Source organism: Oryctolagus cuniculus, chromosome 15, assembly GCF_964237555.1.
Source record: "Oryctolagus cuniculus chromosome 15, mOryCun1.1, whole genome shotgun sequence".
NCBI classification, from domain to species: domain Eukaryota; kingdom Metazoa; phylum Chordata; class Mammalia; order Lagomorpha; family Leporidae; genus Oryctolagus; species Oryctolagus cuniculus.
The window spans coordinates 30,020,503-30,238,512 of record NC_091446.1 but is presented as its reverse complement, the minus strand read 5'-3'; the positions used below and the strand labels follow the sequence as shown (position 1 = coordinate 30,238,512).

Here is a 218,010-nt window from a genome sequence, read left to right as displayed (position 1 = left end):
GTTTTAAACAGTTCTGTCAATCCGGTGAGAGTGAAGCAGTATCTCATTGAGAGTTTAAACTACACGAACCCAGTTACTTCTGAGGTTGAATATCTTTTCATTTACATTTCCTACTAGGTAGTTATTTTGAATACTGTGCCTGATAGTTCCAGTATCTGGATCCTTTGTCTTCTTTTCTTTCTGTGGTTCCTTTTTTTTTTTTTTTTTAAGATTTATTTATTTATTTGAAAAACAGAGTTACAGAGAGACAGAGGCAGAGAGAGAGAGAGAGAAGGGTCTTCCACCCACTGGTTCACTCCCCAGATGGCCGCAACAGCTAGAGCTGCACCAATCTGAAGTCAGGAGCCAGGAGCCTCCTCTGGGTCTCCCACATGGGTGCAGGGGCCCAAGCACTTGGGCCATCTTCCACTGCTTTCCCAGGCCACAGCAGAGAGCTGGATTGAAAGTGGAACAGCCAGGACTGGAACCAGTGCCCATATGGGATGCCGGCACTGCAGGCGGCAGCTCTACTTACAGCTCTACTTACCGTAGTTCTTATTTCATTATAAGTGTTGTAAGTTTTTACTGTAAGCTTCTTATTCTCTTTGTCCTTATGAGTTCATTTGTAGCTGTTCTCTGAGGCCTGAGTTGGACTTGAGTTCTCCCTTAGAGGAATTGTGGGAGCTTCTGCCTGTCACCTGGGCCTTTGGTACCCAGCACCGTGGGCCTGTACTAAAGTCAGATCCTGATTTCTAAGTCCTCCTCGGACACTCTGACAGTGGAGTTAGACATGCTTGTTCTGTCACTGATTCCTTCTGCTTTCTGCCCTGGGCCATTTATTCCCCCTTTACCTGTGCCTTGCGGACGTGGCCCTTTCCGATCTCAGGCTTGTGGAGGGCATGCTGGTGCAGCCTCCGTGTTGACACATCCTGGCTGTCTCTCCTGCCCGGGCCCCCGCGTGCTCAATGAGAGGAGGAGCCCCAGAGCTCCAGCTTGCAGAAGCCAGTGCAGGCTTTGGCCCTGCCTCACGTCCTCGGTGCTTTTCCGTGCCCTGTTATTCCGGGCTTTATCACATTCCTTATTTCCATTTTGGTGCTGCAGTTATGAAGAGTTTGCTGTATTCCGCATTTGCGTTTGCTTCGTGCGATACTCAGAGCGCTGAGCTTCCTAAAGGAAGGGCAGTGGTTGCAGTGACCACACAGCGGTGGGCCCAGGGTTACACCTGCTGTCCTGGCATCCTGCCAGCTCTCCCCTTCAACCTGCAGATCGCCTATTTGTACAGTAAGATTGTGAGGTGCACCTGCACACAGTCCTGTAAGTTACATTTTGAATCAGCATGAATATTAACAAATCTGTCTAAATATGTTAGCATGAGAGGCTATGAGGAAGAGAGCCCCCTCCCCAATTCTGCATAGATCTGATACCATGTAAATATTCTGTCATTACTGGCTATTTCTCAAAGTTGGCTTTTGCAATCTGTACCTGCTCACCTACATGCAATGTAGCTCCTGCAAACTTCAGGGCACTGTATACTAATCTAAGATGCCAGCAGTGGAGAAATCCTTGGTCTTTGTATGTACCACCAAGAAAGAAGGCTGCCTGTAAAAGGCTGAGGTGCTTTGTCCATCACCTGCACCCTGTTTTTACAGGGAAAGGCATTTGAGGGTTCACACAGTACAGGGTCAGTTGCATTGCTGGCTGGCTGTCCTTTGTCACTGCTGTTGACCTTTCTTCCTTTCCCCCTGGTTTTTCTGGGTTCTGTTGCTTTTTAAAATCAAATCAGCGGCCGGCGCTGCGGCTCACTAGGCTAATCCTCCGCCCTGCGGTGCCGGCACACCAGGTTCTAGTCCCAGTCAGGGCGCCGGATTCTGTCCCGGTTGCCCCTCTTACAGGCCAGCTCTCTGCTGTGGCCAGGGAGTGCAGTGGAGGATGGCCCAAGTGCTTGGGCCCTGTACCCGCATGGGAGACCAGGAGAAGCACCTGGCTCCTGCCTTCGGATCAGCGCGATGCGCCAGCTGCAGCGTGCTGGCCGCGGCGGCCATTGAAGGGTGAACCAACAGCAAAGGAAGACCTTTCTCTCTGTCTCTCTCTCACTGTCCACTCTGCCTGTCAAAAAAAAAAAAAAAAAAAAAAATCAGCAGCAGCATTTTCCTTATCTTCCTTTCTCAACTCTTTTTTTTTTTTTAAATGTCTATTTGTTTATTCTCATTAACTTGAAAGTCAGAGCAATGGAGTGAGGCCGAGAGAGAGAGAGGGAGGTCTTCCATCCATTGGTTCACTCCTGCAACAGCCAGGGCTGGGCCAGGTTGGAGCCAGGAGCCAGGAGCTCCATCTCGGTCTCCCACATGGTGCAGGGGCCCGAGCCCTTGAACCGCCCTCTGCCGCCTCTCGGGGTGCATTAGCCAGAGCTGAGTCAGAAGCAGGGGTGCCAAGTGCTCACCTGAGGGTGCAGGCATCGCAAGGTCTACACCACATCACAGCCCTCAGCTCTCTGTCTCACTGCCAGGGAATTAACCGTCGTTTTCACCATTGATTCTTTTGGATCATTAGAATTTCAAATATCGGTGCTACTTTCTTTTTTTGTCTTCAATGGTTCTTTCTTAAGTACATCCCATATACCCTCCACTTCTTAGAACAAATTTTTAGATGTACTCATGTAGCCATTCGAGGGGCTGAGGGAACTTTGGAAAATGGAAGAAGAGTTCACACCTGCTGGGAGCTACCTACACAAACGGAGAAATGCAACATGGATGAAAGCCCAAGGTCAAAGTGAAACTCAAGAAGGAGTGAGGGGCTGGATACTTTCTCAGTTTATTTCCTAAACAGAGTGATCCGGGCCCATCTCTGTATTTTTATCACTGGAGAACTTGCAAGAGTAACAAATGTCGCTATTTAGCATTTTCTAAATGTCTGACACTGCCAAAATTTTTAGAAAGCAATTTAATATAAACAATATTTGTATTAAATAAAAAAGGCATTCCATTATGATCTCAGTCAATATGCTGTTGGCAAGGTGTGTTTCACTTCATCTGAAGGACAGTTTCAGATAACTACCTAGAACTATAGCATCCTCTAAAATTCCACCAGATCCTCACTGCTTTTCACTGAGCTTTGGCTACTTTCTGGGTCCTTCTTGGTTCTTCTGGGGGCATGAAATCAGGGTGTTCTAAAGGCAAGAAGCTGCGCCCATTATTAAGCTGTTGTCCCCACACCCAAAGCCAGGGCTAAACTTACAAATCCCATTTTTGCTTTGTCAGCTGCTTCTTTTAGGTTCTGACAACAGGAGGTTCTGGGGGCCGGAGGGTATCAGATGCAAGGCCATGGGAGGAAGCCACTTGGCCTGCAACAGTGCTTCTGTGCCGAGTGGTTTGCAACGGTGGCAATGCTGACTGAGTCTGCAGTGTTTCCAACACTCAGGGACGGGCGTTGTTCCTCTCAGAAAGGCCAGGCCTGCTGAGCAGTGCTTGCTTCATCAGAAGCAGCAAAACCGAAGACAACAAAAATCATTCTCCGTCAATACATGGGCACAGACAGGAAGAATAAATTCACCAATCAGACTGAAAGTTGTTTGCAGCCTAATTGTCAATACCTTTTGAAACATCCCCTGAAGAGATTTGTTCTATTTAGGTGATGTAATGAGAAACATCTGATCACTAATGTCTAACCATCATGAACTTATTTACAAATTATCAAACACCAAACGAATGTTGATAGTTGACTCTCTAACAGCTGCAATGTAGATTTACTTAGCAAAGAGTCTCTTCTATACTCCTAAGTTTAGTCTTCTACATAGACCGGACACTAAACAGCTTTTTTTTAAAAAGACTAATTTATTTCATTTGAAAGGCAGAGTGACAGGAGAGAAAGAAACATCTGCTTAAGGTCTGCTGTTATCAGATCTGTTGTTGAGGGAAAATGAAACTGCCAGTGGTTTCTCCCAAGGCTTGCAAGTGTTCCATGGGTGGAATCACAGGTCCCAGATTTGAGTAGTCTGGCGTGCAGCCTGGGCACTGGACTGTTTTTTTTTTTTTTTAATTATTTATTTATTTGAAAGGAAGAGTTATGAGAGAGAGATAGACAGGTAGAAAGACCTTCCATCCACTGTTTCACTCCCTAAATGGACACAACAGTTGGGACTGGCCAGACTGAAGCCAGGAGCTGAGAACTCCATCTGGGTCTCATACAGTACGTGACAGGAGACCAAGTATCTTCCGCCGCTTTGCCAGGTGCATTTGCAGGGAGCTGGATTAGAGACAGAACAGCTGGGACTTGAGCCGGTGCTCATATAGGATGCGGTCGCTTCAAGTGGCGGCTTATCTGTTATGCAGCAATGCTGGCCTCTCCAATCATTATTGTATTGGCTTTCATGACACTGAAATTTTTTTTTTTTTTTTTTTGACAGGCAGAGTGGACAGTGAGAGAGAGAGACAGAGAGAAAGGTCTTCCTTTGCCGTTGGTTCACCCTCCAATGGCCGCCACGGCTGGCGCGCTGCGCTGATCCGATGGCAGGAGCCAGGTGCTTCTCCTGGTCTCCCATGCGGGTGCAGGGCCCAAGCACTTGGGCCATCCTCCACTGCACTCCCGGGCCACAGCAGAGAGCTGGCCTGGAAGAGGGGCAACCGGGACAGAATCCGGTGCCCCGACTGGGACTAGAACCCGGTGTGCCGGCGCCGCTAGGCGGAGGATTAGCCTAGTGAGCCGCGGCGCCGGCCCATGACACTGAATTTTTTCTGTTTGAAAATACTTTCCCTTCTTGGCATCCATATTATCATTTTTCCTTTTATTTCCCTTGTTACTTTTTCTTGGTGTCTTCTTGCACTCCATGGGCAAAATTATCTCTTTCATTTCAGTTTTCCCTTGGGCAATTGCACCCACTTCCCCAGCTTCATCTAGTGGCATTTGGTTGTTGACTTTTTAGACTCCTGGAGTCACATCCCCAAGGGTTGTACCTTTTTCCTAAGCACCTGCCTTGTGTATCCACTTGCTTTTTTTTTTTTTTTTTTTTTTTTTTCTCTCAACTGCTTACTGAATTTCACCATTATTTGGGCTGAGAATGGGAAATGGATCTCCTAGTTTCCAAAAGAAATACATAAAGGTCAACCATAGGAGGCAGGAAAAAGTAGTCGCTGTTTATGCAACAGTCGGATGTTACTCACGATAAAATAGCCGATGTAAAAAGGCACCATGAAAACCAGGGTCAGCCGAATTACACACAGGTTCATTTTCCAGTGGACGTATCAGGAGCTGCTATTCAATACTCCTAACATTTCAAAGATGATGAGCTCAAACATGGTGCAGGAAAATGCTAAAGTGACAGAGAAGACCACCTGTACAACACACTGTCCCACCTCATAGTCTTTAAACACTTGGCTCATGAAGAAATGCCACCCAAATCCAAAAAAAAGTATCTGGGAGGTAATCATAATGCCGGAGTCATCAGCAAACTCATGGCAAAGCGTGAGGGCTCATGCCTCCACTTCCAACGCCCAAAGGCCACCCCACGCTGGGGCCATCGTCCCCTCTCACAGGCAGCCTTTGCCTGGAGGCTGACACCTGGACAGAGTGGCTCTCCTGCCCAATGCCATCAAGCTGCACCCCAGGGCTGTTTTTTTTTTTTTAACTTTTGTTTAATGAATATAAATTTCCAAAGTACAGCTTAGGAGTACAATGGCTTTCCCCCCCATACCTTCCCTCCCACCCGCAACCCTCCCCTCTCCCCAGGGCTGTTTTAAAGCATTCTTGTGATGCTAGTTTGCAGAGTACAATTGGTTCACCCCCTGAGTGCCCACAACAGCCAGAGCTGGGCCAGGCTGAAGCCAAGAGCCAGGAACCCCATCTGGGTCTCCCATGTGAGTGGCAGGGGCTCTGGTACTGGGGCCATCGTGTGCTGCCACTCAAAGTGCATGAGGAGGAGGCTGGATCAGAAGCACACAGGAGCTGGGACTCGAATGGGTGTTCTGACAGGGGAGTGGGCACCCCAAACTGTGGCTTCCCCTGTGTAACACCTGCCCCAACTAAACGGTTGTTTTTTTAAATTTCATATTGTTTGAAAACACTATAAGTAAAATATTGCCAAAATGCACAAAAGAATAAATAGTAAAAGTACTCTATTTTCACCGCCTTCCTTTCACTTTTTTTAAAAAAATTTATTTACTTATTTATTTGAAAGTCAGAATTAACAGAGAGGGAGAGACAGAGAGCTTCCATCTGCTGGTTCACTGCCCCAAGTGGCTGAAACAGTGGGGGCTGTGCCAGGCTGAAACCAGGAACTTCTGGGTCTCCCACGCCGGTGCAGGGGCCCAAGCACTTGGGCCATCTTCCACTGTTTTCCCAGGCCATTAGCAGGGATCTGGATCTGAAGGGGAGCAGCCAGGACTCGAACCAGTGCTCATATGGAATGCCGGCACCGCAGGTGGAGGCCCCAAGCTGCAAGTGAATTTTATTCTAACACAGCCACGCCCCTTTGTTTCTGTATTATCTACACCTGCTTCCCTGCTGCAGGGCAGAGCTGAGCAGTTGTGACAAACTGCACGGCCCCCAGTGTCTGAAATCCTTTACTTCTGATCCTTTACAAAAAAAGGTTTGCTGCCTCCTGCTGCACAGCCATCATGTTCCCATTCCCAGAAAGATCATCTGCGTCCCAAACACCGCGTGGCCCCACACTCAGGAGAAACTGAATAGCGGTCCTCAAGCCGCGCCTAATCCCCAGAACCTGTGACTCCATCGCTCTCCGCTCTCTGGGGCGAAAAGGAGCCGGCAGCTGTGAGTCACTTAAGGCTCTCGAGCCAGGGGAGGAGCCTGGGTTGTCCAGGTGGGCCCAGGGCAGTCCAGATGAGCTCTTTATAAGAGCCAGGCAGGAAGGCTGGAGCTAATAGAGCACCTAAAATGAAATCTGTAGAAGAGAAATTGACACTTCAAGAAGGGATGACTTGAGCTGTTCTTGTCTTGACTGTGGAGGAACAGTTTTTTTTTTTTTCTTTTTTATAGAGTAGCGTATTTTCTTTCTTTCTTTTTTTTTTTTAAGATTTATTTATTTGAAAGTCAGAGTTACACAGAGAGGAGAGGCAGAGAGAGAGAGAGAGAGAGAGAGGAGAGAGAGGTCTTCCATCTGCTGGTTCACTCCCCAATTGGCCGCAATGGCCGGAGCTGTGCCAATCCGAAGCCAGGAGCTTCTTCCAGGTCTCCCACGTGGGTGCAGGGGCCCAAGGACTTGGGCCATCCTCTACTGCTTTCCCAGGCCATAGCAGAGAGTTGGATCGGAAGAGGAGCAGCTGGGACTAGAACCAGCACCCATATGGGATGCTGGTGCTTCAGGCCAGGACGTTAACCTGCTGAGCCACAGCACCGGCCCCTCGTTTTCTCTTATACTATTTGTTGAACTCTTAACTGAGTTAATTATATATGAATAAAGTCAATCAAGGATGGATCTCAGGAAAAAATAAGAGTGGGAATAAGAGAAGGAGAAGGAAGTTCATTACTGTGAATCTGTATAGTTCTGCATACATTCCTACAGACTTACTTCTTTTTTAAGATTTGAAAGTCAGAGTTACACAGAGGAGAGGCAGGGGGAGAGAGGAGGTTTTCCATCCTATGGTTCACTCCCCGATCAGCTGGAGCTGTGCTGCTCCGAAGCCAGGAGCTTCCTTTGGGTCTCCCATGCTTCCCATTGTGGAATACTCTTTTTTAATTCTATTATTACCAGACACTTGATCCTATCTATATGTTCACTTTAACACTTAATATGATCACTTTAACAATTAGATGACATTTTTACCACCAAGCTTATTGGGATTTGGAGTCCCATGACAAGTTTTTAAACTCTACCCTTAGAAGTAAGTCTGGGGGCTGGTGCTTTGGTGCAGCGGGTTAATGCCCTGGCCTGAGGTGCTAGCATCCCATATGGGCATTGGTTTGAGACCCGGCTGCTCCACTTCCGATCCAGCTCTCTGCTGTCTTTATTACTGATTCCATTTCCATCTTGGTTATTGGTTTGTTTAGATTTTCTATGTCTTCATAGCTCAATTGATGTAGGTTGTATGTGTCCTGGAATCGATCCATTCTTCTAGGTTTCCTGGTTTGTTGTCATACAGCTCTTTGTAGTGATTTCTGAAGATTCTTTTTATTTCTGTGGTTTCTGTTAGATTGCTTTTTTCATCTCTAATTTTATCAGTTTGGGTGGTCTTCCTCCCTTTTTTGGTTAGTTGGGCCAATGGTGTGTCAATTTTGTTTATATTTTCAAAAAACCAGCTCTTTGATCTTTTGTATTTTTTGTTTAAATTTGTTTTTTCTAATTTTAATTCATTTTGCCTACTAGTTTTGGGTTTGGTTTGCTGTTTTTGTAGGTTTTTGAGATGCATCGATAGCTCATTTATTTGGTGCTTTTCCAGTTTCTTGATGTAGGCACCAATTGCCATAAACTCTCCTCTTAACTCTGCTTTTTGCTGTATCCCTTAAGTCTTGATGTTGTATTGCTGCCCTCATTTGTTTCCAGAAACTTTTTGATTTCTTCAGTGACCCACTGTTCATTCAGGAGCATGTTCAGTCTCCATGTGTTTGCATATGTTCTAGAGATTCCTGAGTTGCTGATTTCCAGCTTCATTCCATTGTAGTCGAAGAAAATGCATGGGATGGTTTTGACTTTTTGAATTTGCTAAGACTTGCTTTATGGCCTAGCATGTGGTCAATCCTAGAAAACATTCCATGCACTCGTGAGAAGAATGTGTATTCTGTGGCTGTAGGATGGAAAATTCTGTAGATGTCTGTTAGGTCCATTTGGTCTGTAGTGTCAATGAACTCTGTTTCTTTGCTAATTTTCTGTATGGTTGATCTGTCCATTGCTGAAAGGAGGGTATTGAAGTCCTCCATTACTATTGTATTTGAGTCTCTCTTTAGATTCCTGAACATTTCCTTTAAACAGCCAGGTGCATATATGTTCATAATAGGTGATTATATTATAATATAAATAAGTTACATCTTCCTGTTGAATTGAGCCCTTAATCATTACATAGTGCTCTTTGTCTCTTAACAGCTTTTGTGTTAGTCTATTTTGTTGGGCATTAGGATGGCTACACCTGCTCTACTTTGGTTCCTGTTAGCATGGACTATCTTTTTCCATCCTTTCACTTTCAGTCTGTGCGTCTTTGTTGGTGAAATGTTTCTCGTAGGCAGCAAATATGAGTTTTGTTTTTAAATCCATTCTGCCAATCTCTGTCTTTAACTGGAAAGTTGAAGCCATTTACATTCAAGGTGACTATTGATAAGTCATGACTTGGCCCTGCCGTTTTCCCATAAATATTCCTAATTTTTTTCCCCTTTGAATTTCCTTAGTACGTTTTGTTAGAGTCGACTGCCCGAAAAACGTCACCAAGAGACATCTCTTATGCAAACAGCAAGGGGAAGCTTTATTGATTATCCAGCATGCTGGGGCTGTCTGACCATACATGAACAGAGCAGCCCCGAATAACCAAAGGTTAGGGTTTATAAAGGCAAAAACCGCAAAACCGGGAAGGGGGGAATACATGGTTGCTATGCACGGTTGCTATACACAGTTGCTAAAATCAAAAGAGAGTACATAAAATCAAAAGAGAGTATATGGTTACTGGGGTCAACATAACCTAAAACCTAAGTGAAATTAATATTTATCATAATCTTGACAATACCAGTTACAATATTACAATCAGCAATTAGGACTTGACATTAATGTAAGACACAGACAAATCACATCTTCATTATTAGCCCAGGTAACCCAGGTGCAACCTTTCTACTTTTAAGCTTGAGCAATCATGCTAGGGGGTTTTTGTGTGTTGCCAAGGGTGATGTAGTGCACTGCTATTGTCCGACTATTTGAGATCATAGTTTCAGACCAGAGTCTCACGGTGGGGGGGTGCTTTCCCAGAATGCAGTCTCAAGTGCTCCAAAATGGAGTCCCTACTGCCAAGGTGCTACTCTGTCTTATTTTTTTACAGCTGTACCAGCAAGGTTTAAACCTGTAAGCTTAAGCTTAACTTTTTACACCCGCACATATACAATTTTAACTCTTCATTCCCCACTCCTTGTTGTGAGGATCTCTAATCTTAGAGATTTGTTTTTGTATCTTTTAATGTGACATATTGTTGTCTTATGATTATGAGTTTAACATTTTTAACTTGTTCCCGCACGAAGGTGATGAGTCTATTTAACACACAAGGTCCTATGGTTACAATTAGGAGTAGAACAATTAAGGGTCCTGTTAGGGCTGACAGTAGAGTAGTAAGCCATGGGGACTGGCCGAACCATGACTCAAACCATCCCTGTTGAGTTTCCCTCTCCTGTTGCCATTTTTCCAGTCGTTTTCTGAGTTTGGCCATGAAGTTTCCACCTGGGTTTAGTCAGCATAAAAACAACATTTTTCCTTTAGGGCTGCGCATAACACACACCCCCCCTCATGAAAATGAGATCCAACCCCCGCCTGTTCTGTAATACTGAAATGCAGATACTGGGCTACATCTGGGAGACTGTGGAAGATTTGTCAGGCAGAAGGGGCGGGGATCTCCACCTGGCAGGTTATCAGGTAGAAGGGGGCAGGGCAGGATGCAAAGGCCGGGCTGTCCATGAAACATTGTCAGGATGACTGAGATGCAGATGCATATGGTGGACACATTAGGCCTTTATGTCACACACACATAAGCTCATAACTAACTTTCTGCCTAATATTTTTTCCTCAAGAGGTAATACCCAAAATTCTTCTTTGGGATTATGGATGGAGTTCCGTCTTCTGTAACTTCTTCGAAGCTGGCAGGTGGGCGTCGAGGGGGATTTGGGTATTTCCTCTTGCTACCTGTCTTATGGTGTGCAACAGTGGCCTTGGAGAGACTGTACTGCTTGGTCCAGAGGGCTGCTCAGGTAGTCCAGTGGAATGGGCTGGAAGCCTTGTCTGATGACCATTTGGAGTTAACAGCTTTTAGTCTGTTAGAGACAAAACAAATAAGGGCATTAAAAACACACGGTGTAAAGAGAAGCATCTATAGTTTCAGTACAGGAGTGGAGGGGACCACTTCCCCCTGGACTATTGGATAGACTTTTAAGGCCTGGCAGGGTGTGTGTGGCCCAGACCTATCCATGGGGTGCTGTTAAGAAAATTGTAAGAGATGCAAATCTCCTTTAAGGGAGGCACCCTGTTGACTCGCATTACATGGCTGGACTAGGAGAGTTAAATAGGAGGCTGATAGAAATAGGCAACTTACGTTTTACTGACCCTAAGCCATCCCCAGTAGCAGTGGCTGGAATTGGAAGCTGGGCAGAGGCTGGGCAGAGCCAAAGGCTTTTTAGCTCGGGGCCACAGGGTCTGTAGTTCTGAACCAGGAGTCCTTCGACACCCAGGGCAGTTCCGTGTCCAGTGGCTGTGCTCTTGGCAGGGCCGATAGAAGGCATTTGCTGTTACGACAGCTGCTTGCCCAACGCCCTGGCTCCTTATATCAGCAACAGGTGCACAGGTTTGGGGTGCACTGGCCTTGCTGGGTCTCCTTGACGGCAGATCACCGTGTAAAGCAGCCATTGATTGGCCTGTTGCCCATCCATACATTGCTCCTGCTGCTAGCTTGCTCCTCATTCCACTGGTCTCTAATAAAGTGGACCATGGAGGCAGCCTCTATGATGCAAGTCAAGGGGGTGCCCAACCCAACCCTGATTTTTGGAGATTTTTTAATATCAGGGTGAGCTAGAAAAATTATGGTCATGGGCAAATTCTGACACTTAAGACCGTGCCCATGAGGAGAACTATGACCCTTTAGGTAAGATCAACTGTGGTGACCTGTTTGTATACTTTGAGGTCGTCAGTTTAACTTTTTATCTATTTTTTAGTTTGGTTTAAAAGGGGAGTTCTGCCCATTTAACGCGTACACTGAAAAATTGATCTAGTAGTTTAACCCCCCCCCCTTTTTTTCTTTTGTTATGTTGTTTGGGGCCCTATACTGTGGCCAGGCATTATTACAGAAAAGGTCAGTCATCCCTTACATAAGGTCTGGGGATCAAACCGTACGTCACAGTGGAGAGTCCTGCAGAATAGTAGTAACTTCCCTTCTGGAAGAGAAAAGAGGAGAAGTGAGGCAGCAAGTTGGGTCTCTAGCCTGACTGCCTGACTTTCTGGGCTTTTAGATTTAACTGGCAGTTTAACCAGTGTTTACTGCGTAGCCTGACTTAGAGGAGAAATTGTGGCAGAGGTCTCTGCCATCCTTTGGCTTCCGGGTATTTACCGTGTAGCCTGTGGACACTAGCGCTTTCTTGGGTTTCTGGAACCCAGTTTTTTAGCATCTGCCGCATAACCATAACTTAACAGAGACAGTAGAGTACACAATGGATTAACATGAATTTTATGTCTCTTGTTGTCGAATAAACCAGAAATAAAAAAAAAAAACCTTGTATATAAGAGTTTACATAATATAGAATTATTTAACAGAGTCAAAAAGAGCTTACAGGACCTAACTCTAGAAATGGCAGAGTAATCGATTAAGCAGACACTGTTAAAATAGACGTTACAGTTTTTGCAGAAACAGATTTTAAGATTTATGATTTAGACCATTTTTAGATATTTACTAACATTAGTACACTTTTTTTTTTTTTTAAACCCCATTGTTATAACAGAAGATTAGACTTTAACTTTAGGTCAGTGTAATTTTGGTATTAGCACTTAACTCTGTAAATAATATTTTAAAATTATAAACATTTTAAAACTTTTTATGACTTGTTTACACCTTTTGAAACTTTATACTTATAGTTATTTTTACATAGTCTTGAATTGTCATGTATGGCCAACCTATGAGAATACATGTTAACAAACTCAAACAGTTTTTTTTTTTATTGAATTTGAGATGTTAAAAGTATATATAATATATTTTTCCAAGTTTTACTTAGCACTGATGCCTAGATGACTTAAGACACTGAGTTATTAATGAATACCACACCATTATCTGAAATAAAAGTTAAAATTACATTTTTATGTTTTTAAGTAACACAAGGATAACATCTCCTGGACAGCAAACATTAGTGTATGTTTACAACTTTGAAAAGATCTTCCTCATTAAGAGAAACAAGTTTAAAGCATATCAAAGACATGTAAAACTGAGCAAGCAAGCCACTGAGCAAACCGAAGGGCATTTGCATTACCTCAATTTTCTGAACCAATCTGTATTGGCTTACTTTAGTTAACAACATAAAGGCTTGTATACACAGAATTTTACTCTTATTTTTATAAGACCGCTTTAGCTGGAAAGCAAAAACATAAATACAGCATAGGTCTGACACTATTTATAACATTTTAATATATTTTATATAATCTGAATTGACCCAAGCAGCTGTTACTTTAACAAATTTAGTCTCATCCTTTGAGAGTTCCAAGGATCCGACTGGAAGCCCAAAGTTGGAAGACTCGGTTTAGAATTTAAGCTGTCAGAGAGTCAAACCATTTAGCCAAAATTAGTACATTTCTGATCAGTTGGGTAATTACTTAGACATTAAAAACAGATAAACAATGTAAACAAACTTCGCGCTGTAGTTTTTCCAATCAAGACTCATAATGGCAATAGAAAAACGCGAAACCTTCAAGACAGGTGAACGCTCTCAGATGAGTCAGGGACAGCAGCACAGAAAAGAGCTGATTATCAGCATATGAACCCATTGTTTAGGTTTTTATTAGCTGCAAAGAGAAAAACCCATCAGTTTGGAAAGGGTTAATGGCTTAAGGTTTTGGCTCCCTTAGGTAAGGTCAGCAGTGGTATTGAATTGGAAATTCCTTCAGGAGAGGAAAAAGAAGCAGCCCTGGGGTGGGGGCTCTGCCTAGAGATATTTGGAGTGCAGAGAAAGGCTGTGTTCCCCCATTTACAGGGAAGACTGCACACACCGGGGCCTGGCAGGACTAATCGTGGGGTTGGGTAGGTGTGCCGTTTTACCAAGAGTGTTGGGAACCTCCTATAATTTAACCAAAGCCAGATCAATTAGGACTACTGCAGACACTCAGTCAATTACAACAGATAGTTAACTTTAGCTCTTTTCCAGATTTAGTCCTCAGGCAATCAAAGCTTAGCAACAGTAATACTTCACAAAAAACTTTTAAGACGCACCAGAGCTACCATAAGCTGCAAAGACGGAAAACTTTTTACCCGGTTGGAAAGGGTTAACAGGTAACAGGTAACAGCTTTTCCCTAGGTGGAGAGACCTGTGGAATTTCCCTCTCCCTTTCTCCAGGCCAGTGGTATAGGAATGGAGATGAGGAGAGCAAAAGAGTGGGGGAGGGAGCCCCCGGGAGGAGGAGGAAGGCAGAAAGCAATGAAGCTCCTCATGAAATCTCCTATCGCTTAAGGTTACCCACTACCTAGTTGTCTGAGTTTACCTGAGGGTCAATATTAGCCTCGACCGAAGCTAAGCCCTGCTCACGTACCAGTAGGCAGCGTGATCAGGCGTCCCTCCGAGAGAGAGACCTGGTGCTCGGGTCACAGTCCGGCTGCCGGGAAGCCAAAGCAAACTCAGGGGATCTCCAGGCTCTCAGCCAACTGCCCTTCCTAATTTCCCTCCCATTCCTTACAATCCCTCTGGAGTTTCGGCCGTAGCTAAGCCGTGGCCAGGGGGACTCCGCGTTCTCGGAGAGCTGTGGGGTGCCGGACACTCAACGGTCACTTCCACAGATCCGGTCCCGCTTGAGGGAAGGAATACTGACTTCCGATGTTTTCTCAAAATCCCGGTCTGGGTGCCCATGACGGCCAGGCAGGAGAACGGCCTCTTTCACTTGGCGAATGAGTGGTAAATGGAGAGCCCTCCGGGGGGCCATTCAGAGGCACAGAAAGACTGCCACTTTACCTTCTTGACTGACAAAGAAAGGTTATGTGCCCGGTCGCTTACCTCCTACCAATGATTTAAAGTTAGAGACAAAGGTGTAGACACAGTCTGGCCCATGTTAGCAGACAACACAATGTACACGAACAGACAAACAGTGTAGAGAATCAGCACACAACAACCACACAAAGTGTCCGTAGAGGAACTGAGATAAACTACTGGTCGCGACGATGCTAGCAATACAAACACAGACTCTGGAACCGCCTCAGAGCCCTGTGAGGATGCCGGTAATACAAATGCAAGCTCCGGAACCACTTCAGAACCTACAAATGCAGACTCCAGAACCACTTCAGAGTCACGCGACAATGCTGGCAATACAAACACAGATTCCAAATCTACCAAATGGGAGCCATCACAGCGCCCCATACAATGCTAAATGACAAGAGAATACAATCAACAAACAACAAGACAACCAACAAAGCACCTTACAACTACAAAAGACTAATAATAAGAAGGCCTTACTGGCCACCCCGTCAGTGCTGGGAATGCAGACTCCATGCCTGCCAGTCGGAAGTTCTGGGCGTCCCCAGCCTTCCTTTGTCCTCCTGAGGCGTCCCTCAGGGCCGTAGCCTGTGGCCCCCGGGCACGTCTGCCGGCCACAGCCAGGAAGGGCTCACGCCCCTGTCCCAGCGGCTACTACACCAGCACAGTTCCCAAAACCCTAGAGCATTCACAAACTACCAAAATCCAGAATGAAGAGACACAAACCACAAATAAGCCGGCCGACAACACAAATAGGCGCCTGCACTTACCCCGAGAGATATCCATTGGAGACGTCCACAGGCAGCAGTCAGATCTCGCTGGGGCCTCCAAATGTTAGAGTCGACTGCCCGAAAAACGTCACCAAGAGACATCTCTTATGCAAACAGCAAGGGGAAGCTTTATTGATTATCCAGCATGCTGGGGCTGTCTGACCATACATGAACAGAGCAGCCCCGAATAACCAAAGGTTAGGGTTTACAAAGGCAAAAACCGCAAAACCGGGAAGGGGGGAATACATGGTTGCTATGCACGGTTGCTATACACAGTTGCTAAAATCAAAAGAGAGTACATAAAATCAAAAGAGAGTATATGGTTACTGGGGTCAACATAACCTAAAACCTAAGTGAAATTAATATTTATCATAATCTTGACAATACCAGTTACAATATTACAATCAGCAATTAGGACTTGACATTAATGTAAGACACAGACAAATCACATCTTCATTATTAGCCCAGGTAACCCAGGTGCAACCTTTCTACTTTTAAGCTTGAGCAATCATGCTAGGGGGTTTTTGTGTGTTGCCAAGGGTGATGTAGTGCACTGCTATTGTCCGACTATTTGAGATCATAGTTTCAGACCAGAGTCTCACGGTGGGGGGGTGCTTTCCCAGAATGCAGTCTCAAGTGCTCCAAAATGGAGTCCCTACTGCCAAGGTGCTACTCTGTCTTATTTTTTTACAGCTGTACCAGCAAGGTTTAAACCTGTAAGCTTAAGCTTAACTTTTTACACCCGCACATATACAATTTTAACTCTTCAGTTTACTGAGAGATTTTCTGCCTTCACCTTCTTTCATAGTGGTGACCATGTTTCTGTGCGCAGCACATCCTTAAGCATCTTTTGCAAGGCTGGATGAGTGGTGACAAATTCTTACAATTTCTATTTGTTATAGAAGGTCTTTACTCCATTTTCATAAATGTGAACTTTGCAGGGTATAGTATTCTGGGTTGACAGTTTTTTTTTTTTTTCTCTTGAGACTTGGAATAATTCTTGCCATCCTCTCCTAGCCTGTAGGTTTCTGATAAGTCCACTGTGAGTCTAACTGGAGATCTTCTGAAAGTAAGCTGGTGTTTCTCTCACGTACATTTTAGAATCTTTTCTCTGTTTTACTGTGCTGAGTTTGATTAAAATGTGTCATGGTGAACATCTTTTCTAGTCATGTCTATTAGGTGTTCTATGTGCTTCTTGTATTTGGATGTCTCTTTTTCCAAATTAAGGACGTTATCTATTTCACTAAAAAAGATTACTAATCCTTTCTCCCTTTCCACACTTTCAGGAACTCCTAAACTCTATATGTTGGGTTGTTTGATAGTATCCAGTAGATTCCTAATAGTGTTTATTTTTCTAATTTCTTCTTGATTTTGGTCTGACTGTATAATTTCCTGTGATTTGTCTTCTAAGTCAGATTCTTTTTTCTGCTTCACCAATTCTGTTAAGGCTTTCCACTGCATTTTTGAAATTCTGTTGAATTCTTCATTTCCAAGATTTCATTTTTATTTCTCTTTAAGATTTCAACTTTGTGGGAGAAATTCTTTCATGTCATGTATAGATTAGTTTGTGCATTTACTTCTGATTACTTCTAAATAATTCTATGATCAATTTTTTGAATTCCATTTCTGGCATTTCTTCAGTCTCTTAATCTTCACATACTGGTATTGAAGTGTTGTGTTCTTTTGAGAGTGTCATATTGTCTTCCTTATTCTTGTTTCTTGAGTTGTTGCATATATTATCTGGTATCTGTTTTTTTTCCTGTGGTGGCTTTTATCTTTGGACTATGCCTCTGTAGATTAGTGGATTGTCTTCTGCTTTTTCAGTGAATATCTAAAGGTGTGTGGTGGGTGTGGCCAAGGAACTCAGTGCTGCAGGGTGAAGGGAGTGTCCAAGGTCACATTTGGGTTGGGCATGATAAATCTCCTTTTTTCTTTTTTTTTTTTTTAATCATATGGGAGGTTTGTTCTGCTCTGTTGGAGTAGACTCAGCTCACCTCTTCTCAAAGGAGACCAGTGCCTGGGCACTCCAGCCCCAGTGGGTATATTTGTCAGTGCTCCCACAATAACCACACAAAGGATCTGTGTAGTCCTTGGTGTATGCACAGATTAAACAGCAATGACCCTCATCAGGGAATCAGGAAGCTCTGAGCATGTTGAGCCTCCCACAGTGACTGCCCAAAGTCTCAGCCACAGCCTGAGTGCCCCCATGCATTCTGAGTGTTTTCACAGTCCTGGCACACAAACCTCCTACAGCCACGAGCACCCAGGTCCCTGTCAGTTCTCCCCACAAGACTTAGGTGTCTCAGCTCCTCCTCTGGTTTCTGGGTGCACAGACACCAGCCGGCACAGCTGTTAACTTATGTCCAAAATGGTGCCCGCCCTCTATCGGGTTGTTATGAGGTGCCTGTTAGGCCGTCACAAAACATACCAAACACAGGAGTAAGGGAGGAAACCCAGCAGACCTGAGGGAAGGGGCAAAGAGGGCAAAAAGAGAGGAGAGGAGCTATCGAGGAGAGAAGAGACTAGAGGGGGAGAGGAGAGCAGACAAGAGGAGCCAGGAGAGCCACGTGTTCAGGAACAGCCTCTTTAAAACTTTGCCAGAGGGCAGGCAGGGAAGCAGGAGCAGCGAATCCCATTAGGATGGGGGTGGAGCTGACACTGGTGGTTGGGTCACGTGGCCACCTGGCTTCCAGCAATGGCAGCAGGGGGTTAGAGCCTAGGATGGTGTCAGGTTGTAGATTGCGCCATAGATAAAACTGCGCCATTTTCTCAACAGTGCCATTGCAGGGTGATTGGGAAGAGAGAAGCATGTTGCTCCCCCCCTTTTTTTTCCTCCTCTAGGTTGGCAGGTACACTGTCTCCCACAGGGCTCCAAGTCAGATTCCCACCAGGCTCTTCCCCCTAGCTTTATCGCCAGTGGCTTGGGCTGCTCCAGACTGGTCTCGCCTCACTCCAGAGCTAGGGCTGAGGTTCTTGGCTGCTGGGGTCCTGAGTTGTGTGTGTGCACACCCTCCCCAGTGTCTCTCTAATTTGTGTGAAGTTTCCTCTGCCTTTTTCCTCCTCACTCTTCCCTGAGACTGCGCGCTCTCTCCACTTTTTTAAAACGATCTTCTCCTAGACTAGAGCAGTAAGCTTCCTCCCTATTCAGCCATCTTAGTCTCTTATAGGATGTTATTTTTGCCCATTCTCAATAAGTCTATGCCCAAGTAAATTAATCTTATTTTCCCCGATAATTGGCTTTTCTTTCATTTGGATCTCTTCTCTCTGCATCATCTCATTGGCGTTCAGCTGTCCTGAAACAGGCATTCCCTTGGCCCACAGGGACTTCAGACCTCGACCATCAGACCTCAAGGCCTGGATTTGGCCTCCAGGGATCTCCAACCTACTCATTACTGCAGGTGTGTGTCAGGCAATAGTCCAGCCTTCTTTGTTTTAATGAGCAAATTTTATGTTGTCTACAGCATCTTTTTTACAATTTATTTGAAAAGCAGAGTGATAGAGAGGCAGAGAGACAGAATTTCATCCACTGGTTCACTCCCAAAGGACTGAAACAGCCAGGGCTGGTCCAGGCCAAAGCCGGAAGCCAGGAGTTTAATCTAGTTCTCCCATATGGGTACAAGGGCCCATGCAGTGGCTTAACCCACTATGCCACAATAGCCCCTAACATGTCTGTTTGTCTCTCTCTGATTTTATTTATTTGAAAGGGTTAGAAGGAGAAATATAGAAAAATCTTCCATCTGCTGGTGCAATCCACCAGATGGCCTCAACAGCCAGAGCTGGGCCAGGCCAAAGTCAGGAGCTTCATCCAGGTTTCCCTTGTGGATGGCAGTGGCCTAAACACTTGGGCCATCTCCCAATGCCTTTCTCATACACATTAGCAGGGAGCTGCGTCAGTAGTGGAGAAGCCAGGACAAGAACCAATACCCATATGGGATGTCAGCATTGCAGGCAGTGGCTTTACCTGCTACTGAACTACGCTGGCCCTATGTCTTTTTTATTTTTTTATTTTTGGCAGGCAGAGTGGACAGTGAGAGAGAGAGACAGAGAGAAAGGTCTTCCTTTTGCCGTTGGTTCACCCTCTAATGGCCGGCGCATCGCGCTGATCCGATGGCAGGAGCCAGGTGCTTCTCCTGGTCTCCCATGCGGGTACAGGGCCCAGGCACTTGGGCCATCCTCCACTGCACTCCTGTGCCACAGCAGAGAGCTGGCCTGGAAGAGGGGCAACCGGGACAGAATCCGGCGCCCCGACCGGGACTAGAACCTGGTGCCGGCGCCGCAAGGTGGAGGATTAGCCTAGTGAGCCGCGGCGCCGGCCCCTATGTCTTAAAATACATATATGTTGTGGAATGCCTAGGGTGAGTTAAAACATGTGCTTTACCTCACATCCTGATTTTTGGGTAGTGGACACTTAGTTTTTGATTCAACTTTTTTTTTTAAGACTTTATTTGAGAGGTAGAGTTACAGACAGAGAGAACGGTCTTCTATCTGTTGGTTCACTCCTCAAGTGGCTGCAATGGCTGGAGCTGGACCTGTCCAAAGCCAAGAGCCTCCTCCAGGTCTCTCACGCAGGTGCAGGGGACCAAGGACTTGGGCCATCTTCTGCTTTCCCAGGCCATAGCAGAGAGCTAGATCAGAAGAGGAACAGCCAGGACTAGAACCGGTACCCATATGGGATGCTGGCACCACAGGCAGAGGCTTAACCTACTGCACCACAGCACTGCTGCCCTCAACATTGTTAACTGTAGTTGCAACGTGGTGCAATTGATCTCTTGAACTTACTCCTCCCACGTCACAATGCTACCTCCTAATGTAATCACTTACTGTTATAAACTTCCCTCTTAATACTGCTTTTGCTGTATCCTACAGGCTTTGATATGTGTGTTTTCATTTTCATTTATTTCAAGAAAGTTTATTTCCTTTTTGATTTCTTCAGTGAAATCACTTGATCACTCGGTTGCATGTTTAATTTCCATGTATTTATGAATGTTCTATTGTTGACCTCTGTCACTCCCCCTCTTCACGGAGAAACGACACAGGACCCTGCGCTGTTCTTTCGTCTGCTCGGCCCTTCCCGGGTTTGCTGCTGCTCCTTCCCGGGTTGGCTGCCAACCCTTCCACCTCCATGGAAGGGCGGTTCCCCCTGCCACTTTCCCCACTTCCGTGGGGGAGCAGCACACCGCTGGCGGGCTCTCTCGGGGGCTGCTCAGATGTTATCCGGATGTTCCCCTTAGATGTTCCTGGTGCATGTTGTCTCTCTCCTCCTTTATAGTCCTCTTCCACCAATCCCAATTCTGCTACCCACACGCCGAATACGCTGCTCTCCTCCAATCAGGAGCAGGATCAGCTCCTGCAGGTTATTGGTTGAACTGGAGGCAGCTGTGTAGAAGTTGTTTACTCCCCTCCCAGTGCCATATTGTGGGAGAGCAGATGCATAGAATAAGTCTTAATTCCAGTAACTTAGTCTAGTCCGAGTTGCTCCCCACAGACCTCTAGGTTTGTGTTTTAAGATACATTGTATGATTTCAATTTTCTTTAGCTTTACTGAGACTTGATTGTGGTGTAATATGTGGTCTATCCTAGAAAATGTTCCATGTGCTGATGAGAAGACTGTGTGTCTATAGCTGTTAGTGAAACGTCTTGCAGATGTCTGTCAGATCCATTTGCTCAATAGTATGTTTCAACTCTGATGTTGCTTTATTGATCTTTTTTTTCTGTCTGGATGATCTGTCCATTGATGAGTGGGGTGTTGAAGTCAACCACTAGTATTGTATTGGAATCTCTCTCTCCTTTTAGGTCTAATATTTGCTGTATATGTCTGGATGGTATTGTGTTGTATATATTATATATTTGGTTGCTATGTCTTCATGCTGAATTGAACCTTTTATCAGTTTTATGTCACTCGCTTATTTCCCCATGTCTTTAATCTGTTCTTCATTGCACTGAGTTTCCTTACAATCAGTATTTTACATTCCATTCTGGCCTTTGCTAGCTTCCCTTCAGCTCAAGATCTAGTTCTGGAGGCCTACTGTGTTCTGGAGGCATTGCGCTACCTTTGCACATCTGGTGTAACCGTCCTTTCTTTCTGGAGTAGGCTTTATTGGAAGAGTGTATGGTTTTCTGGAATGCAGGGTGTCACCTGGTGCTTGGGCGGCAGGTGAGCCCGAGTGTGGTCTGAGTGATTTGTTTTAATCCCTGTCAGTTGTGTTTATAAGTGACAGTGTTCTAACCTGCAGCTCTTAGGGAGAGAAGTGTGGCTTGGACATGAAGTGGGTTTCCTAGGTTCTGTATCTTCAGTCCATAGAGTTCTGTGTCAGTCCCCTGGGATGGCCAGGGCCTTGTTTTTGGTGCTGAGGGAGGTAAAGGTGGCTGTGCCTTTGCCCTACTGAGTGATGCTGAGGCTTGTGGCACTAACCGCCACGACTCTGGGACTGTATTACGTGGACGGGCCCTTCCTCAGGGCCTGCTAGGAGAGTGACGCTGGTGCTGACCCTAGTCCTGGGACTGGGGCGTGTGAGCCGAACCCTGCTCCAGCCACACGGTGAGGACAAAGTGTACAGGGCACACAGCTCCGCAGATGCGAATCCCGAGAAGTGGAACGCAGGCGGACTGTTCTCTGCGCCCACTGGGCAGGTTCCAGTGGGACTGAGGAAGTTAGAACAATGGTTGTAGTCATGGTGTTGCCAGGTACTGTAGGGTCAATACCCAGATCTTCAAGGTGGGAGTGGGTTTTTTCTAGGCCAATGCTGGTACTGGGCCCCCAGGAGACAGGGGGGAACTCCCCTGGCTCACGTAAAGGGAGTGACAGAGCTCTAGGGTCGGTGACCGATACCTCCCACAGATGCAGCGTGCAGGGGGTCTGTCCCTTGCCCTGCAAGGTGCTCTGACACGGATGGATTCTGCTAGCTGTGAAGTCACACAGCAGTCCTGTTCTGCTGCTGAGTCTGATGCCGCGGGGAGAGGAGAGGCGAGGGAGGCAATATGGCCTCGCTTAGTTATATGGGAGTAAGGGCACGTTAACATTTTCCAATCTGTAAACATGGCCTGTCTCTCCGTGTGTGAGTGTGTGTGAGAGAGAGAGAGTGAGTCAATTTCCTTCATTCCTCTTCTGCAGTTTTCATCCTAGAAATCTTTCACATTCAGGGTCACATTGATTCCAAAGTGTTTGCGTGGATTTTTTTTTTTTTTTATTGACACGCATTTGAAAGTCAGAGCTGGAGGCAGATCTGCTCTTCCCTCCCCAGATGTCTGCAACAGCTGGGACCGAGCCAGGCCGAAGCCAGGAGCCTTTTCCAGGTCTCCCGCATGGGTGCAGGGGTCCACACACTTGGGCCATCTTCAACTGCTTTGCCCTGGCCATTAGCAGGGAGCTGGATCAAAAGTGGTGCAGCCGGGACTCGAACTGGCACCCATATGGGATGCTGGCACTGCAGGTGATGGCTTAACCTGCCACACCACAATGCCAGCTCATATGTAGCCTTTTTTTGTAACTAGGGTGAATGAGATGTTCTTTTAATTTCTTTCTTAGTTCATTTACCAGTGTATAAATATGTTCCTAATTTTTAAAACCTTTTAAGTGAAAAAGAGTGAGGGAGATCTCCCACCAACTGATTCACTTCCAAATGCTGGAGATGACCAGAGCGGGAGAGAGGCTGAAACCGGGAACTCGGGGTGGGGGGATGGAGGTGCTGGGACAGAGGGCAGGACAGGGGAGGGTGGGGGACTGGAGTGGGAGTAGGATAGAGAGAAGCTGGGGAAGAGGGGAGGGCAGAGGGAGGGAAGGGGGGATGGAGGGAGTGGGGGTGATGGGGAGAGGGACTTGGGGGATGAAGAGTGGAGGACGTGGAGGGAGAGGCAGGGACAGCAAGGTGTAGACAGAGAAAGAATCCTGCTTCACGGGATGAGGGACAGAGGGGCACAGACGGGGAGACAGGGGTAGGACAGAAGGGTGAGGATGCAGAGAGAGGGAGGATGGGGGGACAGAGGGAGGAACAGGAGATACAAAAAGAAGGGTGACAGACGGGGCCTAGAAAAGGGTGAGATGGAAATGGACAGAGGGGGACAGAGGCGGAGAGAAGGTGGGGAAGGACATGAGGGGAGGAGGGGGTGGCCACAAAGGAAAGAGAAGGGGAAAGGCAGAGAGAGAGAGGGGAGCAGCGGAGGTGGGGAGAGCTTCCATGAGCTCGCTTACTCCTAAGTGTTTGCAGCGATGTGGGCTGGGCCAGGCTGGAGCCAGGAGCTCCTCCCAGGTGTCTCCTAGGGGTGATGGGGAGCCAAGTACTGGGCCATCAGCTGCTGCCTGCCAGGCGCCTTGGCAGGGAGCCGGATGGAATGCCTCCCACCCTCTGTCCTGCCCCAGTAGCTCGGGTATCTGCTCTTCTCTCGACATCCTAAAGCTCTCCTCCTTCCTCTTGGTGGTTCTTTTCCTCCCCTGACTGTGTATTTTCAAGTAGTCTTGGAGGTCACTCATCCTTTCTTCTGTTTGATCTATTCTGCTATTGATGCCTTCTAGCAAGTTTTAAATTTTGCCTAATATACTTCTCGGTACAGGATTTCTGCTGGATTTTTTTTTTTAATTTGACAGAGTTAGACAGAGAAAGGTCTTCCTTCTGTTGGCTCACCCCTAAATGGCTGCTACGGCCGGTGCTGCGCCGATCCGAAGCCAGGAGCCAGGTGCTTCTCCTGGTCTCCCATGTGGGTGCAGGGCCCAAGCACCTGGGCCATCCTCCACTGCCCTCCCGGGCCACAGCAGAGAGCTGGCCTGGAAGAGGAGCAACCGAGACTAGAACCCGGCGCCCATATGGGATGCCAGCGCTGCAGGCAGAAGATTAACCTAGTGTGCCACGGCCCCGGCCTCTGCTGGATTTTTTTTTTTTTTTTTTGACAGGCAGAGTGGACAGTGAGAGAGAGAGAGACAGAGAGAAAGGTCTTCCTTTGCCGTTGGTTCACCCTCCAATGGCCGCCGCGGCCAGCGCGCTGCGGCCGGCGCACCGCACTGATCCGATGGCAGGAGCCAGGAGCCAGGAGCTTTTCCTGGTCTCCCATGGGGTGCAGGGCCCAAGCACTTGGGCCATCCTCCACTGCACTCCCTGGCCACAGCAGAGAGCTGGCCTGGAAGAGGGGCAACGGGGACAGAATCCGGCGCCCCAACCGGGACTAGAACCTGGTGTGCTGGCGCCGCAAGGCGGAGGATTAGCCTAGTGAGCCGCGGTGCTGGCCTCTCTGCTGGATTTTTAAAATATTACTTCCATGTCTCTAAGGTCTCTATATTATAATATCAAATTGTTTTCTTGGAATTTTGTTGTTTCCTTAAAACAGCTCTTTCGAATTTCTGATTATCTGTACATGTCAGTTGCCATCTGATTTCTTTCCAGTACTTTTATTTATTTATTTTTTAGGTAAGGCCATGGGCACCTACAAAATTTTAAATACAATTTATTTGAAAGGCAGAGTGAGATACTGGGTTGGAGATCTCTAATCGCTCATCTGTTCACTCCTCAAATAGCCAGCTGGGGCTGGGCCAGGTCAAAGCCCAGAGACCAGAGCCCAGGATTCCATCCAAGTGTCCCACGTGGTGGGGACCCAAGTACTTGAGCTACCACCTGCTGCATACCATTAGCAGGAAGCTAAGATTGAAACTGTGGTGCAGAGACTCAAACTTGGTCACTCGGATAACAGGATGTGGGTGTCCCAAGGGGTATCTTAACCGCTACGCTGAACATCACCCCTCCCTGAGCGTTCTTGATGGTTGTTGGAATCCGATGTTGTCTGTGCTTTGAAACAGTAGGTACTTTTTCCAGTCTGTAATCCGGCTTTCTGGGTTTCCTTCCCCAAATTCTTACTCGGCTTATTTCCTCCGAACCAGCGGACACTTCTGCTGTTGTAGCACTAGATGGCGCCCTAAATTGAGGTTTGCCACAATTTACTGCGGTATTGTTGCTGTTTCAGCACTAGAGGGCGCACCACAGGTGGGTCTCAAATCTGCAGTTGGTGGTGTTCAGAAAGTATCTAAAAAAGGGTACTCCATCCCTGCCAACCTCTCCCAGGGACTGAGACGGGCCCAGACTGAGTCCTGTGGCCACCAATGATGCAACGCCAGGTCACAGCTGCCAGCTGCCTCCTGGGGAGTTCCTATGGTGGCACTCAATCCTCTGAATTACTTTTTTTTTTTTTTTTATGTGAAGAGAATATATTTCAAGTATTTCATAGATAAAATTATAAGAATATGATACTTCCCACCTTCCTCTTTTTTTTCTTTGAAGTTTTGCAATAATATAAATTCAATTTATTTTATAATCACGAGCTTAATACACCACTAAATAGAGTGTTCAAGTAAAAAGTAGAAAGACTACTGTTCCACAGAAACATAGGAATCTAGGACTATAAGCAATAATCAAATGGTAAGATATCAGTTTCATTCTTACACATTGTTTTTTCTATCTGTATTCTATATATTAGCTACCAGAGACCACTAAACATCACCAGTTAAATCCATTTTGCAAAAGGCAAGATTTCATTTTTTATGGCTGAGCCGTATTCTGTAGTGTGTGTATACCACATCTTCTTTATCCAGTCATCAACTGACGGACATCTGGGTTGATTTCATTTCTGAGCTATTGTGGATTGAGCTGCTATAAACATGGGAGTGCAGATTAACTCTTTCCCATGCCAATTTCATTTCCTTTGGGTAAATTCCCAGGAGTGGGGCAGCTGAGTCATATGGTAATCTATCTACAAATTTCTGAGGAATCCCCATACTTTCATAACATTTGTACTAGTTTACGTTCCCACCAGCAGTATATTAGGGTATCTTTTTCTCCACATCCTCTCCAGCATTTGTAACTTTTTAACTTTTGGATGACAGTCATTCTAAGGGTGAGATGAAACCTCATTGTGGTTTTTACTTGTGTTACCCCTGGTGGTTTTCATGTGTCTGTTAGCCATTTGAATTTCACCTTTTGAAAAATGCATGTCCATGTCCTTTATCCGTTTCTTAACTGGATTGTCTGTTTTGTTGTTGAGTTTCTTCAGCTCTTCAGATTCTAGATATCAATCCTTTACCAAGCGATTAGTTGGCAAGAATTTTATCCCATTGGTTTGGTTGCCTCTTCACTCTGACTGTTTGCTATGCAGAAGCGTCTTAGCTTGATATCATCTCATTTGTGTGTTTTGCTTTTACTGTCTGTGCTTCTGAGGCTTACCCAAGAAGTCTGTCAATGTCTTGAAGTATTTCCCCTGTGTTTTCCTCTATGAATTTGATGATATCAGATCACAGATTTAGATCCTTGACCATTGAGTTGATTTTTGTATAGAATGTAAGGGGAGGATCTTGTTTCAGACTTCTGCATGTAGAGATTGGATTTTTCCAACACTGTTTATTAAAGAGACTGTTCTTTTCCCAAGGAGTGGTTTGTAGCTCATTCACCAGAGATACATTGGCTGTAGATGCTTGGATTTCTGGGGTTTCTATCTGACCCACTGGCCCACATGTCTGTTTTTGTGCCTGGCTGTATTGATTCTAACTGCCCTGGAATCTGCCTTTTGTTGTTGCTTTGCTATTCAGGATCTCTCTTGTGTTTCCCTATGAATTTTAGAATCATTTTTCTTTTTTTAAAGATTTATTTATTTGAAAGACAGAGTTAGAGAGTGGTAGAGAAAGACTTCCCAGATGGCTGCAACAAATGGAGCCGTGCCAGTCTGGAGCCAGGAGCTTCTTCTGGGTCTCCCACGTGGGTGCAGGGACCCAAGGACTTGGGCCATCATCTACTGCTTCCCCAGGCCGTAGCCGAGAGCTGGATCAGAAGTGGAGCAACCAGGTCTTGAACCGGTGCCCATATGGGATGCTGGCACTTTAGGCCAGGGCTTTAACCTGCTGTGCCACAATGCAGCCACATAGAATAATTTTTTTCTAGATCTGAAAACAATGTCGTTGGTATTTTGGTTGGGATTACATCGAATCTGTAATTTGCTTTGGGTAGTGTGGACATCTTGATAATATTAATTCTTCCAATCCACAATCATGGAAGATTTTTCCTTTTGCATGTGTCTTCTATTTCTTAATATTCTACAATTTTCATTATAGATATTTCATATCCTTGGTTAAATTTATTCCAAGGTATTAAGTTTTCTTGTGTGTGGCTGTTGTGAATGGGACTGGTCTTATAAACTGTCAGCCATGGCATCATTTATGTATACAAAGGCTACTGATTTTTGTGTATTGATTTTTTTTATATCCTGCAACCTTGCCAAACTCTCCTATGCATTCCAATGGACTCTTAATGGAGTCTTTTGGTTCCCCTATATAAAAGATCAAGCCATCTGCAAACAGGGATAACTTAGCTTCCTCCTTTCCAATCTGTAGCCCTTTGATTTCTTTTTCTTGATTAATGGCTTGGCCAAAACTTCCAGAACCATATTGAATAGTAACGGTAAAGAGTGGCCAACCTTGGGGCCGGTGCTGTGGCATAGTACGTTTCCTCCTGTGATGCCAGCATCCCATGTGAGCGCTGGTTTGAATCCCAGTGACTCTACTTCTGATCCAGCTCCCTGCTAATGTGCCTGGGAAAGCAATGGAAGATGACCCAAGTCTTTGGGCCCCTGCAACCATGTAGGAGACTGGGAAGAAGCCCTTGGCTTCGGATCCAGTTGTTGCAGCCATCTGGGGAGTGAACCAGTGGATGGAAGACCTCTCTCTCTTTCTGTCTCTGCTTCTCTGTAACTGCTTTCCAAATAAAAAATGCAAAAAAAAAAAAAAAATCTCTTCATTTCATTGATCTTTTTTATAGTTTTTTAAATTTCAATTTGTTTCTTTTCTTCTAGTTTGGGGTTTGATTTGTTCTTGTTTTTCCAGGTCCTTGAGATGCATTGATAGCTCACTTATTTGGTGCCTTTCCAATTTCTTTTTTTATTTTTTAATTTATTTTTTTGACAGGCAGAGTTAGACAGTGAGAGACAGAGAGAAAGGTCTTCCTTTTTCCGTTGGTTCACCCAAGTGGCCTCTACGGCCGGCGCACTATGGCTGGCACGCTGCGTCGATCCAAAGCCAGGAGCCAGGTGCTTCTGGTCTCCCATGGGGTGCAGGGCCCAAGCACTTGGGCCATCCTCCACTGCCTTACCGGGCCACAGCAGAGAGCTGGCCTGGAAGAGGGGCAACTGGGACAGAATCCGGCACCCCGACCAGGACTTACTGTAGTCACATCTTCCTATTGAGTTAATCCTTTAGTCACTATTAATGGGCTTCTTTCTCTCTTACCAGTTTTTGTGTTAAAGTCTACTTTGTCTGATTTTAAGACCGCTCGTCATGGAATCTTTTCTCGTTCTTTCACTTTCATTCTATGTGCATCTTTGTTGGTGAGGTGAGTTTCTTGTAGGCAATTCACTCAACCAACCTGTGTCTTTTAATTAGAGAATTTGCTCCATTTACAGTCAAAATTATTATTAAGTAATGGTTTGGTCCTGCCATTTTCTTATGAGTATTCCTTTTGTTCTGGATCTATGTTGTACTTAGTTTTCCTGCCTTTACATTCTTTCATGATGCTAATTATCTTTCTCTATTTCTGTGTATAGTACATCCTTTTTAAAGTTTTGCAAACCATACATTTTAAGATTTACTTATTTGAAAGGCAGAGTTACAGAGAGGCAGAGGTGGAGAGAGAAAGGTCTTCAATCCGCTGGTTCACTCCCCCAGATGGTTGCAATGGCCAGAGCTGCGCCAATCCAAAGCCAGGAGCCAGGAGCTTCTTCTGGTCTCCACATGGGTGCAGAGGCCCAGGGACTTGGGCCATCTTCTGCTTCCCCAGGCCACAGCAGAGAGCTGGCTTGGATGTGGTGCAACCAGGTCTCAAACCAGCGCCCGTATGGGATGCTGGTGCTGCAAGGCAGTGGCTTTACCTGCTATGCCACAGTGCCAGCCTCATTATGCTTTTTTTTTTTTTATCTTTTATTTAATGAATATAAATTTCCAAAGTACGACTCATGGGTTACAATGGCTTCCCCTCCCATACCGTCCCTCCCACCAACAACCCTCCCCTTTCCCACTCCCTCTCCCCTTCCATTCACATCAAGATTCATTTTCGATTATCTTAATATACAGAAGATCAGCTTAGTATACCTTAAGTAAGTATTTCAACAGTTTGCTCCCACACAGAAACATAAAGTGAAAAATAATAGATGATTTTTTTTATCATTATGCTTTTTTTAAAGATTTATTTATTTATTTGAAAGGCAGAGTTACAGAGAGGCAGAAGCAGAGAGAAAGAGGTGCTCCACTTCTGATCCAGCTCCCTGCTAATGTGCCTGGAAAAGCAGAAGATGGCGCAAGTGCTTGGGCCCCTGCACCCACCTGGAGACCAGGATAAAGCTCCTGATTTTGCCCTGGTCCAGCCATGGCTGTGGTCACCATTTGGGGAGTGAACTAGTGGACAGAAGATCTTTCTTCCCTCTCTCCATCTCCTCTCCCTCTCTCCCCATCTCCCCATCTCTGCCTTTCAAATAAGTCTTTACAAATATTTTCTTCAAGGACTTGGACTATATTTCTCCATTCTCTCCTAGCCTGTATGGATTCTGATTGGAAATCTGTTGATCTAATTGGAGATCCTTTAAAGATAAATGACATTTCTCTTAGACATTTTAGAATCTTTTCTTTTTTTTTTTTTAATTTTTTGACAGGCAGAGTGGACAGTGAGAGAAAGAGAGACAGAGAGAAAGGTCCTACTTTGCCATTGGTTCACCCTACAATGGCCGCCGCAGCCAGCGCACTGCGGCCGGTGCACCACGCTGATCCGATGGCAGGAGCCAGGTGCTTCTCCTGGTCTCCTATGGGGTGCAGGGCCCAAGCACTTGGGCCACCCTCCACTGCACTCCCTGGCCACAGCAGAGAGCTGGCCTGGAAGAGGGGCAACCGGGACAGAATCCGGCACCCCGACAGGGACTAGAACCCGGTGTGCCGGCGCTGCAAGGCGGAGGATTAGCCTAGTGAGCCGCGGTGCCGGCCTTTTTCTTTGTTTTACTTTTGACAGTTGGAGCACAGTGTGTCACAGTGACGATCTTCTCTGGTCATGTCTATTCAGGGTTTTGTGCACTTCCTGTACTTGAATGTCCGTATCTTCAAATCAGAGAAATCTACTAAAGTTTCACTGGATAAGTTTTGTAAGCCATTCTGTTTTTCCACTCCTTCAGGAATTCCTAAGACCCGTCTACTTTGTCATTTGACGGTACGTCCGTGTCACTTGAATGTCCTTAATTCCTAGAGTGGCCTCTCCGTGTCTTTGAGTAATCTTGTGGTCATTCTTTTGAGTTCCTTCTCAGGGACTTTGTCAGTTTCCTCATCTTCACAGTCTAATGTTGAAGTGTCGTTCGTGTTCCTGTTGGAGTCATAGTCTTGTTCATGTTTCTGCATTTCTATAGCTTTTTTCTTTCTTTAAAGATTTTTTACTTGAGAGTCAGACAGAGGAGAGGCAGAGAGAGAGAGGGAGGGAGGGAGGTCTTCCACCCGTTGGTTCACTCCCCAGTTGGCTGCAACGGCTGGAACTGCACCAATTCGAAGCCAGGAGCCAAGAGCTTTTTCCAGGTCTCCCACGCGGGTGCAGGGGCCCAAGGACTTGGGCCATCTTCTGCTATCCCAGGCCATACATAGCAGAGAGCTGGAACGGAAGTGGAGCAGCTGGGACTAGAACCGGCACCCATATGGATGCTGGGGCTTCAGGCCAGGGCGTTAACTTGCTGTGCCACAGCACTGCCCCTTCTACATCTATTTTTATGTACCTGGGGAGACACTGGTTGGTATCTCCTCTGAAGGCTTTGTTCTAGGGAACGTCCTCTTTGGCTGGAGGAATGCCTTCAGCTTCCCTGCATATCTGTGGTGACGTGTGACCTCCAGTGCCACCGGCCAGCTGCACGGCCAGAGGAGCAGGCTAAGGGCCACCCCTTGCAGGGCAGTCCCTCGGGTGTCACCGCCATCTTGCTGCTTCTGTGTTCCCTCTGCCTCCAGCACAGCCCTGCAACCCGAAGGCCGACACGTCTACCCACCACCGTGCTGGCCCAGGCCAGAGTGCGCCCCAGCCATGGAAGGAGGCCGGGACATGAATGTGTGGGTTCCTCCAGCAGCAGGCCTGGCAGGATCGGCCCTGCAGGCCAGCACATGGTGTCTTCCTCCGGTGTCTGGCCTGCCAGGCTGCTGGTCCTGTGTGGGGAGCAACCGAGACCAGACTAAATTACTGGAACTGCTAGGGCTAATTCTATGCATCTGATCTCCCACCATATGGCGCTGAGAGAGAGCAAACAACTTCTACACAGCTGCCTCACCAATTCGACTAACAAGCTGCAGGAGTTGATCCTGCTCCTGATTGGAGGAGAGCAGCGTGCTCAGCGCGTGGGGAGAGAATGCCAGGAGAGTTGGGATTGGTGGAAGAGGACTATAAAGGAGGAGAGAGACAACATGCACCAGAAACATCTGAGGAACATCTGAGGAACCCCTGAGAGAGCCGGCCGCCGGTGTGCCGCTCCTCCACGGAAGTGGGGAAAGCGGTGGGGGTGCCGCCCCTCCGCGGAGGCAGGGGGCAGGCAGCTATCCCGGGACGGCGTTGTTCCTCCGTGAGTGAGGGAATGGCAGCTAACCCGGGAAGGGCCGGGCAAAAAGAACAGCGCAGGGTCTGGTGTCGTTCCTTCGCGAGTGGGGGAGTGACATAATAGTGCCGTGACTCGGATATGAAACCTAGGAGGGAAGAAGTGGGAAAATACTGGAGAGAGACTAGAGAGAGCCTAGGGAAAAGCCGGATGGAAAAAGTGCCAGAAGAAGCTAGTGAAAGCCTAGGCATAGACTCAGATACGGACTGCGGGGAGAAGCTAGGAGAAATTTAAGATTGAAAGTGAAAGTGAAAGCTAGAAGAAACATAGACTCGGATATGGACTGCGGGGAGAAGCTAGGAGAAATCTAAGATTGAAAGCGAAAGTGAAAGCTAGAAAAAACAAACTTGGAAACGGATTGTGGGGAGAAGCTAGGAGAAATCTAAGATTGAAAGCAAAAGTAAAAGCTAGAAGAAACTTAGACTCGGATACAGGCTGTGGGGAGAAGCTAGGAGAAATGAGAGAGAAATATTGCTGGAAGAAAGCTAGGAAAAGTACCGGGGAGAGAAAAATATAAGCTAGGGAAAGTGAAGCTGCGGGGGTAGACCGAAGTGGAGACGTAAGCTAGGTTGGGATTCGTCAGATTAGCCCGGGGAACAAAGGCGGAAGCTAAACTATAGCAGAAACGTAAGCTAGGCTATGATTCGCAGAAGCCGCGGAGCGTGGAGAGAGTGAGCGGGGCGCGGGCAGAGAGAGCGCACGGGGCGGGAGCAGATAAGAGCGCGGGGCTAGCGCAGAGGCCGTGGGGAGGGCGCGAAAGGCGCGGAGACCACGGAGCGCATGTGGAGCTGGGAAGCCGCGCAGATAAGAGAGTGCGGGACGCAAGCGGAGCCCGGAAGCCGCGCAGATAGGAGGGAGATAGAAGTAAAATAAGAGAAATAGGAATGCCCGGAGATAGAAATAGAGAAAAATAAAAAACGCCTCCCCACAACATGGTGATGAGAGAGCTTGGATTCGGTCTGCCTGATTAGTAAGGCGATAAGCACCTGTGGGCAGCTCTAGCAGAGCAGAGTATGTGCCGCAGGGCACCGAACACAGGCACGCATCAGCACCTAAAAGCCTCCCCACAACATGGCAATAAGAGGACCTGGATTCGGTTTGCCTGATTGGTAGGGCTATAAGCACCTGCAGGCAACTCTAGCAGAGCAGAGTGTGTGCCGCGGGCCACCGAAGACAGGCGTGTATCAAAGCCGAAGAATAAAAAGAAAGGGGGAATTGTGGGGAGCAACCAAGACTAGACTAAATTACTGGAACTGCTAGGACTAATTCTATGCATCTGATCTCCCACCATATGGCGCTGAGAGAGAGCAAACAACTTCTACACAGCTGCCTCACCAATTTGACCAATAAGCTGCAGGAGTTGATCCTGCTCCTGATTGGAGGAGAGCAGTGTGCTCAGCGCGTGGGGAGAGAATGCCAGGAGAGTTGGGATTGGTGGAAGAGGACTATAAAGGAGGAGAGAGACAACATGCACCAGAAACATCTGAGGAACATCTGAGGAACCCCTGAGAGAGCCGGCCGGCAGTATGCCACTCCTCCGTGGAAGTGGGGAAAGCGGCGGGGGTGCCGCCCCTCCGCGAAGGTGGGGGGCAGGCAGCTATCCCGGGACGGCGTTGTTCCTCCGTGAGCGAGGGAATGGCAGCTAACCCGGGAAGGGCCGGGCAAAAAGAACAGCGCAGGGTCTGGTGTCGTTCCTCCGCGAGTGGGGGAGCGACAGTCCTGGGTCGTGGGCCTGAGGCCCTGCAGGCAGAAGCAGACCTATTTGGGCTTTGGTGGGGGGAGAGGAGGTGTCTCTTCCCCCGGGACATGAGTGGATCACCTGAGGACAACTCAGGGCCCTCCTGTGCTTGGAAGGCTCTGTGTTGGCTTGGGGCTGAGGTCGTCCGGCTGTCCCCTGTACATCTTATGAAACTTTCCACAAGGTGGTAACATGCTTAGGTCTTGAAGAGCTCTGCACTCATCTCTGTCCCCGTGGAGTGTCCATGTGAGACAGATCAGCTGTCCCGCATGTGCTCATCTGAACACAACATGCCCTCACGGCCCTTCTCTGGACCTGGAGGTCTAGGAGGGGGTGGGTAGGCCTGCAAAGCCCCCGGTCATATGAGCCAGTGGCTGTGTGTCACAGGCACGTGCAGTGTTTGAAAAGGTCCTGTATCATGAAGAAAGCTCCGGCAAGAGGCCCTGTGAGACACACAGGCATGGAGATTGGGTGGTGTGCCGTTAAGATGGGTAGGACCCATCCTACTGTAAAGGCCTAACGACCGTGTTCCCCTATGCAGGGTCTCAAGGTCAAGGCCTCCAGCACTGCTCTTCCAGGGCCTTGTAGCCCCAGTGGCCCAGGCCTGGACCCCAGACAGATGTCCCATTTCTGCCCACCAGGAGGCCCTGGGGATGAGGGCCTGCCTGTGGTATGGGACCCTGCCTTCCAAGGGAAGGCCTACCAGGGAGACACCGCCTGCCAGGCCTGAACTTGAAGATGGGGAAGCACAGGTAGTCGAGCCCTTCTGTCCACCCCCTCCTGGGGAGTTCCTGTGGTGGCCCTCGATCTGACTTCTTTGTCCATCAAGGTCCTGGGTCCAGTGTGCCTGAGAGAAGTTGGTCAGGCCTGAAGTGTGCCTTTAAGGACAGGCTCCAGTGCAGGCTCCCTACTGGTCTCGCCATCTTGCACCAAATTTGTGGCCAAGGCCTGTCCAGGACCTGCCAGAGAGGCCTTGGTGATGAGTGGAACAGATTCTAGTCTGTGCAAGAAACAATTTGGACGTGAGATGCAGGAGTACTGGCCTCAAGGCAGCAAGGTTTGATAGCTGGGGCATCTGCTGGAATGGATGGGCACCTCTCAGGATGGAATCTTAGTGTCAGCCATTCAGGCTTGGGTAAGAAAGTCGTGTAGTTGACTAAAGAGTAAACTATCGGACACCCGATAAGCCAGGTGGTTATCTCAAGAGACTGAGCACAGTCTGCATTCTGCATTTATAAAGGAATGGGGTCCAGCTCTTCCACCGTTTCTCCTCCCCACCTCTCTTTGGTCAAAGGGTTTGCTGGGTGAGAAGCAGGTGAAAACCCTCCTCCCATGGTTTGACTACCCAGCGTTAACAGACTAACAGACTGGTAGCCCTCTTGGTGTCGGGCAGACTTCTCTGGGGGTGCCTGCCTTGGGGGAAGGCTGTGAAAGTTTTAGTGCCTGATGTTGCCAGGTTGGGCAGAGAGGATTCTCCTATGGGACCTTTCTGGGGGGTGGGGGGAAGGCTGGGATCAACTGTAAAGTTACTGGGCTATGTACAAGACTGTGTAGAGTGAAATACTGGACCGTGTCCATGGTGTGCCTCCAAGATGGCTGCATTCCTTTCCTTCCTGCGGTGCCCGGTTTTCCTTCGGCCTCTCACACACATGCTACTTTCTAACTTTCTACCTAACACTCCCTCAAGAGAAGTTACCCATAATCTTATGGGGTAGACTGGGTGAAGGTCTCAATTTCTGTATCTTCCTCAAGCTGATATAAGGACATAACAGGTGTTTATGGGTATTCTTCTCGCCTGTCTGCCCTATGGTGTTTGAAGGTGGCCTTGGAAAAGACTGTCTTCTAGTATCCAGAAGATTGTATTGTCTCGGACAGGCTAGAAGTCCTGCCTCACAACCACCTGGAGCTGGGTGGCTTGTATTCTGTTAGTGACAAAATGAGGGCATTAAAGACATGGTACAAGGAGAAGCAGCAAGAACCTGGAAGCTATAGTGCCAAGGAGGGCAACAGCCAGGATTTTCCATGATCATTATTTTTATTTGTTTTTTAAATAATTTATTTATTTGAAAGAGTTAGAGAGGGGAGGGGTCGTCCATCTGCTGGTTCACTCCCCACTTGACTGCAACAGCTGGAGCTGTTGGAAGCCAGGAGCTTCTGGGTCTCCCACATGGGTGCAGGGGCCCAGATACTTGGGCCATCTTCCACTGCTTTCCCAGGTCATAGCAGAGAGCGAGATTGAAAGCGGAGCAGCCAGCACTTGAATCAGTGCCCATAGGGGATGCCAGCACTGCAGGCAGCGGCTTCACCCACAGCACCGGCCCCTCCATGACCATGATGATCTGCCCAGGGTTGGGTTTTACCAGCCCAGCATGGAGTTCTAACATGCAGTCCTTGACTCACTTGGAGCTCTGCTCCCCAGCAGATGGAAAGCCTCATTCTCCACCCCTGCTGACTAGGGTTCTACATGTACAAGGGGACTTCAAAAAGTCTGGAAAAATTAAGGCTATTTTGGTACAAGAAAATTTGAGAATCCATACCACTTTTTCATGCTACACCTTTCCCACAAGCTTTCTGAAGACTCCTCATGTGTGGATCTCAAATTTTTTGTGCCAAAATAAGCTGCTTTTAATTCCACATCTCCATGAAGCGCTGAAGTGCCCTTGTATTACTCAGCCAATGCTGACAACACCCTCAGGTGGCTGGGATGACTGTGTTGCTGTAGACACAGAGACTGAAGCATAGGTGAGGTCAGGTGCCCAGGTCACAGAGCTATGTGGGAAGCCAGACGTGTGGGCTCCAGGGCATGCAGGCCCAAGTTTAAGCTTGTAATCTGTCAAAAACTCAACGCAGGACTTTGAGAGTCAGAATGTCTTTGGATTCCATTTTTTCCTAGCCCATAAAAAAGAGTTGGCCACGCTGACCTCAAAGTCTCTTTCCCAGTCTACCTAGTTACCCATGTATTCTACTCCTTGACAGCACTGGGTGACTGCGTCACTGTCGCCCCATCACTACTCCTGCCGCCCACTTTTCTGGCTCCAGCTTTGCCCACACTGCTGCTGTGACTTTGCTCATCTCTGGTGTGCATTTCCACATCGGCAGTATCAGGAGAAGACACATCTCTGAGGGATTTCAGCTGGAGACCTCAGGCCTCTGGTCTGGCACAAGATAGTTTAAAACAGAGACGCAATCGCCTACAGCATGGACCTCTGTGGGGTATCCAGAGACTGTGTTGAAACATTGGACAGTGATTTTAAGATTTATTCATTTGAAAGGCAGAGTTAGATCTTCTATCCACCAGTTCCCTCCCCCAGATGTTTGCAACAGCCAGGGCTGGGCTAGGCCGAAGCCAGGAGCTTCTTTCGGGCCCAAGTACTTGGGCATCCTCCACTGCTTTCCCAGACCATTAGCAGAGAACTGGATCAAAAGTGGAGCAGCTGGGACTCAAACCAGTGCCCATACGGGATGCCAGTGTTGCAGACGGTGGCTTTACCCACTATGCCACAGTGCCGGCCCCAGATAAAATCAACTTTTGACCTGGTAGTCTTATTTGCTTCTCCCATTCTTCCAGAGTACAATTCCAAGAACAAATGTTCAGGCTAAACATGGAAATCAAGAAAACATACTTGTGGCCATTAGAAATGCATTTATTTATAAAATAGCTACTTAAATATAAACATCTCTAAGTAGAAACACTTCACAAAAGACTGCTCTAGAGCCATCTCCTGAGGTGACCGTCAGGCCACAGACGGCTCCAAAGTCACCAGGGTTTGAAGGCCAGATGGGTACCTGGAGGAGCAGGGGCTTAAGGCTGTTCTCGATTCCCTTTCTGCAAAGACAAAATTCAGTTTCCAGTTCCAAGGCAGGCTTTGTGTCTGGGGAAGGCCTTAAGAATAAGGACCCCGCTAGGGGCTTTGCTAATCTTTGACTACGGACAGGTCCTACCGGGGGCTCTCGCACCCAGCTCCCGAGCGTCACCTCGGCGTGGAAGGCAGTGGCCCAGGAGAAACTTCTTGGACTGCTTACCCAAATTCAAGTAAGTCACACGGGTCAAGTTCTCTGCATGTGTGGGGGTAACGAAATGGTAGTCGTGACCTTGGAGGAAGGAACTGCTGTTGGGTTATTGTGGCACTGACGCCAGCTGGAGGGCTGATCCTGTGGTTGCAGGAAGATCTGCTCATGAGGCCTGAGAGAGAGGGCCAGGACCCCACCGAGGCAGCCTGAGGTTGGGATGACTGTCGGAAAAGTGTAGGTGGATCACACCTAGTGAGGCCACAGAACCTTTCAGATGAAGGGCAAAGGAAAATAAAGACCCTAAACACTCCTTAAAAAGAAAAAGTTGAAGGCTGCCTAACCTATGGGACTTCGGGTGTGTGTCTAAGGCTTCATAACACTGACAGATCCCCTGCCCTGCGCAGAAGCGCAGCCTCCAAGGCCTCTCGGAGCCTCATTCTTTACTTCACCCAGGGAGCTTCCGGTCGGCTGATCGTGGAGTACGGGCCAGCCCACACTGTTTGGTTCCAACCGAGACAGCTTGACTTCCTGTGTCCACAGAATGCTGGCTTCTGGTTGGACAGCTCTCGACTTCAGAGCTGGAGCCCAGAACTTGCTTTTTCTCATGGCCAGGGTCCATTTTTGATTCTAGAAACGCTAGTGAACATCAAGTTTTACAACCCAACCGAGGAAGGACAAGACTCATCTTGTGTTGCACCAGGCCACAGCTATGCAATGTGGCAGGGCCTGTGTCTCAGGGGCAGTGCCCCCTCCGTGGCCCACCAGAACCTTTCGGCAGGCTAACAGCAAGGCCGCGTGGCAGGCAGGAGAGGCTCAGGTGTACTCGGTCTTGCGGATGTAACTGGAGGGCACGTAACCTTTCCTGCCATCGAGCTCAGCTAACCACCACTCTGTGTTTCCCGTGACGTCTTTGAACTCGAGGATCTTGAGTCTCTGATTGGCAGACACGCTCAGCTCATTTGGGTTTCGTGCCGTGAAAGTATAGACAGCAAAATAGACCTGGGTGAGGGAGAGAAAGTGAGTTAAGGAGCGGGAGAGGGCTCGGGGCACCATGGTCCGGCAGAACCTGGTGCAGTGAGGGGCTGTTTTGTTCTGTATGCGCACTGCCCAGGACGGCAGCCCCTTGCTGCCTGTGGCTACTGAGCCCTTCAAACAGGGCCAGGAAGCCCGAGGACGGAGTTTTCATCTTGTTTAACTTCTTTTAAAAGATTTTTGTATGTGAAAGGCAGAATGAGTGGGAGAGACAGAGTGAGCATCCATCTGCTGGTTCACTCCCCAAACGGCCACAACGCCCAGGGCTGGGCCAGGCCGAAGCCAGGAGCTTCATCTGTATCTCCCATGTGGGTGCAGAGCAAACATCTGGGCCATCTTCCACTGCCTTCCAGGTGCATTAGCAGGGGGCTGGATCGGAAGCAGACCAGCTGGGACTCAAACTGGCACCTGTGTGAGATGCTGGCACTCCAGGCAAGCAGGTCAAGCACTGTGCCACAGCGCTGGCCCTACTGATCTTATTTAACTTAGATTTCAGTAGCTATATGTGGCTACCACAACAGACGGGGCAGATGCAAACAAAACCAAAATTCACAACCTTGTCACTCAGAGTCCCCTTAAGGAAGTGTCAGTCAATATGAAAACACAGGAGACAGGATGCCCCACCAGGGTGCACAGGAATTCTGAACTAAAACAGTCAACAAAGAGGGAAAATGTCTCGGTGTCACAAAGACACAACACAAAGCGAGAGGAGTGCTAGATCAGGAGGGAAGCCAGGGGCCCAGGACAGACACCTTGGGGCCTGCGACCTTGTCACATGCAGGAGTTGATGAGGCTAGAACCAAGCTCCTTGCTCAGCCTCAGAATCTGAGAAAGTCCCATCTTCTCCCTCAGTGTGTTCGGGAACAGGCCCTTTGGTGGCTCCAGGCCTGGGCCGTCTGCCCTGGGCTGCAGGTACTAAGAGCAGCGCCAAAGCCGAGCGAGTATGCGCCGAGCTCAGATGCAGCCCAGGGACTGGCTTGGGAAGCAGGCATCAGCAGGGCTGCGCTCTCCACGAAGTCTGGTGCCAAAGGTGAGCCACAGAGACCCGCTGCTGCGGGAGAAAGCCAAGCAGCAGAGGCACGAGGCAATTCCTTGGCCATGAACCTGAGAGTGGCCGTGGCCCACCGAGGTCTGGAGGCCACAAGGCGTGAAGGGGAAGATAAAACTGAAATGGAGCCCAGATTTCATTCCTAAAGTCTAATTTTTTTTTTTTTTTTTTTTTAACAGGCAGAGTGGACAGTGAGAGAGAGAGAAAAGTCTTCCTTTTGCCATTCACCCTTCAATGGCTGGTGCATCGTGCTGATCTAAAGCCAGGAGCCAGGTGCTTCTCCTGGTCTCCCATGGGGTGCAGGGCCCAAGGACTTGGGCCATCCTCCACTGCACTCCCGGGCCATAGGAGAGAGCTGGACAGGAAGAGGGGTGACCAGGACTAGAACCCGGGGTGCCGGTGCCGGTGCTGCAGGCGGAGGATTAGCCTATTGAGCCGCGGCGCCGGCCCCTAAAGTCTAATTTCTTATTTCATCTTTAGCTTTGGATAAATGGTGGGTTACCCAGCTGCCTCTGCTCACAATAGTGGGTGAGGTGGAAGAATGGCTAATGTTTTCACTGTGACACCTTTGACTGCCCAGGGCCACGAGGAGCCCATGGAGTGATGCTGTGGAAGGCACCGCGGCTCCCTCCTGTGTGCGTCCTCTTGGCCCGCTCCCGCCCCCACGGCGCAGGGCCGGGAGGGACGTGGGACTCACCTGGTTGCCTTCCGCCTCCATGCTTGCTGGCTCCTCTTTTCTGTCTTCCAGGGCCTGGGCTGCCCTCGTGCATCCTTTCGCGAGGTCTCGGCCCTGCCCGTTTCGCCCTGGCATGGAGTGAGTCACCAGCTCGGGGTGCCCGGGGCTGCGGTAGCTCCTCAGGGTGGCAGCGGGCTGCCTTACGTCTCTGGCCACCTCCGCAGCGTCCCCTATCCTGGGCAGGGAGGCAGTGTCCGGTGCTGACAGCCCACCCTCTGAGCCAGCCAGGCTTGGAGGTGCACTGCCCGCTCCTGGGTCGCCTTCCTTTGCCCCAGATGCGTCCTGAGGCTGCTTCTGGCAAGGCCCTGAAGTGAAGGCCACGGCCATGCTGCTGGGGTTGAGGGTCAAGGTGCTGCCGCTGTTCTGCCGGGGGGCCCGTGGGGAGGCGCTGCTGTGTTCCGACTCGGTGGAGGAGTGGCTGCCCACGGAGGCGTCCGAGTGGCTGCGGCGAGGGTTGTAGGGCTTCAGGAAGGAGCTGTACACGAAGCCTTTGGTGACTGCAGGAGAAGCACAGCGAGAGCTCTCAGCGGGCAGGAAGGGAGCTGGCAGGGCATCGCCAGAGGGCAAGCCTGGGTTAAGGAGGTGGCCTCCCTGCCCCACCCCACCATGTGCATCCTTTCAGGAACGTGGGCAGTACGTGACAGTCCCCCGTACTAGGAGGGCTGAGAACTGACACACAGGCCATCCCCTGCAGTGAAGGGCTGGGTGTGCCGTGGGGGTGGGGCCTGTCATGGCTTTTGCACGGGATTGGGTGCTGAGACAGTGACAGGAAATGGTCCCGTGAACCTTAGGAAAAATACAGCATGTGACTCTGCCTTCTTCTTGGGGGGGGGGGGGGCAGTTCATTGTATCTACAAGTAATTTTTTATTTATGGCATTGATGCTGGTTTTCCACTTCTGGGTCGTCATTTTTTTTTTTTTTTTTTGACAGGCAGAGTGGACAGTGAGAGAGAGAGAGACAGAGAGAAAGGTCTTCCTTTGCCATTGGTTCACCCTCCAATGGCCACCACGGCTGGCGCGTTGCGGCCGGCGCACCGCGCTGATCCGATGGCAGGAGCCAGGTACTTATCCTGGTCTCCCATGGGGTGCAGGGCCCAAGCACTTGGGCCATCCTCCACTGCACTCCCGGGCCACAGCAGAGAGCTGGCCTGGAAGAGGGGCAACCGGGACAGAATCCGGCGCCCCGACCAGGACTAGAACCCGGTGTGCCGGCGCTGCTAGGCGGAGGATTAGCCTAGTGAGCCGCGGCACCGGCCCCTGGGTCGTCATATTTTTCTCCCCTTAGCAATCACTGCTCCTAAGCCTTATGCAATGACCGTTCCTGCGGGGCTGCTGTGGGAGTGGGACGCTGCTAGGACTTCCAGCTGCCAGGGCCAAGGGCTCCCGGGTGTGCATGAGGTGGATGGGAGTCCGTCCTCCCTTCCCCGCGAACAGTTTAGCTGCTGTGCACTTACAGAAACCACGGCCACGGCGTGACCGCAGGACATGCACGCTGCTCCTGACCCAAGCAGGTAATCTGCATTTCCACCTTGTTTGTTTTTTTAAAATCTATATTTGGATACTTTATTCTACCTCTGTGGTTTATAATGACCTATTTATTTTATGAAAGCTTATAGAAAATGAAATTAAAAGATGATTTTGGTTCAAAAAAATCTGCAATCTAGGCCCATAACTATCCAGGAACAGTGTATGTTATGAAAATACTATGCATGTTTGCACCCAAATTTCTCTTCCCTTTTCCCACAAACTTTTAAGTGGAACTGTATTTTGACACCTTTTTATTTCCTGCACGTGGTCAGCCCTCCATGAACATGTGCTGAGGGGGGAGAGGAGCCCCTGGGCACACGGAGGGGGCTGCAGTGTCCAGCACTGGGGCTTCTTGCTGTTTCTCCTTGGGGGGACGGGGAGGGGGGTGGCGGGGAGGGGGTCCAAGGAGAGAGCCACTCCCCAAGCAGCATGGGACTTCACAAGGTGTGCATCCAGCAGGGGTTGTCACCGCCGGGCCCCCCAGGAGGCTCCCTCCTTTTCCCACTTCCAACCTTCATCAGGCTGGGTAAGCAGAAGTCTTGAAAAAGCTCACAAGACGATCGTCAAGAAACCAAGCCATATTCTAGGTTCCAGAAAGCGCTTAGGCTCGATGCTGTGGAATTCAGACTGTTTTTGATTTGGGGTAGGTGGCTATGCATATGCTGTTTCCTGACACCCCCCACAGGGTCTGGGGCAGCAAACGGCTCCGTGGCAAAGCACGTGTGGACTTCAAAATTTCCCTGTCTTCCCCTGAACTCTGTAAAGTATCCTCATTGAATCACAGCAAGAAAGGTCAATTACAATTATGTCTACTTTCATGTCACTTAGTTCACGTTTTGGCAAATGCAGTCTGGGAAAAAAGGATTTTCCCAGAGCTTCCTAACTTTCATAACTACTGAAAACAGCGTAGGTGGATGTCAGTCTTTGTACTCCAGGAAGTTCTCTCCCCGCCCAGAGTTGGGAGCTGTTTTTAAAGTTGCTCTCTGAAGAGCTGGACAGTGGAACTGTGTATTACAGTGGCAATCTTTTCAAAAAGCCCCCAGGTTTTTAACTCCCCCACACAAGACCAATTTGTAGAAACCGGAGGCTCGCTGGGACAGGGAAGGGAACAGGATTCCCAGAGGCGTGAGCCTGTGAGCTGGGACACAGGGCAAGAGCTTGCAAGGTGAGTACCGGAGTCTCCCTCTGGAATTTGTCAAAACAGAAACACAAGCAAACCCTGGCTTTGTTTCGCTAATCTGAGAATTACACCCTCTAGAGAAAGAGAGAACTTCTAGGGCTATTTTCTCTTTAATCAAAGACTCTGTTGTGTATTTTCTGGCCCAGACAGGATTCAGGTGCAGCCAAAGTCACTTTTTCCTCATTCAGTTACATTCCTCTCATGTCTGAAACTTACCTCCGTTGTCGATCAGCCAGCGGTTCTGACTGCCCATGGGGTCTTTCTTCTTGATCACGCCCACCAAGTCGCCTTCCAACAGAGACACGTCCAGGTCCTGAGCAGCATTGAAGTTCCGCTCTGCTTGGAAGAGTTTCTCAGCGGGGTACCTGGCCAGGAGCGAGGCCCGGAGCTCTTCTGACTGCAGCACGTACCCAGGCTGGAAGGCGACCAGGAAATGCCATCAGCAAAGCCCGGCCAAGGTGACTCCCAGGGGCGGGCGGTCTCAGAAATGCAGCCGTGCCCCTCAGCCAGGTAAGAATCAAGGCTGTCATGGCGCCTATGTAGCCACAAAGAAAAACTTCACACACATCTGCTTTGTGACAAAAGTGACTGAAACATTACCTAGAAATATACTTTTTGATTCGCTAGATTAACTCAAACAACTGAAACTTCCCCTAACTTGCCTTCTCCATTCATATGGGGCAAAAATGCTGTGGGCTCCCTGAGCGTGAACCTCTCTGATCTGGTGGATCTTAGCCCATAGCTATTAAGATAGGGAAGAACTGGCCGGCGCCGCAGCTCACTAGGTTAATCCTCCACCTTGCGGCGCTGGCACACCGGGTTCTAGTCCCGGTCGGGGCGCCGGATTCTGTCCCGGTTGCCCCTCTTCCAGGCCAGCTCTCTGCTGTGGCCCAGGAGTGCAGTGGAGGATGGCCCAAGTACTTGGGCCCTGCACCCCATGGGAGACCAGGAGAAGCACCTGGCTCCTGACATCGGATCAGTGTGGTGCGCCGGCCGCGGCGGCCATTGGAGGGTGAATCAACGGCAAAGGAAGACCTTTCTCTCTGTCTCTCTCTCTCTCACTGTCCACTCTGCCTGTCAAAAAAAAAAGAAAAAAAAAAAAAAAGAAAAAAAAGGGAAGAACTGAGTTAAAAATTGAACTAAAAGATGCTTCTTTTGTTGCAAAAAACTTTTGAAACCCATGCATACTTTTATAACATGTGTTTTCCATGGAATGTTCTGAAGATCTCAGGCATGGTTTTCAAAATTTCTGTACCAAAATGTAAACAGTTCATGGGAAAATGGAGTTAAAAGCACCCTTTCCCCGTATGTGATGAAAATAGGGAGGCCTGGCAGAATTACGCTGCCCTGTAATCAGCTCCTTTATTCAACAGGTCACTTTGCTGATTCTTTGGCTGTGTGGCACTAACACCTACAAAGACTTCCCCCAGGGCAGCCTCAAGTGCATGATCGGCTGTCGCAGCCAGTGGGCACGTGGGGGCTGCCCAGCAAGCACCGTGGTGAGAGCTCCGTCGCTCCTCTCCAGGGAGTCAGAGACGCTCAAGCTCCCATTCAACTGTTCACTGCAGACAGAGTGGGGCCGCTGGTGTGGCTGACGACAGTATCCGCACGTTGCTCACTGCGTGCCCGGCGGTTTCTGACCCTTCAGCTGTTGCTAACAACAGGAGAGGGTAACGCGCTGGACGGGAGGTCTGGCTCCAGAGCGTGAGACTGCGCTACCCTTTCCTGGGTGCCACTCACCAGGCCCAGCAGGGGCTTCCGGGCAGACTGGCGGTCCATGGTTTTCCTCTCAAAGGGCCTCCTGGTGGCGGGCAGAGACTCCGGGAAGAAGGTGAAGACCTGCAGCTGCTGCAGCACCCTGCTGTGCTCCTCGTGGAAGATGGCGATGAGGTTCCCCTCTCTGCCGGAGACTTTGAGTAACTGGAGCCGGGAGACGAGGAGAGAACACAGATAAAAGATCCCTGGGCCCAAGAACAGCTCCTGGAGAGGATCCCTGCCAGGCGTGACCCGATGCCACCCGATGCTCCCGCGTACTCACAGAGAGCAGAGGCTGCAGCTGCTCCAGCGCCTGCTGCACGAAGTCGCGGTGGGCTTCGGCGTAGCCGTGGATGCAGTTAGCGAAGAGGCCCTGGGCGCAGCGCTGGAAGCGGGGCAGCTCGTCCAGCAGCTGCGCGTTGAGTGCCTCGTAGTTGTTGCGGGCCGACTGCAGCTCCTCCAGCGTCTTCTTGTCCTTCAGCTTCTCGGCCCGCTCGGTGCAGTTGTAGAAGTCCAGCAGCTTGTCGAAGCGCTTCTGCACCAGCTTGTGGGGTCCCGTGAACATGCTCAGCAGCTGCGTCAGGGGCGCGATGACCAGGCGCTCCGTCCTCTCCTTCTGCAGCAAGAGAAAGGCACACGCCTGGTGTGACTCTCGCAGGCGCTCAAGGCTGATCGAGCTGTGTCCTATGCCACCTGTTTTGCTCCCAGTGCCCAAACTACAGCTCCTGCAGACCCCCCCGCCCCCATCAAACAGTACCCACTCATGTGGTCCACAAAGCCTCTCACCGTACTCTAAACGAGGAGTCTTGGGCCAAAATGCTTAAAGAAACTGCTCACCCCAGCTTGGCCCCTCGTGGACTGGTGCTAAGCTATGTGGCCCACATGGTAACATGTGCGCATGTCTTGCATTTAACTTCAAATCCAGCTGCTACCAAAGTCTGGGGTAGAGCAAGTTCCACCACCCCATGATACCTTTCCTAATTGATATTTCTCTAATCCTTCCAGGAAGGAGAGGGTAGAGTATTAAAGAAGTACTGCCAATGACACGTGCCTTTCTAATAGCTGTGAGCTCCCAAGTCTGCACACGTCACACCCCACCCCGTTGTTCTGGTCACAGGTGAGTGATCCCAGCTATATCGACTTAGGAAATTCTAAGCAATTGGGCCTTCGATACTCTTTATGGGTTACATCTTAACTGTTCCTTTTTAAGTTATAATTCTTATAGTTATCAATGGTAATGCTGGATAAATTTCCCAGTTTTCCTTTCCTAGTTTGTACTCTAAAAAGTTTGGGATCAATTTCGTTTCAAACAGTCTGAATCCACGTAGGTCCCACCTGTGTCCTGAATAAAAGCCCTGCTGCTCCCGGCAGGGGGCTAAAGAAAGTCACTTATGGGGGCCCGCACTGTGGCGTAGCAGGTAAAGCTGCCACCTGCAATGCTGACATCCCCTATGGGTGCCGGTTCAAGTCCCGGCTGCTCCACTTCCAATCACACTCTCTGCAGCTGTGGAGGATGGCCCAAGTCCTTGGGCCCCTGTACCCGTGTGGGAGACCTGGAAGAAGCTCCTGGCTTCAGATCTGGCCATTGTGGCCCTCTGGGGAGTGAACCAATTCTAACTCCGCCTTTCAAATAAATGAATAAATTTTTTTTTTGAGAGGCAGAGTGGACAGTGAGAGAAAAAAGTCTTCCTTTTCCATTGGTTCACCCCCCAATGGCCGCTGCGGCAGCTGCATCTCGCTGATCTGAAGCCAGGAGCCAGGTGCTTCTCCTGGTTGCCCAAGCACTTGGGCCATCCTCCACTGCCCTCCCGGGCCACAGCAGAGCTGAACTGGAAGAGGAGCGACCGGGACTAGAACCCAGAGTGCTGCAGGCGGAGGATTAGCCCTTTGAGCTGTGGCGCCGGCCATGAATAAATCTTCAAGAAAAACTTACGAAGTTTGTGAAGAGCTGGTCGCTGATGTAGCGATGCACCTTCTCGAACTGCTCCAGGTCGCGGTGGCCCCTCTCCATGCACACATCCCACATGCTCACGGCGGCCACCACCTTCACACACGCCGATTCCTGGAGCCAGTTCGAAACGAGACACAACTAAGAACAAGCAGCACTTTCTGGCCTTCACTGCACGTCACAGTCTGGGACTAAATGGACCATGACTTCAGTTTTTCTTTCTAGAGTGGTATTTTAGCTTGGAACCAAGTATGCTCTTAGAACCATGGCTGATGGGGCACAGAGAAAGCCCAAGATTATTAAAAGCCCTCTGGTTTTTCTGAAATTATGTGTTAGCATTCTTCTCTATATCCCTAATGTGAGGGTTTTAATTTACTCAAGTCAAAAATGAGAACCGAGAGTGTTTTATAGGGGCCGGCATGGTGGCATAGCAGGTTAATCTGCCTAAGATGCTGGCATCCCATTTGGGCACTGATTCCAGTCCCAGCTGCTCCACTTCTGATCCAGTGCCCCACTAACGTGCCCTGGGAAGCAGCAGAAGGCGGCCACATACTTGGGTCCCTGTCACCCAAGTGGGAGACCCAGATGGAGTTCGACTCCTGGATTTGGCCTGGCCCAGTCCCAGATGTTTTGGCCATTTGGGGAGTAAACCAGAATATGGAAAATCTCTCTCCTTTTCATAGAAATCTTAAAAATTCTACAGGATTATGGTGACAATGTCACCTTCAAAGACAACAGCTGTAACTGCCTTATGGACTGTCACAACCCCCTCCCCTGCTCTGATGGTTTGTGCCTGTCTGCTGGTTCCAGTCCATCCAGGCAATAGTGCCCCGCGCAGTGCATTGTGGTTCACCTGTGCTTATCATCTCCTCCTTCCACCCCTTATTAAAATGTGAGCTCCCCAAAGGCAGATTTGTGTCTGTTGTTACTCAGTTATTTACTGAATAACTGAGAGACCACCTGGTAACCTACTTATTAGAGACAGCTTTTTACTCCCAAGCTGGGATAATGCTGAACTTCTGCCCGCTCTACTCTCAGGGAAGGCCTACTGTTTTGATAGTGACTCAAAACCCAATTTGTACTAAAGACTCCATTTGTATGTTCTAAAGGGAAACACGTTCCCTAAGCAAAATCGACGAGTGTCAAGTCTGCTGGTTTGATGAGTGAGTCCTCTCTTTGCGTGAGCACAGTCAGCTTCGTCAGAAGGAGAAGCTGGGGGAATCGGCTTCCTGTTGGGTGGGAGGACTAATGTGAACCATGATGTCCTACTTTCTTCAAGGAAATACTGTGACGTTCCAGAAGAGCCCCTGTGCCAAGGTGGATGCCAAATACTAGGATCACCATCCCTCGGCTTCACGTCTCACTGGCTTGCTCTCTGATTTGCAAGCTGTTCAACAATTTCTACTGTTGGCAATTGGAACCAAACAGACTCACTGATCAAATGGCTGTCAATGTTACATGTATCACCTCAAAATACTATTATCCGTTTCCATGGAGACCTGCTACACATCAAGGAGATGGGGTGAGAAACCATCTGAGGGCTATCAGAGTTCTCACGTGGGAAAGAACTAAGGAACTACACTTGACAGTTGCCCCAATACTAGTCTTGTCAAGTTTTTCACCTTAGTCAATGTTGTGTGTGCACATGTTTTAGATTTATTTCCTTATCTGAAAGGCAGAGTTACAGAGAGGAAGAGACAGATCTTCCACCCACTGGTTCACTCCCCAAATGACTACAACAGCCAGTTCAGGGACATGCCAAAGCTAGGAGCTTCGTCCCAGTCTCCACATGGCTGCAGGGTTCCAGGTACCTGGGCCACCTTCCTCTGCTTTCCCAGGTACATTAGCAGGGAGCTGGCTTGGAAGTGGAGCAGCCAGGACTTGAACCAGTGTCCAAATGGGATACTTGCATCACAGGAGGCAGCTTTGCCTTTTATGCCACAATGCTGGCCTTTGTCAATGTTCTCCTGAGAAGCTATATAGTATTTGATATTTAGAAGAACTGAATTCTAGCTGAATCAATTATTTAAGAAAAATAATAGTAACATATGAGATGATAAAATTAGGTATAGGAGACGGTAAAAATGTGACAGGGTGGGAGATGAAAACAAAGAACTAGGCAAGCTACTTTAAAACTACAACAGGTACAGTGGGTTAAGCTGTCACTATGACACCAATCCATACTAGTTTGAGACCTGGCCACACTGCTTCTTGCTAATGCACCTGGGAAGGCAACAGAAAATGGCCCAAGTACTTGGTTCCCTGCCAGTCATGTGGGAGACCTGGATGGAGCTCCTGGCAGCCATCTGGGGAGTGAACCACCAGCTGGAAGATCTCTCTCTGCCATACTTCCTTTCAAATAAGTCATAAAACAAGGATCAGTGGAAGGTATTTGGCCTACTGGTTCAAACAGTTACATGTGCACATCCCATCAGAATACCTGGTGCTCTGGCTTCTGATTCCCACTTCCTGCTAATGTGGGCCCTAAGAGGCACTGGCAGTGACCCATGTAATTGGGTTCCCAACAGCCACATGGGAGACTTGAACTGAGTATCAGACTTGAGCTCAGCCACTGCAGAATTTGGTTAGTGAACCAGTAGATGGGAGCTCTGTCTCTTCCTCAGATTAAAACCACTCCCACACATTGAAAAAATTACTATCATGATCTTAATGCTGTTTAAATAATATGTAGGATACCAATAAAAAATGTCGTAAGCTGGTCGTTAGAGTTCAGAGCACTGAGCGTTTGTTACATAATATGCTACATGGACAGGAAAACGGAATTCCACTATACATGACTCTACCTGGAGGAATGCCAACACTCACCCGAATATGCTGGAGGTAGAGGGACAGGTCCCGGATAAAAGATTTAATCAATCTTTCTTGCATTCGGAAGTTCTTTTCTGTTTCTTCAAATGCTTCATCTTTTATCTGTTCACAACACGAAAGTGCTGTTAGCAAATCTGGACTCTTTATCTTATTGGCAGACTTTAACATCTTTCATTCAATGCTTAAAACTGCTGTTCCCCTGAATCGTACTGAATTGGGTTCTAGCACCTCTGCGTGGCCCTGGAAGACCTCGGAGGCCAAACCGCCCTCCCCCTGCTTCTGATGGGAATCCTCAGCGGGAGTCAGGCTGCCTTCTCCACGGCTCCTGGCCAAACTGTCCCCCCGCCTTTACGTTTCAGATGATCTCTGAAATCAACACAAAGCTCACGCTCGCCTCTTATTTTCTAAGCACCACAGCATTTACAGAACAAAACACAAAATTTGGCAAATGAATATTTTTGGGTTGCATTTTCCACTAAGCACATCGCATGTATGTGGTAGGGCAGGAAGAAGTCTGGGGACTTCAGTTCTACTAGCATTGTCGCTGAACTGTTTTTCACATTCATTCTTCCACTTCGCAGTTCCTTGTGGGTAACGTGAGCTGTCCAACTAGGTGATCTCCTCAGTCCCTTCCAGCTACAAATTTACTTTTGTCTCCCCAGATAGATGACAAGCTCCTTAGGGGAGCTGAAAACCACAACAATCATGTCAACTGATCTGGCCTCTACTTGGCCTCTGTACGCAGCGGAAGCGGCTCACCAAGGCACGGACAGTAGGCTGCATGGGATTCACATAACCAGCAGCAGTGGAGCCGCGTCCACCAGCTTGCAGAACCGAGAGGAGGCATAGGCAAGCTGCCCCGCAGGGCACGGAGACGCTGTCCAGGGGCGCTGAGCCTTCGCGGGCGGGGCCTCACCTGAGGAGCAAAGCCGGTGAGGTGCTTCAGGTGACTGCTAACCCGGTTGGATTTCTTGATGATGGAGTGGATGTTCAGTTTGGAAATTTTCTCCATGAGGCTGTCTTCGTCCCCCTTACGGTACTTGAGGACTAAGGAGAGAGTCCAGTGAGTCACGCACTATCCCGAGCCAGTACAGTACCACATGAGCCACAGAACGGGACCAACAGCCGAAATGGAGCTAGTGCTCGCCACCAATGAGCTTATAACTGAGCAGACAAAACACTAATCCACGTGGCCACTTATGGACACTCATGGTCCCTGGAAAACAGAATGCAGGCAGGTGGGAGAAGGCCGAGACAGGGAGGAGAGCCAGCCAAGATACAATGACGAGAACCCGAGGTTTGCAGTCGAGAAAATTTCTGTGTCCGACACCTGGGTCTGTCAATTAAGGTACAACACTGATAAGTCATTAGACTTATTGGAAAGGAAAATGAGGCTTAAATAAAATCTAAAAAGCAATAATACCGGCCTTGTAAGACCACCTTACAGTAAAATGCTGTTCAGTGGTTACATGATTAACTACTGAGCTGTGCATCAGGTACAAGCTGCAGGAAAGCCTAGAGGCGACAGAAGGGCGGCACAGGGAAGGTAGGGCAGCAGCAAGGAGAGACGCTGTGGCTGCAGAAGACGAAGACTGGGGTCAGCATTGGGGCAGCAGTTGTCGCTGCCTGGGATCCCTGTATCCCACAGACTGCCTGGCTTGAGTGCTGGCTACTCCCTTCCAATGCACCTTCCTCCTAACTCAGGTGCACTCTGGAGGCGGCAGACGATGGCTTAAGTACTTGGGTCTCTGCCACCCACACGGGAGACCCAGACTGAATTGTGGGCTGCTGGCTTCAGCTTGGCCTAGCCCTGGCTGTTGCAAGTATTTGGGGAATGAACCAGCAGATGAAAGATCTCTCTCCATCCGTCTGTCTCTCTTTTCAAATACAAGGAAATATTTAAAAATTTAATAAAAAAAAATAGACTATGTTACATTGGGAGATAAGAACCAAGAGAAAGGCCAGCTGGCAGAGTTTCAGAAGCCACCATCAAGTAGGCATTGTGGTACGGCTGCTTGTGATGCCAGCACCCATATCGGAGTGCTGGTTCCAGTCCTGCCTCCCTGCCTCCCATCCACCACCCTCCTAATGCACCCAGGAAGCATCGGGTTATGGCTCAAGTACTTCAGTCCCTGCCTACCCACATGGGACTCCCAGGTTCTTGATTTCAGCCTGGCTCAGCCCCAGCTGTTGTGGGCAGTTGAGGTGTGAATCACTGGATGGGAGGTATCTGTTTCTGTTGCTCTGCCTTTCAAATAAATAAATAATCTTCAAAAAAAAAAGCCACAGTCAATACTGTATATACTACATCCTGATATAGGTGATGTGGTTGAAATAGAAGACAGGGAAAGTGATTTTAAGTAACTACAGAAATAAAATGACAAAATACATAAAGTATGGAGAATAGAGAAAAAGATAGGCAAAAAGCTTATACTATATTACAGGTTCTTTGAGGATAAAAATAATAAATCAATGTAGCAGAGCCAACATGCTTTAGTGTTCAAGTTAGGACTTCAATAAGAAATCTGATGAAAGAGAAAAGGGTTCAGTCCGTTCTGTGTTGTAAAGGAGTGGGTATTCAGGCACCAGCACTGGGAGGGGAGAGAAGGTCGCTGGGTGTGGGTGGGAATGAAGAAACCCAGAGGGAGGGGCAGAACAGTTTTCTGGAGACAACCAATCAGACATGCAGGGACAGTAAGGCGTCACACAGACGGAAAAGGCCTGCCTTCCTCAGGTGGGCGAGGCGGGAGTCTCCCACGCTCGGAGAACTCTTCCAGCCCACCAGGCTCCCACCTGCCCTCACAGCTCCCGCGGAGACTCTGACGGCCGCGAGCTGATCACAGATGCCTCTCTCCAGTGTTCCAAATGGTGCTTTCATTGTTCACCCAGTTCTCCTACTTCCTCCCCCCCCCCACCCCCCCCCACCCCCCCCGGCCCGGCCGCCCGCCCTGCCCGACCCTGGGAAGGAAAGGCCTTCTCAAAGGGCAGATGTCCTTTTCAGCGGCCTCGCTTTCCTCACCCAGGTCCTTCCGCCGTTTGTATTCGTTGATGTTCACGTTGATCTCCTTGACGGCGAGGACGGCAGTGGTTAAAGGCACTTTATCTGGGTGGGACTCTGGTGTGGAATTCAGCAGCTCCATTAGCAGCAGTGGGTAACGCATCACTCTCTGGACCGGCTTGATGAGGAAGGAGCCCAGGTTAATGTAGTTTGTGCACCCCCTGTAGGAGAAGGGAGAGAAGACGTCAATCAACTGTCAGCCAGCGTGCTGTGCCTAAACGTAGCTGTTCTTTTATTTCTCCTTCCCGTTCCACACATTCAACAAATACGTGCTGGGCACCAGTCTGGGTGCTGGAGATTTCACAGTGACCAAAACGAGTTCTTGCCTTGGTGAGAGGACAGGCAAGAAAGAAACCCGTAAATGGTGGGTGTGTGGTGGGTGCTATCAAGAAAATATAGCAAGGAAAGTCTACTTCTAGGTTTCTACCAATAAAGGAAGAAAAAAGTCAAGTCCATCTTTTAAAGGTTAGAAAACACACTGAAGAAATGGGCTCATACACCAAGGAACAAGGGAACTTACCATTCATTGTACAGACTCCTGCGGGGCAGCAGGCATGGAAAGAAGAAGAGAGCTCATTAGTGAGATGCTGCTGGTCTCCACATACTTCTCAGAGCACACACACTTGCTGGGCAGGCAAGAATCACACGGATAAAAAGCAGGTAGCACCTGCCTTCACTCTGACCTACTCACTCATTTTACTTTGCCTCCTTAAGACCATGGAGGTCAAGAATAGTAGTGCCTGTCTTCTCACCTACACTCTTGTTTATTTGGACCAAACTATCTTCCTGGTTGATCTTTACCTAAAAACGCTCACTTGATGCTTCGTATTTATAGATCAGAGTGACTTTCAGGGATAACAGTTTAAGCAGGAAGCCACTTAAAACAGGAGAAAGGCAGCTACACGGCAGGATCTATAGTAATATATCATTTAAGTTCAAAACAGGACAGGCAGATGTCATAAAAGTCCAACTACAAGGGAGTGACTTCTGGGAGGGAGTGCAGGGGTCAGTGACAGATGGGAAGTGGTCAGGATCCTACTTCAGGTCCGCCAAGGCATCCTGAAGATGCTTCTGGATCTTCTCGTCCTTCTCGTAGACCTCCAGCAGAGAGATGGCCTCATCGTGGTTCTGGCAGTAGACCTTGTAGGTCCCCTCAAGGTCATCCCGCTGGTCAAGGAACACAGGCCCTTTGGAACATACACACACAGAGAGAGGGCTCTGAGCAAAACTGCAGTATCATTAAATCATACATAAGAAATGATAAGACGACCAAATTATCAAGAAACTTCCATGACATGACCTAAATCCATTATTTTTAAAGCTGTTAAGAAGCCCCGTATCCACGTGTTTACTTTTCAGCACACATGCACAGTTTGTCCCGGAGACACAGCCTCCAGTCCCTTTCCAGGCAGGCGGAGCGAGGCAGCTGTCGGCACTCCCCAGGCGGGGAATGTGGTCAGAAGCCTGGAAGCATCTCCTTGCTCTCATCTTCAAGAAAATCTCCACACGGGTGGAGAAATCTTTCCATGGCAGTAGTTTCTAACTTTGTGCATAAATTCAATACATAGGACTACAAATGAAACATTATTTTAAAATAACTATCATGTAAAATAAACAAGGGGCCGGCGCTGTGGTGCAGCGGGTTAACGCCCTGGCCTGCAGTGCCGGCATCCCTCATGGACGCTGGTTCGAGACCCGGCTGCTCCAGTTCTGATCTAGCTCTCTGCTATGGCCTGGGAAAGCAGAAGATGGCCCAAGTCCTTGGGCTCCTGGCTTTGGATCAGCGCAGCTCTGGCTGTTGTAGCCATTTGGAGAGTGAACCAGTGGATAGAAGACCACCCCCCCACCCCGCCTCTCCTCTCTCAGTGTATCTGATTTTCAAATAAATAAATAAATAAATCTTTAAAAACAAACAAACAAACCCACCCCACGTGTGATATGCACTTCTTTGTGAGGCCCTAAATAACAAGGTGAAGCAGTGAGTCTGGTTGCTGAGGATGGTGACCGACATAAGAATCTGGTGACATTGGTGGCTTCTGCTTGAGTGGTGGTGAAATTTCAAGTTCTCGATAGCTCCCTAATGTGACAAACTCACAGGTGCTAAGACTTTGAGGCCCGAGGCAGGACGACAGAAGGACCTGAGTCTGAAGACCATCCCCATTGACTACCTGCCGTTGGTCAAATCACTTCCCCTCAGCCCATTTCCTCTTCTGTAAGAGAGGAGTGGGGGCGACTTTGTGGTGCAGCAGGTGGGGCTGCAGCCTGCAATGCTGACGACCCATCTGGGCGCCAGTTCAATCCAGCTCCCTACTAATGGGCCTGGGAAAGCAGCAAAGGGGGCCCAAGTCCGTGTCCCCCTGCCACCCATGTGGGAGAACCAGATGGAGTTTCAGCCTCCTCATCTGGCCTGGCGCAGCCCCATATATTGTGGCCATTTGGGGAAGGAACCAGAGGATGGAAGCTTTCTCTCCCTCTGTATAACTCTGCCTATCAAATAAATATTTTTTTTTTTTTTGAAGATTAAGAGTAACTAGACCTCACAGGGTTGTCGTAGGGAACCGCTGAGATCCAGTCTGACATACGTGAGAGGGTGTGTGATGTACCACAAGCACTCAGGAAACATTAACAACCCTGCACCACCCGTTAACATCCACAGTCCGTTCCCCTTCCTTCCAGGGACAGAGCCCTAATTTTGTTCCTAGTTCCTTCTCTTCTAGCTAAGTCAGATACAGAGCCCGGTCTAAGCCAACACCAGGACCCCACACCCCCTTCTAGTGATCAGTTTAGATGTACGCAGGTGACCGATTCTGCCAATGAAAAATAAGGAGAAGCAGGATGGGGGAGCTCTGGAAGGCACATGCAGACTTAAAGCAACAGAGGGTTGCTTCTTCCTCGTGCTGGATGCTGTCAGGTGTGTGGCGGGATGGCTGGAGCCGTGGTGCCATCTTGTAACTATGACTGCAACGAAACAGCAAAGCCTAGGACATCCCCTCCCGCACTGCACCAGGCCGGCGGAAGTGATGATAGGTCATTTCTGAGATGGAATCATAAAAGATACTGCGACTCCTGTCTCAGGCTTCCTCCCTTACCTGGATCACTCCTCTGGGTGGCTCATGACTCAGCCATGTCAAGAAGAGAGGCTCAAATGGAAGGAAACGAGCCCTGAGGAGTTGAGTGAGCTTTCCTGGAAGCGGATCTCTGAGCCTCAGATGACGGCCAAGAGCCAGACTGCAGCCTCACACAGGGCCTGACCTCCAGCTAAGCCACTTACAGGTTCCTGACTCACAGAAACTGTGGGATGTTTATTTTCAGCTGCTAAGTTTCAGGGCGAGTGATTACACAGCAATAGATAACTAATAAATTCCCTTGTTTCTAAGAACTAGACGGGGTGGAGGCTGGACATTGTGGTTCAGTGGGTTAAACTACCACCTGTGATGCTGGCATCCCATGAGCGCTGGTTCAAGCCCCAGCTGCTGGGCTTCCATTCTAGTTCCCTGCTGTGTGGGCTGGAAAACAGCGGAAGATTCCTCAAGTGCTCAGGCCCCTGCAGCCTACGTGGGAGACCCAGATGTAATTTCTGGCTCCTGGCTTTGGCCCAGTCCAGCCCTTGTTATTTGTGGCAAACTAGTGGATGGAAGATGTCTATCTTTCCCTTTGTCTATGTGGCTCTGCCTTCCAAATAAATAAATAAATCTTTAAAAAAAAATTAAAAAGCCTAGATGAATGTTTTCCAAACATTTTTGATAATGACCCACATAAATAGGTTTAAATCATAACTCATTATACATACACATAAAATGGAAAGAGTAGTTGCTAGTTATGGTACAATTTGATATTTTCTTTTATGTTTTAATGAAAAATATATACTAGGTACAATCCATGACCCACTAGGGGTCTGCTACTACCAGTTTGAAAAACATTGCACCGTATGACATCTACAACTTCACGTGGAAGCAGGATGAGCTAAAAGGAGAAGCAGGGGTAAAATGACCTCTGAACTGAGTAAGTGAGGCGTCTTCTTCCTAATACAACTACTCAGTCTCGGAAAGGCCTGTGCCCTCTGCCAGGGAGCTCAGGCGGGAGCGCGTACCTACAGCATCGCTGATTTCCAGAGCAGCCAGCAATCGCTTTGAGACTTTGATCACCATCTGCATATTTCCAAAAAGTCCCTCAAAATCAATGTTTGGTGCCTGAGAAAGGGAAACAAAACACGCAGGTGAGTGGAGATGAAATAGTAACATATCACTCACATGAGGGACATTCCTTTAAGAATTATACAAAAGCTACTCAAGGTCGCTTTCTTCATTCACTTTCATGAAGTTTCCGGAGTAAAAACATGCAGCATTATCTTTAGTGTCACCCTTCAGCTTCAACCCATCTACCCTCTGCTCCTTCCTCTGCCACCTCAGTAAGGTGACTATGGGACCAACATGGTCAAAAATTATACTGGGACACAAATTCTCACCTGGCATCCAAACTCTGCTGGCCCGGCCCACTTCCTGTTGAAGTGTTTGGGTGTGAATGCCCTAAGAGTGCAACCCCAGGCCACGCCCAGGGACCAAGCAACAAGAAACGAGGACTGGAAATCCTCGGGACACCGTTCCCTTTTTCTTAACTACCCACAACATCCACGCCAGTACTAACACAAAGTGTCCCTGGGATAAACTGTGTGGGCAGCTGTTACAGCAGGTAACCGATCACACTAGACTTCGCTACAGACATACACCCTCCCCAGCGCAACCAGGATTCAGGCTCCCTGGAACTGCTCTGAGGAGCCACAGAAACAGGAAATGTCCTGGGAGGCAGTGGGTCAGCATGGCAGGTTAAGAGCGGACCTGCTAAGTGACAGGATGCCGGAGGCTTCAGCGGACAACACGCCAGTACGTTGTGCCCTTGCATTGAGAGCAGCAGCAAAAGCTGCCGGAACCTCTACTGCAAACACGGTAATTCTCTGGGGTGAAAGCTCCCGCTTCTCCGTGCTTCGGGCTCGGGGACCACTCTCAAGGTCAAGCTAACTCTCCCAGAGCTCCCACCTGGGCCTGCTGCAGGGGTACCATGATGTGCTCGATGCACATTTCCAGATCCCGAATGTAGTCTCGTTCTGTCTGAAGAAGTTCTTCCACCACCTTGGCTCGCTTCTCCAGCATCCGCTGCTCTGGGTTTTCAGTGGACACAGACGCAGCAGGGGCCACCAGCGAAGACTGGGAGGAGAGCAGTGTCATTTCTGGAGAAGGAGAGAGAAGTGCTCAGAGCTCTGCTGTCCAAGGGGGACTCTCACAGTCTGAACTGAAAAGAACACACCGCTCGAGAACCAGAGGCCTGACTATTGTCAGTCACCAGGAAATCCAATTGCACGGTCAGTTCTAGACAGACCAGGCGCTCAGAGAGCTGTCTGTGCAGAACCATTTCAAGAATTATCCTGGGGCCGCTGCTGTGGTGTACAAGGTTAAGCCTCCACCTGTGGCACTGGCATCCAAAATGGGCCCAGTTCGAGTCTCAGTTGCTCCTCTTCCAATCCAGCTCTCTGCTTATAGCCTGGGAAAGCAGTGGAAGATGGCCCAAGTGCTTGGGCCCCTCACGCACATGGGAAACCTACAAGAAGCTCCTGGATCCTGGCTTTGGATCCCAGTTCCAGCCCTTATGGCCATTTGGGGAATGAATCAGCAGATGGAAGACCTTTCTCTTTGTCTCTCCTCTCTAACTCTATTTCTCCAATTAAAAAAAAAAAAAAAAGAATTGCCCTACGTGGGGCCAGCACTGTGGCTCAGGGGGTGAGGTAACCGCCTGCAATGCCAGCATCCCACGTGGGCCCTGGTTCAAGTCTTGGCTGCTCCACACTGATCCAGCTCCTTGCTGATGGACTGGGAAAGCAACAGAAGATGGCCCAAGAGCGTGGGTCCCTGACACCCATGTGGGAGACCCCAGTGGAGCTCCTGGCTTTGGCCTGGCCTAGCCCCAGCTGTTGCAGTCATCCAGGGGCATGAACCAGCAGATGGAAGATGTGTGTGTGTAACTCTGACTAAAATAAATAAATAAATTAAAAAAAAAATACAAACGAAAAAGACTTGTCCTACAAAGGAGCAGCTGGCCACTTCAGGAGGATACCGCAGTGTGTGTGGGCTCCTCTAGGAAGAGGTTGGAGGGGTGCCCCTGATCAACAGCTGCTTCCACTTCAGCAGACAGAAAACCTGTCGCAAGACCGCAGCAGCAGACAGGCCGAGCTGGAAATTAAACCATCGCCACCTCAAAAAGAGGACCGTGGTGGCAGGCTCACCGAGGGGCAGGCAAAGATTGGGAAGGATCCATCTGAGGCCGGGGGGGGGGGGGGCCTCCAGGGCCTGTCACTTCTCAGCCCTTCCCAGTGGATCAAAGAGGGCCTCCAGAAAGTCCTCGGAAGAGGCACAGCATCTTTTAGTTCCACTTCCCCTGGACTTGAGCTTTGTGCTGCTCCCTCGCATAGTTAAAGATGAGAAAAACAGATTCTGCCTGCCAAAACATCCATCAGGAGTCACAGCAGCTTCCGTCACTAGAAGGTACTCGAAGATAGCTACAAAACGTAAACATGAAGTTCTCTAATGATATTTGCAATTAAAACATCTATACAATTAGAGTGCATGACTCTAGAAATGAAATGTACACCTTGTATCATTAGCTTCTGTAATTACCTGTTACTTAGACACAAAGGATGAGAGAGTTCTAAAGATGAGACAGCATTTGCTCACTTAAAATGAACGTTACACAGGAAACATTCAGCAGTGCACAATCTGCTTAGTGTCTTTCAAATTCCTTAAGATCCACTTAAACAATCACAAATCTACTAAGTACATACACTAGTAACCCTGAGTCGGGTTAGAAGAATATGTTTACCCAGATCTAAGAAGCAAAAGCTCCAAGTTTCCAAACTGTTTATGGAGAGGCAGGCTTTCAGAGCGGATCTCATGCTCCAAAATTGTTCCCACTGTTCTCACCCTAAGAATTTAGGAATTTTAATGTTTACAAAAACCCTTTTCAGTAAAAGGAAGTGGGATTCTTTGGAGAGGTGGGCAATTCCAGGCCCGGAATGCGTGGATAAGGTATGCACAAGCCTGAAATGGCTCAGTAGGCTAGTCCTCCGCCTTGCGGTGACGGCACACTGGGTTCTAGTCCCAGTCGGGGCGCTGGATTCTGTCCCGGTTGCCCCTCTTCCAGGCCAGCTCTCTGCTGTGGCCAGGGAGTGCAGTGAAGGATGGCCCAAGAACCTGGGCCCTGCACCCCATGGGAGACCAGGAGAAGCACCTGGCTCCTGCCTTCGGATAGGCGCGGTGCGCCGGCCGCGGCGGCCATTGGAAGGTGAACCAATGGCAAAAGGAAGACCTTTCTCTCTGTCTCTCTCTCTCACTGTCCACTCTGCCTGTCAAAACAAACAAAAAAACAACAAAGGGCAGGGGCTGGCATTGTGGTGCAGTGGGTAAAGCTGCCACCTGCAGTGCCAGCATCCCATATGTTCCAGGTGCTCCACTTCCGATGTAGCTCCCTGCTAATGTGCCTGGCAAAACAGTGGAGAACGGCCCAAGTGCTTGGGACCCTGTACCCACGTGAGAGACCTAGAAGCTCCTGGCTCCTGGCTCCAGCGGTTGCAGCCATCTGGGGAGTGAACCAAGTGGATGGAAGATCTCCCTCCCTCCCTCCCACACTCTCTAACTCTGCCTTTCAACTGAACAAAATAAATCTTTCAAAAAAAAAAAAAAAAAAAAGAAAGAAAAAAAAAGAAAAAAGGGGCAAAACGAATCTATACTGCAACTCTTATACATGATAAACACAACTTTGAATTTCCTGAACTGGCAAACAACCGTGCTTAGGCAAGAGAACATCCATGCTCATATAAAATACACACTGGCACTAACTAAGGGGCATGATACCTGCAATATACTCTCTGATGGTTCAGGGGAAGAAAACCTATACTCACACATGGTGGAAGAGGGAGAGAATGAAAATGAAAACATCAAAATTTAAACACTGGTGAATTCAAGGAAGTTTTTTGAACTATTGCAATTTTCTGTAAATTTATAATTATTCCAAATAAAATTTAGGGAGTTATAATGGAAAAATATCTTTCTTGAACTCTTTTTTGCTAGAATGAATGGCGAAATGTCAAGCATAACTCTCATTTCATCACGGCGCTGAATTCTGACTCTAAATTACATTCGTGTGCTGTGTAAGGATGGCCAAGTCCTGCAGTTCCACGTTCCTGTTTCCACAAACTACGATGGCTGGGCCATCACTAGGTGCTATGATCTCATGAGACTACTGGGGGGTACATGGGGCCACTACCATAAAATGCAGTCCATAACTGACCAAAATGTTGTTACGTGGCAAGTGTGACCCATGTAAAATTTATTTTTCATGGCGGCACTGTTTTTAATTTCCTTTGTGACTGCAAAGCAATAGTCTCAGTCGCGATATGGTCTCATTGGTGGTAAGTTGAAAAAAAAAAACTATTGAATTCCCACCAAAAGCCACATACTTTGCAGATTACATACCTGAACTCATTTAATGCACCGCAACTTTGAAGCAGGTATTACCACTCATAATTAACAGATAAGAAAACCTAGGCTTTGAGAGGCTGCCTAACTTGTTTGAGGTTATACACCGAGTAAATTGGTAGCTCTCGAATTACAACCCACGTATAAACACAAATCCCATGTACTTAATTCCGCACCATCAAATCTACTCCAAATCTTAAAAGTTCCCTGGAAACCACTCTCTCCTGGGAATCAAGTTCTATTAATTATAGCCGAGGAAGGCACGAAGTACTAGTAAGCACGCACTTATCAATCCAAAGCCAGCAGCCTACGCCAAGAATCTCAATATGATCTTTTGTTTACGTTAGGGAGAAAGAAATGGTAAAACTCATTTTAAGCTGTCAGCCTGCTCTTTTTTTGCAGATGGGATTTATGAACTGTTGGGGAGCCTTTGAGAACCAAAGGCTTAGGTGTGATGAGAAACCGCTGTGGGGTGTGTGTCCAGGGCACACCACCTCTGAGATTCCGATTCAGCAAATCTAGGTGGGACCCAGGTATATGCGATTTTAACAAAACCCCTGGAGTTTTGGAAGCTGCAGTTGACCTTTGGGTTCCACATATTAATTAATACTTAGAGAGTTTTCAATCATTAAGTCCAATAAAAAGTATCTGGCTTCAGGTACTAGTGCATTATCACCAGGCACATTTCCCAAAGTTCTATGGAAGAGAGTCAGTTACCCCCGCCCCCACGTCCCTGCAACTCCAGAGCAGAGCTGAAGGGCAAAGCTGTGCCCTGCTGCCTCGGTGATGTTTTGGCGGGGTCTCGAGTTCCTGCTCTCCAGACTATCGATTAGGTCCTGAGCCACCCCAGGGCAGGGACCCAGAGACTGCCCGCTCTGCCCCCCCTCCCCGCCACCCCACAGCCCCGGATGTACCTGCAGCCCCAGTTTGCAGCGGGCAGACGTGCGGGTCTGAGGGTCAGCATGCAGGGCATTAGCTTCCCAGAGCTCTGGAATGCTCCACAACCCCCAAAATCCTTTGAATAGGGTCGGTATTTCCCCCAGGCTTCCCCTATTTGCATATGAATTGCCCCGAGTCACCCAGGCTATCGCCGCTGGGCTGGTTCCAAAGGATGGAGCTGGAATCCTCGCGTGCTGGACTGAGAGGCGCACACCCTCCTCTCCGCCTGTTTTCCTTCCCTTGTCCTAACACCCACAGCGGTCTCTATCTGTCCGCCTGCTAAGCTTCGTTGTTGCTGCTGCCGCTGTTGTTTTTGGGGGGTGGGGTGGGGGAAGATGCCCTTTTCAGGGAAGAACTGCCATGGCCAATCCACAAAGTGGCAGCACCCGCCTGCTCAGTCTGCGCCAGGCCTCTTCCCGCTGTCCCTCTCCCTGGCCAGGTGCAGCTCTCCCTTTGCCAGAGGCTTTGCCAAAAGACCCAGGTTCCTGCCATGAAAGTCATCACAACATGGCAGATCAGACCCTCACTGGGCCTGGGAATCCTGCTCACAATGTGCGAATATTTGCATTTTAAAGGAATCTGAGGAAAAGAAAGTTGTGCAACAATGAATCATTTTTGTAAGAAAATGAAGGGAAAGAGAGGGAACATGACAGAAAAGAAAGCCTACTAACAGCCATAAATGTTCCCATGCACGCAAGTGCTACGGCAGTGTGCAGAAAGGACTGGAAAGGGAATGAAACCACCTCATTAGAGTTTGCAAGGAAGGAGCTGGGATTTGGGGTAGGGTGAGCCATCACCTGCTGCCTCCCAGGGTGCACATTAGTGGGATGCTGGCATTGGTGGCAGAGCTGGGATTCAAAGGCAGGCAATCTGATTCACTATGGGGATGTCCCAAGTAGCAACTTAAATAAAACAATTATTCATTTATTTTCATTTTATTTAAAAGGCAGGGATGGACACACACACACACACACACACACACACACAGATTCCTATCTGCTAATCCAATCTCCAAATGCCTACAATAGCAGGACAAAGCCAGGAATCCAGAATTCAATCCAGGTCTCCCATGTGGTAGCAGGGATCCAAGTACTTGAGCCAGAACCTGCTGCTTCTCAGGGTACACATTAGTGCGGAGCTAGAACTGGGTGCAGAGCCAGGACTCAAACCAAGGTACTTCTATATCGTTTGCAGGTACCCAACATCCACCCCAAAATGCATGTATTTTAAAAGGAAAAAGTGTAGAAGGTGATAGAAATAGTGTTTTTCTCCCCCTTTCTTTTTACTTATTCTCTAATATTTCTATGGTGAGTGTGTAGTATTTATATGACAAAGAATAATAAAGTGGAAAACTACACACTACAAAATAAGGATATTCTAACAGTCTGCTCTTAGTTACCCTATAATCCATTTCAAACTCTCTTCACTTTTTAATGATCTGCGGCTTCCTTCACGACCTAATCCCTTTAAAATGATGGGGGGAAAAAAACCAGTAACAAACTACTGTTAAAATTATTTGCATAAAAAAAGAAAGAAAAGGAAGGGAAGAAGGAAGGGGAGGCAGAAACACAACTTCCTGGGAGGCGACCGATCTGGAAGCCAGTTTTGCACAGCAGGCCCTGAGAGGAGGCGGTGTTTTTGTAAATTTGCCCATCTTCTCTCCAGACTGGCCTGGAGGAGCCATAAATCCTGGTTTTCCAGATTCCCACAGGATTTGGCCAGCCCTCCCTGCCCCCACTCCTCCCCTAGCACCTCCTCAAGTCTGCTGGGAAGGTTTATCCAGCTCCTCGTGCTGGGGCACCCGCTTTCCTGCCATGCTGCAGACTCCTGGATCACAAACACCGAGAGTGAATGGCTAAGATTTAAAGGGCAACTGAAAAATCTCCCTTGGCTCAGGGCCACCTGCTCCTCCTGCAAGTGGCCTGGAGTAAAATCCCAGTGGGAGGGATTCCACCCAGGAGACCGACTGCTAAGCTTCCCACCCTGCTTTCTTTCCCAGGTTCCCATCTAGGGGTCAGAAAACTCAAGTGCCCAAACCTAGAGGGGGCTTCAAAGTTTGGTGATAAAATGGAACTAGGGGCTGTAGTGCTGTGGTATAGCAATGCCGGCATCCCATATGAGCAAGAGTTTGTGTCCTGGTTTCTCCATCGCCGATCCAGCTCCCTGCTAACTGCCTGGGAAAAGCAGTGGAATACGGCCTGTTTGGGCCCAACACTCACATGGGAGACTTGGTTAGAGTTCCAGGCTCCTGGCTTCTGCATGGCCCAGCTGTGGCCATTTGGGGAGTGACCAGTGGATGGAAGATTTCTGTCCCTTTCCCCTTTCTGTCACTCTGCCTTCCAAATAAACACACCTTTAATAAGAGAAAAGAAAACCCAGCGGCCAGCGCCTCCCCCATCTCCCTGTCCAGGTGTGCTCTGGGCAAGGTGAGCTCGACCACTTCCTAACAAAAGTACTATGGGAAGTTTCAAAACTCTGGCTGTTTTTCCATCCTGCTCTAGAAAACCAGATTTTACTTCAGTTTATGGTAGGTGGTTCACTTTTTATTCTTTCCACTTGCTCTCATCACATTTAAAAATGTTTTCATTGACACATAACAACTTCATATGTGTGGGATGAGTGACAAAGGCATAATGATCAAATCAGACAGCCCATCACCTCAAACATTGCTTCTTTGTGTTGGAAACATTCAAAATCCTTGCTTTAGCTATTCTGAAATATATAATAATTAAAAAAAATTATTCTAAAGGTGAAGTAAAGAGAGAGAAGAGACAGAGAGATATCTTCCGCCCACTGGTTCACTGCCCAAATGGCTGCAAACACTGGGACTGGGCCAGGCCAAAGCCAGGAGCCAGGAGCTCTGTCCTGGTCTCCCACGTGGCGGCAGGGCCCAAGCACTTGGATCATCACCTACTGCCTTTCCAGATGCATTAGCAGGAAGCTGGATCCCAAGTGGAGCAGCCTGGACTCAAACTGGCACTCTGACATGGGATGCCAGCCTTGCACCGGCCCCTCAACCATAAATTGTTAACTACAGTCACCCTACTGTTCAGATAACACCAGAACTTACTCCTCTCACCTGGTAACTCTGTCCCGTCAGCTGGCCCTTTCCCCTCTCAGGCTCCGGTCACCCTCGCTCATAACATTTTATGGATTCTCTAGAACTGTCCGCTTTCCACTGCAGGAGATGATCTGCATTAGAATCTTATTTTAAGTTTTAATTAGGGCCCAGCTTTGTGCCATAACTGTTTAAGCCGCTGCCTACAATGCCAGCAGCCCATATGGGCACCAGTTCGAGTTCAGGCTGTTCCACTCTGATCCAGCTCTCTGCTAATAGCTTGGAAAAGCAGTAGAAGATGGTCCAAGTGCTTGGGCCCCTGCACCCACGTGGGAGACCCAGAAGATGGTCCTGGTTCCTGGCTTCAGCCTGGTCCAGCCCAAGCTGTTGCAGCTACTTGGGGAGAGAACCAGCAGACAAAAGACCTATCTCTCCCTCTTTCTTTCTTCTCTCTGTAACTCTGCCTTTCAAATAAATACAGGGCACAGGATGGTCAAAGTCTCCCCTCAAAGCTGCTTTTGAGTCACAAGCGAGACATTTCACCTTCTTGGACTTTAGCAGCAGTAAAACAAATGGGATTATACTAGATGGTCTTTAAAGTTACATGCATGGAGGTGGCACTGTGGCGTGGTGGGTAAAGCTGCTGCGTGCAGTGCCAGCATCCCATATGGGCACTGGTTCGAGTCCTGGCTGCTCCACTTCCTATCCAGCTCTCTGCTATGGCCTGGGAAAGCAGTAGAAGATGGCCCAAGTCCTTGGGCCCCTGCACTCGCATGGAGACATGGAAGAAGCTCCTGGCTTCAGAACAGCGCAGCTCCAGTCGTTGTGGCCAGCTGAGTAGTGGACCAGCGAATGGAAGACTCACTCTCTGCCTCTCCTCTCTCTGTGTAACTCTGACTTCCAAATAAATAAATCTTTTTTAAAAAATAAAGTTACAGGGCCGGCGCCGTGGCTCAATAGGCTAATCCTCCACCTTGCGGCGCCGGCACACCGGGTTCTAGTCCCGGTTGGGGCACCGGATTCTGTCCCGGTTGCCCCTCTTCCAGGCCAGCTCTCTGCTATGGCCAGGGAGTGCAGTGGAGGATGGCCCAGGTGCTTGGGCCCTGCACCCCATGGGAGACCAGGAAAAAGCACCTGGCTCCTGGCTCCTGCCAGGATCAGCGCGGTGCGCCGGCTGCAGTGGCGGCCATTGGAGGGTGAACCAGCGGCAAAAGGAAGACCTTTCTCTCTCTGTCTCTCTCTCTCACTGTCCACTCTGCCTGTCACAAAAAAAAAAAAAAAAAAAAAAAAAATAAAGTTACATGCATGTGAATGAATGAATCTAGATAAATAAGCAAGAGATCAATCTATGAAACAAAACAAGAATACAAAACAAAATTAACTGAAGTAGTGTTTTGGTTATATTTAAATAAGTAGACCTACTCTCTCAAAATAAGGATATTCCCAAGTGTCTATCATTAATAATTTATTTATAATTATTTTATAAAAACTATTTTTTCCTGCTGTTTTTCTTCCGTTGCTGAAATCCTCTTGGGTAGGCTTGTGGCTCAATAGATTAAGCCGCTGCTTTTGAAGTCCACATCCTATATCAGAGTGCAGGTTCAATTCCCCACTATTCCACTTCCAATCCAGTATCCTACTAATGAGCCTGGGAAGGCAGACGGTGATGGCTCAAGTGGTTTTGCCACCCACATGGGAGACCTGGATGGAGTTCCAGGCTTCTGTCTGCAGCCTAGCCCAGCCTTAGCTGCTGTGAGCATGTGGGGAGTGAACCAGCAGAAAAGATTCTGTTTCTCTGTCTCTCCCGTCACTGTGCTTTTCAAACAAATAAATAAGTCTATCTTAAAAACAACAACAACAAAAACCTCTTACTTGTATTTCCAAGTGAGACCCAATTATTTTGATGGTAAAATTTTATAAAACCTAGGATGTAGGTGAATGTGACTTCATTTCCTGGCTCTGATTTCTGGGGCATGTGGCCTAGTGGTTAAGATACCATTGAGATGTCCACACCCCATGTGGCAAGCCTGGGATCAAGTTCCAGCTCTGTTCCAGTTCTAGCTTTCTGCTTATATGCATCCTGGGAGGCAGCAGGTAGTTCAAGTAGTTGGGTCCCTGCCACCCACACAGACCTGGATCCTGGCTTGGGCCTGGTCCACCCTAATCATCGTAGGAATGGGCGGAGTGAATCAGCAGATAGGAGCTCTATCTGTCTCTCTCTCTCTCTCTCTCTGCTTCCCAGATAAACAAGGTTTTATAAAAGAATAAAGCAAAAGACCTGAGCTCTCACCCTGCCTCCTTCGTACCTGTGTGATCTTGAACATTCTAGTCTGGGGACCAGAATGTGTGTATCAAAAGATAAATATCGAGGCCAGCATTGTGGCCCAGCAGGTTAAGCCACTTCGTGTGACACCAGCATCTCATGCTGGAGCAACAATTCTGAGTCCCAGCTACTCTGCTTCCAATCCAGCTCTCTGCTAATGTCACTGTTTTCATGAGTATTTAACAAAGTGCACCCCTTTGTTAACTTCCAGTTCTAACATCCCAACCTTTGACTTCACTTTCTCCACTCAGTTTGGTATGAGTTATTAGCTGCTAACTGGTTCCACAGGGAGCATCACTTAGTTAACAGGTGAGGCCCCTCTGGACTGGTGACAGTTCGTCATTTCCTCTCCATAAGTCCAGAGAGCCATGCACTTGCTGCTCTTCTGAAACCTGAAACAGCACAGTTTAAAGCTCTGCTTCCTTGTCATTCCTTGAACGTGACAAGCCCCACCGTCTCTGTGCCTTCCCACCCTTGCTGCCCACTTACTATCTTTTTCAAGATCTGGCTTCTCTGGTCCTTGGATTACTCTCTTACTTTAAACTTCACTTCTTGACTGGCAACACAAAACAACCCTTGCTATTTACATTTTTTTAAGAAATTATTTTATTTATTTGAGAGGTGGAGTGACAGAGAGGGAGGGAGGGAGAGAGATCATCTATCTGCTGGTTCATTCCCCAGATGGCTGCAACCACTGGGGCTGAGCCAGGCCAAAGCCAGGAGCCAGGAACTCTATTCTGGTCTCCCACATGGGTGGCAAGGATCCAAATACTTGGGTCATCTCCCACTGTTTTCCTGCGTGCATTAGCAGGGAGGTGGATTGGAAGTAGAGCAGCTGGGACTCAGACTGTTGCTCCAATATAGGATGCTGACATCACAAGAAGAGGTTCAACCTGCTGTGTCACAATGCTGGCCCTGCTATTTACCTTTTGATACACACATTCTGGTCCCCAAAATAGAATATTCTGCTTGACAACAAATAGTTACTGAGCATCTGTTATATTGCCAAGTATCACATTAGATTCTGGAAACTCTGTCATCATGGAGCTTGAAGTCAAAAGATCTGGCCCATATACCTAGTGTATCCCTAATCTGTAGTTAGCACTATGACCGGCATTTGTTAAACGGCAGCAATTAGCATGTGATAGGAGACACTACATAAAAATTTTTAAAGAATCATTAAATAATTCTAAATTTTGTCTGCCTTAACTGCTTAGCTGCCACATCTACTTAGAATTTTAGACCAATGCACTGGACTAAATCAGGATTTCCATCTAAGGGAGACAGGTAGGGGCTGGAGAACAGAGGAACCCGACTATCCTGTCCACAGCTCGCCAAGGAAGGAGCCAGAGGAGTGCCACAGTATTTTTTGACTAAGTATTGCTGTAGGTCAGTGGTAATCCAAAACATCCCCACATTTCAACAGATGCTAAAATGCACATTTCTCCCTCATATCCTAACATCTCTGAAATTAAGAGCATATCTTAGTTTAATTAGCAATCTTCCTTCCCATGGTGCATAAAACCATACAGCGTTTTGGATTCAATGAAATGCAATGCATTTTACTGATCTGTTTCCTCTCAGTTTGTGATTAGAAGACGGGGTGTCTTGCTATACCGGACTACTGTGGAACCTAAAGATGTCTCTTCCCCCGGGGTTACTGCCAGCATTGCCACACCTCTCTGGTCTGACTGCCTGACGTTTTTGCACAGCCATGGGCACTTCCTGGTTTCTCAGTAACCACCAGCTTGTAAAACCCTGAGGTACCAGGGTGGGTGTGTCAAGTTTCCGAGTTCCCACAGGGACACGCCATGACACTGCAAATCATCTGCCATAATTCATCTCTCCTCCACTGAACCCCTAGATCTCCTCAGGCCTGGAGGAAGAGCCCCAGAAGACCACATCGTCCTGGCCAATCCCCCCTCAGCATCTCCCCTTCCTTTGATACTTCTTGCTTTTACAGGGACCTGGGAAAGCCCTGACCAGTGTTCCTCAGTGTGGGTGGAACACCATGCAAAAATAAGTCAAGAAGAAAAAAGGGAAAAGAGTACAACCCCTGACCCCAAGAAGCAAGGTCCTTGGGTTGGATGAGAGTTGGCCAGACTGGAGCATTCTAATCTCAGCAGAGGAATGCCTTGTTGTCTCAAAAGCTTCAAGTAGCTCCCAATGTGGAAGAAATATGGCCCTGAATTTATTACCTCTTGCCTCCTACTCACCTATTTATCTTCAACCACTGAAATCCTGTTTTAAATAAGTAAGCTCGTGGAAGTGTGGTTCAGCTGTGTGCTCCCTTCGCCTATGTCAACTCTCTCCCACTTTGCACAAAAGGTACCGACAGTGGTTCCTGTGTCTGTCCTGTGACCTCATCCCCAGCTTTCCTCCTAAGTCCTTTGCAAGTAATTGTGTTCTCACTCAGTCAACAGCCAGCCTCCTCAACAAATCCAATGGCATTATCCTTGATGTCTACGCCCGAATCCAAAGCGTTGGCCACTCTGAACCCTCTCTCGCTCGCTCGCTCTCTCGCCCTCCTCAAACGCTCTGGGCCTGTCTTCCTCCTCCTGCCCCATAACAGTGGCCAACTCCCCAGCTCCGTTCTCAGACGCCTGCTCCTTTTCTCAGGAAACTCAGCTGCTCACAGTTCCCGTGCTTCCATGCAGCGGGTGACCCACCACGCCCAGGTCCAGCTCTGACTTCTCCGAACTCCCATCTGGTTTCTAAGATTTCAGTGCTCTCATTCTCCCGCCAAAACTGTGCTCCTCGCCTCCTTCCACACTCCTCTGTGCCACCACAACTCTATCTTTGCTCACACAGGTCCCCCAAACAGGAAAGCACCCCCCACCTCGCCCCCATTATTCCTTTAAGTTTCAGCTAAGTTCGAATATCTTCCTGAACATTCTTCTCATAATTCAAATAAAAACTGATTTTCTCCCTTCTGATTGTTCATAGCACCTACTGCCTACGCTGTATACTTCCATACTTAATTGCTCATCTTTTACATTAGTCTCATCACCTTGCACATGCAGGGAGAAGGAGTAGCCTTCTTTGTAGACCCCAGTGCTTGGCGTAGTACCAAGCAAGCATGGACCACTAGCTGAGAGACACCTGCTGAGATGCAAGGAAAGGGGTTATGGGACCTACGCACTGGTATAATGATAGTAAGCTTGAACACAGACCATGGCCACTGAGACACCACGTCCACACGCTTGCAAGGAAAGGAAACCTTGAATATCAGAGTCCTGAAAACTCTGAGCTGACAGTAACACTATCGGATGTGCCTTCAGACCCGAGCGGACTTTGCTTTTCCTGGGAGAAAAACAACACAGAAGAGCCTCGGATTCTGCGGCTCCACTGCAATCACCATCGGAACGCGTAAGGAACTGCTCTATATCCCTTCTCTCCAGACGCCTGCTCTGCGCCTCTGCTGCAGCAAATGCAAGCTCCCTCCTGGCTCCTATGCCCTGCTGCATCTCTGCTGTGTGCACCGTGGTCGTCTCCCTCGTTTTGCCGCTCCCGTCTGACTTCCCTAACACAACATGTTCTGCTCTTCTTGGTTCATTTATGTGGAATGCACCTCTGGCTGCGCTTCTGGCTTCAAGTGTGGCGATTCAGCAAAAGCACTGGTCTGGCAACAAGAGATTCAGATTCTATTCCTGACCTAACGCTTGGGTGAGTTACCCTGTACGCACATTTCAACTTCTCTGAGCTCTGTCTTCATTTGTAAGACAAAGGGGTTGGATTTAAACTTTTTTTCTTTTAACTGTAACCCATACTCTGCATTATAACTCAGTACATTTGAGAGTACTTCAAAAAGTCTGTGGGGACCAGTGCTGTGGTGTAGTAGGTTAAGCATCTGTCTGCAGCACTGTCATCCCATATGGGCTCCGGTTTGAGTTCCGGCTGCTCCACTTCCAATCCAGCTCCCTGCTAATGTGCCTGAGAAAGCATCAAAAGATGGCCCAATTGCTTGGGCCCCTGCACCCATGTTGGAGACCCGGAAGAAGCTCCTGGATGCTGGCTTTGGATCGGCCCAGATCCAAAGTGAACCAGCAGATGAAGACCTCTCTCTCTGTCACTTCTATGTCTCTTTTTCTTTCTCTGTAACTATGCCTCCCAAGTAAATAAATAAATCACTGTTGCAAAGTAGACAGCGAGAGACTTCTTTCTGGCAGGCAGGATTATCTCTCCCTTTAACAAAAAGTTTGTGGGAAAATGAAATGAAAAGATATGTCTATTTTGTGCACCTTCCCACCACAGTGATTCGTTATTAGCAAATGCAAAACCTTGGTGCCAACTCTTGGTCTTGTGACCGCAGAACAGCTTATACTGTAGTAACCTCCTTGCTGATAACTACAAACTGGACAAGATCTTAAAACAGTAACTGTGGGGAGCAGCTCGGACTAGACTGAGTTACTGGAATTAAGACTTATTCTATGCATCTGCTCTCCCACAATATGGCGCTGGGAGAGAAGAAAACAGCTTCTACACAGCTGCCTCCAGTTCAGCCAATAAACTGTAGGACTTGCTCTTGATTGGAGAGCAGCGTACTCGGCGTGTGGGCAGCCGAGTTAGGATTGGTGGAGGAGGACTATAAAGGAGGAGAGAGACGGCATGCACCAGGAACATCTAAGGGGAACATCTAAGGCGAACACCTGTGCAGCCCCCGAGAGAGCCGGCCGGCGGTGTGCCGCTCCCCTGCGGAAGTGGGGAATGTGGCCAGGGGGAACTGCCCTTCCACGGAGGTGGAAGGGATAGTAGCCAACCCGGGAAGAACCAGCAGCAAACCCGGGGAGGGCCGAGCAGACAAAAGAACAGCGCAGGGTCCTGTGTCGTTCCTCCACGAAGAGGGGGAGCGACAAGTAACTATATTCAGGTATTGGGAAGCAATCAAAACCAGGCAGAAACTGGAGAGGATATGACCCAAAACAAAAGAACCAAACTAGATAGGGTCCATATTTATCCAATTTCCCCCCAGGGCAACCAATCCCTGTCCTTTGGCGTGCAGGTGAATAAGGCAAAAGGCGGCAGCCCACAAAGGGGCAATCTTACGGGGCTATGGAGCCGAAGGTTTGAGTCCGGGGCTCTAAGGGGACTAGATATTGGGGAGGATGTCCTGGGGAAGAAGATGCCACAGAGAGGAGAGCCCCAAAAACTTGTGCAGAAACTCCCCTCAAAACCTTGACCTGCACATGCCCGTGTCAAGCCTCCCAGGGGTCCACCACACGCTGAGCTCTGTCTGCTGCTGGAAGACGCCTTTGCAATCTGAGGCCCTCTAAGTTAGCAGGTTCAGTCAACATTTCCAGTTTTCTATGAAACCTCAGAAGAGCCACACCTCAGGAGCAGGAGCCATCTCTGGGGAGTGGGGCTACACCCTAGGACTAAGGGCAAAACCATAACAGACCTGCCCTCATAAAACCCAAGATGGCAGCCTCCAGAGGAGATCGACCTGATAAGATCTGAAGGGGAGACAGCCTAGGAGAAAGGCTTGGTTTCCAGCCTGGGTGACAGGCAGGGGAGAAGCCACCATCAGGGTTTTGTTTGTTGGCTGGAGGAAGAGGAAGAGCAGGAGAGGGGGCAGGGAGAAAGGAATGAGGTGGGCCACTCAGATAATTAGCTCAAGGTCCTGGGAGGTCCAGGGGCAGACCTTGAACAGGGAGCAGTGGACAGCAGTCTGCATGGGGGATGGGGCATCACGGAGTTACAGCTTGGTGGCACAACAGGGGAAGGGGGGGGGGGTTGAGAGTAAAAAACACAAAGTAATGGCTATTAGTGATCACCTACAATGTCACAGACATGTGATTCAGTGTTTTATTTATACTTTCTCACTATGCAACATATACCACCATCTTCATTTTCCAACAGGGAATCCAAAGTTCAGAGAGGTTAAGTCATTTTCTAAAGTGACATCACTGGTACATGGGAGAGCTGAGATTGTAACTCAAGACAGCCAACTCCAACACTCGTGTCTTTTCTGGAATTACATGTTACCGTGGCGTTCAGCCAGGACAGTGGCTCGTACCCTTATTGTGTGGTGGCTAAAAGAGATGTCAGAGAAACAGAAAGATTTCTAGTAAAGACTAAGATTTAATACAGGTCAGGGAGGAAATAACGAGCATTAAAGGGGTGCCAACTAACCTAATGCAAATCTACTTTCAATGCAACCGTTGAGACCACAAATATAAACAAAGACAGTTGTAAAGTGAAAATGTTACTGGGTGGACCTGAGCTGGGTGCAGAGATCACAGGGCACAGGCAGGTTACAACACCCCAGGGAGAAGGGCCTGGCTGCTGTTAAGCCAAACAGAATAAACACACTTGGATTCCAGGTAGGAGGCTTAATACAATAAGGAACTGAAGATAGGAAACAAAGTTCACTGGAGAACAGGTGTGGGGGAAGGGAAGCTGAAAAACAAGACTGGAAGGAATTTAAAAGTCACTTAATCCTCATGGTTTCAGAGAAAAGGCACCTAGGGAAAAAAACAGCTGAACACTTCAGCCTCCCAAATAAAGCTGGGTTTGGTTTCACTCTTATCTTGTGAGTGCAAGTGCAGAGCCAAAATGGTATCCTGGAGATCAGCGCTCAACTGGGCTCTGCTGGATGACCACTGGGTGCCACTGCGGGCTCCGGGCTCGCAGCAGGGGCCTTTCAGGCTGGGACGGCCCCCAGCACCAATGTGAGCAGCCCCTGTTCTGAAGAATCTCCGTGAGAAACCTGCCCCTTAGGAGGAAGGGGCGTGAGATGGGTTTTCCCAGCCCCTTCCTGCTCCCTGACTCTCACCCTTATCCTCCCCAACGGACGGACGACCAGAACAAGGACTGTCGGGCATGAGGACAGCACACAACACTGAGCCCAGCGGTCAAAAAACAGCCCGGCACAAATAAAGAAAGTTCACTCCAGAGAACTACAAAGTGAAGACAACAACAGCGGGAGATAATCTCTTCCTAATATTCCCATTTTACGGATAACTTAAAGCCCAGTGAGATGAAGTGATCTGAACACCTAACATGTAACAAAGAACCATGCAGAACAGAAATAACCTGAATTCACAGGATTTTCCACATTCATTCCCTTAATGTCAAGGGACTGAAGGTCAAGGGATGAACAATCTACAGGCTGAGCCTTCCCCACCAACGACTAAAGAGGAAGGAGAGACAGCAAGGAGCATGCTAGGGAGGTCATCTTCTCGGATAATGAACTTGCCTCCCCCACAAGACGGAGAAGAACACTGAAACATGGAGAGATATCTGACATCAGAGAGAGCCGACAGAACGAGAGTTAAGAAAAGCTCCCGTGAGAACGCTGTGTGCCTCTGAGAGCCAGTTATGCATCCAGGCTCCCAGAGGAATCGGGTCTGCCAAGCAGTCCTCGCTCCAGCTACTCTGGGTAAGGACTTCAGGCACCAGCTCCCTCACGTACCCCAGTGCCCTTGCTACCCGAATAACCTTTCTTTCAATCTATGCTCACGCTTTACCCTACCGGGGGCTTGCTGGGTTCCTACCTTGAGGTTTCTTTCTGTTCTGCACAAACTCCGAGCGCCTAAGGGTGCTGGGCGCAGTGCGGCGGAAGCAGCTATTCCTTCTCCAACTCTCCGAGCCGTTTACAGTTCTCTCCTCATAGTGCCAGGTGTTCTCGAATGAAGGGCTCTGAGAAATCCCAGAATGTTCTCCTGGGTCTTCCCTAACAGATGTCTTCTGCAGACCACCTGCACTGACCCCTCTGCCCCCAAGTTCCATCACTCCTTTGTCAATGCTGTTATATTCCACATTACCTGCTCCTTTATAATTAGATTTATACTCAGAGTTTGCAAGGAAAGCACCATAGCCTTTATTTTCTGTATCAAAATGATCCTGATCCATAATATGAGTCTTTGCTATAGGATAGATTTTATCATTTTGATAGCCATTTCTACCGCCTTCACAGGATTTGATGAATTCTTTACCTTCACTGACACCACTCAAATCTGGAAAGTCCACAGAGTGACCATTAGAGTAACTCCCAGGAACATGATAGAAACCACTGAATTCTCCGTAATACAAAGGAGCTCCTTCACAATCCTCAAGATGAGCACTCAGATTCCTGTAGTCCGTATACCAGTTTTGAGGTCGACCCAGTGCATCATCCAAGCCCCCGTGGCTAGTCCATTTTTCAGTTCTCTTCAGGTCCTTGGGATTATAATTCAGACCTTTACATTCGATGTAGCCATTTGTCCTCCCACAGCCTCCAGCTCTCCAGGCCACAGCTGGGCTTCCTGTAAACCAGTCACCCGTCCTCCCAGGGCTGGGACTCCTAGAGCCTGTACTTTCTGCATTTCTGTAACCGTCACCACTTTCTGGGAACACGCAGCCCTTTCCATGTCTGTAGTCTTCCCTGTAGTCCATATACCTTGGTTCACTCTGCTCAAAATCCCAGTATCCACAGTCCCTTTTTCTGTAGGGCCGATTCCGCCCCTTGGCCCGGGATCTGGAATCCAAATCATTTTCTCCGTAAAGCCCATCCAGCTCTGTGAGTTTGCTTTTTCGCAGGCTCCTGTAGTCTGAATGTTCCCAGGTGGAGCCCCAGGGCCCTTTCTTTTCCGCTTCTCTTTCTTTTCTGATCCCTTGGATTTCACACATGTTCAATGTGCTTGAAGACAGGAGTTTCACTTCTCTCTTCCATGGGCCTGGGCTGGGCTGAAATGCAGACAGGTGCAGTCTAGCCTAAGGCTGGCTCACCCCTAAAGATGTCTCCCAAAGCACTCAGCCACTCCTCTTGTGGCTCTGCCCAGAGAGAGATGTGGAGCTATTTCCACCTTCGGATCCAATGAGTGAGCTACCCTACCTTTCCCCCAGAGGCCAGAGGATAATTAGTAACTAGAGCTCATGTGATTGGAGCTGGCAGCTCTGTTTGGTGCTTCCCAGGAGCTGGTCAGACTGGCTGGGCTGCTTTACCTGCTGAAGGGGAGAAGCACTCTGCTTTTGCTGAAAAAGCAGTGTCAAAGAGAAACAGCCCCCTTTAAGAGCACGGGGTAAGGTCCTGTTACCAGTCTCACCTGCTTTCTCCTGAAGCTCGGAGTGGTCCCTACCCCCACCCTCCAGGTCCAGCTTCCTAAACCACGGCCATCCTGAACTCTGGGGACCTCCCCCACTTTATGCAGAGGCATTGGAGTGCTTTGCTTTTACGGGATTTGAGTTGGCTGGGTAGCTCAGTCATAAACCCATAAACCGTTCGAGCTCCACCTGTTGAGACGTTAGATCCCGCGCTGAGGGCGGCTCTGCCGTGCAGGTGACTGTATAGTAAAGACTTTCCCCGTAAGAACAGAGTTGCACACGCTTTCACATTTCCTAGATACCTGGCATGCTAGGGAAGTATCGAAACCAGGCACTGCTAAATCTCTTCTTTAGCCAGTTCATGCAGCATATTTAACAACTGGAGAAATGCTAAAATCACAAAGGCTAGTACAAAAATATCTATTTGAGGGGGCCGGCGCTGTGGTGCAGTGCTGGCATCCCATATCGCCACCGGTTTGAATCCCGGCTGCTCCACAACTGGGGAAGCAGTGGAAGATGACCCAAATGCTTGGGCCCCTACATCCATGTAGGAGACCCCGATGAAGCTCCTGGCTCCAGTCTGGCCCATCCCTGGTTGTTGTGGCCTTTTGGGGAGTGAATCAACAGATGGAAAATCCCTCTCCTCTCTGACTTTCAAATATATATTTTTAAATTCTATTTGAATTCAACACAATGAGAGAGACAGCCATATATAAGGCATTGTGGAAGAGAAAAAGATAAGCAAATTAGTCCCTGCCTCCTACAGCGCAGGGTAAGAGCAAGGGTGATCAGAGCTTTCAAACAAACCTGGGTCATGGCAACCAGGGACAGCCCTGGTGCGGCAAGAGCAGCTTTCCAGAGCATGGTGCCTCTGCCACTCGTGTGGGAGACCCAGATAATCTCCTAGATCCTGACTTTGGCCTGGTCCAGTCTCTGCAGTTGCAGCCATCCGGGGAGTGAATTAGCTGCCTTTCAAATTAAAAAAAAAAAAAAAAAAAAAAAAAAGAGTAAGCAGGGAGGGGCCGGTGTTGTGACATAGCAGCTTCCTATATGATTGCAAGTTGGAGTCTCAGCTATTTCCACTTCCGATCCAGCTCCCTGCTGATGCACCTGGGAAAGCAGCCGGAGATGGCCCAAGGGCTTGGGCTCCTGCCACCCACGTGGGAGGCCCAGATGGACTCTGGGATCCTGGCTTCGGCCTGGCCCAGCCCTGGCTCTTGTAGCCAGAGTGAACAAGCAGATGGGAAAATCTGTCTCTCTCTAACTCTGCCTTTCAATAAAGAAATAAATGTGTGTGTGTGTGTGTGTGTGTATTTTAAAGCAGGGCTCCAGACTTTCTACATAGGGAGAATTAAAAGAAATAAGTAATGGTTTGAAGGATACAACATGTGGGGAGAGTAATGATAGAAGGCTGACGGGCAGATCCTAAGGTACCTGAGTGCCATTTATTTTATTCAATGGATGAAGAAGAGTCATTGGAGGGTTTTGAGGAGGGGACCAACATGATGAGACAGGCCTTAATCTGAGTACCACTTTAGCATCTGGTCATTGATTGGATGTGCAGAAATGATTCCTCCAATACTCACCCAATCTCCATTTATGAAATAGTATAAATACCTGAGACCAGGATTGTATGTTTTGTCCATAATTATACATTTATTCCTGGACAAACAACTTATTTTCTCTGGGACTCAATCTACCCATCTATAAAATGGGGGCAGTTGGGCTCAATGACTTCTCTGCTTCCTCCAAGTTTAACAACCCATGATTTTATTTATCCTTTTCTTTCTCGAACACCTAATGTGCTATCAGGTACCCTTAGGATTCTCTCCTAATAGTACTGAATGAACCTCTAGCTTGTCAAACTTGTGTTCATGCAAGGGTTCTTGCCTCATTCTTTTCTCTGGTACCTTCCAAACCAACAGCAGAAGCAGCCCCAGGAGCGTCTGTGTTTCTAGTGGGCATCACGTGCTATCGTCAGCACTAGCAAGACAATGTCAAGTTTCTTTCTAATCTTCACTGCTTTGCAAGGAGGGTACATATTATCCTTTATCTTTACCCAGATAAAGAAATCACCTGAGAGTTTGAACAACCTGGTCAAGATCACAAAAGCTAGTACAGGCAGGACCGCAATTCCTACCACACTTCACGCACGAGACTAAGGGGGCTATCTGAAAATAAAGCCTTCATCTCTGACCAACTGAACAAACAAGCTAACCCTATCATCCTAACTCCACTCTGGGACGGCCTCGTTGCAACAGTGCTTCTCTCAACACCCAGCCTGGCCCAGGAACATACAGGCCTGCCCAGTGCCAACTGACTCAGCAACTCCCCACGATGACCGAGGCATGTGCACGGTGCTCTGTGTGTGAGAGCTGCTGCAAGGAGAGCCCCGAGGCAGAGCCTGGAAAGTGGGGGGAGGGGGTGGCCCATCAGATGACTGGGATCCAGTTGACTCAGCCCACGGGAGGGTGACATCATTTGGGAGGACGTCTTGCACTGTGAGCTGTGACAGAGTGGAGCACTTGGGAGACGCAGAGAGGTCGCCAGGCTTCTAGAAGTGCGATGGCTGCCACTAACAGCTGCAGCTGTACTTACCCTCTGCCAGTGTGGAACAGGAAGCTGACGGTGCCTCTGCCACTCTACATCTAAAATGCTTTGAGCTCACTTAAAAGTGAAGATTAATCTTCCTCAACTGTTTTAGAAAACAAAGCTCTCTTGATAAAGCTAGCATTAGATAAGAAAGACAAATGAACTGAGGGAAGAGATACAAAGAGGACTAAATTATACGTAAGAGAGACAATAGTTAGAAACTGAGCCAGAGAGACTGTGTGAGGTTAACTGAAATCCCTGCAGGAGTGGAGTGAGTGGCAGGTTCTAATCTGAGGCTCCTCCCACTTCTCCTTTTCCAAGTCCTAGTGCCTTTAGGGCCTTCAAGATGCAGTTGGCATAAAGATGGAAACTGTCTCGGTTTTACCTCCACACTGGAGGACCTGGAACTCACAACGGCTGTGGCTGGGCTGCCAGCGTGACTGCACGGATCTGCCCTGGGCCACTCCCATCCTGTGCTCCTTGCCCCTGTGGCTTCCTGGTACTTCTTATCTCCCTTTGTTACTGGAAAGCTTGCAGCTGCTTCAGGGTGAGGACCCCATCTGCATACCTTCCAATCTCCAGCACAGCTCCGCAGATGGTAAGCACGGTAGGTACTTAAATGTTTAACGAATCAATGCTTGTAGTATGGAGGGCATTCCCCTTCTAGGTTAAGAGCACAGAATTTGGCGGGCGCCGCGGCTCACTAGGCTAATCCTCCTCCTGCGGCACCAGCACCCTGGGTTCTAGTCCTGGTCGGGGCGCCGGATTCTGTCCCGGTTGCCCTCTTCCAGGCCAGCTCTCTGCTGTGGCCCGGGAAGGCAGTGGAGGATGGCCCAAGTGCTTGGGCCCTGCACCCCATGGGAGACCAGGAGAAGCACCTGGCTCCTGGCTTCGGATTGGCGCCGCATGCCAGTCATAGCACACTGGCTGTAGCGGCCATTTGGGAGGTGAACCAGCAGAAGGAAGACCTTTCTCTCTGACTCTCTCATTGTCTAACTCTGCCTGTCCAAAAAAAAAAAAAAAAAAAGGCACAGAACTTGATTGTCCTGGGTTTGAATCCTGACCTTCCCACCCAGTAGCTCTATAATCTTGGAGAAAAGACTTAATCTCTCTAAGCCAATCTGAATGCTACCTTTATCTGTACCCATTTGGTCTGCCTCCTCCTTTTATCTGATCTGGAAGAAATACCTCTGCTTTGATCCCAGACCAAGCTCTCTGTGGTTCACAGGACCCTTCCTCCCCCTGACCCTCGGAGGCCTTCGACAGTAGGCCCCTCCCTCCTGCTTCTTCAGTGTTGCAGTGTGTGGTCCCATGAGGTATGAACTGGGTGCGGTTTCCCATCTCACAAACAACTTCTGTGGGGCCTCTCCATCCAACGTCCCCTCCAGCTATCATGCTTTCTTTTATAGGAAAATGCTCTGAAAGACTTCTGAGCTCGCCAAACACCCAATGCCTGCTTCTTCTCATTCTCTCGCTCTCTTTTTTAAAGATTTATTCATTTATTTGAAAGCCAGAGTTACGGGTTGGGGTGGGGGAACTGGGAGAGAGAAAGGATCTTCCCTCTGCTGGTTCACTCCCCAGTGGCTGAAACGGCCAAGGCTGGGCCAGGCTGGAGCCAGGAGCCAGGAGCTTCCTCCAGGACTCCCACATGGGTGCAGGGGCCAAAGCACTTGGGCCATCCTCTGCTGCTTTTCTAGGTGCAGTAGTAGGGAGCTGGATTAGAAGTGGAGCAGCCGAGACTGGAGCTGGCACCCAAAAGTGGTGCCAGTCCTGCAGGCGGAGGCTAACCTACTGTGCCACAGCACTGCCCTCCCCCCTTAAGTTTTAGTTTATTTAGTTGAAAAGCAGAGTGATAGAGAAAGGGAGAGACACAGAGAGATCTTCCATCCGCTGGTTCACTCTCCAAATGGCTGCAACAGTCAGGGCTGGGCCAGCCCAAAGCCAGGTCTCCCATATGGGTGGCAGCGGCCCTAGGACTTGGACCATCTTCTGCTACTTTCCCAGGCACATCAGCAGGGAGCAGGATCAGAAGCAGAGCAGCCAGGACTCAAATCTTCACCCATATAAGATACTAGGTGCTGATCCCTTCTCATTCTTTTTTTTAAATTAATTAATTTTTTTTTTTTTTTTTACAGGCAGAGTGGACAGTGAGAGTGAGAGTGAGAGAGAGAGAGAGAGAAAGGTCTTTCTTTTGCCGTTGGTTCACCCTCCAATGGTCGCACCGCGCCTATCCGAAGGCAGGAGCCAGGAGCCAGGAGCCAGGTGCTTCTCCTGGTCTCCCATGGGGTGCAGGGCCCAAGCACTTGGGCCATCCTCCACTGCCTTCCCGGGCCACAGCAGAGAGCTGGCCTGGAAGAGGGCAACCGGGACAGAATCCGGTGCCCCGACCGGGACTAGAACCCGGTGTGCTGGCGCCGCTAGGCAGAGGATTAGCCTATTGAGCCGCAGCGCCAGCCCTCATTCTCTCTTTAACCCACTCCAATAGGACTCGTTTCCATCATCATCATCTTCGCTTCATTGAAACAGCTCTTGACAGAGTTAGCAAATTCTATGGTCATGGAATTCGATCTTCCTTGGATTCTCAGAGGCCTCCAACCCTGCCATTCTCTCTTTCCGTCTTGGGCTTGGCTCCTACTCCTTTGCAGGCTCACCTCCTTTATCTTCCACATTCCTGAACAGTGCCTTCACCACCTTGGTGAATCGCAACTCTACTCCTTCCAGCAGCTCAGCCTCAGGGTCCTTGCATCTCGCACCCACCGCAAGGCCCACTGGCTTGAACTCAAAATATCCTAGAGCTGAGCATGTGCCATCTCCACTGCTGCTGTTCCTGGTGCACACAGCTGGCATCTCTTGACCAGATCACCATAGCTACCTCCTCCAGGGTCTCTTCCTCTGTGTCTCTTCTGTCCACTTCCAACACCCAGCGCCTCTGTTAAATCCAAAGTCAGGATCTATTACTCAAAACCTTCATGTGGCTTCTCTCACTCTGTGTGGGGAACTACCACGCCTGTGCCGCCGCTCTGGCTGAACTGGCCTCCATGCTACTCCCTGCACTCCATACACTCTCTTGGACTTGGACTTGCCCCCCACTCCCCAGAATGGTGTGGTTGGCTCCCTACAATCTCACTCAGACGTCACCTTGCAAGAGGTCTTCTCTGATTTCTCTGTCCCATAAATACCTTTGCCTTCCAACACACAAAATAATTATGGTTTTACTTATTGTCTCCTTCAAGGAGGGCAGAGAGCACTTCCTGCACCAGGGCCAAAGCTCAACAGTCCCGGCTGAATGATGGCTGCCCTGTCTTTTAGGGCTTGCTGCTGTTGGTGAGGTGGGTGTAGAAGGAGGTGGCGCACTGGCATGCTTACGTAGGGGTGCGATGGCATGAATGCTGGCACAAAGGGTCTCAGGCTAGCTGAAGAGCAGTTCTTTCACTGTGTGCTGTGAGGCCTCGGGGAAATGCGAAACCAACACCCGAAGTACCTGGATCTCTTCCAGTGTCTCCACCCCGTGCCTGCAGCTGAGAGCGAGGAAGTGTTCCCAAAGCCACACCACAGGCTGCTAAGAGGAGCAGCTCACGGGTCAGTTATAACTGAGTGGACCTCACTCTAGGCTACGCTTCTCAACATACACGAAGCTATCCTAAAAGCAAAAGCTAGTGTCTGTCCTGAATGAACAACAGACTACTGACAGGTTCTGATCAGAATTGCCATTTTGCACCCGGATAAAATCCTTGAGAAGTAACTGAGCTAATCTGTAGAGAGCCAGCACCCTCAGCCAGATGTCACCCAAGTCGAGGACACTTGCTTTCTTCTCTAGTTCTGATGAACTAGAAAAAAAGAGGATCCTTTCCTTCACATAAACTTTCACTTTCCCTTACTAGTTTGAGAAACAAGTCTTACACTGAGGCGTTCCAAGAAGTCTTCAGAAAGACGTCGTTTCTGCGCATGGAAGAACTACACTTTGGAACTGTAAACATCGCAGTATCGTGTATCACTTTAGGGGATGGGGCTGTGTTCCAAATCCCCCAGCTTGTTACCCTGCTCGCTGTCTTTAGTGAGCCTTGGAGTCTTCCCAACATCTGTAGAAAACAGCACTTCCCTGAAAAACATGTTCTGATTTGAGGTCAGCCCTCCTCTTGGCATTGTCTGAAAGGCTGGGGAAAGAAGCGCTTGGGAGCAAGGTTCCTAATGTGGGAGAAGCTGAATTACTCCACAGCACCGCACACTACACTGACTTACAATGGCTGGGTCCAAGCACTGACCCACAGCTGAATACCACGGCTGTGACTCAAGGCAGCAGGACACGCAGCACGATCAACTACAGAGGCCAACATCAGCATGATCACCAGAGTTTCAAAAACACAAATATGAATCCGTTAGCACCCTTTATTAATCACTGGTAGCTTGTGCCTGGCTCATGGTATGTGCTCAGGAGACATCTGCTGAGTAGAGAAATGCACACCCCAACCATGTGTCCTACTCAGGCACCAGAGAGTTCCTGAGGGGGAAGGAAACTGGGTCAACCGTGAGCACTGGCAGTGGGGGTCTGACACCAGTTCTTGCAGCCATCAGGTACATTCACGCCTCAACATGGTTTAAGTGGGACCTGGGCTGAGAACGACTACTGCTTCCGTGTGAAAATTCCTTCTCAGAATTTCATGGGAAATGTATGTCTTTTCAAATCCTAAGAAAAATCAGCTGAGAAATCTCTCGTGAGAATAAAGCCTAACAACCACTGTAGAAATGTTCCAGATGTAAGGAACCTCCCAGAGTCAGGCTGCCAGCCAGAGTGGGAATACTGACCCACGGAGTAGAAGACCACAGTGGACACAAGCAGCAACCAGGAGGAGAGGGCAGGAGGTGGGCAGGGCGGAATCCGCTCGTCTTGCTCGCGCTGTGGCCGTGCTGCCCATGTGTTTTTAACGATGTGTGCTCAAGGCCCTGTGCACTACAGTGAGTCATTCTCGAAAACAAAGTAAATACTAAAAAGCCCACGTGCACAGCAGAACTTCCATAAATCTTACTAGTGATGTCCAAGAACTATCATGTTTTGGAAGCAGTCATTAAATTGGCAATTCTGACATATGTTCTCTGCAGTGCTGCTGGATCTCACCCACAGGTGAATGCTTCATTATTTCAATACTTCTCAATGTTTGCCAAGTATTTTCCAATTCAATATTTGCTACAGGTTATGGTTCTCTGTAAATATTTTAACAGAAGAAATGCAAAGAGAAATATCCCTACATAATCAGAAACTTATCTAACATTTGATTAGCAAAAGCAATATAAATTTCGAAGACAAAATCAGCAAGAACAGAGAAAATATTTCAGTGTTGGGGTCAGCATTGTGGTACAGCAGGTTAAGCAGCCAAAAGCAATGCTGGCAGCTCATGTGAGCACCGGTTCAACTCCTGGCTGCTCTACTTCTGATCCCGCTGCCTACTGATGCTCCCGGAAAAGCAGCAGCAGATGACCCTGCCACACATGTGGAGACCCAGATGAAATTCCAGGCTCCTGGCTTTGACCTGGCCCAGCCCCAGCCACTGCGGCCATTCGGGGAGTGAACCAGTAGATGGGAAGATCTTTCTCTGTGACTCTGCCTTTCAATGAAATAAATCTTTAAAAATAAAATAATTTCATCCTTAAAAAAGAAAATGAGGAGTGCGCATTGAGCATAGAGGTTAAGTGGCCACTTAGGATGCCTGTGTCCTGTACTAGGAGTGCCTGATTCCAGTCCCAGCTCCCCTGCTTCCAATTCCAGCTTCCTGCTAATGTCTTCCCTGGGAGGCAACAAGTGATGATGGCTCAAGTACTTGGGTTCCAGCCCCCCATGTGGAAGACCTGGATTGAATTTCAGGCCCAGCCCTGGCTGTTAGTATTTGGGGTATGAAGCAAAATGAAAACTTTTTTCTAGGCCTGGTATATTGGTAATGAAACAAAAATCAAAAACTATTAGGGCAGCTGGTGTTTCTGAATTTAAAAATCTTATTTTAAGAATAATTTTTAAAAATATTTATTTATGGCCGGCGCCGCGGCTCACTAGGCTAATCCTCCGCCTAGCGGCGCCGGCACACCGGGTTCTAGTGCTGGTCGGGGCGCCGGATTCTGTCCCGGTTGCTCCTCTTCCAGGCCAGCTCTCTGCTGTGGCCAGGGAGTGCAGTGGAGGATGGCCCAAGTGCTTGGGCCCTGCACCCCATGGGAGACCAGGAGAGGTACCTGGCTCCTGCCATCGGATCAGTGCGGTGCGCTGGCTGCAGCGCGCCAGCCGTGGTGGCCATTGGAGGGTGAACCAATGGCAAAGGAAGACCTTTCTCTCTGTCTCTCTCTCTCACTGTCCACTCTGTCTGTCAAAACAAACAAAAAAATGTAATCATATCACAACATTTTAATTCACGATAACAACAAACCAGGCACTTATTTCATACATATGTATATGTAAGTATACATGAGGGTACTTTGAAAAGTATGCAGAAAAATGGAATTACAAATTTGTAAGTATATACTTCTATATGTAAGTTTACAAGTATATAAACTACTAAATATTGACCAGCATTAGATATGTTAAATTGAAAGTGCAAAAATATTTTGAAATCCTTGTCTTTTTGTCATAACACACATTTTCAGAAACTTTCTGAAGTACTCTCACATAAATCACTTTTTAAAACTTAAGTGTATTCCTATCACAGGATAATTACTCACTGTTGATTATGACAGTCACAACCTCTATTATTTAAAAGCAAAACCAAGAAGCTTAAATCTTTTTTTTTTTTTTTTTTTTTCAATTTGAGAGGCCGAGAGACAGATTTAAGAGACCTCCTATCCATTGGTTCACTCCCCAAATGCCTACAATGGCCAGGACTTAGCCAGGGCTGCAGCCAGGAGCCAAGAACTCAGTCCAGGTCTCCCACGTGGGTGGCAGGGACACAATGATTTTTTTTTTTTTTTTTGACAGGCAGAGTGGACAGTGAGAGAGAGAGACAGAGAGAAAGGTCTTCCTTTGCCGTTGGTTCACCCTCCAATGGCTGCCGCGGCCGGCGCGCTGTGGCCGGCGCACTGCGCTGATCCGATGGCAGGAGCCAGGTGCTTTTCCTGGTCTCCCATGGGGTGCAGGGCCCAAGCACTTGGGCCATCCTCCACTGCACTCCCGGGCCACAGCAGAGAGCGGGCCTGGAAGAAGGGCAACCGGGACAGAATCCGGCGCCCTGACCGGGACTAGAACCTGGTGTGCCGGCGCCGCAAGGCGGAGGATTAGCCTAGTGAGCCGCGGCGCCAGCCGGGACACAATGATTTGAGCCATCATGGCTACAAAACACAGGTCGCCTGTTACTGGGACTGGCGGTGTCGGGATACAGTACATAGTGTACTATTCCCTCCTAACTTACCTCTAAGATGCTGGAGTTCCATGTTCAAACTTTCAATGTTACTCTCGTAGAACTCGAGATTCTCAAGGGTCTCGGCCCTTAACGACTCGTCTTGCTTCTCCTCCAGCATTAAGGTGAGCTCCTCCTGAGCCCTGCTGTACATGTCCAAGTCCCGCTCCACCTCCTGGATCCTCACCAAGACGAAGGGGCACGGGGAGGTGGGGTCCAGACTGCCCTGCACATGTTCAGAGTGCTCCTCTCCCAGGGTGTCACAGCTGGGATGGTGAGAGGTCAGGAGCTTGGGGGACCCCGCATTCGTCCTCTGCTGTGCTGAGGGAGGTAGGGGAGCTGGGCGAGAGGGTCGCATGGCCAAGGGAGGTGTGGGCGTCTGGCTCTGGTCAACGAGATGGGGAGAAGTGGGTGCTGGGGTGCAGGGACGGGGTGGCGGTGGCCTTAATGCCCTCCTCCTGTCTGGCAGCTCCTGTGGGGTGGCTGACTTGGAGGAACCTCGGACGATATCCTTCTCAGAGTTAAAGTCCATGATGGAAAAGTGGCGGAAGATTCTATCTGGCCCAGTGCCAGGGCCTGCCAAGCTCTTCTCAAACTCTATCAGCTGTTGGGTCAACTTAGAGTCCAGGTCAATGCTGCCCTCGCCATGGGGAGGTGCTAGGACTTCCAGAGCGGGCCGCTTGCCTTGTGGATCACGCTTCAGCTCTGATCTCTCCAGCACGGAGTCAAAACTGCGAGCGTTTTCTTGGGATGCACGGTGCTTCTTAGCAGCCCTAGCCGGGCCCTGCCGCTGAGGACTCCAGGTACTGGGCCTGACTCCCCGGGAGGCTGGAAGGGAAGATCCTCTGTGCAGGCCAGGCAGTGGCGCTGGTCGAGTTCTCAGCTGGGAACCCGTTCTGCTGGGAGGTAGGCTGGAGTAGTTTCTAGTCCTGGCTGCCGGAGGAAGGTCAGAGTACCATGCTGAGCCCTGGGGGCCCCCTCCTGCGGTGGGATAATACTGGCTCCTCTGCAGTTTCGGGTGGAGAGGCACCTGCGGTTGGGAGGAAAGGCCATTGACCACCCCTGTGGGACGTGCTGTGGGTGAGTCTCGGGCAGGAGGCCTCTCGTGCTCCCCAGGCGGGCTGCTCAGGGACCCTCCCGAGGTGCCCTCATCCTGGTAAGATGTTTCATACTCAGAAGCCAGACTGTCGTGGGCAGAAGCGGATGTTTCAGAAACATCCCAGTTGGACTTCTCGGCCTCACACTCACGAGGTTCCCACCTTGGCTCCTCCACTGCTAAGGGATTCTCCAAACAATCCGCGGAGCTCTCAGGGATCTCGGGATGGCCACCTTCCTGGGGCAGGGGCAGGGGCAGGGTCTCCTCCACCTGCCTGTCAGGATACAACTTCACGAACCGGTAAGGAAAGATGCCTGTCCTGCCTTTCAGGGAGCCTTCCAGCCAGCCATCCTCCAAGGTGGCCAGGATTCGGATTTTATCCCCGACATCGAAATCCAGCTCATTTGGCTCCAGGGCCTGGAATCTGTAGAGTGCAATTCCGTAGGTCCCTGGCTGCTCCTCTTCCTCGCCTGGCCCGCTCTCCTCTTCTCCCACGGGAGCATCCACTTCACCGTTACCAATGCAGTCACCCTGATTTCCAGAACCCACCAACTCGTCCACAGTCCTCAGCGGTCCCAGAAGCTCTACAAAGCCTTCGGGGAAAATGCCTCTTCGACCCTCCAACTCCCCTTCAAACCAGCCCGGTTCGGGAACTCCAATAATAGTAATCACATCCCCTTCCCTGAAGTCCAGTTCCTCATCCAGCTGGGCAGAGAGCCCCATTAGGGCCCGGGCTTGTCCCATGGAATATTCAGGAATCTGAAGCAGAGTGCTCTGTGAGTGCCACTGCCTACTCTGTGAGGAGAGGCAGAGCTCACGGACACATGAGGATGGGAAGAAGCCCCGGGCACCCCAGCAGCTTCGGCCCTGCAGCCAGCCTGCCACGGGAGCACCGTCGAGAACCACCAGGTCACCTGGAAAGAAAAAAGCCAAGGTGAGGACCCACACATCCCCCAGCAGAGGACTACCGTAACCAACAGAGCAGCTCATCATTCCAGACATCCACCAAGTTCAAGGCAATGTGCCTGGAGTTTTAAGAGCAAAAATGCTTGTGACAATTTCCTGGCTTGAAACATTCCGGTAAACCTGTGGTTTACACAGAGCCATCACGGAACCCAGGCAGCATGTTCCTGGGAGCCTTTCCCAGGCCCCGTGAGAGCAAAGCTCTTTTCACAGCTAACACTAAGATGTTATGGTCACCTTTTCACCTGCTGACACTTGCAACAGCTGTGCAAAAGCATCAGTGGGTGAAACTGCTAGTAACAAGAACCAAGGCAGTGGCACCAAATTACACAGATGGTCACTGTCTGCTCCTTGTATTCTCCACCATGCAAGACTGTTTTTTAAGGCTGCTTTCAATTAAGAACATCTTTGATGAAGCAAGACAAAGCATTTTGTTGTAGTAAGTCTCAACCCTTGGGAACACTTCTTTTGTAAGATCCTGAGCTATGGTAACAGGAATTACCCTGAAGTCTGGTTCCCGATTGTCTCCAGGAAAAACACTCGAGTGATGGAATTAAAACTTGAACCAGTCACTTTTCTCCACGGTACATTGTTTCATGTGAAATAACGATGGACGGACAACTCTGGTTATTCAGCATGGGCTACTAGGCAGATGTTTTCTCCAAAATGAAAGTGAGTCTGTAACTTCAAGGAAAGCAAGCAACAGCATGTGTTGCCAGTGATAAAATCTCAACTTCCAAGCAAAAATTACAATTCTGAAAAATGGGACAGGCATTACGGCATGGCAGGTGAAGTCCTGGCTGCTCCACTTCCAATCCAGCTCCCTGCTAATGCTCCTTGGAAAGTAGAAGAAGATGGCCCAAGTGCTTGGGCCCCTGCATCCACGTGGGAGACAAAGAAGCTCCTGGCTCCTGGCCTCAGTCTGGCCCAGCCTGCTGTTGTGGCTATTTGGGGAGTGAACCAGCGGAGAGAAGACTGCTCTGTCTCGCCCTCTCTCTCTGCAACTGTGCCTTTCAAGCAAACAAGATAAATATTTAAAAATTTTTTTGGAAAACTTGTGTCGCCTATCATGAGCTTGACAGCTTTCTCATGCGCTAATATTTTTCTAATGAGCTCACTAGAGATATTAACAAATGTCATTTTTAAATATCCTATCTCCTTCAAGTATTAATCAGTCCTGATCTATTTTTTATACCATATAATGAAATGGTTAACATTTGGAAAAATGGAATAACTCAATGAATCAGTGACCAATGTATGATGTTACAAGTGTATTCATGGCTAAAAGAGTTATCCCAAAAGCAAGACAGACAATGGATTTTTCTATAATAATATGAAAAGTTTACTGATATAGTTTCACATCCTATACTGCAATTAACCCATAAGAAACTACCACTTGGGGCTGGTGTTGTGGTGCAATGGGTTAAGCCTCCACCTGCAACACTGGCATCCCATATGGGAGCGCCACTTGAGACCCAGGTGCGCCACCTCCAATCCACCTCCTTGCTAATGCTCATAGGAAAGCAGTGGACCATGGCCCAAGTACTTATGCCCCTGCCACCCTCATGGGGACCCAGATGAAGTTCCTAGCTCCTGGCTTCAGCCTGGCCCAGCCAGCTCCATATCAGCCATCTGGGCAATGAACTAGTAGATAAAAGATCTCTCTCTCTTTAAAGATTTATTTATTTATTTGAAAGGCAGCATTACAGAGAGGCAGAGACAGAGGCATAGAGAGAGAGAGAGAGAGAGAGAGAGAGAGAGTGAGTGGGAGGGGGGAGAAGGGAGAGGGGAGAGGGGAGACGGGAGAAGGGAGAAGGGAGAGGGGAGTCTTCCATCCGCTGGTTCACTCCCCAGTTGGCTGCAGCAGCCAGGGCTGGGCTAGGCTGAAGTCAGCAGCCAGGAGCTTCTTCTGGGTCTCCCACGTGGTACAGGGAACCAAGCACTTGAGCCATCCTCTAGCTGCTTTCGCAGGCTATTAGCAGGGAGCTGGATCAGAAGTGGAGCTGCTGGGACTCAAACTAATGCCCACAGGAGATGCTGGCACTGCATGCAGAGGCATAACCTATGCCATAATACTAGCCCTAAAAGATCTCTCTGTTTCTCCCTCTCCTGTTACTCTGCCTTTCAAATAAATAAACCTTTTATTTATTAAAAAAGAAACTACCACTTGTTGCATTTTGATGTGGTATCAGAAGAATACACACTACTATTTGACAAGACTACTGAAACCCTCCTCCTGTATCTGCATGAGGCAGGGCATTTTTCATTACTTCAACCAAGACTACAGATTGAATACAGATGCAGATATGAGAATCCGGGTGTCTTCTATTAAGCCAAACATTAAAAAGACTTTGTAAAATGTACAACAGGGGGCTGGCACTGTGGCACAGCAGGTAAAGCCACTGCCTGAAGTGCTGGTATCCCATATGGGCGCTGGTTCGAGACCCGGCTGCTCCACGTCCGATCCAGCTCTCTGCTATGGCCTGGGAAAGCAGCAGAAGATGGCCCAAGTCCTTGGGCCCCTGCACCCATGTGGGAGACCTGGAAGAAGCTCCTGGCTCCTGGCTTCAGATCAGCTCAGCTCCAGCCATTGTGGCCATTTGGGGAGTGAACCAGCAGATGGAAGACCTTCCTCTCTGTCTCTCCCTCTGTCTGTAACTGTACCTTCAAATAAACAAACAAAATCTTTAAAAAATAATAAAATGTAGGCGGGTGCCGCGGCTCACTAGGCTAATCCTCCGCCTTGCAGCACCGGCACACCAGGTTCTAGTCCCGGTCAGGGCGCCGGATTCTGTCCTGGTTGCCCCTCTTCCAGGCCAGCTCTCTGCTGTGGCCAGGGAGTGCAGTGGAGGATGGCCCAAGTGCTCGGGCCCTGCACCCCATGGGAGACCAGGAGAAGCACCTGGCTCCTGCCATCGGATCAGCGCGGTGCGCTGGCTGCAGCGCGCTGGCCGCAGCGGCCATTGGAGGATGAACCAATGGCAAAGGAAGACCTCTCTGTCTCTCTCTCACTGTCCACTCTGCCTGTCAAAATAATAATAATAATAAAATGTACAATTGGAAAACTATAGTTTATTTTTATTTTTCAGAAAAACATGTATTTTATGCTGAATATGTGATGAGTTTTTAAATGAATTGATATTTTTCAAATTCCCACTTTTAATAGTTAATGTATCAACCAATATAGCCAAAAGCAGAAGCTCTCTCTGGGGTCTCAATAACTTCTCAGGACACATAGGGATCCTGAAGTCCAACTGTTTAATACATAAGTGTTGGTATAAACAACGTTATGACATCCCATGCGACTAGATCAGTCTATAAGTGATCAAGGAGCATGTGAGGTCCAATATAGATAGCCCTTTGGATAGGGCTCCCCATGGACCTAATTTCCCACACTACATCTCATTCATCATCAAATCTGCACAGTAAGAAGTCTGCAGGAAAGAGCTCTCGGGTGGAAGTGCACAGTATGGGCAATGAGCTCTTCCTTCATTTTCTCCAGAGGGCTTCTTGAACTATCCCTATCCTGAAAAGATGTTATGGGATATTAAAATCAGTTTCCAGAAATTAGAACTTTGGCCTTTGAAAATAACCAATAGCGCAGGCTTTCTTTACAAAATACAAGCTAACCAGGTAGCATCTATCTTATGTTGAAGAAGCTGAAGAAAGGTTAACGCTGGGGTGGCATTTGGTGTGGCGCTTGAGACGCCTGCACACCATGTTAGAAAGCCTGGTTCAAGTCCCTGCTCCTCCACTTCTGCCCCAGCTTCCTGTTAATGGGCACCTGGGAGACGACAGGTGCTGGCTCAGGTACTTGGGTCCCTGCCACTTTTGTGGGAAACCTGGATTGAGTTCCAAGATCTTGACTTTGGCCTGACAGCCCTAGTTATTTGGGGAGTGAACCAGCAGATGGAAACTCCCTCTCTGCCTTTCAAACAAAAAAATACATTTTTAAGAAAGGATAAGAGCTGTTTCTAGGGGCTGGTGTTGTGGCTCTGCAGGAAGTAAGCAAGGAATAAGAGGATAGCAGCAGAAGAAAACTTAAGAGAGCGATAAGATATATTTTAAAAAAAAAGGCAGTGAAAGAGTTCAGCAAAGATTAGAAGTGAGCTCTAGTTGTTTTACATTTTGTGCAGGGGCCAGCGCTGTGGCATATCAGGTAAAGCTGCCCCAGTGCCAGCATCCCATATGGGTGCTGATTTGAGTCCTGGATGCTCCATTTTTTTTTTTTTTAGATTTATTTTATTTTACTTGAAAATCAGTTACACAGAGAGGAGAGGTGGAGAGGCAGAGAGAGGGAGAGAGAGGTCTTCCATCCACTGGTTCACTAACCAGATGGCTGCAACAGCTGGAGCTGCACCGATCCAAAGCCAGGAGCTTCTTCTGGGTCTCCCATGTGGGTGCAGGGGCCCAGGGACTTGGGCCATCTCTGTTGCTTTCCCAGGCACATTAGCAGGGAGTTGGATTGGAAGTGGAGCAGTTGGGATTCAAACCGGTGTCCACATGGGATGCTGGCACAGCAGGCGGAGGCTTTACCCGCTACGTCACAGCGCCGGCTCCTACTCCACGTCTGATCCAGCTCACTGCTAATGCGCCTGGGAAAGCAGTGGAAGATGACCCAAGTCCTTAGGCCCCTGCATGTTGGCATTGCCTAAAATCTCCATTACAATATGGCGCCTGGCTGATGTTTGAGGGGCGTGTCTGCAGCTGCTGTGGTTAAGCTACTTAAGATCAGACCACCAGCAGGGATAGGTCCGCTTTAGTTCCGGACACATGGACAGTGCGTGATCCCTATATCTCACTTAAGATGCCCCTGTGCGTGGTCCACCCATGCCTGCGGGACCTTTTCTCTGATTGGCTCCCCTACTGCACATGTCCTTCGTGAGCTTTATAAGCCTGTACACTTCCTCAATAAAGCGGTTCCTGCTTTGACAGAACTCACGGATACTTGTGGTGTCTTCATCACCTTACCTCTCCCGTTTGCCTTGTTGGGGAGTGTCTGCAGTGGCCCCTGCTGGTCAGGGGCCAGTCTCGGGCTTGAGACCCCGACACCTCCACCCATGTGGGAGACCCGGATGAAGCTCCTGGCTTTGGCCTGGCCCAGCCCTGGCTGATTGTGGCCATTTGGGGAGTGAACCAGCAGATGGATCTCTATCCGTGTCTTTCCTTCTCTCTCTCTCTGTATGTCTGCCTTTCAAGTAAATAAATAAATCATTAAAAAAATATATCTGTTTATGGGAAAAATTTTTTTTTTTTGACAGGCAGAGTTAGACAGTGAGAGAGAGAGACAGAAAGGTCTTCCTTCCGTTGGTTCGCTCCCCAAATGGCCACTACGGCCGGTGCGCTATGCCGATCCGAAGCCAGGAGCCAGGTGCTTCCTCCTGGTCTCCCATGCGGGTGCAGGGCCCAAGCACTTGGGCCATCTGCTACTGCACTCTCAGGCCACAGCAGAGAGCTGGACTGGGAGAGGAGCAGCCGGGACAGAACTGGCACCCCAACCAGGACTAGAACCCGGGGTGCTGGTGCCGCAGGCGGAGGATCAGCCAAGTGAGCCACGGTGCCGGCCCTAACATTCAATCTTATATGATTTTCCTCAATTGAAACATTATGATTGCGTATCAATTGTTTTATTTTTAAAACTGAATTATCTAATTACAGCCTCATCATTTTGTCCATCACCTACTTTCTTTTTTTAAGATTTTATTTATTTATTTGAAAGTCAGAGTAACACAGAGAGAGAGGAGGCAGAGAGAGAGAGGTCTTCCATCTTTCATCTGCTAGTTTACTCCTCAGATGGCTGCAGCAGCCAGAGCTGTGCCGATCCGAAGCCAGGAGCCAGGAGCTTCCTCCGGGTCTCCCATGTGGGTGCAGGGGCCCAAGGACTTGGGCCGTCTTCTACTGGTTTCCCAGGCCACAGCAGAGAGCTGGATCGGAAGAGGAGCAGCTGGGACTCGAACCGGTGCCCACATGCATCATCTACTTTGATCTTATTTTTAACTTCTCACTTAGTACTGGAGTCCACTTTCCTCTCATGAGCAGAATTGTTCAAGGAATGCAACTAACCCAAATGAAATGGATCAGAAGCAGCAAAACACCTAGCAAAATCATACGAGTCATTATGGTCAAGTGCATTCCAAATTTGGGCTTTTTTGCTTGATTTCCTAAAAAATTCTGTCCTATCTTTCCAAGTGGGTAATAGGTTCTTTAGTGGCAGAAACCACTTCTCTTGTGTTTTAAAAGTTTGTAATGTCTTTTGCACAGCAAGCACTCAATGGCCTTTTTTTTTTTTTTTTTTTTTAAGATTTCTCAGAGAAAGGGAGAGACAGAGAGAAAGAGAGAGCATGTGCTTCCATCTGCTGGTTCACTCCACAAATGGCTGCAACATCCAGGGCTGGGCCAGGCTGAAGCCAGGAGTCAGGAACATCATCTGGGTCTTTCTTAAAACCTTACAAGGGGCAAGTACTTGGGCCATCACCCTCTACCTTCTCAGGCACATTAACAGGAAGCTGGAGTGGAAGCGGAGCAGCCGGGACAGGAACGAGTGCTCTGATGTGGGATGTTGAGATCACAGGTAGTGGCTCCACGCAGTGTACCTTAACACCAGGCTCCAATAACCCTATTCTTATTACCCAGAATATATTTTAAAAATGTTTGCTTTGGCCCCAGCCAACAGCCAGTGCTAGCTGCTAGGCTCACGAACGAGGCCAGCTCGGACCTCCCTGCCTCACCGGGTCACCGCATGGACGCAGCCACAGGAGCGAGCCTAGTATCCCCCCAGGAGCAGAAACGGATGCTGGGAGAACGACTGTTCCCGATCATCCAAATGATGCACTCAACCCTGGCGGGCAAGATCACGGGAATGCTGTTGGAGATGGACAACTCGGAGCTGCTGCACATGCTGGAGTGTCCCGAGTTTCTCCGCTCCAAGGTGGAGGAAGCTGCGGCAATCTTACAAGGTCATCATGCCAAGAAATAAGCTGCCCAGAAGGTGGGCGCTGTTGCTGCCACTACCTCTTAGACATGGAAAAACTGATTCAAAAGCCAAATAACCGCTCGTGGAGTTCAGCTCAGGGTTTGAAGACTTCGTAGCTTGTCCTATGGACCTCAACACTAAGAACCACATTTTGCAAATTTAATAGGTCATTTTATATCAAAAGGTCAATTAATAAAGCACCTAGAAAAAAAAAAATGTTTGCTTTGGACACTCTCAGAAGAGGTTTACTTACAAAGCTACCAAAAGGCTATTCCATTCTTCCCACCCCAATGTAAGCTGGCATGCATGATTATCCAGTCACAACTTCTCCCCTTCCCCAACTACCCCATGTGATCTATGACATGAGACCCTCTTCCATACAAGAAGAACTTCTGTTGTGTCCTATATAAAGCCATGTCATTATTCATTCCAAACTTTTACTCACGCTGTACTCTCTCTCCATCCAAAACCTTAGCATGCTTCTCTAAGAACCTTCAAAGCACACATTCACTTTGGCTATCTGCAGCCTAATGATCACTTTCTCCCTACTTCTGACACTTGTATTCTGTACACACTACACAACACTAATGCAGAGTTGTAGACTTACTGATAGGTACCCAACATATTTTCACTGATTTGGTGTTATTTTACTGAGATGTTCCTGAAAAATAGAGTCTTGGTCTTATGTTTCTAAAATCCTTTCATTTACAGTTAAATATTCTGCAGTCAGTGCTTGAGATCCTGAGAATGACGGTGCTTTAAACTCCCTGCCCACAAGCCCTAGCACAGGGAACTCCCTGGTGACTGACAGTTCAGACACAAGGGCCTCCTGCTGCACAGGAAGACTAAGCATGCCCTAACTCCCACGCTACTGCCTTCGAAATGAACTGGCTTTCTTCAAGTTGCAGAATTATGGTATTTTCTTTGTTTGGCCAGATCTCCATGAACTCATACAAAAGGGCTTGTTTTCCTCTCTATTTTCAGAGAGAGACTGTTTGATAAGAGTTATTACCTGGCAGACGGTCATTCTTTGGTTATTTCCAATTAATAAAGATGAATTTTTGAAAATCACAGCTTACGCCCTGAAAAGCACTGCAGACACTGTTTACCTCGAGACCTTATTTTATAATTGCTGACTGTTACTGAGTTTTCCCCATGAGTCTCACGGCCATCAGGAGGAGGCACGTGAGCTGTTCCCCGGGGAGCCCAGTGAATTCCTTAGGGACAGAGGTCACCTAGTGGTCACCCACAGATTTCTGAAACACAGTTTGAGGGGCTCCTGGCATAGCCAGGCCAGATTCTGAGAACAGAAATCAGGAACTGTGGTGACCCTGAGGGAGCCCTTGGCTCATGCAGTTGATCCTGGCAACAGTGCCGTCTCCTCTGGTGGGACAGGTTCTATTAGAACAGGAAGTGTGTTGCGAATGAAATCATAAGAATGAGTGCAAAAGAGGGGACGGTCCCTCTGCAGCCGAGGACAGCCTGGCCGGCCTTCCCTGCCTCATGTCCCTGGTCATCACTTCATAGGCTTCTAACTGGACATCACGATCCTTTCAAGCCGAAGATAAGAAAACTGAAGGTTTTACTTTCTTTATATAAAAAAAAGTCACTATGTACTTGTTGAGCAGCTTAAGAATTTCCTAAAATGCCAACTCTCAGAGCATTTCCAAAATTATTTTAGTCATTTAAAAATGGTAAAATGTAAATATCCGAACAAAAAACTGAACTCTAGCAAAAAAAAAAAAAAAAAAAAAGAATGAGTGCAGCCTGATATAAGCTGACCCTGCAGTATTTGGTCCTCACTGACTCCTCCTGTGCCCCTCTGAACCCAGGAGACTATTTTATTTAGGTTTCCATTTGAGCCATATCAGAACTTTAATCCTGAGCTCTCATGTGCACGCACTGCAATTTTATGACACACGTGCTCTGACCGGTAAACACCATTTAACAACTTATTGATAAATCAACTTACCAACTTACTTTTTATTGGCCCTTTGTTTTGGAGCAGGGGGTTGTGGCCTAGACATATTAAGTTCTAGACAGGGCATAAGTATTCTGTGTTATGTGGGACAATTATTGTGATCCCTGTACAACACATTAATTCTGTCCATCTCTTCTTTCTCTGTCCTTTCCTTGTCATACTCTATTGTTTCTGCTTGTTGCTTTTGCCCCCTGTCACTTTTCTTTTATTAGGACAGTCAGTGGCATGACCACCTCTAGGGATCCTTCTTCCAGAAAGGTCCAAAACAATGGGGTGGCTTTAGGAAAAGGAGGAAGGGTGACACCTGCTGGAAGAACCACTGGTGGTTCTGACTCCAGCTCAAATCCCCCTGGGAAATGTACACACACACACACACACACACACACACACCCTTCTCAGATTATCGGGGAAACAATGTTCACAGAGTCCAACAAGGAACTCTGGAATCCTGGACAAGACCAGGAAAAACAACTAACGTTTACTGAGTGCTAACCTTTGCCACATGGTTTACAAGTGTTACCTCTGTTAAACCTCACAACTACTTTGAAATATGCATTATTACTCCAATTTTCAGACATGAAAATAGGCTTCAGCCCAAGGTCGTAACTATTTACAGGTGGCATTGCATTTAAATCTAGGGCTATCAGAATTCTTATCCCCTAAGCCATAATGCCTGCTCTTAAGATGAGGGTACTTCAAAAAGCTCATGGGATAATGGAATTAAAGATAAGATTATTTTGGGCCAGCGCCATGGCTCACTTGGCTAATCCTCCACCTGTGGTGCTAGCACCCTGGGTTCTAGCCCTGATTGGGGCGCCGGGTACTAGTCTTGGTTGCTCCTCTTCCAGTCCAGCTCTCTGCTGTGGCCTGGGAGAGCAGCGGAGGATGGCCCAAGTGCTTGGGCCCCTGCACCCGCATGGGAGACCGGGAGGAAGTACCCGGCTCCTAGCTTCGGATGGGTGCAGTGCCACCGTGGCAGCCATTAGGGGAGTGAACCAACGGAAAGAAGACCTCTCTCTCTCTCTCTCTCTCACTCACTCACTGTCTATAACTCTTTCTGTCTGTCTCTCTCTCTCACTGTCTAACTCTGCCTGGCCAAAAAAAAAAAAAAAAAAGAAAAAGAAAAGATTATTTTGGTGTAAAAAAAATCTGAAAAAGAAAGGTCTTCAAAAAGTTCAGCTGCTCCATTCCCGACCCAGCTCTCTGCTATGGCCTGGGAAAGCAGCATAAGACAGTTCAAGTCCTTGGGCCCCTGCACCCGTGTGGGAGACCCCGAGGAAGCTCCTGGCTTCAGGTCGGCACAGCTCCAGCCATTGCAGCTCTCTGGGGAGTGAACCAGCAGATAGAAGACCTCTCACTCTCTCTCTCTGCCTCTGCCTCTCTGTAACTCAGCCTTTCAAGTGAATAAATATTTTTAAAAAATAAAGAGAAAGGAAGGAAGAGACAAAGAGGCAGGCATGGATATCAAAATTTTTTCTACCAAAGTAAAATATATCTTTTTTTTTTTTTTTTTTTTTTTTTTTTTTTTTTTTTGACAGGCAGAGTGGACAGTGAGAGAGAGAGACAGAGAGAAAGGTCTTCCTTTGCCGTTGGTTCACCCTCCAATGGCCGCCGCTGCAGCCGGCGCACCGCGCTGATCCTGGCAGGAGCCAGGAGCCAGGTGCTTATCCTGGTCTCCCATGGGGTGCAGGGCCCAAGCACCTGGGCCATCCTCCACTGCACTCCCTGGCCATAGCAGAGAGCTGGCCTGGAAGAGGGGCAACCGGGACAGAATCCGGCGCCCCAACCGGGACTAGAACCCGGTGTGCCGGCGCCGCAAGGTGGAGGATTAGCCTATTGAGCCACGGCGCCGGCTAAATATATCTTTTAATTCCATTTTCCACAAACTTCCTAAAACACCCTCACACAAATGTATGTATGTATATAAATTATATTCATTTGTGTGTGTATAATTTTCCTCTTACGAATGCTAATTATATATCTTAAAGGTAAATACATAACAATTGATTAAAAAGGTAGTGTGGCAAACCATAACAGCTCTCAAACATTATCCCACAAACTCCTGAGGTTTCCAAATCCCTCCCTGACATCTTCCCAAAGTTTTGTTTACACAGAAGAGAAGCTACACTGAGGGTTACTAAGCAGAGATAAAGAAATAACAGGCATCAGGATTAACAGTGCTAGAGAACAGGAAGGAAGGAATGTAGGCTACTCAGGAGTTGACATGCTGAGCTAATGGAAAAAACACTTTTCAGTCTAATAAGCAGAAGCACAAGCTTAATAAACTATATGTGGTCTAAAACAACATTTCCATTTTATAGTGATTTTGTTTCCAACTAAGAAAATTAATTAATGCCTGTTGAGGTGGCCTGTCATGTACAGAAAGAGGAATTATTGCTGTGGCTCAAGCTAAGCTTCCCAGGAAAAAAAGAAACTGTTGGCAAACCTAACTTGCCTCTCCTCAAAGGCCTGTATTTTCAAATCAGAAGACACGCAGCCCTAGAAGACATAGGACAGGGCCGAGTGGCATGTGTGCTTACCGGCAGTGCCAAGTATCACAGAGAAGAGAACAAGCCAACACCACCAACAGGACACCTCCAGCTAGGCTCTGCTTCCTTACCTACGCCCCTGCTCCACATCGTCTCCTTGTGGACTCACACTTTGAAGCTTATTAGACTTAACTGGTTAACCAGTCATCAAGATGAGATCCATGGATTCAAGGACTCAGCCTGACCTTGAGTCAGTCTCGGTACAGGTGATTCACAGCTGAGAGGCTAATGCCAGGTGCTCCCAGAGAATTTCGCAGTTGACCCTGGGACTCCCCAGGTGAATTTGAACTTCAAAGCAAGTTTAGGACAGATTACATTAGATCAGTCTTCCCAGGGCAGGCATTCAACAGAAAATCTCCATTTTTAGTACCCAAGACAGGACTACACAGCATTCAATTATGAGAGAGAAAAGATAATTCCAGAAGCCACATCCTCAAACTCCTCATTATGTTGTGGACACACTGCTTCTCATGCCCACTATTTACTCAAGGAACCAGGAGTAGAAAAGGAAAAGCCCATGCCACCCCCATGTTCTGCATAGCCCTGGTGGAAGCCCGTGTACCCCTGTCCCCCCCCCCCCGCCCCTTTTATTTTTAAAGATTATTTATTTGAAAGGCAGAGTTAAAGAGAAAAGAAGAAAAAGAGAGATCTTCCATTCACTGGTTCACTCCCCAAATGGCCACAATGGCCAGAGCTGGGCCAGTCCAAAGCCAGGAACTGCATCTGCATCTCCCACGTGGGTGCAGCGGCCCAAGCACTTGAGCCATTGTCTGCGGCTTTCCCAGGCACGTTATTAGGGAGCTGGATTAGAAGTGGAGCAGCTGGGCATCAAGCCAGCAGAGGCTTTTCCTGCTAGGCCATTGTGGTGACCCACATGTGCCCCTTCTCTATGTTATCTGAGGCCTCCTCATGTGGACTCCAGACCTCTGCTGGGAGAGCACAGGTCATAACAGGCCCAGCTATAATCTCTGCAGCTGCCTCTGTCTGCCTTCCATCACTGTTTGGCAAGGAAGAATACAGAACACAGGCAGAGCTAAGTATAAAATGACACGCAAGAAATTCTCCAACTAGGTTTGGAGGATCAAGGTCAAAATACAGTATTCTTGTCTTCTCATTGACCAAGAGGTAAAGACGTTTGCTATATTTTCTTGTACACGCACACAGGAATGGGTATGGTTTAACAAATTAAACTTCTCCCTTTACTGCCACGCTCAAAAGAGCAAACATAGCTAACACCATGACCAGTTGTTGATCAGACACAGGCCTTGGTCTGTGGAATACTACTGGTTTCTGTGTTTCTGCGAAAATGTACAAACTAGATCAAGTATACTTGTTAAGATGGTTTATCATTAGAAGTTCCAGTGGGGGCTAACACTACGGTGTAGCAGGTTCAGCTGCCGCTTGCGATCCCAGCGTCCCATACTGGAGCACTGGTCTAAATCCTGGTTACTTCAGCTTGCTGCTAATGCACCTGCGAAGGGTGTGGAAGATGGTCCAAGTACTTGAGCTCCTGCCATTCCTGTAGGAGACCTAGATGGAGTTCCTGGTTCCTGGTTCAGCTTGACCCATACCTAGCTGTTGCAGCCATTGAGGGAGTGAACCAGTAGATATTAGGTCTCTTTCACTCTGCCTTTCAAATGACTTAAAAAAAAAAAAAAAAAAAAAAAAGAATAAGTCCCTATGTACAACAGCAGGCAAGAAGAAATACTCGGAACAGCACTGAGATATACCAGTTTTCAGTCACTCCTTTTAAGCTTGTTCTGATAACTTTTACAACATGATCCAATAGCAGAGTAAGAAGATGGGGCTACTTGTCTCTTAATATCCAAATGCTCTGTCCCACCATTGTGTATTAATAAACAATAATGTTGATGGCAAAGCCATATCCACTTTTATGGGAAAAAATAGTCTGAAGAGTAGCTACTGCATGTGGGCAGTGGAAAGATAGTTCTAGACTTAGAATAAGGTAAGTTCACATTGTGAGGCCAAAACTTCATATCTACAGCTAATGGTCTCTAAATTAATTGATAAAATCTAGTTTTAAAAATTTTGTTCATTTTCTTTCAAAGACAAAGATCTTCCATCCTCTGGTTCACTTCCCAAGTGCCTGCAATAGCCAGGGCTGGATCAGGCCAAAGCCAGGAGCCCAGAACTCAATCCAGGTCTCCCATGTAGCTAGCAGGGATCTGAGTACTTGAGCCATCATCTGCTACTTCCCAGGGAGCACACCAATAAGAATTTGAATCAGAATGGCTGGACTTGAACCAGCCATTCTGATATGGGATATGGGCCTTCCAAGCAGCATCCCATGTGCTGTGCCAATTGCCTGTCCCAACATGTGCTTAATGCCTACTCTGCTTTCTCCCAAGTCTGTATGGAAGATAAAATGAGAATATGTATGGAAATTGTAAAAGGCTACTAAAGCATGTCATTATTAGGGTCAGCACTATCCTTGGTATGGCTGAGGACTGTCTAGAATTTAGTCACTCATAAAACTTTAAGATCTAGTGGTCCAAATATGCAGGCTTCCCCGATCTCACTTTCAAACAGCCTGCCCTTGGATGATGAGCTTACCTCGGTGGAGGGGAAGACTGTTCAGCTCTTGGGATGTAAATTCACTGATGCAGACAAACAGCCTCTCTCCCTCTTTTAGGCTTGGAATGGTTACAATTTCCACAAAACTGCTAGGGAACTGTCCTGAAAATAAAGCAAACACACATTGATATTGAATTTTTTTCTTAATATTGAAACTTGTTTTTCTGTCTATGAGAACGGACAAAAACTTGTTTCTGAGCCCATTCATAGGCCCTGAATTGAAAATGCACTCCGTATTTACGACTGGAGCCTCTATTGTAGAAAAGGTACAGCACCCAAAGTAAGATGTGTGCAGAACCCAGAGACCGCGATTCGATTCAGCAAGCATTCATCAGGCGCCACTCTATGCGAGACGCACTGCGGACGGAGATGTGAATAAACAGTCAGTCTTCAAAGATGTGGAATCTAGTTCACACACAAAGTCTGATTCAGAGAAAAGTAATTCAATCTTGAGATCCAGTGTCACAACATAGGGACACAAACTGCTACAGAAGATCAGAGAAGACAGATAATAGGTCAGAAATAACACAAAAATTATATGAGAGAGACAGCATTTGAGTCTGAAGATGAGTAGGGTTTTAATGAGTGGTGGTAGAAAGGCAGGGTCTGGCAGTTGGAAAGAATAAGAAAGCCTGACTGAGTCTCCCTTCAAAACAACTTCCGTGCCTGTCCACTCATCCCCAGAGCTGCCCCGTGGTCCAAGCAAGCACCCTCTCTCCCCTGGACAACCGCATAAGCCCCTGGCCTGCGCCCTGCCTTCAGCTCTGCCCCCTCCTCTGGCCCGTCAATCTGCAGCAGTGGGTTTCTCACTTCCTTAACTTCTCATCAGGGCTTCCTCCCTCCATCTTCCATGATCAGCCTCTGCTCACCACCTCACGCATGCTTAATGACTTATTCAACTTCCCTCAGCCCCTCCATGTTCTCTTTTGTTTCAGGGTGAAGTGTTCCCCTGTGCCTGTCCTCTGCCTTGCCATCTAACTCCTACTCATCAGTTTGGTCTCAGCAGGGATGTTGTGGCTACTGGGAAGTGATCTAATTATCTCCTCACTGCGCTGGAGTGTCAGTGGAGTCTGCTCTCGGGGCTGTTTCACTTACTGCAACCCAGACTTACATACGTATGTGCAAGTTATGGACTGGATTAATACAGCTGCATGATGTGGCAACACTTCCACCCTTCCCTAGGCCAACTGATGAAAGAAACCGATGTTAGCATATATTTTTTTTAGCTTTTTTATTTATTTATTTATTTTTTAACTTTTATTTAATGAATATAAATTTCCAAAGTACGGCTTATGGATTACAATGGCTTCCCCCCCCATAACGTCCCTCCCACCCGCAACCCTCCCCTTTCCCACTCCCTCTCCCCTTCCATTCACATCAAGATTCATTTTTGATTCTCTTTATATACAGAAGATCAGCTTAGAATACATTAAGTAAAGATTTCAACAGTTTGCTCCCACACAGAAACATAAAGTGAAAAATAATAGATGATTTTTTTAAATGATGATAAAATCAGATCGGACCTATTGTCATGTTTAATCCCAGTGAGAGTCAAGTTGGGAATTGATAATTTCTTCTTCTTCTTTTTTTTTTTTTTTAAAGAAGATCAGTTTAGTATACATTAAGTAAAGCTTTCAACAGTTTGCACCCCCATAGAAACACAAAGTGAAATATACTGTTTGAGTACTCGTTATAGTATTAAGTCTCAATGTACAGCACATTAAGGACAGAGATCCTACATGAGGAGTAAGTGCACAGTGACTCCTGTTGTTGACTTTACAAATTGACACTCCTGTTTATGGCATCAGTAATCTCCCTATGCACCAGTCATGAGTTTCCAAGGCTATGGAAGCCCCTTGAGTTCTCCGACTCTTATCTTGTTTAGACAAGGTCATAGTCAAAGTGGAGGTTCTCTCCTCCCTTCAGAGAAAGGTACCTCCTTCTTTGAAGACCTGTTCTTTCCACTGGGATCTCACTCACAGAGATCTTTCATTTAGGGTTTGGTTTGGTTTTTTTTTTTTTTTTTTTTTTGCCAGAGTGTCTTGGCTTTCCATGCCTGAAATACTCTCATGGGCTTTTCAGCCAGATCCAAGTGCCTTTAGGGCTGATTCTGAGGCCAGAGTGCTGTTTAGGACATCCGCCATTCTATGAGTCTGCTGAGTATCTCACTTCCCATGTTGGATCACTCTCCCCTTTATTTATTCTATCGGTTAGTATTAGCAGGTACTAGACTTGTTTATGTGCTTCCTTTGACTCTCAGTCCTTTCATTATGATCAGTTGTGAACTGAAATTGATCACTTGGACTAGTGAGATGGCATTGGTACATGCCACCTTGATGGGATTAAATTGGAGTCCCCCTGGTATGTTTCTAACTCTACCATTTGGGGCAAGTCAGCTTGAGCATGTCCCAAATTGTACATCTCTTCCCTCTCTTATTCCCACTCTTATGTTTAACAGGGATCACATTTCAGTTAAATTTCAACACTTAAGAATCACTGTGTATTAATTACAGAATTAAACCAGTCATATTAAGTAGAACAGACAAAAAAAAAAACTACTAAGAGGGATAATGTATTAAGTTGTTCATTAACAGTCAGGGCTATGCTGATCAAGTCACCGTTTCTCATAGTGTCGATTTCACTTCAACAGGTTTCCTTTTTGGTGTTCAGTCAGTTGTCACCAATCAGGGAGAACATATGGTATTTGTCCCTTTGGGACTGGCTTATTTCATTCAGCATGATGCGTTCCACGTGCAGAATCATGAAGCAAGACCCCTACCTTACACCTTACACAAAAATCCACTCAACATGGATTAAAGACCTAAATCTACGACCTGACACCATCAAGTTATTAGAGAACATTGGGGAAACCCTTCAAGATATTGGCACAGGCAAAGAATTTCTGGAAAAGACCCGGGAGGCACAGGCAGTCAAAGCCAAAATCAACTATTGGGATTGCATCAAATTGAGAAGTTTCTGTACTGCAAAAGAAACAGGAGAGTGAAGAGACAACCGACAGAATGGGAAAAAATATTTGCAAACTATACAACAGATAAAGGGTTAATAACCAGAATCTACAAAGAGATCAAGAAACTCCACAAAAACAAAACCAACAACCCACTTAAGAGATGGGCCAAGGACCTCAATAGATATTTTTCAAAAGAGGAAATCCAAATGGCCAACAGGCACATGAAAAAATGTTCAAGGTCACTAGCAATCAGGGAAATGTAAATCAAAACCACAATGAGGTTTCACCTCACCCCGGTTAGAATGGCTCACATACAGAAATCTATCAACAACAGATGCTGGCGAGGATGTGGGGAAAAAGGGACACTAACCCACTGTTGGTGGGAATGCAAACTGGTCAAGCCACTATGGAAGTCAGTCTGGAGATTCCTCAGAAACCTGAATATAACCCTACCATTCGACCCAGCCATCCCACTCCTTGGAATTTACCCAAAGGAATTTAAACTGGCAAACAAAAAAGCGGTCTGCACCCTAATGTTTATTGCAGCACAATTCACAATAGCCAAGACCTGGAACCAACCTAAATGCCCATCAACGGTAGACTGGATAAAGAAATTATGGGATATGTACTCTTTAGAATACTATACCGCAGGAAGAAACAACGAAATCCAGTCATTTGTAACAAAATGGAGGAATCTGGAACACATCATGCTGAGTGAAATAAGCATATATTTTAATTAATGAAAGGCGGCCGGCACTGCGGCTCACTTGGCTAATCCTCTGCCTGCGGCGCCAACACCCCGGGTTCTAGTCTCAGTTGGGGGGCCGGATTCTGTCCTGGTTGCTCCTCTTTCAGTCCAGCTCTCTGCTGTGGCATGGGAAGGCAGTGGAGGATGGCCCAGGTCCTTGGGCCCTGCACCTGCATGGGAGACCAGGAGGAAGCACCCGGCTCCTGGCTTCAGATGGGCGTGGCATGCCAGCTGCAGCACGCTGGCCATAGCGGCCATTTTGGGGGGTGAACCAACGGAAAAGGAAGACCTTTCTCTCTGTCTCTAACTCTGCCTGTCAAAAAAAGAATGGAAGGCAACTGGTGCATGGATGGGGGTAGACAGGGAGCATCCAAGGGTAAAGGGTGAACTGTGGACCCAGGAAGGAGTGACCAAGATGGCTCCTGTTCCATTAAGAGTGAAAGGAAGGGAAGAAGACAGCTACAGATACAAGGTGGAGAGCACTTTCTGTGTCACAAGTCAGAGCTAAGCCTGGTTGTGAGAAGCCAATAGTGGGGGCCAGCACTGTGGCATAATGGGCAAAGCTGCCATCTGCAGTGTCAGCATCCCATATGGGCACCAGTTTGAGTCCCAGTTGCTTTACTTCCAGTCCAGCTCTCTGCTATGGCCTGGGAAAGCAGTGAAAGATGACCCAAGTTCTTGGACCGCTGCACCCACATGGGAGACCCAGAAGAAGCTCCTGGTCCCCGACTTCAGATCAGCCCAGCTCCAGCCGTTGCAGCCATCTGGGTAGTGAACCAGCTGATGTTAAGACCTCTCTCTCTCTCTCTCTGTGCCTTTCCTTTTCAAATAAATAAATAAATCTTAAAAAAAAAAAAAAAGCCAATGGTGAGTGACAGAAGTCCTGAAGAAAAGAATAACACATATTCTAAGAAGAGAATCGGCAATGAACATAAAGGACAAGGACCTAGGATGAGAAAGGGAAAGACATGGACAAAAGACTGGGCTGAGGGCAGCTGGTACCTAACCATTCAACCACCTGCAGGAGTTGGTAGGAGAGAGGGAATGAGAGACACCACAGTATGAGAAACTCATTGCCCTGGGCTTCTCATTTAACTTTTTTTTTGTATAAGCTTTATTTATTTATTTGCTACACAGAGTGATTAGACCAACAGACACATACACACACCACACACACACACACACACACACACACACACAGAGAGAGACTAAGAGCTCACATTCACTCCCCCAAATGCCCACAACTGGGAGTGGGCCCTTACCTGTAACATCTTCCTTCTTTCCTAGAAGCCAAAATTCATCCACCACTGCCAGCACCTCAATGATATCTCCCACAAAGAGCGGAAGCTCTTCTGATACACTGGGGCAGAAGTCAAAGATGGCACGAACCACCGAACCAGCCTCCATGTCTTCCAACCTGGAAAGAGTGATCAAAAGAAACAGACAGCATCAATATCTAAGATAGTGACATACAGATCTATCTTTTTTAAAAAAATATTTTACCTTTTATTTTTCCTCTATTTCTTATATTTATTTGACAGGCAGAGAGAAGGAAAGAGAGAGAGCAAGAGAGCGAGAGATTGAGCTCCCATTAGTTCATTTCCCAAACATCGTCAACAACCAGGGCTGGGCCAGGTGAAAACCAGGAACGAGAACTCACCAGGCTCAGTCCCCACGTGGGTGGGCAGAGACCCAAACACCTGGCCTGTGGCCCGCTGCTCCCCAGCAAGGGCATTAGCAGGCAGCTGGAGCCAGGACTGGAACCCGGGCACTCCAATGTGGGAAGTGAGCACCCCAAGAGGCACTTAACCACTGCACCAAACACCTCCCCCAGATTTATTTCTCAAGAATCATAAATCTTAAGATATAGTTATTTACAGTGAAGTCAAATCTAAGGAAATGTTGGTACTTTACTCCCACGTTTATCTGCTTTGAAATGGTACTTTTCCCATATACTTTTCATTTAATTCTCAAAGTAAATCTGAAATTGAAAGACAAAAAGTGACCTACCTGTGAGTGACAGGAAAGATTCAAGTAGGCAAATGTGGGTTTTCCAGAGTGCCTGCAGAGGGCAGTAAGGAGATGAATGTTTTTAAAGCCCCAGATAACACAGTAACTTAAACATACAGTATTCAAAAAGCAGGGACTTTAAATATGGCATTTTATTTATTCCTCATAACCATTTTAAATATTCAGAATACCGAGGCTTGGCAAATGTTGAAAATTTAATTTGTCCAAGACCACAGAGCTCATAGGAGCAGGCCCAGGACTCGGACTGCAGGCCTTCTCACTCCTACACACTGTGTCTGCACAGAACTAACGTGGAGGTCAGGTAACAGGCACCACAATATAGACAGGAAGACGAGTAGAGCGTTCTACAGCTCAGCAGGGAGACCATCGTTTGCAACCATTCACACATTTCATGAAAATGAGAAGAGATGAGTCTGAATGTTCCCAACATAAGGAAATTATAAATGTTTAAGGGACTAGAAATGCCAATTACCTTGATTTGATCACTGCATACATGCGTCAGATTATCACACGCTACCCCACAAATGTGTCCAATTATGTATCAATTTAAATTTAAAAATTATGTGGGGATGAGCATTTGGTGCAGTGGTTAAGACACCACTTGGGGCACACATATCCCATTGTCCAAGTGCCTGGGTTTCAGTTTGGACTTCGCTTCCAATTCCAGCTTCCTACTAATGCACACCCTGGGAGCAGCAGGTGATGGCTCAAGCATTTGGGTCTTTGCTCTCAAATGGGAGACCTGGATTGAGTTCTGGCTCCTGGCTTGAGCCTAGCCTCGCCCTGGCCATTGTGAACATTTGGGAAGTGAACCAGTGGATGGAAGATTCTCTGTCTCGCTCTCTTTCAATCTTGCCATCTCCTTGCCTTTCAAATAAAATAAATAAATAAATATTTAAAAATACAGTGTTGTGGCATAGCGGTAAAGCCACAGCCTATCACAATGGCATTCCATGTGGGTGCCAGTTTGTGTCCCAGCTGCTCCACTTCCAATCCAGATCCCTGCTAATGGCCTGGGAAAAGTACTGGGAGATGGCCCAAGTGCTCAGGTCCCTGCCATCCATGTGAGAGACCTGGATGAAGCTCCTGACTCCTGGATTCAGCCTGGCCCAGCCCTGGCTGTTCACTTGGGGAGTGAGCCAACAGATGGAAGATTCTCTCTCTTTTTCTCAAATAAATCTTTGGGGAAAAAAAAAAAAAAAACAAAAGCAATGCAACCTAAAGAACAGCAGCAGGACTACACCTCAGAGGCCACAAAATTTAAGACACAGTGAAAAACAAAAATCCATAATGAGCCAGAAATGGCTATATAACCCAAACAGATTGAGTACCCTGTATCAGCTCAAGTATGTGTTTTCAGTTCCAAGAGGTCTGTGACCCGACCTTGGAGAGTGTTCTGCCCTGTTATGGTGTCTGCTATAAGGAGAAGATGTGTCCATTACTGTGATGTGGGCAGCCAGAAGCCTAAGTTAACTTAGGTACTTCAGAAAGTTCACAGATGGGGCCAGCATTGTGGCACAGCACATTAAGCTGCTGCCTGCAGCGCTGACATCCCATATGGGCTTCAGTTCAACTCCCAGCTGCTCCACTTCCCATCCAGCAACCTGCTAATGCTCCTGGGAAAGCAGTGGAAGATGGCCCAAGTGCTTGGGCCCCTGCACCTGTGTGGGAAATCCAGAAGTTCCTGGCTCCTGGCTTCAGCCTGGACCAGCCCTGGCAGTTGCAGCCATTTGGGTAGTGAACCAGCAGATGGAAGACTTCTCTCTCTGCCTCTCCCTTTCTGTAATTCCACCTTTTGAATAAAGAAATAAATCTTAAAAAAAAAAAAGTTCATGGACAACGGAATTAAAAGATGCTTTAGTGTGGGGAGCAACTCGGACTAGACTAAGTTACTGGAATTAAGACTTATTCTATGCATCTGCTCTCCCACAATATGGCGCTGGGAGAGGAGGCAACAGCTTCTACCCAGCTGCCTCTCACCAACTTGAGAAGCTGCAGGAGCTGCTCCTGATTGGAGGAGAGCAGCGTACTCGGCGTGTGGGCAGCCGAGTTAAGATTGGTGGAGGAGGACTATAAAGGAGGAGAGAGACGGCATGCACCAGGAACATCTAAGGGGAACATCTAAGAGGAACATCTAAGGGAACACCTGTGCAGCCCCCAAGAGAGCCGGCCGGCGATGTGCCGCTCCCCTGCAGAAGTGGGGAATGTGGCCAGGGGGAACTGCCCTTCCACGGAGGTGGAAGGGATAGTAGCCAACCCGGGAAGAACCAGCAGCAAACCCGGGGAGGGCCGAGCAGACGAAAGAACAGTGCAGGGTCCTGTGTCGTTCCTCCACGAAGAGGGGGAGCGACATAATGGTGCCATGACTCGGATATGAAGCCTAGGCAGGGCTTAGTGTCATTCCTCCATGAAGACGGGGAGCGACACTTTAGGGATGAGCATGTGGCACAGCAGTTGGGTCATCGCTTGGGTTGCCTAATTCCATATCAGGGTGCTTGGTTTGAGTGCTGGATATCCTACTTCCAATCCAGCTTCCTGCTCACGCGCATCCTGTGAAGCTCAAGTACTTGGGTCCTTCCTGTGTGGCCTGGCTCCACCCTGCTTATTTTGGGAGTGAAACAGGATAGAAGATCTCTCTCTCTCTCTTTGCCTTTCAAATAAAAAATGAATATAAACAAATACATTTAAAAAATTTATTTACTTGAGAGGCAGAGTTACAGAGAAAGAGGGAGAGACAGAGAGGAAGGTCTTCCATCTGCTGGTTCATTCCCAAAATGGCCGCAACAGCCAAAGCTGAGCCGATCTGAAGCCAGGAGCCAGGAGCTTCTTCTGGGTTTCCCACGCAGGTGCAAGGGCCCAAGCACTTGGGGGCCATCTTTTACTACCTTCCCAGACCATCAGCAGAGAGCTGGATCAGAAGTGGAGCTAAATAAATAAATAAATAAATAGATAGATAGATAGATAGAAGTGGAGCAGCCAGGACACGAATCGGTGCCCATATGGGATGACAGCGCCACAGGCAGATGCTTAACCTACTGTGCCACAGTGCCAGCCCCACAAATACATTTTTTAAAAGACTTATTTGGGTGCAAAAATTTTGCATAGTTTTTTTACAATATGCATTTTTCATGACCCCCCTGAAGGTCCCCAGAGGTGCTTCAGCACTAGACAGACAGGACGTGAGGAGCGTGCCTGTCTGCCTGTGAACAGCCCCCATGAGAGCTCCACGCGAGCTCCAGGACCCAGGTCTGTTTTTCTTTATCCACCCAAAGCACTCATTTGGTGCTGTAGAAGGTGAAGATTTTAATCTCCAGCTCACACACAGCTAAGTGAATCCAAAAGCACTAAGTGCCTAACTACAAAAAGAAAAGAAGATTGTAGCACTAAATAATCCAAGAAAATAATGATGTGGTTTAACATATTAGGCATTGAACAAATCAATCAGTATATTAATGTGGAAGATCTTATTTTTTTTAAAAATGTTTGTTTATTTCATCTTCTTTAAAGGCAGAGAGAGATATTCTATCTGCTGATTTCACTCCTTAAACCTGTGACAGTAAGGGCTGGGTTAGGTCGGAAACCAGGAGCCAGAAACTCCATCTAGGTCTCATACATGGATGGCAGGAACCCAAGCACTTGAGCCATCATCTATTTCCCAGAATGCACTATCAAGGAGCTGGACTGGAAGCAGAGCAGTTGGGTCTCAACCTGGAACTCTGATATGGCATTCAGGCATCTCTAAGGGAGGCTAACTCACTGCACCACAACATCTGCCTCCACCTTGCAAGATTTTAATAAGGGGCCAGTGTTGTGGCACAGTGGGTTAAGCCTTTGCCTGTGACACCAGCATCCCATATGGATGCTGGTTCAAGTCCTGGCTACTCCACTTCTGATCCAGCTCCCTGCTGATGTGCCTGGGAAAGCAGCAGAGGATGGCCCAAGTGCTTGGGCCCCTGCAGTCACGTGGGAGACCCAGAGGAAGTTCTTAGCTCCTGGCTTTGGTCTGGCCTGGCCTCGGCAGTTGCAGCCATTTGAGGAGTGAACCAGCGGAGGGAAGATACCTCTCTCTCCTCTTTCTCTGTGTCTTTCAAATAGCTAACTAGATTTTAAAATAAATAAATCTTTTAAAATATATTTAATAAGTCCTGCAACACAATTAAACAATGCATATTTAGAAAATAAATAAAAGAAAAAAACCAAAAAAAATAAAAGAAAAAAAAACAGAATAAAAAAATACAAATAAAAACATAAAAATAACCAAAAAATAAAAAAAAAAATGCATATTTAATTTGTACTAGTGAGTATAAGTAGTTTATCTTTGTATCACTGGGACTTTTTTTCTATAATGAGATGACTTGGGCCACAACGGAAAAGAGAAGTGAATAGTTAAGAGTTCCCACATCCTCTGTCTTCTCCTACCAGATTTTCTTTATGTATTCAAAACAACCTAATTATAAGTACATGCTGAGGCACATGTGAGTGTGAAGCACTTCTGGAGTCAGGGAGACCCAGGTCCAAATCCCAGCCCACTATTTATTAGCTATTAATCTTGGACATATTACTTAACTTCTCTGGGCTTCTGTTTCCTTGCCAGGAAAATGGAGATAATGATAATTTCTTAATGACCATCATGAAGATGATTACAATAATAAAAATAATTATAGAGGCAGGTGTTTGGCACAGTGGGACACCTACATCTTACATTGGAGTGCCTGGGTTTGAGTACTTATGTCCTTGCCATCCATGTGGGAGAAGTGGTTCAGTTTCAGCTCTTGGCTTCAGCCTGATCCAGCCCTGGCTGATGTGGGCAGCTGAGGAGTGAATCAGTGAGTGGGAGATCTCACTCCTTCTGCCTGAGTCTTTCTTTCTCTTTCAAATAAATAAATGCAAACATCTCTAATACTTATTGAGTATTTGTGATGTGCCATGCATTGTATTATGTACTTCCCTCATTACAACCTTATCATATATATGTATATATATTTTAAAGATTTTATTTATTTATTTGAAAGGCAGTGTGACAAAGAGAGTGAGAGGAAGAGCAAGGAGTGAGAGAGCGAGCGAGCCTCCACCTGCTGGTTCACTACCTGGAAGTCCTTGAGCCATCATCTGCTGCCTCCCGGTGCATTAGCAGGAAGCTGCATCAGAAGCACCGAGTAGCCCACACTCAAACCAGGCACTCTCTGGTGCAGATGTGGGTTCCTCGGTAGTGCCTTAACCTTCTGTGCCACAAAGCCTGTTCCCCATCAAATATTATGGCCTCCTATTTTGCAGACGAGGACAGAGGCTCAGAGAGGTGGTGGATTTATCCAAAGTAACACAGTAAGTCAGAGATGGAATGGGAGCCCAGGTCTCTCCATCTCTAAAACCTTAACCAGTAGGCTAACGGTGTGAGAGCACCACCTGCATAATCAATTACAGGCTCAAATCTGTGTCAGGGATATCGCATCACCAGAGAACTGATGCCGTAGAGAGAGTGCAGTATTTCAGGTATATAAACACTGTGGAACTCATTCAGCTTGTCAAAACTTGGTTAATTTTGACATTTAAAAATCAATACATTGGGGCCAGCACTGTGGTGCAGTGGGTTAACGCCCTGGCCTGAAGCGCCGGCATCCCATATGGGAGCTGGTTCAAGACCTGGCTGTTCCACTTCCCACCCAGCTGTCTGCTATGGCCTGGGATAGCAGTAGAGGATGGCCAAAGTCCTTGGGCTCCTGCACCCACGTGGGAGACCCAGAAGAAGCTCCTGGCTCTGGCTTCAGATCGGCACAGCTCCAGCCGTTGCGGCCAATTGGGGAGTGAACCAACAGATGGAAGACCTCTCTTTCTTTCTCATTCTCTCTCTGTGTGACTCTGACTTTCAAATAAATAAATAAATTATTTGACATGTAGAGTTATAGACAGTGAGAGAGAGAGAGAGACCGAGAGAAAGGTCTTCCTTCCGTTGGTTCACCCCCCAAATGGCCGCCACGGCCGGCGCTGCGCCGATCCATAGCCAGGAGCCAGGTGCTTCTTCCTGGTCTCCCATGCGGGTGCAGGGCCCAAGCACTTGGGCCATCCTCCACTGCACTCCTGGGCCACAGCAGAGAGCTGGACTGGAAGAGGAGCACCCGGGACTAGAACCCAGTGCCCATATGGGATGCCGGCGCTGCAGGCGGAGGATTAGCCAAGTGAGCCACGGTGCCGGCCCCCAATAAATAAATCTTTAAAAATAAAATAAAATGGGGCCTGTGCTGTGGTACAGCAGGTTAGCGCCCTGGCCTGAAGCGCCAGCATTCCATATGGACGCTAGTTCAAGTCCCGGCTGCTCCACTTCCATTCCAGCTCTCTGCTATGGCCTGGGATAGCAGAAGATGGCCCAAGTCCTGGGGCCCCTGCACCCATGTGGGAGACCCGGAAGAAGCTCTTGGCTCCTGGCTTCAGACTAGTGCAGCTTTGGCTGTTGTGGCCAATTGGGGAGTGAACCAGTGGATTGAAGACCTCTCTCTCTCTGTGTGTGTAACTCTTTCAGGTAAATAAATAATTTTTTTAAATAAAATAAAATAAATACACTGTGGGGCCAGTGTTGTGGTGCAGCAAGTTAAGCTGATGCCTGCAAGGCCAGCATCCCACCTAAGCACTGGTTCAAGTCCCAGCTACTCCACTTACAATCCAGCTCCCTGTTAATGTGCCTGGAGAGGCAGCAGAGGATGGCCCAAGTACTTCTGTTCTTGCTACTCATGTGGAAGACCTAGATGGAGTTCCTGGCTTCTAGCTTCATCCCATCCCATCCTCAGCCATTGTGACCATTTGGGGAGTGAACCAGCAGACAGAAGATCTCTGACTCTTCCTCTAACTCTTTCAAATAAATAAATAAATCTTTTTTAAAAAATTGGACACAGTATATACCTCCCTGCTTTCTTCAACAGAAGACCCTGAATTATGATTTACTCTGTGGCTGCCTGGCCCAAGTCCATTGTTAACATCTGTACTACTGTATGATGCTGTAACACATAACAGTACTGGGCAACTTCTAGGCCTTCTCTCTTGAGGTCAGTCTGTCCTCTGCTCCCAGCTCACCTTCTCATCAACATTCCCACCCTGTTGCTGGATTGCTGCTTACAACCTGCCTGCATTGGAGGAACACACATACTGCACCAAAATTATTAGGAGTTCCCAAAACACAAAAGTAAACAAGTTCTAAATAAGATGCTAACAAGCTCTTCCGTGATGGTAAGAGACATGCGTTAGTGCTACAGTTTTCCAAGTTACTTTTCACAGCCTCTGAGGCCTGCTCGTTTTCTGGCCGTCTTCCAGAAGGCTGAAATTGCCAGATGTCACATTTCTGCACAAGGGTGGCGCCTACATATGTTTTTAAAAAGCAAACAATACAAACCTCTTAGCCATCTATATGTTATTAAAACACCTCTTCAAGATTGGTCAAGGTTACCTTTTTATTGTTTGCCTTCTTATACTACATTTTCTCAAATTTCACTTCTCTATCAGACTAACCGTACATGTTGTTATATAGAACAATAATGAGCAGAGGCCCAGGTGACTAGAGGGCAACTCTCTTACATTACGGGGTAATCCCAGGGATCTGAAGAGTTACAGCTTCTGCCTGAGACCTTTCACTCTCCCAGAGAATGACTCAGAGCAGAGGAGAATCTGGCACAATGAGCGCTTTTCCTGACCGACCTCCTACTCGGCTGGACGGAGCGTGTAATCGCTGCCAAGTCCACACCCGCGGCGAGGCCAGACCAAGCCTCGCTGACCGACAAGGCTCGCGTGTGCAGACGCCGTGCCGAGCGCCACCTCGGTCCTCCCGGCCCTGCACACCCCATGAACAGCAACTTCCATGACTCACGCCGGGCCTGCGTCAGGGGCCCGAGCAGAGGTTTGGAAACTGAATCAGAGACAGCTTCAGTGAGCTGCTCCACCAACTCCCACTGGAAGTCAAAGGGATCGCGGAGACCATCAGAACAAGGGGAGCGTTTGAGGGGAAACAGAGATGACTGGCCGTGCGGCGTGACTTCCGGGACACCAGAAACGTCTCCGGTGCCAAGAGCCCTTCTCCCGTCAGGGGCCGGTGCTGCGCTCCCACCTGTAGAGTCACTTGGAATCTGAAGCGCAAAGATCATTTTTCAAACCCTTTTAGAACACAAAGTCTGTGAGGAAAGAGATTTTTTGCCTGTTTCATTCACTGGCCTATAGCAGTGCCAGCATATACGATTTGTGGTGAACAAATGAATTATTGAACTTCAGGAAAAAATCTCTAGTTCCATTCACCTAAAATTAAGCTAACCAGCCTTTTTTTTTTTTTTTTTTTTTTTTTTTTTTTTTTTTTTTTGTGACAGGCAGAGTGGACAGTGAGAGAGACAGAGAAAGGTCTTCTTTTTGCCATTGGTTCACACTCCAATGGCCGCCATGCTACGGCCAGCGCATCGCGCTGATCAGAAGCCAGAAGCCAGGTGCTTCTGCTGGTCTCCCATGCGGGTGCAGGGCCCAAGCACTTGGGTCATCCTCCACTGCCCTCCCGTGCCACAGCAGAGAGCTGGCCTGGAAGAGGGGCAACCAGGACAGAATCTGGCACCCCAACCGGGACTAGAACCCGGTGTGCCAGCGCCGCTAGGTGGAGGATTAGCCTAGTGAGCCGTGGCGCTGGCCACTAACCAGCTCTTCACACACAGTGTTACCGTCCAGCTTTGTCTGTATACACGACACTGATGGCGGTGTCTGACACACCTGCCCAGCCAAGCATTAAAACCTGGGACTTCATCCTCCACAGCCGACAGTCCACTAGTCACAGCGACCGCCATCTGAGTATACCGTGTGCCAGACACCGAGTGAAGAGCTGCAGCCAGCACTTCCTGCACAGTGCCTAGCAAGGTTCTAAAGCCAGGGTGCCTGGGTCAAACCCAGACCATTGCCAGGCAATTTACTCAACCTGTTTACCAAAGCTGCTTGACCCAATCAATGCCCATGTCATTTTTACTGCAAACCTTGCTTCCCTTAAATCTAACTGGTTCTGCCTTTAAAATCTTCCAGATCTCTGTTTTCTTCTCTGATTCTCCAACATTTTACTAAGAATATTTTAAAACAGTAAAGTTCAAAGAATTTTACACCCACTCCTAGATTCCACCATTACCATCTTACTGCAGTTACTTTACCACATGGCATCCATCCCTTTACCCATTTCTCAATTTGTTATTTTTGATTCATTTCAAATATATGTGTGTATGTGCATATAAATGTGTGCACATATATATGGAGAGAGAAAGAGCGCGTGAGCTGATTCATTTCAAAACAAACCATTTCTTCCCAAACTTTTTTTTTTTTTTTTAAGATTTATTTTGGGGGCCAGTGCCATGGCTCACTTGGTTAATCCTCCACCTGTGGAGCCGGCATCCCATAGGGACGCTGGGTTCTAGTCCCAGTTGCTCTTCTTCCAGTCCAGCTCTCTGCTGTGGCCCGGGAAGGCAGTGGAGGATGGCCCAGGTGTTTGGGCCCCTGCACCCGCATGGGAGACCAGGAAGAGGCACCTGGCTCCTGGCTTTGGATCCACGCCGGCCATAGCAGCCATCTAGGGGGTGAACCAACGGAAGGAAGACCTTTCTGTCTCTCACTGTCTAACTCTGCCTGTCAAATGAAAAAAAAAAAAGTTTTTATTTATTTATTTGAAAGAGTTTCAGAGAGGCAGAGAGAGAGGGAGAGGAAGAGGGAGAGGGAGGGAGAGAGAGAGGGAGAGAGGAAGGGAGAGGGAGAGGGAGGGAGAGAGAGAGAGATCGATCTTCCATCCTCTGGTTCACTCCCCAGTTGGTTGCAAATGGCCGGAGCTGCGCTAATCCAAAGCCAGGAGCCAGTAGCTTCTTCCGGGTCTCCCATGGCCATAGCAGAAAGCTGGATCGGAAGTGGAGCAGCTGGGACTCAAAGAGGTGCCCATATGGGATGGCAGCACTGCTGGCACCAGCTCTTCTTCCCAAACTTTGACACATATCTTAACTGCAGTTCAGTATCTCTCTCTCTCTTTTTTTTTTTTTTTTTAATATTTATTTATTTACTTGAGAGTGAGAGTTACACAGAGAGAGGAGAGGTAGAGAGAGAGTTATTCCATCCATTGGTTCACTCCCCAGTTGGCTGCAACAGCTGGAGCTGCGCTGATCCGAAGCCAGAAGCTTCTTCTGGGTCTCCCACATGGGTGCAGGGGCCCAAGGACTTGTGTCATCTTTCACTGCTTTCCCAGGCCATAGCAGAGCTGGATCGGAAGTGGAGAGCCGGGGCTCAAACCGCGCCCATATGGGATGCTGGCACTGAGGGCAGCAGCTTACCCACTATGCCACACTGCTGCCCCCCCAGTATCTGTTTCAAGTACTTTTCTCCTCTCCTCTTGCCTAAATTTTTCTCCCCACTAAAATGTCAGTGAACCTGATTGATCACTTTTAGGTATTGTTTAAGAATTCACAAGTTCTTCCTGATTTCTATAATTCATTCATATATTCAACACATATGTATCAAACCAAATGGAGTCAACCAAATTTCTATGTAGGATACAAATTTGGCTCTACTGGGTAGGCTAATAACCTGAGGGTTCTTTAATCCAACGCTCACGATACATTTATTTAAATATGTAATCCTGCTGGTGGCTGTGACAGTGCATTTAGACCCTCTCTGTTGTCCTGGGCAATTCAACTCCTATCCCAGTTGATGGGAGTATGGAAGATAACCTGAGCACTGATCTCTGAAGGATACACTCAGGCTTACCCATCCAAGGAGAAAGGATGGGACTCTGAAGTCTGCAGTGATTTCTTAGTACCACAGGATATTTCAACACTTCCTAAGGGCTAATGCTTTCAACAATTACCTCTTAATCCAACATTGCTCTGATAATATTCCCAGGAACATTCAGTATGTTGTATGGGGAGATAAATTATATTTCCTGCCCTCAAAAACCTTAGCTTAGTCCCAACATTTCCCAGAATGTGTTCTGAGGATACTCATCTTCAAGCTCCAAAACTGCACCATGGTTACTACAAACTCAAGGAAGGCTACGAACCACAGTTCCCTCTTGGAGGGGCATAAAAAACACTGGCAATCTAGCCAAGAGTCCTTTTACTCCCATGTCCACAAACTTGTATGACCACAGCACACTTTCCAGGTCACCTCTTAGACTTGTTTGTAACCTCACCCTCCCATTTATTCGTGAGTGGGACTAGGTGCAGTCCTGTCCAATCCTAGTCACCGCTGCTCCCATGAAGCGCTTTCTGCCCAGAGCTGGCCTCTCGGTTTACACGCTGCTTCCTTTATCCACCATGGATCCCCCGCCTTTCCTCACACTTCCATGCGTCCTACTCCCTACTTCTCCCAAATGATGCCCCTCTCCTGCTCGAGCCCTCTCCACCTTTCATCTTCAACTCCCATAGCCCTTGCTGTTCTATTTCCTCACAAATTGTGAGACATCAGATTGGACATGTACAAGTTAAAGGCATGAGAGTGGCTGTATTAATGAAAACATTTTCAGAATACAATAAAATTTTATGTATATCATGCAACCCAAGTGTCCATAAATGGGGAGGTAGGTAAGCAAAATGTGGCACATACACACAATGGGATATTATTCAGCCTCCAGAAAGAAAAAAAATTGTGATGTGTGTTACAACTTGCATAAATCCTGAAGACACTAGCTAGTGAAATAAGCCAAACACCAAACACAAAAGGTCAAATATTATATGCTGTCATTTCTATAAGGTACCCAGGGTGGTCAAATTCATAGAAAGTTGAATGGTGATGGCCAGGGGCTGAGTTGAAGGTAAGCAGGAACAAGGAGTTGGTATTGGATGGGTACAGCATTTCAGCTGGAGGTGGATGGCAGTGATGGCTGCAAAGCAATGTGAATTACTTAATGCTACAGAACTGTAGACTTGAAACAGTCAAAATGGTAAATGTGGAGCAGGCGGATGGCGCACCAAGTAGGCTGTGCTTGGTACACCCACAGCCCCTATCAGAGTGCCTTGGGTTTGAGTCTCCGCTCTGCTCCAAATTCAGCTTCCCCAGGATGCAGCACAGCTACTCAAGCAGTTGGGTCCCTGCTGCCCACGTGGGAGACCCAGGTTGAACTGCTGGCCTGGCTCAGCTCTAGCTGTTCTGAGCCCTTCAGGAATTAATCAGATGAGAGATGCCTGTTCTCATTCTCTGTGTGTGTGCATGTGTGCATACATGTGTGTATATACACACCTGCCTTTCAAAAACAAAAACCCTTACAGAAGGACTGAACTTTTTTATTTCAAAAAGTAGTATATTTTATTTTATGTATATTTCCCATGATAAAAATTTTAAAAAAAAATATGTCAGGGCCAGTGCCATGGCACAGTGGGTTAAGCCATCGCCTGCAGCACCAGCATCCCCTATGGGTGCTGGTTGGACTCCTGGCTGCTCCACTTCCAATCCCGCTTTTCGCAAATGTACCTGGGAAAGCAGTGGAGGTCAGCTCAAAGTGCTTGGGCCCCTGCACCCACATGGTAGGTTCAGGGGAAGCTCCTGGATCCTGGCTTCCACCTGGTCCAGCTCCTGCCACTGTGGCCATTTGGGGAGTAAGCCAGCAGATGGAAGACCTTCCTCTCTCTCTCTCCCTCTCTCTCTTTTTCTGTAATTCTGCCTTTCAAATAAATAAAATAAATCTTAAAAAAAATTATATAACAGGACCAAAGCTGTGAAGCAATTGAAGCCGTCACCTGTACTGCCAGCATCCCATATGGGCACCAATTCTCATCCCAGCTGCTCCACTTCCCATCTAGCTCCCTGCTCATGGCCTAAGAAAAGAAGCAAAAAATGGTTCAAGTACTTGGGCCCCTGCCATCCACATGAGAGACCCAGATGAAGTTTCAGGCTCTTCGCTTTGGCCTAGCTCAGCCCTAACTGTTTCTGTCACTTAGGCAGTGAACCACAGGATGGAAGGTCTTTCTCTGTGTCTCTGCCTCTCTCTCTCTGTAATCTGCCTTTCAAATAAATAAAATAAATTTTACGATTAAAAGAAACATGAGGCCATGCTGTGGCAAGTAGGTTGAGCTGCCACCTGTGACACCAGTATCCCAACAGCACCAGTTCTATTTCTGGCTATCTTGCTTCCAATCCAGCTCCCTACTAGTGCACCTGGGAAAGCAGCTAAAGATGGCCCCTCAGCCCACAGGGGAAACTGATAAGAAGCTCCTGGCTCCTGGCTTCAGCCTGGCCCAGCCCCAGCCATTGCAGCCACTTGGGGAGTGAACCAGCAGATGGAAAATCTCTGCCTCTCTGCCTATTTCTGTAACTGTCTTTCAAATAAATAACATAAACTTTTAAAAATATATAAACAAACAATAATTAGAAAAAGATTCATGCCCAGGTTCCCCCCACTCCCTGCCAAAGAAGCCAGTATATTCTTTCTTTCTCTTTTTCTTTTTAAGATTTATTTATTTATTTGAAACGCAGAGTTACAGAGAGGCAGAGGTAAAGACAGAAGTCTTCCATCCACTGGTTCACTCCCCAAATGGCCGCAACTGCTGATGCGAAGTCAGGAGCCAGGAGCTTCTTCCAGGTCTACCACCCGAGTGCAGGGGCCCAATTACTTGGGCCATCTTCTACTTTCCCAGGCCATAGAAGAGAGCTAGATTGAAGTGGAACAGCCAGGGCTCGAACCGGCGCCCGTATGGGATGTTAGCACTGCAGGCAGCAGCTTTACCCACTATGCCACAGTGCCGGCCCCAACCAGTATATTCTTTCAAAAAGCACCAGTGGTAGGGGTCGGCACTGTGGCAAAATGGGTCAAAGCCCCAGCCTGTGATGCTGGCATCCCATGTGGGCGCCAGTTCGAGTCCTGGCTGCTCCACTTCCAGTCCAGCTCTCTGCTGTGGCCTGGGAAAGCAGTACAGGATAGCCCAAGTTCTTGGGTCTCTGCACCCTCGTGGGAGACCCCAGAGGAGGTTCCTGGCTTTGGATAGGCTCAGCTCTGGCCATTGCAGTCATTTGGGGAGTGAACCAGTGGATGGAAGACCTCTCTCTCTCTCTTTCAAATAAATAAATCTTTAAAAAAAAAAAAGCACTGGTGGTATCTTCTCCATTTTTCCTAATACTGCCCAACCCTGATATAAATTTAAATTCTGGGCTCCCAGAACAGCATTTCTGAAGCGTTTTCCTGAACTGAGCGGAAACAGACTGTGACTTTTCTTCGTTTGCTTCCTACCAAGGGAGGTCCTGGGTAGCACAGGTACTCTCTGCCTACCTGGCAAGCGCTGGAGATGCGGCATTTCTTTGTAGGGACCCTCTGAGATGGGTTCCTTCTAAAGAATATTCATCTGTGAACATCTGGACATTTCCTTATGTCTTAGAGCTGAGCTCGCCAGGAAATGTTACCTTTGGGGAATGACACGGCATTTTAAAAATGTCAAGTCCCAGCGATGAGAAGCAAAAAAACTCAAAAGCAGTTGCAAGGTGCTGGCATCCCACATCAGAGCACCCACTCCAGCTCCTGACTCCAGCTCTGCTCACACAGACCCTGCTACCTGTATGGGAGACCTGGATAGCATCCCCAGCTCCCAGCCTAGGCAGTGGCTGTTGCGGGGAGTGAACCAGTGGCCAGCAGCATTCCTCCTCATTCCCCATTCTTCCAAATAAATAAATAGGTTTTTTTTTTTAAAGCAGTTGCACATTTCTCTTGTATTTGACAATAAAGGGTGAAAAGAATGGTTTTTTCCCCTTTGCGTGAAAGGATAAGAGGTGTCAGAAAACAGTCTAAATCTGCTTCAGGAAGGAAGGAAATGAGAGAAGCTAGGAAAGCAGCATTTCCTCCCCTGGTTATGTCACTGGAGCTGACTGTGGACAGAAGGCCCGCAGCGAGGCCAGTGAGTCTGCAGACAGCAACAGATGAACGGGGACACAGAATCCCCAGGGCCGGGAGCGAGGCCTCGCCCTCTGCGCCCTCCTCCCTCCCCACCTGCTCTTCCAAGGACCTCACGGTGGGTCTGCTTCGCAGACTCGGGGATGCTGTGCTCCAAGAACCCAGAACAAATGGAAACCTTGCTCTGACTCGGTGGGAGGAGCACAGGGGCTAGGGCAGAAAATAAAACCTGCTGCCATAAACAGCCTTCCAATGTAGACTGCAACACTGTGCTTACTCCACACTCGTCCCTGATTGGAAAGCAACACCACAGAAGGAATGGGATTCACTTGTATGTCAGAGTTTGCACCCGACACGGAAGGGTCTTCTGTTCTTCTTGGGACTTAACAACCACCCTTGTCACACTCAAGAACTTGTGTAAAATATGCTTGGACAGAGGTGGGCATTGTGTGGTAGTGGGTTAAGCCACTGCCGCTTGCAAGGCCAGTATCCAGTATAGGTACTAATTTGGGTTCCAGCTGCTGCACTTCCGATTCAGCTCCCTGCTAATGCACCTGGGAAAGCAGGTCTTTGGGCCCCTGCACCCACATGGGAGACCCGGATGAAGCTCCTGGCTTTGGCCTGGCCCAGCCCTGGCTGTTTCAGCCATATGAGGAGTGAACCAGCAGATGGAGGATCTCTTTCTCTCTGTATTTCTCCCTCTTTGTAACTCTACCTTTTGAATAAATAAATAAATCTTTTTAAAAAATTGTTTGGAAAAAAGAATTTAAATTAATAAATCATCAGGCCTGACTTGCATAAAAGCACAGCAGTTTTAAATAATCTAAAGCTTCTATGACACCCGTCACCTGATACTTTTCCCAGTTTTTTTTAAACTGGGGCTGGTGTAGTGGCATAGTGACAAAAACCACTGCCTGCTCCAGCCATTGTGGCCATCTGAGGAGTGACCCAGCAATTAGGAGACCTCTCTCTCTCTCTGCCTTTCTGTAACTCTTTTAAATAAATCTTTAAAAAAAGAAAGAAAGAAAGAAAAGAATCCGTTGCTTGTGATGCCACCATCCCTTATGGGTGCCAGTTCAAGTTTCGGCTGTTCCACTTCCAATCCAGCTCCTTGAAAAGGCCTAGGAAGGCAGATGAAAATGCCCCAAGTGCTTGGACCTCTGCACCACATGGGAGGCCCAGAAGTAGTTCCTGGTTCCTGGCTTCAGCCTGGCCCAGCCCCAGCCATTGCAGCCATCCGGGGAATGAACCAGTGGATGGAAGATCTCTCTCTCTCTTCCCCCACCCCCTCTTTCACATACATAAATAAATCTTTTAAAAAATGCTTATATATCTCTACACTAATTTTCTTTTTGATAAAACTGCTCTGGTGGAGGAAGACTGCCTGATTAACAGGTCAGGACTTACAGAGTTTGAGGAAATGTAGGTTAAAGAAACATTTCGAACAGGTTAGCCGGGGAGTTCCTCCAGTATGCTCTCAGATTCACATTTCTTAAATCATGCATGGATCTCAATTATGGGTGGAAATGTAAGAACCACTGACTCATACCAAAATACACAGGCAAGTCTGAGCTAAGCAGCCTAGTGACACATAAAATTAAGAGCGCTACCATGCTGTGTCCATGCACAGATGATACATACGATAGAATCTGCAGAGCTGCAGGTTCAGGTGAAACTGCAAAGTGAAACCTTGGGGTGTGGCTGCCGATAAGGCATACAACAAACATGTGAAAACAGGGTTTTCAAGACAGTTTCCAGGCGACACTAAGAAAATGCATTAACCCAGTATTCCCTATGAAGACAGAGGTTACAGAGCTCTGCAAGACAGGCATCTTGTTTCTTTTCCTTATCTGTTTCAAGTACAAGCAGTCTTTCTGCTATAGAAGGTTTTAAAAAAGGGAGGAATTTATCTGCCCTTTAGCCTATTTTTAAAGAGTAATTTGAAAGTTAGAGGACACAAAGAGAGACACAGAGACAGAGCTCTTCTGTCTGCTGGTTCACTTTCCAAATGCCCACAACAGCAGGCGCTGGGTCAGGCCACAGCCAAGAGCCTATAACTCATTCTGGGACTCCAATGTGGGTGGTAGGGACCCAAGTACTGAGCCATCACCTACAGCCTCCCAGGGCGTACAATGGCAGGAAGCTCCTGGAACCAGAAGAGCCAAGACTTGAACCCCAAGCAGCATCTTAACCACTGTGCTAGGTGCCATTCCTAAAATAATCTTGCTATTTTTGGAAGAAAGAATCAGGAATGGAATTAAGAAAACTAAAGATTCTGAGAAAGAAAAGTAGGCAGAAAACAAACTGTCCAACTGGAATTAAAATAACTGAGATCATGCTTGGGGAAGGTGATTTTATTCTTTTTTTTTTAATGTTTAATTTTTTTTTTTAATTTGAAAGGCAGAGAAATAGAAAAAGAGACAACAAGAGAGATTTTCCATCTGTTGGCTCACTTCCCAAATAGCCACAACAGCCTGAGTTGGACCAGGCCAAAGCCTCTATCTGGGTTTCCCACATGGGTGAGAGGGACTCAGAACGTGAGCCGTCATCTGCTGCATCTCAGGCACATTAGCAGGAACCCAGATGGGAAGTGAAGTAACCATGGCCTGATTCCAGGCACTATGACATGGGACGTAGGCATCCCAAACAGAGGCATAACATATTGTGCCACACATAGTGCCTGACCCAGGGCAGGTGATTTTAAAGCAATTTAAGGAGCACTAACATCCATGCACCACGGAAAAGAGGCTAGTTGCTTTATATAAATAAATGACAAAAACCATTACCTGCCTTTAATAGAAACTAGAGCCACTATATTAGAAAATGTATACACAGGGGGCCGGCGCTGTGGCACAGCAGGTTAAAACTCTAGCCTGAAGTGCTGGCATCCCATATGGGCACAGGTTCTGGCCCCAGCTGCTCCTCTTCTGATACAGCTCTCTGCTATGGCCTGGGAAAGCAGTACAAGATGGCCCAAGTCCTTGGGCCCCTGTACCCACGTGGGAGACCCAGAAGAAGCTCCTGGCTCCTGGCTTCAGATCGGCACAGCTCCAGCCATTGCAGCCATCTGGGGAGTGAACCAGCGGATGGAAGACCTCTCTCTCTCTGTCTCTACCTCTCTCTGTAACTCTTTCAAATAAATAAAATAAATATTTAAAAAAATGTATACACAGAATCTGCTGGTAGCTTCCATTTAAGACAAGTCAGAGAATATGTCAAGACACACCCAACTCAGTGAGTGGCTGAGCCCTTAGCTAGTGTCCCCAAGGATTTAATGTCCTAAAATAAGGACACTTAAACTCCATCCCCTGCCAAGCCAAAGGACATACACTTTTCTCAACCACTTCAGAAAGCACACAGAAACGTCAGTGAGTGAAGCTGATGTCATTTCAGGGAAAATCTTCAGCCACATTAATTTATTAAAGTTCTGATTTAAAATTTTAGTAGTTTAGCCCTTAGTAATAACACAACACAACACAGGAGGGATCAAAAGTACCACAATTACAGGCTATGGTAAAGGACAGTGACTCCTCATAGAAGCAAGGAAGACTACAGTTGGTGACAAATGTGCCAAGATGATTACTATTATTTTAAGCTGAATTTTTGGGGTCAGGTGTTTGGCACAGCAGTTAAGATACTACTTGGGGGGCCAGCACTGTGGCATAGCATGTAAAGCCGCCGCCTGCCATGCTGGCATCCCACATGGGCACCGGTTCAAGTCCTGGCTGCTCCACTTCCTGTCCAGCTCTCTGCTATGGCCTGGGGAAGCAGTAGAAGATGGCCCAAATGCTTGGGCCCCTGCACCCGTGTGGAAGACCCAGAAGAAGCTCCTGGCTTCGGATTGGCACAGCTCTAGCCACTGTGGCCAACTGGGGAGTGAACCAGCAACCCCCCCCCCCCTTCTCTCCCTGTGTAACTCTGACTTTCAAATAAATAAATAAATAAATCTTCGAAAAAAAAAAAAAAAAAGATACTACTTGGGATGCTCACATCCCATAGCCAAATGCCAGGGTTTGAATCCCGGCTCCACTTCCAACCCAGCTTCCCGCTATTATGCATTCTGAGAAGCAGCAGGTAGCTCAAGTTAAGTTAGGTCCCTGCTACTCAAAAAGGAGAACTGGATGGAGTTCTGAGCTCCTAGCTTCGGCTTGGCCCAGTTCTGGCTGTAGTGGGTAGTTAGGCAGAGAACCAGCAGACGAAAGATATCTCTGCCTTTCAAATAAATAAACTTAATAAAGAAAAAGAACAGATCCATGTGGAAACTTATGAATCTGACAGCAATACATTATGAAATGAAACTGGGGAAAGACAAAGGTAGAAACAGGTGGAAGACATCCGATTTCACAAGAGCTAGAGAACAAAGAGGAGGTTTTAATACAAAACTGACATAGAAACAATAGTGTCTGGTAGCTGATATGAAATGGAATGCTGATTCCCTTTAAGAAAAAAGAAAAGATTGGGCTGGCATTGTGGCACAGCAGGTTAAGCCACCACCTGTGATGCTGGCATCCCATAGGGGACTGCTGGTTGGAATCCCAGCTGCTCCACTTCTAATCCAGCTCCCTGCTAATGTGCCTGGGAAAACAGTAGAAGAGAGCGTAAGTGCTTGGCACCCTGCCACCCACATGGGAGACCTAGATGGAGTTTCAGGCTCCTGGCTTCAGGGTGGCCCAGCCCCAGCTGTTGTAGCAATTTGGGAAGTGAACCAGTAGATGGAAGAAGATCCCCGCCCCCACCCCTCTAACTCTGCCTTTCAAATAAAAAAAGAGAATCTTCCACAGCAGGTTTACCCTCTAAATGGCTCCAACAGTCAGAGTGTAGCAAGGCTGAAGCCAGGAGCCTGGAACTCCATTCTGATCTTCCACCTGGGTGGCAGAGGCCCAAGTACTTGAGCCAACTCAGGCTGCTTTTCCCAGGTGCATTAGCAGGGAAATGGATCAAAAGTAGGCAGTCAGGACTCAAACCGACACTGGCACTCCGCTTAACCCACTGTGCCACATGCTGGCCCCCTGGAATGCTGATGTCCAACAAAAGAAAATGCCTGTAATCACAAGCCAATAAATTCGCCATGTCCTAGGGACTCCACAGCCTCATGTTGGACCTTGTAGGCAGCAAACCTCTCCGATCACGGTGATTCCTGCTTTGAGGAGTAGGGGGCACAGTTCATGACTCTGCTCTAGTTCTTATTTATTTATTTATTTGATTGATTGATTGATTGACAGGTAGAGTAGACAGTGAGAGAGAGAGAAAGGTCTTCCCTTTGCTGTTGGTTCACCCTCCAATGGCCGCCTCAGCCGGCGCACCACACTGATCTGAAGCCAGGAGCCAGGTGCTTCTCCTGGTCTCCCATAGGGTGCAGGGCCCAAGGACTTGGGCCATCCTCCACTGCACTCCCTGGCCACAGCAGAGAGCTGGCCTGGAAGAGGGGCAACTGGAACAGAATCCGGTGCCCCGACCGGGACTAGAACCTGGTGTGCCGGCACTGCAGGCGGAGGATTAGCCTATTGAGCCGCAGCACCGGCCCTATTTATTTATTTTCTTGTAAGATTGCTGTTCAATGCCTAAAAACACCCACCTAGGGCAGGTGTTCAGCCTAGTGGTTAAGACACCAGTTAGGACACCTGCATTCTGTATCAGAGTATCTCACTCCTGCTTGCTGGTCATGCAGATCATGGGAGGCAGCAGGTAATGGCTCAAGAAATTGGGTTCCTGTCACCAGAATGGGAGGCTCAGATTGAGTTTCCAGCTCCCATCATCGGCCCACCCCATTCTTGGCCCAGCAAACTGAAGCCCTCTGTCTTTCCCTCTGTCTCTGCCTTGCAAATAGATCAAACTATTTCTTTCAAAAAAGCCATTATTAAAAAATAAAAGCCATCACCTAATATATATATATATATGTATATATATATATATATATATATATTTTGACAGGCAGAGTGGACAGTGAGAGAGAGAGACAGAGAGAAACGTCTTCCTTTGCTGTTGGTTCACCCTCCAATGGCCACTGCGGCCGCCACACTGCGCTGATCCGATGGCAGGAGCCAGGTACTTATCCTGGTCTCCAATGGGATGCAGGGCCCAAGTACTTGGGCCATCCTCCACTGCACTCCCGGGCCACAGCAGAGAGCTGGCCTGGAAGAGGGGCAACCGGGACAGAATCCGGCGCCCCAACCGGGACTAGAACCCGGTGTGCCGGCGCCACAAGGCGGAGGATTAGCCTAGTGAGCCGCGGCGCCGGCCTCTAATATATTTTTTACAGTCTTGTAGTTCTTTACAATGAAAGTACCAATGCTCCTCAACTTACAATGGTTATATTTCGATAAACCCATCATAAGCTGATATATATTAATTATACCTCACCTACCATCATAACTTAGCACAACAGTACACTGCAGAGAATCGGTTGTTAGTCCTCATGACTGTGTGGCTGACATGAAGCTGTGGCTTCTTGCTGCTGCCCCAAGTTGCAGGAGGGCAGCATACTGCATACCACTAGTGTTGGGGGGGGAGGGGTCAAAATTCAAGGTATAGTTTCTTCTGAATGCAAATAGCTTTCACACCATTGCAAAGCTGCAAAATCCTAAGTTGAACCATCAGGAACCAGTAGGAGATTGTCTGTGTACGTCCAATACCAGTTACCATCACAGGCAGAGTATTTCATAGCATTTTTGATTTGCAAATGCTTCATAATATACTCCTCCAGTTTGTAGATTGCAACGTGTCTTCGTTTAACTCTGTGAAACCTAAGTTTGTCTACGTGAATGGCAGGCTTTTCCACCATAAAATTAGGAGGCAGCCACCATGCCCTCAGACACAGCTCCTCTTCCCGTTTTCTGGCACCACGCAGACCCAAGGAGGAAAGGCTCCAGTGATGCCTAAAATTAAGTTTTCCAACAGCAGAGTGGAGGAGAGCTTAGAACACGTGAAATATGATTTAGATAAAGAAATATTTAATGCCTTGACACCATACTGTTGTGAATTAAAATTCATACTAGCAATACTGAACTACAACAAATCAAAGGCCAGTGAAGCGGAGGTGCACACAAGTTGCCCCCACTGCTCTAACAGGATCGTGATGTGCCCTGGCAATTCTGAGCCATTCCTACACCATGTCTGTTCACTCCTGTATTCACAACTTGCTCAGCCACATCTTGTGCTTATAATACATACTTTAGTACTGAACTGCTATTCAATATCTTTACTCTCTCATAATAAAATTATACATCGGTATTCTTGTTGTGTAATGGTGCAGTGCCTCTCGCCAGGAACAGACTATATTTCCCGTCACATTCTGGGTGGACCTGGCTGCATGACTTGCTTGGGCAATGGAGTATCAGCAGAGAAGACACAAGCCGAGACTTCCCACCATATTTTACCGTTTGGGCTGTCCTCTTGTGTGCCGGCGGCCTACCATGAGAAGAACATTACCTGGAAGGGCCCCAACCCTCTAGTCTGAACCCCAGAACGAAGACCAGGAAGACGACTCTTCCAGGAGGGAAGCCTGTGGGGTCAGCCTGGCCCACTCTCCACCAGGCAAACTGCTGTGCAGTGACTTGTCTATGAAACACACGTGTCCCTCTCCTCATCTGTGTAAACTATTATCTTTCAGAGTTAACACAGACGAGTCCTCCTCCGTGAGGCCCAGGTCCCCATCTCCAGTCTCCAGGCGAGGAGTCGTCTTCTCTGTTTTATTCACTGATGTCCGACAAGCTCCCAGCGCACTGCCTGATACACGGGAGGGCCTCCAAAAACATCTGCAGGTCAGATGACCTCCCCCACTGAACCACTTCACCTGATACTTCCAACATGCATTCACAGCCTCAGAGACTATGCAGCTCTTCCCCACCAAGCTGCACACTCAGGAAGGATGGCTAGAACTGGGATTAGCTGAAAGTAACTGTACAAGCCAAATAAAACAAAAGTGTGTGCACACGCACACAGTTTTTCATATGCAGACAAAGATATTCCAAGGAAAATCATTATTCTGGTTGTTTTTCTTCAAATCATTTTTTAAAAAACATGTTTACTGAGAGACATAATTCACATAGTATACAATTTATCCACAAGTGTACCTGGGTTTTCAGCATATTCAGAGTTGTAATCATTAAAACAAACAATTGTAGAACATTTCAGTACCTCATGCCCACTGCTCCACAGCCCCTGTCCCCTCCAGTCCTAGGCAAACACTCACCTACTCTCTCAATAGTTGTACCAACTCTGGACATTCTAGATGAATGGAATCATTCACTCTGTGGTCTTTGGGATTGGATTCTTGGACTTAGCATAGTGTTTTCTAGATCTTCATATCATTTTCAAATGAAAATATGATCACCTTAAAACGTGTTACAGGCTTCAAAGCCAGACTCCCTGGATTTCCATCCTACCTCCATCTCTTATTAGTTACAAGACTGGGCCTGGGCCATAATTTCCTCACCCCAGCTCCCTGTCAATGTGCCTGGGAAAACGGTGAAAGATGGTCCAAGTCCTTGGGCTCCTACACCCCTGTGGAAGACCGGGAAGAAGCTCCTGGCTTCAGATAGGCCCAGTTCCAGCTGTTGCAGACATCTGAGGAGTGAACCGACAGATGGAAGAACTCTCTCTCTCTCTCTGCCTCTGCCTCTCTGTAACTATGCCTTTCAAATAAATAAATAAATCGTTAAAAAAAATAAAAATGGGTTTAATAATAGAACCTACTCATGGGGTTGTAGTAAAATTTGAGTTAATGTATGTGAAGTACCTCATAGTTGGAAGTACTACCCAGTTGTTATCTGCTTTAAAGAGAAGAGAGGGGCAGGCATTCGGCCCTGCAGTTTAGACAGACTGTGTCCCACATGGGAGTACCTGGGCTCTATGCCTGGCTCCTTCTCCTGAGCCCAGCTTGCTGCTACTGACAACCCTGGGAGGCAGTGGTGATGGCTGAAATGATCAGGTTCCTGTCACCCATGGGGGAAACCTGGATGTAATTCCTGCCTCCCACCTTCAGCTTCGTCCATTTCCAGTCATTGTGGGCATTTGAGGAATAAATGAGTGAATGGGAATTGTTTGCCTCTCAAGTAAACAGTTTTTAGAAAGAAAGGAGATGGGGCTGGCTGTGGCATAGCAGGTAAAGCTGCTGCCTGTAGTACTGGCATCCCATATGGGCGCTGGTTTGAGACCCGTCTGCTCCATTTCCGATCCAGCTCTCTGCTATGGCTTGGCAAAGCGGCAGAAGATGGCTCAAAATCTGGAAAACATCATGCTGAGTGAAATAAGCCAGTCCCAAAGGGATAAATATCACATGTTCTCCCTGATCTGTGACAACTGAGCACCTACAAGGAAACCTGTAGAAGTGAAACAGACACTATGAGAAGCAATGACTTCATCAGCCCTTGTCCTGACTGTCAAGGAACAGCTTACTATTTTATTCTTTTTAGTATTTTCTTTTTCTACTTAATACTATTGGTTGAACTCTTTACTTTGCACAGAACTATTCCTAGGTATTTAAATCCAATTGAAAATTGATCCCTGTTAAAAATAAGAGTGGGAAAGGCCAGCGCCACAGCTCACTAGGCTAATCCACCATCTCCGGCGCCGGCACCCCAGGTTCTAGTCCCGATTGGGGCGCTGGATTCTGTCCTGGTTGCTCCTCTTCCAGGCCAGCTCTCTGCTGTGGCCCGGGAAGGCAGTGGAGGACGGCCCAAGTGCTTGGGCCCTGCACCCGCATGGGAGACCAGGAGGAAGCACCTGGATCCTGGCTTCGGATCGGTGCAGCGCGCTGGCCATAGCGGCCATTTGGGGGGGTGAACCAACAGAAGGAAGACCTTTCTCCCTGTCTCTCTAACTCTGCCTGTCAAAAAAATAAATAAATAAGAGTGGGAATAAGAGAGGGAGGAGATATACAGTTCTGTACACATTCCCTTGGACTTACTCCTAAGGGTAAAGCTAAAAACTTGCCATGGGACTCCAAATCCCATTAAGCTGGCAGGTACCAACGCCATCTTACTAGTTAATGTGGTCAGTTTAAGTTTATAACTGATCATTAAGATAGGATTAAGTGTCAAAGGGATCACATAAATAAGACCAAGTGTCTGCTAATAATAACTGATATAATTAAAAAGGAGAGAATGATCCAACATGGGAAGCAGGACACACAGCAGACTCATAGAATGACAAATGCCCTAAACAGCACTCTGGCCTCAGAATCAGCCCTTAAGGCATTCAAATCTGGCTAAAAAGCCCATTAGAGCATTTCAGGCATGGAAAGCCAAGACACTGTGGCAAAAAAATGACTTACAGGAAAGATCTCTGCGAGTGAGATCCCAGTGGAAAGAGGGACCATCAAAGGAGGAGGTACCTTTCTCTGAAGTGAGGAGAGAACTTCCACTTGGATTGTGGCTTTGTCTAAATAATGTCGAAGTTTGTGGACTCAAGGAGGCCTCCAAAGCCTTGGCAGCTTATAACAAGAGCCTTGGGTGATCACTGACATCATAAATAAGAGTGTCAATTGTTAAATCAACAACAGGAGTCACTGTGCACTTGCTCCCCATGTAGAACCTCTATCCTTAATGTATTTTTTTTTTTTTTTTTTTTTTGACAGGCAGAGTGGACAGTGAGAGAGAGAGACAGAGAGAGAAAGGTCTTCCTTTTTGCCGTTGGTTCACCCTCCAATGGCCGCCGCTGCAGCCGGCGCACCGCGCTGATCCGATGGCAGGATCCAGGATCCAGGTGCTTTTCCTGGTCTCCCATGGGGTGCAGGGCCCAAGCACCTGAGCCATCCTCCACTGCACTCCCTGGCCATAGCAGAGAGCTGGCCTGGAAGAGGGGCAACCGGGACAGAATCCGGCGCCCCAACCGGGACTAGAACCCGGTGTGCCGGCGCCGCAAGGTGGAGGATTAGCCTATTGAGCCACGGCGCCGGCTCCTTAATGTATTAATCTATGAGAATTAAAGGTTAAACTAGTCTCCAAGCGGTACTTTATACTTTGTGTGTCTGTGTGGGTGCAAACTGTTGAAAACTTTACCTAGTATAGAATTGATCTTCTGTATATAAAGATAATTAAAAATGAATCTTAATGAAGAATGGGATGGGAGAAGGAGTAGGAGGTGGGATGGTTTGGGGGTGGGAGGGCGGGTATGGGAGGAAGAACCGCTACAATCCAAAAGCTGTATTTATGAAATTTATATTATTAAATAAAAGCCTTCTATTAAAAAAAAGAAGAAGAAGATGGCCCAAGTGCTTGGGCCCCTGCACCCGTATGGGAGACCTGGAAGAAGCTCCTGGCTTCAGATTGGCCCAGCTCCAGCCATTGTGGCCATTTAGGGAGGGAACCAGTGGGTGGAAGACCTCTATCCCTGCTCTGCCTCTGTCTCTCTGTAGGTCTGGCTTTCAAATAAATAAACAAATCTTTTTTTAAAAAAGGGGGGGGGGTGAGAAATGCAGATAAATATTCAGGAAGCCTTTTCCATAGCATTATGTGTTTGGTATTTAATGGGCTTAAGAATGAGGGTCTCAGGAGTGGAGGGGGGTTTCACTACCAGTGGGTATGGAGTTTCTAGTGCAGGAAATGAAGACATCTTAGAATCAGTGGTGATGGTTGCACTGAAAACCACTCATACCTTTTAAATGGGTGAATTTTATGGTATGTGAATTATATCTCATTTTTTATAAATAAATGTTTCTCCCACCTTAGAAACCTCTGTATTTCAGCAAAATAGTGAAGGTATATGTGAATACTGTGCTTTCAGTGAGCTTCCCCACGCTGCCCACAACCCCCACTTCTGCCTCTGAAGTTCTCCCCACACTTCATGTTTTAGTGAATATTCTAGACTTTTCTTTTACACCTGCTACAGAATGGGGTGGTGGGTAGGTAGCAAAGTACTTGATTCCATGAACTGACACTATGTGGGTGGAGCAACTTGAACAAATGTAAAAGGAGAAATCATACTTGCTACAAAACTTTATCAAATAACAACTACATACAAAGTAGCTAAGAGTTCAGACCCTGAAGTCAGAATAGTAGTTTCAATTTCTGCTCTGCAGGTTGAAAAGCTATGTGACCTTGGGTAAATTACCTAAGCCTCTCTCAGCCTTAGTTTCATCTGTAAACTGAAAATAATAGTAATTTACCTCATAGGGTGTTAAAAGGATTAAATCTGATATAATGTGGGTAAAACATTTAATGGCAAATGGCAAGTACTCAGGAGGAAGAAGAGAAGAGAGGAGGAGGAAGGCTATTATCACTCAGGCCAATTATAACATAAATAAAATAGACGAGGCAGCAAGTTCTGGGCAGGGCCAACTTCTCAAAATTGCCACTGTCCTCTGGGGTGGGGGGTAGGGTAACATGACTGTGGCTGCAGGTCACAAGGACAAAGCAATTAACATCCCCCTCTCCTCTAAAGAGCTGTGTGTTCACAACAACCCACAACAATTTGGCAGTGTATGGATCCAAGGAAAGCTTTGCCAGATGCCTTCCAGGGATAGAAGAGGGATATGAAGTGAATCTATTCACTCTTCTAAAACATAGCCCATACTTCTAGGAAAAACATCGCCACTTCGACTAAATCCTTTAAGTGCACCCATCTATGACTCTCTCCACCTGTTCTTTGGGACTACTCCTAAATGGTGATCTACTAGCCTCATCTTCTTCTGTCCTATAGTCAACACTGCAGCCAGGATTATCTATTTAAAAGCAAAATCTTTGTGGCACACTGAATTAAGCTATCACTCAGGATGCCCACCTCCCATATCAAAGTGTCAACTGGAGTCCAGCTCTTTTGCATCCAATCCAGCTTCCTGCTAATGTGCCTAGAAAGGAAGAGGATGATGGCTCAGGTACCAGGAGACCCAGATGGAGTTTTTGGCTCCCAGCTTCAGCCTTGTCCAGCCCCAGACATTGTAGGCATTTGGGAATGAATACAAGCTCTCCCTCCCTCCCTCCCTCTCTCCCTCTGTCATTCTGTCTTTGAAATAAATAAATAAATCTTTTTAAAAAATAAAGGCGGGCCGGCGCTGCAGCTCAGTAGGCTAATCCTCCGCCTGCGGTGCCCACACACCGGGTTCTAGTCCTGGTCGGGGCACCGGATTCTGTCCCGGTTGCCCCTCTTCCAGGCCAGCTCTCTGCTGTGGCCTGGGAATGCAGTGGAGGATGGCCCAAGTACTTGGGCCCTGCACCCCATGGGAGACCAGGAGAAGTACCTGGCTCCTGCCTTCGGATCAGCGCGGTGCGCCAGCCGCAGCGCACCGACCTCAGTGGCCATTGGAGGGTGAACCAACGGCAAAGGAAGACCTTTCTCTCTGTCTCTCACTGTCCACTCTGTCAATAAATAAATAAATAAATAAATAAATAAATAAAATAAAGGCAAAATCTCATAGTTCCTTACTCCTTGAAGTTCCCTGCGGACACCCCTGACACACTGCTTGTAGGAAGCATCTCAAACTCCTTTGCTGGTCACAAGTTCATCCTCATGTCCTGACACTTCCTACCATACCATCACCCACAGTCCCTCCCCACCAAACTCTAGTCTGACCACAACACTGACAAATCTCTGCAATGCCACACGTACCTTTGCACCTGTTCTTTCCTTTGCCCACAGGAAAAGCATCAAATCCAAAAGCAGAACTTTAACACACCAGGGCAATTGTTCCCATTAAGTATAAAGTACAATACTGCATTACAACACACACTTCTACAATACGATTATATCTACAGACTACTTTTCAAATACATTATCTCTGTAATAGGTATTACTGCCACCTGTGGTAGGTGTGAACAAGAAGTGCTTATTTTTATTGTTCACTGATTATTGCAAGGAAGAACAATTGGAAAACTAGCAAATCTCCTCTGATTAATGTTTTACTGTGAATAATAATTAATATTTTGGCACCAATATTGTGGCACCATGGGTTAAGCCACTACCTGTGATGTTGGCATGCCCATGTGAGCACTCGTTAGAGTCTTGGCTGCCCCACTTTTGATCCAGCTCCTTGCTAATGCATCTAGGAAAGCAGCAGAAGATGGCGCAAGTACTTGGGCCCCTGCCACCCATGTGGGAGACCCGGGTGGAGTTCCAGGGTCCTGGCTTCAGCCTGGCCCAATCCTGACTATTGTGACCATTTAGGGAGTGAACCAGTGATGGAAGATTTCTGTATCTCCAACTCTCTTTGTAACTTTTCCTTCTAAATAAATAAATCTTTTTAGAAATAATGATAATAGTAATGTTTTAATTTTTAAGAACTTGGAGTCACAAGAAGAGAATATTGACCAAATCTGAATCCCATCTATGGAATATGAGAATAAAGTTTGAACATACTGGTAAAATCCAACCTAAGGATTTTCATTAATTTACTGTTAGCAAATTTTTTAAGGAATTCATTAACACATTAGATTCTCAGGGTCACAGTAAATGCATGATAATTAATACAACACAATTTTCATCAATAATTTAAGAAAACTTAGTTAAAATAACCAACTACCCTTTATAATGAAGTATAAATTATAGTAAATTTATTCCATGTCTTCTTCTTCTTCGTTAGATTTTTAGCTTTGATTAACCATTTGGCTTTAAAACTAGGTGAAAAAAACTGACACTGAGATTCTTTAGTCTAGCAACCTTCAAATCATTCAATAAATAAACCCAAACATAGCTTCATACTTTCAAAACTTTCATTCTTTTTATTTTATTACTGTCCAGTACCCTACAGAACTGTCAGTTCACTAACAGGTCAAGGAAGCAGAAAGAAGAGAAAAATAAAACAAAGCTAGATTTCACACCTAGAATGGTCCAGAAATTATAATTACTGAATGGAAAAAAGGATAGTGGTATTGTATTCCAGTCTCATGAGCACAGGACTGCAACTGACACTCACAGAGCCTGGTTTTAAGGTAAAGCCACTCTCCTCTTCCTTGACCCCTTAGGGATTCCCTGATAAGCAGCTCTACAAGTAAGACAATAATATCCCAAGGCAGTTCTGGCACGGAGCCCCAGCAATCCTTAAAGCAACAGGCATGGCCTAAAAGACTACAGCCCGGGTACTTAGTCCCAGCTCAGTTCTCACCCCTCCCTTCTGGGCTCACGAAAACCCCCTGCCCCATACTCACTGAAGTCATCAAACTCCCCACAGAGGCAGCAGGCTTTTTAAAGAGATAGCTTTGTAGATAAGGCCTTCCCTGACCCCAGTGTGTTTGGGAAGCCCCTTGGAAATGGTCTTTTCCATCTATTCTAAGAGTGGAAGCCTGAATCACCTGGCCCCTCAGGGAGGGAGCAACAGATCAAAGAGGGAGATAAGGCACTACATAGACAATGGGAAGGATATCTCAAAAGCCCTTTAGCAAACCAGAATGTATGAAACAGAACATGTGATCGTGATCAGCTGGCTTTCTTCAGCAAACACACTGCAAATAAAATATCTCAACTTTAAGAGGGGAACTTATAAACGTAAAGCTACTTAAGAAAATACACTAAGAGGGGCCAGTGTTGTGGCAGGTTGTGCTGCTGCCTGCACACCAACATCCGCTTTTGGAGCTCTGGTTTTGAGACCTGGCTGTTCCACTTCTGATCCAGCTCCCATTAATGTATCTGGGAAGGCAGCAGAAGATGGTCCAAGTACTGGGGTCACTGCCACCCCCATGAGAGACAGGGATGGAGTTCCTGGTTGCCTTTGGCCTGGTCCGGCCCTGGCCAGTGCAGCCATTCGAGGAGAGAACTAGCAGATGGAAGATGTCTGTCTGTATGTCTCTCTCTCTCTCTCTCTCTAATTCTACCTTAAAATAAATAAAACATTTAAAAAACCACATTAACTAAATGCAATGTGTGCTATCCTTAGATTTTGATTCAGGCAAATTGACTGTTAAAAAAAAAATGAGGGGCCGGAGCTGTGGTGCAGCAGGTTACTGCCCTGGCCTGAAGTGCCGGCATTCCATATGGGCACTGGTTCGAGACCCAGTTGCTCCACTTCCAATCCAGCTCTCTGCTATGGCCTGGGAAAGCAGTGGAAGATGGCCCAAGTCCTTGTGCCCCTGCACCCACGTGGGAGACCTGGAGGAAGCTCCTGGCTCCAGGCTTCAGATCAGCGCAGTTCCGGCTGTTGTGGCCAACTGGGGAGTGAACCATCGGATGGAAGACCTCTCTCCCTCTCCTCTCTGTGTGACTCTGACTTTCAAATAAATAAATAAATCTTAAAAGAGAGAGAGAGAGAGAGAGAGAGAGACAGACAGACAGGGGCCTGTGCTGTAGGGTTAAAGTCCTGGCCTATGGTGCCAGTAACCTATATGGGCACCGGTTCAAGTCCCTGCTGCTCCATTTCAGATCCAGCTTTCTGCTAGTGCTCCTGGGAAAGCAGCAGATGGCCCACGTCCTTGGGCTCCTGTACCCACGTCGGAGACCATAAGAAGCTCCTGGCTTTGGGTCAGCTCAGCTTCAGCCTTTGTGAACCAGCAGATGGAAGACCTCTCTCTGTCTACCTCTCTCTGTAACTCTTTCAAATAAATAAAATAAATCTTTATAAAATAATAAATATGTTTAAAATGAGACAAATGTGAAAGTTTGAACATTGACTAGATTCTTGATTATATTAAAGAATTACAGATTTTTTTTTAAGGTGTTGATATTTATAATGATATTGTTCTCATCTGTATGTAGAAGGGAATCCTATTTTCTTTAAAAAACGCAGTAGGGGGGCTGGCATTGCAGTATAAGGGGTAAAGCTGCCTCTTGTGACTCAGGCACCCATATGGGTGTTGGTTCATGACCCAGCTGCTCCACCTCTGATCTAGCTCCCTGCTAATGTGCCTTGGAAAAGCAGCAGAGGATGGGCCAAGTGCTTGGGTTCCTGCATCCACCTGGCTCCTGGCTTCAGCCTGGACCAGCCCTGGCCATTGTGGCCATCTGGGGAATGAACCAGTGGATGGAAGATCTCTGACTCTCCCTCTGTCTCTCTGTAACTCTTTCAAAATACATAAATGTATCTTTAAGAAAAACAACAAAAATCCAGTGGGACTGGAAGGTCTACAAAATGGTACAGAGAGGTAGACTACACAAACCAACCAGTTTTTTAAAAAGATGCATTTATTTATTTATTTAATTTATTTGGAAGGCAGGGTCAGAGAGAGGCAGAGAGACACAGAAAGATCTTCCATCCACTCCCCAAATGGCCACAACAGCCAGAGCTGGGCCGATCTGAAGCCAGGAGCTTCTTCTGGGTCTCCCACGTGAGTTAGGAGGCCCAAGGACTTTTGCTATTTTCCCAGGCACATTATCAGAGAGCTGGATTGGAAGTGGAGCAGCGGGGAATCGAACGAGAACCCATATGGGATACCAGTACTTTAGGCAGTGGTTTTCCCCGCTATGCTATGGCACTGGCCCCAACCAACCAGTTTTCTAAGTTTTAAACTGAGTGTTGGATACATGGATGTTAATTTATTTCTTTATTCAGGTGTCCAACAGGGGTGGCAGGCAGGGGCCCATGCACTTGGACTATCTTCCTCTTCCTTCCCAGGTTCATTAGCAGGGAGCTGGATTGGATGCATAGTAGCCAGGACTTGAACCAGCACTCTACTATGGAATGACAGCATTGTAGGCAGCAGCGTATCCCACTAAGCAACAATGGCAGCACTAACCTTTTCCCTTTCTGAGATGTCCCCCTAGTTTCTTTCTTTCTTTCTTTTTTTTTTTTTTTTTGACAGGCAGAGTGGACAGTGAGAGAGAGAGAGAGAGAAAGGTCTTCCTTTGCCGTTGGTTCACCCTTCAATGGCCGCCACGGCCGGCCGGCGCACCGCGCTGATCCGATGGCAGGAGCCAGGATCCAGGTGCTTTTTCCTGGTCTCCCATGGGGTGCAGGGCCCAAGCACCTGGGCCATCCTCCACTGCACTCCCTGGCCATAGCAGAGAGCTGGCCTGGAAGAGGGGCAACCGGGACAGAATCCGGCGCCCCGACCGGGACTAGAACCCGGTGTGCCGGCGCCGCAAGGTGGAGGATTAGCCTATTGAGCCACGGCGCTGGCCTCTTTCTTTCTTTTTTTCTTTTTTTTTTTTTTTTTTTTTTGAGAGGCAGAGTAGACAGTTAAAGACAGAGAGAAAGGTCTTCCTTTTCCGTTGGTTCACCTCCCAATGGCCGCTGCGGCTGGTGCATCGCGCTGATCCAAAGCCAGGAGCCAGGTGCTTCCTCTTGGTTTCCCATGTGGGTGCAGGGCCCAAGGACTTGGACCATCTGACACTGCAGTCCCAGGCCACAGCAGAGAGCTGGCCTGGAAGAGGAGCAACCGGGACAGAATCCGGCGCCCCGACCGGGACTAGAACCCGGTGTGCTGGCGCTGCAGGTGGAGGATTAGCCTATTGAGCTGTGGCACCGGCCTCCCCCTAGTTTCTATGTGTAGCTGTCAGTGCAGAATCCAGGAAGGTGCTCCCAGAGCAGGTCCAGCTCCAGGCAAAACCTCCCATCCCGGCAACTATCGGTGTTGGTGAATTAGCCTAGCATAGCTGAACCAAGGACTGAAACAACCAATACCTGCTGGACTACAGTGCCAGTCACTCAGTGTCTCCAGGCACCCAGCCTTAGGCCCACAGCAGTTAAGAACAGGGGCTTTGAAGAGAGACAGACGAGAGTTTGAAGTCTAGTTCTATCACTTAGAGGATAGCCCCAGGGCAGTTACCCAAGTTTTCCATCAATTTCTCCATGTGGGAAATGAGGATTATTATAGCACCTTGCTCAGAAAAATAATTTAATATGGTACCTGGCTAATATATTAGTTGCTATTACTAGTTTATTGTTCCTATTATACAGTCCTTTTCTTTCACTTAAATTCAGACTTAATCAAATCCAGTAAAATGAAAAGAAATATTTATAATTAATATACTTACTATTATTGTTGTTGTAAGAAAGAAAAAGAAACTCATTTGACTAGAATAAAAAGTAGGAGGGGTAGGCATTTGGCCCAACGGTTAATATGCCCACATTCCATACAGGAGTACCTGGGTTCAATACCTACCTTCAGCTCCTGACTCCAGGTTCCTGCTAATGCAGACCCTGGGAGACAGTGGTACGGCCTTGCCACCAACGTGGGAGACCCGGATGGGGTTCCAGGCACCTGGCTTCAGCCTTGGTCCAGACCCAGCTGTAACAGGCATTTGGGGAGTACACCAGTGGATGAGAGATCTGTGTGTGTCCCTCTCTATCTCTGCCTTTCAAATACACTGATTAAAACAAAAGAAAGAAAGGAAAAACGAGGACCCAGAAGTAAGTAAATCGGCGCACATGAGCAGATTTGGACCAGACTTGGGTGCCAGGCAGCAGAGTTTGGGTCCTGCTGGTGAGGTGGGGGCAGCAGCAGTGGAGGAACAAAGGAAAGGAGCACTTCAGGCAGACGAGGCCAGCGAGGCCTCCACAGGGCAGGCCAGGTCCGGGGCCGTGACCTCCAGCACGGCACCACGTGCACCTCTGGCAGTTTCTCCCACATCTTACACAGTGCTCTCCACACAGCTCTGGGCTTTACTTCAGGAGAAAGTGACCAGGTGTCTGTGGCCTCAAGTTCACCACACAGCTCTGAACCACATTCATAATACTTATTGTTCAGCGATGACAGAAAAGCCAAAAGAGTTTCTGCATTGCTGGGGATGACAGAAAAGAACAATCTAGAAAGGGGAGGACACAGGGCGTGAGGCTGGGGAGTTAAGCACACCTCGGCACATCCATTGCAACTTTTTCTGCTGATGGCACAGGCTCATTTATCCCAAGAGAATCACCTCGTGAAAACAATGGTGAGGGTGCACTGGGCCAGAGCCCACAGCCTGCAGGTCAGCATGATCATTCTCTCCCGCTCCACACTCCCACTACGGGTCTGTCAGCAGCACAGACACTCAGGCTCCACTCTCAGGAAGCGTCGGCACCCCGGATGCGGCTGGGACAGACACAGAGGGATTAGCTCCCTGTCTAGGGTGTGCTGAACTCGTGCAGGGAAAGGAAGCTATGAGAACTTGCTTTCCTCGCTCTCTCCAAGGTGAGGACCAGAGTGCTGCCTCCTGATCAGCTGTTTCATTCTGTGGATCCACTTGTTGAGGGCACGTTATGCCCTAGGCATGTTAGAGGTGCCTGGGGTGTCACCAGTAGACAAAACAAAGACTCCTCCCATGGCAGAAATTAAAAAAAAAAAAAAAAAAATTTATTTATTTGAAAGGTAGTATTACAGAGAGAGGCAGAGTCAGAGAGACACAGAGATTTTTCCATCTGCTGGTTTACTCTCCAAATGGCCACAGTGGCCAGGGCTGGGCCAGACTGAAACCAGGAGCCAAGAGCTTCTTGCGGATCTCCCACACGGTTGCAGGGGCCCAAGGACTTGAGCCATCTTTTGCTGCTTCCCCAGGCACACTAGCAGGGAGCTAGATCGGAAGTGGTGCAGCTGGAACTCAAAGCAGGTGCCCATATGGGATGTAGGTGCTGCAAGTGGTAGCTTAACTCACTGCACCACAGCACCAGCCCCCCTTGTAGGACTGACTTACAGACAACGGCATTCTAGAAAGTGATACACGTTGGGGGCTGGTGCCGTGGTGCAGTGGGTTAAGCTTCTGTCTGCAATCCCATATGGGCACCAGTTTAAGATCCAGCTACTCATTTCCAATCCACTCCCTGCTAATGTACCTGAGAAGGTAGCAGAGTCCTTGAGCCCCTGCACCCATGTGGAAGACCTGGAAGAAGCTCCTGGCACCTGGCCCAGACCCAGCCATGACGGCTATTTGTGAAGTGAACTAGCAGATGGAAGATGTTTCTGTCTCTCCTCTCTCCTTCTAACTCTGCCTTTCAAATAAATAAATAAAATTAAAAAAATAAAAAGCAACAAAACAAGAAAGTGACACAGCAAAATGAAAACACAGAGCAGGGTAGGTAAAGGGATGGGAGGAGGAGGGATGGCAACTGTGTGCTGAACCTAGCACTGGCACAGGATGTGAACTTGGGAATTTTGTCATTTCCTGTGATTTATTACCCCAGGCCCTCACCACCCCCTCACTGGCAAAAGGCGATCAGGGAAATGAAACAGTAGTGTCGGGTTTTATTTCAGAATCAAAAGAAAATAAATTACTATATTCTTCATTCTATTTATTTTCTGAAAGATCAAAGTAAGCTTGCTTCCCCCAGAAAAGACTAGAAAAACGGAAATAACCAATACTTAACAGAGGTTGGAGCTAAAAGGTGGGATTATAGATTTGCTTTTTTATATTTTGCAAATTTTCTACAACATAGTGATGTAATTAGGAAAACAGCTAGTTTTTTAAAAAGGGAAGAGATGGTTACAAAAATCATTTGTCTCCCACCCCAGCAGTCGCGGCCGCTGAAGAGTAACCCGTGCCTTACCCGCAGATTATCTCACTATTTCTTGAGATGTACTTAAGAAAGACTTACACCTGGAGCACAGACTGAGCCACAGAGCAGGGACACTGTAATTTCACAGATCTTATACTTACAATCATGCTGACGGATGCTGAATATAGCTCTTTCCCTCATTCTTCACCCCAGCTATTTAAATTCTGACTCTTAACAGCAGGAGGAAAAAGCTGACCTAATCATGAATTCAGCTCATATTGGGGTCTTAGGATGTTCGCTAAAAATTTATATATGTAGAGTTCAGAAATACTGAAGACTCTTCCTTACTTTAAAACAAAAACAAAAACAAAACAAAAAACAACAACAACCTCTGGTCCGCCACTGTGACTTAGTGGGTAAAGCCGCCTGCCACCTGCAGTGCTGGCATCCCATATGGGTGCCAGTTCAAGTCCCAGCATCTCCACTTCCAACACAGCTCTCTGCATGGCCTAGGAAAGTAGAAGATGACCCAAGTCCTTGGACTCTTGCACCCATGTGGGAGACCTGGAAGAAGCTCCTGGCTCCCGGCTTCGGATTGGCCCAGCTCTGGCCACTGTGGCCATTTGGGGAGTGAACCAGCAGATGGAAGACCTCTCTTTCTCTCTCTGCAACTCTGCCTTTCAAATAATAAATAAATAAATAAATAAATAAATAGGAAGGAAGGAAGCAAGCAAGCAAGCAAGCTCCAGCTAGGGTTAGGATTTTGGAGCCTGCTGGATCCCACTTTATCTCGGAGGACAAATCTTGAAAAGGCTAATGAGGCTTCACATCTGATGGAAACTCAGGAATCTAGAAATGGAGGAAGACACCTTATTTTGATAAATGTTTCTGTGCAAAACCTAAAACAAACATGATAGGAAATGGGAAATATTTAGACTTTTTTTTTTTTTTTTTTGACAGGCAGAGTGGACAGTGAGAGAGAGAGACAGGGAGAAAGGTCTTCCTTTTGCCGTTGGTTCACCCTCCAATGGCCGCTGTGGCCGGCGCACTGCGCTGATCCAAAGCCAGGAGCCAGGTGCTTCTCCTGGTCTCCCATGCGGGTGCAGGGCCCAAGGACTTGGGCCATACTCCACTGCACTCCCGGGCCACAGCAGAGAGCTGGCCTGGAAGAGGGGCAACCGGGACAGAATCTGGTGCCTCGATCGGGACTAGAACCCGGTAATCCGGTGCCGCGGGTGAGGGATTAGCCTATTGAGCCGGGGCACCGGCCTAGACTCACTCTTTTTTTTTTTTTTTTTTTTTTTTTTTTGACAGGCAGAGTGGACAGTGAGAGAGAGAGACAGAGAGAAAGGTCTTCCTTTGCCATTGGTTCACCCTCCAATGGCCGCCGCAGCCGGCGCACCCCGCCGATCCGATGACAGGAGCCAGGAGCCAGGTGCTTTTCCTGGTCTCCCATGGGTTGCAGGGCCCAAGCACCTGGGCCATCCTCCACTGCACTCCCTGGCCACAGCAGAGAGCTGGCCTGGAAGAGGGGCAACCAGGACAGAATCCGGCGCCCCAACCGGGACTAGAACCTGGTGTGCCGGCGCCGCTAGGCGGAGGATTAGCCTAGTGAGCCGCGGCGCCGGCCCCTAGACTCACTCTTGAAGGTTGACAAGCCAAAGACGTCCACTAGCATGGCAACTGTCTGACACAGTCCTTCAAAACTTGGTCAATGTGGTGAGAAAAAGACAAAAGAAGAAATCAGAGGTAAAGGATGGGAAAGAAGCCACAAAAGTGTCTCCATTTTCAAAGGATATGATTAACTACCTGGAAAAACACAACCACCAAAAGACTATTTGGAACTAATGGAACAAAGCTGTTGGATGACAGATCAGCTTATAATAAGCAGTATCATTTCTCCTGAACTACCAATAACCAACTAGAAAACAGCAGTAAAAAGAAATGTGCTGCAGCAGGCATTCAGCCTAAAAGTTAAGATACCTCAACCTATAGGGGAGCATCTGAGTTGGAGACCTGTTCTGGCTGCTGACCCAGCAGCCTAACGCAGACTCTTCAAAGCAGCAGCAGTGGCTCAAGGAATTGGGTTCCTGCCACCCACCTGGGGGATCTGGATTGTGTCCCTGGCTCCTGGCCTCAGGCCCAGCTGTTGCAGGCATTTGGAGAGTAAACCAGTGTATGTATGGGAGCTGTCTCTCTGTGTGTACATCTCTTCTTGTATGTGTGTGCATCTTTCAGATAAATTTTGAAAGGAAAAAGTAATATGATTCACAACCACAAATAAACTATGAAGTATTTACAAATGAATTCAACCAAGAATGCCCTCTTTATGAAGAAAAACTTTAAAATTCTAATAAAGGACTTAAAAATGAACTGCTTAAGTATTTAGAGGTTTTAAAAGGGCGTGATGTGTACGACTGACTCAATGGAGTCAGAGCAAAAGCATGCATAGAAATGTGGAGAGGAAGTAATAAAGCAAATATGGCAAAATGCTAACATTTGGAGATTTGGGGTAAAGGATATACAAGAGCTCTTTGTACTAATCTTAGAACTCTTCTGTTAGCTCCAAATTATTTCCAAATTTTACAAAATGCTAAAAAAATAAGCTGGATAAATGGAAAGACACATTGCATGCTCTTAGATGAAATATTAGCATCCCAAAGATGTCAAGCCTCCCCAAGTAATTATAAATACAATCCCAATAAAAACCCTACAACAATATAAATTTTGAGTAAATTAATAAACTTACTCCAAATTTTATATGAAAAAATAAAATTTGGTCAAAGAAGAGCTAAGTACACTTTAAAATGAATAACTTGCTGTGCCAGTTATTACAACATACCATAAAGTCACAGTAATAAAATCTGAGCAATAAAATTGGAGCAAGAACTGACAGACTAATGGAAGAAAACAGTGGCTTAGAGACAGGTCAGCGTGTTTGTAGACACCAGAAATAGGGTACCATAAGTCTATGGAGGAAAGTATGGATCTTTTCGAAATTCTATTAGAAAAATTGACTCACTGGGGCCAGGGTCCTGGCGCAGCAGTTAAGCTGCCTCTTGGGACACTAGCAACCCATACAGGAGAGCTGGTTCAAGTTCCAATTGCTCCACTTCCAATCCAGCTCCCTGTTGGCTCTCAAGGGATTAAAGCCATAGATGTGACCCAGGGATCAGAAAGAACTTCTGAAACAAAACTCCAAGGGTATAAACCATAAGTCAAAGAACTCAATCTGTTGATTACATCACAGTTTCATAATGATAGGACTAAGAGCCAAAGGGATCAAATAAACAAGACTAGTGTCTGCAAATACTAACTGATAGAATAAAAAAGGGAGAGAATGATCCAACATGGGAAGCGAGATACACAGCAGACTCATAGAATGGCAGATGTCCTAAACAGCACTCTGGCCTCAGAATCAGCCCTTAAGGCATGCGAATCTGGCTGAAAAGCCCATGAGAGTATTTCAGGCATGGAAAGCCAAGACACTCTGGCAAAAAAAAAAAAAAAAAAAAAAAAAACTAAATGGAAGATCTCCGCAAGTGAGATCCCAGTGGAAAGAACAGGTCATCAGAGAAGGAGGTACCTTTCTCTGAAGGGAGGAGAGAACTTCCACTCTGACTATGACCTTGCCTAAATATGGTCAGAGTTGGTGAACTCAAAAGGCTTCCATAGCCTTGGCAACTCATGACAAGAGCCTAGGGTGATTACTGATGCCATAAACAAGAGTGTCAATTTGTTAAGTCAACAACAGGAGTCACTGTGCACTTACTCCTCATGTAGGATCTCTGTCCTTAATGTGCTGTACATTGTGATTTAATGCTATAACTAGTACTCAAACAGTATTTTTCACCTTGTGTTTCTATGTGGGTGCAAACTGTTGAAATCTTTACTTAATGTATACTAAACTAATCTTCTGTATATAAAGAGAATTGAAAACAAATCTTGATGTGAATGGAAGGGGAGAGGGAGTGGGAAAGGGGAGGGTTGCAGGTGGGAGGGAAGTTATAGGGGGGAAGCCAGCCATTGTAATCCATAAGCTGTACTTTGGAAACTTATATTCATTAAATAAAAGTTAAAAAAAAGAATTTTTCTTGGTCAAAAGCTGGCAAAGACAAAATTAACAGAGGAACAAATGATAAGACATCTGCAAAGTCTAAATGTGATGAGGAAGGTATATCAAAATCAGAAAATTACCTCCACAAGTCAATGGCAACAACAAAACGGCTATCAACTGATTGAAGATGGTAAAGAGGAAGAAGTAATTTATAAAGAAGCTGTATGCATGGGAGATGCTCAAATTCATTAGAAATCACAAAAGTACAAGTTAAAACAAAATACCACTTTGCGCTTATGAAATCAGAAAAAGCGGAGCTGGAAACAGCCGAGTGTCGGCGGGACACGAGGACACAGGAGCCCTGCGGTAGAACGGGGGATGCAGCCCCTGTGGAGGGGATCCTCGCACTCCTTAACCCAATTCAGGCACTGCAGCAGCTCCTTCAGGGTACCTACTCCACAGACTACTCCCCACCCAGCCCCATAAGTGGGCATGATGAAGGTGCTCACTGAAACAGGTGTGATGCTAGGGAGCGGGGCGGGGGCGGGGGGGGCACCTGAGGACCCACCCACCACGCTGAGAGCAGACAAGCAGAACCACGGCGCATGCACACGGCACAGGTCTAACGCAGCACTCAAAAGCAAAGACTTAGACACGTAGCTTCATGGGCAGATCTGAAAAACAGCGCTTAGAGAAAAAACAAGTAAAATGAATGAAAGCATCACAAATTAAAACACATACATAGATCCTACTCAAAGAGAAACACATTACCTGCACTAGGAGGAGCATGAGGTAAAGGGGAACTGAATGGGAGAATTAGAAACAAGACTCTTCCAGACTCCTTGCATGTTATAAAAGAATCCCAGTGACCTATGATAAACACAAATGGTAATTGTTTCCTTCCCTACAGATGCCAACCTTCCTAACAACAAAAGCTCCTCCGGCTGCCAGCTCTGCTGATGAGTAACAGCTTTTCACCCCTCTTCAAGCAGGAAGGGAAGACGGAGGCCTCGGCACCGCGGGCCAGGGATGAGCAGAGGGAATCCACGCCCAGTGCACCGTCCTCACAGCCCGCCTGCGCAGACCCGAGTCTCGCGACGTGGCCGATTCTGCTCCAGCGGCTGCCGTCGAGTTTGCAAGCCATCTGAAGCTGTTTACTTTTGGGATCTCTTCCTACGCAACCCTCTGGCCTCCATGGAGAAATATTCCAGAAGCCTGGAAGCCTGAAATTCTTGAGCTACAGGGGTCCCAGTTATTCTACAGATGAGGAAATCAGGGCCCAGAGAATCATGGGTGAGGGTCACACCACCCGTCTGAAAAGGAAGGCCTCTCTGATTCCACCCCTGCCCATGCCTGGTCTCTTCAGGACTCTAACGACTGCCCCTTCACTCGGAGTCACGGGCAGAACCTGTACAGTGGCCTACACTGACGCTCTCTCCCCTTCCCACAGCCTCTAAAGCACGGCCACCATGGCCTCGCCATCCCTCAGACTGGTGAAACGTGTTCCTGCTGCAGGCCTTGGAACTTATTCCTTCCTCTGCTCCTGCTCACTCCCTCAATTCCTGCACGTCTCGGGACAAATGTGATCTTGGTGGCCTTCTTGACCACTGTGTACAAGGAGTTAACCCTGCCCACCCACCCCCACTGCCACACACACACACACAGTCTCTCTCTCACTTCCCTACTCACGAGGATTTGTGAGCATCTGATGTTCTATCCATTCAGGTATCCACCTCCACCCCACTAGGATGTCAGTCCCATGAGGCCTTTGTCTGCTTAGCTCTCAGCTGTATCCGCTCACAGCTGTTACAGGTGCTGTATCCCTACAACCATGCCTGACACATAAAAGTGCTCAATGAGGATTCATTGTATGAATGAGCAAATCAGAACCGAAATCTGTATGTTCAGACTTCAGGCTCCTAAAACAATGCCCTACTTACTCCACTGTGACGGTTCAGTTCTTGGAGGGCACACACTGCAGTCAGAAGGAAAGACTGGGGGGCCAGCACTGTGACGCAGTGGGTTAAAACCCCTAGCCTGCAGCACCGGCATTCCATATGGGCACCAGTTCGAGTCCTGGCTGCTCCTCTTCCTATCCAGCTCTTTGCTGTGGACTGGGGAAGCAGCAGCAGATGACCCAAGCCCTTGTGTCCCTGCACCTGCGTGGGAGACCCAAAAGAAGTTCCTGGCTTTCGGATCAGCTCAGCTCTGACCGTTGTGACCATCTAGGGAGTGAACCAGTGGAATGGAAGAACTCTCTCTCTCTGGCTCTACCTCTCTCTGTAACTCTTTCAAGTAAATAAAATAATTCTTTAAGAAAATAAAAAAATAAATAAAAGGAAAGACTGGGCTGGGCATCTGGCACACTTGGGAAGCCACATCTCACACAGAGTGCTTGGGGTTGAGTCCTGGCTCTGCTCATGATTCCAGCTTCCTGCTAATGCACACCCTGGAAGGCAGCAGATGATGCTCGAGTAGCTGGGCTGCTGCCTCTCATGTGGGAGACCCAGACTGAGTTCCTGGCCCCCAGCTTCAGGCTGGCCAAGTCCTGGTAGACGCAGACATTTGGGAAATGATCCGGTAGATGGGAGAGAAATCTCTCTCTGCCTTACCTTTCTAATAAATAATTTAAAAAAAAAAGACTTATAAATCCTAAGACAATATAGTTACGTGCCACATAATGACATTTTGGTTAATGACAGACCGCGCACGATACAATGGTGGTCCTGTAACATTACGTCACCTAGTGAAGTCCTCTGTCACGTCCATTCAAGGATGAAGTTACCTCAACACGTATTTCTCAGACTGCATCTCTGTCCTTACTGGATGCACAGCTCTAAGACACTCTAGCAACTCTGTGTCCATCTTCCCACCCATGGCTGCCCTTGATAGCTTCGAGGACAAAGCAGCTCACCAAAAGTTAACACCTCGGTTTGTTTAGTGGCTTTTTCATTAAAGAGCTGTTCTGTGATCTGATTTTATGACTGCTGCTTTAGACCATGCTTCCTTTCCAGGCACAAGAATTGCATAATTAAATCCTAACCAACAGAACTAAGCTACCCATTCTTGAGAATCTTTATTCAGATGACTTCCTAAGCTGGGTGCAATACAAAAGTGTTTCATATGAAATGAGCTGATGTTGTGACAGGTTTGAGAAGTATTCTGAATAAATTTTAAGGATGTTTCAGCACAGGGGTGGGGAACCTTTTTTCTGCCAGACCATTTGGATACTTATAACATCATTCACAGGCCAAACAAAATTACCCACTTAAAAATCCTCCTGCTATAGGTCTACTGAATTTCAAGTCCCACCCGTGGCTGCCTTGGCAGGGCCTTTTTTGGCCTGCAGCCTGGATGATCCCCACCTGTGCCCTGGCAGAAGAACAAGCACACCTGAGAATTTCACAGCAGATAATCTTGTATTAGTGCCATGCAGTAGGTACATACTAGCTGACTTCAAACCATAGAATAAAAAAATCTAGAGAATATGCCAAGTCTGTTACCTGGCAATAGATATGCCAGCTTCCAAATGCATTCTATTTCAATTGTTTCCATCATTTAAAAACACCCCCCTCCCCAAATAAATTTAACATTGGAGTATCTGTAGTTTGGAAAATCACTTTTCACTTCCATTAGGCTAACAAAGATAAAAATGACTCAGAGGGTAGGGAGTTACAATGCATTTGGAGCCTTGATATGTACTGTGCAGAAAGGGTTTCCTTCTGAGGCACAGATGAACGTGTTCCTGGCTCTGGAGGCTTCCTCACCTGTAGTTTTTTTTGTTTTTTTGTTTTTGTTTTTTTAAGACTAGGTACCCCAGCCAGATGGTAGCACAGAACAGCAAGTTCACCACAGGGACAGCTAGTCTTTTTTTTTTTTTTAAGATTTATTTATTTATTATTTGAAATGTAGAGTTACAGAGAGGCATAGGCATAGGCAAAGGCATTGACAGAGAGAAAGAGAAAAATTATTCCATCTGCTGGTTCACTCCCCAGATGGCTGCAACGGTCGGAGCTGGGCCAATCCGAAGCCAGGAGCCAGGAGCTTCTTCTGGGTCTCCCACGTGGGTGCAGGGGCCCAAGGCCTTGGGCCATCTTCCTCTGCTTTCCCAGGCCATAGCAGAGAGCTGGATCGGACGTGGTGCAGCTAGGACTCAAACCGGCGCCCATATGGGATGTCGGCACTGCAGGCGGCGGCTTTACCCGCTATGCCACAGCGCCGGCCCCTCACCTGTGGTCTTTAAGCATGGAGAAGATACAAATCTAACCCTGGACCACTGACCCCCTTCCCAGGACCAGAGCCTCCGGAAGGCTCAGCATAACCTGCCCTTAGAGAACACCTACCCGGAGTTTTTAGGAGCTTTTAGTGACTTGAGAATGATGATGATTTTGGGGCCGGTGCTGTGGCATAGCAGGCTATGCCTCCGCCTGCAACATCGGCATCCCATATGGGTGCCGGTGTGTGTCTCAGCTGCTCTTCTTCGATCCCGCTCTCTGCTTACGGCCTGGGAGAGCAGTGGAAGACGGCCCAAGCGTTTGGAGCCCTGCAGGCATGTGAGAGACCTGGAAGAGGCTCCTCAGTCTTGGCTTCGGATCGGCTCAGCTCCAGCTGTTGTGGCCATTTGGGGAGTGAACCAGCAGATGGAAGATCTCTCTCTGTCTCTCCCTCTCTCCATCTGTAACTCTAACTCTCAAATAAATAAAATAAAATCTACAAACAAACAAAAAAGAATGATGACGATTTTTCCCATCCTCTAAAAGAAAAAACAGGGCCAATGTTGTGGCAGAGCAGGTTCAGCAACAGCTTGTGACGCTGGCATCCCACATGAGCATCCGTTCATGTCCTGGCTGCTCTGCTTCGGATCCTGCTCCCTGCTAATGCACCTGGAGGCAGCAGAGAATGGCCCAAGCACTTGGACCCCAGCACCCATGTGGGAGACCTGGATGGAGTTCCAGCCTCCTGGCTTTGGCTTGACCCAGCCCTGGCCATTACTGCCATTTGGGGAGTGAACAAGTGGATGGAAGACAACTCTCTCTCTCTCTCTCTTCCATGTCTCTCCACCACCCCCCCTTTTTTTTTTAAGATTTATTTATTTATTTGAAAGAGTTACACAGAGAAAGAAGGAAAGGCAGAGAGAGAAAGAAAGAGAGAGGTCTTCTATCCATTGGTTCACTCCACAGTTGGCCACAACGGCCGGAGCTGGGCCAATTCAAAGCCAGGAGCCAGGAGCTTCTTCCCACGCAGGTGCAGGGGCCCAAGGACTTGGGCCATCTTCTACTGCTTTCCCAGGCCAAAGCAGAGAGCTAGATTAGAAGTGGAGCAGCCAGGACTCGAACCATTGCCTATATGGGATGCCAGCACTGCAGATGGTGGTTTTACCCACTACACCACAGTGCCGGCCCCCCTGTATCTCTTTCAAATAAAGTAAATCTTAAAAAAAAAAAAAAAAAAAAAAAAAGCTTGGGGGAGGCCGGCCGGTTTGTGACATAATGGGTTAAGCTGCTACCTGTAGTGCTAGCATCCCATAAGGGTACCGGTTCAAGTCCTCATTGCTCTACTTCCGATTCAGCTCCCTGCTAACGTGAGTGGGAAAGCAGCGGAGAATGGCCTAATGCTCGGGCCCTGCCACCCATGTGGGAGACCCTGATGAAACTCCTGGCTCTTGGTTTCAGCCTGGCCCAGCCCCCTGGGCTGTTGTGGCCATTTAGGGAGTGAACCCGAAGATGGAAGATCTCCCTCTGTTTCTTCCTATCTCTGAGTGTGTGTGTGTGTGTGTGTGTTTGTAATTCTCCCTTTCAAATAAATGAATCTTAAAAAAAGAAAAAGAAAGAAAGAAAAAGCAGTGCGAGTTCAATCAGTCCTGCGGGTGGCTCTGAATGGCAATGAGGAATGTGAAGAGGGTCCCTGCAGCTAAGAGGGCGCACAGAGAAGAAAGGAGCCAGAGAAAAGCAATGGACAGAAGCAAGAGGAGTGAAAACTCTGCTCTGGGCTGCGAGACAAGTGCCTTGCACACATCTGGACAGAGTCTACAAAGATGAATCCGTCCCAGCCCACAATGCACACAGCCTGAATGTTGCATAAAAGTCACCTTATCGCGTTTTCTGAGTCGGAACGTTCTCGGCTTATTGCAAAAGCTACCATGGCGCTGCACCAGCTCCATTCCAGGCTAGACTCCAGCTAGTCCCCACCACACACAAAGCATTCCCTTCCAGTCTCTGAGCTGACCTCACCTTAACACTGAGGTACCTGTAATTTGAAAAATCATTTCTCACTTATTTTAGCCCAACACTGACAGAAAGACTGGGTGAGCTGAGACTAATAATGAATCCGAAGACTCATCATGGATAAAAAACATGCATAATGTTTTTAACCTTTTTTCCTTTTTAAAGATGTATTTATTTATTTGAAAGGCAAAGTTATAGAGAGAGGAGAGACAGAGAGGTCTTCCATCCACTGGTTTACTCCCCCAGATGGCCTCAATGGCCAGGCTGGGCCACACCGAAGACAAGAGCTTCATCCGGGTATCCCACGTGGAAGCAGGGGTCCAAGCACTTGAACCATCTTCCTCTGCTTTCCCAGGCCATCAGCAGGGAGCTGGATTGGAAGTGGAGCAGCTGAGTCTCCAGCTGGCACCCATGTGGAATGCCTGCGTCCCAGGTGGTAGCCTAACCAGCTAAGCCACAGCACCCGCCCCTAACCTTTTTTTCTTAAACCTTTTTTTGTTGTTGCAATGAGTGACATGTGTTTCATGTTAACATATAAATTCAGAACTTCAGACACAGCCCTTAAAGATCCTTTCACTCCATATACTGGAGAAAATGCATGCAGAAGAATAAACTTGCTCATCACCTCGAATCAGTTCATGCCTTGAAAGCAATAAACACAACACCCACTCTGACGAATCACCCTTATTTGCTCCCCAGGACTTCAGTCTTGCAACACATCAGTAGGGACTAACCAACCCTGCTCACTCCCTGTAACTCAGCTACGTAAACAGGCAGAGTTAAACTATGCTGGAACCCTAAATATTAGTCTCGCTACTAGCCTGCCGCAATCCAAAACAGCACTAATTATGACAAGAAAGTGTGTGGACACAAGATGTCCACGTTACTGCGAAACAGACCTAAAGGGAGGATACCAGTATTGCAGAAGAATGTGAGCGCCGAAAACATCTACTTTCATTCCTGGGCTTTCAATGAGGCAGCCGGCAACGGCTAAGGAGAGGCTGCATTTCAGGCTGTTAGGGTTTTGCCTCTGCATTTAAAACTGACCTCTGTCGCCGAGCCTTCCTCCCGGCTCCTAATCTGCACCAGAGCCTGGCCAGCTTGGTGACTCCAACGCTGCTGTGTTCAACTGACAGTACCAGCATCCTCGGGACACCGACGCCTGGGGGGCATCAGGCCGCGGGCGCAGCAGAACACAGGTGTCCGAGGAACTACACAGCCCCGCCACGGCCACGGCTGCGTCTCCAGCCGGGTCGCTCCTGGGAAACCTTGCCTCCCCGTCTCCCAGACAGGATCCCGCACTCCCTTACCGACTGGATGCGTGGCTCCAGCATGTGTGAAACCGAGGGGCCGGGCTAGCGCTGAATTCTTTTCAAGCTTTCGAATTCCGCCCCATTGCCGGAGTGGCAGGGCGGTGCACTGCCCGGCGTCTGACACCATTTCAACGGCCCACGCCCGCAGCCCTCTCAGCGCCTCCCGAGCTCTCCGGGACCCCCGCCGAGCGCCCGGGCCGAGCCCGAGGACCGAACGACGAGGACCCGCAGCGCCCGCCGCCCTTCGAGGGCTCCGGCCGGCCCAGCGCAGCGCCGCCGCGAGGAAGGGCTGAGGCCCGGCCGCGCGGCGCGTCCCATCGGGGCGGGTGCCCTCGGCCCGACAGGGGACAGCGACCCCGGCGGCCCGCCCGGCCCAGCTCCTGACCTGCTCTCCGCTGCCCGGCGGTCCCTCGGCGCGGCGGGCAGTGGCGGCCGCCCGTCCCGGGCCCGCTGTCACCTCTGCCCCTGCAAGCGGCGGGCGGGTCGATCCCGTGTGACTCAGCGCGCCGCCCCGCCTCCCGCCCAGGCTTCCGCCTCGTTCGGCTCGGCCCGCACGGCCCCCGGGGCGCCGCGCCGCGCTGCCCGCGCGCCCACTCCCCGGCGCCCGGCCCGCGCTCGCGCCCCCTGGCGGCCGGACGGGTCCCGCCCGCCTAGCGACGTCAGAGGGGCGGTGCCCGGAGCGCCTCTCCCGGGGAAACTGAGGCACTAGGCTCCGCCCCCTGCTCCACGCGGGCTCCGCTTGTGCAGCTTGCGCCTCCGTGGTGCACCAGGCGCCTCTGACTGCGCGCAGCTCCGGCTAGGGGCGAGTTCGCTTCCCCCACTGGCTGTCCCCTCACCTGCCGCACCGCCCTCCGACCCAGAAAAAGAATTCCTAGCCGCGGAGTCCCACCGAGTCCCTGACGGCGGCGCCGTCCTCCGCGCCCCGTCGAGGCACGCAGCGCGCGCCGCTGGTCGCTCTGTCTGTCCCGTTGCTTTCTGAGGAAAGTCTCTCGAGAGTATGACGGAGTGCGAGCCCTGAGCAGAGCTGAGACCCGCTAAATCCTTCGTGAACCCCGCAGGCTGTCCTTTGCGCACTGAAGACCGCACGGTCACCTGCCGGGCCGCGTGGCTTCAGCCGCTGGGGCGTGGGTCTCCGGTCTCCGGGCTGGGCCCCGGGCGATGCCGAGGAAGGCGAGCCAGTCCCTGTGCAGTGCAGAACGCAGAGGAACCTTCGGTTCCAAAACCTCCTGGGGACACACACTTTCTCCTTTCCTTTGCCTTTTCTTGGATGTCAGATCATTACTCTTTGAAGAGTTTTTTCAGTGCGCAGCTCGGTGGCCTTAAGCGCATTCCCAGGGCTGTGCCGCCACCCCAGCACCCCCTCATCCCCAACAGTTTTCATCTTCCCAGGCTGAAGCTCCGCACACCTCAGTGCCTAACTCGCTCCCCAGGCAATGGCAACCCCCGTTCTGTCTTCTCTCTCTAGGAGTTGACTTCTCTGGATGCCTGCTAGAAGCGGGATATACAGTGCAGGCTCACTTCCTCCAGCCTGATGTGCCCGAGGTTCACCCGCGATGTAGCGGCACTAGAAATGGCTCAATGGCGTCATCTTCATAAACAGTAGCCCCAGCACGGCCTTGACATCGGGCCTCAGAAGCACCTAGGATAGCGAGTTCCAGAAACTCCAAAGGAGGTTAATGCTCAGCTTGCTGACAATTCCAGCCCTGGGATGGGTACTGTGTCCCCGCCCTCTGACATCTAAAGCTCTGCAACAGGTTTGCTTCTCCCCAGGAGCTGCCTTCAGCAAGACAAAAGTGCCGATCCCACCCCTCTGAGTTTCTAGTTGTTGTTTTTTTGTTTTTTGTTTTTTGATTTTTTGTTTTTTAAGGTTTACTTATTGATTTGAAAGTTAGAGAGAGAGACAGATCTTCCATCTGTTGGTTCACTACCCAGATGGTCCCCAGGCTGAAGCTAGAAACCAGTAGATTCTTCCAGGTCTCCCACATTGGGCCCTGCACCCGCAGGGGAGACCAGGAGAAGCTCCTGGCTCCTGCCTTTGGATAGGCGCGGTGGCCATTGGAGGGTGAACCAATGGCAAACGGAAGACCTTTCTCTCTCTCTCTCTCTCTCTCTCTCTCTGTCCACTCTGCCTGTGTTAAAAAAAAAGTGGAGCAGCTGGGACACAACTGTTGCCCATATGGGATGCCAGTGTTGCAGGAGGCACTCTGCCACGACGCCAGCCCCTGAGTTTCTAGTTTTAGAATGAAAACAGAAAGACAGCTATCCCACCCTGCCTACCATGTAGGTGGCAGGGACCCAAAGGACTGGGCCATCATCTGCTGCTTTCCTAGGCACAGTAGCAGGTAGCACTATAGGAAGTGGAGCAGCCAGGGCTCAAACCTGCACTCATATGGGGCGCTGCTGTCCCAGGCATCTGTTCCACAACGCCTGCCCCCCAGTGATGGATGGGTTCTTTAGGGAGCACACTGAAGTGTAAGAATCCCACCCTAGCATTGCAAAGGTTCTCAGTCCCAAAGCTAAAATAATATTTCTTTCACACATCTTCTCATTGTGCTTTGGTTATGCAGCAGCTTGCCAGGGTTTGAGATTCAGCCTGAACAAACAACAAGCTTCTTGCCCTTGGAGTGCCCATTCTGGAGTGGCATGACAGACCGCAGGCAGATACACACGATAAACCAGGTAATCACTGGGCTGTGGTGAGTGCCAAGAAGGACACAATGCCAGATGATAAGATGGGTCAGGTTGAGAGAAGTCAACTCTAATGCCTTAGGCATCCATTGCATGTAAAGAGTTCTCCTCCCCCGTGCATCAGTACAAGCTGTATGCAATCCTTGAGAGCTGAGAAAACAATCGCTCAACATAGGCTCTATGATCTGTATTTAGAAGAGGAGCCTAAGTGGTTAAAAGACAAAGTAAGGGCGGGAACCCTCTTTGAAGCTGGAGGTGGTTAGGGAAGTCCCCTCTGAGTCCCAACTGCTAAGAATCAGCCAGGGGAACAGCCCAGGTAGGAGGAAGGGTTGGGGCAAGGCCTTGAAGAGGAAAGTAACTTGGTGAAGTTCGGGAACAGGAAAGAAGCAAATGACCGAGTATGAGAAAATAAGATTTAAAAACAAATGAGTGTTGGGCTGGTGCTGTGGCACAGCGGATTAAGCCACAGCCTGCAACACCAGCATCCACAAGGCACCAGTTTAAATCATGGCTGCTCAGCTTCTGATCAAGCCCCCTGCTAATGTACCTGGGCAAGCAGCAGAAGGTGGCCCAGGTGCCTGGGCCCCTGCCACCCACGTGGGAGACTCAGATGGAGTTCCAGGCTCCTGACTTCGGCCTGGCCCAGCCAGGGCCATTGCAACCATTTGGGGGAGTGACCTAGTGGATGGAACATCTGTGTGTGTGTGTGTGTGTGCATGTCCCTCTCGCTGTAAGTTTAAATAAAAAAAGTTAAATAAATAAATCTTAAGCACACACACAAATGGGTAAAGATCTTTCCCTTTGATTTCACAGCTGAGCTCAAATCGAAACTGTCAGGCTATACTACATCTAAAGTCCCATTGTCGCTGTGAACTGTATCATAAACTGACAGCTTGGCACGGCTTTGCTGCACATCAAAGCCATCTCTCTGGCTTCCTGCTGCAATGTGCCCTGTTACCTGTCACACTATAAACAGTTGTTAACAATTATAAGCTCATGAGAGTAGCAAGCAAAGTCCCCCCTCCCCCCGCATGTCAGCACCTGTGGATCCCAGATCAACCAGGGGCCCAGCTCCAGATATGGGAGCGCTGCAGATAAAACATTCTCTGGGGGCAGGCATGTGGTTGAGGCACCTGTCCCTCACAGTGGAGTGCCTGTTTCAACTCTCCCCATGTCTGCTTCCAACCCAGCTTCCTGTTAATTCGCACCCTGGGAGGCAGTAGATGAACTCAAGTACTCGGGTCCCTGCCACCCACGTGGTAGACCTGGATGGAGTTCCGGGCTGCCAGCTCTGTCCTGGCCTAGGCCTGGCAGATGTAGGCATTGGGTAGTGAACCAGCCGTCAAGAGATCTCTGTCTCTCTGTCTTACTGCCCTTCAAATAAAATGAAAAAATTAAAATTAAAAATACACGCATGTTCTCATTTTTGTTATTAAAGAAGACATGGTAAAGTAGAAAGAATATATATTTGCCTTCTAAGATCTCAGGGAATGAAGAGGTATCCATGGAAATACTATTACTTAGTCATTAAAATGGTGGCAGAATGCACCTAGCAATCTTGGGTTCTGAAAGGAGAGGATGCAGGTTGGAGAGAGGTGGGCAGGGTGAGTCTGGTGGTCTCAAGGGGAAGAGAGGTGTCCAGGATAGTTTGACAGGGCTAGGGGAACGGGGTGGGGGAGAGGCGGGCATCCATTTGCCAGACTTGTGCTAGGGCAAGGTCAATTCCAACACAGGCATTTGGTTCTACTTGGGAATAAACTCCAGTTGGCAAGAGGAAAGCCAACCTTTGTTTTATCTGTGCTGGAGGAGGAGAGACCCTGTAGGAAGTTTCAGGTTCCACAAAAGACTCACATTTGGGTATATCTACTTCCAGGGCTGTTCTTACAGATGGACATGGCCTGAGGCCTACTCTTCTATTAAAAAACAAAACAAACAAACAAACAAGGGCCGGTGCTGTGGTGCAGTGAGTTAACGCCCTGGCCTGAAGCGCTGGCATCCCATATGGGCGCCGGTTCAGGTCCTGGCTGCTCCACTTCCAATCCAGCTCTCTGCTGTGGCCTGGGAAAGCAGTGGAAGATGGCCCAAGGCCTTGGGCCCCTGCACCCAAGTGGGAGACCTGAAAGAACCTCCTGGCTTCTGGCTTTGGATCTGCTTAGCTCTGGCCGTTGCGGCCAATTGGGGAGTTAACCAGTGGATGGAAGACCTCTCTCTATCTCTCTCTGTCTCTCTCTGCCTGTTCTCTCTCTGTGTAATTCAGACTTCCAAATAAATAAATAAATTTTTATGAAAAAAATGAAACTAGCCTGAGTTAGAACATTAGGACAAAAGAGGAACTTTGTCCTTGATGTATTTGGAGGATTTAAAGAAACTGATGAGAGAATAACTTTTAAAAAAAATTATTTTTGTTTTGGAGAATAATTTTTTTTTTTTTTTTGACAGGCAGAGTGGACAGAGAGAGAGAGAGAGAAAGGTCTTCCTTTGCCGTTGGTTCACCCTCCAATGGCCGCCACGGCCAGCGCGCTGTGGCCGGCGCACCGCGCTGATCCGAAGCCAGGAGCCAGGTACTTATCCTGGTCTCCCATGGGGTGCAGGGCCCAAGCACTTGGGCCATCCTCCACTGCACTCCCTGGCCACAGCAGAGAGCTGGCCTGGAAGAGGGGCAACCGGGACAGAATCCGGCACCCTGACCGGGACTAGAACCCAGTGTGCCGGCGCCGCAAGGCGGAGGATTAGCCTACTGAGCCGCGGCGCCGGCTGTTTTGGAGAAAAATTTTAAAAATATATATATTTTTTGCCAGTGCCAGTGGCTCACTAGGCTAATCCTCCTCCTGCGGCGCCAGTACCCCGGGGTTCTAGTCCCAGTTGCTCCTCTTCCAGTCGAGCTCTCTGCTGTGGCCCGGGAGGACAGTGGAGGATGGCCCAAGTGCTTGGGCCCTGCACCCCATGGGAGACCAGGAGGAAGCACCTGGCTCCTGGCTTCGGATCGGCGCAGCGCGCTGGCCGTAGTGGCCATTTGGGGGATGAACCAATGGAAGGAAGACCTTTCTCTCTGTCTCTCTCTCACTGTCTAACTCTGCCTGTCAAAATATATATATATATATTTTCATTTTTATTTGAAAGGCAGGGAGAGAGGGGGAAAGGGAGACAGTTCCTCCATATGCTAACTCACTGCCCAAATGCTTTCAACAGCTGAGACTAGGCCAGGCTGAATCCAGGAGCCTGGTCTCCATCTGGGTCTCATGTGAGTGGCAGGGACACAGGCGCTTGAGCCATCACAAACTACCTCGCCTGCACGCATTAGCAGGAAGCTGGATCAAAAGCAGAGGAGCCAGGACTCAAACCAGGCACTCTGAGATGAGATACAGGGTCCCAAGAGGCGTCTTAACCACTGTGTCCAATGCCTGCCCCAAGAGTAACTGTCTCCTAAGTGATCTATTGCCCAGGGAGTGCATCAGTCAGATAGTCCTGGTGAACACTGTGGGTACTGCTTATGCTTGTGCACCCGCACTTGGGGCAAAAGCTGATTTGTCCCTAAAGTATTACAGCATGTGAAGTGTAAAGCTGAGACTCAAACCAGCATCTGTCAGGTCTCAACGTCTTTTCACTGTGCAGTGTGGAGTCTGCACTCAGCCAGGTTAGACACTGCTGCATGCTGGCCAGGTTTGCCTTCCTTTCCTTTTTTTTTTTTTTTTTTTTTTTTTTTTTTAATTTGAAAGGCAAAGTTACAGAGGGAGGGAGAGGGAGAGAGGGAGGGAGAGAGATTGAGATTCAGAGAAAGGGTTCTTCCTCTTCCTCCTCCTCCTCCTCCTCCTCCTCCTCCTCCTCCTCCTCCTCCTCTTCTTCTTCTTCTTCTTCTTCTTCTTCTTCTTTTGACAGGCAGAGTTAGAGAGAGAGAGAGACAGAGAGAAAGGTCTTCCTTCCGTTGGTTCACCCCCCAAGTGGCCACTACAACCGGCGCACTGCGCTAATCCGAAGCTTTCTCCTGGTCTCCCATGCACAGTAGGTTAAGTCTCCACCTCCCATATGGGTGCCAGTTCAAGTCCCAGCTGCTCCGCTTCCAATCCAGCTCCCTGCTAATGCTCTTGGAAAAGCAGCAGAAGATGGCCCAGGTCCTTGGGCCCCTGCACCCATGTGGGAGACCCCAAGGAAGCCCCTGGCTTCCAACCAGCCCACCTCTGGCCACTGTGACTATCTGGGGAATGACCCAGTGGATGGAAGATCTATCTCTCTCTCTCTACACCTGTGAACTCTGCCTTTCAAATAAATAAATATGTTTATTTATTTACTTATTTAAGATGTATTTATTTATTTATTTGAAAGGCAGAGTTACAAAGAGGCAGAGGCAGAGAGAGGTCTTCCATCCGATGGTTCACTCCCCAAGTGGCTGCAACAGCCGGAGCTGGGCCTATCCGAAGCCAGAAGCTTCTTCCAAGTCTCCCATGTAGGTGCAGAGGCTCAAGGAGGGAGCTGGATCAGAAGTGGAGCAGCCGGGGCTTGAACTGGCGCCCACATGGGATGCTGGCACTGTAGACGGCAGCTTTACCCACTATGCCACAGCGCCGGCCCCAATAAATGTTTTTAAATTTTATTGGTCCATAAAACAAGTCTGCTATAAAATACTGTGTATGTAAACAGTATATTTGGATACTGAAAAAATAAAAAAAGTCATCTTTATTTCTTTGTTTATTTATACTTTATCTGATTCCAGAAAGGATTGAAATAAACTCATTGGTTGCTTTGATCTCACGCCCAGCATGGCGTCGTCACTCCCAAGACCTCACGTGAAGCAAACTAACTGCAAGGCAGAGGGGCCTTTCCCCTCCTGTGGGGCGCACGCAGGCGCGAGGGCGGTTTGATTTGCCTCCGTCCCAGGACGGCACCAGGCAGCAGGCAGTGTGTCAGCAACAAGAAGCCAGAACCCCGGAGGCTTTTCCTCGCTCCTGGCCGCCCCGCCAGCAGCAGTGCCAGGCGCTACGGCACCCACCTTGCAGGGTGGCCTGATGGGGCAAGGGCGCGGGGGTGACGGGGAGCGCGTGAGGAGCGGAGAGAAGGAAGGCAGGGGACAGGACAGACAGACCGAGGGGAAAGGACCAGGGGACCACGGTCTAGCGAGAGGGGCGGGGCAGGAAGGGAAGGGGGAGGGCTGGCGAAGGGGAAGATGGCGCCGGACGTTTGCTTAGGGAACACTGGCTCCGGCTCACTAGCCTGCATGAAGGGAGCCTTAGAGCAGAACCGAAGCCGTGTTCCAGTCAGGAGAAGGCGGGGGGAGCGAGCATTTGGGACAAACCACGTCCCGCATGGGTGGGGGCGACGCTCCAGGCGCGGGGACCTTGGACTTCTCCGGTCCTGATGGCAGACTTGTCCCAGGCACGCTGTCCTACTTTCCAGATCCTTGTTTATGAGATGGTTGGTTGGGTTTAGGGGTGTTTCCTGTGGCCACGGAAAAAATGAATCTTATTGGCTCCCTTATGAATAGACTCGATGTGGTTTGGATGCTATGCCGCCTTGGATCTACTCTGAGTTAGACTTCTAGCGTGTTGAGATTGTAAATTAGGAAACGAAACACACACACACACCCTTGTACCTAGGAGGTGCAGCTGCTGGAGCCAGCCAGCCTCGTTCCTGCCACAGGGCTCCTGCGCTGGCTATTTCTTCTACCTGGAACTTTCTTCCCCTTCCTGCTCAGCCTGCTTTCTTCTTTTTTAGGATTTTATTTTATTTGAGAGGTAGAGTTAGGGAGCGAGGGATAGAGAGAGAGAGAGGGAGAGAGAGAGAGAAAGCTTCCATCCGCTGGTTCACTCCCCAGATGGCCACAACAGCCAGGGCTGAGCCAGGCTGAAGCCAGGAGCTTCTTCCAGGTCTCCCAAGTGGGTTCAGGGACCCAAGGACTTGGCCATCCTCCACTGCTATCCCAGATGCATTAGCAGGAAGCTGGATTGGAAGTGGAGCAGCCAGGAGTCGAACCAGTGCCCATATGGGATGGGGGCACTGCAGATGGTGGCTTAGCCAACTATGCAACAGCGCCGGGCCCACCTACTTCCTTCTTCTTTGCTTCTCGGCCCAAATACCTTTTGTTCAGAGACACCTTCCCTGACTGTCCTATCTCAAAATGCTCCTGGCATCTTCTCTCTCAGCACCTCTTCTCAGGTAATAATTCCTTTTATCTATGAGGGAGTCTTCAACAACTCATGAAAAATTCACATTATGAAAAAACTATGCATGGCTTTCACACTTTATTTTGGCACCAAAACAAACATATCCCTTAATTCTGTTTTCACAAACCTTTTTTAAAGTCCCTTTGCATGGGCATATTGTTTCATTCTTTGTCTTCTCCTCCAACCCCACAGACGTGGGAACCCTGTCTCTCCAGTTCCGCTGCCACCTCCACCAGGGGTACCCCGTGGTTCGCCGATTTTGCTATAGTCTCTTTCCCGCTCAGGATGCTTCGGACACCAAATGTGTGTCTTTGGCACCAGCAAGTAGTTCACCGGCTCTGCAGACGCCCCCTGAGCTCCTGGTAGTACTACTCAACCCTGACGCTGACTGCCGGAGTCACTGCCAAAGGGCTCATTCCCACCAAGCTGCACCCACTTCGAGTGCAGGCCTCCCTCACTGCCACTGGTAGCTGGAGGTCACGGTTAATAGTGCTCCTTGAGTCTGACCGTTTGCTAGAACGGCTTACACAATTCAGGCAAGTGCCTTATGTACTACTGCCAGTCTATTATAAAGGACACAAGTGAATAGGCCGAGGAAGCTGAGGTCTAGAGGAGGTCGGAGCCCAGGAGCCGCTGTCCCTGTGGAGCTGCGGCATGCCACTCCTAGGGCCCACAGGCCTGTTCACTGACCCAGAAGCTCCCCCAACCCCTTTTTTAAGGATTTTAGGGAAGCTCCATAAGGTAGGCGTGAGTCATTGGATCCTCGGCCATGGGTGATGAACTCAATCCCCCGGGAAAGGGTGAAAGGTTTAACCCTCTAGACACACAGCTGGCTCCTTGGGCAGACAGTCACATCCTGACATCCTGCTGCTGTCCAGAGCCTTCAGCCCCAGTCACCTCATTAACATAAACTCCTTGCTATGATTTGCATAAGGTGCTCCCATACACCTGTCATTCAGAAAGTTACAAGGGTTGCAGAAGCGCTATGCTAGGAGACCCAGAGCAAACATCCATTTCTTAGTAGATCACAATACCACACTCTGCATTCTACTCTGCATCTTTGACAGAAATAAACCCAACACCACCGTATTGGGACCTTGTTGACTTAGAATATATTTTCAGATTGTGGAAAACTGTGCTTGGTTTTTCAAAAGGGCGCCCACTCCACTTTTTCTCTGAAGTGTCCTGGAGCGGGGGAGCTGAGATGTTCCACCAGGTCTATGGGCTTAACCATGGTGGGAAGGGGGCAGAGTCCACATTTGCAGGAGCATAATCCCGTCTCCAGAGTGTACACACTCTACATTCTCTCTTGTTTTTGCATTTGTGCCAGTGGCACATGTCACTATCCAGTAACAAGCAATTTGGTACAAATAATGGGAACCATTTGGGGCAAATAACAAGTCATTCAAAGACTGAAGTCCCTGCCATCAAAGACATTTTTAGAGAGAGAAGATGTCACAGTCACCGACTTGGTGAAGCAGACCACACCTGCCTCTTACCTACCTAAACAGTGATGTGGGTTTTGTTCTACATATATTCATTCACTCAACAAAGGAATATAGCAGCTATGCTACTCAACATGGTGATAGCCATTGGCCATTTGGGTTTTATTTATTTATAGTCTATCTAATTTATAAAACACTCGCGGTAGTTTATATGTAGCTTTCCATCCCAGTGTGACAGTTTAGCATCCCTTGAGAGGCTGGAAAGTGCACACCAGGATTGGCTGACCGTCTGGGCCTGCTGGAGCTGGAGCCCTGCTCGGGTCTCCAGGCTGCACCCCTGTGCTGACCCCAGCTCATCCAGATTATTGGCAAAACCCAGTTCCTCTGGCTACACGCTGATGGTTCCTGTTCTCAGAGCGGGGGGCTGGGGGCCTCTCTCAGCTCCTACAGGACACTCTTTTCTGCAGTCTAGCTGTGTGCTCTTCTCCAAGGCCAGCCAGAAAAAAAATGCCCACTTGATTTGAAAGGGCTCACTTGATTAGGTCAGGCCCAACCAAAACAACCTCCATTTTGCTCAAAATCGACTGATTTGGGACCTTGTTATACTGGCAAAAACCCTGTTGCCATACAATGTAGTCATAAAAGTGGTATCTCTTCATACTTACAGATTCTACCCACATGCAAGGAAAGGGTCTGGGTAAGGGTAACAGTTATCGGGAGTTATCTGAAAATGCTACCATGGTTTCTAGTTAAAAAAAAAAAAAGACGCTCAAAACCATTCATACTATATTAAAGAAGAAAGATCATGAAAGGGGGAGAAGGAGAAAAAAATGTGAACATAATCTTGGAACTCATCCAGTCAGCAAACGCACAGGATGTGTGTATATAATGTGCCAGGCATGGTTCTGAGGGCCGAGCACACAAAGAGACAGAGACAGGGTGGGCACACTTACGGGAGCTGAAACCCAGGCGCAGGAACCCCCACAGGAAACAGTACCAGGTCCAAGGTCATTAGGCAGCTGGAAATTCTCCTGTCTCCACGCGTGAGGGGGAAGCGCCGTGTCCTGAAGCCTTCAGTTCGGGAGGAGACGCACTGGCAAGGGGAAGGAACTAAGGGCGGAAGAAAGACAGGTGGGCTCGGTCCAGCCTCTCGGGAACAACGAGGTATGCCAGTCACATCAGCTGACAGCCGGCCCGCTGGCGGCCTCCCCTCCTGGTGGTCCTCTGAGAACATCACCTGTAACCCCCACAAACTCCCAGTGAGGTAGACATCACTTTCCCTGTTTTTCAGATGAGTAACTTTGACTTGAAGAAGATAAATTATTTGCTCAAGGTCACCCTAAAAATAAGGAGCACAGCTACGATTACAATCCAGGGCTGGGAGCTGGCGTTAGGGTGTGATGGGTTAAGCTGCTGCTTGCAACATCAGCATCATATAGTAGAGTGCTGATTCAAGTCCCAGCTCCCCAGTTCAGATACAGCTCGCTGCTAATGCCCCTGGAAAAGTAGCAGAAGATGGCCCAAGTGCCTGGGCCCTGGCCACCCATGTGGGAGACCCAGGATGAAGTTCTAGGCTCCTGGTTTTGGCCAGGCCCAGCCCTGGCTGTTGTGGTCATCTGGAGAGTGAATCAGCAGAGGGAAGACCTCTCTCCTTCTCCCTCTCCCTGTCACTCTGCCTCTCAAATAAGTATCTTAAAAAAAAAAAAAAACAAAAAAAACAAAAAAAAAACACCACACCAGAACAATACCTAGATCTGTTAGAGCCTGTCTGATAACAAACTTGGGGAGGAATTTCCTCATTTACACTCAACAAACCCTTTTTCCTAGCAGAGGAGGAGGGGACCCCTTTTCCTTTATAAGCCCAGTCTAAACAAAGACTGCATACTCAGCTCTCTGCTGAGCCGCCCGCCTGGCCTGCCCAGGTGTATTCTCTCCACACAACCATGTAACATAAGTTTCCCCAGTCCGAGTGACTGGACATTCTCTGTCACTTCTGTTCTGACGGATGCCCTATCCCCAATAAAACCCTGTTACTTCGCTCTCTGTCTCACGCCTGGATTCTTTCTTGTGTGAAGACAAGAACCCCACGACTTCTCTCCGGTGACCGTTCTACCCGTTTAGGATCCACCGCCTACCCAGCCTGGCACTGGGCGTAGAAGATTCCCTCTTTAAAAAGACATCCTGGCCGGCGCCGGAGTCAGAGGACCTTCCTTCCTGCCCTTTCACGTCTGAACCTTCCACCCGAGTGCAGACTTCACATCTCCCTGGGGCTGTTTTTGTGTTGCTTCAACCCAATACTCGAGGCTAGGTAACTCTCAAACAGGTTTATTTGGCTTACAATTCTAGTGGCTGGAGAGGCCAAATCGCACGGCACTGGTGTCCTGGCGAGGGCCCCCTGGCTGAGTCACAACCCGATAAACAAAGAAAGGGCATCGGCCATGTGCAGAAGGGGCCACGTGAGTGGGGCGGCCAGGCTTTGTCACAATCCACTCTCAGGAGCACTAACTCACTCCGTGAGATCAACGCTAATCCCTTCCAAGGGTGGTGCCCCGGTGACCTAATTATATCACACTGGGCCCCACCTCCTAGAGATTCCACGTCAACAGCACCACACTGGGGACCAAGCTTCCCGCCCATGAACCTGCGGGGACCCGCGCAGACCCTGTCCAGCCCGTAGCACCAGCCTTGCTCAGAATGCAGCAACCGTGTTCCATCTGGCCATGGCCAGACCCCGTCTTCTCCTCGTGGCATTCTGCAGATTGTCTGCACAATCACCCCTGGCTTGAGCGCATCTTACTCAGATGCACTGAAAAGCTGCACCTCCTTTTGTGCCTAAAAGCCTCGGGATGGCAGCCAGGCGGGTCTGCGCGAGAGGACTCAGTCTGCAAGAGGCTGGAGCCGGCAGGACGTGCTCCGGAGCAGGGCGTTTCCCAGCACAGGCGCCCTCCCCGGCTCACGTGACCTCATCAGACTTTTCCTCACCGACCTTCAGGCGGCAATCCAGGCCATCATCCTAAATCAGGTCCTGCAGCGTGGCCCTCGGCAGAACCTTTCAACGGCTCCTTGTGTTTTTCGAGACCAATGCCAAGGTCTTTCAGGCTTTGGTCCCTCCCCTACCGCCCCCGTCTCCCCGGCTTTGGCTTCCAGCACCTCACTTGGCTCCCACTACACTGAGTGTCTTGCAGTTCCCTTAACAAGAGCCCCGAGACCTCTGCACTTGTAGTCTTTTCAGTCTAACCACCGTCTCCCAGTTACCTCCCACCTGGCCAATGCCTCTTTATTTGACCTGATTATTTTTCACTGTAGATTTCATTAGCTTTGGGATCCTTTTCCTGACCATGCTCCTAACTGTAGCAGGCTGGCTCCTGCCCTCCACCCAAGTCTATGGAATCATAGTGGTTATTGCAGCGCATTATGATTGGGCCATTTGTCTTCCCATCCAAACTCTGGCTGCACTGAGGTCATGGACCATGTCTTACTCCTCTTTGTAGTCTCTGCTTATTGAGCAAGGGTGCTCCCTCATGAATGAATGAAACTCTGTGGCTGGGCCAGGGAAAGCCCTGTGACCACGTTTTGCAAACATCAGCTCTGTCAAGTAGCCTTGTACCAAGCCAAAGCAAGAGATATGCAGACAACCTGGACAAATCCAGAGCGTGTGGCAACCTCACGTGTCAAGTTTCACTGAAGTTGAACAGAGGCCTGCCAAGCAGCTGCATCCTTAGGACAGCAAGAAGGGACATCAAGAGCATGAGATGGAAACCGGGATGAAAGGGGAAAAAAAAGAAGTTAAAGAAAGGGTTGATGTTTTAACCTAAAGGGAGAATTCCCTCGGTTAGTGGGGAAGATACTTTTTCTTCCCTGTTCCTTTGACTGCAGATGGAGAGATTGTTCAGCCACCAGAGAAGGAAAGGCTGCGTCAGTCCTAGCCCTGAACACCCTGCAGAGTGTGGGCCGCCGCCGCAGCAGCGCTGGGGGTGGCAGTCCTGTCTAGAGGAGCCCAGCTGCTCCGTGTAAGAGAGCACGGGTCCCGGCGGGGGTGGAGCCCCAGTGGGGGAAACCAGCACCTGCCTGGGCCGACAGAGGCTGAGCCCTGCACTGGGGAGAACCCCCTTCCAGCAACGAGCCCGGTGAGAGTTCATGGACAGTGTGCTGTGACGTGTGTGGTGAAAGATGACATGTCCCTTCAAAACCCTGAGTAACATCTGTGACGCCTTAGCGCAAGTGGGATTGTCCCAGGAACTCAGTGAGGTGCAGAGTGCAGGGTACTGCTAGACACAGGGCCAGGACAGAGCTACCCCGCACAAGTCCAGAAAATGCTTTAGAAGATGCACATTGTTGGGCCAGTGTTGCGTTGTAGTGCGTTAAGCCTCTGCCTGCAACACTGGCATCCTGTATGGACACTGGTTTGAGTCCTGGCTACACCACTTCTGATCCAACTCCCTGCTAATGGCCTGGGAAAGCAGCAGCAGATGGCCCAAGTCCTTGGGCTCCTGTACACATGTGGGAGATCCAGAGGAGGCTCCTGGCTCCTAGGTTCAGCCTGTCCCACCCCAGCTGTTGCAGCCATTTGGGGAATGAACCAGCAGATGGAAGATCTCTCTCTCTCTCTCTCTCTCTCTCTCTCTCTGTGTCTGTAATTCTGCCTTTAAAATAAATAAATCAATCTTTAAAGAAAAAAAAAGATGCATATTGTCTAAAATGCCCATAGACGAAGATGGGTAGCAGTGGGACTAGGTATTTGCCTGTCAAATCCTTTTCTTGAAAAGAAACTATTGGCCATTGCTAAATGGTCCTCTGGGATTTCAGAATTGGCCACCTGGAGTCGCTACAGGCACAACGTCAATGAGGGATCAGCTCCGCATTGCAGTCCTCATTCAGTCCTCACTGAACACCTACCTCGGCGCAAGCTCCATGCAAGACGCGGGAGGCAGAGTGGCCCACCAGGCAGACCCAGGCCCCGCACGCACGCAGTGGGCCTGGCAGGGGGCCTAAAGCTGGCTCCCAGGATGGGGGAACCTCACCGAACACTACTGCATCCATTTCCAATGGACTCTGATTCCTTTAATGATGGCCTAGAGAGGCCTTAGCTCTGGAAGAGACAGAGACCATTCCCAAGTGTTCTGTGCACGCTCATACTCATGTTTAAATACGTCCCAGACAATAAACCCGGAAGCTGCTTCCTCCGCTCAGAGCGCAGGGAGCCGGCCGCTCTGCAGGGCCGGCGTGGGCTCCGTGGGCCTCACGCGGGGCCTCTCCGCGGCAGCTTCCCCTCCGGCTCCTTCCTTCTGGTTGTCCGGGGCTGCGCCTTCACTCTGCCCCTGTGGCCTCCGCTCGGGGCTCTCCTCCCGGAGCTTGCTTGAAGGATGCTTCTCTTGAGCTGGAAGTTAACCTGGAAGGGGACAGGGAGAAGCTGGGAGGCCAGCCTGGGGGGTGTGCGACCACAGCCTCCCGGTGCGAGGGAGGGGACAGAGGAGTGACAGCACACTGGCTGGGTCCACAGAGGCAGTGCCCCTCCATCCACCGGAGGGGCTGCCCAAGCCTCACACACACTGACTTCGTGAGTATTAGAAAAGCACTGTGTCTATACCGTAAACGATGGTTTCCCCAGTTTTGCTGCTCAGGCCAAAAGCAAGGATTGATGGGGTATAACCCCTTCATGCCACCTGCGTGAGTCATAGGCACCGTGCTCAATCCTCCTGCCACGCTGGTTGGCCGTGCAGACGCCACAGGAGGGAGCTGACCGAGACTGTTCCCTAGAGTCACAACTCCTGCCTCACCACGAGCTTTCCTGCGTCCTTCCCAGTGCTACACTGCCGCCCCTCTCGGGCCACGGCAAGCAGAGGGAAAGACGCGTCTCCCTGACCAGTGTGGGGTGTCTGGGCCTGGAGGAGCTGTAGAACTGACCAGGCAGGCCTGGAGAGGCACTGGCACTCCTGGCTTGCTGGCCCTCGGAGCAGCTTGCAGTGGGAGCCAGCTGGGAGGGAGGAAACCCGTCCGTGGGGTTATTTCCCGCCCTCTCCACGAAAACCCACAGCCAGGTTTTCTGCTAATTCCCCAACACCAGGGGGAATCAGAGCTTCCTAACACACACACACACACACACACACACACACACACCTAGGAAAGGGAAAGAGAGAGGGGAGCTGAGGAAGGAACAGGGGAAGGAAAGGCGCCGAGGGGGAGGCAAAGGTAGCACAGTGTGCCGGTGATGGGGAGGAAACCATCTTCTGCCCCAGCCAGATGGATCTCTGCTCTGCCGGGGCAGGCGCCTCCACCGCGCCAGGCACCGGGCGCTCAGTCGTTCTGTATCTGAGGATTGTCTCCAAGCGACAGGTCCCCACGTCTGAGCTCTAGCTGACGCAGTGCTGAGCTGTGTGAATTTCTTTAGAGTACGCGGAAAAGGAGGTGAACTGCTCTGAGACGCGGTGTGTCGTGCGCACTTGGCATCGGGTAGATTTGTCTGTAACTCGAGACTTTGAAATCCATGCATGGCTTTTTCAGACTATGCATTGTCCATGAACATCTGGAAGACCCCTGTGTGTATGCAGCCACCTACTGGCCGTTTGATTTCAGCAGGTAACAAGAGAGGTGGACGGGATGCGTGGGTTGGAAAATCAGGACCAGCAAACAGGCTGCAGGGGAAGGGTCACTCTGCTTCCTGCGTCTGAAGTAGAAGTAATTTACAATATGCTGCAGAAGGGAGTAGAGGGACTGGGGGCGGGGGATGATATAGAAGTTTCAGAGGAATTCTCGAAGGGCATAAAGAATAACTTTTACCCTGATCTTGGTGTTAAAATAAGGGATTTCTAAACAGGTTGGAAGCCAAGCACGAGGCTGTAGCACACTGGCTAAGGAGGCAGCCCCAGGGACTGACCTAGATTAGAATCTTGGCTCCCACCACTTTTTCATTGTGTGAAATTGTACACATTTCTCTTATCTTCAGGGATGGTGCTGTGGAGTAGCGGGTAAAGCCGCAGCCTGCAATGCTGGAATCCCATAGTGGGGTCAGTTTGAATTCTGGCTGCTCCACTTCCCATACAGCTCCCTGCTAATGGCCTGGGAAAGCAGAGATGATGGCCCCAGTGCTTAGATGTCTGTACCCACGTGGGAGCGGGAGGAAGTCCTGACTCCTGGCATCCACCTGGCCCAGCCCTGGCCATTGCGGCCATCTGGGGAGTGAACCAGCAGATGAAAGATCTCTGTCTCACCCTCTCTCTCTCTGTAACTCTGTCTTTCAAGTAAAGAGAATAAATTAAAAAAAAAAAAGTCTTCTTTAAATACTGGTTTCCTCACACACAAATGGATACTTACATCTACTTTACAGGATTGCTGTGAAGGTTAAATGAGATACTTCTGGAAAGTATCCTAGTGTCTGATACACAGTACCTGTTCAATAAATAGTACCTATCACTATCTTGAAAAGACAAGGGTTTCGCTTGACCTGCTGTGTTCACAGGGAGAGAGAGCAGGAGGGTTCTCAGTTTTAGGGTTGCTTCCAGAAGGAAACGGGCACAGTGAGGAGGCCTAGGAGAGCTCAGACTGGTGGGAAACAGGTTTCTAAGTAGAAGCTCATTAAACAGCACAGCCTCATTTGTAAATCTGAAGATTAGCGTCTGTGACCTCTGAGCTCTGAGATACCAGTCTAAGATGGTCAAAGGTGTAAATCAAAGGTGTTCTTTGCTTCTCATCCTGTCTCTAAAGGAAGCTGTGCTGATACTGCAGAGTAACTGATCTTTACAGCAACCAGGGAGGAGCGCCACTGCCTGGGCGTGGGGGCAGCAGAGGGCTGGTAGAGCGCCACCTGGTGGCCGTCCTTGCTCTTGCTGCTGAAGAATGCAAACAGAAGGGGCCCAGGCGGCAGAAGCAGAGGTGTCAGGGAGTTTAGAAACTAATATTTGCTGAGCAGTTTCTATGTGGCAGTCACCGCACTAAATGCTTTCTGTATACTTTCTCACCTCAACCGCTTATGAAGGAGGCTCTGCCAGTAATAATTTGCAGAGGAAAAAAAAGAGATGAGATGAGAGGAATGAGGAGACTGGCCCAAGGTCAAGGGGTAAATAAACTCGATTTAGAACCAGAAAGTGCATTTAGTCACTCTGTGATGTGAAACAGAAGGAGGAGGAGGATCCAGGGCTGACAATGTGGCGCAGGGGATGAAGCTGCCACCTGCGATGCTGGCATCCGTATCAGAGTGCCGCTGCTCTGCTTCCAATCCAGCTTCCTGCTAATGGGCCAGGGAAGGCAACAGAAGATGCCCCTACTACATGCACGAGAGACCCAGATGGTATTCTAGGCTCCTGGCTTCGGCCTGGCCCAGCCCCAGTCGTCACAGTCATTTTGGGAGTGAACCTGTGGATGGAAGATCTTTCTATGCCTGTCTCTCCTCTCTTCCTGTCACTCTGCCTTTCAAATAAATAAGATAAAGCTTAACAAAAATTTAAGGAAGAGGAGCCAACAGGAAGTGAGCAAGGAATAATAAGATAGTAGCAGGAGAAAATTTAAGAGAGCAATGGATTTAAAAAAAATAAAAAACGGTGAGAGGAAAGTTCAGCAAAGATTAGAAGTAAGCCACAGTTGTTTAAGACTTTATGCAGGGGCTGGCGCTGTGGCACAGCAGGTAAAGCTGCCACCTGCAGCGCCAGCATCCCATATGGGCGCCAGTGTGAGTCCTGGCTACTCCACTTCCTATCCAGCTCTCTGTTATGGCCTGGGAAAGCAGTGGAAGATGGCCCAAGTCCTTGAGCCCCTGCACATACATACATGGGAGACCCCAAAGAAGTTCCTGATCCATTTCACTTGGGTTAGTTGCATTCCTTAAACAATTCTGCTCATGAGAGGAAAGTTGACTGCAGTACCAAGTGAGAAGTTAAAAATAAGGTCAAAGTAGATGATGGATAAGGGTGCTGGTTTGAGTCCCAGCTGCTCCACTTCCCATCCAACTCTCTGCTATGGCCTGGGAAAGCAGTAGAAGATGGCCCAAGTCCTTGGGCCCCTGCACCCGTGTGGGAAACCAGGAGGAAGATTCTGGCTCCTGGCTTTGGATCAGCACAGCTCCGGCCTTTGCGGCCATCTGGGGAGTGAACCAGTGGATGGAAGACCTCCCCTTCCCCCCACCTCTGCCTCTCTGTAACTGTGCCTCTTAAGTAAGTAAGTAAATAAATAAATAAAATACTTTAAAAAAAAAAGAAAAAGACGTGCAGGCATTCGTCACAGGGTTCTGTGAAGTCCCACGCCACTCACCAGTGTCGGTTCTGCGGGACCCACGGTCACAGTCACCGTCTCCGGGTCAAACCCAGGCGCTGTGGCAGTGACAACATAGGTGCCTGGAAGCAGCAGCCGGAAGTAATCCCCGTGCTCACCTAAAAGTTACAAGGACAGTCTGCTGATGGATGGTCACTGTGGCCTGGCAGGTTGAGTCGCTGAAAGGCAGAGTGATAGGGAAAAAAGGGAGACACAGAGGGAGGGAGGGAGGTCTTCCAGCCACTGGTTCACAACCCAGATGGCCACGCCAGCAAGGTCTGGGCCAGGAACTCGAGCTTGCTCTCTCACGTGGGGGCAGGGGCTTTCACCGCCTTCTCGGGCACATTAGCAGGGCGCTGCATCAGCAGCAGAGCAACCAGGACCTGAACCGGCATTCCAACATGGGATGTCAGTGCCACAGGCAGTGGCTTAACACACTGTGCCACAGTACTCACACTGCAATTCTACTTCTGACCCAGCTTCCTGGATTCAGCCTGGCTCAGGCCCAGCTATTGAGCGCATTTGGGGAATGGGACAGTGATGGAAGATTTCTGTCTCTCTGTCTCTCCCCACCACCCTCTGCCTTTCAAATAAACAAGTGAATAATCTTTAAAGGAATTTCTTGAGGCTGCGCTGTGGCACAGTGGGTTAAGCTACTGCTTCTGATGCTGGCATCTCATATTTGAGCCCCCATTCGAGTCCCGGATGCTCCACTGGTGAAGCAGTGGAAGATGGCTGAAGTCCTTGGGTCCCTGCCACCCACTGGGGGATCCAAGTGGAGTTCTAGAATCCCACCTTCAGCCTGGCTCAGTCCCAGCCACTGTAGCCATCTGAGGAGTGAACAAGCAAATAAAGATCTCTCTTTCCCTCTCTCTGCCTCGCTGTCTCCCCTCTTTTAAATAAATAAAGTAAATCTTTAAAAAGTTTTCTGCTGGGGCCGGCACTGTGGCACAGTGGGTTAATCCTCCGCCTGCAGTGCCAGCATCCCATATCGGCGCTGGTTCAAGTCCCGGCTTCTCCACTTCTGATCTAGCTCTCTGCTATGGCCTGGGAAAGCAGTACAAGATGGCTCAAGTACTTGGGCCCCTGCACCCACGTGGGAGACCTGGAAGAAGCTCCTGCCTCGTGGCTTCAGACTGGCGCAGCTCCAGCCGTGGCGGCCATCTGGGGAGTGAACCAGAAGGAAGATCTTTCTCTACCTCTCACTGTCTGTAACTCTACCTCTCAAATAAATAAATAAAATCTTATTTAAAAAAAAAGTTTTCTGCCAAGGATACAGCAATGAATAATTCAAATAATAAGTATGATAAAGAATAAGACAGATAAAAATGAAAGTCCTTTTTTCCTTCCCCTTATTATATGCCTGAATTTATTTGAAAATATTTTAGCAAAGGCAATGTGTTATTATGCATATGTTAGTTACAAAAGACACCAGACCAGGTCTCCAGCTATCTTTATCCCCAATGCACACTAGTTAAGTAGCATAATGAATGTTAGCAATGGTGGTTTTCACTATTGAAATGAGTGATTTGCTTATTTAGCATAATGAATGTAACATATGGGCAATTATTGGTTGAAAGTGTTCAATGTTTGCTGATTGGATAGACTATTTTACAGAGAGTCTTCTGCTTAATTAGGATATAAGAGGGGCCAGCTCTGTGGCGTAGCAGGTAAAGCTGCCACCTCCAGTGCCAGCATCCCATATGGGCGCTGGTTTGAGTCCTGGCTGTTCCACTTCTGATCCAGCTCTCTGCTATGGCCTGGGAAAGCAGTACAAGATGGCCCAAGTCCTTGGACCCTGCACCCATGTGGGAGACCCAGAAGAAGCTCCTGGCTCCTGGCTTCAGATCAGTGTAGCTCTGGCCATTGCAGCCAACTGGGGAGTGAACCAGCGGATGGAAGACCTCTTTCTCTCTCTGCTTCTCCTTCTCTCTCTAGACCCAGCAATCAGGGGTTGTGGCACGATGGGTTAAGCCACTGCTTTTGACTCCCACATCTCAAATCAAAGGGAGTGCTGTTTCAAGTCTCAGCTACTCCACTATCAATTCGGCTTCTTGTTGTTACATCCAGGGAGGCAGCAGTTGATGGATCAAGTGCTTGGACTGCTGCCACCTATGTGGGAGACTTGGATGGAGTTTTGGGCTCTGCCTTTGGCCTGGCCCAGCCCTGGCTGTTGGGGGAATTTGAGGAGTGAATTGGCAGAAGAAAGATCTCTTTCTCTCCAAGTAAATACAAATTAAAAAACAACAACAACAAAAAAAGGAATCTAGTAAGCTCTTAAGGTACCTAAGGTTGAATCTCTAAAGAGTCCAGGGGGGCCAGCACCATGGCATAGTAGGCTAAGCCTCCACCTGAGGCACTGGCATCCCTTATGGGCTCCAGTTCTAGTCCCAGCTGCTCCTCTTCCGATCCAGCTCTCTGCTATTGCCTGGGAAAGCAGTGAAAGATGGTCTTGGGCCCCTGCACCTGCCTGTGAGACACTGAAGAAGCTCCTGGCTCTTGACTTCAGATCGGCCATGCAGCCATTTGGGGAGTAAACCAGCAGACAAAAGGCCTTTCTCTCTTGTCTTCCTCTCTGTAACTCTACCTCTCAAGTAAATAAATAAAATCTTTAAAAATAAATAGATAAATAAATAAATAGTCCTGGGACCAGCCACTGGGCTGGAGGACTCAGGGTATCTAATGCCATAGGATTCTTCCTTTAGAATATTAATTTTCATTGAATTAACCCTTGATTGATGACATGCAGAAATCATCTTCAAGATCACAGAACAGGGATGCTCATTTGTCTGGGGTTAAGATGGCATGTCCCAACTTCGAATGCCTGGATTCAGTACCCGGCTCTGGCTTCTGGCTCCAGCTTCCTGCTAATGCAGACCCCGACAAGCAGCAGGAATGGCTCAAGCAGTTGGGTTCCTGTCACCCATGTGGGAGGTCTGGATTGAATTCCTAGCTTTGCTGGCCCAGCCCCAGCTCTTGTGGGTATTTTGGGAGTGAATCGGCAGTTGGGAGTTCTCTCTTCCTCTCAAATAAATCATACTTTTTTTTTTTAATTAAAAAGAACATAAAGCAGAGGTTGCATCCAAAGTAGACTGCATTAACTGTAACATGCATTCTTGGTAATATGGTTAGTGTAGTAAAATTTGGTTGGTATCAAACTGTGGCTAGGTAGGCAAATCTCAGCTACTTCTACCCACTGGCAGCTACTGCTACATGTGAAAAACAAACAAACTGAAAACCTAAGAGCTGTGCATGATCAAATTGGGCTGGGTCAGTTTGCAACACCATTCCACTATCAGATAATTCTACACCTTCCCGAGGTTCCAGGTAGCTCCAAGAAGGCTTGCCGCCACCATCAGTCTTGCCCTACAGCTAGCCTGTAGAACAAATCTTGCCACCTTTTCCCTGAATGAACACATAGCAAAACACCTGAGTCAGAATAAGACTAAACATTAGTTTTATATCCCTTCTCTTCTTCTACCCGTTTCATACCAGTGTGTGAGCTATTAATAGTCTCATGGCCAGAAAATCCCCCAATAAAATCGTATATGGCAGTGATTCCTGAATGCAGATAAGTTACGCTGACATGCAGCTTTTCCAGTCCTTGCTTCTCAGGGGATGCTTGCTTCAGAAGCAAAAGTTTGTCTGTGTACACATCTTGGCGCTTGAACTGGCCTCTTAATTCCCCGTCTTTATTTCTAGTTTCTCTGCCTTCCTTTAATCCCAACTCCCGGCGTCTCTGCCATCCCTGCTGGTCTCACCGGCTTACAGGCTGCACCCTGACTCTGCTGAGGACTAGGCACCTACCTGAAGTGACGTCATGGTTAATCCCGCCGACGGAAATGACAGCCCCTGTGATGTTATTGTAATTCTCATCAAGCACCATTCCCTTGATGCCCTGGTGAACCTGCAGAAAAAAGTTGATAGCAGAGAGCTATAACCATAAAATATTTGCACAGTATTTTAGGGTCTCAACGCCCTTTTTCTTAGGCCTTCACATTTGATCTTTACAAGATGACAATCATAACCCCATTCACCAGTCACTTTGGCCCTCTCTCACCTCAATAATCTCTTTTCAACAGAACAGTTAACAGTGATCGATCCTGTTTTTTCAATTACATTTTACTTACTGATTACAGTCTGTGCAGGGTCGATCCCATTAAAACCCAAGTCAAATTATGTTGCTGATCTGCTTAAAACCCAAATCACTCAAAGCAAAAGCCACGGTTCTTATGGTGGTCTGTAAAGCCCTGTCCCTGTCGGCCGTCTGATCCCATCTGCTACTCAATCCCTTCCTCCTGGGGTCGTGTCAGCCACACTGATGTCCTGGCCCTGCCTTTCTTAAATTAAAACCTGTTTTCACCGAGATAAAATACATACACCATAATACATATCACAGGAACCATTTTGTGCGTACAGTTCAGTGATATTGCCTGCATTTCCAGCGTTGGGCAGCCATCACCATCATCCATCTCAAAGAACTCTTTTCATCTTGTAAAACTGAAAGTCTACACCCATTAAACAATAACTCCTCATTCCTCCTCCTGACAGTCGCTGCAGCCCCCATTCTGCTTTCTGTCTCAGGTTTTGACTCCCTTAAGTACCTAATATAAATGGGATCATAAACCCTGGGCCGGGCTTCCTTCACTTAGCATAATGTCCTTACGGTTTCTCCATGGTATAGCATGTGTCAGAATGGCCTCCCTCCTTAAGGGTGAACAGTATTTCATTGCATGTATATGCTACCTTTCATACATTCACTCTTCAGTGCATTCCTGGGTTTCCATTTTTTTGGCTGCTGTGAATGACCCTGCTAGAAACATGGATGTGCAAATATCTCTTTGAGACCTTGCTTTCAGTTATTTTGGTTATATACCCAGAAGAGTAATGCTGCGTCATATGGTAACTCCATTTTTAACTTTTTGAGGAATGCCACACTGTTTTCCATAGCACCATTTTGCATTGCACAAGGGTTTTAACTTCTCATATCTTTGTTAATATTTGTTAATTTCTATTTTTGTTTATTTTTATAGCAGTCATCCTAACGGATGTGAGGTGGTAACTCGCTGTGATTCTGATTTGCATTTCTTTAACAGTTAGTGGTGCTCAGGGGTTTTCCACATGCTTGCTACTGACATTCTATTTGCTGTCGTGTCCGTTTTGAAGGAATGCTTTTCTCCATAGGTTAAACAAGTATGTTATTGGGAAACACGTCCCTTTTTGTCATTGTGAACATTAAAAAAGAAGATTTTACCTGTTCTAAGAATTGGATCAGGGCTTCCCGATTGCCCAGCCACTCCCTCTGTAACTCCTCTTGGTGGGGAAACTTGTTGCAGCTCAGTTCCAGAGTGATCTCAAAGCAGTTGGTATGGAGATAATTAAAGTCTTGCATTCCTGGGGGAAGAAGGCAGAGGCAGATTTATATGAGTGGTTCCCATCCGATGCCCCATCTCATCTCTTCAAGCACAATTTCTTCACCACCCATCATTTTCTTCACCATTTTCTATTCCACCTCTTGACCTCCGTGTCTATTTCTCCCCCATAAATCCTTTCCCAAGTTCCCAGTTCACATGCCTTCTCTCTTTCCAGTCTTCTCACTTCACAAATGCCCATTTTGTCATCTCCATCCTTTCCACTTTTTTCTATTTTATGACTTCACTTCTTGTCCTCCTTACAATTTCCAAAGTCTCCTTATTAGCTATGCCTTACTAGACCATACAATGTGCTGCTTTTGGAACACGTTTTCTCTCTGAACTGTGTTCTTCAGACCCACGAGGTGAGAGATGAGATGAATACCTTGCTTTTATATCCTCCTTCTACCTGAGAACAAACACTAATCTGTAAACAGTTATCCCAGAAAAACAGACTCCTGAAAAAACAAAAGGTAGTTATAATTTGTTTTTTTCCTCCACTAAATGTTTGCCTGCTCTGGACTTCAATATAAACCTTAGAAATAATTGACTCAATTATTTCTAAGATGTTTCTTCTTATTAGAATGGCATGTATATTAATAATTCATTTGGGGGGCTGGCGCTGTGGTGCAATAGGTTAATCCTCTGCCTGTGGCACTGGCATCCCATATGGGCGCCAGTTTTAGTCCTGGCTGCTCCTCTTCCAATCTAGCTCTCTGCTGTGGCCTGAGAAAGCAGCAAAAGATGGCCCAAGTCCTTGGGCCCCTGCACCTGCGTGGGAGACCAGGAAGAAGCACCTGGCTCCTGGCTCCAGATCAGCGCAGCTCCGGCCGTTGTGGCCATCTGGGGAGTCAACCAATGGAAGGAAGACTTTTCTCTCTGTCTCTCTCTCTCACTGTCTGTAGCTCTAACTCTCAAATAAATAAATAAAATCTTTTAAAAAATAATTCATTTGGGTTAAAATATCTGCTTAAAAATATCTATACTAACCAAAGTCATCTGCAGATTCCCTATGAAAATTCCAATGATTTTTTTGCAGAAATAGAAAAATCTACCCTAACATTTATATAGACTCTCAAGGGACCCCAAATTACCAAAACCATCTTGAAAAGAAAGAACAAAGCTAGAAGACTCACATTTCCTGATTTCAGAGCTACCGTATGAAAACAGTGTGGTAAAGGCATAAAGACAGCAAAGACAGATACACATACTAATGGCATAGGACAGAGAATTCAGAAAGCCTCACAAATGCGGACAAATGATTTTTGACAAAGGTGCCAAGACACTCAACAGGGAAGAATGTTTTCAACAAATACAGTTGGGAAGCTGGATATACCCGTGGTAAAATAATAAAAATTGGACTCTTATAAAACACTATAAATAAAAATCAACTCAGAATGCATCAGAGATCTAAATCTAAGACCTCAAACTTTATACAGAGTTTTATAACTCTCAGAACAATTAGAGCAAAAGCTTCATGACATTGGATTTGTCAGTGATTTCTTGTATATGACACCAAGCACACAGGCAACAAAACAAAAAAATAGGCAAATTGGTCTTCATGAAAACTGAAAAATATTGTGCCTCAAAAGGCAGTATTAGGAGCCAGCATTGTGGCACAGAGGGTTAAGCTGCCATGTGTGAGCAGCATCCCAACTGGAATGCCGGCTGGAGTCCCAGATGCTCCGCGTCCAATCCAGCTCCCTGGTGATGTGCTTGGGAAGGCAGCAGAAGATGGCCAAGTACTTGCGACCCTGCCATCCACGTGAGAGAACTGGATGGAGTTCCAGGCTCCTGGTTTTGTCCTGGGCCTAGCCCTGGTCATTGTGGCCATTTGGGGAGTGAACTGATGGATAGAAGATCTCCTTCCGTCTCTCCTTCTCTCTCAGTCACTCTGACTTTCAAATAATTAAAACAAATTTTGAACAACAACAACAAAAAGGACAATATCAGGGGCCAGCACTGCGGCACAGAGGGCTAGGCCACTGCTGGCAACGCTGGTATCCCACATCAAGGTGCCAGTTTGAATCCTAGCTATTCCGCTTCTGATCCAGTTTCTTGTCACTGCACCTGGGAGGGAAGCAGAAGATGGCCCAAGTACTTGGGCCCCTGCACCCATGTGGGAGACCAAGGTGGAGATCCTGGCTCCTGGCTTCAGCCGTGATCAGAACTGTCTTTTGTGGCTTTGTGGGGAATGAAGCAGCAGATGGAAGATTGATCTCTCTCTCTCTCTGCCCCTGCCTCTCTCTTTTTGGCTCTTTCAAATAAACAATATATATATATATATATATATATATATTTTTTTTTTTTTGGACAGGCAGAGTTAGAGAGAGAGAGACAGAAAGAAAGGTCTTCCTTCTGTTGGTTCACCCCCCAAATGGCCGCTAAGGCCGGCGCACTGCGCCAATCCGAAGCCAGGAGCCAGGTGCTTCCTCCTGGTCCCCCATGCAGGTGCAGGGCCCAAGCTCTTGGGCCATCCTCCACTGCCTTCCCGGGACACAGCAGAGAGCTGGACTGGAAGAGGAGCAACCAGGACAGAATCCGGTGCCCCAACTGGGACCAGAAACTGGGGTGCTGGCGCCGCAGGTGGAGGATTAGCCAGCTGAGCCGCAGCACTGGCCAAAATATTTTAAAAATAAAAATATTAACAGAGGAGGCAGATACAAAATTGGAAAGAACATTTGCAAGTCATATATCTGATAAGGGATTAATACCTGGACTATACAGAAAACATCTAAAATCAACAACAGTAACAACATAAAACAACCCAATTTAAAAATGGGCAAAGGACTTAAACAGACATTTCTCCAAAGATGTGCAAATGGCCAATAAGCACATGAAAAGAGGCTTAACATCTCTATTTATTAGGGAAACATAAATCAAACTAGCCTGAGTTACCACTTTGGACCTCTTATGATGGCTACTAACAACAAAGCAGAAATTAACAAGTGTCAGCAAAGACGTGGAGAAACTGGAACCCTTGTTCACTGTAGGTGGGAATGTAAAACGGTATAGCCACCATGGAAAAGTATGACAGTTCCTCGAAAAAGTTCAAAAATAACCATGTCATCCAGCAATTCCATTTGTTGGTATTTACCCCAAAGAACCAAAAGCAAGGTCTCAGAGAAATATATCCAGACTCACACTCATAGCAGTATTGTTTACAATAGCTAGAATGTGGGAGCAACCTGTGTCCACTGATGCTTGAATGTATAAACAAAAAAAACAGTATAGGGGCCGGCGCCGTGGCACAGTAGGTTAATCTTCTGCCTGTGGCACCAGCATCCCATATGGGCACCAGTTCAAGTCCCCGCTGCTCCACTTCCAATCCAGCTCTCTGCTATGGCCTGGGAAAGCAGTGGAAGATGGCCCAGGTCCTTGGGCCCTTGCACCCATGTGGGAGACCTGGAAGAAGCTCCTGGCTCCTGGCTGCGGATCAGCGCAACTCCTCCTGTTGCAGTCATTTGGGGAGTGAACAAACAGAAGGAAGACGTTTCTCTGTCTCTCCTTCTCACTGTCTGTAACTCTACCTCTCAAATAAAATAAATTAAAAAATCTTAAAAAGAAAAAGCAGTAAGTACATAGGATGAAATACTGTTCAGCTTTAAAAGGAAGACAGTTCTGACACATGCTATAAAGTGGAGAAGCCTTATGCTAAGTGAAATAAACCAGTCACTAAAAGCCATATACTATGTGATCCACTTAGAGTAGTGAAAATCAGAGACAGAAGGGACAGCGCCGGCTGTCAGACACTGGCGAGAGGCGGAACGGGAAGCACACCGAGTTTCAGGCCTACGAGACGGAAACAGCTCTGGAGACAGTAAAGGCACTGCTTGCACATTATGGATGTAATGAGTATTTAACAACACTGAACTGCAGACTTAAACATGGTAAGATGGTCAGTTGTATGTTAGGTAGTTGTATCACAATAAAAATGGAAACAATTATCCATTTAATGAAATGTTCATTTGCTCTTTTTTTGGTAAAGATTTTATTTATTTACTTGAAAGGTAGTTACAGCAAGGAGACAGAGAGAGAGGTCTTCCATCTGCTGGTTCACTCTCTAAGTGGCTGTAATGGCTGGAACTAGGCCGATCTGAAGCCAGGAGCCAGGAGCTTCCTTGGGGTCTCCCATGCCCAGTGCAGAGGTCCAAGGACTTGGGCCATCCTCCACTGCTTTCCCAGGCCACAGCAGAGAGCTGGGTCGGAAGAGGGGCTGCTAGGACTTGAATCAGCACCCATATGGGATCCCAGCGCCTCGGTGGAGGCTTTACCCACTATGCCACAGTGCCGGCCCCATTCATTTGCTCTTTAGCAAGGACAAGAGTGCAAGCTGCTGCGGTGGACAACATGGGGAGAGCTGTGGGATAAGAGCCACAGCCTGTGGAATGGCTTCTGTCCCAGCACCAGCCTCACCTGGAAGAAGGGACCTAGCCCAGAGTTTCGGACTCAGTAGGTCCATATGCTGGGCCCCGACATGCTCATTTCTCACAGGTTCCTGGGTGACGCTGCTCTGCTGGTCTGGAGACCACACCGTTAGCATAGGTATTTGATTAGTTCGCTGCTCTTGGACTTGCACCAGCTTAATTGAGGGTACTGACTCTCAGTGGAGGCATGGGCCATGCTTTCTCAGCAGATGGGAGAGAAGAGGGGGAAATATGTACCATCTGGATAATCATATTTGATATTTTCAATTTAGGGGTCAAAAAATCGATTGCAACAAAATCTCTGTGCCTTGTGGAAGTGCGTTTTCGGCCACCAGTCTGCCTTTCCGGTATGCGGCAGCTCCTTCGCCTCGCCTCTCTGTTCTCTCCACAGGACTGTCTTCCATTCAGCCCTCACCAGTCTGCTCCCTGGGATGAGGCCAGGCCAGATTTGAGAGGACGGAGAAAGACAGATGCTAAAAGCTGACCCCTTAAGAACCCGGCTGCTTGCGTCAGCTCCTTCTCCCATCTCTAGGGAGGCCATCAACTGCATGTTAACAAACAGCTTTGGTTTGACCCTCAGACATGGGCAAGGCCCAGAGAACAGAGAGAGAACCTCCTCACTGCTTTCTAAAGCCCAGTGTCCATGGCAAACGACTGTTCCTGGGGAGATAGGCAGTCAGGACCCAGGGGAAACTGGTTGTGCCAAGCCACCTCCTTTGCTCACCTGTTGCTCTGTGAGGCAAACCCCTGTGCTACTTTTTAAAAAGCTAACATGTAGAAGCTAGGCATTTCTGAATGTTCATGTGTATTATTTAATACTCAACCATCAAAATTATGAGGAAGGTATTATCACTGTTTTATTATCACATGTAGTTTATTTAGACAAAGGTGTGCGTGTTTATTAACACTTTATAATTGTACATATTTATGGAGTACAACTGGGTGTTTCCATACATGTGTACCTACCTGTAGACGAAGAAACTAAAGCACAGGGGGCCAGCACTGTGGCGCATCGGGTAAAGCTGCCACCTGTGATACTGGCCTCTCAGATGCGTGCTGGTTCATGTCCCAGCTACTCCACTGCTGATCCAGCTCCCTGCTACTGGCCTGGGAAAGCAGCAGAAGATGGTCCAGGTCACATGGGTGACCTGGATGAAGCTTCTGGCTCTTGGCTTTGACCTGGCCCAGCCTTGGCTGTTGCAGCCAACTGGGGAGCGAACCAGCACATGGTAGATCTCTCTCTCTCTCTCCCTCTATCTGTAAATCTGCCTTTCAAATAAATAAATAAATCTTAAAGAAAAAAAAAAAAAGAAGAAGAAACTGAAGCACAGGGAGGTTAAGTAATCAGTCTGAAGCCACAGGATTCGTAAACGGGCAAGCTGGATTTCAACCCAGTTGACTCTCGGCCACACCCCTAATCCTGTGGCTCCATTGTTTCTCTTACGTCCCGATACGTTTGTAAACCATCAGTTTAACAGGACCACAGGTGTCTCAACCTCAGTTTTAAAGAATCACAGAGTGACACTGAATGCCACCCTGAGACTTCTCCATTTTTTCAGATGTCTGCTTGTGTGTGAAATTCTATAGTGTTCCCATTACTTCCCCCCAAAACGGAAAACCTGGAAGGAGAAAAGAGCACTATTCCACCTCAGCCTGAGCAGGGCCCCGGACTCCCCTTACCCTTGCTGAGAGAATACCAGGACGCCCCATTGGTGATGCCATCTGGGAAGTAATCCCCACAGTTCCAGCCTTGGTGCATCCATCCATGAGCGTAAGAGTAGACCTTGGCCAGCTAGGGGAACACAGGCAGAAAGTGACCTCAAGGGTTCCACACTCACATGGCAATGCTTGCACTCAGAACGAGGCCAAAGCCAAGAAGCTCCAGTAAGTATAAACAACGTATCGTATGCCTTGGTGAAAGGCATTATAATCAGGGGTAAAGCGACAGGGTGTGTGCATATGTGTGTAAAGTTAGGGATGTGAACAAGTGTGTGTGTGGTGGATCAGAGTTAGGAGAACGACATGCTGCTTTTTCTGTTGTCTTGGGGCTAAGTGTCTTCGTGTGCCAAGTGTCGGGTGGCACTGGATGATACAGTAGGTCGCTTTTAGGTGTACCATTTTCTAGTCAATTTGTATAAAGAAAATCAAGGAACAGGTAAGGCAGGACTTCTCTGGGAAGGTACTGTGCACTGAGGATGAGAGATGCGTGTTGGAGGGAGTGGGATCTATTTAGACGCTCTGTATCGTTCCCCTTCATGACTATTCTGTAACAGTGGAGAAAGTGAGATTACTGAAGAAGAAAACATAACAATCTACTTGCTTTGCAAAGCAACAATTGGTGTTACTTTCTATATACATCATTAATTGATGGTTTATAATTAATATTCTTACTTATATTATATACCAAGATATTATATTAGTATGACATTAATATACAGGTATATACTAAAGTAATATCAATATACTGATATAATATAATATTAACATAATATCAGGATATACCTGTATTAGTATCCAATATATTATTTTTAATTTAGTTTAGGAGGTAGCATTGTGGTGCAGCAGGTAAGCCACCATCTCCACACTGGCAGTCTGTTTGAGTGCTAGTTCAGGTACTGGCTGCTCCACTTCTGAACCAGCTCACTGCTAATGCACCTGGGAAAGAAGCAAAAGGTGGCCAAATGCTTGGCCCCTGTCGCCCACATGGGAGACCCGAATGAAATTCCAGGTTCCTGTCTTTGGCCTGGACCAGCCCCAATTATTGTAGTAATTTGGGCAATGAACCAGTGGATGGAAGACCTTTCTCTCTCTCTCTCTCTCTCTGTAACTCTTTCAAATAAATAAATCTTTAAAAAATTAGTTTACATATTCTAAGAAAAATATAAATTTATTATACTACCAAATATATTCATATATTATTAATATATAAAATAATGTATTGATATTAATTATACTGTTTGAACTATTATTTAAAAGTTTTTCATATTCATGGTCTATTTTTCATTAAAATAGGCATATTACTGTAAAATTATAACTTAGATAATCCCAGATTCACATTTTTAAATAATAGCTAACATGTCAGGTTTTCAGTTGATGAACTATTTTTCATGTGTGTTATCTAGTGTAAGCTTTATTCTTAGCCATTTGAAAGGCAAAGTGAGAGGGAAAGAGAGACAGAGATCTTCCATCTGCACAGCTAGTAATCCGGATCTGCCACATGGGTGGCAGGGACCCAAGCACTTATCCCATCACCTGCTGCCTCCAGGGTGTTTACCAGCAGGAAGCTGGATTGGAAGTGGAGCCAGGAGTCAAAGGCAGGAACTCCAACACGGAATGCAGGCATCCCAAGCAGTAGCTTAACTGCTGTACCACAGTATCCAGGTGATAATATTACTGTGATAATATTAGTGTTTTGACATATTTTTTGCTTGTCATTAGCTTAAGAATTTTTTTACACTGCAGTGATAATACTATAAAACTTTCCTTTTTCTGTGTTTTCATGAATTTATGGCATATTACTCAAAACGAGTGTAACTTACTACAGTGTAAGCTGCTCACAAGCAGTCAGTGTCTAACGTCACTGTGTGTGGACTCACACTCACAGAGCTCTGTGTCACTGACCTAGAGACCATTTCTTGAACCTGTGGGACAAGCTGCCATCCTACATACCTTCTGGAAAAGCTTATCATCGGGAGTGGGCGTACTGGCAGTGCGGCGGAAATTTCGGACCCGGTGCTCAAGGGACTTGTCATATGGGTAATTGGCCACCACTGCCCCTCCATGGAGATTGGCCGAGAGAACAAAGTTGAAGGCGTGCATCCACTGGATTACGGCCTTGGTCTCAGGTTCCACCTGTGAGGAGGTGAGAGGTGGCAGGGAAGGCGTAATAAATAGGATGTGCCAAACAGCCACTGGAACGCCTTTCTCAGGAATGGCTGGAGGAGACAGCAAGTCTGAATAACACAGAGTCCCCCTAGACACGAGAAGTGCACATGGGAAACTGCAGCATTCAGGCTGATGGCTTCAGAAAGTGTATGGAATCTTTTTTCAAAATGAAACCTTATATGGAATTCCGATATATAAAATAGAAAGACAGCATTTAGGACAGTGAAACTATTCTGCGTGATACTAGAATCTTGGATATAAATCATTAAACATTTACCCAAACCCAAAGAATGCACAATACCAAAATGAGCACTAATGTAAGTTGTGGACTTTGAGGGTTACTGATGAAATCAAATGCAGATTCACGAACTACAACAAACGTTACCCCCGCTCCCCCCGCCCGGTATGTTAACAGCCCCTCCTAGACCAAGGGCCAGCTCTGAAGGCCCCATCACTTCCAGCCCAAGAAGGCTGGGTGGTGAGGGCTGAGTCTCACACAATCAGAATGGACATCCTGTAAGACCCAGGGCACCGGTCCTGGTGTGTGACCAGGGCTCAGACCTTTGGAGCGGCCCTTCTTCATGTCCTAAGCCTCTATCTATCAGAACAAGGCCAGCCTTCCACTGTTCCATTAGGAACAAGAGAGACTTCTCATTGCCTTTGTTTCTTCTATGATTGAGACAGGGGATTCAATCTCACAGGAATATAACTGTTCTTGATTTAATTACCTTATTTTACTTACAGAAAAAAAGTTTAATAAATCAGAACATTCTGGGACAGGCGTTTGGCATAACAGTTACGGCCACTGTGGTCACCACCATATGATGACCACGTTCCATGCAGGACTCAGTCAGGGTCTGAGTCCTGACTCTGCTCCAGATTCCAGCTTCCTGCTGTGCACACCCTGGGAGGCAGCAGGTGATGGCTCAAGTGTCCAGGTCTCTGTTGCTCATGTGGGAGACCCAGTGTGAATTCCCAGCTCTTGGCTTTGGCTTTGGCCTGGCCCAGCCCTGGCTGTTTTGGACACTGGGAGGTGAACCAGCAGATGGCAGATTTCTCTCTCAAGTAAATTAAATAATTAAACAAACAAACAAAAACATTGTTCTGACTGAATATGCTGACTAGAACAAAGTTTTTATTTATTTATTTATTTATTTATTTATTTATTTATATTTTTGACAGGCAGAGTGGACAGTGTGAGAGAGAGACAGACAGAAAGGTCTTCCTTTGCCGTTGGTTCACCCCCAATGGCCGCTGTAGCCGGTGCACTGCTGGTCTCCCATGCAGGTGCAGGGCCCAAGCACTTGGACCATCTTCCACTGCACTCCCGGACCACAACAGAGAGCTGGCCTGAAAGAGGGGCAACCGGGACAGAATCCGGGGCCCCAACCGGGACTAGAACCCGGTGTGCTGGTGCCGCAAGGCGGAGGATTAGCCTATTGAGCCATGGCGCCGGCCTTTTTTTAATTTATTATTTACTTGAGCCAAGGATAGTTGCAGAAATCTAACATGTCAGTGTGAATTTTGCTTCATTTTCAAGGGTAAATAACCAGAAAGACTATTCCCTCCAGGAAACTCCCAATCTAAAGGCTTGCACCTGCTTTCTTTTCTCTCCCCAGCCTCAAGGCTTAGAACTTCACAAATACATTTACAATTATTCCTTATAACTGCTAAGCAGAGGTGGCAGCAGTGATGTTCTGAGGATGACAGGGTCATCCCCAGGGGCAGGCCTCCAAGCAGGATAAAACCATGCACATTGCCAAGGGGCGGCACTCAGGGCTCCTGGCGGGTGAGGCCTGGGAGCACCACACAAGATCCTCCTCGTCAGAGTAAGGGAAATGAGGCAGGAGGTGGTGCAGCAAACCATGCTAGGGTCACGCATGAAGGGAAGAGGGAAAATATGAAGACTGGGCTCCCTGAGCCTGTCTGTCTATTTTCTCTTTCTCTCTCCCCCCTCCTCTCTGTCTCAAGATCTCATTTCAAAGGCAGAGTGAGAAAAAGAGAAAGAGAGAAAGAGAGAAAGAAAGAGAGAAAGAGAGAAAGAGAGAGAGAGAGAGAGAGAGAGGTCTTTTCTCTGCTGGTTCACTCTCCAAATGGCCACAATGACGAAAAATGGGCCAAGCTGAATCTAGGAGCCTGGGACTCCATCCAGGTCTCCCATGTGGGCATCAAGTACCCATCTTCTGCTGCTTTCCCAGGCACACTAGCAGGGAGTTAGATCAGTTTTTTGGAGCAGCTGGGACTTGAAGTGGTGTTCATATGGGATGCCAGTGTCACAGGTGGTGGCCTAGTCCACTGCACCACCACGCTGGCCCCTCCCTGAACCTTTTTTTTTTTTTTTTTTTTTTTTTTTTGCCAGGCAGAGTTAGACAGTGAGAGAGAGAGTTATAGACAGTGAGAGAGACAGAGAGAGAAAGGTCTCCCTTCCACTGATTCACTCCCCTAATGGCCACTATGGCCGGCGCTAAGCAGATCTGAAGCCAGGAGCCGGGTACTTCCTACCGGTCTCCCATGCGGGTGCAGGGACCCAAGCACTTGGGCCATCCTCCACTGCCCTCCCGGGCCACAGCAGAGAGCTGGCCTGGAAGAGGAGGAGCCGGGACTAGTACCCAGCTCCCCAGTTGGGACTAGAACCCAGGGTGCTGGCACCGCAGGCAGAGGATTAGCCAAGTAAGCCATGGCGCCAGCCCCCTGAACCTCTTTCTACAGCTAGTTGTTGATGGACATACAGTTGGTCCATCACAGACAAGACTGACTTCTCCACAGAACTGGAGTTTTCTGTTGACAGTCCAGCATAGTGGAAAGAATGCTGGACTGAGTCACAAGGCCTGGGCTTTAATCCTAACTCAACCAATTACTTGTATGAATTTGAATTTTTGATCTGCAAGTGTAGTATCTATAAAGCGGAGGCAGACAACACTGCTTGATGTATTTGCCAAGCAGTATTACAACGGTCAACTGAAACTCCACCTATCAAGAACTCTGTGAAAGTGCTAAGTACTGTGCGGCTGTATGACAGGTCCTTTACCAGCAGCGCTCACACCAAGCACCTGGCAAGCACGCACTCCTCAGAGGCCTCTATCTTGGGGCAGGAGGGGTGCTAAACACGAAGAAGCCTGGACACAGTTACTGCTCTAAACACAGAGTCGAGGTGTTGCGTAATTCTTGCTTGTTTAAGGTGAAGACAGCTTAGAAGTCTTTCAGCAAGAAATTCCAGATGCTGGTTTACTTGCTTCCGCTTGCGCCTTTCATCTCCTACCTGACTTTTCCAGTTGTCCGGAAGGGGCAAGTGGTGGTTGGGGCCGCCGTACTTGTCGTTGTAGTAGATATAGGTGTTGAGATCAGGGAAATTGCGGTTCAGGTCCACTCCATTTGCATTGTTTCTGCCAACCAGATAGCCAGACATGTTTGGGCCCTGCGAGGGAATGAGAGGTCAGAAAAGTGAAACTTTCAAGCTGAATACCACACTTTAGGAACATCAGATGGCTGTTTCTGGATATTAGCTTAATATATCAAATGATGCAGCATTTTCTTTTTTTACTTATCCAAAGTGCCAGGTGTGTGGTCCAAGTTTCCCTGTAGACCAAGTGCTGAACGCAGAGATCCCAGGGGAAGCTCTCAAAAGAGTAAGATGTTTCAGGATAACGGAGCTCCACTTTTTTTTTTTTTTAAAGCTTTAATCAGATATAATTCACTCATTTTAAGTATACAATCCAGAGAACTTTGGTATCCTCATAGCATTGCACACCATCATCACGAGCTAATTTTAGAACATTTCTGTCCCTCTAGAAATAAACTCCATTCCCATTTACAGTTGCTCATTTCTACTCCAGCCCCAGGTGCTCATGTTCATCTCTATAAACTCACTCTTCTGCACACGTCGTGTAAGCTGGGTCACGCTTTCTGTGTTCTTTTTTTTTTTAATTTTATTTATTTTTTAAAAATTTTATTTATTTATTTATTTATTTTTTGACAGGCAGAGTGGATAGTGAGAGAGAGAGAGACAGAGAGAAAGGTCTTCCTTTGCCGTTGGTTCACCCTCCAATGGCCTCCAATGGCCGATGGCAGGAGCCAGGTGCTTCTCCTGGTCTCCCATGGGGTGCAGGGCCCAAGCACTTGGGCCATCCTCCACTGCCTTCCCGGGCCACAGCAGAGAGCTGGCCTGGAAGAGGGGCAACCGGGACAGAGTCCGGTGCCCCGACCGGGACTAGAACCCGGTGTGCCGGCGCCGCAAAGCGGAGGATTAGCCTAGTGAGCTGCGGCGCCGGCCAGTCTGTGTTCCTTTGTGCTTGCTCCCCCCCACCCCACAACTGGGAATAACGTTTTAAAAGCTCTCCCTTGCTGTAACACATACTAGTACTTCATTCTTTTTATTGCTGAATGTGGACTTATCATGGTTTGTTTGTCTATTCATCAGTTGACAGACTGTTAGCTTCCTGGGGCTGCTGTAACAAAGTCCCATGAACCATGTGGCTTACGATGACAGAAACTATTCTCTCACAGTTCTACAGTGCAGAAGTTCAAGGTACTCCCTCTTTGGTCTCTTCTCACTCCTGGTGGTAGGAGGCAATTCTTGTCCGACAGAAGCTTCACTTGTGTTAAGACTTCCATCTTCACAGGGTCTTCTCCCCAAGGAGTCTCTAGGCACAAAGTTCTTTCCTCTTATAAGGACACCAGTTATATTATATTTAAGTGTACCCTAATACAGCATTACATCATCTTAACTTAATTACATCTACAAAGACCCTACTCCCAAAAAAGGTCATAGTCAATGGTTCCAAGTAAACAGGAATTTGGAGAAAGGGGAGATACTACTCACTCACGGACTATTGGGCTGTTTCTGCTTTTTAGCTGTTGTCAACAATGCTGCTGTGAACATTCACGTCCAAGTCTTTGTGTAGAAGTGTGCGTTTATTTCCCATGGGTAGAAGCCTGGTTCACTTTTTTGAGAAATTGCTAAACCACTCTCCAAAGTGCTTGCACTATGGAATCCACTGCTCCCCTCTTTAAAACATTTTAGGATTCTTATCTTTCTTCTGAGCAATGTCAGCTTTCTAGATCTCTTAATCTCTCTGGTCCAATTTCTAATTTTATCAAATTAGAACCCAAATTGGCTGTTGGAGTGAACAGATCCATTCTGAGAAGCTGAAAAACCTCACTAGATATATTACGTTCTCCTATTTTTTTCCTAACAGTTCCTTATTGTTCTCAGATTTATCCTTTTTCCATGGCTGCCTACTTACATTTTATCTTAGATCTCACTGACACATACATATTTAAAAAGTTGTCTTCAGGGGCCGGTGCCATGACGCAGGTTAATCTTCTGTCTGCGGCGTCGGTATCCCATATGGGCGCTGGTTCTATCCTGGCTGTTCCTCTTCCAGTCCAGCTCTCTGCTGTGGCCTGGGAAAGCAGTATTAGATGGCCCAAGTGCTTGGGCCCCTGCACCTCATGGGAGACCTGGAGGAAGCTCCTAGCTCTTGGCTTCTGGCTTCAGATCACTGCAGCTCCAGCCGTTGCAGCCGTTTGGGGAGTGAACCAACAGAGGGAAGCCCTTTCTCTCTCTCTCTCCCTCTCAAATAAATAAAATCTTAAAAAAAAAAAAAAAAAAGTTCCCTTCAGTTTCATGTTTCAATTCAGTTCCAGGGGAAGCATTCATCTGATTCCTCCCTTCGGGCCCATGCTCCCCACGCTTCAGATCACCGAGGCTCTCAGCTGCCAGCATCAGCAGCCCTGGCACCAGCTGATTCACCACCACACGGGTCCCTGGGGAGGTGAGCAGGAAGAGCAGGAAGGGGCTTTTCCTAACAGAAAGTCTCCACAAACAGAGCTGGGATGTACCAGTTTCCAACTCCTGCTGCAACGAATCACCACACACTTAGTTTAACACAGCCCACGTGTATTATCTTACAGTTCTGAAGACTGCATGGACCTCACAGCAGAGAAAGCAAGACATCAGCAGTGCTGTGTCCCTCCAAGGGACACAGAATTCGTTTCCTGGCGTTCCCTGACTCTAGCCACCTGCACTCTGGTTTACGATCCTTTCACCCACCTTCAAAACTAGCAGCGTAGCGTCTTTCAAATCTGTCTCTGACTCTGACCTTCGGCATCTCTCTTAAGATCCTTGTGATTGGTTACAGCCAGTTCCCGTGATGGACCCAGGATATTTTAAGGTCAATTGATCAGCAACTTCAGCTCCATCTGCAACCTTAATTCCCCCCCGCCAAGTAACAGGGCGTGTTCATAGGGATTAGGACATAGACATCTTTGGGGGCCATTATTCTGCCCACCTATAGGTGACTTTAAAGCCTGGGAACTAGGCAGGTTGTTCCTGTTCAACTACGTAGACAGGCTGCCTCTGGGCATGGCCTGTGGCTCCAGGGCTCATGTTCAAGATCTGCTCCCTCAGAACAAGAACACAGTAGGGAGGGGAGGGCATTGCAGCACAGCGTGTTAAGTTACTACTTGGGACACCCGCACTCCTTGTTAGAGTGCCTGGGACTGAGTCCTGTCTCAACCCAGCTTTCTGCTAAAGCTCTTGGGAGGCAGCAGATGATGGCCCAAGCACGTGGGAAACATGGATGAAAATCCTGGCTCCTTGCTTCAGCCTAGCCTAGTCTCCGCTGTTACAGGCATTCAAGGGATGAGCCAGAGGATGCAGGTTGTCTCTCTCCCTCTCTGACGCTCACTCTGCCTTTTCAAATAAATTTTTAAAAACTTAAGTAAATAATAAGAAAAAAGAATATAGCAGGTGAGCAGAGATGGACTGGTGGGGTTCTTCCCACTCCTTCCCACACTATTGTAAAGGACGTGGGGGCGGGACTGAATCAGTTCTCCAGTTTCCCCACTGCAATAAAGGCAAGGTCAATGGAGGGCACACAGCTGTGCTGGGGTTCCCCCCCCCCTTCTCAATTTTTCTTGAGCTCCTTGGGAACGCACGTCCTGGGGCATGTAAGTGAACACCACTCTGACTGCCAGCAATCAGATAACGTTGCTGTTTCATTTACTGAGTCAATTCAGCAGGAAGTTGTAAGACTCTCAATGTCAAATTTGTGTTTAGTTCAACATCCATTCCTCTACCTACCTCCAATCACCCTCCCAACACCACCCTCAATAGGTTTAAAATCTGCTTTAATTGCAACTCTCCCCAAGCCCCCAATATTTAAACACAGCTTTTAAAAGAATGTAGCCCACTGTACAAGGCAGGCAGATGCCTGGTTCCATCCTTGAACATGTTAATTCAGGCCTGGGATAGGGCTTGGGAATCTGTGTTACAAAAATCTTCACCTGTGAGCCTGAGGCACAGCCACAAGAGAAGATTTAGCCAAAGGACATTTTGAATTTATGTTTAAAGGAAAAAGCCCAGAGAGAGCTTTCTTACCTGTCCATTTGTCTTACCTACATATGTAACTCTAGAATAAAGGATTGAAAGGTCAAGTTCTATTTTAGCAGAGGGAGAACTCTATAGAAAGAATAAGGAACTGGCGCCACAGCCCCTGATCCTGGGCAAGCTTGCACTCCCTGCTATGTTCCCTGCGGATGCAAATGGATGAGCAGAGAAGAGCGTTCAGGGGTCGAAGGTAGCAGTCGGGAAAGGAGGTATATTGTGCAATACTCCCTTCCATTTGCACTGTGTTTCCCAGTTTACAAAGTGTTGTCACAGAGAGTGCCACTTTGATCCCCACAGAGAAACCTGGAGGTCAGCTGAACAGGTGTGGCGGGAACTGCGGCCCCGAGAGCGCCCGCCTTCACTGCCCACGCGCTACAGAGCCAGAGCCTTCATCACTACGATTTCTCTTGGCCATTTGATCTTTCATTTCTGAGCGACATTTGTAGCAGGACGGTGAGGCCACATCGTTTCCTGGCTTCTCCGTTATTTCCCAAGATGGCACACATGTCCCTGGGGCTCCGTACCTGGGCAGCGGCCACCTCGTAGCCGTCGGGGTTCATGGACGGCAGGATGTGAATGCGCGTGTCCTGGACGAGCCGGGCGATGCGCTGGTTCCGGTTGCGGAACTCCTCGCACAGGAACTCGGACAGCTGCAGCAGAAGCTCACGGCCCAGCACCTCGTTGCCGTGCATGTTCCCCACATACTTGACTTCCGGTTCCACTGCCGGCAGGGAAACGCGCGTAAGGGAAGAGAAAAAAACCGGAAGTTTGTAAGTGCCTTTGATGCCTGCCCTCGGAAAGGGAGGTTTTCTCTTTCAAAAGCGAATAGAAGAGAATTTCATTCTTCCATTGGATCTCATCTAATAGTCCTTGAGCTGCTTCCTAACCAAGTGCAATTATAAAAGTGGGCTCACAATGCCCACTCTCGGTGGAACCCATGGTGCACTAGCCACCTGTGTTCATGGCTGCTTGGCATCACAGCAGTGCTTAAAGCAGGCGTGACTAGCCTCGGGGTGCGGGAACTAGGGAGGGAAGAGGGTTGGTGCCTGCCTAGCTAATGGACACAGGGAGGCCAAAGCCCAACAGGCATTTACAGTAGCGCGCTGCTGCTCAGAGATTCAGAGTTTCCCCAAAGCCTGCTCGCACAAAACACATAATAGTTGATCATCCCAGTTGAAAGCTTAGTTTTCTGGCACCTAGGGAAGTAAGAGCTCTCCTCCTCGTCTGAGAAGGCCATATTCTGAGGCCCAGAAAAGGGATGGATCTACTTATATCTCGTTCCTTGGTCTTCTCTTGGGCCATGTTACCTCCTCCGTTGAGGTGAGAATTGAGGTTCTGAAAAGAGCCAGTAGAATCATTCTTGGGGCAGGCATTTGGCACAGCAGTTAAGATGCTTCATGGGACACCTGAGTCTCATCTCTGACTGCCTGGGCTCACAGTCTTTGCTCCACTTCTGATCCAGCTTCCTGTTAATGCACACCCTGAGAGGCAGCAGGGAGTAGTTGGATTCCTGTCACCCATGTGGGAGACCCAGTTAAGTTCCTGACTGCTAGTGTAGGTTGGCCCCGCCCTATCTGTTGCAGTCATTCAAGGAGTGAACCAGTGGATGGAAGATCTCTCTGTGTCTGTCACTATCTCTCTGCCTTTCAAGTAAATAAAATAAACAAAATGTTTAAAGAAAATCGTTCTTTTTCCTTTTATAAGGTAGGATAAAAGCTTTTGTCCAGTGACTTCTCTACTCAACACTTGCCTGCCTCCATGACTTTCTCTGTTTGCAACTCCCTGCCTTCCATCCATCCAGGCCCAGCTCAAAAGGCCTCTACTCTGTGAAGCCACCCTGGGCTCTGCTGGCCAGCAGTGTGTGCTGTGCTCACTTCCCTTTTCTGATACTTACGCTTCCTACTCTGGATTTCCCTGTTTTTGCACTTATTGTATTTCCTTCACCGGACTGGCCCTATCAATGTATGTGTTTAAGTTTCTTGAAGGCATAATCCATTATCATTAATCTCAATGTACTTCTGAAGTCTTTTCCAAAGGAATGCTTACAGCCCTCAAGGATCATGCAGCAGATGTCCCATTATGTGAGCGCTTTAACCTCAGAGCAGTCCTTAATCCTGGACTGTATCTTACTTTTCTTGGTGCTGGAACGTCCGCTCTCTGAGGAAAGAGTGGTGATAGCAGATGACAGGTAGTTTTCTTCACACTCTTTTTTGGTATAATAGAGTTTGGAAAATCTATTTTAACTCTTCCAAATCTCTCGTTTAAGAAGACTTTTTAAAAACTTCTCTGTGAAGTTCAAAAGTCTGAACCACTGCCCCACAGAACCTAGCCCAGTACCATGTTCTTAGTCAATACTCAGTATCAAACACTCTTGACTTTACTTTCTTTTTTTATTTTTTAAGATTCATTTTATTTATTTGAAAGAGTTGCAGAGAGAAGTAGAGATGGAGAGACAGAGGTCTTCTATACACTGGTTCACTCCTCAAATGGCTGGAACTGAGCCGATCTGAAGCCAGGAGCCAGGGGCTCCTCTGGGTCTCCAACCTAGGTGCAGGGGCCCAAGCACTTGGGCCATCTTCCATTGCACATTAACAGGGAGCTGGATCAGAAGTAGAGCAGCCAGGACACAAACTGGTGCCATATAGGATGCTGGCACTGTAGGCCAGGGCCTTAACTGACCCTGGCTTTACTTTCAATACAGCCAGAATGCAACCAGTTCTCACGAAAGCCATTGTCACTTTCCTCGCACCCTTACCTGAATACCACAATTGCTTTAAACTGTGCTAGAAAGCTGGGATTTTTGCAATAAACCTTCACCTTGGTCTCCCCGCATCTGCTCAGGCGCTGAGCCTGGGTTGGTAGCATTTTTATGTAAAGGGTAAGGAAGTGAAAACTTTTGGGCCACACTCTTTCTTTCATAGCTACTCAACTCTTCCAGCCAAACACAGCCACAGCTAATACAGGAACAAAGAGGGGCGACCATGTCCCAGTACAACCTCATTTACCAACACAGGTGGCTGGCCCTTGGGCTGTAGTTTGCTGACCTGCTGTAAGAGAGTTTTGAAAAATTTCAGTCAGATCATGACCCTCTTCAGCTGAAAACCGCCCAGTGACTTCTCACTGTACTCAGAGTAGAAGCCAGACTCTTTGCAAAGGCCCATGAGCCCTCCATGATCTCCTGTTGTCCAGGGTCCTTGCCCAACCTCACCTCTTGCTCTCCTGCTCTCACTCTGCTGAAGCTGTAGCAGCCCCCCTGCTGTTCCTCGCCTGTGACAAGCACGTTCCAGCTCAGGGAGCACTGCCTTCGCTCTTCCTCTGCCTGCCAGCCTCTCCTCCCAGCGTCAGCACGGCCTGCTGCCCCACATCCCTCTGATGTGCTCCGAGCCCACCCAGCGGAGAAGGCCTTCCCGGCACTCCCCGATGCCCCTGGGCATCCTTGTCTCTCACAGTGTGCTTTCTCTTTAGCACTATTTCCATCTGATACAACCTATATTTACTTAGTTACCCATTAATTGCCCATATTGCCCACTAGAATTGTTGCTTTGAGAGCCTACAAAAATGCTTGTGCGTGGTAAGTGATAAGCAAACATTTGTGGAATGAATGAATGAAAGGAATTAATGGAGGAACAGCTAATGTGTTTAAAAGAAAAGAGAGCTTGGCGAGGCTAGTGTTATATGAAAAAGGTTCAAGGGAGGCTTTGAATGCTAGAAAATACAGAGGTACCAAGAAGGGGACATGGAGTTGGGGGCTGACCCTGCAATGTCCATTAACACCCATGAGCTTCCACAATGAACATACAATCTGAAACAGGCAGGGCGCCTGCCATGCGAGCGCAGCCTCAAAGCAAGGTCCCTGTCCTCCACATAGCCACAGGGCGCTCCCAGAGCCTCTCCTGTGTCATATTCTGAAGTTGTCATGACCAGAATCCACTAGGTGTGAGATTAGAAAGCAGGAGAGTGACAAGGTTACATCAGTATTTAGGAAAATTATCCTGGCATCTGAGTGCCAAATGGAATTTTCAGAGAGTAGAAGCAGTCAGAGTTGAGAGACCAGTTAGGAGTTCAGTGCGACAACCTAGGAGGTTGTGAGGGAGCCTGGGTTAGACCTAGGGATGTGGAAATGGAAAGGAGAAGAGATTTGAGGGTGACAATGTGAAGGAGGAACTGACATACCTTGAATGTCAGAACTGCTGTACAGCAGTGTGAAATCAGAAGCAACTGAAATGTCCATCAATGCATGAGCAGGTAAGCAGAACCGTGCAATGGAATGTTATACAGTCAAAAAATTGATGTTGTATCATTAGGTGTTGCTGATGGCACTGTGAGCTGTGCTTGCAACGCTGGCATCCCATATTAGCATGCTGGGTTGAGTCCCAGTTGCTCTGCTTCTGATTCAGCTTCCTGCAAATGTACCTGGGAAGCAGTGGGTGATGCCATCCATGCGGGAGACCAGGATGGAGTTCCTGGCTCCTGATTTGGAGTGGCCCAGTCCTGGCTGTTGCAGGTATTTGTGGAGCAAATCAGTGGGAGAACTCTCTCTCTCTCTTTCAAATAAAATGAAAATAAATTTTCAAAATTTTAAAAAGACTATGAGAAAAGAAATTACAGTATGATTCCACTTTTATAAACACCTATCTCACCTATGTGTGTGAGATGTAGGCTTAAGTATGCATAGAAATCATACGGAGACATACATCAATACGTATAACAATGGTTATCTGTGCCGTGGGATTATGGGTGGATACTGTTTTTTTTCTTGTCTAAAAATTTCTAATTTTTAACCCAAATATTGATTCCTTTTATGATAGAAACAAACTAACAAGAAAGAATCCGGTAATTAAAGCTAATACCCAAGCCCCCAAATTCTCTCTAGGGTTCCATGCCACCATTCCTGAGACATGCAGCCCTAAACCCCTCTAAGTTTCTTGGATGAACGAGAAGGGCTAATTGCTTCTTTTTAAGTCTCCCGAGTCACTGGACCCTGAAAGACAGAATAATCACAAGGGAAAAAGAAGATAGTAAGAGGGAAGGGAAGGGGGCGGGGAGACCAGGCGGAGTCATCCTTCACCACGAAGATCTGGAGCAGCAGAACTCGAAGGGAGGGAAGGGCAGGGGCCTAAGATGCCCCAGAGGCAGGGGCAACTGGTGCGTGAAGGAGGAGACACTTACCACAGGCTGAGGAAGAGGCGACGCTCTCGGGTGTCCCCAGCCACCACCCCACATATCCCAGGGACTGCCCAGGACTTACAGGGCTCATGGATTCCGGGGTAGTCGCTGAATTCCAGCACGTAGAGGTTTCTCCCTTTCACACTGCGCCCGATGCTGTAGACCCGGGTGATGTGGGGGCACTGGTTGTGCACCCTGTACAGTGTCCGCACCAGGTCATCGTAGCGGTGGTGGCGAAAGGTCACCGGGGTGATGAGCTTGAAGAGGAGGAGGAGGTGGAGGACGATTGCCAGCGGGGCTGACATCTTGCCGGGCTTCTTCAGGGAGAGCCGCTGAAACGCGCCCACCTCCCCAGTCAAAATTCAAGGGGCCAAGAAGCAGCTCTGCCCGGCCCCTCCCCGGGAGACACCAGTGTGACGGAACTGGGAGGGAGCTCGGAGCGGTCCTGCCCGATGCTGGAAATTATTTATGCAGCTCCGCAGGAGCCACGCAGCGCTGCTCCCTCATTTTCTTTCTCTCTTAATCCAGGAAAACCTTTAGAAAAGTTTTCTGCACTTGCCCAGATTGGTAGTTTCACGATTCTGGCTTACTGATTAACTGGACTGTAAACAGGCTCCAGTAAATAGCTGCCTGGAACCCTTTAGCTCCCAGAGGACTTTAAGAAACCCGGTTTGTGTCTATTTCCTTTGTTATAACTTAGAAGAAGAGCTGGCTGTCCCCTTTGATACTTCCCATGCAACGCTGCCAGACTCCTTCTGAAGCACGGCTCTGTCTGCTCTTTTTTTCCTCCAAAATTTTCAAGCGATATGGTTAAGAAAATAACAATGTAAGCCACAGACTGGGAGGGAAAAATTTACATTCCATCCCCAATAAAAGAGTTATTGTAACACAACAGTAAGAAGATAAATAATTTCAAAATGGGCAAAATATGGGGTGGGTGCTGCGGTGCAGCAGGCTACACTGCCACGTGGGACCCCTCATCCCATACTGGAGCGCTGTTTCAGGTCCTGGCTGCTCTGCTTCCGGTTCACCTTCCTGCTAATGGATCCTGGGAGGCAGCAGAGAATGGCCAGAGTCAGGAGCCAGAGCCGTGAAAGGGACCCGGCCACTCTGCTGTGTCGTGTGGGCATCTTGACCTCTCAGTTACATGCTCACTCCTGGGGCAAAAGATTCGAATGGACATTTCACCCAAGGCAATATTCCAAGGGCCAGTAAGCACATGGGAAAATGTTCAGCATTCTTAGTCATTAAAGAAACACAGGCTAAAACCATGTGAATCACCACTTCATCTATACTATTACAGCCCTAATAAAAAAGACAGATAATAACAATTATCTGTTAATAATTGGATAGGGAGAAGGTAGAACCCTCCTATATTGCTGATGAGAATGTACAAGGGCGTAACCATTTTGGAAAACAGTGTGGCAGTTTCTTTAAAGGTTAAATACGACCCAGCAATTTCACTCTACCCCAGAGAAATGGGAACAAAGCCACACACCCAAAAATGTGTCCATGAGTGTGCATAGCAGTATTGTTCATACAGACAAAAGTGGAAACAACCCCAATGTCCATTCACTGCTGAGTGGAGAAACAAAATATGGAATAGCCATACGATGCGATATTTGAAGTAAAATGGAGCAAAGAACCGACACACTGTCCAGTGTAAATGCATCTTAAAGATCATGGCCAGGGAAAGAAGTAGACACAAAAGACCACATATTGCAAGATGCACGTGAGGGGGCTTCAAAAAGACTGTGGAAAGTGGAATGAAAAGATATTTTGACAGATGGGCATTGTGACACAGTGGGCTAAGCTGCTGCCCGGGACGCCTGCATCCCCCATTGGGTGCCTGGGTCTGAGCCCCACCCCTCCTTCCCATCCAGCTTCCTACTAACGGGCACCCTGGGAAGCAGCAGATAAAGGCTCAAGTACCTGGGTTGCTGCCACTCTCGTGGGAGACCTGGATGGAGTTCCTGGCTCCTGGCTTTGGCCCATCCAGTTCCAGCTGTTGACAGAATTTGGGGAGTGAATTAACAGGTGGAAGATCACTTTCTCTGTCACTCTGCCTTTCAAAGAAATATAAACAAATAATTGTTTAAATTGGAAGAACCCATTGGTCTGAAAAACAAGATATTTTGAAATCCATGCATACAAAGTGTCTTTCAAAAGTTACGAGAAAATGCAAATTATAAAAAATTATGCATAGACTTCAAAAATTTTGCTCCAAAATAAGCTATTTTTAATGGGAATAGGAGAGGGAGGAAGAAGGGTGGGAGTGTAGGTGGGAAGAATTTGTATTTATGAAATGCATGAAGTTTGTATACCTTAAATAAAAGGTTTCTGGGTTAAAAAAATAATAAATAAGCTATCTTTGAATTCCATTTTTCTGCAATCTTTTTGATGGATCCATGTATGCAATGTTTAGAAAAGGCAAATGTGTAGAAATAGAAAGTGAGTTAAAGGTTGCCTAGGGCTAGGAGTGAAAACATAAAGCAACAATAGATGGACAGGAAATCTTCTCAGAGTGACAGAAATGTCCCAAAATCAGAGTGTGATGAGGGTGATGGTTATGCAACTCTATAAAGATACCAAAAGTAATTAAGTTATATATTTTTACTATTTTTTTTAATTTTTTTTTTTTTTTTTTTTTTTGACAGGCAGAGTGGACAGTGAGAGAGAGAGACAGAGAGAAAGGTCTTCCTTTGCCGTTGGTTCACCCTCCAATGGCCGCCGCGGCCGGCGCGCTGCGGCCGGCGCACCGCGCTGATCCGATGGCAGGAGCCAGGAGCCAGGTGCTTTTCCTGGTCTCCCATGGGGTGCAGGGCCCAAGCACCTGGGCCATCCTCCACTGCACTCCCTGGCCACAGCAGAGGGCTGGCCTGGAAGAGGGGCAACCGGGACAGAATCCGGCGCCCCGACCGGGACTAGAACCCGGTGTGCCGGCGCCGCTAGGCGGAGGATTAGCCTAGTGAGCCGCGGCGCCGGCCTATTTTTACTATTTTTTAAAGATTTGTTTATTTTGTTTAAAAGGCGGAGTTACAGAAAGGGTGAGATCTTCCATCCACTCTTTTTTACCCAAATGGCTGCGATGGCCTGAGACAGGCTGGGCTGAAGTCAGGAGCCTGGAGCTCCGTTCGGGTCTCCCATGTGGGCGGTAGGAACGCTGCAGGCAATAGCTTAACCTGCTATGCCACCATGCAGACCTAGAGTTATACATTTTAAATCAATGAGTTATATCTTTTTAAAATTATTTATTTACTTGAAAGTGACGAAGAAGAAAAGGAGAAGGAAAAGAAGAAGGAGAAGAAAGCGAGAGAGAGATCGACCCATCTTCCATTTCTGCTGGTTCACTTCCCAAATGGAACAGGTCTAGGCCAGGCTGAAGCCAGGAGCCAGATCCTTCATCTGAGTCTCCCACATGGGTGGCAGGGGCTCGAGCACTTGGGCCATCTTCTGCTGCCCTTTCAAGCACATTAGCAGAAAACTGGATCTGAAGTTCAGCAGCTGGGACTTATACCAGCATTCCAATATGGGATTCCAGCATTGCAAGTGGCTGCTTAACCCACTGTACCACAATGCCCCACAAATGATATCTTAATAAATCTGATCTTAAAAAGGAAATAAAAATAATTAAGTACAGCCTCTAAAAATTAATTATAAATTTATTATACTATCTAATAATCCCCCTACTAGGTACCCACCAAGAGAACATAGACTGGCACACAAGATTGTTCATAGTAACGTTATTCATAATAGACCCACACTCACTGTGGTGCAGTGGGTTAAAGCTCTGGCTTGCAGTCCCGGCATCCCATATGGGTGCCCATTCAGGTACCAGCTGCTCCACTTCTAATCCAGCTCCCTGCTAATGAACCTGGGAAAGCAGCAGAAGATGGCCCAAGTTCTTGGGCCCCTGTACCCACGTGGGAGACCTAGAAGAAGCTCCTGGCTCTTGGCTGCAGATTGGTTGGGCTCTGGTTGTTGCTGCCATTTGGAGAGTGAACCAGTGGAAGGAAGACCTTTCTCTCTCTCTCTCTGTTTCTATATCTCTCTGTAACTATTTCAAATAGATAAAAATAAATCTTAAAAAAAAGAAACATAATAGCCCCAAAGTGGAAATTACTCAAATGTTTGTCAATTGGTAGATAGATGGTGAATCCATACAATGGAATGCTCTCCAGCAATAAAAAGGAATAAAGTACCAAAACGTGCTACAATATGGAGGGACTTCAAAGACACCATGCTAAGTGGAGGCACACACACACACACACACACACACACACACGCAACCACACATTGTCTGATTCCATTTATATGAAATGTCCTGGAAAAGCAAAACTTCACAGGAAGTTTGTCTAATATGGTGTGCTGGAGTTGGGGGTGGGAAGGAGGAATCACTATAGGCATGCAGAATCCTATTTTAAAATTGGACAATAAGGATGCCACACAGCTGGCTAAATTTACTGAAAACCAGGTAATAGCACACTTTAAAAGGTGAATTTTGTGGGCTGCAGATTATATCTCAATAAAGTTCAGTGCCGCCCTGTCACTACTGGGCCACCATTGCCTGCTGTCCTGCTTTTGCCAGTGCTGTTTCCCTGGATGCTTTGACCCAACTCCAAATCCTTGGCCATCTTCTCCCCTTACAGTTGCCGCTACCATCAGTCTTCCCATCTCCAAGGCGACGATGCTGCCTGTTAAGCACCTGCGACCTGTGCCAAGTGTTGGGTGTTAGGACATAGGGCAGCCCTGCTGCCACACTGTTCCTGCCCCCAGCAGAGTCCTCACTGTCCAGCACAGAGCCCAGCACAGGGGCTCAACACCTGTTGATGAATGAATAAAGCCATTGCTGACTTTCCCTTTGCATTATGTTGCTCTTTGTAAAAGATTTATGTATTTTTTGAAAGTTAGAGTTATGAGGGGGGCAGAAAGGTGGGGGAGAGAGAGAGATCTACCATCCATTGGTTCATTCCCTAGATGGCCACAGCAACCAGCTCTGGGCCAGGCTGAAACCAGGAGCCAGCAGCTTTATCTGGGTCTCCCACATGGGAAGCAGAGGCCCAAACACTTCTACTTTTCCCAGGTCATTAGCAAGGAACTGGATCAGAAATGGAGCAGCTGAAACTTGAACCAGCACCCATATGGGATTCTGATGTCGCAGGCAGTGGCTTTACCTGCTGTGCCACAACCCTGGCCCCTGTTGCTCTGTCTTTAACAAACTTTTCTTTAAACAACAACAAAAAAAGATTTATTTATTTATTTGAAAGTCAGAGTTACACAGTGCGAGGCAGAGAGAGAGAGAAAGAGAGAGAGGTCTTCCATCTGATAGTTCACTCCCCAATTGGCCGCAATGGCTGGAGCTGCGCCAATCCGAAGCCAAGAGCCAGGAGCTTCTTCCAGGTCTCCCACATGGGTGCAGGGGCCCAAGGACTTGGGCCATCTTCTACTGCTTTCCCAGGCCATAGCAGAGAGCTGAATCGGAAGTGGAGCAGCCGGGTCTCAAACTGGTGCCCAGATGGGATGCTGGTGTTTCAGGCCAGGGCGTTTAACAAACTTTTCTAGAGAACTTATATGCAGTCTTAAACTGGCAGTAAAGGCAGCTGTTCCCTCTCGGATTTATTGGGTGAACACCGTATAGCCAGGCAGGTCTGACTCACAGATGATCCAGAGTGTTCTAAATCGACGGGGCTGGGGCATTATGCCAACGGGTGAAATCCCGTGATCTTCTGATGAGGTCCTGTCTCCCTAGGTGGTGAAGGCAGGGATACAGAGAGGGCAGGTGTTCTGGCTCCTGGGTTAAGCTACCACTTGGGACTCCACGTCCCACATCAACACGCTGGGTTGAATCCCGCCTACCCCACTTCTGCTCCAGCTCCCTGCTGTACGTCCCATACGGGAGTGCCAGTTGAGTTGAGTCATGACTACTCACTTGTGATCCAACTTCCTGCTAATGTGCTTGGGAAAAGCAGTGGATGATGGTTCAAGTGTTTGGGGCCCTGCCACCCACATGGGAGACTCAGATGGAGTTCTTGGTTTCTGGTTTTGGCCTGGCCCAGTCCCAGCTCTTGTGGGCATATGGGAAGTGAACCAGTTGATAGAAGATTCATTCTCTCTATCTCTCCCTTTTTCTGTTGCTGTCATTTGAATAAATGTATATGTATATATATATATATATACATATATATATATTAAAGAAAGAGAGAAGGCTGAGAGCGCATCACTAGCGCTGTCATACAGAAACACTTGATTTAGGACAATATCTACTGTCACTACTGAGAGCTTGGCTTACTGGCCCCCAGAGAATCCCAAATTGTTCCTCTGTAGGGAGATTTCCCACTGCACTGTCAAATGCGCCTGTTTTTCTTTATGAGACCTCACGTCTGCTCAACAGCTGGCTCCCATTCTCTAGGGGAGGGTGCACCCTCCTGGCTGTTCGCACTGTGAGTTGCTGTGAACGGGGAGCATCACCTCGGGCTGAGGTTGAGCTGCCTTCTCTGGAATTCCACAGGGGCCAGCTGAGGCCCGGAAGCCAGAGGCAGACAATACTTCTCAAAGCAGCTGGAAGAGAAGCGCGTCCTGGGTGTCAGAAGGACATGATCCAAGTCCAACCTCCTCTTAGGCCATTTGACCACAGGTACATGGTTTAACTTCTGGAAATTTGTATCCTTCTGTATAGCATGGGGGAAAGAGAGCCCCTCCTTCAGTTTTGATGGATATAAGTCCTTTTGCAGTACCTGGCTCCTAGCAAGGGCTCAATGAAAATGAGCAGAAGTGTTAACAGTAGCCCCAACCCCCTCAAAGCATCCAGCAGCTGCTCCGTGCTAGTGACCAGGCTAGTGACAGAGAGACGGTTCATCCACTCAACAAATATCAGATAGCGCCTTCACTACAGAAGGTCAAGAGCTTTATGAGAATATAGTACCCTTCTGATTTCCAGGAAACCCACCCAGATCTCCACCCAAGTGGTCCTTATGTTTTAATGAAGAGACAAATAACCCAGAATGAACAAGTGGTCTCACCTCACAGGCAGACAAGAGACACGCCCAGTGCTGAGGGACGAGAGGTGCACGTGACCACAGGAGTCGCCTAGCAAGTTCCCTGACCTAGTTTTGGGGGGTGTCAGGGATGGCTTGCTGGAGGCTCTGTGGGACTTACACCAGATTATGTGCACAGTCTCCCCCTGTGGGGGTGTAATATTGTCTCTGCCAAACAAGTCCACATTCCGATCCCTGGAGCCTGGGAAAAGGTTGTTAGGTGGCAAGGGGGAACGGAGTCTGCAGATGAAATTAAGGTTGCTAATCAGCTGAACGTGAGTTGGGGAGATTGTCGTGGATGATAGAAATAGGCCCCGCGCAGTCAGAGCGTGCAGAGTGAGAGTGAGAGGGATGAGCTAGCTGTGAGGAAGACTCAGTAGTCACTGCTGACTTGGAAGATGGAGCAAGGCGGCTGTGAGCCAGGGAACCTGAGCGGCCTCTACAAACTGGGAAAGGCAAGGAAGGCAGTGCAGAACGGACACAGCTTGATTTGAGCCCAGTGAGGCCCTTTCAGTTCTGCCCTCCAGAACTGCAAGGTAACAAATGTGTACTGATTTCAGCCACGACCTTTGTTCTGTTCTGTTCTGTTTTTGAGGAGCAGAGGTGCAAGAGACAGACAGACAGAAAGTGCTCTCGTCTACTGGTTTACTCCCCAGATGCCCACAACAGCCAGCCCCAAAGTTGGGGAACCGGGAACACAACACAGATCTCCCCATCGGTGGCAGGAGCTCAACTACTTGAGCCATCATCACCTGCTGCCTCCTGGGACCTGCGTCAGCAGGAAACTGGAATTTCAGGAGCTGGAGCTGGGTCTTGAACCCAGGTCCTCCATGTGGAATGCAGTTGTGTTAACCAGCATCTTAACCATTGGGCCAAACACCTGCTCTTGCAATCACTTTCTCCCACTGCAAGGGGGAACACATACAGAACCAAACAGAAATCTGAGTTGTCTGATACCCAAGTCTTGGGAAGCCACGCCTGCAGATGGCTGTGTAGGCCCAGACAAGCTCTGGCATCCTCATTGTTCTATTTCTTTTCCTCACCCTGATTTTAGGCATTTCCTTTTTTCTGAGTTCCCAGTATCCTTACAGCTGTCCCTATCTGGACCAAGTCTCCACTGTGCCTTAGGCAACTACTAGTAATGCTTCGCAATTCTATATTACCTTGCAGGCTATCAACTATTTCCTTATTTCCCCTCACGATGGCTGGGGAGAAGGTACTGCAATTGCCATTTTAGAGGAGGAATTTTCCAGAGTGGAAGCAAGGAGTGAAGGGGAGCTAGACACAAGCCCTCTGGCACAGTTAGTTCAGTATCCTACTCATCTCATTCCAGTAATACAGATGGGGAGCAGGGGCCAGAACCCACCAGAGAAATGTGAGAAAAATGGAAGGAGTTGGGAGGAAGCACAGGGCTACTTACCCTCAAGAGGGGAGGGGCAAAGAAATCATCTTTTATTCTATCATGCTTTGTAAGACCCTAGAGAAAGAAGAGGGGAGGCAGGGGGATAGACGGGAGAGGTCAGCCTTGGGTAGGCAAAGGCATCAGCCTTCACAACTAGACTTCCAGTTAGCTTTAAAATTTCTTCCTTTATGTTCTCCAGCAGGAACGCTTCAGAGCAGTCTCAATGTGAATTAACCCTGCTCAATGAATGTTAGTTGACTGAACCTATGTACGAATCAAGAGTCCAGCTCAAGTCTAACTGCCAATCACTCTCTGAGAAATATTGGGGTAATAAGCATTATGAGAACACAGAGCAAAGGGGACTTGGTCAAACCTTGAAAGAAAGGAAGCCAATCCTTCGGACAGGGCAAGTCCTTCCAATTCTCTCTGCCTACCAAGTTCTCCCAACTCATCTCATACTCTGACCTTCATATAATGGTCAGTTGCACAGACCTTCTTCATCTCATCCAAAGTGGCTTTCCTTGGTCATGCTGTCTTGCCATCCTGTTGATTTCAGGGTATTTACTTACCACTGTAGTTACCTCTTGATTTGTTAACTTGAGTAGCGCTTATTGGCTGGATCTCCCAGTAGAAGATTAGCTTAGTGAAATGTCAGATTTATCCTACTGTTTACCACTTAATTCCAGCAAAATGTACTGAATGAATTAGAAAACAAATAAAGCTATGTGTGGACCGAGATGGGAGATTTGAATGAGTAGATGCTAGCCAGATAAAAGGGGTGGAGACGTTTGGGGTGCAGTGGGGGAAGTCTTTGAGATGGAAAAGCTTCTTGTTCCCTTGGCCTACTGGGGTCAGCCAGGGTGGCTTTGAATTTCTTCTGTTTTCCTGCACCCATTCCTAGATGTCTCATCTACAAGTCCTGTAAGCTGGTGGTTCTCCAGTTTATCTCCCTTGCTTCTCCTTCGCTGAGTTCCAGAAGTGTATTTCCAATGGCTGCCCCACTTCTTCACTAGGTCTGCGAACTGGCACCCACGACTAATGCCATCCACCTGCTCCTGGTCCCTGGAGTCAGAGCAGAGACTTACGAACTGGAGAGACCATTTGCACATGTGGAGCCACTAAAGTTCAAATGACCTCCCCGGGGCACATACTTCACATTTGGCACATCTGGGGGTTACATCGGGGCTCAGACTGCAAAGCCTGTGAGCTTTCTGCAGCTTTCCCTCGGCTTTTCCATGACATGGTCTGTCATGTATGTTCTCTGAATTCTGAAGATTCTCCCTGCTTCCATGTTTTTGCCCACCAGTTTTATTCTCTACAAATAGCAAGGACAAAAAACCATAGATTACTTTCTAACAAAATATTGCAGTGATTCCGAACATAGCTGGAATAAAAACTTCTTACAACGACATAACGTTCCGGTAAGCAACAGTTCCGGTGTCCTTATTCCTATTCCTTGGACACGCCATGCTGATTCGTGCCCAAGGGCCTTTTCAGGTGCCATTTTTCCTGCCAGGGATGCTCTTCTACATTTTCCCTTCCTATTAGTTGAGCCCAAGCTCAAACATCACCACTTTCAAGCTGCTGGCCCTGATTTCCCTACCTAAGCTAGTCCCTGGCACTACCCCTTGACTCAGTTCTTTATCATACTTATCATGACCTGAAGGTAATGGACAAAGTAGTAATTATTTCTTTATAATGTCTGTATACCCCACTAACATGCAAGTTGCATAAAAGCAAAAAGATGGTGTGGTTTTTCCATGCTCTTCTCCCAATGCATAGAACAATGAATGCCTGGCTCATAGTAGGTGCTCAATAAATGCTGAATGAATGACTCACCTGCCTCAGGAGTGGACAGCTGCTGCTGAGTGGGGAGCTTGGTGGACTGAAGAGGCGAGCGTGCATACCATTTGCCTGGCGAGTTCAGGTTTTATTCCAAGAGTCATGGGAAAGCACTGGTAGCTCTGAAGAGAGAATGCCCTAAGATTAGCTCTTCTCCCAGAACCTCCCTTGCAATCTCATGTCTCTGCATTTATGTTGGTGACATCATTTTTACATATTAAGAATTCCAACATTCACATTCAGTTCTGTGTCATAATTCTCACAATTGTTTAACTTTTATTTGTAAAATGATACATGCTTATTATCATTTTAAAAAACTAATTCTTTCCTTCCTTTCTCTGATTTTTTTCCCCCAGAAGAGAAATTTATGGGACCGGTGCTGTGGCATAGCAGGTAAAGCCACTGTCTGCAGTGCTGATATCCCCTATGGGAGCTGATTTGATCCCTGGCTGCCCCACTTCTGATCCAGCTCTCTGCTATGGCTTAGGAAAGCAGTGGAAGATGGCTCAAGTCCTTGGGCCTCTGCACCTGCGTGGGAGACCTGGAAGAACTTCCTGACCCCTAACTTCGGAGCAGCTCAGCTCCAGCTGTTGTGGCCATTTGGGGGGTGAACCAGTGGATGGAAGACCCCTCTCTCTCTCTCTCTGCCTCTGCCTCTCTGTAACTCTGCCCTTCAAATAAATAAATAAATCTTAAAAAAAGAAGAGAAACTTATTTTATTGTTTCTCATCCTTACATGTTAAGTAGAAAAACTGTAGAGGAGGAAAAAGAGCCCCACAGAATATAATACAAATATGAACAAAAACCTTACAGGTCGATATTAGATTGATACCTTTCAAAATGCATCTGTTTGCCTTCAATGTAAGTTTTGTCCACTGGCCAAGCCTGTAATGAAATCAAGATTGTTGGGTGGGTGATTAGCATAGCCATTAAGACTCTGCGTGGGATGGCCGCACCCCCTACTGGAGTGCCTAGGTCTCAGCTCCAGCTCCACTCTCCATTCCAGCTTCCTGCTAACATACACCTTGAGAGGCAGCAGGTGATGGCTCAAGTAGCTGGGAGCCTGCCACTCACATCAGAGACCTGGTTGCATTTCAGTTTCCTGGTTCAGCCTGGTCCAGCCCCAGCTGTTGCAAGCATTTGGAGAATGAACTAGTAGATGGAAGATCTCTCTTTCCCTCTCTGCCCCATCTCTGTCTCAAATAAAACAAAAACAATTTTTAAAAAAATTTATTTTTTAACTTTTATTTGGTAAATATAAATTTCCAAAGTACTGTTTCTGGATTACAATGGCTTTTCCCCCACATAACTTCCCTCCCACCCACAACCCTCCCATCTCCTGCTCCCTCTCCCATCCATTCACATCAAGATTCATTTTCAATTATCTTTATATACAGAAGATCAATTTAGTATATATTAAGTAAATATTTCATCAGTTTGCACCCACTAAAAAATTTATTTGAAAGTCAGAGTTACACAGAGAGAGGAGAGAGAGAGAGAGAGGTCTTCCATTCTCTGGTTCACTCCTCAAATGGCCACAGTGGCTGGAGCTGCACTGATCTGATCCAGGAACCAGGAGCTTCTTCCAGGTTCCCACGCAGGTGCAGGGGCCCGAGGACTTGGGCCATCTTCCACTGCTTTCCCAACCATAGCAGGGAGCTAGATCAGAAGTGGAGGAGCCAGGACTCAAACTAGCACCCATATGAAATGCCAGCACTGCAGGTGGCAGCTTTACCTGCTATGCCACAGCATTGGCCCCCAAATAAGTACTTTTTAAAAATCAAAGTAGTTAGTGTCTCTGTCTGTTCTATTGGTCTTCACAGAACCTTTGAGGTCGTCAAGAAAAGCCAGTGAAATCAGTGTGTTGAACAGACAGCTGCACTCCCGTGTTCACTGCAGCGCTAGTCACAACAGCACATACATGGAAGCAAGCTAGGTATCCATCACCAACTGAAGAAGCACAGCCAACTGCGGTATGCACTGCCGCACTCACACATAGGACAGAACACTATATGGCCTTAAAAAGAAGAAAATCCTGTTACTCGCAACAATGTGGATGAACCTGGACATTGTGATAAATGAAATAAACCGGGCATGGAAAGACAAATTCCCCCTGGAAACCAAGTAAGTCAAATTGACAGAAGTAGAGAGTAGAATGGTGACTACCAGAAGCTAGGGTGGAAGCGTGATGTTGGCCAAAGTTTTAATTCGTATAAATAGGTGCAGTGTGAACCGTATCTCAATGAACCCATCTTTAAAAAGGCTATCTTCCCACAGTTTCCCACATCACTTGCACGTCCCTTCTAGGGGCTAGCTCTTAATCGGCACTTGTATGGCCATGCCTATGTGTGTGGAAAACAGAAAAGCATGGTCTTTTCCCAGACAACCATGGGCCCAGCTGAAAACCAGCGGTTCTATTTGGACACAGGGAACAGATGTTGCAGGACAGAGGCCGTCTCGGTCACACCCTCAGTCACACCGTTGGGCAACTCTGCATTTTACAGAAGCGGGGCTCTTTCCCAGCGTCTGCACAGGGATGTGCCGGCTCTGGGTCTCACATATTTTATATTTAAATTCACTTCATTCGGCCCCCACCCCTTTTTAATTGAGGATAGAAGTTTCTTTTTTGTGTTCTTTTATTTTGCCTTCGGTTGAATTGGAATTTGTCAGAACAAATATTCTCCAACATATTTGCCTCTGAACTCAGTCCTGCAAACTCCTGCTGGGGTTCCGAGTGCTCCCTGCAGACCGCTCGCTCCTCCCCTCCAGATCAGCTCCCACGAGACCCTCCGAGTCCCCTCTCACGGTCTGCTCCCGTCATGCCTCACATTTCAGTAAGTTCTGTTAAACTGCAGAGTGCTACGGCGATGCTAGCCGTGTCTCTTGTTTCCTTATCGCCTTCCTTCCCCGTTAGCCTGCTCCTCGGGCACCTGGCCTGTGTGATTCTAAACGCAGTGTCTCTTCCCCGACAGCTGCTCCTCTTGGGAAATGGCACCCCCTGTTGCCCAAGTCAGAAATGTGGGAGCCATTCCAAACCGCTCCTCACGCCTTCCCCTCGCAGACTGCTCTCTGGTCCCAGGGGTCCCAGCTGTTCCCCTCACCTGTCACTGCCTCAGCTCTGCTCTCATCCACCCTCGCCCGGCTCAGGGCAGCTGCTCCCTACCGCTGACTCCCCTCGGCCTCTTCCGCTCCAGCCACACCTCGTGGCCCGCCCCTCCCTTCCGGTGCTTAGATCCTCTGTTGGTTCTGCATTCGTCCGGGTTAGGTCCAACTACCTGGGAAAGGCCCTGCACCGCCATCTGCTTCCTGCCGTCTGGCAGCACATCCCCTGCCCCTGGCCAACACTCCCAGCCATCCCAGCAACGCGCAATCTTTCAAAAACCGCTGAATTTTGGAACATCTCTCCCTCATTTGGAATTTGGACACTATTCGTGCCTCTACAGCAGATTCCAGCATCGTTTTCTCTAAACTTTCCTGTCACTAGCCCTGGTCTGATTTCCGTGTTCTCTTGGGTCTCCATAGAACTCTAAGTCTCCTCTACAAACATTGTATGATGCCATCCTTATTGTTTTGTTTTGTTTTCCCCTGATTAAAACACAAGGTTCTTAAGGCCAGGGACTCCATCCTGTTTCTGGATTCCCAGTCCCTAGCCTGCACCACGCATGGCCAGGCTTTCATGTTGAAAAGTAACAACAGTGAACCAGATCCCTGTTTTCCATTTTGTTGGCTTTAGAGCAAGGCAGGAAATGACTTCGGTGAATTCCACCCCCCCCCCCCCCGACCCTGGCTAAACTTACTTCCAACATGGCAATCATTGCTTCGGTGACATGCTGACTGGCAGCTTGTGCTCTAGCCAGTGGGAAAATAGGCACAGGGTGGACTCTGAGTCCATTCTGTGTACCAGCGTTGCCTAATTTGCAAATAGCCTGTACCTGTGTAATCCTCCTTGTCGTGAGTAAAGTGGTTCTTTCTGAGTCTGAAAAAACTAACGTGAGGTGTGTTTACCGATAGGACATCAGTGCGGGTATCGGGCAGAAGGTTAACCAGAAAAGAGCAGCCTGTCCCTAAACAATCTGCTCATTTGGGATGAGGGGCTACCTCATGTCAGACTTCTGAGCAGCGCTCTTAGCTGAGCCTGTAATGTGCTCTGGGTCAAAACGCGGCAGAGAGCACATGGTTGATTCTAAGTCACTCTTTCTTTGATATTTGAATGTCTCAGAAACTGGCATGTGTCTTGAAACGGATAGTATCTTAAAATCAGAGAAATGTGATATTGTAATAAGACAGTATAAAAGAAACCCAACATGTCACTATTTTATCAGAGAAATGTAATAACAAATTTTAATTAATTGAATAGTGACTAGGCCAGGAATTTTCCAAACTAAACTAGAAAACACTGTGAAAACAAAAGTGGAAAAACACAATGAACGGTTCACAAAGAATGTCTAAAAGTTTGAATTTGCATTTAAGTCCCTCTGACTTTCTGGGGAAAATGCATACATTATTACTAATCCTTAATCTCCTAACCTTGGAGAGCAGGTGTTGCTAAGCCCATTTTCAGAAGAAGATCTGGACCTGCCCAAGGTCACACGGATATGGTTAGAACAGCTTTCTTCTACTTTATGCTCTCTCCTAAAGCAAACACTGACTCTGAAAATAAAAATAATTGTCTAAGACCGCACCTCCCCCCCTTTTTTTTTTTCAGTTTGAGCAACTGGATCATCAGTGAAGATCAAACATATTCCTTCCACTGGAAACTAACAGACAGCTTCTTGGATTTGGCATAGAGCCCTGAGGTTGTAAACTCATGGGGGTCATCTCAGATGACTACAAATATGAAGGTGAGCTCAGCACCATCCAATTCAGACCCAAACTTGACATCTAAATAGATTATAAATTAGGCATCAAAGTATATAAAGTCTTTGAGAGTTAAAATTTGTCATCACTAAAGCCAAAAGTATTTTGTAGTAAACCTTTTCTGCTTGATTTCAAATTTGCAGAAATACTTATCAATTATCAGACAGAACTGAAGCATGAAATTGAATCAGTCTCCCCATTCTTTCTCCTATATCAACATCAGCCTCAATCAAGCCTATGTTTGCCAAGCACTTGGAAAATGCAGAATGGATTGTTGACTTACCATAAGTGGCTCAATTCCGCCTGTTCCAGCCTGGTTTGGTACTAGGATCTTCCTTCTCCCCTTGGTGGCTTGTACTGTTGATGTTCCAGCCTGCCTTCTGCTGGGACGTGTCTGGAACCAGAGTTTTGACAGGTGCATGCCCTGAGAAGGGATTCAGGAGATATCTGTAAACCAGTCATCATGCAGCTACTTAATCCGGACAGTTTTGCTAACTATTGTTCACCTATGCTTTTGTATATGTAATTTTAAAATAACAGCTTTA

At 48.0% G+C, this 218,010-nt stretch overlaps 2 protein-coding genes and 1 long non-coding RNA gene across 10 annotated transcripts; all 3 read right to left on the bottom strand.

Annotated features, from left to right (window-relative positions):
* Positions 1–9,356: 9,356 nt before the first annotated feature.
* Positions 9,357–16,361, bottom strand: LOC127484232 (uncharacterized). The gene is made up of 2 exons (XR_011382774.1): positions 14,342–16,361; positions 9,357–12,036 (listed from the first exon to the last, which is right to left on the bottom strand). It is a non-coding gene; the product is annotated as an uncharacterized lncRNA (long non-coding RNA).
* A 21,213-nt stretch (positions 16,362–37,574) lies between these two features.
* DNMBP (dynamin binding protein) lies at positions 37,575–157,069 on the bottom strand. 5 transcript variants are annotated; one of them, XM_051824072.2, is made up of 18 exons: positions 156,909–157,044; positions 108,787–108,838; positions 108,039–108,193; positions 103,040–103,162; positions 86,916–88,913; positions 58,109–58,299; positions 57,166–57,265; positions 54,115–54,262; positions 53,596–53,613; positions 53,037–53,236; positions 50,934–51,064; positions 50,015–50,119; positions 47,174–47,302; positions 45,524–45,856; positions 45,226–45,405; positions 43,702–43,900; positions 40,740–41,275; positions 37,575–38,961 (listed from the first exon to the last, which is right to left on the bottom strand). In XM_051824072.2, the coding sequence occupies exons 3-18, from the start codon at positions 108,181–108,183 to the stop codon at positions 38,776–38,778; spliced, it is 4,722 nt and encodes a 1,573-aa protein (XP_051680032.2). In that variant the 5' UTR covers positions 108,184–108,193; positions 108,787–108,838; positions 156,909–157,044; the 3' UTR covers positions 37,575–38,775. The 5 variants fall into 5 exon arrangements, with proteins under 5 accessions (XP_051680032.2, XP_002718685.2, XP_051680033.2 ...); XM_002718639.5 differs by lacking the exon at positions 156,909–157,044 and adding an exon at positions 156,521–156,630; XM_051824073.2 differs by lacking the exon at positions 108,787–108,838 and having other exon boundaries at positions 156,909–157,069.
* A 14,781-nt stretch (positions 157,070–171,850) lies between these two features.
* On the bottom strand, positions 171,851–215,836 carry CPN1 (carboxypeptidase N subunit 1). 4 transcript variants are annotated; one of them, XM_070057415.1, is made up of 11 exons: positions 215,710–215,836; positions 212,606–212,730; positions 202,413–202,587; positions 197,689–197,885; positions 193,034–193,189; positions 189,559–189,741; positions 187,570–187,681; positions 181,306–181,445; positions 179,859–179,958; positions 176,052–176,170; positions 171,851–172,200 (listed from the first exon to the last, which is right to left on the bottom strand). In XM_070057415.1, exons 2-11 carry the CDS (start codon positions 212,669–212,671, stop codon positions 172,051–172,053), a joined length of 1,398 nt encoding a protein of 465 aa, XP_069913516.1. In that variant the 5' UTR covers positions 212,672–212,730; positions 215,710–215,836; the 3' UTR covers positions 171,851–172,050. The 4 variants fall into 4 exon arrangements, with proteins under 4 accessions (XP_069913516.1, XP_069913517.1, XP_069913518.1 ...); XM_070057416.1 differs by lacking the exon at positions 215,710–215,836 and adding an exon at positions 213,441–213,481; XM_070057417.1 differs by lacking the exon at positions 215,710–215,836 and adding an exon at positions 204,263–204,335 and having other exon boundaries at positions 212,606–212,736.
* Positions 215,837–218,010: the final 2,174 nt, after the last annotated feature.

Excerpts from the sequence above, each read along its gene's own strand:
- DNMBP (XM_051824073.2), bottom strand. The coding sequence starts at position 108,183 with ATGGAGGCTGGTTCGGTGGTTCGTGCCATCTTTGACTTCTGCCCCAGT. Across the intron at positions 88,914-103,039 it reads CAGTCTTCCCCTCCACCGAG|GTGACCTGGTGGTTCTCGAC; the intron begins GTAAGCTCATCA and ends TTTTCTTTCCAG. Across the intron at positions 51,065-53,036 it reads CAAACGGCGGAAGGACCTGG|TCCTCAAGTACCGTAAGGGG; the intron begins GTGAGGAAAGCG and ends CTCTCTCCTTAG.
- CPN1 (XM_070057415.1), bottom strand. The coding sequence starts at position 212,671 with ATGCACGCTCGCCTCTTCAGTCCACCAAGCTCCCCACTCAGCAGCAGC. Across the intron at positions 176,171-179,858 it reads TAACCATGACGTCACTTCAG|GTGAGCACGGGGATTACTTC; the intron begins GTAGGTGCCTAG and ends TGTAACTTTTAG. Across the intron at positions 172,201-176,051 it reads GTCCCGCAGAACCGACACTG|GTTAACTTCCAGCTCAAGAG; the intron begins GTGAGTGGCGTG and ends GTCCCCTTCCAG.